Source organism: Malaya genurostris, chromosome 2 (assembly GCF_030247185.1).
Source record: "Malaya genurostris strain Urasoe2022 chromosome 2, Malgen_1.1, whole genome shotgun sequence".
Lineage (NCBI taxonomy): Eukaryota > Metazoa > Arthropoda > Insecta > Diptera > Culicidae > Malaya > Malaya genurostris.
In genome coordinates, this window is record NC_080571.1 from 191,428,376 (window position 1) to 191,665,846 (window position 237,471).

The 237,471-nt window shown below is 37.9% G+C and overlaps 6 protein-coding genes and 1 long non-coding RNA gene across 10 annotated transcripts in view; 3 read left to right on the forward strand and 4 right to left on the reverse strand.

The window, feature by feature from the left end:
* The window catches only part of LOC131432894 (small subunit processome component 20 homolog), an 87,940-nt gene extending 16,400 nt beyond the window's left edge, over positions 1-71,540 (reverse strand). Inside the window, exons 1-6 of one of the 2 annotated variants that reach the window (XM_058599469.1) lie at positions 71,411-71,540; positions 71,076-71,359; positions 69,918-71,023; positions 68,520-69,856; positions 25,728-26,862; positions 24,716-25,661 (exon numbers count right to left, since the gene is read on the reverse strand). In XM_058599469.1, the coding sequence (XP_058455452.1) occupies positions 24,716-25,661; positions 25,728-26,862; positions 68,520-69,856; positions 69,918-71,023; positions 71,076-71,359; positions 71,411-71,455 (4,853 nt within the window). In that variant the 5' untranslated portion in view covers positions 71,456-71,540. Of the gene's footprint in view, positions 1-24,715; positions 25,662-25,727; positions 26,863-68,519; positions 69,857-69,917; positions 71,024-71,075; positions 71,360-71,410 lie in introns of those variants that run through there. The other variant, XM_058599470.1, reaches the window with a different exon arrangement.
* A 15,863-nt stretch (positions 71,541-87,403) lies between these two features.
* LOC131429072 (uncharacterized) lies at positions 87,404-88,366 on the reverse strand. Its single transcript, XM_058593123.1, has one exon. The coding sequence runs from the start codon at positions 88,364-88,366 to the stop codon at positions 87,404-87,406; it is 963 nt and encodes a 320-aa protein (XP_058449106.1).
* Positions 88,367-103,507: 15,141 nt separating this feature from the next.
* On the forward strand, positions 103,508-143,302 carry LOC131432899 (ubiquitin carboxyl-terminal hydrolase 38). 3 transcript variants are annotated; one of them, XM_058599475.1, is made up of 9 exons: positions 103,508-103,768; positions 103,838-103,946; positions 121,189-121,318; positions 130,720-131,055; positions 131,109-131,314; positions 131,374-131,529; positions 131,588-131,734; positions 131,795-131,976; positions 141,878-143,302. In XM_058599475.1, the coding sequence occupies exons 1-9, from the start codon at positions 103,647-103,649 to the stop codon at positions 143,184-143,186; spliced, it is 2,697 nt and encodes an 898-aa protein (XP_058455458.1). In that variant the 5' UTR covers positions 103,508-103,646; the 3' UTR covers positions 143,187-143,302. The 3 variants fall into 3 exon arrangements, with proteins under 3 accessions (XP_058455458.1, XP_058455459.1, XP_058455460.1); XM_058599477.1 differs by lacking the exons at positions 103,508-103,768; positions 103,838-103,946 and adding exons at positions 107,726-108,020; positions 108,161-108,453; XM_058599476.1 differs by lacking the exon at positions 103,838-103,946 and having other exon boundaries at positions 103,517-103,768.
* A 14,694-nt stretch (positions 143,303-157,996) lies between these two features.
* LOC131429073 (uncharacterized protein K02A2.6-like) lies at positions 157,997-160,733 on the forward strand. Its single transcript, XM_058593124.1, has 2 exons — positions 157,997-159,815; positions 160,417-160,733. The coding sequence occupies exons 1-2, from the start codon at positions 157,997-157,999 to the stop codon at positions 160,731-160,733; spliced, it is 2,136 nt and encodes a 711-aa protein (XP_058449107.1).
* A 96-nt stretch (positions 160,734-160,829) lies between these two features.
* LOC131429074 (uncharacterized) lies at positions 160,830-161,885 on the forward strand. The gene has a single exon (XM_058593125.1). The coding sequence runs from the start codon at positions 160,830-160,832 to the stop codon at positions 161,883-161,885; it is 1,056 nt and encodes a 351-aa protein (XP_058449108.1).
* Positions 161,886-164,322: 2,437 nt separating this feature from the next.
* On the reverse strand, positions 164,323-165,604 carry LOC131430845 (uncharacterized). The gene is made up of 3 exons (XR_009229572.1): positions 165,281-165,604; positions 164,818-165,220; positions 164,323-164,750 (listed from the first exon to the last, which is right to left on the reverse strand). It is a non-coding gene; the product is annotated as an uncharacterized LOC131430845 (long non-coding RNA).
* Positions 165,605-171,736: 6,132 nt separating this feature from the next.
* On the reverse strand, positions 171,737-215,839 carry LOC131432906 (probable cytochrome P450 303a1). Its single transcript, XM_058599484.1, has 4 exons — positions 215,611-215,839; positions 188,409-189,496; positions 182,526-182,643; positions 171,737-172,083 (listed from the first exon to the last, which is right to left on the reverse strand). The coding sequence occupies exons 2-4, from the start codon at positions 189,470-189,472 to the stop codon at positions 171,772-171,774; spliced, it is 1,494 nt and encodes a 497-aa protein (XP_058455467.1). The 5' UTR covers positions 189,473-189,496; positions 215,611-215,839; the 3' UTR covers positions 171,737-171,771.
* Positions 215,840-237,471: the final 21,632 nt, after the last annotated feature.

Genomic DNA, 237,471 nt, shown 5'->3' on the forward strand with positions numbered 1-237,471 from the left:
GAGTGGAGGGACATCAATAACTGTTCGAAGCATTTCTGCATATGTGCGCTTAGGCCGTGTTTTCAAAAAAAGCATAATTTTGTCTTCACGGAACTTAAATTTAGCGCTTGCTAAGAGATCATGAGGGTTCTCCCCACAATAAACACATTTTTCAATATCTTCATCGCCCTTGACATTTGATTTTTTCAATATCTATGAGGCCCTTGACATTTCATACATTTAGACTTTTTCCTACAATAAGTTGCTGTATGGCCGAATTTTCTACAGTTTGTGCAATTCATAACAAGCGGTACGAAAAACTAAAACAAGAAGACGAATTTTATCTATATAAACATGGCTAAGCAACGCAGATCCGGCAAATGTTACTCGAAACGAATCTGAGAGACGATAAGACTTATTTCCATCAACAATAGATGCTGAGTACAACTGCTTGCACTCGAGTTTCTTAACTCCCTCAAGCATGGATTTTTTGAAACGACCAACTCCATTTTTAAGTAAATCATCGGCTGTCAGACTTGCTTCAGGGACAACACCGTCAATTTTCACATCCTTCGATGGAATGTAAACTCGATATTCAATAACGAATAATTCACAGGCTACTATTTCGTTTGCCTGTTTCAAATCGTTAACAACTCGAATTTTATCGCTATTAACTTTAGAGATTTCTACAACTTCAGAGGAATGTGATGTGATGTATTTAAGCTCTTACTAGTATCCGGAATCGGATTCGGATGATCCTCCATGAGATCATATTTTACATTAACTGGTTTTTTCGTAGATTAATAATATCAAAATGAAATGTATAGTAAAATTTCAGTTATAAGAGAAATAAAAACCTCTTTTAATCCACATAGTGGTGTAATGATGCCCTTCTCATTTTCATTTTCTCCTGTATACTACAGCAGAAATTCCCCCAAATACTACAATTTCAAAAGTTCAGAAAATAGTTTTGAAGATTTCTGTTTCATAATAGTACTAAATTGATACACTACATTTTAATTTAAGTTAGTGAAAATCTATTCAATCATATGTGAGAAAGTGAAGTGAGCTCCATTTTATCATATGTAACAGAATAAAACACGAGTCTATTTTTCTAAATACTTTTATTAGAGCGTAAACTTTTCTCGTCTGCACGCGTTGCGGGTTAACAATACAATGCCGGTCTGGCTTCTTAGTTATTTTCCCCTATCATGCTACACTTGTTTTCAAGCTCTCACACACACTCTCACACTATCTCGACCGGAACTAGAATCTCAGAATGTAATGGCGTTACATTGGTAGATTCAGTGCGACCAAATTTATCTGTTTTGCTTTGTTATTTAAAGTTCAATAAAAAGACTACTACACATATTTGATTATTATTGCCGGTACTTCCGAAACCAAAAGCAGGATATCGGAATAGTGACATTCGGTTCATTCAACCATACACTAACATGAACTACAAATTTATTTACGGTTCTCTATGACGATTTGATTGTGGGAAAAAATGCACCGGTAGTCGGACTTGGATAATATTTAGCAAATCATTTATGGGACTATCAATGGTTTGTTTGGTTATAGATTCTCATGGTCTGATAACTAGAGAAAATCACTAGCCAATATAAAAAGGTAGCTTATGAACAAAGTATTCCTAAAATTGACGTTTTCATCTGAGCATCCTATCTCCGAAACCAGGGATTTGATCCGAATGAAAATTGGGATATTCTTATGACATCTTAAGTACTTTCATCTCTGAGAAAAGTGAGGGACATTATTTTCACATTTTTTGTGCATTATGTTCACATTTTTATGCATATCACCCTGTAATTCCGGAACCGGAAGTTGGATCCATATGAAATTCCGGAACTTTGTATGAGACCATAAGATCTTATATATGAAAAGTTTGCGAAAATCGGTGCACATTTTTAATGCACTATTTCCATATTTTTGGTGCATGTCAGCCTATCAAGTTGGATACATATGAAATTCCCGAACTTTGTTGGGAACCATGAAACCTTTAATTTGAATCTAATTTTGTGAAACTCGGTTCTACCATCTTCGAGGAAATTAAATGATATTAATTTCACATTTTTGGTGCATATCATCCTGTAATTCCGGAAGCGGAAGTCGGATATAAATGATATTCAGGAACTTTGTATGGGACTATGACTCCTTTCATTTGAATATAAGTTTGCGAAAATCGGTTTAGCCATCTTCGAGAAAAGTGAGTGACATTATTTACACAGTTTTGGTGCATATCACCCTGTAATTCTGGAACCGGAAGTCGGATCCAAATAAAATTCAGGAACTTTGTATAGGACTGTGAGACCTACCAGTTGAATCTAAGTTTGTGAAAATCGGTTTAGCTATCTCTGAGAAAAGTGAGTGATATTATTTCACATTTATAATGCATTTTTTTTCATTTTTGGTGCATATCACCCTGTAATTCCGGAAGCGGAAGTCGGATATAAATGATATTCAGGAACTTTGTATGGGACTATGACACCTTTCATTTGAATCCAAGTTCGAGAAAAGTGAGTGACATTATTTACACAGTTTTGGTGCATATCATTCTGTAATTCTGGAACCGGAAGTCGGATCCAAATAAAATTCAGGAACTTTGTATGGGACTGTGAGACCTATCAGTTGAATCTAAGTTTGTGAAAATCGGTTCAGCCATCTTCGAGAAAAGTGAGTGACATTATTTTCACAGTTTTGGTGCATATCAACCTGTAATTCCGGAACCGGAAGTCGGCTTCAAATGAAATTCAGGAACTTTGTATGTAACTACAAGACCTTTCAGTTGAATCTAAGTTTGTGAAAATCGGTTTAGCCATATCTGAGAAAAGTAAGTGACTTTATTTTCACATTTTTAATGCATTATTTTCACAATTTTGGTGCATATCACCCTGTAATTCCGGAAGCAGAAGTCGGATCTAAATGATATTCAGGAACTTTGTATGGGACTATGATGAGACCTTTCACTTGAATCTAAGTTTGTAAAAATCGGTTCAGCCATCTTCGAGAAAAGTTAGTGACATTATTTTCACATTTTTGGTGCATATCACCCTGTAATTCCGGAATCGGAAGTCGGATCAAAATGAAATTCAGGAGCTTTGTATGGAAGAGTGAGACCTTTCATTTGAATCTAAGTTTGTGAAAATCGGTTCAGCCATCACCGAGAAAAGTTACACACACACACAGACATTTGCTTATCTCGTCGAGCTGATTCGAATGGTATTTGACATTCGGCCCTTCGGGTCTCGGTTCGCAGTAATTGTATAGTCTTTCTATATGAGAAAGGCAAAAATTAAATTAAATCCTTCTTGTTGACACACACATTTGCTCAGCTCGTCGAGCTGATTCGAATTCGGGCCTCGGTTCAAAAGTCGGTTTTTGCAGTGATTGTATAGCCAAAAATTTAAGTTAAATTAAATCTACCTTGTTGCCTGTGTCTCTGTTCCTCTGTCGTAAAGAACGACGTGAAGCTCATCCGATATGTCCGTCGAACTTGTGAAATCAAAATTTATTTATTAATTTATTCGTCAAACAAATGTAGACTACAGACAAAAAAAGTTACAATGGTTTCTTATATGGCATACATTATTTCTACTATTTGGTTTCAAGTTCTATTTTGTTGCCTGCATCAATCCATTTTTTGGTGGTTTTAGTTATAAAAGCGCATAATTTGATTAACAGGATTATTTTTGGCACAATTTGTTTTATTTTTTTCGATAATATTTGACGACTTCTGACATGGTAGATTTTAGTTGTGAAAGGAATGATTCAGATTGTACTCGTTGAGAAATAATTACGTTGATAAAATAAATCATTGTAGCTTTGCGGCGTTCTTCGAGTGTTTGTAAGTTTATCAGCATACAACGCGCCTTATATGATGGAAGAGGAAATGTAGTCCAGTTTAGTCTACGAAGCGCATACAGTAGAAATTGTTTTGGGACAGATTCGATGCGTTCTTCGTGTACGGAGGTACATAGGTTCAATACTATGTTATGGCCTGACATAAGTTGTATATAATAATTTTATAGTGTTAGGTTGCGTTGAGGTTTTCAAGTACAGTGAATATTTCCTGTTTTGATAATTGATTGACACTGATGTCATTAGAAAGCTCCGGTATGAAGGAAATGTTGTCACGTTCACGGTATGTCTCAGTATATGATGTATATATTTCTTGGAAAAAGTTTGCAAATAAATTGCAAATTTCAGTGCTTTTACTTCCAGTGGTTCCGTCTAGGTTCATTTGGGAAGAAAGGTTGTTATTCTTCTCTTTTTTTTTATGTGGAACACATCTTTGTTTTTTATAGAGGGGTGAAAATTAGAAATTCAAGAGTAAATACAAGTAGAAATGTGGTCAGCTTTTGAACACTTACAGCTCAGTTAGTTTAGTTTTAATCAGTAAAATTATTTCACCAATTGATGGCAAATATTTCTACGTATTGATTTGAATGTTTATAGCCATGTATTTTAAATTATATATAATTTAAATGTTGATTAATAGCAAGCAGTGTCCTATTTTGCCAGCTAAAAATCTCCAGCTTACCGGATTTCCCTAACCGGCGGTTTGGTAACAGGGATATAGATGCAGTGAATAAAGAGTTCAAAGATCAATTTGAAAGTGGTATAGTTATGACCGAATGCAAAAGAGATGAGGTGTGTGAAACCTGCCTCGAAAGAAAATTGGCGCGTAAGCCATTACCATGTGTAGTGGACAGAAAGACGACAAATATTTTGGATCTCATTCAATCCGATTTGTGTGGTCCTGTTAACACTATAACGCCAAGTGGTAATCGGTATTTCTTAAGTTTGATCGACAATTATAGCAAATTTTGTCGTCATCTATTTGCTAAAGGAGAAATCAGAAACTAAGGATAAAGTTAAAGTTTTTGTACGTTTCTGCCAAAATTACTTTGGACGAAAACCAAAGGACATTAGAGCTGACAGTGACGATGAGTCCATAAATAAAACCTTAAATGATTTCTATGTCAGGGAGGGTATTGTGGCTCAATATACCACAGCGTATTCATCGGAATCCAACGGAGTAAAAGAACGCAAAACCGCTCTCTCCAAATGATGGCTGCATGCATGCTACTAAACGCATGCATGGAGAAAAAGTAACCGAGAGAAACTGTTCGAATGGCAGCATTTTTACAAAACAGATTGCCTACTAGTGTTATTGACTGCACACCGTATGAAAGGTGGTACGGGACAAAACCGGCATTGGAACAACTACGTGTGTTCGGTAGCGATGCGTTCGTTAACCCTTATGCACTCGAATGGGTACCCGGGTACCTTTTCGAATTTCAAAATAAGAAATTTCTGAGTTAGGTTTAAACTAAGATTCTGCAATTCGGTCAATTCCAAGAACTAGTTGGACCATAACTTCTCATGCTTTGACTTTTCATTTTACAGTAAGGGGGGTCGAATGGGGGGGCTCAAATTTTTTTTATTACGTAAACACCCGAATGGGTACCCGGGTACCCACAAATAAAAATGCTTGTAACTAAGGCAAATTCCATCCGATTTGAATTTTTTCAGTACGGGTAAATTCAGAAATTTATCCACTTTTCGATGGCCGTGTATATTGCTGTAGTAGGTTCTTCTGGTTCCCGTTAATCCGGATTTCCGTAGAATGTTCCGACACTTGTGTTTTCCACCATAAATGTCATTTACTAATTTGAAACTTTTCCAAACCAGCTATTTGAGAAAGGCCGTACCAAAATGAACCTTTTGTAGAAAAATGACGTCATCTAAAGGGTAGTTGGCCTATTCTGGACTTACTCTCATAGAACGAAAAAAAGGAAATATAAATGAGAACGAAACTGTTTGGGAAGTAACTTCGTGATGTTTCGAAATGTTTGTTGCCAGAATTAAAAATTGTATTGCGTGCTCCTCGCAATAGGCCTGAAGTACATAATAATTTTCAAACTGAAGATAAGAAAGTGAAGTATATAAGGGAACATACATAAAGTACGTCACGCGTTTAGGGGGGAGAGGTTTCAAAAATACGTGACAATACATGGTGAAAAGATTGAGAAATGCTCGACAAAGGGGGAAAGGAGTGGTAGAAAAATTCAAAATTTTATGTTACGTACATAACGGATGCCCCCTGAAATATATAAACATAACAACTCAGCATAGCACTTGATTTCATATAGCAATTCTTAGATAAGATTACAAAAATACGTGAAATCCGTGTATAAATGCCTCGATGTCGGAACTCATTTAGGATATCCGGGTTCCTGGGAACCAGGAGCACCATGTCCATCTTTATGGGTACCAATCCCAAAGAGCTTAAGTTCCTGAATCCAACAGTGCTAAAATTACTTCAATCGGTTGAAAAATGCTCAACTTACAGCGATTTAAAAAAATGGGTACCCGGGTACCCATTCGGGTGGTTAAAGGTGTTTTTTTTTTCGAGTGCACAACGGTTAACATACCACCAGTGAAGCGAAGTAAGCTGGATTTCAAGTTAAAGAAATTAACTTTTGTTGGCTAAGTTCTCAATCGTGATACGGATACGATTACTGTTAGCAGAGATGCAACTTTCATCGAGTGAGTAACAGATCGTCTCAGATAGAAATTTCCTACCTACAGTAAAGCAAGGATTCAAACCAAAGCATGATAAATAATTACCTAAACAGGACATTGTTTCGGAGGATGATTATTCTGATGCTAATGCTGAAGACGATATCAATAGGGTCGAAGATGCAACAGTTCAGGGGTAGCAAAGCGGTGAAAATTTTAAGAAACTGTTACCATATCGACAAACGAGGGATATGAAACCTGCTAGACTGGTAGATTATGTTTTGGGCGTTGTTATGAGCTCTGTGGTAGAGTCTGCTACGTATGAAGAAGTCATAAAATCGCCAGAAAAACAATTTTGGACTCATGCCATGCAATGTTATGTTAAAAATCAAACGAGAGATCTTGTCAATGTCGAAATAACAAAACGTCAAATAAAACGAAAGGTTTTCAAATGATAAAATCTGATGAAAAAATATGTTTTTGACAATTTCGCTGTTGGAACGAGAAACTTTCGGAGGTTTTAATGAAGCTAGGATTTCAGCTGAGCTCCAATGCCTTTTCTTTAGGACGATATCGAATGGTCGAAAAGTCTACATTCTTATCTATGTATATGACATGTTAATGGCAGCATCAACTCAATCAATGATCTATGAAACGTACCGCGCATTGCAGCAGTTTTTTGAAATCTCGGATCTAGGAAAGGCTTGATACTTCCTAGGTATAGATATTAACGAAGAGCTTGAAATCTACTCCATTAGTTTACGTAGCAGTTGAAGCGAAACTTTGCCACACGCCAATGGATAATAGTTATCCCCAAAACTAAAAAAAAAAATCCAATGTCGAATAGAGAGACGTATCGAAGCTTTGTAAGTACACTCCAGTACATGAATCATAGCTACTGGTAATAAAGAATGATGTGGAAGCTCTATCTACAGCACCGTGATACCTTCTAAATTTAGTTTTTTTTGGGATTTCATACTTACCTTACCTAACAGCTATAGGCCTGGGGTGTCCTTTGCTGTATCAAGCATACGTCTCCACATAACTCGGTCCACGGCTGCTCGTCGCCAGCCACTCAAGGCACGGATGCTTCTGAGATCACCCTCCACTTGATCGATCCACCTTGCTCGCTGCGCTCCTCTTCTTCTTGTACCAGTCGGATTAGATTCAAGAACCATTTTCACTGAGCTGTCGTCCGACATCCTTATGACATGCCCAGCCCACCGTAGACGTCCGATTTTAGCTGTCCGTACGATGGGTGGTTCTCCTAGCAGCTGTTGCAATTCGTGATTCATACGCCGTCTCCACGTTCCGTCTTCCATCTGCACTCCGCCATAGATGGTCCTCAGTACCTTTCTTTCGAAAACACTGAGGGCGCGTTGGTCATCTGCCAACATAGTCCAGGTCTCGTGGCCATAGAGAACAACCGGTCTAATTAGCGTTTTGTAGATGGTCAATTTCGTGCGGTGGCGTACTTTTCTCGATCGGAGGGTTTTTCTGAGTCCAAAGTACGCACGATTCCCTGCCAAAATACGTATATGAATTTCTCTGCTGGTGTCATTATCGGCGGTCACCAGTGACCCCAAATACACGAACTCGTCAACCACCTCGATATCGCCACCATCTATCAATATTCGTGGTGGGAGGCGTAGTGTTTCTTGTCTAGAGCCTCTTCTTCTCATGTATTTTGTTTTCGACGCATTTATGGCCAGTCCGATACGCCTAGCTTCAGCTTTCAGTCCGATGTAGGTTTCCGTTATCTTCTCAAGGTTACGTGTCACAATATCAATATCGTCAGCGAAGCAAAAAGTTGTACGGACTTTCGGAAGATCGTGCCACTCGTGTCGATCCTCGCTCTTCGAATCACACCTTCCAGGGCAATATTGAACAAGATACAAGAAAATCCATCACCTTGCGTAGCCCTCTCCGAGATTCGAAGAAACTCGAGAGCGTCCCAGATACTCGGACGTAGCACATCACTCTATCCATCGTTGCTTTCACCAATCGCGTCAGTTTATCCGGGAAACCGTATTCGTGCATTATATGCCATAGCTGTTCTCGATCGATTGTGTCGTATGCCGCTTTGAAGTCAATGAATAGGTGATGCGTGGGTACGTTTTATTCACGACACTTCTGGAGTACTTGTCTTATCGCGAATATGTGATCCGTAGTGGCACGGGCTCCAGTAAATCCCGCTTGGTACGGCCCTACGAATTCCGTAGTTATTGGTGATAGACGACGGCAAAGGATTTGGGAGAGTACCTTGTAGGCGGCGTTCAGCAATGTGATTGCGCGGTAATTGCAACAATCTAGCTTATCGCCCTTTTTGTAGATGGGACATACCACTCCATCCATCCATTCCTGCGGTACAATCTCCTCCTCCCAAATCCTAGAAATCATCCAGTGCAGCGCTCTAGCCAGTGCCTCTCCTCCATGTTTGAGCAGCTCGCCTGGCAACTGGTCATTGCCCGCGGCTTTGTTGTTTCTCAGCTTGCCGATCTCCACAATTATCTCCGACAGATCAGGGGCTGGGAATCTGTCGTCGGCTGAGCGTGCACCCAGATTGATTCATGTACCGTTCTCTGTATCTTGTGCTTCGCCATTCAGATGCTCGTCATAGTACTGCTTCCATCTGTCGATCACCTCACGTTCGTTCGTGAGAAGGTTACCACTGGTATCTACGCACATTTCGGTCTGTGGCGTGTAGCCTTTACGTGAGCGGTTCACCTTTTCATAGAACTTCCGTGTGTCATTCGCGCGGTACAGCTGTTCCATCGCTTCGCGATCTTGGTCTTCCTGGTGGCTCTTTTTTCTCCGGAAAACAGTGTTCTGTCTGTTCCGTGCCTGTCTGTATCGTTCCTCGTTCGCCCTCGTGCGGTGTTGCAGCATCCTCGCCCTTGCTGCATTCTTCTCTTCGACCAACTGCTGACATTCGCCGTCAAACCAGTCATTTCCTCGATTCGATAACCTCGTACCTAGAACGGTTGTAGCAGTGCTACTCACGGCGGACCTTATGTTCCTCCAGCCGTCTTCAAGAATCGCCGCGCCAAGCTGCTCTTCCGTTGGTAGCACTAACTCCAGTTGTTGCGCGTATTCCTCTGCAGTACGAATGCTACGTAGCTGCTTGAGATTGAGTTCCGGCGTTCCTGTGCGACGAGTATTGTGCACCGTCGATAGTTTTGAGCGCATACAAACCGCGACAAGGTAGTGGTCAGAATCAATGTTGGCACTGCGGTAAGTGCGGACATTGATGACGTCGGAGAAGAATCGCCCGTCGATGAGAACGTGGTCGATTTGATTTTCCGTATGTTGATCAGGTGATCTCCAGGTGGCTTTGTGGATATCTTTGCGGGGGGAGAAGGTGCTTCGAACTACCATTCCTCGGGAGGCTGCAAAGTTTACGCATCGTTGACCGTTGTCGTTTGTTACCGCGTGCAGGCTCTCCAGCCCGAACACGGGTCTGTACATTGCTTCCCGGCCTACCTGAGCATTCATGTCGCCGATGACGAGTTTTACATCCCGCCGTGGACAGCTGTCGTAGGTTCGTTCCAGCTGCGCGTAGAATGCTTCCTTCTCGTCATCGGGTCACGTCTCATGTGGACAGTGCACGTTGATGATGCTGTAATTGAAGAAACGGCCCTTGATCTTCAATACGCACATTCTATCACTGATTGGCTGCCACCCAATCACGCGCTGGCGCATCTTGCCCAACACTACGAATCCCGTTCCTAGAACGTTGGTTGTGCCACAGTCTGGTAGAAGGTAGCCGCTCGATGCCCACTTTTCCACACCTTCTGTCCCGTCCAGCAAAGTTCCTGCAGTGCTACGACATCGAAGCCGCGGATTTGAAGCTCATCATGCAGCATTCCGTCGTATCGTGGGAAGCCAAGCGATTTGCAGTTCCATGTGCCAAGCTTCCAATCGAAGTCCTTTGTTCGTTGCGTAGGTCTTTGCCGATTATTCCGAGTCGTATTTCCTTCTTGATCGTTCGTAACATATGTTTTCCGGGCGGCTTGTTAGGCCTGCACCAACCTCCTGTCTCGCCGGAGGGCCATCGTGTCAGCACTGTTTAGAGTCCCACACTGACACAAGGACGGTAATCAGCCGCTCCTAACATGGAGAACAGACGCTGTTTCGAGCCACACCAACATGGGGAACAGATGCTCGGGTAGGCTCGCTCTCTGTGAAGAGAGGGTGGAGGCGTGCTGATTGCAGTATCGAACAAATTAAACAGTTCAATTGACCAGACAATCATCTCTAAAGCACTTGAACAACTGTGGGTTTTAATCGAACTTCCACGAAATACGTTAAGTATCGGAGTAATTTACCTGCCTCCCGACCGTAGAACCGACCCGGTGAGTATCAATGATCACATAGAGTCGTTGAGCTCGATATCCTCCCGATTGAACCCTCACACTCCCGCCCTACTGTTCGGTGACTATAATCAGTCTGGTTTGCGTTGGCGCTTTCCTGAAGGAGGAATACCTATTGTCGAATCATTACTTTCACAAATTCCAACTGCTTGCTGCACTCTACTCGATGGGTTCAACCTGAATGGATTCACTCAAATCAACACATTTTTGAATCGAAACGAACGTTTGTTAGATTTGATTCTCGCGAATGAAATCGCTTTACCGGTCACTACCGTATTCTCGCCAGCTGAGCCACTCATTGACCTTGATGCTGACCACCCTGCACTTGCTGTTGAGTTCAGGATATCTACACCAATTGAGTTTGACGAGCCATCTCAATCGCACTCTCTTGACTTCCGCCGAGCTAATTACGTTGAGATGAACGATCTGCTTTCGAATCTTGATTGGCATTTTATTGAAACGACTACTAATATCAATGACGCAGTTGATTATTTTTGCGAGGCTGTAGGAAACGTTGTTTCCCATGTTGTTCCTGCTAGCCGCCCTCCTCAGAAACCGCCATGGTCTAACCCACATTTGCGCGCACTCAAGCGTGTACGATCTTCAACTCTCCGGAAGTACTGCAGTTCTCGATCTCAGTATTTCAAGCATCAATTAGGCATAGCTACTAGTCGATATCGCCGTTACAATATGTTTTTATATCGTCGTCACATAAGACGAATTGGAATGAACCTTCGCCGAAACCCAAAACTTTTTTGGTCATTTGTTAATTCTAAGAGGAAAGAAACTGGTCTTCCGCACACTATGTATCTGGCCAATGAAACAACCCGCCTCGAAAAGGAGAAATGTGATTTGTTCGCACACCACTTTGAGCGTGCATTTCACGACGCTTCTGCTACATCGAACCAAATAGAAGAAGCCACAGTTTGTGTACCGCATAACATGTTTAGCTTCAACTTTCCTCTCATAACAGAGGAGATGGTAGTTACAGCCATGCACAAACTAAAGCTGTCATTCGCTGCTGGCCCCGACGGTATTCCATCATCTGTGCTGAAGCGTTGTGCGAATTCTCTGAGTTATCCGTTAGCTAGGCTTTTTAACATTTCTACTCTGCGAAGTGAGTTTCCTTTACGATGAAGGTTTTCATATTTATTCCCAGTTTACAAAAAAGGCGATAAATGCAACATTTCTAATTACCGTGGAATTACGTCTTTGTGTGCTTGCTCTAAGCTATTTGAAATAATCGTGAATGATCTACTATTTGCTAGCTGTAAAAGCTATATAGATTACGAGCAGCATGGTTTTTACCCAAAACGCTCGGTATCATCGAACCTTATGTTATTCACCTCAAAGTGTGTTCAGAACATGGACTCTGGATTGCAAATCGATGCAGCGTATATGGATCTTAAGGCTGCATTCGATCGAGTGGATCACGGAATACTTCTGTCTAAACTAGAACGACTGGGCGTCTCACAGACGAGCGTAGACTGGTGGATCTTCAACTTCAGATATATTCTCAAATCAGTCTGGAGTTCCGCAAGGAAGCAATCTTGGTCCATTACTGTTTTTGATCTTCATAAACGACGTTTCCTTTCTGTTACCACCGGAATGCAGATTGTTTTATGCAGATGATGCAAAAATTCTGAAAGTCATCAAGAATCTCGAGAACTGTTTTGAACTACAACAAATGATACAAAAATTCGCTGATTGGTGCTCACAAAATTTCTTATGCTTGAGTATCGAGAAATGCTGTGTCATATCATTTCATCGGAAATCGGATCCTATTCTGTACGATTACGGAATTTCGGGAAGGTCACTGACGCGAGTAGAAAGCATCAAGGACCTTGGCGTCACATTGGATCGTGAAATTACCTTCAGACTCCACTATGACAATATTTTAGCAAAGGCTAACCGTCAACTTGGTTTTATCATTAAGGTTGCTAAAGAGTTTCGGGACCCGTTATGTCTAAGATCATTATATTGTTCACTTGTACGTTCAATATTATAGTCAAACGCTGTAGTATGGAGCCCCTACCATGCTCACTGGATCGCCAGGATTGAGGCTGTTCAAAGAAGATTTGTTCGGTATGCTTTGCGTTTGCTACCGTGGCGAGACCCTGTAAATTTACCGCCATACGAAGATCGGTGCCGCCTTTTGAATATCGAGCCATTGGAGTTACGACGTATAGCCGCTCAAGCAACTTTCGCTGCTAAACTACTGTTGGGGGACATTGATAGCCCCACTTTACTTATGCAACTCAATATCTACGCACCTGAAAGAACACTTCGCCAGCGGAGCATTCTGCTCCTAGATCCGAGGAACAGAGTGTATGGACAGCACGAACCTTTTCGAATAGTCTGCATGCGGTTCAACGAATTTTTTCATCTTTTTGATTTTAATGTGTCACCTGTTCTGTTTCGTCAACGATTGCTTAACCAATTCCACATTGTGAATAATAATTAGCTTTAAGTTTTTAGTCATTATTTTTATTTCTCTTTCATTAAGACAAAATATGTCATATGGTACTATTTATACAAATAAACAAAATAAACAAAAAACGGTATCAGTCTGTTGGTATGAGTGCTGTAGCTGAGTGTGTAGTGTTGTGAGATATATAGTGAATGTGGAAAGTGACGAGATATATGGGAGATTGGGGCTGGTGGGCTGAGTGACTTTTCTGAAAAGACTATTATGCACAGTGGCGACATGTACAGTGATTATAGCGGAGTATTAGGTTACTCATGTGCCGATGCAATTACAGGTGTTTTTGGTTTGTCGTTTCTACAGGAGCACGTTCATTCTTTTTTCGGTGCTGGAGCGTAATTTTCAATTTTTGTAAAGAAATATGTGTAAGGCAGGGCCGCTTTTACATAGGGTGGGGGCATGTGCTCCGGGCCCATGGTCTTAGGGGGCCCCGGACAGGACCAACCGAGCAAAAAAAGACATTCAGTTAACTAGGGGCACACACCAAAATCTTGCCCCCGGCGTACGTAAAAGCGGCGCTGGCGTAAGGCGAATAAATGTACGACCGAATTCCAAAAACGTAGTACCGCTAAAAATAATATTCAAAACTCTACAAAATAGTAGAAGAAGGTGTTCGGTTGCCGGCACCCCACTGTAACTTTTGACAGAAAGCAGATAGCGTCATTCCGACAAATGTCATGTGTGTGTAATAGCAGCACGTTCTTTTTGTGCCGAATACTAAAGCGAATAGACGCTTGTACTTTTTGCAGCGATCAAAACAAATTTTAATTGTGCGAAAATTAACAAAAAAATTTTTTTTTTACTTTTTTGATAATATCGTAAATTGAAAAGCATCAATTGAAAAGGTGAATGGATTGAATATTTATGAGGTGAAATCGATCTATTTCGTGATTTAATAACGGATGCTTTCAAAATTTTCGCAATCGAAGTATTTTTTTGTCATTTTCAAAATGTCAACCGATTTCGGCACCCCAAGGTCGTAACCGAACGACACCCCATTTTTTTCGACAAATCGTGAAAAATTGTCAGTAACATGCAGAGATGCCAAATCTGCAATTTTTTTTTTTCAGATCGTTTTTTTTTATATGGCACATAGCTTTAGCTCAGAGGTGCCAAAGTCTGTATTGTATTTTTTCATAGAATATAATTACAATTATTATTTAACATATATACATACACATACAAGGTTGGTGGGAGAGTTAAAGAGTGGGGAATACAATTATGTTGAAACTATAGAAAATTTAAGGTTAATGTGAAAAAAGGAAGCCGAGTTACTGGGGGTTACTCCAGGTTAGTATGAAAAAAAATAAATAGTTACATACACATTCAGACAATATACAATAACACAAAACAGATAATAATAATGTAATAACTTCAAAGTCTTCGTGTAATCTTCATTTCATTTTGGCTCAAAATTTCCGATGTGTGGTTACCATAAACCAATCAGTACAACATGGCATTTTGGGGAAAGGTGAACTGTTAAGGATGTAAATAAAGAGGAGCAGTTACTAGATTGATAAACCAATAGTTTTCAGAAAGATGTAAATCGAGTACATATAAGTGTAATCGAGACTTGCTAGTACATCTCGCAACAGCACATTGGGTGGCCTACCTCAGGCCCAAAGGAAGTCTCTTAAATGTAATCTTGCGTAACGATTCAGGGCACATGACCACACAACATGCTCGATGTCGTGGTAACCATTGCCACAAGCGCAGATACCATTCTCAGCGAGGCCAATTCGCCAAAGATGCGTACCCATCTCGGAGTGATTAGACATAAGTCGGGACATCACACGAATGAAATCGCGATCCACTTGCATCCCCTCAAACCAAGGCTTCGTCGATACCTTTGGTATAATAAAGTATAGCCAACGTCCTAGGTCCACACTGCTCCATGAAGCTTGCTAACTTTCGAGTGTCTTCTAACGAGAAATGCTGAAAAATTCATTGAAGCAGATTGGTCTTTCGTGAATATCACCTTCTAATGCGCTCACCTTAGCCAATGAGTCTGCTTTTTCATTGCCCGGAATAGAGTAATGCGAAGTATCCAAGAAATGAGCTCGGTTGGGAATATATGAAGAAGGATTGATATTTTGAAATCAAAATACAAGGACATAAAACGGGTCTGAGAATTGAGCTCGACAAGCCTTTATAAGTTTTCAATCACCATCGGATTCAAGATATCGCATCGGATTAGCAATCGATATGAGAGATCCCAGAATCGATTTTTCAACGGCTAGACGCCCGCAAGCACTTCGAGAATCAATCATCGAGAATCACCTGAAGCAATACGCAAACAACGATACTGGATTCTTTGCAGCGGATCAGAAGCAGAAGCATCCATATTTCATTATAGACAGTATCGTTTTCAGGTGCCCTTGAAGTCGAACCAGACCCCGAGATAATTAAATCTGAAGACCTGAGCTATGGTTTCACCCCTTAGTTGAAGCTGTAATTGTGCTGGTTCTCGCTTCCTTGAAAATACAACCAGCTCAGTTTTCTCCGTAGAGAACTCGATACCCATTTGAAGAGCCCATGATGACAAGTTGTAGAAAGTATCTTGTAATGGTCCTTGGAGATCGGCAGCTTTGGGTCCTACAATAGACACAACGCTGTCGTCGGCAAGTTGTCTTAGCGTTCAAGATGTGTTGATACAGTCATCAATGTTGTTTACGTAAAAATTATTTAAAGAGGATTTAATCATGAGCCATGTAACTGAATCGTTTTGTCGACAAATCACCATACGTCAGTATTACCTTTTCATATCACATATTTATTGTAGATATTATAATGAATTTTTAATTTTGATTTTTTTTGATAAGATGAATTTTGGTTTTACTTAGAATTTGAAAAGGCCTTCAATTTCATTTTCCACAATTTAAAACATAATCGCAATTTTAATTTTAATTCACGGTGTTCGATTTTTTGATTCATAATCGGAAATCTTGATTCACATTTTCATGCGCAAAATGGGCTTATTTGTACCTCTGCTTAAATATACGATGGAGATATACCTTTTAAGTACATATGTGATTTTTTTCATTCCTAAATAAAAATCAGGGAAATAGTTATTAATGCTTAAAACAGTTATTTATGTCCCTCCACTCGAAATAGAAAACGGTTTTTCAAATCTAGAGTCAGAGGAATCTGATTCTGATGAAAATAGTGAAGGCACATCGCTTGTCACTCCTCAAGGTTCTGTTAAGAGGAAGAAGTCCTCCCCCAAATTACCAAACGAAGAACCTAAAATTACACCTCCAAAAAAAGATCACCGTGTTAAATCTAAGAAGAAAAATTAAAAACCAAAAACTGTGCCCCCTGATTTATCAAATTCTCAAACCAACCCAAGAATTAGCACAAAAGAAAAATCCAGTGGGCTCCGTTTCACAATCACCAACAGGATTACTGAAGTTTTCAGATATTGCAGAATGAATTTTCGCAGCATTCAATATTTTTGAACCCTTGAAGACCCTCATAACGGCATTCCTTCCAATAGCTAGAACTTTTTTGAAGCAGTTATCAACTCAATCTTGCAGTGAAATTGTCGAAGCATCAAGCCAAAACTTGATTCATTTAAAGTTTTATTGCATAATCAAAAATGTGATGTATTTGCTTTGTGCGAAACATGGCTTACATTAAACATAGCTTTAAGTTTTAATTACTTTAACATTATATATCTCGACAGAGACTCTCCGCATGATGAAGTACTTTTAGGAAGTAAGAAATGCTATTCCATTCATAGATCAAGATCTTTAAGTTCTAGTATAGAAGTTGTTGTTTGTCAAATAAACATTAAAGGAAAAGTTAGTTTTAAAAATGGGCAGCATGACACGGATCCCATGATCTCCTGAACGTCCAAATAGATTTATCTCTTTGCTCGACTTCAATTTGACTAGATTGCACCTGGAAATTTTTTGCTGATTTACACGGTAGCGATCATTTATCGTTCATCATCTCAATTAGCAATAGCAACTGCATTGCAAATTTAGTTGATATACCATATGATTTGACAAAAAATATTGATTATATTAAATACAGAAGTAATGTCTCAAGTGGCTTAAGTTTAATGAAATTGGTTCGATTTTTGAGGCCACATAACAAGCCCAAACCAAACGATTTCCTGGTCCAACGACTAACAGAAGGCCTCCCAACCCTTGGTGGGACAAAGTGCTCCGATGCAGAACATGCGAAACAAAATGCTTGGAAGACGTTTCTAAAACGGGGAAAACGAACTCCTCAGAATTTTGAAAATCTTGACATTAGATACCAAATACAGGAGCATACTCCGGACCAAGAAATGTAGCTATTGGAGCCATTTTGTCGACGGTTCGTCAAGAGAAACCTCTATGAACACTCTAACACTGAAATAAGCAATCGCAATGAGAAAAACGAATTAGGAATACTCGAACCGATGGATATTTGACTTCCGACGTTTCGACACTTGGGTCGAGACGAACGGCTTGTTGTCAGATACCCAGTTTAGCATCTATAGAAATAAAGAGACGTTTGAATGCCTTGTATTCCTTTCGTCTGACATCCAAATTGCTTTCTGTTGGGGCAAATGGAATAATCCTCTGGCAACACGGTCGTACTCAACGAATGGCAACACTGGGCTCGTCACTGACATTTCACGCGATGATAGTAACTGATGCCACTTGCGTTTCCGGCGTTATACCGACTGGACAGTCAGTCTTTTTATCCCTGTTATTATGCGTCTAATATAGTATAGTTTTATTCGTTTACGGCGTGTTTAACTAATGACCGCATGGTCACGGCTACTCCCGAAAAACCGTCGTAACAGTGGCGACGAGATTCGTGAGCGTGAGTTATTTTTTTTCTCGTCCAAGTTAGCGGTAAAATCTGCCCGGAAAAAAATCGCGTCATCCACGTGTAATTGGAAAAGTTTTGTGATGTCAATGCCGAACCAAGCTCCAGTGAATATGTCCGGCGTGGATTCTGATCATCCACAGCCTTTACCAACAGACATGATCATCGTTCAGATTCTTCAATAGCTTCAGCACTGGTCGCTCGTGACTAATCAGCTCCTGCAAAACCAGCAGCAAACCCACGAACAGCAACGTGTGTTCCTCCAGCAGCAGGATAATATACTACGTAACATACAGGTGAATATACCCGTGAACCCTGAAGCAGTCCTCGACTCGCTAGTAGGAAATATAAAAGAGTTCCGATATGACGTCGAAAACAACATAACCTTCAAAGCATGGTTTTCACGTTATAAAGATTTATTCTCGAAAGACGCAGAGAGGTTAGATTAACCTGCAAGAGTGAGGTTATTAATGCGAAAGCTTGGAATTTCGGAACATGAGCGCTATCACAACTTTATTTGACCGAAAACTGCTAGTGATTTTACTTTCGATGAAACAATCAGCAAGCTCGGAAATTTATTTGGTACAACGGAATGTACCGTCAGTAAGCGCTGTCGTTGTCTACAGCTTTACGTATCGTATGGTTGCCGAATCAATAAAAGCTGCGTAGAATTCGAGTTGAGCAAAATGACGGAAGAGCAGTTGAAATGTTTAGTCTTTGTTTGCGGTTTGAAAGACGAGGCCGACAGCGAAATCCGTACAAGGTTGCTCACTCGAATCGAAGAAAGGACCGACGTCACGCTAGAACAGTTATCAGCTGAATGTCAACGACTTCTAACTCTTCGGCATGATACTGCCATGATCGAAAATGCCGGAAGCTCGATCATTGCAATACGGAAGAAGCAGCGGTTTCAGCAACAATCTCAGGAAATTCCACGGAAAAATCAGGAACAATTATTTCGTGGTTCTCAACAGCGATTTCCGAAGCACCGCGATGAAAAGCGAGCATCATTCTACGCAGGTAGCAAAGTACCACCAATCCCTTGTTGGAAGTGCGGTGCTATACATTATACTCGTTATTGTCAATACCAAACTCATCAATGTTCGGAATGCAATCGCTACGGGCATAAAGAAGGCTATTGTCGCACAGCGAAGCCGTCTTCGAAGAAAGAAAGGAGTAAAACAAACAGTGTGAAAGTGGAGACCAAAATAGTAAAAGTGAACTCAATAAACGAACGCAGAAAATTTGTGACAGTTGAACTTAAGGTAGCGCTTCGCCGTGGTCACGGGAGTTCGCTGCCTATCCCGGGGTTTCACGCACTTCACCCAAAATTGTGAGAAAACGGTAAAGAAAACGGAAATTCCAAGAACATACGATTCTAGATAATTAATTTTTCTATCGATTCGTATATAAACTGTGCCTGATAAACGTTTTTATCGAAAGATTTCGTGCGAGTTTTAAAAATAAATGAGTTTTTCCTTATTCTTTCGCACGCACACAATGTCAACGCATGCATTGGGGTGTGAAAAATGCCACATGCGGTAGACGCTAACAACATTTCTTTTGTTTTCGTTGTCCGTTCTCTCTGTGTAAACGTTGAATATAGATGAGTAGAAAATGTAAGTAAGTGTTACTACTTTGTAAAATAATTTCTATTCATGTTTCAGTAGAACCAGAAATCAGTAATGATTTTCATCGCTACTAGCTTTGAAGCTTTGTTGAAAACGTAGCACATCCCTACATATGCGAGTTGTTTATAGCGAGAAATGGAAAAAAGAAAACAAAAGGTTTAACAAAACTCGCACGAAATCTCGCGAAAGAAAAGCTTTCTAACTAATATTTTTCGCCAAATGCATAGTAAAATCATTTACCTACAATCGTATGTTTTTGATTTTTCGTGAATCGGGTTAGTATTGGAGAAATTTGCAATTTAGAGTGAAATTTCGGCGACAAAGCAAGAGGAAGCAGTGAGTTGTCTCGCTTCGACTTGACCACGGCGAAGCGCTACCTTAATGGTGTATCAGTGAAATTACAGTTCGACACCGCATCAGACATTAGTGTTGTTTCACTTCAGACCTGGAACAGACTCGGAAAACCATTAACAAGACTCCAAACGGTGTGTGCTAAAGCAGCATCAGGTGATCCTCTCAAACTACTGTCAGAGTTTGATTGCATGATCACAGTGAACGGTTTGACTAAAAAGAGTTTTATTTGTTGTGAATGAAAACCTACGTATTCTGGGACTAGACCTGATCGAATTGTTCCAGTTTGACACGGTCCCGATGAATACGTTTTGCCGTCAGATTAGTGAAAAATCAACATTCTCAATTGTTAATCGTCTCAAGGCAAAATATCCTTCCGTGTTCAGCTCAACACTTGGTCGCTGCCTTAAGACCAAGGTGAAACTAGATCTCAAACCGAACCAGATACCAGTGTTTCGTCCAAAGCGACCAGTTGCATATTCAATGTACCGCTCTGTCGACGAAGAGGTAGACCGTCTGGAAAGATTAAATATCATCTCACCTATCGACTACTCAGAGTGGGATGCTCCAATCGTGGCAAATGGTGCAATTAGGATTTGTGAGGACTACTCGACCGGATTGAACAAAGCTTTGCAACCACATCAGTTCCCCCTTTCCGCTTCCGCAAGATATATTCGTGAAACTTGCTAATTGTAAATTCTTCAGCATAATAATTCAGCATAAGCATAAGTAGACGAGGCGTTGAGTTCACTTTTATCGATCAATACTCATCGAGGCGTTTATAAAGTGAATCGTCTAGCACCCGGAGTGAAAACAGCACCTGGAGCATTCCAGCAACTAGTGGATACACCCAAACCTCCATTTACGAACCTTATATATGTATGTATGTATGTATGCTTACACACTCACTGGTTTGCGTATATGTGTATATATTTATACATATAAATGATCGCTTTTACTCCTCCAATATTTATATGTATTAAGAAATTCAAATATTTGCACACATACGTACGTATATTAATACATATATACATATATAAGTTACGTAAATGGAGGTTTGGGTGTACTATGTTGGCTGATCTCAAGCAAACTTGCGGTTACATTGATGATGTCGTAGTTGGCGGAACTACTCAGGAAGAGCATTGGAACAACCTCAACGCACTTTTTCAACGATTACAAGAATTTGGATTCACAGTGCGATTAGAAAAATGCTCGTTTGGCTGTAAACAAATTAAATACTTGGGGCACTTACTGGATCAACATGGAATACGTCCCGATCCTGCTAAAATCGAAGCGATTAAGAAGATGCCAGCTCCTACTGATGTGTCCGGAGTACGTTCGTTTCTCGGAGCTATAAACTATTATGGAAAATTTGTTTCGAATATGCGTTCTCTTCGTTACCCCCTCGACGAACTTCTGAAGACATCTACCTGCTTCAAATGGACATCCGAATGCGATCGTGCGTTTAATACATTCAAGCAAATTCTTTCGTCTGACCTGCTTTTAACACATTACAACCCTTCTCTGGAGATTATAGTCTCTGCGGATGCGTTATCGATTGGCCTTGGAGCGACCATCAGTCATCGTTTTCCGGATGGTTCGGTCAAGGTTGTTCAGCCTGCTTCTAGAGCGCTAGCACCCGCCGAGCGCAACTACAGCCAGATCGATCGAGAAGGACTTGCCATCTTATTTGCGATTACAAAATTTTATCGCATGCTGTTTGGTCGCAAATTTCGGTTGCAAACAGATCACGCATCGTTCCTACGCATCTTTGGCTCTTCCAAGAGTATTCTAGTATACACTGCAAGCCATCTACAGCGCTGGGCCCTCACACTACTTATGTACAAGTTTGAAATAGAGTATGTGACTACAGACAAGTACGGGCATGCTGATATACTATCAAGGCTAATCAACCGCCATGTAAAACCCGATGAAGATTATGTCATAGCAGCAATGACACTTAAAAAAAGACGTCAGGTCAGTAGTTTCCAAATCCTTCGACGTTTTACCTCTCAGTTTCAGAACAGTACGAGACAGAACTCACAGAGATCCGGTCCTCAGCAAGGTTTACCGATTCATTCAGGAGGGCTGGCCGAAAGCACTACCAGCCAACGTAGATCGCGAGCTACAACGTTATTTCAATCAACGAGATTCTCTTACAACAGTGCAAGGGTGTATTCTATACAACGATCGTCTGGTAATACCTTCGCTGCTTCGCAAGCGATGTCTCAACCAAATTCATCTAGGCCATCCAGGAATCGGACAGATGAAAGCAGTGGCCCGAAGCTACGTGTTCGAACGTGTGTGCATTGCGCTGCAGCCGCCAAATCACCAGCGTATATTCCACCAGTACCCTGGCCAAAATCATCGTCTCCCTGCCATCGATGGTGAATATTTTCTCCTAGTCGTCGATTCCTACTCCAAGTGGCCTGAAATTGTACAGACACGGCGAATCACAAGTACAGCAACGATCAATATTCTTCGTGGCCTGTTTGCACGCCTGGAAATGCCAGAAAAGCTAATATCCGACAACGGTACCCAGTTCACCAGTATTGAGTTCCAGCAGTTTTGTACTGAAAACGGTATCGATCATGTCACTACCTCACCGTTTCACCGTCAATCAAAAGGTCAGGTTGAACGGTTCGTCGATACTTTCAAGCGTGCAATTAATAAAATTCAAGAAGGGAGAGGATCAGGATCAATGAACGCTGCATTGTATACATTTCTGCTGACATATCGAAGTACAACAAATCAATCAGCACCGAATGGTTTGTCACCATCGGAAGTGATGTTCGGTCGACGCCTTAGAACGTGTTTGGAACTTCTACGTCCTCCACCGAACTGTGCACAAGAATCGCCTGGGAATTACCAACAACAACAACGAGTACCCCTCGATCTGAAATAACACCAAAAGCAGCTTTAACCAGTGACACTGCCAGAACCCCGTCATTGTTACCGTCGTTCCCTGAGACTTCAGACAGTCAACAGCAATTACCAGATATGTCGTCAACCGCTACAACCACATCTACTTCTGAGACTGTTACGGCAGTTACACCAAGTGTACATTAACCCTGGGGCTCTTCGCGAGTCCGAAGACGACCTAAACGGTTTACCTCGTATCAACGCTACTAGGAGGGAGATGTTGGGGAAAATGGAATAATTCTCTGGCAACACGGTCGTACTCAACGAATGGCAACACTGAGCTCGTCACTGACATTTCACGCGATGATAGTAACTGATGCCACTTGCGTTTCCGGCGTTATACCGACTGGACAGTCAGTCTTTTTATCTCTGTTATTATGCGTCTAATATAGTATAGTTTTATTCGTTTACGGCGTGTTTAACTAATGACCGCATCTGATGTTCTTTCAGCCAAGCTGCTCCAACATGAACTTCCAGTGGTTATAAATAATTATTTGCACATCTTTTTGTCAGAGAAGCACATGGACTTTTCACATGGCAACACTCAAAATTAGCTACATTGGTATGCCACTAGGCTCATGCCTCAGTTCGCTCCTCTATAATTTTTAAATAAACGACATTGACAGCTCTAGTAACTCCATGCACATTAAGAAAATTCGCAGATGATGGTGTGGTTTCAGATACTGGACCCAAAGCTTTTAATCTGCAAAAACCATTGCAAAATAACTTAGATAACATGTCCGTTTGGACTGTTCATATGCGTAGAAAACAGAGCTGGTTCTCTGCGTAGAAAACAGAGCTGGCAGTGTTTTCAAGGAAGCATGATTCCGCTCAGTTTCAGCTCCATATGATAGAAATAATGATCGCCCAAATGTCAACTTTCAACCTCGGGGTGTGGTTTGATTCCATATTAGTCGGGTCGATAATATTAGTCGAGTCGATAATTTAGCCAAATGTGATGTTCTTGAGGGTGAAATTTATGAGCGGCCGATTGCCTTCAACGAGCACTACAGTGCATCCCGCCAAAGGACACTTGCTAGCTGGCAAGCTACTTGGGGTAAGGATAATCTGGGTCGATGGATTTACTCATATATTTCTAAAATATCGTCAAAGGCACGGTTCAAGGGGCTGGTTTATAGTGATATCGTGATATTGATCATGGTGTTTATCGTGATTCTCGTGATATTGATCATGGTGTTTGGATATACGTGGAGTATCGTGATGTCAGGTTTCAACTAATAAATTCATTGCGTACCCAAGGTAGACTATTCAGACTATTGTACATGAAACTTCTTTATCATTTCATTGAAACCAATGGAGCTTCAATTTAATTTAATTTTATGTTAGCCTCCTTCTTCTTCGAAGAGTTTAACCAATAGCCAGCTATCTCACTTTTAATACAAGTGATGTATTTATACAAACGAACCAGCAATAGTTATAAGATCATGTACAGTATATACAAAAATGAATGGTTTTCTTCATTATTGTAATTTATAAATACTAACCGTTGTGACGGTATTCGAAATATAATATAATAGCGTAAAACTAATGTATATTGTCTTATGAAATAAACGCATTTATGAAAAAAAGTATAGAGAATTTACCTTATTCCTTCTGTTGTTTGATTGGTACAATTCAATTCAACATTGTTCTGTAAACAATTTGTATCCGCATTGGACAAATCAAAGTGAAAATTGTCAAGTAGAGACACAACTATTTTTATCAATTGCTTCTGATACTCGATATTGTTTTTCATTTTGTTCAAGTACTGCTTTAATAATGCTCTGTAACTAGGCCATGGCAGCAATCTTCCTATTATAGATATGCATTTTCCAGCGGCTTCAGTAAGTTTAGATTTTTTCCGATATTTCTCTGAGCAGATATACATTGACATAATCGGTAACACAAAATCGACCATCGTTCGATTCGACGGAAGTTTCTCCAAGTTTCTAATCACTTTACAAAATCGCATCATTGCGCGACGGTGACGGTGGACCTGTAGGTGAACCATATTATCAAAAAAGTCTACTTCACGATCTGCACTATTAGTAAACGAATGCAAGTCACTAAATACAGGGTGATATTCAGCACATTCGCGACTCAAGTCACCAAGTAGTTGAACACTTTCGTTTCTTGTAGTTTCATTACTATCCTTTACGCCATTCATCAGGCCCACTAAAACTACTCGTTGAACTAAATACTGAACGTCGGCTTGTTGTTGAATTTTATGCATTTTTATAGTTTTAATAATTATTTTCCGCAAATAATGATTCGCATTTCCACGCATCGCAAGATCTTGGTCCGCTTTCAAATGGTGGAAGCATTGATGCACAAATAAAATAACAAGATTCATATCTATAGTATCCTGATATTCAGTTAGATGATCCACACTACGAAATGCGCCTAATCGACGCTTATAATCTGGTTGTTCAAGCCAACGCTTGTCCATAGCATTCATGTCTTCAATTATGCAGGCACATCGTATGAGATCTGTTTTCTCCGATTTTGATGCCACCAGCTGAATCATCTCACATATACTTTTTCGACTGACTAAAATGTATGCAATAGAATAAGTTAAGTTGTTTTCTTTGTCTCGGTCATATCAATTCAACTTACCATGATCCTTAGCACGCTCTAAAAGCAATCCAATTGATCTGATATGTTGTTCAGGCTTCGAAACTAATCCTAGCAATGAGATTAGTGCTGCATGAATATTACGCATCGATTCCGTATCAATATTTGGTAGAGTTAACTTTCTAATTGCCAGTGGGAACAACATGTCTGCCAGAGTATTACAAAGCTCTTCCTCCTTGATGAACTCTGTTACTCGAGATAATATAAGCAGATGATCCTTATTAATCGTTCGTTTGCGCTTCATACTCTTTTGGATGTGTCCCAGAATATCTTTATAATATGGTAGAAGCATACGACTTCCTAAATTTAGATTGAAGTTTGACGCCTCGAGCTCATCGCTCGGATGGGTGCTTGAAATTTTCTGCAAACTACTATCGCTTTCCGTTGATTCAAGTGTAATCATATTTGTAATCATTTTCGAAATCTGCTGGCATATATTATCACTAGCCTTTTCACTTTTCAGTAAATCTATGATTTTAACTAAAGGAGTAGAAGTAGCAATCACTGTTGAGCTTGGATTTATCTTGGACAAAAGAAGATAATATCGAGGATTTCTGCTCCAAGCCATAAACAATTTCAGAAGTGGGGTAGGAGAATGAATACAATCTAGAGGCAGTTTGTCCAGTGAGGGCCACACATAAATGTGAAACAAAGTTTCGATTTCTTCATCTGACCACTCGTATACATCAAATTGCTCGAAAAAATTCACCATATTCAAAGTAGTTTCAGATTTTAACTGCTTCACCCTCGTATGCTCAATTTTCAAAATAATAGAATCTATACATAATTTAATGTGTAGTAGATGGCGATTGAATTCCTTGTTCTTTACTCCCGCGAACTCTTCGCGGATACTGTCCATAAATCTAATAAGAGTTTGCAGCCGGTGTATAGGTAGGTCTTCTTCAAAATCATATTCACTAGCCTTTATATTCTCATATGTTGCAAGAGGATTGGATTTCAGAAGTTTTTCAAAATAGTCGAATGACATGTTTAAGAAAAGATTGATTTCCTCTTCACGAAAATTACCGACGAATCTTAGCAATAAATTCTTCATTTCTATTGAGTTGTTTTTCTGCACCATTTTTGTGTGCACAATTTTTATAACCAGTGGTATGACCTGAAATATAGGTACGCTGTATTAGTATTATTTATTTCATATAATGCTCAATGTTATCTAGGATTGGTTTTGGAATCCCCATAGAGTATTTTGGATGTCACATAAGTAACAATAACAGAAACAGATTCATATCTATTTTTCCGTGGTCAACTGTGGGTGGCATTAACCACTCGAAAATTGCAAAGGTGGGTAAATACCCAACTGAAATTTCGAGCGGAAAACAATGACCCCTATTCTGTATTTCGATCGAATCGGATTCGAATGTAAAAATTTGCATTCTGTAATTCGATCGGGTGATGCTTTCGTATGGAAAACTCGAACTCGATCGAGCTACAGAATGCAAAATTTCGTATTCGATCGAAGCAATCCGATTCGAACGAAATACAGAATCGGTGTGAATGGTTACATTAATAATATTAATCATTATAAGAATAAATTTTTGTAACTCGGAATAATAATCATCCAGAGGTTTGGTTCCAATGAACTGGTCTGTACTAAGCGCATATGACTGTTTTTTATGTTATGTCTTTAACTCATCAGTATATAGCAGCTCATGTTATATCTGGTCAGCTTACTGCCCGCTGATAATTGGGTGATTTAAGCGCTATTTACACTAAGCCGTGACGTACCCGGAACGGGACCGGACCGAATCCCGTCAGGGTTACGTTTCAAATTTGTTTAATGCAGCTCAATGTGAATATTCTCACTAGACCGTGTCGTACCCGTGTATGTATCGACACACGTCCGAAGCACGGTCAAAGCATGCGATGACTCAAAGACATTATTGGCAGGTACTTGAATTGTTACATGCTTTTCATCCAAGGTTCCAAGACACAGAGGGAAATTCCACAAAAATCGTTAGCAATATTCTTCCACATATCTTCTGTTGGTTTCGACATTGCATCGTCGATTAATTTTTCGGTAATTACACGACATATCTTGTGAACAATCTGGTAGACAGCCCAAAGTCTGTAACTAAACGCTATGGTTTTTTGCGTGCCTCCTGTAGCTAAATATCTGAAATCATGAGACGAATACAAACTATAAGCCATCTCAATGATCGTTATACAATTGCAATTACGGCCAATTTTTTGTTGGAAAAATATGTTATTTTCGTGAGGAACAGAAAAACATCAAATGCAACGATTGCGTATGTTACTAATAGCACCGGCAGCGATACGGAAAGTGCACGGTATGATGAGAATATTTTACAAATACATCCCGACACGTTGCGATCCCGATCCGGATACGTCACGGCCTAGTGTGAATAGCGCTTTATGCACCATTCTCTGTTAAAGAGACCACCCACCAATTATTGTTTGCCCAGCTAAAGCTCTTGAAGGGGAAGGTTCATTTTATCGCTAAACAGGGAAGGGAAGCGAGCTAGCTGACTCAAAACGGCTCTTGAAATAGATCTGGAAAGGATCTAACCGCAACCTGAGATATCCTGCGCGCTTAACACAATTGTATATGCCGGGAAATCATCATACGTATAACTCGGAAAACCTCAATCTAGGTCAGGGGTTCCCAAATTATTTTGGGTCATGGACCCCTTTACTAAAATTAGCTTGGGCCTCAGACCCCCCAATCATAAATTCCTTTGAAAATTCAATTTCTTGCTTTTTTAATATAGATGTAAAATACTTACCAATTTCTGCGGATGGTCAAATAAGCACAACTTTTAAGCATGAATATTTCAAATAACAACTTATATCACGCAATAGGGGGTCGATTTCTAGACCTCGTCGACCCCCATACTAAGTTTTCGTTTACGTCGACCCCCGCAAAAAGGATATCGACCCCAAGGGGTCTATATCGACCACTTTGGGAATCCCTGATCTAGGCGGAAGAGCAGAAAATTTCAGGCTTCATCCGGATCGATTTCGGAGTCGACCTCTCCAGTAAACTAATCAGAAAAAATACAATCAAAAGATCTATCTACATTGCATACTAGAAACTTAAGCTTTATATTATCACATTATCGTGCAAGCTGTAAGGCTTTTGGGTTTGTCTTACAGTTACATTTTATTCGTGTCTACGCTTTCCATGGATTTTCATTCATGTCTAGGCCTATTCTTAGTCCCTACCCGGGCAAAGTCGAACATCAAAACGAGAGCAAATCAAATTCTAATTATGATAGCAACATCACATAGAAATCTTAATTTGATTTCAGATCATCAATTTTTCAATTGATATCACATTATGTTATCCTTTTGCTGTTAATTTTGGAAAAAAAAACTAGCGAGGCAAAAATTTTGTGAAACTCCAAAAGTGATTATTCAAAAGCATCAACTTAACCAATGCATCAAAATAGGACTAATTTCATTAGGCGATACAAATATGCAAAAGTAAATTTTAGTAGAACAATTATTCCTTCCATCCTATGTTGCGTTTTACAAAAATGCTTCGACATTCTGTGGCAGTTGTCCGGAACCATAACCGTGATCAATGAAAAGGTTTTTGTCAACGCTTCTGCAGCTTTTACACCAAAAATCTTCTTTATTTTTGCTTGCGAGATTATTGTTGTATAACCACACATCTGGAGAACATTGGATAGGTTGGCGATCATTGACGTTTATCTGAAGCTAGTTCATCTCCTTTAGCGAACTCCTTGCATACTGAGCCTTCACCAGATCCGGCCAAAAGGCCTAATTCTCTTTCGAGGACGAATAGCGGCTTGGGTATTCTCATCTTGCTGATCGTCAGCCACAGAAAAACCATCTTCAGGAACTTGATATGAAAAATACATTTGACGTCAAAGACTTCCTTCTGGTGGGATACGTTAAGTATCAGATTCTCTAACAGTTTTCGCGTTTAGTTAAAAAAAAATAAATGTTTCGACTATTATTTTCGGTTGTTATTTTGACCGTTATTGTCTGTGGTTTAGAAATCGACGATTGGTACGACCAAAGTGATTGTTTTTTCGTGCATCAACTAACAAGTCCTTTAAAATAGTTCAATTTACTTTCAAATAATACGCTCTATTTTATCTCAAAAATCTTTCAATATATAAATCATACCAGAGGCAACGGAAACCCTATTGGGAGTGTACTGAATTCCACACCTAGAAAATGTCTGGGTGTGGAATTTTACACCTAGAAACACGGTTTTTTTATTCACTTCCAAGGGTAGGGCCTTAATGATGAAAAAAAAACATCATTTTTGCGGTTTTTTTTAGAACTATCGTTCAAAAAAATAATTTCAAATATTTTGTTTCCTTATAGTTTCCTTATATTACATTTTGGTGGGGAAAGGGTTCCAATCAGCTTTTTACAGCCCTGTCCAAAATGTATTGCCCTCCCCGTTAATTTGTATCAGGCCGAATTAGCGCATGCGCGCCATATAAACGCCTCTTTCAATATGAGGAAATTATATTATTACCCACCAGTTTCTATTATTTATTCATGTTGGTTTTCTTACCTTTGGTCATAGTTAATATTCTGTATTACCTTAATTCCAGTGTTCTATTCAATTGTGTTTCGTAAATGTCTTTTGTTGTCCTTCTATTTTATTTCCATTCCGTACTTTTGCTGATGTTATTTTATTCCCTGAAATGTAAAAGTTAGTTGTATGCAATGGTCTTTTTAGTCTTATCGATGTTCCATTTTGTATCTAAGATTTCCCTTTTCTTCCATCATCATACATATTACCAAAAGTTAGGTTATAACATAGGGCATTTATCCTGCAACGCTATCCTTGGACATTCTATGGTTCCTCACACCTTCTTGGCCTTGAATCTTCGATGACAATCCTTTACTTGAATAGTCTCATTTAATTTAGTTTTTTTTATCATGAAAATAAAATAAAATAAGATCAGATGTGAGTGATTTCGTTAAATTATATAACGTAAGGGTGCGCATTTAACACTAGAATGCCCAAGAAAGTAACAATATGTAAACAATGGAAGGATTGCTTAGAATTCTGTGATCTTTATTTAACTCTTAATTTAATGTTATAAGCACTAAGGCACTCTGCACTAGCTTTTAGTTAGTCTGTCAGTGACTTTCTTTCTTTCAATCATTTCGAGTGCTTTTGATCAATTCAGGTCTATACTAAGTTTTGGGCCTTCTAGTGTTGAGCACGCATCCAGGAAACAAAAACTACTACATGTATTTCGTGAAGAAATACTAGGTGTGACTGTATGAAATGGTCCACGTGAACCGTTCTCTTCCAGAAACACACATCTCACACTCTTAGTTAGAAGGTGACATCTGTGTCCAAGTTGGAGAAATCTAAGTACATTCAAACCTTTCCCGATTTGAGAGTGTATTCACACCTGATTAATCAGTTTCGCCGTCATTGCCATTTGTAAACATTACCGATGCCGAACCGGATCGGAAAGGTTTGAAAGTTCCTAAACGATTCATAAGATATCAATTTACTCCTATTCCTGATAACACTAGTCCTCCTTCTTGAATTAAATTAACCAAGTTCAGGACGAATATGATATATTAACATTGATTCCAACTGGATCCAGATAATTCAAATTGGTGACCAATTCCAGGCATAAGAATGCTCGAAACCACCCAATGACCTATTGTCAATTTCAAGCACTATTAGTCCTGTCCACTCCGTGATCGATCCATACAACATAATAATTTTCATCTTTCACATTTATAAGCGAACGATCGATCTCGGTATGGTCCGACTTTGTCAATACGCGAAGTGTAAATTGACTCCCACCCCCATCCGCCAAGCGGGGGTACGCACCCTGTAGCTCATCATCCAAAGACCAGGGAAAAATAAATTCAAATATTTTGTTTAATAAAAAGCATCATTCCAACAACATTTTGTAATTTTTTCGTGGAAAAATATTGAGGAATAAGTAGGTGAAGAGACATTTTTGAAGACGCTTCCTTAAAATCATGATTTGCGGTGTCCACTGTATCTCAGCGCAGACCAATCAGAAGTGAACAAATCAAAGCTGCATAGTTAGAGCACAAGTTTCTCTAAACCCCAACGTTTCTGTTTGTTTTTGTTTTTATTTTATTTTTATTTTGGATGGTTGTTTAAATTCAAAAGTACGATTTTTCACGAAAAATTGTCCATTTTGTAGCTGTAAAACATCCCTATAGTAACAAACAACAAAAAGAAAACCACTGGGGTCTGGTTTTTTATATGTAGAAAGTGTGCAAAATTTGAAAAAAAGGTGCAGTAGTTTTTGAATGATGATGGACACGGACTTTCAAAACTTGCCTTCGAGAAAAACGCGTTTAAAGTTTATTGTCTATAGAATCGAAGGAAACATTACTCAAGGGAGCACGTACACTCTAACATTCTCAAAAAGCCATATTTTTTCTTTTGTATTTTGTTATAATGAAACATTTCGAGAATGTTTTGTCATGTTTTTAAGTCAATCGAAGCAGAAATCTTGGGCCTGTGTGCGCAGCTCTTATTTCTTCTTAGTATGAGATCGGCAAAGATGCTTCAAAATTTCACAGAATATTCTTGAAATGTTTTACTAGCAGAAAATAGAAAGAAAATAATAAATAATTTTTCGAAAGTGTTAGACCCTACCCGCCCCTTAACCGATTTTATCTGAAGAAAGCACATGATTTGTTTAATATTCGTTCTGAAATTAATCTTCATCGAATGATCCCGAATTTTTAGTCTACACAAGAACTTAAAACTTGCTAAATCATTGTGATGCTGTCTGCGGACAGAAGAGAGATACTCGTTCATTGTCCCAATTAGTCGAAATAAGTCAGATATTTTTTTTTGGAATCGAAATAACATATGATGATCTGGGATTGCTTATTGCCAGTTTCCCAATTCACATCCCCAGCCTTTGTTGTAAAGACTTCACTCTAAAGCGCACGGTCTTCTGAGCCTTGAAATTCGTATTTCAAAGTGATTACAAAATCGAGTAAAGTGAGATCAAATAAATAACTCAATTCGATGTTATGATGTTCACATGCTACAGCTTCTGGATTCGAGAAAGACAAAAAGCACATATACATATTTATAAAATAGCCGCACTGCTATTCACAATGGTTGCGGTACGGATGCGACGAATCGAGTGTACATCGACTAAAACTACCAGCATACAGCTTTGTGAATCAACACTGCTTATCATATGATCGAAAATTCTCCATCTACTTACAGCATAACGTCACAGTCCATAGCATTCGCAAAGAGTTCGGAATCCAAATCACCTAGGTTCGAAACCCAGTCTCTTGACCAGTGCTGGAAACTGCTGACATTTTTTTTGAATGTCGTGTGCTGGAAACTTTCATGTTGCCTACTATTCGGGCTGTCGCACATGAATGTCGCACGAACCATACAGATGAAAGTCGCATGTGACAGTCATGAGCGAGCGCTTCATGAATGTAGTGGCGGCAGTCTTACTCGTGTTGGACGATGAATGTAACGAAAGAATGATAGTCCTCAATAGAATCGGCTGCATTTTGTCTTCGGTGCGAATTTCATTTCTGGCAATAAACATTCATGAAGAAATTCAGAACGGCTTCATTAGTGACGGGTTTCATATCCATACCGTTCCATGAAATGGTTGAATTTCAAATTGCTGCTGTGGAGGAGATCAAATACCGTAGCTTTTAACTTTGTCAAGGTGCGTAGGGTTGTCAACGAATGCAAAAAGGGAATTTTTGAAAAAAAAAATCAAACAATAATTGAATAATAAAATGAAAAGTTTTGATGAGTGGATGTCAGCAAACAATGTTTGAAGCCGTTTCTAAATACAAGATGGCGGCTTCCGGCGTATTGATATTCGTTACAAACCATCACAATATGAATATTTTTCGAACGGATTCGATGAATGGATGTTAGAAAACGACGTTAGAAGCCGTTTCTAAATACAAGATGGCGACTTCCGGCATATCAATATTCGTTAGAAACCATCACAATATGGGTATTTTTCGAATGGATTTGATGAATGGATGTTAGAAAACGACGTTAGAAGCCGTTTCAAAATCCAAGATGGCGGCTTCCGGCATATCGATGTTCGTTACAAACCATCACAATATGAATATTTTTCAAACGGATTCGATGAATGTATGTTAGAAAACGACGTTAGAAGCCGTTTCTAAATACAAGATGGCGACTTCCGGCATATCGATATTCGTTAGAAACCATCACAATATGGGAATTTTTCCAATGGATTTGATGAATGGATGTTAGAAAACGACGTTAGAAGCCGTTTCAAAATCCAAGATGGCGGCTTCCGGCATATAGATGTTCGTTACAAACCATCACAATATGAATATTTTTCGAACGGATTCGATGAATGGATGTTAGAAAACGACGTTAGAAGCCGTTTCTAAATACAAGATGGCGACTTCCGGCATATCGATATTCGTTAGAAACCATCACAATATGGGTATTTTTCCAATGGATTTGATGAATGGATGTTAGAAAACGACGTTAGAAGCCGTTTCTAAATACAAGATGGCGGCTTCCGGCATATCGATGCTCATTACAAACCATCACAATATGAATATTTTTCGAACGGATTCGAAACGACGTTAGAAGCCGTTTCTAAATACAAGATGGCGACTTCCGGCATATCGATATTCGTTAGAAACCATAACAATATGGGTATTTTTCGAATGGATGTTAGAAAACGACGTTAGAAGCCGTTTCAAAATCCAAGATGGCGGCTTCCGGCATATCGATGTTCGTTACAAACGATCACAATATGAGTATTTTTCGAATGGATTTGATAAATGGATGTTAGAAAACGACATTAGTAGCCGTTTCTAAATACAAGATGGCGGCTTCCGGCATTCCGATGTTCGTTACAATTGATCACAATATGGGTATTTTTCGAATGGATTTGATGAATGGATGTTAGAAAACGACGTTAGAAGCCGTTTCAAAATCCAAGATGGCGGCTTCCGTCATATCGATGTTCGTTACAAATCATCACAATATTAGTAGCCGTTTCTAAATACAATATGGCGACTTCCGGCATATCGATATTCGTTAGAAACCATTCCAATATGAGTATTTTTCTAGCGGATTCGATAAGTAGAGCTTGAAAAAGATGCTTACAGTAATTCCAACATCCTAAATGGTTATTTGAAGCGAATTTAGTTTTTGGTTATAAACTGTCATAAAGAAATTCATAAATTGTTTTCATCTCGATATTCTTCCAAATCTTATATTGCTATTATGAAGGCGATCGAAAATCGTAGTTTTGTACTTTTTCGAAAGCAAACAATTTTTGAAGAAATAACATTGTAATAATATTTGAACTACAACGGAATTAAGGGATCGAAAATCATTAGATTTTGCTCATACCAACGAATATTCACAACCTTCCAAAAAAAATTTAAACATGAATTGAATGGAAAAGAACGCCAATATTGATCTATGACTACGATATGGCCAGTTTGCATTTCTGTTGGCTGCCAGTATTTTGGCACAAGCACACCAGCATAATTTAAACGCTTGCCAACTCGATTTGTTTACTTATGTGAGATTCGCCCTTCTTTGAAAAACAGCTGACATATCATGTCAAGTGTATGTCATACATTCGTATGTTAGGTAGAACTCACAGCGCAACCCAAGCAAGGAGAGCTGCTTCGTACGTTCATTAGTTCCTGAACATGTCTGCCAGCTGATGAGTATGCTTCATGAGGTTAGCCTTTGATGAATGGTTCGCATATTGAAGATGCCTATGAGAAAACTAGATTGATAACTTTTAGTTCCAATGAATATTAATTGAAAAAACATTGCTTCTTGTGTTTGTAGGATATATACACAGTATAATCTTCCAAGAAAAAATTGGATCGTTTGAAAACGGACTCAAATGCAAAATTTATGCTATAAAATGTCTGAAATATTTTTGAAATGTGATCAAATTTGGTCTTGGAGTACAAACGTTATGTTCAAAAATGATTTCTGCAAACCTACACTAAAAACGACACCGTAAATATTGCCTGTATGACCTTGCTTCGCATCTCGTAGCACGCCGTGAAGCAAAATTCTTCATTCTCGTACAGTACTAACGAGAGCGAAGCCTTCATTTCATTGCATTGCCATGGATTGCTTAGTTCATGTGTTAATTGAGACTGAGAGCACAGGCAATTTACCAAACAAGGGAACTGGTCTGCTCAGTAGCATATACTCTCACGCATACAGTTTCTCTCTAATATAGGACTCTCATTCAGTTATGTCAAGCGAAGTATTCTCAGCGGGTGTTTTTTTGTTGCTTCGTTTGTTTGAGGATTCACAATACAAGCCCTGTATGCAGTGCTGTTATTTTCTCGCGCGAATTTTACATTTTCTCATCTACTTGTATGTACGAGTTACGATGCGGACACGACTGGCAGCACCATGCTATCAAAAAAGTATGTCGCTAATGATTTGTTCGGAAAATATGAGAGCTGAATATCTTGATTATATGATGTCTTCTATTGCTGTTATAAAACACGTACACGCTAATCGGAAAGTAAATCGATTTCAATTAATAATATTAAGAATACATCGCAACGCTCCAGGTAATGTTGCACGATACGATTGAATTTATTTTTGATTTGATTTGTAGTAGAAAAACATCATACTTTTTCAAATGGACTTTTTATTGCTATAATCTAATTTCGATTTAAGAGCGAAATAAGAAAATTGTCGCATGTTTTTAAAAGTCTAATAAGAAGACACTTGTCAACAGTCATACCAATAAAAAAATTTCTTTTTTTCGGGTTTTTAAATGTATACTCTTCTATCTGTCCCAGCAAACTTCAACTTTGCTTAAAATTTATCTTTGGATTTCAAAAACAGAGTCGTTGCACGCAATAACATATCATTCCAAACTTATTACTTCTTAAAAATATTTTTGAATCAGCATTTGTCATAATACAAACCATAAGAAATCCTACTTGAATCGTTCTAAACAGGATGTGCATTTGTTGTGAAATTTATTGTTGTATTAATATATACTAATATTGCTGTATAATACTACTATATTTTATATTGTCTCCATTTATCGGAACAAATCATGAATTCCGTTAAAAAGTGCAAGATTTTCATTCTGTCGATATCTTGAATTTCTTCACCAGCATCAATCGCTAGCATTTAATTCAGAACGATCGAAAATTTTGATACTAGTGACAACCAGCAGTAGGCAAGCGATTACATCATGCTGGTGTGCTTGTGCCAAAAAACATCTTTTTGAAAAACCACAAAACTGCGGTTTTTGATCCCCTCCACAGCAAGAATATAAGATTTATAAGAGTATCGAAATGAAAACAATCACGAATACGTCGTTATTAATTTCTTTATGACAGTTTATAACGAAAATGAAATTTGCACCAAAAAGATAATGCAACTTATTCTTATTCCCGCTATCTTGGATGTTGAAACGACTGTAAGTACCGTTTTCAACTTCTACTCATCGAATCCTTTCGAATAATACTCATATTATGATGGTTTGTAACGAATATCAATATGCCGGAAATCGCCATCTTGGATTTAGAAACGGCTTCTAACGTCGTTTTCTAACATCCATTCATCAAATCCATTCGAAAAATACTCATATTGTGATGGTTTGTAACGAACATCGATATACCGGAAACCGCCATCTTGAATTTTGAAACGGCTTCTAACGTCATTTTCTAACATCCACTCATTAAATACGTTCGAAAAATACTCATATTGTGATGGTTTGTAACGAACATCGATATGCCGGAAGCCGCCATCTTGTATTTAAAAACGGCTTCTAACGTCGTTTTCTAACATCCATTTATCAAATCCATTCGAAAAATACTCATATTGTGATCGTTTGTAACGAACATCGGTATGCCGGAAGCCGCCATCTTGAATTTTGAAACGGCTTCTAACGTCATTTTCTAACATCCACTCATTAAATCCGTTCGAAAAATATTCATATTGTGATGGTTTGTAACGAATATCAATACGCCGGAAGTTGCCATCTTGTATTTAGAAACGGTTTCTAACGTCGTTTTCTAACATCCATTCATCAAATCCATTCAAAAAATACTGATATTGTGATGGTTTCCAACGAATATCGATATGCCAGAAGTCGCCATCTTGTATTTAGAAACGGCTTTTAAAGTCGTTTTCTAACATCCATTCATCGAATCTGTTCGAAAAATATTCATTATGTGATAGTTTGTAACGAACATCGATATGCCGGAAGCCGCCATCTTGGATTTTGAAACGGCTTCTAACGTCGTTTTCTAACATCCATTCATCAAATCCATTCGAAAAATACTCATATTGTGATCGTTTGTAACGAACATCGGTATGCCGGAAGTCGCCATCTTGGATTTTGAAACGGCTTCTAACGTCGTTTTCTAACATCCATTCATCAAATCCGTTCGAAAAATATTCATATTGTGATGGTTTGTAACGAATATCAATACGCCGGAAGTTGCCATCTTGGATTTAGAAACGGCTTCTAACGTCGTTTTCTAACATCCATTCATCAAATCCATTCGAAAAATACCCATATTGGGATGGTTTGTAACGAACATTGATATGCCGGAAGCCGCCATCTTGTATTTTGAAACGGCTTCTAACGTCGTTTTCTAACATCCATTCATCAAATCCGTTCGAAAAATATTCATATTGTGATGGTTTGTAACAAATATCAATACGTTGGAAGCCGCCATCTTGTATTTAGAAACGGCTTCTAACGTCGTTTTCTAACATCCATTCATCAAATCCATTCGAAAAATACTCATATTGTGATCGTTTACAACGAACATCGGTATGCCAGAAGTCGCCATCTTGTATTTTGAAACGGCTTCTAACGTCGTTTTCTAACATCCATTCATCAAATCCGTTCGAAAAATATTCATATTGTGATGGTTTGTAACGAATATCAATACGTTGGAAGCCGCCATCTTGTATTTAGAAACGGCTTCTAACGTCGTTTTCTAACATCCATTCATCAAATCCATTCGAAAAATACTCATATTGTGATCGTTTGTAACGAACATCGGTATGCCAGAAGTCGCCATCTTGTATTTTGAAACGGCTTCTAACGTCGTTTTCTAACATCCATTCATCAAATCCGTTCGAAAAATATTCATATTGTGATGGTTTGTAACGAATATCAATACGTTGGAAGCCGCCATCTTGTATTTAGAAACGGCTTCTAACGTCGTTTTCTAACATCCATTCATCAAATCCATTCGAAAAATACTCATATTGTGATCGTTTGTAACGAACATCGGTATGCCAGAAGTCGCCATCTTGTATTTAGAAACGGCTTTTAACGTCGTTTTCTAACATCCATTCATCAAATCCGTTCGAATAATACTCATGTTGTGATGGTTTATAACGAACATCGGTATGCCGGAAGCCGCCATCTTGGATTTTGAAACGGCTTCTAACGTCGTTTTCTTACATCCACTTATCAAATCCTTTCGAAAAATACTCATATTGCTATGGTTTGTTACAAATGTCGATATGAATATCCATTATATTATGTCGAATAATGTACATAAGATAAAAATTATGTGGAAAATCTGAAATATCAACATATTCTACGTAATGAATTTTAATTTACATAAACTTTTTTTGTTTCTTGATTTTGTTGACATCCTCGATTATTACGAAAGTAATTTGAATTTTTTCTTGGTAAATTTCTTCAACTATTAACTTTACTTTTTATTGAAATAAAACTAGAAACTGTTCAAAAGTAGTAAATTTTTGCTGGTTGACAACTCTATGCCCTTTTAAAGTACATGAATATAGTAAATTTTGTACTCTAAAGACTTACTTCTTATTTATTGCTATTTTACATTTTTTTTTTCAAAAATTGAAAATTGGCGCTAGTTGACAACCCTATGCATCTAGTAAATGTTTAAATGTTGTGATTTTCGATTAATATTCACTTCTTTTTCTATTTAATTCATGTTTTTTTTTAAATTGAGAATTTTCGTTGATTGACAACCCTAACCCGCGCTTTTTCATTGACATTGACGTTCTCCTTTTGCAATAATGGTATGAAATTTGACCATTTCATGGAACAGTATCGAGATGAAAACTCTCACTAATGACGGCGTTTTGGATTTCTTCATGAAAGTTTATTGCCAGAAATGAAATTCGCACCGAAGACAAAATGCAGCCGATTCTATTGAGGACTATCATTCTTTCGTTACATTCATCGTCCAACACGAGTAAGACTGCCGCCACTACATTCATGAAGCGCTCGCTCATGACTGTCACATGCGACTTTCATCTGTATGGTTCGTGCGACATTCATGTGCGACAGCCCGAATAGTAGGCAACATGAAAGTTTCCAGCACACGACATTCAAAGTAAACATCTACAGTTTTAGGTACCAACATAGGAATTTCACTTAAAACTGTCACGTGAAGGGACCGTTTCCAGCACTGCTCTTGACGCTTTTTTTATTGTTGCATGTAATATCGCCTAAAGGTATAATATTCCGGGTCTTTTGCCCAATCTATTTTTAGCTTATGCTCGCGATTTGTTTGTTATCAGTAATGTCTTTTTAAAGCAAATCAATAACTGACTATGCATTCCAATTTTGTTTTCGTCAGATTGTATCACTCACGATCTAGGTTTTACGTGGTTCTGCGGATGGCGGTAACGACTGATGACAATAGTTCCCCTTCTGCTGCTGCTGTGTGCGACCGCCTTAGATCGCACCGAACCGGCGCCAAGGTCGTTACCGCAGATTCGCACAACGTGGTATATACGCAGCAAATTCCGGTCGTAATCGAAATGAAACCTTCCGACGAAGTTGCTGCCTATTGTTGCGTGATGGCTGGTTTACCCTTCTAAGGGAGCGATGATGACGTCAGCGATACTCTTCCGCCTAGCGAGATTGTATTATGTGCTGGGCGTAGGGCTGTAATATCTATATATAAGCACCTTCCACATAGCACATTACACACATTACAGCACGAGGCGTACCTTTTTGACTTACGTTTCAAACACGACACTGCTTACGCTAACTATCACTGTACCAACAATATGAGCTATCTGTTTGGGGAAAGGAAAACTTAACTTTAGCTAACTGCGTAAAGTATTTTCATGTTACTAATAACCTGATCAAACACACCACGGAAAACTGCTGCCTCTTCCACTAGTCAGACCAAAGTGAGAAATTGGAGCATTGAAATCCTTGGGCTACTTGGGCATCTTCGTTACCGGAGCTAGCAAAGCACGTACATATCACAAATTAACATACATATGACAAACAACATCAAAACAAAAAATCGTAAAAAGTACAACAGATCTTTTAATTTTCCTAACAAAGCTACTAAATGATTCTTCAAACTCGAAATAATTTTCCACAGAAGTAAACGTTCGAATACATGCAGCTATCGGCTCATTGTATCCAAACAGAGTTGCTGTGAAAACTGTTCTGAAGCAGGGTTGAATCCGCGTTCTGTTCGGAATCCGAAAATTGACTTTGGAACGTAGCTCAGAAGCATCAATCTCTCCGTTTATCAATTTTGCAATGATCAATGCCTGTTGAATTTTTCGTCGACGTAGCAACGTATCAATTCCTAAAAGTTGACATCACTCCGTATATGGGGGTAGATTTGCAGGGTCTCGCCATGGTAAGTGCCGTCTTTCTAAGATTCTACACTAGTCCTCAGAAACCAGTTTCAGATCTCAAAGAAGGAAATCAAACACTCCCTACAAACGGTGGATGAGATTAAAGTAGACAACTTTTCGAATTTTGTGAGTCCTATTGAAATTTCACACAAATATGAGCATAACACAAGTACTACCTTGTACTAGATCAAAAAGTTCCCGGATTCACCACCGTGTGGCGCTCTCAGTCACCCGATTAGATTTTTTTAGGTTGCCACATCTGTCATTGATATTCTATCAAATTTTCAGCTTGATACTTGGTCATTGGTAAAAGTTACGCTGTATTGAGTACATCTGCGATTGTGCGATTCCTCGATTTTGTACTATTTTTAAAATGGAATTTAATTTGCAACAACGAGTTTGCATCAAATTTTGCGTTAAAAACGGTTTCAAGGGTGCGAAGACACTGCAAATATTAGAAGAGTGTTTCGGCAACGATACTCAGAAGAAAACAGTCATTTATCAATGGCACAAACGTTTCAGAAGTGGCCGTGATTCGGTGAATGAAACAGAAGGTAATGTTCACAGTTTTCATTGATTACAAGTATTGTATTATGATATCCTTCCACAAGGTCAGATCGTCACACAATGCTATCGTTATCCTTGAACATTTGGCTAAAAAAGGAACGACTACCATTCAGCAACCACCGAATTCACCTGATTTGGCTCCCTGCGACTTTTTCCTATTCGGTCGACTCAAGAAACCACTCCGTGGAACGCGTTTCAGCACTCGAGATGAGATGATGGAAAAATCGAAGATGGCTCTGATGGCCATACCGAAAACTGACATTAAAAATGTTTCGAGAATTGGATCATGAACTGAATTATTTTTTTATGAATAATCTTGTATTTTTACTATCTGAATAAATTCTGGGAACTTTTTTATCAAGGTAGTATTGTCTCAAGATGATCATCATCAACAAATTTAAAATCTGTTTTAATCCACCTGGTGGTGTAATTATGCCTTTTCATATTACTCATAACATCATAAATATTACTGGGGAAGTCGCAAAAACAACTGTTCATTGAATAGAAATAGGAAAGTTTGTTCGGTCTCAATCTAACGAAATCAACAAATCCTGTTTACCCTGTAATTCCGGAACCGGAAGTTGTATCCACAACAAATTTAGGAATTCCGTTTAAAACTGTAAGACTTCTCCTTTGAACCTATGAGTTTGTGAAAATCGATTTGGCCAGTGAGTTTTTGATAACTATTTTTAATTCTTCCGAAACCGGATTCAGATGACCGGAATAGCAAAAGTTGGTTCATTTGCCAGCAACAAATATGATTTACAAAATTGGAACAATTTTGAATATAGTTAAACCTAGACTTACTATCTTATGCTCTATTTCGATTCAGCCAATTAAAGGAAATATAACAAACGAATCGAACGAACCTGCGTTTCTGTTACTTTTGTTTATGTAAGTAAAGCTAAACAGCATGAATCAGCAGCATAGAACATGTAGGATTATAATTTTGGTAGCTGATTTCTGAACTCCATTCGAGATTCAATTTATGTAAATTATCTGCCAATCTATTCGGAATGGTTTTGTTTTAATTTGGATATCAACAGAGTTTATGTTTTCCAATATCAGTTTGAGTTTATCAGGAAATTACAGAAATCTTAAAACAACAAATAATTTTTTATTAGATATGATAGGGGAAAGGCTATTGCTCTCTTCCGGTGGCAGATGCTTCTATCTTTAACGGTTTGAATGTGCTTTGTTGAGATTTTGCATTTAATTTTATTTTGTTTGTATATCTAGCTTCTATTCTGTTCCCGATCACTATTTATTAGCGGTTGCTAGCTAAGTTATTTAATATCTTCTACGAAATACCGATTGCAAACTGTTGTCATTAACTTCCCTAACAATGATTTCTCTAGCTACTTCGATTTAGTTTGGTGAAATAAACATTTTCCTCTGATTATTATAGCTTTTGGTTGCTGTGAAATAAAAGTCAAGTGGATAGTGGGTTGTTACGAAAAATTTCGAAATCAAAACAAAAACAAGTTTACAAGAAGTTGTATACTAAAATGCGCGATATTCGAGGGGAGCGTTTACACCATAAAAATTATACAGTTGTTAATTTCCGCATAACGTGAAAATCCACTTGAATTTAATCTAGAACTCTGCATGTTTTTTTTAAAAGAGTTGACCAGATTTCAGCGAGGACATCTTTTTCTTGTTTCAAGATCTTCTTGCTCGGCAAAGAAGAATTTTAAGGTAGACCACATCACGATGATCTGATTTAATCTTTATAATTTTAGTTTCAATTATTTATCACCTAGTATTTAGTTTTTTTTTTCTGAGACAGCACCTTTTCTTGTTGTCGGATTTTACTCTGAATGTCTTTCTTTTCCTCTTCATTTTTAATTTTTCTATTTGGAGCAGGAAAAAGCCCACTGGAGTTAGTTTCTGTCAAACTTGCTCTCTAGTAGGCATAAAACCTCTTCATCTTTTGCATCAACAGATTACAATTATACAAAATATACATTTCCTTAAATCTAGTGCTGTGAATAATGAGACAATAACATGTGGAACGATTTCTTGATAACATTACGTGATAAATGAAAGCCGAAAGAATTCAAACATTTGTAAAATATGCGGCACATGCTAGTAATGAACTCATTATATCCATAATTAGTTCATAGGGAATCCGAAGAAAAAATAGGATCGAAGATTACGACGTCAAATGTCTAACTGTAACAATTGCAATAGCTCGGAGCAATCGATATGCGACTGAAGTAGGTCTGCCAAAAAACTAGCCTTACAAACACCGCGACGGACAGATAATAAATCGAGATCAATCAGCGGTCATGGTAACTCGGTAAGTTTAAAGGATATCTCTATGGGGGACGTCGGAGAGCCAATCGGACAATTTTGCGTTGAATCGCTTCAAAGCGTTGGATATCGTTTTGGTAATAAGGTGGCCAGATGACAGCAGCATATTGGAGAGTTAAGCTAACTAAAGGGCAATATAGAGCCTTCAAGCAATGTACATCAAAGAATTCTTCAGTAACGCGGAAAAAAATCCTAATAGCTTCGAGGCCTCGGAGATAGTAGCTTCTATGTGCTCCTTAAAATTTAACTTGGAATCCAGAAGAACACCCAGATCCTTAACAGAGAATGCGCATTTGAGAGCAGTTTGTGAAATAATATAGTCGAACTTGAATACAGTCTTTATCCGTCTAAAAGAGATAACGGAGAATTTAGTGGCATTCAAAACCATATTGTAGATGTTACACCAATTAGTTAAATTATCCAACTATTCTTATAGGAACTCTGAGTCACTAGAACACTTGACAGAAAAATTTGGATCGTTGAGATACAATAAAAATATAAACGGTCCAAGGTGACTTCCTCGAAGAACTTCAGAGCTAACAGCAAATGGTGAGGTTGTACAGTCTCCTATTTTCAGTATCATTTCACGACCAGTTAGATATGATCGAAACCAATTAAAAAATTATCCGTTAAATCCCAGTCTACTTAACTTGAAGATCGTTTTGGGCTGATTGATTTTGTCGAACGTAACAGTAAAATCGGTGTACACTGAGGTGTTTTTTACGCGGTTTTTTATCGGGTTTTATACGCAGCTTTTTTACGCAGATTTTCTAAGTAACGCGGTTTTCTTGTTTTGTCTTAGAAATGCATGAACAGGGTGGCAAGTGAATTGCCGATTTCAATTTCCCGGTTTTCCCGGTTTTTTGAGACAAAAATTCCCGGTTTTTGGAATAGGCTCAAATCACTCCTGTTTGATTTTTTTCAAATATTTTTTAATTAAAACTTTAAGCAGATATCCCACATCCAAAAAAAATCATTGTAATAGGCCCGCTAATTGAGGTTTCTCATACTTTCCAGGCATTTCGATGTATAAATAGAAAATATTCATTATAACATGTGCATATAAGTATAAAGTATAAAGCCTTTTTCAAGTCATTCAGGGGTTTTGGTTACACGTAACCGATTTCTTCCGAGTGCACATGACTGTTTTTATAATTTTTTTGGTATACATATGATTGAAAATAAATCAATAAGGAACAACAATCACAAAAACGGACGCTTGCCACTCAGAAAAAACAACAACAATCTTTGCTTGCAGCTTCAAATCATTTTGTACATTTTTTTTCGCTCCTTCCGGAAGTGAAAGTGGAAGTCCCAGTTCTGCGGGAAAATTATAAACGGCATGATGGCCGAGGATGGCTTTTATCGTATCAAAGAACGCTCGCTAGCAACTATTCACACGATTCAATCAGTGCCATCAAAGAGAGACGGATATCATCTCAGCAACAAAACACCGTCATGGTTCATATAACATAGAACGGACACCAGTGAGAAAGCAAATTTCTCTCGATGACCTGTCTGAGAATCAAAGGTTAGCTCGCTGCTGTGGGGATTCTCTCTGAAGCAGCAAAAGGTTGCTTATTCTCGTTTTGCGATCCGATTCTATACGGGCAGTGGATAATTGCGATAGAATCATTTTACTATTGCCGCTTATTCTAACTATGTGAATATAACCTTTGTAAAAGTTGTATCTATGAAAATAGCTGTGAATGCTCCAGACCAGGGTTTTGAAATATTGTATATTGTGATCTAGTATGAGAATCAAGTCGAATTATCTGCGATAATTATCAACTTGCGATTCTTTCTTGGCAAATTCCTCACCGCGCCGATCATTGCCGGACTGTATATGTTTTGTTAAGGGCTATGAAATACTCAGAGTATGAAGTGGAGTGAATTCTCTCACGGTTCATGCATTGAGAGACATCGAGTTCTTGTAGTATCTTCTACCAGATTGAAAATGTTGTATACAATGTAGAGAAATATCGAGCCACTTTCTGCCAAATTATCGGCAATAACAAACACTGATGATGGCACAGCGAATCAAACATAATATCGTCATTGCCAGGGCTTCGGCCATGGTACAATAAATTGTTATATGGACATATATTGTTTAAAGTATGTCGCTTGCAAGCAATGAACGATACCATCAGATGAATTATCATGCTGTGATTGTAATGAAAACCATAAAACCAATTATTAACTAAGTCCTGTCAGACCAGAAATTTTGAATTTTCATGTAATAGAATTGAGTTTAAAACCATTAGATGTATTAGATGTGTGTATTAGAAGATTTCGCAAAACCGTTCGGCTGCCACGACTTGCTCTTTTAAAACACCAATTTTTCTAATGTATCTGTTAGTCAATAAAGAATGTTTACGATTTCAATGCGTTGATGGGCAAATAAATCAAATGATAGCAGTTAAAATGCACAATATATCGATCTGTTTTTTCCTAATAGGATTCTAAATGCTCGTAGAGTAATCAGAAAGTACGAGTTCTTCATGATAAACTCTCCGCTGGTTTTAAACCAGTTTTATTTCCAATAGCTCAACTAATTTATCTATATGAGAAATTTTTCTACAATTGACCTGATTCTAGCAGATCAATCAATAACAATCAGGGTTTCAAATTGTTTTGGGAAAAATAGATATGGCCGCATATATTTTTAATCATTACCTTATTGAAGTTCTAAAAGCTCAAATTAAATTCAATTCACTTTTATCTACATCAATATCAACGTTCTTGTGATCCTACTATGGAATAGTTGAGAACCTTTAAAAGAAAATTAAACATAGATTCACTGAACAAATCAATCCATTTTCTAAATTTTTCTAAGATTGTATACTAGTCCTCAGAAACCAGTTTGAACTCTCAAAAAGGAACTCAAATACTTCCTGTAAACGGCGAATAAGATCAAAGTGAACAACTCTTCCAATCTTGCGATTATAAGCATAACACAAGTATTGCCTAAAGATGACATCACTGGGACAAGTTATGATGAAACTTGAAAATATGAAGGCTACTAAAAATGTTCAATAATTTTATTAAAAATTTTTCCTATTTTACCTTGAGATTTTGCCATAAATTTTGCAAGTGTGTTGAATACTTATTCAAAAATTTGATAAAAATCCAACAGAAGCATACAAATTATCCTTATTGTTCAAAATGAGCTAAAACTGCCTGCAAGCCTTTAAAAATCGTTGGACGAGACGTGGGGTGTAGGCCCAATTTCCAATGGACAATAAGTTATTTCAACACTTGTACTGAACATTTCGCTCAAACGCAAACTTGGGTATTGTCTCCTACTTTTCAATTGTTGAAAAAAATCATTATGCTAACAACTGTTACTCATAGGTGAGGTAGTAATTTTTTTCCCGGTTTTTCACTAAAATTCCCGACTTTTTCCCGGTTTTTCCCGGTGAAATCAAATTCCCGACTTTTTCCCGGTTTTCCCGATTTTCCCGGTCACTTGCCACCCTGCATGAAACATCGAGATCTGGTGTTATCTCGATTTTTTTAGGTCAACTCTCTGACACTTAGAAAATTTTCGACGTAAAAAAAATTTCAGATTACACCAGATCTCGACTTTTTATGCATTTCTAAGACAATTGGCTTACAAAAAATGTTCGATTTCGGAAATCTCAATTTTTTCAAAGTTCCTTAACCGGTTTTTACAAAAAAAAAATTTTTGAGGTTACAACAGATCTGGATGTTTCATGCATTTCTAATACATTTGGCATCGAAAAAAATTCTTCCATTCGGATCAAACAAAAAATTCTTCATTCTGATTCCCCCGCGTAAAAAAAGACCTAAGTATTTATAGAATCTACTAGTAGCCGTGCTTGTAAAGAAAGTATGATGAAGGAAGTGAAGGTTAATAAATTTGTGGAAGTTGAATGCTTTGGCATGATGTAGATATGTAGTCAGAGCAACTAAGTGTTATAAAATCCAGAACTATAATTCCCAACAACTTCGATACAGCGCACAAAGCAGCACGGTAGTTGGATACTTTTGTAAGCTGGGAACACATAGGATTTCTTCCATATTTCACGAAAAATTTCAGAACGCAAAGAGCAATTGAAAATGTTAAATAGTGGAACTATCAAACTATTAGAACAATGTATCACCACAGATGGAATCCTGTCGGGTCCAGCATTAGATAAACGATTTAACCATTTCTTCTTCGTTTCTTTTCTTGCCCAACTCGAGATCGGAGAGTATAAAAATGAAGTTTTGTCTACTGAAGGAACTATTTACCTCCTCGTATATTTCATCAAGGTTTTCACGGCCAACTCTACCCATTGCTGAAACGTTCGCCCACCTTTAGTTTTTTGGGGTTTCATAAAACTGCACTTTTTTTAACAAATGATTCACTAATGTGAAACAATGTTTCTTGATATTCGCACGAAATCCGCGCCATCGTATCAAAATCTGAGCAGAAACCGCGCGAAATCCGCAGAATCCGCCCGACCGTAACAACCCTGCAATTGGCGGACGGGTGATGTCAGGAACATAACCGGAATGACGTGAATATGAAAAACATTAGCTAGCTGAAACTAAAACTGTGCCCTTATAGAACACGATTTCAAGTTTCAACTCTTCCTCCTAATAATAATAATACTCATAATAAGACTAACGTCACAAATCGAAATATTAAAAATTGTTATTTATAATAACGCATGCGAAATCCAAAATAATAACCATTTTAACAAGAGTTGTTTCACAAACCAGTGGATATATTATTCCTTGTATTATGAACCTTGAATCGTGCTATCTACCATTTATATGATATTTTTAATATTTGAATTACTGCATTTTTAATCTCATCGCAATCGGTCGTGTTTTGTACACAACCTTTTAAATGAAACCTCTTAAATGATAAACAAAATGAGCAGCATTAATCGAATTAAGTCTTAATTCCTTGATCGTAGTAAAGATATTCTCATCGATAATCTGTGAGAAAAAGGTACTGAATGAATATTCAGTTAGTAATGACAATTTTTTTGATAGAATAAATGTTTTAATAACCATTCTTTTCATTTTATTCTATCACAAATATTCTACTAAACACTCAGACCCTGTTAATTAGTGACATTTTTTTTGTTAGCCATTCTTCTTAATTGCTTTGATTTTTGCAGAAGGATACTTGTAATAGTTACATGGTTTCTCAGCAGAGGGCTGGTTCAAATGCTGCGCGAAACCCTGCACTCCTGTTACTTCTGCAATTCAAATTCATGCTCAATAGAGTTTAATCGGGTTTAATCTAATTAGATCATGAGAGTAAATCAGCCCTGGAACTATTCACTCTCCATAATCAATATTCAGAATTCAGGAATTCGAAGAAATTCGAGTTAAAAAGTTGAAGAGAGACAATTTTCGCAAAAAAGGTGTCAAGGTTGCATTAGGGTCGTCAAGTAGTGAGATAACTAGTCCTCACATTTCCTATCTCATTCCTCCCCGTGTTTCTATGATGACATTTGGTCAATAGAACGGCGTCGACTGGCGTTAGTAGCAGACACACAGCGACATTAACTGTTATATATTGTAGCATAGCATATTATTTCATATATTATCGTCTTATATTATATTATTTTATATTATACGCACACTTCGTAGCGAAATAACATTAGATTAAATGTAAATAAATCAGAACTAATTTTAATGATTTTTAATAATTATTGAAAAAAGACGGTGGTTCCCAACCTTTGTTCTTTAATTTTCGACAAAAAATATATGAAACCGATGGTGACGTATCAATGGGTATCATTGGAATGCGCGGAATAAAAAATTTTAACCTTCAAATTTGAGAGTCAAAAATGTTAACTCAATAACATTTACTATAAACCTTTTAACTTTAAACTTTTTTCCTGCATTTACTTTCAATTTTTGTACTAATTGCTGTACTTTTTGCACCTGTTCCTGCAGTTTCTGAACTTTTTCCTGTACTTTCTGCTCTTACTTCCCTCTTTTGTACCTGAAGGAAGCGGTGTCCTGGTGCTGCTCTCAAAAAAGTATAATTTTAATGTGTTGTTAAATATATATAGTATGTATAGTTAAAAATTTGGTTGAAATTGTTATTTTGAGCGATAGTGCAGGTGTGGCAAGTGTGTGTTTAGTAGTGAGAGTGCTATTTACTAAATAATGTTGATTCGCAAAACCTGAAAATGCTCAAACGACGGATACTGTGAATTTGCCTCAAAGACATCCTTAGAAGTTTTCAAGCCATCATTCACACTGAAGATTAATGAATTTATTATTAATGTATTTGCCTGAAAGTAGCAATATTTGAAAGAAATTTCGCTTACTCTAAACAGCGATTATAATATTATGTAGGTTTATTAAACAAATAGTCATCTTATTAGTAGAGTTGCCATGTTATTTTGCCGAATACTCGACATTCATTGAATCAACGAATTGTGATAAATCGGATACAATATCGTTACTCCGACTCTACGAAGCAATACCACAGACAGAAATAATTCGAAAATTGTTCAATACTATTGTACTACGAAACGAATGCACCTGTTTCCATCTTACTCTGAAAATCAATCTACCGAACAGAGACAACAAATCTCACCCTGACCATTAGTTTTCGTATATGAGATTTTTGTAACACAATTGTGTTTGGGCGATTCTCCTCCGACGTCATCAATGTCCGTACTTACCGCAGTGCCAACATTGATTCTGACCACTACCTTGCCGCGGTTTGTAGGCGCTCAAAACTATCGACGGTGCACAACACTCGTCGCACAGGAACGCCGGGACTCAATTTCGAGCAGCTACGTAGCGTTCGTACTGCAGAGCAATACGCGCAACAACTGAAGCTAGTATTACCAACGGAAGAGCAGCTTGGCGCGGCGACTCTTGAAGCCGTGAGTAGCACTCCTGCAACCGTACTAGGTACGAGGTTATCGAATCGAGAAAATGACTGGTTTGACGGCGTATGTCAACAGTTGGTCGAAGAGAAGAATGCAACAAGGGCGAGAATGCTGCAACACCGCAAGAGAGCGAACAACAAACAAAGCCGCGGGTAATGACCAGTTACCAGGTGAGTTACTCAAACATGGAGGAGAGGCACTGGTTATAGCGCTACACTGGATGGTTTCCAAGATTTGGGAGGAGGAGATTCTACCGCAGAAATGAATGGATGGAGTGGTATGCCCCGTATACAAAAAGGGCGATAAGCTAGATTGTTGCAATTACCACGCAATCACATTGCTGAACGCCGCCTACAAGGTACTCTCCCAAATCCTTTACCGTCATCTATCACCGATAGCTAAGAAACCGTACCAAGCGGAATTTATTGAAACCCGCGCCACTACGGATCACATATTCGTGACAAAACAAGTACTCCAGAAGTGTCGTGAATACAATGTACCCACGCATCACCTATTCATTAACTTCAAAGCGGCATACGACACAATCGATCGGAAACAGCTATGGCAGATAATACACGAATACGGTTTCCCGGATTAACTGACGCGAATGGTCAAAGCAACGATGGATAGAGTGATGTGCTACGTCCGAGTATCTGGGACGCTCTCGAGTTTCTTCGAATCTCGGAGAGGGCTACGGCAAGTTGATAGACTCTCTTGTATCTTGTTCAATATTGCCTTGGAAGGTGCAATTCGAGGATCAACACGAGTGGCACGATCTTCCGAAAGTCCGTACAACTTTTTGGCTTCGCTGACGATATTGATATTGTGACACGTAACCTTGAGAAGATGACGGAAACCTACATCGGACTGAAAGCTGAAGCTAGGCGTATCGGACTGGCCATAAATGCGTCGAAAACAAAATACATGAGAGGAAGAGGCTCTAAAGAAGAAACACTACGCCTCCCACCACGAATATTGATAGACGCTGACGATATCGAGGTGGTTGACGAGTTCATGTATTTGGGCTCACTGGTGACCGCCGATAATGACACCAGCAGAGAAATTCAAAAGCGTATTTTGGCATGGAATCGTGGGTACTTTGGGCTCAGAAAAACCCTTCGATCGAGAAAAGTACGCCACCGCACGAAATTGACCATCTACAAAACGCTCATTAGACCGGTTGTTCTCTATGGCCACAAGACCTGAACTATGTTGGCAGAGGACCAACGCGCCCTCAGTGTTTTCGAAAGAAAGGTACTGAGGACCATCTATGGCGGAGTGCAGATGGAAGACGGAACGTGGAGACGGCGTATGAATCACGAATTGCAACAGCTGCTAGGAGAACCACCTATCGTACGGACAGCTAAAATCGGACGTCTACGATGGGCTGGGCATGTCATAAGGATGTCGGACGACAGCCCAGTGAAAATGGTTCTTGAATCTAATCCGACTGGTACAAGAAGAAGAGGAGCGCATCGAGCAAGGTGGATCGATCAAGTGGAGGGTGATCTCAGAAGCATCTGTGCCTTGAGTGGCTGGTGACGAGCAACCATGGACCGAGTAATGTGGGATGTATGCTTGATACAGCAAAGGACACCGCAGGACTATAGCTGTTAGGTAAGGTAAGTGTGTTTGGATTAATCTAATGAAATTCAAGAAGCATGACTACAAATGACCACAATTGATGAAGTAAAATTTGCATTTCGGGTATTGGCAATGCTTATGTTAAATTTGGGGAAAAAAAACATCCTTCGAATTCAAATGGAATTGCTTCATTTTAAACATCAATCCTGTTATATCTGAATAAAAGTTTAGCGTATTGTCACAGCAATAGTTACACCCATAGTGAACATATTCACATTTCTAGAATTTAAAGAAAACAGCGAATCATAAAATAACGTGCCTCGTCAACCACTTTCTTTTCTTATAGTTGTTATTTAATTTCAATTGACGGCATTGAACACAATTTATATACCGAAAATGGAAAACTGTATGCTGTTTATTTGGAGCCCATACTTAATTGATAAAAATGGTTAATTGATGGTTCGATATAAAGAAACGCGTGAATTAATTTGGATCAGTAAAATTTTGTCACAAATCATCTCGTTTGACACCAAACGATTTCATTAATAATCTAGTATTCATATTTTTTCATTCATTTTGTTCTTACGAAAAAATTAAGGATGCACCGATCGCCATCTTATCGTTTGAGTCAGTGCATTGAGTAGAGATTGTAGATCTCTTTCAAACTAATGGTTTCAACATATGGGATGAAGGATGGAGCAGAGATGACCAAGATGAATGCTTTAAATTGATTCCGCAAATTTATGAAAGCTGCCCTCGCCACTTGTTGTTTGTCATTGTACGAGGTTGAACTTGAGCATAATAAAAAAAAGATGAAGTTTAAGTTATTCCTTTACGAATTTTCGAAGTTTTGTTTGATCGCTCTTCATCAAGTTCCGGACAATGTTGCATCGCATTTTTTGGACGCTTGAGTCCAAAATTTTTTGAACTCCTGCATGTTCCCAGCTGCCTTACCAGTCTTCTTGAAGACCCTCTTCACGATTACCCAGTAACTTTCGATGGGTCGAAGCTGAGGCAATTTGGTGGATTGATATTTTTCTCAACGAAATTTATACCCTTTTCCGTAATCCAATTAGTGTAAAAAATAGTTGATTTCAAACCACAGGAACATATTGCTTGCCATACCAGTACCTTTCGACCGAACTTCTACACTAGAATCGACCTGTCCGCATCGCTCACATCCTCTCCAACGACGTAAAGTATTGTGGACCTGGAAGAATTTTGAGTCCTTCTTTACATAAGTCTCATCGTCCATCAAAACGCATGCTTCCGGACACTGCGAATACAATTTCCGGGGTCTTGCTTCTTCTGTTCTACACTTTGTTTCGAGATTTTCTGCTTCTTCAGGTGATTTCACCTCTTGATACGCTGGATTCACTTTCCGGTCCAGTTTCGGTTTGAAAGAACCGGGTTTTCTGCCTTTTCCTGGTAGCTCATCCAAAGACTAGTGTTCCCCAATAATATTATTGATGGTTTTGACACTTGTATGATGAATTCTAAACCGCTTCGCCAATTTTCACATAGTAATACCCTTCTCACTTAGCCATGTGTCCAGAACCTTAATTTTCACGCCCTTTTCAATACGCGACATTTTGAAACCGCAGAATTTCAACCGCACAACCAAGTAAACGAAACAAACGAAAGCTGACAGCCAAACGCACAGCATGATCTGAGCATAAAAAACCATCAAAAATACATGCGTACAACACAAAAGTATGTGGATAGCTTATATTCGATACACTCCTGAGGAGAACAGCCATTTTTGCAAAACGCAAAAAGCAGTTTTCTTCGCTGTCGTTGAGCGGAAATTCAAAAGTGAAATATCAGTTAAGGTCTGAGGACAGAGGGCCACGTGTTGAGTTTTAAAACGACCACGTGGCTCGCTCAATTCCCTTTGCGCATCGTATTTCTCTTGTACTCTCTCGTATATGAGCAAACTGTACCGGGTTGCCATCATACATTTTATTATTTTGATGAGAAGTTTTATCACATTAATCTATCGTATGGGTTGGACATTACATGGATTCCAATGAACAATGAAAAAATATTCAACTTTCACAAAGATTGAATGTCTGTGTGTTTGGCAGCCTTGTCGAGCCAATTTTATTTCTCTCTCCTTTTTCAGAATGCTATCAGGAAACCAAAGCGAAAAAAAATGGTGGATGCATTGAAACTGACTTTGTTGCACAGAAAAATATTTATTTTTATGGCGATAACATATACGTTTTTATGTACTAATCGCATCTAAACTAAATTATCTAGACTTTGTCACGGTAGATTTATGATACAAGCCTTCAAAGCCGAGATATTCGATGAACAAGTACAGGTATGCATTTCCGAGCGTTCCAATTTTCAGCAGTTCTTCGGTCAGAAAAAATACAACACGACCGCTAAACTCAATGAATAATTCTCAAAATTTCACAGAATATTCTCAACTAAATTTCGAAGACATTATCAGGTGGGTTTTTCTATATTCTGCACCGTTTCCAAGAAAATTTAATGGGAAATGGGAAAATTGCAAAAAACCTACCACTTTACGGTAATGTCCTCAGCTCTTAATTTTGTACATAAACTGATATTTTTCTCTCGATGATTCATCTAGCAGTAGCGAAGAAAACTGCTTTTGCATTTACCAACAATGGCTGTTTTCCTAAGATAGTAAGTAGAACCTTGATGCATTGTAGATTGTTCACTTATTTTTTTTGTCGTGAATACGACTTACTTTACTATGGGGCGCCTTTTCAAAATTTACCCTCTGAGAGAGTGATAAGTTTTTGATCGTGAATATCTCCTGTTATATCTAACGAATCAACATAATTCTTGATACATGCCATCGGAAATATGATCACAATTTTATGATAAATCTTTCAGTTGTGTGACATATTCTTAAATAGTTCACAATTAAACTTTTCTGAAATGTTTGGTATAAACGAGTATCAAAGAGGATAATTCATATGGCGCGTTTGCCTTTCTCGTATTTTGAAAGCTCATAGCTCAGTGATCTGTAGAAGGATTTATATAATCTAACTACCAATAGAATCGAAAATCTTCAACTTGAACGTGTATTACAACAATATTGAAGTTTTTCAATAGTACACTATTGAAAAACCTGTTTGATTTAACCCATGACAGCACCAGCCAATCAGAACGCGAGATGTCTGTATCTATACAAGAGAATCCATATAAAAGTTGAATGGTTCACTTTTCCTATCATTTGCTAAACAACTCTTCCCGAAACAAGACACACGACAGCAACATTGAGGACCTGTCGTCTCATTGTTTCCCGATATGAATGCACGAGACACCGTCAGCACAATGCAACCGGAAAAGGCAGCCAAAAAATCCAGCAAGGCCCATTGCCGAAACAAGACACACACGAGAACCATCTCAGATCGCAATATTTCCTACCAAATGATTCATCAAGATGGGAGTTAAAATAATTTGCACCGTCACTAACACATTCAATTACGAACGGCAATGCGAAAGCGAAAGTGATGATTTTGAACACATCTTTATACTAGTTTACAAATATGCCGTGCGAAACAGAGTTGCCACAGATCAATATGTATTTTTGTCGCGAGTACTTTAGTATGCGGCCGAAAACAAAAATTGTTAGAACAAATGTTTCCACTTGATTTGCGCATTCTACTTTCCAGGCGTATCAGAACTGGCTAAACTTAAAGCAATTCTAAATATTTCTTTATCACAGTGATGTGGTCATCCTGAAAAGGACGGGGTTTTCAACGGCTGGCCAGCTGCAGATGGCGAGGGATGATTTTCGTTTTCGTTGTCATGGGCAGCGTTACCGGTCAACTCCAACACTTCGGCAACCAAGTACTCCATCACTGCCGCCAGGTAGACCGATGCACCAGCACTGACACGCTCGGCGTAGTTCCCCTTCCGCGGCAAACGATGGATTCTGCCGCCAACTGGGCACTTCAGACCAGCACGGTTTGAGCGGGACTTTGCCTTGCCCTTAATTGTTCCTCCACAATATGCTGTTAACAGCTCGACCTCGACGACCCATTCAGTATTACTGGCTGCCGCTCTGCTAACTCTCTCTTTTATATCGTTTCACTGTTTCCCGTTCTGCGTATAAGAAAGGAATTCTAACAAAGGGGACGTCCTACCGTGCTACCACTAGCACGTATAAAAGGAAATGTGATGTGAGAAATAGCGTCATTTAAGTTAAAGCAGCTACTCTGAACGTACGAGACACCGTCAGAACGATGGCTCTGAAAACAGGTAGAAAAGCAGATTTGTACCGTCACTAACACATTCAATTACGAACGGCAATGCGAAAGCGAAAGTGATGATGTTGAACACATCTTTATACTAGTATGGGGTCGTGTGAAAATATGCCATGCGAAACAGGGTTGCCATATATACAGGTTAATCTGTATTATTATTATTACTATCATTATTATTATTAGAATCACTCTTGCATACCGAAGATCGTAGATACATTTCAGATCAGGCCATTGCAATTGTCTCGTACTGAAATTTCGAGAAGAATCAGATATCTTCGAACTTCATAGCTTCAATAAAAATAAACTACAAATTTGTCGTACCTAGCTTCCTATATTAGCAAATTAAAAAGGAATTGTTTCAAGTTTGGAATATATAGTTGTAGAATAGTAGCTGTTTAATGTAACTAATCTGTACTTTAATGTAGGTGTATCGCTTCAAATTCTATTAGTGAGAAAGAGGAAAGCTTGCACAATTCATACAATCAATCAACTAACTGATATTCGGAAGAGTGATGGGAGCGTGTCAGTTTTTTCGTATTCACGACATCCAGTTATGTCTCTGACATTACTCACCCGCCTTTTTTAATTTAATGGCAAATGCTTGGGATTATCGGAAGGAATAAAATGGTTTTGAGCGATTTTCCATAAACTGCTTCACCACTAGTTTGGTGATATTACTTAGTCGTGTTTGATGAATGTTCGTAGCATGGCAATCACAGGATCAATTTTCGATTAACAATTTAACAATAAAATGAGACATTCTTCTTGAATATTCGCAAGTTCAAATTGCCGTTTTATTAAATATTGTGCCGCCATAACTAAGTTCAGTTCACTTTTAGAGGAACACTGAACTCGTTTAATAATTGTATCAATAGACGTCTCATTAGTCGAACTACCACATCATTTTGCTTAGTATTCGGTCTACAATTAATAAATGGCGTTAATGTCCAGCCAGCGACTGGCACCAAGGTGACAAGCGATTATTGATACACTCTTTTACTCAATGCTTGATCGGAGAAATAGGTATAAAGCGAGAAGACTAGTGTTTGATGGACAGAGAAGATGTTTGGATATAAGGTATCGGTCGGGTGACGGCCAGGATGTAGACCATGTTCGATGTACGCGCTATTGTGTCTGGCGTTTTAGAGTGACTAAAACAAGATTCAGAGTGGCGAAATGGTAGTGCGTATGCACGGAATGCATAAGAACGCAGGTTCGAGTCCTGTCTCTGAGCGTATCTTTTTCCAAAAATTCATCTTCTCTGTTAGCTTTTCATTCATTTGGTTTCTCCAATATATGTTTCCGCTCAGTTTTTGATGCTTTTATTATTTCTCCACAAATCATATCAAATCTAATAATCACACTCAGAAAAAAAGAACATTCGGCTGAAGAATTAACATTTTCTCCGTACCGGAAACTGCTTGATCAAGCACATACATTAAAAGATATACAAAACATTAACAAAAAAACTCGTCGTAATCCTAAAGCTAAGAAAAACAGCAATCAAGTATATTGTTTGCCATACTTGTGGTTCACAATTCACATTTTTATTGAATGGATCGGAATGGAAGAAATGCATTTATTGCTTGGAATGGTTATATGTTGAGTGTCAAGATGAAAAAGTAGACTTAGTGAAATGTATTCTATGTGGATCGGCCTAATAAATTCGTTACTTGCTTTATGATAAATTAAATCCTAATAAAATGAAAACTTGAAAAGAAAATAATTTCGTTATGGTCTGAAGTTCAATGCGATGTTTTGTTCGTAAGTTTGAATGAAATTAATACCAAATTTTAATTAGTTAAATTTAATTTTAATGCGTAAATTCTATCCGAAAATCAGGAAAGTGTGAATTGGGTTGTGACCTGTATATATGGAAGGATCACAGGCATTCTTAATAAGTTCTGAAAAGGAATTGTTAATCGTGAAAAAAATATTGTTCTTAGCGCTTAGAATCTGTCAGCAATAAACCAATATATAGAGCTATTGTACCAATAGTCATCTCATTAGTAGAGTGGCCATGTTATTCTACTGATTACTCGACTCTGCTGCGGCTCTAAGAAGCAATGCCGTCGAAAAAATAGTTCGAAAATGGTTCAATACTGCTACCATAGAGACATGAAAACTCGAAGCGTACGCTCCTAATTTCATCTTACTCTTGAAGTTAATCTATCGAACAAAGACAGCAGATCTCACTCTAACTAATTGTTTTCGACTTTTCGTATACGAGATGACTACTGAGATGAATTGACGTACCGTTACCACAAATACTCTCATTTTGTAGTGTTACGCAACGATAGCTGGTTAGAACTGATATTTTTATTGTTGCAAAGCTGATAACCATCCATGTTTGACTGAAAGAATCCAAGAATTCTGCATATATTCCACATTGACATTTTATGCGGTTTTAATGGGACATTTTGTATAATTGTTGTGGGGCATAGTTCCTGTTTGTTGTGGGGCATAATGTCTGTTTGTTGTAGGGCTTTCTATACAGTTGCTGGGGCATTTTGACGACGGTGCATGAAAAATTTCCGAAAATGATGCTTCTAAAAATGTATTTTCAAGGTCTTGTCTTCATTGTATCTACAAATGACATAAAGCCACAGGATTATTTACAATAGTATGACAAATTATCATATTTTTTACAGAAAATAGATCGAGAAGAATAGAGATTTACGTATTTTTGCTTACGGGTTTTTTACTTTTTATAACATTTTCCCCTACATCAGAGTCCTCACAAGCGTGCACAATTCAGAGAAAATATCTTCATCCACCCTAGAGAGCTCTAGCAACGTTGTGTGATCCAGTGGTAGAGTTGAAAGAGAATAAACACTCGATCTCATGATTCGTGCACACTATAGATAACGGTGGTGTATATGTGTGAAAGAGAAGAGCTCTCGTTGATGTTGTCAGTGCGAGGGGAAAAAATATACTTGCTTTTCGTCACACAGAGGAGATGGACGTCTCTGGTTGAAACAGAAGCTAGGCTTACCGAACTGGCTATAAATGCGTCGAAAACAAAATACATTAGGGGAAGAGGCTCTAAAAAAAGCAATACGACGCCTTCCACCACAAAAATTAATAGACAGTGACGATAGCCAGATGGTTTACTTATTTATTTAAGGCTCATCAGAATTGTTGTGCTCTATGGTCACGAGACCATTACTGTATTTGGCAGAGAATCAACGCGCCCGTAGTGTTTTGGAAAGAAAGGTACTGCGGACCATCAATGATGAAGTACAGATGGAAGAACGTGAACGTGAAGACGGCATAAGAACCTCGAGTTGCAAAAGCTGCTTGGAGAACCACCTATCGTACGGTCAGCTAAAATCGGACGTCTACGATGGGCTGGGCATGTCATTAGGATGCCGGACGGCAAACGGTAAATTCGAACGAATAGAATTATAAATGGAGTAAAGTATTAAAAATGAAAACTAAAGGAGGAAACAATTAATTTATATGTATTCTGTGATTGATATTTCAGCTTTCTGGTTTGTCTTTCATCTATTATCTTGAACCAATTCGAATGTTTACATGAACCTCATTTGAAGGCCGCTCTCACACTATTGAAAATATATTTTGTCATTTTAAGAGATCAACTGACGGTGGTTAAACTGAGCCTCAATTGAAGAGAAACGAGTGATGAATTGAATGCTGCCCGTTCGGGCCGTCAGCAAACATTGTGTGTGTCAGAGAGTGAAGTTTACTGCCATAGAGAGATCGTCAATGTGTTCCACATTCAGTTTCAATTGAATTGAATGAAATTTTACAGCACTGGTTACGACCAACGGTGAGCCCCTGGATGATGTTCTCACCTTCACATAAAATACATTCATATTTTTCTTTTCTGTTATTGCCAACACTGTTATTAGAATTACACGCAGAGATATTGAGCTTGTTTAAAATAACAAAACAGTCAGTAGATTTTAAGATATGATTTCTGTTGATTTCAAGCTAGAACAGATTGTTTTGAACCAATTTCTCCCTTCTATATTAACAATTATATCTATTTGATTTGAAGACAAATTCTCATCCTGGCTATCGAAAATCTGTTTTGTTTCGACAGATTTTACCATTCAAATAAATCAGCCATTTATTACATGTCAACAAAAGTTGAGTTGAAGTTATTGGCAACGAATTTGTTGATTCAATCGAGTTTTACATTTATATAAAAAAATGGTTCATTTTATCTATGATCTTATTTGTGTAATGGCAACTAAGTTTATTGTTAGAATTAACCGTATCAGTTTTGTTTCTTATAAGTCAGACAATTTTGCTCCCGTGGATGATCAAAAAAGTTTGCATGTTTTTTAGAAGGAAAAAATTTAAGTGTTTGTTTCGTTTCCTTGAGGTCTTTTAACAGTTGAAGTGTATGTATGGATAATTCAAAATATTACTAAACTTGCATTACATTACATAACACGTTTTTTTTTTTACAGAATATGATGATGCAGGAATTCCATCTTGACCAGATTAATGGAGCATCGAATCATTGATTGTTACTTGTGAAAAATTTGATCGTCCCGCGACAAAAGGGCCCAACAGCTATTGAGAGCAATTAACAATTTGAAAATTGATAAAAATCGAAATAAAAATAGTTTAAAAACTTACCTTGAAAATCAGTTTGAAAGAAATCTCTATTTACGAATAATGACAAACAAAAATGTATGATTTTAACAAACAAAAGCGTTTGTTGAAATACTAATTGTTTTAGGTTTGTGTCTTATCGTTCATTTCAACTGCCAAGTTTATAAATTCAAAGAACTATTAATATTATCTTTATCTAAAGCTAGTTCATTTTAAACTTATTTTGATAGTTAAATTTACCATGAAATTGTTTGTCAAGAAATTGACATAAATGCGCAAGTAAAATATTTGTTATTTTTAACAAAATATTTCTAGAAATGAACTAATGCATTGAGCAAAATAAAATATTTTATTTTGTAGCTTCAAACAACATTTTTTGCAATTTTAAACCAGATTTTCTTTTGTCACTATTTCAACAAAATAAATCGTTGTGTGAAACCAAAATTTAGTTATTTTTACAATATTTTTCTCTGCGTGTAGAAATAAATAAGCAACGTGCGAGAAAGGACGTAATTTCTTTACAAAGCGATTTTTCTTTTAGCCTCTTTCGCGCGTATCCGAACATTTTGGTCCTAAATTCGAACCGGATTTCGCGAAAGGACAGGTCCCGTGACAAAGTGGACATTCCGAGGAAACCACTTTCATCCGCGTGAGAAAGATTGTTCGTGTTCGCGCATCGCGAGTGATTCGCATCCGGACGCTGACATAACCACAATCCGTATCCTCTTGGATGGAGTACGGAAAAACAGTTTGAGCGTCGACTTTGCGGAAGCCGACCTTGCAGTAGAGATATCAAAAAGCGTCTGCTTTCGAGAAAGCCGATCAGACAGTGTCACAAACTTCTATGAACGATATTGTAAAACAAATGAAATGCTGGTAGTGAACGTTTTGTGAATATAAAAACAGCTACAGCATTGATGAGCAATGTTCAAGGTTTAGAAGGAAACGTGGAGCATTCGCCGGTTTCCGCGCAGAAAAAGAAAAAGGAAAATCGGAAACAGCAGCAAATATGTGACCAGAAGCTGAATGCGTTTGAGTTCCGGAGACAAGCCGTGGTGTCAAAGCTACAGCGAATGAGAAATATGATGGAAACAGCAGAAAACATCACCGTTCATCATTTGAAAACGTACCTGCGACGTGTTGATTCTTGCTATGACGAGTACAACTCGATTCAGAACGAGATTTATGCGGAGTTTCCGGATCAACGAGCAGAGCAAGAGAGTGCGTTCATAGAATTCGAGTTACTTTACGAGGAGTTTCGAGTAACGATTTGTGCCTCGATGGATGCGTTACGAATGAAACAAATTCAAGTTGTCCCAAACGCTGCCATTGCGGAGGGAGGCGAAAATCAGCAAACGATCGTTAATCAGTCGCTTGGATTACCGCACGTTCCACTCCCTACATTTGATGGAACGTATGAAAAGTGGTTCCGGTACAAGCAGTTGTTCCAAGATCTGATGCGAAAATATCCCCATCTATCCGATGCAATTAAATTGCACTACTTGACGCAAACGAAGGAAGGATTCTTAGTGTCAGTAGGATCCATAGTACTAGCCATGCAATGATTCTGTACATTAAGAATCGGCTGCGAAGTCTGTTGAAACAGAAAGGCCAAATCCCACAAAAGGAATGTAATGCCAAGACTTTGACTTTGACGCAAACGTTAAAAGGGAAAGCGGAAAATGTTCTGAGCGAGCAAATACTGAACGAGAACAATTTTCAACCAGCGTGGAACATCTTGGAAGAACGGTTCGAAAACAAAAGAACCATTATCGACATTCACGTTGGTGGCCTACTGAATCTAAGGAGAATGAACAAAGAAAGCTCATCGGAACTGAGACAGCTAGTTGAAGAATTCAGTCGACATGTAGAATCATTGGAGTTCCACGACCAGCTGATGCAGGGGATGTCGGAACAGTTAGTGATTTCACTTCTTACTTCTAAACTTGACAAAGCTGCACTTAGCTTATGGGAAGGCAATGTTCAACCAAAGCAACTGCCGAACTATAAAGACACAGTACAGTTTCTGCAGAATCGTTGTTTCGTTCTCGAACGGTGCGAAACCAATGCTTCTCACAAACCCAGCGAGGTAGCGAAGCAAAAGCAGCTGGTTCCAGTCGCGAAGGCTACTGTCAAAGTTCATGCAGCATTACAAACGAAAGAGAATGTGTGTGTATTTTGTGACGAGTCTTACAACGTCAACAAATGCAACACTCTGAAACAAATGACAGTGCCAGAGAGGATTGTCGCAGTTAAAGAAAAGCAGCGCTGTTTGGACTGCCTGAAACGTGGTCATAGAGTCGGCCAGTGCAAATCAAGGATGTGTACTGTTTCCGGTTGCGGGCGTAAACACCATACACAACTTCATAGTGAAATCACTACAGAGAAAGCTGTAGCAGACGGAAACGCAGCAGAATCGACGAAGGATGAACCAGTCGAAACTGGTCAATCAACGAGTGTCACTTGTACTAGTGCCGTGGTGAAATCGCAAGCAATCTACAAAAACGAGGTGATTTTATCTACCGCTATAGTGCAAGTAAAAGATTCCCGAGGAGAATTCCGTCCTGTTCGTGTGCTGTTGGATTCAGGCTCCCAATCCAACTTCTTATCTGAGTATGTTGTGAATCTGCTTCGCTTGAAATGTGAAAACATCAGAGTGGGCGTCGTTGGAATCAACGGTGAAAAGCTAACAGTTACACAACAAAATATTGTCAGAGTAAAATCATCGTATGGAGATGCGTCATGGGTCCTCGAGATTTTGGTAGTGCCGCAAGTTACTGGCATCCTTCCGTTGCAGAAAATTGATATACGACAATGGGAGTTTCCTCCTAATATGAAATTAGCTGACCCTAGATTTAATATTCCTGCAAAGGTTGACATGCTCATCGGAGCTGAACTATTTTTTGACCTTCTAATTACCGATCGTATGAAGCTGGACAATGGCCAGCCCATGCTGTGGCGATCAGAGCTTGGTTGGATTGTGCGCGTTTCCCGAACGAGTATCAAAAGGCCTTCATTGGTGGCTGTCGCGCACTATATCTCTTCGGAAGCGAGTTTGGAGAATGCTGTGCAGCGATTCTGGAAGCAGGAAGTGGAAAAACTTACGTCTGAGTTTGAACAGTGTATCGATCATTTCGAAAGGACCCATCGGCGAGAGAATGGGCGTTTCGTAGTTCGGCTTCCATTTTGAGATACAATTAAGTTACTTGGCAATTCAAGATCTCTTGCGGAAAGGCAATTCCTGCAACTGGATCGAAAATTTGTACATCAACCGGAACTGAAAAAGCAATACGTTACGTTTATCAATGAGTACGTGTCTCTCGGGAAATGCCGTAAATTGGAGAACGACGATGATGCAGTTCGTGGTTACTATTTACCACACCACGCAATTTTAAAACCCTCGAGCTCGACCACTAAGCTTCGTGTCGTGTTCGATGCGTCGGCACGAACGGATACAAATCTTTCTCTGAACGACGTGCTGATCACTGGACCGATAGTGCAAGACAGCTTGATGGCGATTGTTCTAAGGTTCAGGAAATACAAGTATGTTTTCACAGCCGACATTCTTAAAATGTACAGGCAGATTCAAGTGGATGATCGTGATGTACCGTACCAGAAGATACTTTGGAGAGATGATGCCCGAAAACCACTCGATACATACGAATTAACTACAGTAACTTACGGAACTTCTTGTGCTCCATTCTGTGCTACGGTATGTCTCAAACAGTTAGCGGATGAGGAACAATCAGAATTCCCGATAGCTTCAAAAGTGATTAAAAAGGACTTTTACATGAACGACAAGCAGCTTCTGATCCGAACCCCGGAAGACGAACGTGAATTACAGGCGAAAATTAGTGATCACGGTTCTAACGAAGTAATCAAAACACATGGGTTGCTTTGGAATCCGACGGATGATATGTTCCTGTTCAACATGCAGCCAATATTTGAAGTACGAGATTACAACACTAAACGTACAGTGCTTTCGGATACAGCAAGAATCTTCGTCACTCTCGGCCTTTTGGAACCAGTGACCGTTGTGGCCAAACTATTCGTCCAAGAGCTTTGGGCCTACGGTGTAAATTGGGACGAGCGCCTGATGGTGGAACAGGAAAGTTAATGGAGAAAATTTCAAGAGTCTTTGCAGGAGATTAACGAATTGGAGATACCACGAAGGGCTATCGCAGACGGCGCCCTAGTGTACGAAATTGATGGTTTTTCGGATGCTAGCAAGAAAGCATATTGTTCATGCGTGTATCTTCGGAGCATCATGCCCGATGGCAAGGCTGAAATGTATCTTCTGAGCAGTAAAACTCGTGTGGCGCCGTTACCGAAGTTGTCTGGGAAACGCAATACTAAACCTTTCACTATTCCGAGAGCAGAATTGTGCGGTGCTCATTTGCTTTCTAAATTGGTCACAACTCTAATTGATGCAATAGATCTGAAACTCAACGGCGTCTTTCTTTGGTGTGACTCTCAAATCGTGCTTTGTTGGCTACAAAAATCTCCAGTTAATCTGGAAGTATTTGTCGGAAATAGAGTGCGTGAGATTCAACAGCTGACACAACATTATGAATGGCGATACGTTAACACAAGAGACAACCCCGCAGATATCGCATCCCGTGGAGTCACACCATTAGAGCTGAAACAGTCAATTGTTTGGTGGCGCGGACCAGCAATGCTGCAGAATGTTAACTACGAGTATCATCAGTTCGAGCAAAACAATTTTAACGAGCAGGAATTAGAATTGGTTGACTTAACATGTGCATACGTTGCCGCGCACACAGAAGTAAACGAGTTGTTGACGAGATACAGTGACTTTAGGAAACTACAACAGATGGCAGCATACATCTATCGTTTCGTGAACAACTGCCGAACGAAGGAAAGAAGTAAGCGAGTCACAGGATATCTGACAGTCGCAGAGTTACGAAATGCAACATACAAAATCATTGCGCAGGTTCAGCGCGTGGGTTTTGCAGCAGAGTTAGAAATGTTTAGAAGAGGACAAATACAGAAAAGCAAATTGCTGAATTTGGCTCCATTCATCGACCACGATGGGATGCTGAGAGTTGACGGGTGTCTGAAACATGCCAAACTTCCGTATGAAAAAAAAGCATCAATTGTTATTACCACATAACCATCACGTGACTAAAATACTAATTTCAATTTGTTGGCAATAATTCGTCAACGTTATTGGCCAGTTCGTGCAAAGTGCGTTATTCGTCAAGTTGTAAGGCAGTGGTTCGATGTTTTCGAATACGCCCTCCTGAAACCGAGCAGTATATGGGTGAGCTGCCTGATTACCGAGTAAACCCTTCGTTTCCATTCTCCAGAACAGGCATAGATTATGCGGGACCTTTCTTCATTCGTCAAGGAGTTCCCCGTACATTGAAGGTGAAGGCTTATGTAGCGCTATTCATATGTATGAGTACCAAAGCCATACAACTCGAATTAGTCTCCGGATTAACATCGGAAGCATTCTTAGCTACTTTGCAAAGGTTCATCGGACGACGCGGCTATCCAGAAAGGTTGGTGTCGGACAACGCAACTAATTTAAAGGGCGCACAATCAGCGTTGCGTGAATTTCACGAGATGTTTCAGTCGCAGCAAACAGAAAATGTTATCAACAAGTTTTGCTCAATTAGGGGGATCCAATGGTCGTTCATTCCTCCTCGGAGGCCAAACTTTGGCGGCATATGGGAAGCTGGAATTAAAGCAGCCAAAACCCATCTTAAGATAGTGCTGTGTGAAGCATCTCTTAACTTTGAAGAAATGAGTACAGTGTTGACTCAAATTGAGGCATTGGCTGCTCGGGCGCATAACGGAGATATTCCCTGGAGCGGAGAATTTGGTTCGCGTAGTTAAGGTTAAAACAGCAAACGGAGAAGTACATCGCTCGGTAAACAAAATTTCGATTCTGCCTGTCGAGGATAACAATATAACGGAAGATTGATTTGACAACGTGTCAACGGGGGGAGAATGTTACGACCAACGGTGAACCCCTGCATGATGTTCTCACCTTCACATAAAATACATTCAAATTTTTCTTTTCTGTTGTTGCCAACACTGTTATTAGGATTAGAAATAAATAAGCAACGTGCGAGAAAGGACGTAATGTCTTTACAAAGCGATTTTTCTTTTAGCCTCTTTCGCGCGTATCCGAACAAAGTGTAAGGGGATTTACGAAGTATCCGGATACGTTTGCTATATACAGCAACGAACACCACAGGACTAGGATGATAATATACAAATATGTCTAAAAAAATTTTGAACTATTGAACATTGTCGTTCTCCCCAACCACAATATTCGACGGATAGAATTTTCAACAACTGTCAACATAGACGAAATCTGTGTTAAGGCCAACAATGCCTTTAAACGGTAGGACCATCTACATATTACGTACAATGTATCACTCAAGTGTGAAAAAACCGTATGCGCTGCGTGCAAAGTATATACATCCGATTTTTGTTTTTTACCTAAAGATAGACAAATGGTGTTGTTTTTTTTTTTTTAACAATTATTACCACGAAATTCGTGAAATTATTGGATTTCTCTCGCATTCACAAAATCACAAGTGATTCGAAGCAAACACGAGTGGTGTATAATATTCGCAAAGAAGTATGTGCAATGTCGTTTTTCATTGAAAGCACTCGTGGAGTGTTTTGCTTGATTCGTGTACTTTTCATGTAGTCGAGCAATCAAAACCGGTGCACTGTGTCTCATTAATTTGCACCGTACAAAAAATGCATTTCGGGGCATTATTTTGCACCCGTTTTCGTTTCCGAGCGGCAAGCATGCAAACCAAACTTTACAAAACCGTTTCATTGATTGACTTTCAGGGCAAACACTGGCACCGAGCGAGTGGAATCAATGAAAAACGACATAAGTATGTGTATTCTAAGAGGTAAATATCTTGGCAATATTTTTTTTTTCGATTAATGAACTTACCTCAAATCTGTCTTCTTCCAACACGACGCATCGCATAGTATTTTCAGCATCAATAGATTCCGTGAAAAAATTCGCAATTTCCTGTTTAACTGTCTTATCGTTATTCAAGCGATATAAATTATCCTTGTATGGTGTTAATGAAGCATTGTCGTATGTGAATATACAGTCTAGGGCTAGCTTTTGCACATCGTGGCTACGATGAGTAAGAAACTCTAGAAAAAGCTCATACAACTGTTGCGCTTTAAATATCGTTTTTGGGGATTTCATGCTTGCGAAAATGTTGAGGTAAGCAATCAAAATTTTTTGAGTTGCTTTCGGAGTCTCGTCATTCACCGATTTTTCAGCTTGTTTGATTCGATATTCTGTTTCGATAAAGTGTATGAATGATTCCACAATTTCACGATTCATTGCCTCGAAAATCCGACTGAATTTCGATAGCATGACTAAAAGCTGAACTCGAACATTTACGAAGTCAATTTTCTTATGTTGGAATAAAAAGACGTCTTCTATATCTGCCATGGTGTCCTTTTCAATAAATTCCGACTTTTTTTCAACGGATTTCACGCATACAGCTGTTAACAGAAAATCTAACTGACGTTTGTAAACAGTCCAAAAATCCGAAATAGAAAAATTATCAGCATAGGATTGAAGAACCTCCTCGGCGTATTCCCATAGCAATTTAAAATTGATTGAAAACATCGATAAGACAAATCTCATTATGTCCAAACGGAACGTATTCTCTCGAATGGCCTGAAAAAATTTTGCATCAAACTCCAGCTTTTTTAGGAGCACTACCTGTTCACGATAGGTGTGGATGTCCGTTTCTATATTCTCGATATTGAAAAGTAAGTCAAATACAGTTTTATTTTCGTCCTTTATCTTCAGTTTTTTAAGATGACCGAACAAAGCGAAACTATGTGCTACCAATAACCGGGTTTGATGATGAACAGACGCCAAAAAGTCACAAAGATTGCTATGGACTATTTCAAAAAGAGCTTCATCAAGAAACTGTAAATTTTCCTGGCTTATTTGAACCAAACATATGTTCACGATGCCGATGAATGACTCATTTTTACTCATGGAAATAATCGGCAACAGTCGCTTGATCGTGTTGAGAAAAATGCATACTTCTGAACTTTTCAAGTGAACTAGTGTTTCTACAAGCAGATTCAAAGCAAATAGTTGATAATTTTCAAAGTTGTCTTCTATATCATCTAACACGACTTTAACTTCTGTCTCCACTGCCTGTATCAGTCGTTCATCAATTGGAAAATCTTTTAAATGGGGTAATAGAATAAGATACATGAAAAATTCAGGTCGATCTTCTGGTTGGTAACCTAGAAACACAATGTGAGAAGTACTTATATTAGACATATAATTTATATAAACAAACATTACCTTTAAGTAATTGCCATATCCGTTCCGTAACTTTGTTACTCTTTAACAAAACCGGGAATTGTTTCCAATCAGTCAAATTGATTCCATGCCAGCTCATAGGCGATTTATTCATAACTATTTTAACTAGTATTTGTAGGGTATCGAGATCAAAGTTTTTTTGTGCATGTTTTTGAAAATCAGGAAAAACCAGATTTTCAAATATTGAGCATTCGATAACACTCAGTACAAATATCCTTAAAATTTTCGGCGAGCGAGAGCCAATAGTCATAATATTTTTTGTTAACCGACTGGCTTGCAGTTGGGTGATGTTTAAATACTTTGAATTGAGCATGATTGTTGCGATCTTAGTTACACTTAACAGAATTTGCTCTGAGTCTGTGGCCCCGATAGTTTTTACTAATTTTCCTATCATGGCGGAAATGTCATCCAAGAATTTTCCATGTTGGTATTCTAAAGCAAGACCTGCCAGCTGCAAAACATAATGGAAGCCTTCTTCATTGCTCATTTGATTCTCAATAAGGTGTTTGTCCATAGCTTGATATGTAATAATCCAAAATTGCTTCATACTAGTAGGCTCGATACATTGAAGCATGTCAGTCACAGTTTGAATCAAAATGCCGAACAAAATTCTGGGATCGTAACCATTTTCCGTTGACGCATTTTCGCTTATCATTTCCAGAAGTAGATTCCAGTATTGCTCTGCGCAACTATGAAATTTTTGATTTGTTCCACGCATGATTTCCAGTAGGAGTCTTCCGCAACCCGTAGATAAGGAAGGGTTTCTGCCAACCGCAGCTGTTATCATATAAATGAGCTCACGTTTGTTTTTAGTGTCACGCGCAACAAAACTAAAACACTCCGCACTAAAATTAGTTAAATGGACTGGCTTAGAATCATCGAGTAATATAACCATTCGCTCAAAAATCATATTTAAACATTTTCGCAGGAATCCTCGAAGTATTTTAAACAGAAACGCCAAACAATGTAGTGTCCATTCAAGTTGCTCAGCATCGTTTGTATCAAGTAGTAGGATTAGTTTATCAAATATATCAAAGAAAAATGGACAAAACTCATCTCTTAAATCTTTTGCCAGAACGACTAGAATCCTTGAAAAAAAAGTGATGAATTTTTTTATTAGTGATTGAAAATAATAATTACTCTAAAAGCGCTTGTAAAGAAAGGCAGCTTGCTTTTTCAAGACATTTGATCCAGTGTTGAAACACAAACTCTTTCCTGTGCAATAACTGCGGCAATGTCACAATCCCACGAACAGGTTCATGAAAACGTATAAATTCTTCCGATAAATTAAGAGCACTCCATTTTTGAACAGCCTGATGGAAATACGAACGGTTGTTTTCCAACTGTTCATTCTCGTGTTCGACATAATATAAGGCAGATCGGCGAATATCTACTTCGTTTATACGCTCGCTGAATGTTTTGAACTACGAACAAAAAAACTGTAAATGTCCTTATTATAAATACGTTATGCATACCTGGAATATGTTTTTTGTTTTATGTTTCAATGGACGATTTTTCATGTTTTCAATCGGTACAAATTAGAACTTAATACGAAAGAAAGCTTTTGTTTATTAAACGAGCACGTGCAACTTTGACAGATAATTATAAACACGATTATAAAAGTTATCAGGACTTTGAGTTATTCAATTTTTTTTGTTTGTGTTGTCTTTTCGACAGGCTAAGACCATAGTTGATCCATCTCGCCGGTGGTTTGTGTTCAATGATACCCACATACGCATGGCTGCCATATGGCTGACTAAACTCTGCCAGCGGGAAAAATATGGCTGGTAGACATTCTGGTGACCGACTGCCTCATCGCTGCCAGATATACTACTCAAACGATACAACCGTATCTACCAGGATTTTTCCACATTGAAATCTTTGACATTTTCAGCGAAGGTGAGAAGATGAAAACGCTCGGCTAACTTAGATACAGGCGACTTTGTTTTGTCAAATTGGATTTGACAACCGACACTGAATCAATTTTGGTAGCCGTCTGGTGGCCATGGCTGCCCAGGTAGCCAAAACGCTATAGCGGACCTTACACGATCATTAAAAGTGTCATTACTAAGTAATGACACTTCTGCTCAAACGCTCGTCATTACTGCATTACTGTACATCATTACTTTTTAGCCTTACACGTTCATTATTAATGATGAGTATTTGTAACTATTCCAGCACGGGGCTTGTAACCAGAATAACTTTCCCTCAGCAATTAAAGAATATTAGCAATATTCTTTATCTTCGTTTAGCTGAAAATAAATTTTATTTGCAATTGAAACGTTAAGGTTGGTCATTTCCAGATTTTTTTTCACGTGCAGTTCTGAAGAGCAGGGATGCCAGGTCATTTTTACAAAAATCTTTGATCAAGCCAAAAACATGTCTGCGAAAATTCTTTTACGATATCAACTCAAGCCGAAAATCGAAAAATAGTCAATTGTTGCAATTGTTAGCATTTCTGAAAGCGCGTCAAAAATGAATTGCTTCATTTGTAAAGACACGATATGTTCGTTACCAATATTAATGCATCATTTAACTGTATTCCATGGAACTCCAATTAATTTAAAATACGAATGTACTAACTGCGTCCCGAAAATGGCTTTCCAAGACAAGCATCGTTTCAAACGTCACGTTGTGAATGCCCATTCAATTCTTTTGTCGTGAATACGACTTACTTTACTATGGGGCGCCTTTTCAAAATTTACCCTCTGAGAGAGTGATAAGTTTTTGATCGTGAATATCTCCTGTTATATCTAACGAATCAACATAATTCTTGCTACATGCCATCGGAAATATGATCACAATTTTATGATAAAACTTTCAGTTGTGTGACATATTCTTAAATAGTTCACAATTAAACTTTTCTGAAATGTTTGGTATAAACGAGTATCAAAGAAGATAATTCATAAGGCGCGTTTGCCTTTCTCGTATTTTGAAAGCTCATAGCTCAGTGATCTGTAGAAGGATTTATATAATCTAACTACCAATAGAATCGAAAATCTTCAACTTGAACGTGTATTACAACAATATTGAAGTTTTTCAATAGTACACTATTGAAAAACCTGTTTGATTTAACCCATGACAGCACCAGCCAATCAGAACGCGAGATGTCTGTATCTATACAAGAGCACCCATATAAAAGTTGAATGGTTCATTTTTCCTACCATTTGCTGAGCAACTCTTCCCGAAACAAGACACACGACAGCAACATCGAGGACCTGTCGTCTCATTGTTTCCCGATATGAATGCACGAGACACCGTCAGCACAATGACACCGAAAAAGGCAGCCAAAAAGTCCAGCAAGGCCCATTGCCGAAACAAGACACACACGAGAACCATCTCAGATCTCAATATTTCCTACCAAAAGATTCATCAAGATGGGAGTTAAAATAATTTGCACCGTCACTAACACATTCAATTACGAACGGCAATGCGAAAGCGAAAGTGATGATTTTGAACACATCTTTATACTAGTATACAAATATGCCGTGCGAAACAGAGTTGCCACAGATCAATATGTATTTTTGTCGCGATTACTTTAGTATGCGGCCGAAAACAAAAATTGTTAGAACAAATGTTTCCACTTGATTTGCGCATTCTACTTTCCAGGCGTATCAGAACTGGCTAAACTTAAAGCAATTCTAAATATTTCTTTATCACAGTGATGTGGTCATCCTGAAAAGGACGGGGTTTTCAACGGATGGCCAGCTGCAGATGGCGAGGGATGATTTTCGTTTTCGTTGTCATGGGCAGCGTTACCGGCCAATTCCAACACTTCGGCAACCAAGTACTCCATCACTGCCGCCAGATAGACCGATGCACCAGCACTGACACGCTCGGCGTAGTTCCCCTTCCGAGGCAAACGATGGATTCTGCCGCCAACTGGGCACTTCAGACCAGCACGGTTTAAGCGGGACTTTGCCTTGCCTTAACTGTTCCTCCTGTGTGCGTGTTTCTGCGTAAAAATTCCACAGTACGCAGTTAACAGCTCGACGACCAATTCAGTATTGGCTGCCGCTCTGCTAACTCTCTCTTTTATATCGTTTCACTGTTTCCCGTTCTGCGTATAGGAAAGGAATTCCAACAAAGGGGAAGTCCTACCGTGCTACCACCAGCACGTATAAAAGGAAATGTGATGTGAGAAATAGCGTCATTTAAGTTAAAGCAGCTACTCTGTACGTACGAGACACCGTCAGAACGATGGCTCCGAAAACAGGTAGAAAAGCAGATTTGTACCATTACTAACACATTCAATTACGAACGGCAATGCGAAAGCGAATGTTGAACACATCTTTATACTAGTATGGGGTCGTGTGAAAATATGCCTTGCGAAACAGGGTTGCCATATATGCAGATTAATCTGTATCATCATTGTTATTATCATTATTATTATTATTATTAGAATCACTCTTGCATACCGAAGATCGTAGATACATTTCAGACCAGGCCATTGCAATTGTCTCGTACTGGAATTTCGAGAAGAATCAGATATCTTCGAACTTCATAGCTTCAATAAAAATAAACTACAAATTTGTTGTACCTAGCTTCCTATATTAGCAAATTAAAAAGGATCTGTTTCAAGTTTGGAATATATAGTTGTAGAATAGTAGCTGTTTAATGTAACTAATCTGTACTTTAATGTAGGTGTATCGCTTCAAATTCTATTAGTGAAAAAGAGGAAAGCTTGCACAATTCATACAATCAATCAACTAACTGATATTCGGAAAAGTGATGGGAGCGTGTCAGTTTTTTCGTATTCACGACATCCAGTTATGTCTCTGACATTACTCACCCGCCTTTTTGAACCACAAATATTGAAAGAAAAATCTATTGAAGACAGTGCCAGTTATATTCATTTAAACAATATACTCGCAGCACCAGATAATTACCAATGCAAAGAACCTCGTAAGTCCGTAGATAACATCACTGACTCGGAAAATGATAATAGTTTGGTTGAAAGTGATATAATCGATATAATAAATAAACTCAGAGAAAGCTTTTTAAATTTTACTCTAACACTTTATAGTAAAAAAAACTTTGCCAGAAAAGACGTAGTTGAACTTCAAAAAAATATATCAGCACAGATTGTTAGACCCATTTGCGACGCGCTTACAAAAGTGAGTTACATTCCGAAAGAAAACATTTATGAAGAACTATTACAGGAAATTTATATCTCTTTTCAATTCGTGGCAACAGAACATAAATTTAATAATGAACTTAAAAATCTTAATCTGATTGAAAATCCGCAGACAATAGAATTTAAGGATAAAAATGAAAATGTAATTTCTAGAGGCTATCTTATGCCTATAAAATATCAAATTCGAAAGTTTTTCGAAAACGGTAACGTCTTTCATGAATCGATTCATAACATGCAGTTACTAGAACACGATAATAATATCAAAAATTTTGTGAACGGAAGTCTGTGGTGCGATATCAAACAAGAATTCAAAGATAAGATTGTTGTTCCATACTTTTTATTCTCAGACGAAGCAGAATTGAATGATGCAATCGGCGCCCACTCGGGAACTCATAAAGTGTGTGGATTATACTATACGTTTCCAATCATTCCTGCTCATTTTTTTAGCAAAATTTTGTAATATTTTTGTGGCTGGATTCATTAAAGCTAAAGACATCAACGAATTTGGTCCATCTTGCGCATTCAAGTAACTGATCGATGTTTTGGTTGATCTTACACTTGAACACCAATTCTGTATAAAATGTTCATTACGACCTAAGTAACAAAAGTAAACAAACCGATATTTTTATTGCATTTTGTTAGGAATGTCCTAATACACGCACTACCCGAACACCGTTTCTCGATTCACTATAGATTCACTAAAAAATCTGTCAACACATTTGACGTATGTCGAAATCAATAAAAAATAATCATTAATGCTACATTCGTCAATTGGCAATGTTTTGACCAATCTACCGAAGCATCAACAAAAGTGTATGCGCGGACTTACGACAAAATAGTTTTTCACGAAAAAGCAGATCTAGTGTGATATTATGAAAGTGAGACTTGCTGTAGAGTTGGAGATATTTATTGGGATCGTGTTGCTATTAAGCTTGTTGAAAAATACGCTGATTAATTTGGAAAGAAACTGTTTTGTTTCCAATCGTAGAAACCGTTATGAATCCTTCTTCAAACAAAAGTGAAAATTATCAAAACACACTAAAAACGAGTCGACTGTCATTTTTTTCCACTTGATATGCAAAACTAGCTCTTGTTTTCGAGCAAAACTGGCTTTCACACAAGTGCGAGTAACAAAACGACGAATGAACACTATGACTTTCACAAAACGACGTAACTAACAGAAGCAAAACGACTTATGTGTCAAGTCAACAAGGATAAAACGACCTATCATACTGTCCAATGTACATGATCAAATTACAAAACGACGTAAGTGTCGTTTTTGCCTAAAAGTTATCTTTGTAGTTGAAAATTGTGAATTAGTCACTATGATACGTTGCACGCATACAAATTTGACGATTTAGTGAAGAGATGAAGTTGTTTCAATTACTCATTTTTAAATAGGATTTAAAATTGTGCGATTATTTTTCAACATCGCTTTTCTCGGTTCAGCTGAAATGTCACATACGTCGTTTTGAACATTTTATGCAGAATTGTAAACATTTCACCATCACTGAACGCTGTTGCAGATTTGTTTTACTGGTATCGGACCATTTGACCCATTGATGCATTTGGGCGTTGATATACACAATCAATTCGTTTGTAATATATTAACATTATAATTAAATTTTAAAGTTACAATCTGTGATACATTATTAATGTACTGTTTTAATAATATGTATCAATTTAATCAAATTAATAAATATATCATGAACTAAACATAGGCATAAAAATTATAACAGTTTGTGACAGTAGAATGTCGAATTCTACGGACTATGCAGCATCCCAAGTAACAATTCGAATGCCTTATGGTTTTGATTATAATTTATAGGAGTTTTATAATTGATTGTTTAATCACTACTTGTTTTATAACAACTATAATAAGTGTCGCTTTTGACAAGTAATATCATAGTTTTTAAAGCTTCTATAAAACCTTTTACCTAGACCAACAACTGGACTAAAAATAAATCAATTTGTACTAGAATAAAACCATGCAAACGCTCTTAATATTGCTTTAAAAATTTTTCTTTAAAACATTATTGTCAGTAAAATTCTATCATAAATCTAGATTTGTGTGTGTGCGTGTTAATTGAATGACAGTTTCACTCAGAGCAAATTTGAGGGTTCTAAAGTACATTTATGACACTCCTGTTGTGGGCTATTTGATTTATTGCTTCTTAGATTAAGTGTAATTTGCATTAAAGAAAATTTCATGGCCGCCATTATGATGTTCTTTGCCGTAGCCTTTATTGACATCGAATAAACTTCGAAATGCAAAAACGAGGAAGTATGATGGACTTTTATGATTCATTTTCAAAACGTGTGCACAAATTTTATCGCCACGAAATAGTTTTATACAAAGATAAAGATAAATCACAGAAAATAATTTTCATAAATCATGGAGACTTTCGCAAAAACCATATTTATTTCAAGGCGATTAGTTATAATTCTTATTTTTATCCATACATTCACGATAAAAATAAAAGCGCATGAAGTTTTTACGTTCGGTAAAAGCCTTAAACTTGTAAATAATATCCAATAAACTTCGTACTGATTGCATTCAAAGCAGATGACACACATATAATCAAGAAAAGTATTACCAAAACGACAGTTTATTCATAGTGGAATTTATTCCATCCAAATAAATTTAATGTTGATCGTAAATCTGGTTTCAAAATTTTCTTGAATTTGAAGTTTTAACGCAGCTTTATGATGATTCTTCACTTTGCTTTATAAACCTTATGAAGAATGGTCCACTTGGCAGGAACATGCTCTTATAGAGGTTTTCAGTAGGCTTTCGTGGAGTTTAAAGTTTTAATGCAAGATTTATTATGTAGCATTGAAGATAGCTACAAGTATTTATTAATATTAAAAATGTTACTTGGGATACCGCGAAAAAACTGTATTATAATTTTTCGAATAAATATTGCAATTGACTAAATACATGCCATAGCGTTTTACTACACATAGTGCTTTCAACCATGATGTATTACCATATACAGTAAATTTTATTTGGATGAATAATTATTTGCAGTAAAAATAACTATATCTATTTTAACTTCGATATGGTATATGTTACTATTATCACCGATAATATTACTAGAACAGTAAAATGGTTAAACATACTATTGAAATTTATTGTTAAAAATACTAGATGTACCTTCAAATAAGCATAGTATATCGTACTATATAAACAGATATTCTACTTGAATATACCAGAACATAGAAATGGTAAAATATACGATAAATTGATTTCAAATTAATCAAAATGCATGTTCAGCAAGATTTATATGGTGCATTGTTTTTAATTTCACCCTCAAAATGGTACATTCTACTATTATCTTTCTTTCAGTGTAGTTATTTTTGCTTCATTTATAAAATTGGTTATTTGTTTTAAACTTTCCTCGCATTTGACTTGAAGTATGTGTTGTAATGGCTTAATGTTTTCCAGAACGTCATATTTGCTTCTAATAGTATTGTAATTCGGACAGTAGTAGAGTAAGTGTTTTATATCTTCTACCTCTCCGCATACGGTACATAATTCGTTAGTTTCAATTCCCTATTGTGCTTTTCTCTCTTTTGTAAAGCAGTGGCCGCTTCTTATCCGACTTAACAGTTTAACTTGCATGGGATTTAGTAACAAACCTTTAGACCACAAGGATTTTCCAGGTGCCATTTATCTCTTTCTTTAGATTCCGTTCTGTATTTCCAATCCCATTCGTTCCAAATTTCGTTTCGACTTACCAGTATTGCATCATTCATCGCAATGCCATTGAAAAAGGGCTCAGCCGCTGCGCTATCTGCAATTTCATTCCCTGCAATTCTCTGGTGACTTGGAATCCATTGGATTTTGAAACACGATCTATGCAAATCCTGAAGCATTTTGAAGATTTCCCAAACTATATAATTATCACGTAAGGCTTCTTCTTTGCTCAAAGTTTCGCACGCACTTTTTGAATAGGTAAAAATGACAGTTTTCCGGTATCCTTTCCGCTTTCCCATTTCTATCGCATGCTGTACTGCCAGTAGTTCTGCATATGTTATAGTAAAGTTTCCATTTATTTTTTCTGTCAGTATTTCTTCGTCCGTTGAATCGTAAACAGCGAAAGCTGCCCCTGAGGGATTCTTGGTAGCGTCTGTAAATATTTTGTTGTATCCTTTGTAATCTGTATCCATCTTTTCCTGGAACAGTTTGTTCCACATTGCGCTGCATACATTATCTTTTTTGTGTTTAGTTTCTCCCAGTTCAGCATTTACCATTGTTCTGACATCGATCATTCTAAAATATTGCCTTCTTCTTTGCCAATGTATATTCCTATCCGAGGGGTGAACTTGATACAACAGATCCGCATGTTTTTCGGCAATCTCTGTGAAATACGATCCGTTAGGAATCTCTCTCGAGAGTGTTGTGCATATGAATTTCTGGTTCGGGTTCTTAAAGTATAAACTCCTGATGACTTTCTTTTTGGTGATTTCTTCGATCCTCTGATTCATCGGAAGCTGACCGGTTTCAGCTAACAAAACATTCACTCGACGACACGACCTGCCACTCGTCTATTAAAACTGTATCGCAAATCTGACTACCCCTCAGTAACTCGAAATGTCAGAACGAAATCACTTGAAAATTTGTTAAAACTGGCAACTCGATTTGATAAATTATTGATTTCGAATAACAGATACCTTGGATACTGTTATTCAAAAACATGTTTATGTAGATAAACAAAACTAACTCCGAATCGATATATACCAGTCGCGCATTTTACTACTGTGCCTAAAAACAAGAATCGGCCCTTAAAGTTAAGTGAAGCGCTTTGTTTTTGCGATACGGATATGTTATATTATTTTATTTGCACCACTAGTAATTGTATGCACCGGAAATTTGATACCAAAACAGTTACCAATCAATTACATCAGCATCTCATACCATTAGAAAAATTCAAAAATGAATTGACACCATTGCATAGTTTTCATAAAATCTTCAAATTATGCGACTAAGAATTTCTTCTAAGGCTGTGAACCATTTCGCGGTTAATTTTAACTTTTGGTTAAAATCTGACACTCGAGTGGTTAATTTGATGTTGTCAAAAATAACCCTACTCGAGAGCATGGTTATTTTTGACAGATCGATAGTTATTTTCCAACACTGGAAAAAAATCTCGCAATGAAAATTCTAATACTAATTCTTTAGTTGAAATTATTTCCAGTGGAAAATAAACCCAAATAACTTTCCGTCCGTCAAATTTTGAAATGGGCCACAGTTTTAGTCAAATTTAACTACTCGACACCAAATAACCACTCAAGTGTCAGATTTTAACCAAAAGTTAAAATTAACCGTGAAATGGTTCACAGCCTAAGATCGTATCATTAGCATTACTATTTTTTCGCGCCATTGAGACAAACTTTTGTTTTATGACTTTTGCTAACCCTAGAATAGTTTTAGTATGACATCTGGATAATTCTTGGAAAATTCTCTTGAGAAGACTTGAAACGCATCTCCAATAAAGATCTTCATGGAAAACAATCAATCTTTTTAGCATGATTTAGCAGATAAATGACATAGATAAATGCATTTTATTGTTACTGACTCAATGTATAAAGGATCTTTGAAAATAGCTTAAATTTAACACTGGTGTTTCAAATCGACATCACAGAACGCAGCAATTTCATTATCGTTCTTTTCCCATTGATTTAAACTTCTGTAAGGGTTCTTCTAGTGTTACGAAATAATGGTTTTGGTCTCAATTGAATGCATAATAAACAAAATAAACATCCTGCTCCGCGTTTTTTTTTAAACAGTAATTTTACTTGATTATTAGCAAATACACATTATAATTAATTCAGTTTCGTCTTGTGTCCATTTTATTGCAACAGATTTGGAAATATGCGGCCGCACACAAGAGAATAGATCGCTTTATTCCGAAATTAATCCTTTTTTCGTGGCAATGGAACGGGACAGTTTTCCAGTTTGTTTGTTTATTTCTATAATTAAATTAAATCTTTTTTCGTGGCAATGGAACGGGATAGTTTTCCAGTTTGTTTGTTTATTTCTATAATTGCGGTTCCTTGACAAATAACGCATAGCAACCAGAACAGTGTTGCCTAAAAAGAATAATTTTATCATTATCAAGGGGCCAATATATTTGTGGTAACTGACGGAAATCACTCACAGACACTTTTTATTTCGATTTTTCTTCGGAGTGCCTGGTCGTGTCGTCGATTCACCGGTGTGCTACGCAAAAATCCCACCGCAAATCTTAGGTATGCGTTCTGCAATACTTGTATTTTTTTAAGATTCGATGGTGCTGTATTTCCAAAAATCGAAGCACCATACTCCATTCTGCTTCTGACTAACGCATTCCCCACTTTGATTAATGTTTCGGGGTTTGCTTTACCCGTTTTCCGTCCTAAGAGCTTGAGTAGGGCTAGTTTCTTCCCGGCAGACTCACAGATGGACTCGATGTGCTTGCGATGTCTGAGACTTCTATCCAAAATAAAGCCTAAATATCGATGTCTGTTTACTGTTTCCAGATTTTGCCCTTTCACACGCACACGGATGTGGTCGATACATTTGTTTGTGAATGGAATGACTGCTGACTTTGTTGCGTTTATTTTTAGGTTTAGACTATCCAAACGTCGCGATAGTTTTTCCAAAAAGGCGTTTAAGTTGGCTGATGCTTCTTCTATCGTTTTACCTTTCGCGATAACCGCGAAGTCGTCCGCAAATTGTACTAAATCACAATTTCCATCTGAAAGCTCATGTAGGCTGCTGTGTACAAATTAAATAGTACTGGAGATAAGGGGCACCCCTGTGGTAGGCCCTCGTTTACCTCCTGCTGTACGGTTCCTTCTTTCGTGGTTAGGACCATAAGTCGACTTTTCAAGTACTCGTAGAGCCAAGATGTAATTTTTTGTGGGATCCATTTTTTCGCGAGAATTTCCAATAGCGTGTTCGTGTCCACCGAGCCGTACGCCATTTACAGATCTAAAAAGTCAACCGCACATTCCATTCCGTTCTCCTTCTCTTCTTGGACTGTGTTCACTAAATAATTGATACAAGTTGTCGCAGACATATTTTTCCTAAAACCGAAGGACAGTTTGGGAATTAGATTTTTCATTTCGGCTATTTCAGTGATCCTATTTTTAATAGCGGCATTTATAAGTTTAAGTTCCACATTTATCAAGGCAATTGGTCTTCGGGAATTGGGTTGATCTAGACTTACATTTTTCTTTGGGATTGGTTTGACTTCTGTAACGCGCCATCTATCCGGGATTTTTTCGGTAACAAATACTCGACTGAGCATTTCACAGATCTTTTCTTGCATGTCCGGTGCCAGCTGCTTCAACATACTATAGGAAATTTTGCTTTCTCTTGGAACAGAGCTGTTTTTTCTGGTTTTGAGAACTTTTAGCAGCTCCTCATCCGTTAAGGCCATTTCGTATCCTTCCAATTCTTGTTCCGTGGAACCGTATGGCCTACGCGTTTTTTTTAGCTTGTCCTTGAAATAATACATCATGAACTGAGATCCTTCTTCCAGAGAGAGATCGGTTTTTCTTAGGCCATCTTCAGCCAGTGAAGTGTCAATCCCCTTGACTATATTCCACAGATGCCTAGTCGGTGTTGCCTCATCTATTTTCTCCGATAAATCTAGTACATATTTTCTTTTCGCCTTCCGAACATCTTTTTTGAACTCTGCCCTAGCTTTTTGGAGGTTTATGTAGTTCGTCAGGGTCTTACAGATGTTGTACGTCCGTACTATGCTCGTTTTTTGTTGTACAATTTTCCGTTTTTTTCAGACCACCATATCTTCAGGAAGTTCGCTTTTTTGTTCTTAACTACAAACGATGATTCCTTAACAACTTCATCAAAAATCTGCACCATTTCTTCTGGTGAATAGATATACTGTGGTCTCATCTCGTTTAATTTTGCTACTATCTTGTCTTTGTTTACTCTCGTGTAGTCTTTTTGGACCGTCGGTATAGCTGTAGCAATTTCAATCCAAATGCACAGATGTGCACCGCCAAAATCTTCTTCTCGTACCTTCCATATCGCACTACAGGCTAGGCCTGATTCGTTAGTCTGTGGCATTCCAATCATTGTTTTCGATCCATCATTCAGTAGCATAAGGTTTGAGTTCTCTATAAGTCCGTTTAATATTTTGCCCCTTGCGCATTCTGGAAAAGTTGGGCTTCATGACCGCTGGTGGGCATTCAAGTCACCTCCGATAATTGTTTCGCCAATTAGACTGTCTAAGTACCTGTATAGGTCCTGCAGTGATTTCCTAGTTACCGTTACATTTATTGCCGGTGGTAGGTAAACTGAAAGAAAATTTATTGCGTTGAACTGCAATCCAGTACAATCGTTGATTTGTATTCCCACTGCCTCCAGGGGACCCAAATCTGGTAAAATTAGTTCTTTATACGATATCTCCGTTTTTATAAGTATTCCGACGCCGCCGTACCCTTCATCTCTTCTCTTACTTATGAGTTTGTAGTTCTTCAGTACGAATGTTTAATTTTTTCTCAACCAGATTTCCTGGAGTAGCGCTACAGTGAAGTCGTTTTTCATTAAATTGGTGAAAAGCTCTTCCCGTTTCTCGGTAGGTCGCAGGCTTTGGATATTGTTTTGTAATATACGAAAAGTGTTTTTATCCATTTTTGTTTGAGCTCTCTATTCTATTGTCGTTGAGTTGTTCTTGTTCAGTGTTTATGATCCTGTTAAGCTCAGAGAGTGTGTCAATCAATATAATATCCAAGTCTGCTTCTGATATCGGTGTTTGAATTTTTGCTTGAAGTTTATCACGGAGCTCTATAACTGGTAGTATCCAGGGTTGTGCTCCGAAATAGTTTAGAACTTCTTTTCTTAGATGTTCGAGTAAGTGCTCTAAGTCTGTTGCCCTTTGCGAGTTTTGCGGGAATTGTCGGTTTCTCTCTTTCGTTTTATCATCTGGTTTATTCCCTCCGGTTTGCTCTAGCTCCCTAGAGTTTCCGGTTTTGTCGGCTTTTTTACAGTGTCGATTTCCGGTGTTTATCACGGGTCGAGGGCTTTTTGGAATGGCTCCTTTCGAGAGATCGGGATATTCCTCTTCTTCTGTCAACGATTCGAAACGGTTTTGAGTTTCAATTAAGTTCCTTTCTGCTTCCACGTATGTAATTCTATCTGTTGCCATCAATTTTAGTATCTTGCTTCTTTTTTCCCTATGTGGACACGTTCTACTTGCCGCTTCGTGCTGATTACCACAGTTTGCACATCGGGTTGCTTTTTCGCATCTCTCTCCACCATGTTCCATGTGCATGCATTGCACTGTTCAACCGGGAAAATATAAAGCTGTGGCCTGAAAGCGCATCCAAAAATTTTTATTACTCTTGGTACTTCGTTTCCCTGACCGTTACTTTTAAATTGTTTGTTTTCATGAGGTTTTCCTGTCCGCCCTTTTTCATTATTCGCTCAACTTTGGTCACCAGTACCTCTGCAACCGTGTTTTTCTGTAACTCTTCGTCGTCAAAATACAACGGTACATTTGGAACGAAACAAACGGTTTCTTTGTGGGAAGATGGCAAAAACACTTTTAAGTTTTCCGGCTTCAGATCTGTTTTCTGTAAAATTTCGAAATCGTTCCCATTTTCTAGGTCCACCTTGAAACGGAATTTTCCGACTTTGGTGATCTCTTTATATTTTTTAAAGCCCAACGTGTACAGTAGTTTTCCTAGTTCTAGCGAATGTTTTGGTGATTCTCGCTCATAATCCAAGGGCTCGATGTATGCTACGTCTGATATAATTTTTTTGTCTTTTATTGATGTGTTTCCTTCCTTTTGATTTGATTTCGTCTGGCTAGTGAATCTTGGAATTTGGGACCGCGTGATTCGCGGTACTTTGTATTTTTCCACTTTTTTCATTTCCGTTTTGTTTGAATTTCTCTATCTGAATTTATTACCTTTTCGTAAATATCTTGCTAAGCTAGCCGCTTAGCAAGATGGCTGCTGAGATTTTTTTCCGCTTTCTGTTTTTGCGTCCGCTTTGTAGATGCATCGATTATTTTCCAATTTATTATTTCACGCTATTTATCACTTTCAAATTTCTCTCTCTTTTAAAGGTACTCGATCTATCGTTTTTCCAATATATCAATTTTTTCAAATTTATTTTATGCGTTGTGTGTACGTTTCGTTGACAACTTTTTTGCAGTCCCAGGCAAACTGGCTTTGTGCATTTGCATTTCAGTCGAGCAAAAAATGTTATTCAATTTTGAATGATACAAGAAAGAGTCAAAAATTGAGTAGTTATTATCAGAGTTGCCATGATATTTTTTTTTAATCGGAAACTGGTGCGAAAATGTATCTTTACACTCATAAAACTTTGCACAATCGATTAGCGACCCTTAAACGAGCCATTAAAAATGTCATTAATAAAAAATAATATCATTTTAATGAACGTGTATGCACCGACGAGTTTTCTATGCAAATTTGAAATACATCATCACTTAGTCATCATTGAAAATGACAAAAATAATTCTCGTGTAAGGGCCGCTATTCATATGTAAATCTTCAACTAAACATGCTTTTTCATTTCAATACATAACCAAAGCGAATTGTTTTGAGATTTCATGTGTAAATTCACTAAGACGCACAAAGCAAAAAAAAACGAATTGTAACAATCTCAATTAAGCAATTTAACTTTTCTGTTCCACACACATACACTGAAAATAATTTGCACGCTAGCATCATGTGCAAAGCATTTGAACTATCACTACTTGTAGAACTCATGAAATTCATGTAACCATACACTTATCTCGTAAGATAAGTGTAAAACCTGTTGATATTTGGTGGAAATCATGCTACATTTATATGAAATGCACATCAAAACGATAATATTTATCGTTACCTCTAGATTCTATATGAATTTCATGTGAATGTTACATTGTTTTCGATTCAATTAAAACACAGTTGACCGAATCAAGTATTTTGCACATACATTTGTGCTGTACGCATTCCCACTAGAAAATGAAGTGTTTAACACATGCACTCAAATAAAAATTCACGTTCGATTCACTTGAAAAATCACGTAGAATGGTTTCAAATGTCAAATTGAATATTTTACGTGACGAAAATGAATGTTATGCGAACATCCTTTAAAATGAATATAGTTATCACATAAGCTTTACGTGAATTGACCAAACGTCAAACAATCTACGTGAATTTCCAGTGTGAAAAACTCGATTTTGAAAATGGCGAGCAGTAGCCCTCGAAGTGTAAGTAGGGTAAATATTTGCGAGAAAAGTTATTTAATTACAATTTTTTACTCCATCGACCGGACCATTCCAGTATGAAAGTTTCCATGTGTTCAACTGGACCGAGTGCCTGCGTAAGTCCGGAAGTTTACTCGCTCCTGCCGAATGCTTCAAACAGGCCGTCGGTATGAAGCTAGAGACACTGGAACCATGTAATGCGACTTCAACCTGCATCGGTAATGTTGTGGGAGTTCTTGGATTTCGACTTCGGCTTCGGTTGGATGACAGTGACAACATAAACGATTTTTGGAGGTTTGTCGATTTGAGATACCACGACGTTATTAGTAGCTTTTTAAGCCATTGGAATTATATGACAATTTTCTGAAATAAATGTTTTATATTTCATGGCATTTTTCATTCATATTTCAAAATCTGGAATCTCCCTGTCGACTTCAACCAATATATAAAATAGTAATTTTCTGGTATCTAAATTTGATATGAACAGTACATTACATTTTACCTATGAAACACGTAACTTTTACTGGATTATGCATTAAACAGCTTTCAAATGCCAGTCCATTGAAACCTACGTGAAAAGTAGGGTGGAAAATATTCACATAACTTTTCACGTAACTATAATATGATTATTATTTTGAGTGTGTAGTTCGATTCAATAGCAAAGCACATCCCCGCTTGTGAGGAATTCTGGCAACCGTCAGAAGGCTGGCTGCATTCTGGCTGCTGTCAAAATTGTCCAGGCGAAATTGCGTCATTATCTCGCCGTACATGTCTTGTTTATTTCCCTCCTCGTTCTTTTTTCAATTTTTTTTATTCGACTTCATTTGATATTCGTCAATCCCGCATGTACGTACAAAATGTTGGCCAAAGTGGACAGATGCGCGAGTGAATCCACGTCGGTTAAGAGGAATAGAACTGGAACGGAGACGAACAAGCTCACTCGAAAAGAAACACGCGTTTGCAGAAACAACTTGTTTATTCTTGTTACTATTAGCTCTCAGAAAAACGGAAGTATACTATTTTTATGCTATACAGTGTTGCTGGTTTTACTACCTAAAACATATTGACGAGGGGTATACCGCTGCAATTCTCCATCACTCCTCCTCAGCGGTTTCACCTCGACTGCTTTGAAGACCGATTAAAGTTGTAAAGTTCTGATGTTTCACACATCCTAAAGGTTTAGTGAAAATATCTGCACGCATCATCTCGCTCGGACAATACTCCAGTTTAATAACTTCACGCTCGCAAAGATCACGAATAAAGCACTTCTTCGTATCGATATGTTTCGATCTTCTGCTAGTTTTTTCAAGTTGCACAAAAGTTAGACATCCTTGGTTATCTTCATGTATTATAGTAGCTTTCTTCTGCTTTTCACCCAAATCCTCCAACAGATGTCTCAGCCATATCACTTCTTGACATGTTTCTCCCAAAGCCACGTATTCTGCCTCCATAGAAGAGAGGCTAACGCAGCTTTGACGTCTGCTTGCCCATGAAACAGCTCCTCCTGCGAAAAATACTACAAATCCAGTAGTTGACTTTCGAGTTGTTGGATCTCCCGCCCAGTCGGAATCAGAAAATGCTTCAAGATCGCCTTTATTCAATCCACCTAGTCTCAACTTCCAATCAGCTGTACCCTTTAAATGTCGGAGAACTCGTTTCGCTGCTATCCAGTCTTTGACACACGGGGTACTGAACTCACGCCCTAAAATCGCAACACTGACGGCAATGTCAGGTCTAGCGCAGACCGCGATGTACATTAAAGCACCAACTAGACTACGGTACATGGTAATGTCTTTCATTGCTTCACTTTTACTTTCGTTTTTCATGTAGCCTCGATCCATTGGAGTTCGCGTTACTTTGGCATCCTTCATGCCAAATGTCTCAATGACTCTTTTAATATGTGAATGTAAACTCAAGCTGTATATTCCTTCTGGATCCTTTGTAATCTCCAAACCCAAAAATTGTCTAGCTTCACCAAGACAGTTGATATCAAAGTGCTTCTTAAGCTGTTTATATACTCGCATTATCTCTTCCTCGTTAACGCAACCAACCAACATATCATCAACATAGACGATTAGATAAACGACACACTTTTTTCTTGTAGCTATATACAGGCAAGGATCAGCAGAACTTGCTTCGAATCCTATTCCCTTTAAAACAACGGATAATTTCTGATTCCAGCATCGTGCTGATTGGTGGAGACCGTAAATACTTCGGCGACACACTTTCTCCTCTTGTCCGCGCACCACCTAACCAGGGGGTTGGCGCATATACGTCTCCTCAGTAATATCACCATACAAATATGCTGTACGAACGTCCAAATGTCTGAGAATCAACGTATCTCTGTCAGCTAGCGCGAGTAAAATTCTCAGTGTAGCATGCCTCGTCACAGGAGCAAAAACTTCATGGAAATCCACTCCAAAACGCTGTGTATATCCCTGTGCCACGATTCTTGCTTTAAAGCGCACTACTTGTCCCAACTCATTCACCTTCGCTTTACAGACCCAACGACTTCCTATTATTTTCTTCCCGGGTGGTAACTTTACCAACTCCCAAGTACCATTTTTCTTATGCGACATCATTTCGTCATCCACGGCTTCTATCCACGAATTATGCTCGGGACACTTCATTGCTTCTTCATAATTTCAAGAGGGTCATCCAAAGATGGTATAGAACTCAAATCAAAAAATTGTTCACATTCACTTTGATCCCCGTCATCAGGATCCAAGCGATCATCAAGAGTTTCATCAACGGTCTCTGTATCTCTATCGTACAGCTCATCCGTTGGTCTGTCAACCAACAGTTGATCCTGTTCACCATTCCGTACGGTAAACCATTCAATTTCGTCACTCATAGTATCATTTTTCTTCTCGTCGTGATTCAAACTATCGAACTCCAAGAACTTGGCGTCACGACTAATAGTGACTTTTTCGGTTGCCAAGTCAACAAAACGATACCCTTTATGATGCTCTGAGTAACCTACATATGTTAATTTACGCGCTTTACTGTCAAATTTGTTACGCTTCACATCTGGAATGTGAACCCATGCTTGCGATCCGTAAACTCTCAAATGTTTAACGTTAGGTTTCCGTCCGTACCATTTCTCAAATGGTGTTATGTCCACTGAGCGTGAAGGTAACCTATTCTGCACGTAAGTAGCAGTAATTACCGCTTCACCCCAGTATTTTTTATCAAGTTTCGCACCGAGTAGCATTGTGGTGGCCATTTCTTGTAAATATCTGTTACGTCTCTCGGCTACACCATTTTGTTGGGGTGTATAAGGTGTGATAAATTGAACTTTAATTCCCTCCTCCGCGAAGAATGATCGAAGCTTGTTATTATCACATTCACCCCCACCATCAGAGCGAATGACTCGTGGCTTTCTGCCGAACAAATTTTGTACGTACCTGGTATATTCAATAATTTTGTCAGCAGCATCTGACTTCTTAGCAAGAAGGTAAACGACTGCATACCTGCTATAGTCATCAATGACTGTCATAAGAAAACGATTGCCGCTTGGTATTGTAGTCTTCATCGACCCACACAAATCAGTGTGTACCAAATCTAAAACTCCGGTTGACAACTTTTCCGTTGATTTTGGGATCGGTGTTCGCAACAGTTTCCCTTCCAAACACGTCTCGCAGGTTAATCTGATACCGCAATCTTTCAGCATCATTCCAGTTACTAAATTATCTCTATTCATTCTATCTACACTGGATGGATCTCGATGACCGAATCGACGATGCCACTGGTGCTGACATAATTCATTGTGCTGCTTGGATTCACTTTTCATCACTGTTTCGACCGTTTTCAAATGATACAGACTACCTGACCTGGTGCCTTTCACTTCAACTTTTCCTGACTGATCACAAATGTCACAATCATCTTTATCGAAAATTACCCGAAAACCCTTTGCAACCAATTTTGCCACGGAGAGCAAATTACTATTCAACGACGGAACAAATAACACTTCCTCGAGGGTGATTTTTACTGAACTTTCGCAGCCATTTACACCAGTCAAGACACAAGAACCGCATCCAACCGATTGAACTACAGTTCCACCCGCAAGAATAATCTCCGGAGCACTCTCTCCATTGAGCAAGGTGAAAACACTTTTATCGTTACACATATGACTGCTAGCACCACTATCCACAATCCAGTTACTCTGTTTCTTCTCTCCGGCCATAAACAACATTTCACCAGAAACTTTTTCGGAGACTTGCTTGGCCTTAGGGCGATCAGTTTTCTGATCTTTGACACTTTTGTTCTTTAAAGCCTGATAACGCAAACAGTCACGCTTTATATGACCCAATTTCTTGCAAAAGAAACACACAATCTCGGATTTTTCTTTCACTGCATTGTCCGATTTAACACCACTTTTCAATGCCTTTGCTTCGCCGGATGATCTATACCCAGATCGTTCCTTCCGACGCTCATACTCATCTAAGAGTTTTGATCGCACTAGCTCAACTGTTAAATCTTCGTCTGGTCTGCTTTCAAGTGCTGTCACAAACCCACTGTAGGAATCTGGCAAACTTCTCAATATCATAGCAATTTTGAGCTGATTTTCCAAATCCTGTCTGGCATTCTCAAGACTGTCAAAAAGGTCGTTCAAATCGAAAAGGTGAGCTTCTAAATCACCTCCTTCTCGCAAATTCAAATTGCATTATTTTTTAAAAAGAGACACTCTAGAAGTAACAGTGACCTTTTCGTGGTATTTTTGCAAATTATCCCAAAATTCACGCGACGATTGAGCTGTCTTAATGAGGCTGTACTGATTATCCTCAATACATAATCCCATAGTAGCTCGGGCCTTTTTATCATCCTTGGACCATTGAGCCGTAACGGGCTCCGGTTTGATACCATCGATCACTTAAAATAGCTCCTCTCTCGTTAGAACCATCTCCATCCTGAATTTCCAAGACTGCACGCAAGAGACAACTTTCTCGTTCCAAAAATTAAACTTTTAACGAAATTTCCTCACAACATTTACTGGGCCCATAACCTGTTGGCCAAAGTGGACAGATGCGCGAGTGAATCCACGTCGGTTAAGAGGAATAGAACTGAAACGGAGACGAACAAGCTCACTCGAAAAGAAACACGCGTTTGCAGAACGTAGTTGTTTAATCTTGTTACTATTAGCTCTCAGAAAAACGGAAGTATACTATTTTTATGCTATACAGTGTTGCTGATTTTACTACCTAAAACATATTGACGAGGGGTATACCGCTGCAATTCTCCATCACAAAAAACGAATCTTGAGACGAGGTAAATGAGATTGAAATACGGGTATGTTTGGTAGTGAGAAAGTAATGTTATTGGCAATAACATTTTCCATGATTAGTATATACGAAGGGGAATAACTTATTACCTTTCATATGAATCTTTTATTGAAAAAATAAAAGGCGGGTGGGTAATGTCAGAGACATAACTGGATGTCGTGAATACGAAAACAACTGACATGTTCCTTAACACTTCCGAATATCAATTGTATGAATTATGTACGCATTCCCTTTTTTCACATTTTTCGCAAAAACAAAGAACGCTTCACTTGATCTCGATTACTGTGAATTTCACACAGCGAAAAGTGCACAAGTCTAAGCAAACTGTTCTTGATTTGCAGTAAACTGAGGATATTTCCCTACGATTTTCGAACAACAAATCTTAATAGTTCTTTAGAAAACTTTTAGAGCCATTAGAACGGCTGATATTGTGCAATGCTCTCCACCGTTGTTTTTTTCCCAATGCTAATGACTGGCAGCTGTGACGTAATCGATCTTGTCGAAAGCGTGCAGACGACACAAAACACATCTGCTCGCAGAGGCGATTGAATCCAAACTGATTGAATTTTTGTTAAGAGATTTCCTTTTATGTGATTTCGTTTGTAGCTTTTTCACTAATGGGCGGTCCTAACGGCTATAAAAATAGCCGCATACAGAATTTTATTGTCGATTATTTCATTCGGATTTGCATAATTTATTGAAAGAAACTATCAATATGCTGTCGGGATTCGTTTCTAGCATTCACAAGGACTAAATTGAGGAACTCACTGCGATATTCACCACTTTTCGGAACATTTTTCCCGGACGATTTGTTGTACAGCAGCAGATATTTTGTTCTCTTCCTTAGAACGCGTTCTGATTGGCTGGTGTTGACATGGAGCAAATGAGACAGGTTTTTCAATAGTGTACTATTGAAATACTTCAATGCTTTTGCTATACACGTTTAAATTGAAAAATTTCTATTCTATTGGTAGTTAGATTATATAAATCCTTTCACAGATCACTGAGCTATGAGCTTTAAAAATACGAGAAAGGCAAACGCGCCTTATGAATTATCCTCTTTGATACTCGTTTATACCAAACATTTCAGAAAAGTTTAATTTTGAATTATTTGAGACTATGTCACAAAACTGAAAATTTTATCATAAAATTATGATCATATTTCCATGTCGGCATGTCGCAAGTATTATGTTGATTCATTAGATACAACAATAGATATTCACGATCAGAAACTTATCACTCTCTCAGAGGGTAAATTTTGAAAAGGCACCCCATAGTAAAGTAAGTCGTATTCACGACAAAAATGGGTTGTGTAGAGGTACAGTAAAGTAAATTCCGCATAATTCTTTAGGAGTATTATTATGGTTTTAAGAAGAACCGAATAGAAGTCTGGAATAGAGAACTGGATTCTGAGTTCAAGACCTAAATTTAGATCCAATAACAGACTCAGAATCCAGTTTCAGTCGCTGCTGGTTCTCGCCTTGATGGCCAGCAAGCGAATGAGAGATGCGACCTGAGCGTTTGAGGTTTTTAACCACGCAGAAGGTGCATTCTCCGTCGCTGCTGGTTAACTCCCGCTGCTGCTGCTGGTTAAGGTCCTCTCGCCTCGATGGCCAGCAAGCGAATGAGAGATGCGACCTGCGACCACGCAGAAGGTGCATTCTCCGTCGCTGCTGGTTGATGATTCCACTCCCACGACGTCTGCTTCCATCGAACGCACGAAAAGAAATGATCGATTTTCGCATTTTTTTTTTTTGCATAAATATCTGTTTATTAATCTTATTTTTGTGTATTACATCAACATTTTACAGTACAAGTGTTTTGACCCTTTGGCCTTTCATCTTTGTTGTTCATACGATTCGTTATTAATATTAGGTGTTTTAGTTACTCTTGTTTTACATACTAATGTTTAACCATAATATTTATTTTAATTATTTATAAAATGTCTACCTACTTATAACTATCCCTAACCTAATACGTACAAATTTTGAATTATTTGTATTTCAGAGATTGAGCACCTCTCTTCAAATTTCGTGCAGTATTGTTCGAATTTTTGTTCTAGTATATCCAGGGAGGCCATCTCATGTACTTCACTAGTCCTTATCCAAGGGGGTAGATTTAGAATCATCTTTAAGATCTTACTTTGAATGCGCTGAAGCCTAAGTTTGTGTGTTCGTGCACAGCCCCGCCAAACAGGGACTGCGTATTCAATTGCGGGGTAGATGATTTGTTTATAGACAGCCATCTGATTCTTCAGGCATAGTTTAGATGTTCTACAAATCAGCGGATACAGAGACCTAATGAGTATGCTGCATTTTTGAACGATTTTGTCAACATGTGACCTGAATATCAGATATCTGTCAAAGGTGAGTCCTAGATAGATAACTTCATCGGACCATTGAATGACCTCATCACCGAATCGTATTCTGCATTCGTCTGATGGAACAAGTTTTGGAGATCTTGAATGTGGAAACAAGATGACCTGAGTTTTTGCTGCATTGATCACAATTCTCCAGCTTGTAAAATATTCCGTTAAAGCGTCCAGACCTGTCTGTAGTTTATTCTTCAGAGCATTAATGACACGACCTTTGTAAAGAATGGCAGTATCATCAGCAAATTGTGACAGAACACCACCACCTGGAAGAGGTGGGATGTCTGATGTGAAAATGTTGTATAGAATGGGACCTAGGATACTTCCCTGGGGTACACCAGCAGGAATAGTAAATCTTTCTGAAAGTGCATTATTCAGAGAAACCTGGAATGCTCTATCTGCAAGATAATTTTTGATAATTTTAATAAGATACATGGGAAAATTATACCGATGCAGTTTAAATACCAGGCCATCGTGCCACACATTATCGAATGCCTTTTCAATATCCAATATTGCCATGGCAGTCGTTTTGGACACTGATTTGTTTTGCTGGATGACGTTGTTAACCCTTGTGAGTTGGTGGATGGTGGATCTTCCTTTCCGGAACCCAAACTGTTCTTCCAGAAATATATCCTGTTCATCTGCGAAAGCAAGAATTCGCCTTTGTATTGACTTTTCAAACAGCTTGGATAGGGCAGAGAGTAGGCTGATGGGCCGATAGCTCTTGGAAAAGGAAGGATCTTTCCCCGGTTTCAAAACTGGGATAACTTTAGCTAACTTCCACATTGAAGGGAAGTAACCAAGCTCCCAGCACCTGTTAAAAATTTTAGCTAAGAAGACAAATGAGCGAATACTCAAATGTTTCAGCTCAATGTTGAATGTGTTGTCGAAACCGGGGGCCTTCATATTTTTGGATTTTTTCACAAAAGCCATCAGCTCATTCGCAGTGACTCTACTTTCCTCAGGAACCAAGCTGTCTGATTGGTCAACCTCAGCTACGCTATCAGTAACGGCTCTTTCATATGGACTAACAATGTTAAGTCCTAAATTGTGAGAACACACAAACTGCTGGCCTAGCGCATTTGCCTTCTCTACTGGTGTGATTGAAGGTATTCCTTCAGCTGCGTCCTGGGGTGACATCAGAGGAGGAATAGGCTTCGGTTTTTTCTTAAGCACCTTCGTTAAGGACCAGAAGGGCTTTGAATGTGGGAGAATTTCTCGAAGCTTTTGCTGGAAGTTCCTGTTGCGAAGCTCAGATATCCTTTCCTGGATTATCCTAGTTAAGTTGTGATCGATTTTCGACCACGGTTCCCCTTTTATACGCATTCAGTTGAAGATATGTGCCTGACTACCTCAAAATCGTCGTCCTTGCGCGAAAAACCCAAGCGAAAGTAAAGAGTTTTCCGCGTTGTTTCCAAATTTTAAGAAAACTTAATTTTTGAGTTGTTTGTGGTTATCGCACACTGTTCAAAATATTATCCTGAATTCCTGATCATATTTTTGATGAAATGGTGAAAGAATTATGTTGCTACCATTAATACAAGTCGAGATATTCACGATTAAGTTCTGCCCATTCTTCCATATGGTTAATTTTGAAAAGGCGCCCCATAGTAAAGTAAGTCGTATTCACGACAAAACCAAGACGCTTAAAATGTAGAACCGATTCAAAACGGTTCTGCCAATCTTGTATGGCAACAATCCGACGGAAAAGAACCGTTAATAACCGCTAGGCGAAATTCTCTGCCGGAAACGGTTGTTGCATTGTTGTCAGACTTTAGCCGGAATTCTAGCAGAATTCCGGCAAAAATGGCTGGTAGACATAGCCAGCCGTCTGAGGGTAAATCTGTCCGCCGCGTACAAGTGGGAATGTTACCAGAGAAGCCACCCACATTATCAGATCCGAATGGATTCCGAATCAATTCCGAATCGGCGAGAAATTTTCATTCGGAATTTCATGTGGAAATCATAATGAATTCCGAATCAATTCCAACTCCAGTGCAACAACCGATTCCGAATGAATTTCGCCTACAACCTACAACTACAACGGTTGATTCGGAAATCAGTCGGAATTGAGTGAGAAGATGCGGACTGAATTGTCAATTTGTCTTCTTCTTCTTCTTTCGCGATTTTGCACGTTTTCGTGCTGACTTTCAGTTTATTTTTAAATGAAACATTACATAACTGATTATACACATTGAAATCTTCATGTTTTTCGGATATACAGAACTAGTAAATAACCAGTTCTTCTTAGAATTCCAACATAAACTGTTGAAATTCGCTGGAAATTAACAAAACGGCCTACCTTAGTCAGCATCATCCATTCCTCTAGCTGGAGTGTAATGAAATGGCTTAAGGTAGCGCTTCGCCGTGGTCACGGGAGTTCGCTGCCTATCCCGGGGTTTCACGCACTTTACCCAAAATTGTGAGAAAACGGAAAAGAAAACGGAAATTCCAAGAACATACGATTCTAAATAATTAATTTTTCTATCGATTCGTATATAAATGGTGCCTGATAAACGTTTTTATCGAAAGATTTCGTGCGAGTTATAAAAATAAATGAATTTTTCCTTATTCTTTCGCACGCACACAATGTCAACGCATGCATTGGGGTGTGCAAAATGCTACATGCGGTAGACGCTAACAACATTTCTTTTGTTTTCGTTGTCCGTTCTCTCTGCGTAAACGTTGAATATAGATGAGTAGAAAATGTAAGTAAGTGTTACTACTTTGTAAAATAATTACTATTCATGTTTCAATAGAACGAGAAATCAGTAATGATTTTCATCGTTACTAGCTTTGACGCTTTGTTGAAAACGTAGCACATCCCTACATATGCGAGTTGTTTATAGCGAGAAAAGGAAAAAATAAAACAAAATGTTTAACAAAACTCGCACGAAATCTCGCGAAAGAAAAGCTTTCTAACTGATATTTTTCGCCAAATGCATAGTAAAATCATTTACCTACAATTGTATGTTTTTGATTTTTCGTGAATCGGGTTAGTATTGGAGAAATTTGCAATTTAGGGTGAAATTTCGGCGACAAAGCAAGAGGAAGCAGTGAGTTGTCTCGCTTCGACCTGACCACGGCGAAGCGCTACCTTAAGTCGCCTAAATTTTACACTAACACATTCATAAAATGAGCGAATATTCAATGACATTTATAATGTCACTGTCAATCAGGTTGATCGAGCAGCCAACTCAGGCGAAAATTCTAGCACTGAACCGATCGAGCACTGAAAAATCATGCAGTCGAGTAAGAATTCATTACGCATTCCGTCATTTCGATAATGTGGGCAGATCTGCAGATTTCGACGTGAACATTTTAAAAGGGCCTTAAAACAATTGACAGATGCTCTTTGTTTACTTTCTCTTCCAATTATATCTGCGTTATTACGCAATTGTTCGTTACATGTATGACACTACACTCAAAATAATAATCATATTATAGTTACGTGAAAAGTTATGTGAATATTTTCCACCCTACTTTTCACGTAGGATTTAATGGACTGGAATTTAAAAACTGTTTAATGCATAATCCAGTAAAAGTTACGTGTTTCATAGGTAAAATGTAATGTACTGTTCATATCACATTTATCTATCAGTTCATATCCAATTTAGATACCAGAAAATTGTTATTTTATATATTGGTTGAAGTGAAAAGGGAGATTTCAGATTTTTATATAAATTTATGAAATGAAAAATGCCATGAAATATAAAACATTTATTTCAGAAAATTGTCATATAATTCCAATGGCTTGAAAAGCAGCTAATAACGTTGTGGTATCTCAAATCGACAAGCCTTCAGAAATCGTTTATGTTGTCACTGCCATCCAACCGAAGCCGAAGTCGAGATCCAAGAACTCCCACAACACTACCGATGCAGGTTGAAGTCGCATTACATGGTTCCAGTGTCTCTAGCTTCATACCGACGGCCTGTTTGAAGCATTCGGCAGGAGCGAGTAAACTTCCGGACTCACGCAGGCACTCGGTCCAGTTGAACACATGGAAACTTTCATACTGGAATGGTCCGTCGATGGAGTAAAAAATTGTAATTAAATAACTTTTCTCGCAAATATTTACACTACTTACACTTCGAGGACCATTGCTCGCCATTTTCAAAATCGAGTTTTTCACACTGGAAATTCACGTAGATTGTTTGACGTTTGGTCAATTCACGTAAACCTTATGTGATGACTCTATTCATTTTAGGGGATGTTCGTATAACATTCATTTTCGTCACGTAAAATATTCAATTTGACATTTGAAACCATTCTACGTGATTTTTCAAGTGAATCGAACGTGAATTTTTATTTGAGTGTATTACAAAGCTGATGATATTTTCTTTCATTCTATTGAACAATCCAATCAGCGTGGTCACCACGAGATAGCGTTATGGTGATTGTTTTGACATATCTCATGTATTTAGAAAATTTTTTGACGATTTTTTCAATTTACTTGAGTTTGAAAGAATGCAGATGGCAAAACCTTACAAATATGGGTAAGAAAAACGATTAGTCACGTCTTGTCATCAAACATATGATTTCAAATTGTCCTATACTCTTGACAATCTAGGATGAAATTTGAAATTTTCAGTTCACATACAGATTTGATTTAGATGATAAAACAAGAGTAAATAGACTAGCCATATAGCTTTTGATCATAGTTTATTAATTAATCCCAAAATCCAACCCAAAAAACAAAGAATATCCCAGATATGAAAACAGTACCCAACCTCACTTCTTCGAATTTAGTATTTCATGTTACGATTTCTCCATAAATATTAATCAAACATACCACGGAAAGTTACTGAATCATTATTGATCGATTTTTTACCAAATTTTCACACGTTTTTGTATGTTAGTATTCGATTCATAAGAAAAAATAATAAAAACCCTGCATTTTGTTCGAATCTTCAAGCAAAATCTGAAAATTATCACCATCGCTTAGTTCAAAGCTCGCCACTCGGGCATCGCTGCGATCGCAGAAGAATTGTTTGGATTCTTCAATAAACAAATTTGGTAAGTGAACGTCGAAATTTAGGTGTTATTAACAGAAGAGAAAGTAAACAAAGAGAATCTCTCAATGGTTTATGTGCCCTTATGAAATGTTCACGTCGATTTGTCTGTAAAATTGCAGATGTCGTACATAGTGCTGCAAAAATTTTTTATTGTGCAGACTTTGAAAATAAAAACCTTTTTTTTGCTCGCCAAATCAGTTTAGCGTATCATACTTTATAGAGAAATAGCTGCTAGCAAGACATACAGCTAGTGAGCTGCGGTTCTTTTAAAAAGAGCTCTCTGGTCACTTTTATGATTCCATGCATTGGAGCAGCTCAGGAACGAACTGCCCATCTCTATTTCTTTCTCTCCAATGCAAACGACCAGAACTCTTATTTGAAGTGAAACTCACACTGCGAATATCCAATAGCAGATATGCTCACCGAAGAACTAGTTGTTGTTTTTCCTGCGTTTAGGCTTGTGGTACGGAACCTCATATTCGCCATTGACTGAAGCACCAGTTAAAAAATGCCGGGTGTAGTTCCATTGTCCTGACGTAGATGACGACCTCAAAGTGTCTCCTTTCATGAATTATCATGAACTGTAGCTAGCGAACGTGCAACAGGGTCTAATCATAGATTCGGTTGAATGTTACGTGTTCCGACTTATTTTTTCACTATTTAAGCAATGTTTTCGTAATAAACGTGTCATTTATAACAATCTTCCATATATTTCCATTCGTTTCGTGGAAGAATTAGACAAAATAATCAATCAATGCCCAAGTAACAATTTTAATATTGTTAAATACTTGTAGCTATCTTCAATGCTACATAATAAATCTTGCAATAAAACTTTAAACTCCACGAAAGCCTACTGAAAACTTCTATAAGAGCATGTTCCTGCAAAGTGGACCATTCTTCATCAGGTTTATAAATCAAAATGAAGAATCAGCATAAACCTGCTTTAAAACTCCAAATTCAAGAAAATTTTGAAACCAGCTTTACGATCAACATTAAATTTCTTGGGATGGAATGAATTCCGCTATGAATAAACTGTCGTTTTGATGATATTTTTCTTGACTATGTGTGTCATGTTCACTTTGAATGCAATCAGTAAGAATATATTATATTTTAATTACGAGTTTGAGACCTTTTCCGAACGTAAAAACTTCATGCGCTTTTATTTTTATCGTGAATGTAAGGATACAAATAAGAATTATAACTAATCGCTTTGAAATAAATGCGGTTTTTGCGAAAGTCTCCATGATTTATGAAAATTATTTTTTGTGATTCATCATCATTTTTGTATGAAACTATTCTGTGGCGATAAAACTTGTGCATACGATCTGAAAATGAATCATGAAAGTCCAACATATTTCCTCGTTTTTGCATTTCGAAGTTTATTTGATGTCAATAAATGCTACGGTATAGAACATCATAATGGCGGCCATGAAATTTCTTTTAATGCAAATTACACTTAACCTAAGAAGCAATAAATCAAATAGCCTACAACTAATTTGTCATAAATGTACTTTAGAACCCTCAAATTTACTCTGAGTGAAATTGTCATAGAATGAACACGCACACACACACACAAAACTAGATTTATGAAAGAATTTAACACGTTGACTGCCACGACTATTCTCATACGACCAGAATATACGAGTTATCTCGTAGGTTGGCAGTCAACGTGTTAACTGACAATAATGTTTTAAAGAAAATGTTTGAAAGCAATATTAAGAGTGTTTGCATGGTTTTATTCTAGTGCAAATTGCATTATTTTTATTTTATTTTTAGTGTAGGTGAAGGGTTTTATAGAAGCTTTGAAAACTATGATATTACTGGTTAAAAGAGACACTTATTATAGTTGTCATAAAACAGGTAGTGATTGAAAAATCAATTACAAAACTCCTATAAATTATAATCAAAACCATAAGGCATTCGAATTGTTACTTGGGTGGTGTAATTTATTTACACTTTCGTGTCGTGAAATTAAAAAAAAAATGCATCCGTCAAAAGTGTCGATTTTTAGCAGTGTAGTTTTTCTTTGACCCGCTTGTGAGGAATTCTTGCATCTGGCTGAAGCCTGGCTGCTCAGGCGAAATTGCAAAAATAAACTCCTCAGGCGAAATGCGTCATTATCTCGCCTTCGTGTCTTTCCGCAACTCTGGCAGAATGTCAACAAAAATGACTGGTGGTTATGCCCCGTTTACACTCCTGCTGGCTGCCAGCATGCTGGTGTCAGTGTATTGCCCTCTTAGGAAAAAACGTTCAACTGTGGTCCAATGATCCAAAGTATTACCAACGAAGGACCACCGTTGAACGTTTTTTTCTTAAAAGGGCAGTACACTGACACCAGCATGCTGGCAGCCAGCAGAAGTGTAAACGGGGCATTATAGATCCCGCATACGCATGGCTGCCTGATGGCTGACTAAACGCTGCCAGCTGGAAAAATATGGCTGGCAGACATTCTGGTGACCGACTGCCTCATCGCTGCCAGATATACAACTCAAACGATACAACCGTATCCACCAGGATTTTTCCACATTGAAATCTTTGACATTTTCAGCGAAGGTGTGAAGATGAAAACGCTCGGCTAACTTAGATACAGGTGACTTTGTTTTGTCAAATTGGATTCGACAACCGTCACTGAATCAATTTTGGTAGCCGTCTGGTGGCCATGGCTGCCCAGGTAGCCAAAACGCTATGCGGGATGCCGTCTGCTGGAAAATCTACCCAGTGAAATCTGTCGACCCACATCGGTCCGATTATCGGACCGATTCAGCACGATATGGACCCGATCGTAGCGCTTCGATCGGGTCGTCATCGGACGATTTTGCACCATTTGCATCAACCGCGTCAACATTCGAACAAGCGAAACGCATCGATATATCAGACCGACATCGGCCCGATATCGCACTATAGAACATCGTGCGATCGTCGGGCTTTCTTATTTTGTATTTTCTTCTTATTTTTACTTAGGATTTCTTGGATTTAATCGAAAGAAAAATAGTCGTTAACCTTGATGTTTTAATTTATAACTAATAAATCTATATTATGTTGAATATAATGCATCGAAATAACAAATCGTAGTTCAGTTATCCACAATACCTATTTATCCAATCCATTCAAGTGTGAGGGTCGTTTGTCGGATAAAAAATCTCATTATTCCGCTTCAGTTGCAGCCGTATACCGCTGTGCGAATATTAATTGAAATTATTTGTCTATTTCCAGTTGTTATTGCGTCGGATGAGATGTGGTTGTTTGGAGCACCTATTGCAGATTCCGGCGGGATTTTCATGTCGTCATGATCGGCTCTGCAATAAAAGGAATGATATAGAATGTAAATAATCCAACGTTGAGGAAACGTTCTCAAACGATCAGATTGAATCAATTGCAAGCGAAGAAAACAGTTACGTAACGAGAAAAAATTTTATCTTCTGTTGAATGTCGCACTCTTATTTCTGCTCTCGTATAGCGGACTATAACTTGATTTACGGTGATAAATTAATCTACGAAGTATTATCTCGATTATTAAGAAAAAAAAACTAATTCTGCTAGGAAATATTATGTCATTTCAATCGTATTACAAATTCTCTTCTAACATTTTTGACATAACTAATGAGCGAGATAAAAGATTTCGGACTGAGAAACATAAAAATAAATCTTTCTTCTCTTTTGTTCTAATGATACACAATGCAAACGTCAAACTTTTCAAACGCAAATGCAACTCGCCCGCCCGATTCGCACGACGGGCGAATTCACTGGGTACCAGCAAGTGGCCCAGTGAAATTCGTCGACCGCATAAGTCCGATCATCGGTCCGATTATCGGACCGATTGAGCACGATATGGGGCCGATCGTAGCGCTTCGATCGGCCCGCCATCGGACAATTCTGCACCATTTGCATCAACCGCGACGACCTAAAAAAGTTGTATGTTTATATTATGTATCGCTAAAGAAACAGAGCGAAGGAACATCAAACAAGGCATTTTCGAGTCGACGTCTCCCGGATAGGGTGTGAAATACATTTTTTTGTTTCGATCATAGAGGCTTGAACCTTAAGGTCATTCGCCTCTTGGGGCCAGAAAAACATAGGGTTAGATGTTCGGAGTTGGAAATCCAACCCCGATATATCCCATCCCCTGAGAATCAGGACATTCGCTCTCTGCTTTGGTATTTCTTAACTCTTTTATTCTACCGATACACTATGTTAGCTCAAAACGCAATCAAAAGCTTTCTTGCACGATGCGTCCGATGTTCGGATTTACTGGGGGGAGGCATTTATTCAGAGATGCCATTTATACAGATTTATCTCATAATACATATTTTCACATACGCATTATATTATGAGCGCGGCAATGAACTATGAAGATATGAATAGATAATGTTCGTTGAATCTACCATCTTATTGCCATAATCTGTTGGAATATCATCTATTAACATATATTGTAGATATTTGATTTAATTAGTGATAAGTACAAATTTGTTATACAGAACTATACCGTTTTTCAATGAAAATATCTGGCATCTCTGAATGTATTAGTGATTTCGACGAAAACGTTCTAAACGGTGAAATTTGACAACAGTTATCTTTTTTACGAACAATGCGAAAAAATGTTTCTCCGTGATTGCGAATTATTCAATTTCATTTAATCTATAATTCGTGCCAAAACCATGTTGTAAAAGTATGCTTCAATCCATTGTAGAACTGATTAATATTGACGTAACAAAGGAGTTCGCAGAAATCAAGCAAAACAATAGTGACTCCTCGTCAAGGCTAAATAGGAAACATATACTGATTGGTTTCAGGTGGGTAGCTGGATTTGAAGTAAGCTTTCATTTTTATTGTTTTGTATACTTTGAAAATAAAATCGGTAGATTGATTTTGTGCTCCGGAACGGGGGATAACCAAATTGAACAAACTTCAACGGATGCAGATGCCTGTAATATTGGATGGGAGTTCCTCAAACAGGTCGAGCCTCATACGGTAATTCAACACGATATAACAAACAAATTATTGGTTGAGTCTAAGCAGAACAAAATATTCTGTCCAATACATGCAAATTCTAATATTTGCTATGATTGATTTACGAATTTGTTCAAATTCAATTTGGTATGCACTTAACCAAATAAATATGTAATGAAAGTAGCTAGACAGAGCAAGCATTTACGAATTTGTGTGGAGCTACGACATTAGAAGCTGTGAAAAAATAAAGAAAACATCAATTCCCAGGGTACAACAAAGCATTTAATACATGGAAATGATTCGTCATGACTCAGACTAGTGGCGATGTTATCAAAGGTCGATGCGACAATCAGTGCTAATAACATCAAGATAAAAAAAATCGTCAAATCAAGATCGCTTGTGATCATTCCCAATAAAGATTATTATTGATCTGATCTTTTTAAGATCAGTGATCTTTAAATTACATCGATAAAAATTGGTACTGATCATCCGTCTCACAAAATCGGTAGTGATCTTAAGTATGGTTCTTGATTCATGTAAGATCAATCATTGGATGATTCGGTCAGTTTTGATCTTGGTGGAGGAAAATCACATATGATCAAGATCAGACATGAGTGCCGATTTATATACGTCTGACACCGTTGATCCCCCGCTGAGGGGTGGGAAAATTAGTGACAGTAATCGTACAAGAATTTATAACTAAGGATAACGCGTGCCAATGAGACTTCCAAAATCATGGAAAATTGTCAATTTTGTATCTTTGGGTAATGCTCCTCTAAAACTCTTTATCACCAGAGTTGGAAAAAATTCCGGTTTCGTTACTGCACGGTATACGTACTTTCAACATTTCGACTTCAAGAAAAAAGTTTGACAGCAGTTAGGGTGGAAACTGGGTTAGGTTTGGCATCAAGCGAAAACGACATAAGGGAAATAAATGCTAGATTAAGGGTACATGAAAATAATAAGATTGGATCGTAATCACATTGATATTGTTAATTTGGAAGCATTCACTACACAATACGCAATGCAAAACAGTAAAAAAAATTCACACCACATTAGAGCGACAAAAGACTTTGTGTTATTTCCAGCTGGTTGATGCTCATGCATTATTTTGATTAACACAATAAAACGCTCCTGTTACTTTTGTGTACAATATTTAAGCTGAATAGGATAAAATTAATCAGCTGCATGACATGCTTTGTGATTGATTATGTTTTTCTTATCATTATAATTATTATTATTCACAGCATATATGTTAATGTTATTTGGTAGTTTTCTTGATATTACTCCGCCAACACGGTATTGCTGAATAAATTTCAAATACATCAATAAGCATGAAATTCCGATGCTACTTATGAGTTTGCTTGGTACTCATTTGAACTTTTTCCATTCTTTCATACTTATAGTAAAGTGGCTATGATTTTTCTCGATCGCTGTATCAAGTGCAATCAAAACCAAACACTGATAACAGACTTTCGTAGTTTTCCGGTATCGGTTATCGTTTTCATTATCGCGTGTACGAAATCGCGGTGTTGTGCTTTTTTAATCCTTACCAACACATGTACGTACCGGTGTGGCCACCCTGCTTACCACCTATTATTAGATTCCCGAAAGTTCATTCATAATGCCCAGTTATTGGTGCACCCAAACTCATATCAATTAACTAAAATTGTCTGTGCATAACTTAAGTTCAACCGTTTGAAAGTATCATCTTTCAATACTCATATTAGGGATTTCGCTTCTCGCCTTTCCGTGCACTTTTGCTGACCAGATCAGAAACATATTCCTATCCGTGACAGCATCTTAAATGTCCCGGACTCAATTTTATTTCCACTTTTATTTTGCGTGGAAACCTGGATCACCTACGCTCGACGGAATATTTTTCAAGTTAGTTCAGGCATATTGAACTTGAGAAAATGTTTTACACCGACGGTTCATGAATTGAAAAAGCCACTGGGTTTGGTATGTTTAACATTTACTATTCAAGAACATTTCAACAAGTGAAAAGTAGGAGACAATACCCAATTTTGTGTATGAGCGAAATGTTTCAGTAGATGTGTTGAACAAATTATTTTCCCACACAGGTTCTATGTCGAACATTCCATTAGAAATTGTACCAACAATTCATATCTATTCCAACGATTGTTAAGGGTTTAACAGCAGTTTTAAATCAAGCAGAAAGCATATGAGCTTTCTTAGTTGTTACCGTAGCACAATTTATTTTTATTTTTAAATAAGGATAATTTGGATGCTTCTGTTGGATTTTTATTGAGTTTTTGATTAAGTGTTCAACACACTTGCAAAATCGATGGCAAAGTCTCAAGATAACATCGAGAAAATCGGGAACAAACGTGATTGCAAGTGAGTCATTAAAATTTAAACAGCGTATGTTCATATGACAATTTATTGTACCATGGCCAAAGTCCTGACAATGAGGATATTATGTTAGGTTCGCTGTGCCATTATGCCGTTTAAAATTTTCGCTCTAAACTGAGATTTCCACTTTCTCTTATGGAAGAAATGGAGAGAGCTCTGTACAGAATGTTTTCAAATTGCAGACATAGATTGTTCTTGGTTTTCCAGAGTGGCAAGCGTCCATTTTTGGGTGCGTTGTTCTTTATGGATTTATTTTCCTTGTTGGTTTATCATATTTAGTTATCATATGTATAACATTGTTGTATTTGATTCACATTGGTGTATACTGATCACTGCAAATCTGGAGAATCCAGTCACCAGTTGGTGGTCGACTTTGGCTGGTGGGTCCGCGGGAAACACTCCCAGGTTACGACGGGTGGCCCGCATGTTGGTCATCGACTGGAGCAGCCTTCCGTGGGCGATGAATGTTGCGGAAGATAATGAAAGAAACATTAAGAAGTAAATGTTGTGGAAAACGGAGTTGAAATGACTAAGAACGACAAATATCTAATTAGTTGTCATCGAGATGGTGCAAAGACGGGGGAAGGGGAAGCGAAAACTTTAGTGAATACAAAAAGATAATTTTTTTTATTATCTTAAAATTATATTATCTATCTAATATAGTGTGAATTGCGTAAGTAGTTACCTAAATAAAATGTGAATTATATTATTATTCATAAGAATTTAAACAGCACCTCACAAGTGCTCTTACAGTACTGAATTATCCATCTAAGCCTAACCTAAAAACTACTACACTAACGGTAAGCAGCTAAAACTACAGATTTCTTCTAAATAACATTATCTACAGAATTCTTAGAAATTTAAGCTGAATCAACGAAATCTAGCAACAAGCTTCTTTGTATTTGCTTTTATTGTTCATTCAAATGTTCAGGTGGAATGACTAAACGTAAGTGATATTATTCTATTACACTTTCATGCCCACATACATCATCATACCGCTAATTATACTCTTATTATCAACACGGATGTTAGTGTCGAATCTGTAGGTGAAGATTATTCTTAGCCACAGTTGAAACATCGTCGAGGAATAGGATCTTTCTGAGCAAGATTTCACTTGTTGATTGATGTGTTTAAGGTACTGCTATATGACAATCATATATAAACTATTACGACTTTACCAGCCACACATTCAGAATCTGAACCTCAGGTGGTCTACCCTGAGTCCTGAGAGATTACAATAACTCCGACCTGGCGTCGCTATATTCTACGCACGACCACACGACATGCTCGATGTCCTGATAACTGTTGCCACAGCTGCATCGATAACTCTCCGCGAGCCCGGTACACCTGAGAGGAGCTTTAAAAGTGTAAAAGTGGCTTCATCGCCTGCAGAGCCTCTTTTGAACTTAGACTGTCCGTGACAATGAAAAAATGGTTTTTGGGCAAGTTTTAAATTATCTCAATGGTATACTGAATAACAGCTAATTCTGCGACGTAAACTGAAGCCGGATCATTTAGTTTGTACGAAAGGAAATGAGCACGGTCGGAAACGAACGAAGAAGTGAATATTCTGAGCCATGTAATCATAATACAAGGACATGAAATGGGTCTGAGAATTGAGCTCGATAAGCTTTTCGAAGTTTTCAATCACCACCGAATTCAAAATATCGCATCGGATTAGCAAACGATATGAGAGATACCAGAATGGAAATTTCAAAGGTAGGACACTCGCAAGCACTTCAAGATTCATCGTATGAGTTGATTGCATGCAACATAAGGCAATACGTAAACAACGACACTGTATTCTTTCTAGCTTAATTGTACGAATAGTTAATTCTCTGTTGGTATTTTTGTTTCAGATACCTAATGAGTCATCCCTACGTGCCAGTGAAGTCGAACCAGATCCCGAAATATTCGAATGTGAATACCGGAGCCTTGGTTTCACCACTTAGTTGAAGTTGTAATTGTGCTGGTTCTCCTTTCCTTGAAAATACAACCAGCTCAGTTTTCTCCGTAGAGAACTCAGTACCCATTTGAAGAGTCCACGTGGACAAGTTGTTGAGGCTATCTTGTAATGGTTGTTGTAGATCGACACCTTTGGGTCCTATAATAGACACAACGCTGTCATCGGCAAGTTGGCTTAGCGTGAAAGGTGTGTTGATACATTTATCGATATCGTTTACGTAAAAATGGAATATCAGAGGGCGTAAACATGAGTCCTTAGGAAGACTCATGTAGCTCAATCGTATTGTCGACAAATTTACATGCGCGAAATACATGTGTTTCCAGACAATAGATTATGTAGATAAGATATTTATAGAAACTGATTCAAAAGCTACCCTGATGTCTGCGAAAACTGATACCATTTGTTCTTTACCAGCAAATACCAATTGAGTTTCTGTTGTGAGCATTAAATTCAACAAGCGACTTTTGGAAGAGTCAGGTCGAAATTAATTCTGTCTAACACTGAGGCTTTATTGTTACACAGCAAAAGCGCAAAATTTTGGGTACGGATACAAGGTATCAAAAGGCAATTAAATATTGATTCCTAAAAGTATCAATTGATACTTTTATTTTATTTATTTTTCATTTTATTTTATTTGGGTGCAGGGAAAAGCCCGGTGGAGATGAAATTTGGCAATCTCTCTCTCTAGCAGGCATAAAACTTCCTCATGATTTGTATCAACAGATTACAATGATCCAACAGATACTAGATCTAATTAGTGATAAAAATGGATGGTGAAAGACAGAAAAAAGAGAAAAGGACGACCGTGTTAATTTAGGCGAGCGAATCTAGTTAGTGTCAAATGAAGATGTTGCAGAGACGGAATGGGGGTTGAACGAAAATAAAATATTAACGGTTACAGACAAATCCTAATCTGACAGCTGACTATGAAACACTCGTTTAATCATGTTTCGAGATAAATGAAAGTCGGAGACATTGGAACAGTTGTTGAATGTTCGGCACATACTGGAAAACGGCTCACTATAACCATAATTTGTTCTTGCAATAGGTAATCTCAAAAAGAGATGGGAACGTAGATTACGTCGATGAATGTCGAGATTAATCAACTGCAGGAGTTCGGGAAAATCGATACGTGGTTGAAGCAAATCAGCAACGAAAGTTGCCTTGGAGACATTCCGACGAACGAAGAACCGATCAAGGTCAATAAGCTTACAGCGATCTATGTAACTAGGAAGATTAGTAGGATCTCTCCATGGTAGGTTACGCAGGGCAAATCTAACAAATTTATGTTGAATAGCTTCGCTCCGATCTATGTCGGTTTGATAATGGGGTTACCAGACAACAGCTGAATATTCAATCGTCAAGCGGACTAGAGCACAATACAATACTTTAAGACAATGTACATTGACAAAGCTCTTAGTAATGCGAAAGACGAAACCTAAAAGCTTGGAGGCCTTAGAGATCACGTAATCGATATGACTTTTAAAATTCAACTTGGTATCAAGAACGATACCTAAATCTTTAACGGTAGACTCTCGTTTCAGTACATTCTGCGAAATGTTATAGTCGTAGCTAAATAGGGAGTGTTTGTGAGTAAACGACGTAACGGACCATTGTCGTTACACCACTTCACGAATAATTCAAGCTGTGACTGTAAAAATATAGTGACGTCGGGAGATCTTACTAGATGATATAGCTTAAAATTATCTGCGAAAGATAGTTTGTGGCATTTCAATAGAAAGTTGAGATCATTGAGGTAGAGCAAGAATAAAAATGGTCCCAAGTGACTGCCTTGAGGAACCAGAACCTACTGCAAACGGTGTTGTAGTGCATTCACCGATTTTCACTAACATTTTCCGACCAATAAGATATGATTGAAGCCATTTGAGTAAAAATCCACTGAATCCAAGTTTTTCGAATTTAGCAACTGCAATTTGGTGGTTTATCTTGGCGAAGACTGCGGAGAAATCCGTATAGATAGCGTCAACCTGAAAGCGCGGTTGTAGGGATCGAATTATAAAGGATGTATATGACAATAAGTTCGTTGTTGTTGATCGTTTCGGCATAAAACCGTGTTGTGTTTCCGAGAATTAGTTATTGCAGTTATGCTTGATGAAGTCCAGAACTATATTTTTAAGTAACTTAGGCACAGCGCATAGTGCGGCTATTCCACGATTTATTTGCCTTCTTGAAAACAGGAAAAATATATGATGTTTTCCAAATATCCGGAAAAGTTCCTGAGTTGAGTGAGATATTAAACAGACCATTCGATAAGGTTTCGTCAGAGAATACTTTGCTGAAATGCGATTTAAATAGGTTACAAATTTCAGGCAAAACGGATGGTTCCACGTCACCAAGAATCATCTTATTGGGTAGTTCTGATTCCTTCCTCTGTTCGTTCACGTAGTTCCAGAAGCTTTCAGGGATTCTAAAATTAACGATTTTTAAAGATTTAACAGCAGTTTTAAATCAATCAGGAAGCTTCAGAGACTTCTAGGTTGTTATCAATAACAGCACAATGAAAGCTCATTTTTGAAAAAAAACCTGTTTTAATCCACCTAGTGGTGTAATAATGCTTTTCTCATATTACTTATAACATCATAAATATTACTGTGGAATTCGCAAAACCAACTGTACATTGAATAGAAATAGGAAAGTTTTTTCGTTCTTAATCTAACAAACTCTACAAATCCTGTTTACCCTGTAGTTCCGGAGCGAAGTAGTATCCACAACAAATTAAGGAATTCCGTATGAAACTGTAAGCCTTTCCCTTTGAACCTATAAGTTTGTGAAAGTCGATTTGGCAATCTTAAAGGAAAGTGAGTGAGACCCTTTTGCAGTTTTTAATCATCATTTCCAGTTCTTTCGAACCCGGATTCAGATGACCGGAACAGCCGAAGTTGGTTTGTTTGCCAGCAACAAATATGACCTAAAAATTGGAACAGTCTTGAACCTAGTTAAACCTAGACTTACTATTGCACGCTCTATTTAGATTAAATCAATTGAACGAAATCTAACAAACGAAGCAAACCTGTACATCTGTAACTTCTGCATATGTAAGTCAAGCTAAACAGCATGAATCAGCAGCATAAAACATGTAGTAGTATTATTATTTTTATTATTATTATTACCATTATTATTATTATTGACATCACTACCCCACCGGCACGGTATTACTGTAATACCGGATGTGAAAATTTCATATTTTTTCAAATAAATTTCAATTCATTGATATTCGTTTATTCTTTTGGCCGTACTGATCATAAAATAGCTATAATATTTATCAACAGCAGCTCCGTCTTTTACCAATAATACAACTAACTAGTAGCAGACATCCGTAACCGTTTCGATTTCTTCATAGCGTGTACGAAAAATAACAAAGCACGCAGCGTTTGTTTTGTGTTTTCTTCTTCTTTCGGTGTGGTTCATATTATCATTCTATATGGCGATTTAAAAACTTTGACACTCATCGCCCTGTAACTGCGGAACCGGAAGTCGGATACGGATGAAATTTCACAGTAGCTTTAAAGGTTATATGAGCTTTAATTCAAATCAAGATTTGTGAAAATCGGTTCAAGCATCGCAAAGAAATCGAAGTGAGTTGTATTTTTTAAGTTTTCTGCACCACTTCCGGAAAAGAAAAAGGGAGGACCAGTAGGGCTGAATTAAGCTTTTATGTCCATAAACTAACAAGCTCTGCAAACTAGAAGAATTTTTCAGGCAGTTTAATGGGATTTGTACCTGTTTTTGAACATCGTTTGTGAAAAAATACTAATGAAATTGGTAATTTTCCACTTATCACGCTTTAGTTTCGGAACTGGAAGTCGGATCTGGATGCTCGGTTGAGCGGTTTCAGAGAAAATTGAATGCACACTTTTTCTCGAATTTTCACATATTACCATGTAACTACTGAACCGGAAATCAGATGAAATTCAATAGCAGACTATGGGACTATAAGACCTTTTATTTGAATTTGAGTGCATATTTTTTTTCGTTTTTTATGCATTTTTATGCTATATCTCCGGAACCGGAAGTCGGATCGGAATGAAAATCAATAGCAGGCTATGGGATCATGAGACCTTTCATTTGAATCTTAGTTTGTGAAAATCGGTTCGGCCATCTCCGAGAAAAGTGAGTGCATATTTTTGTTACATACATACACACACGGACACATACACACACACGCACGCATTTGCTTCAGGCTCGGCCAGACATTTGCTTCAGGTTCGGCCTCGGTTAAAAAATCGATTTTCACAGTGATTACATAGCCTTTCTATATGAGAAAGGATGCTTCTGTTGGACTTTTATTATGTTTTAGATTAAGTGTTCAACACACTTGCAAAATTGATGGCTAAGTCCCTTATTTCATCATAATTTGTCTCAGTAATGTCATCTTGAGACAATACTTGTGTTATACAATGTTCACATTAGCGCTTATATCACTCGATATACCGAGATTTTTTTTTTTTCAAATAAAATTTTTATTAGGCTCATTTGCTTTAGCTTAACGTGGCCGATTGTCTTGTTGTTAGGGGGAGAGAAAGGGATGCCGTATTACGGGGCGGCATACTCCCCAGTTAGTAAGGGGACATAGGGAGGGTGGGACCTACACAGTATTGAATTGAAATTTGAATACATCATTGGTTTGTGGCATACATCTTTTAGACACATTTTGCGTTCGATGAATCTTCATGTTTTTCAGCTTGTAGCAATGAAGAGATTATTCTGGATTGGGATGCTTCGTTGGTGTGTTCTGACGTTGATGTGTCGTTTTTGGGTAGCTTCTAGCAACTCAGTCAGTTCAAGGCAGGTGCATGCTCCGAAGCATCGTTTACACAGGCCATACTTCCAGCAACGTAAAGAAGAGTGCGGTAGAGCTGTAGACGAGAAAGAGATAGGGAGAGCACTAAATTTGAGCATTGGTAGTTTTCAAGAAGTTATAGATGAGAGTCATATAAGGAAGATTTCGAGTTGCCAAGACGTCGCGGACTGGTACGAAGGGTGGTATACCTCGGGCCCGAAGGGAACCTATGAGTTGGGACCTGGCATCACAATACTCGACACATGTCCAAACAACATGTTCGATGTCATGATAACCCTCACCGCAAACGCAGACACCACTCTCAGCGAGCCCCACACGACGGAGATGCGCGCTGAACATATAATGATTAGACATGAGCCTTGACATTACACGAATAAAGTCTCGGCACACGTCTAACCCCCGGAACCAAGCTTTCGTCGATACCTGTGGGACTATTGAGTGTAACCATCGTCCCAGAGTTCCACTATTCCATGTATTCTGCCAGCTGGCTAGAGTTTTCTGACGACAGCAACTGAAAAATTCATTGAAGCAGATTGGTCTTTCATAGATATCACCTTCTAGTGCGCCCACCTTGGCTAACGAGTCCGCCCTCTCATTGCCCCGTATGGAACAATGTGAGGGGACCCAAACCAAGGTAATCTGGTATGATTTTGCAGATAAAGCACTCAATTGTTCCCGTATTTTCCCCAGGAAATACGGTGAGTGCTTTCCAGGCTTCACTGAACAGAGAGCCTCAATGGAACTGAGACTGTCCGATACAATGAAGTAGTGATCTGTGGGCAGAGTGTCAATGATCTCAAGGGTATACTGAATTGCAGCTAGTTCTGCGACGTAAACTGAAGCTGGATCACTGAGTTTATAGGAAGCGGTGAAATTTACATTGAATATACCGAAGCCAGTGGACCCGTCTAGATATGATCCGTCAGTGTAAAACATTTTATTACAGTCGACTTCTTTAAATTTATTATTAAAAATTTTTGGGATCTCTTGAGGGCGTACAGGATCCGGGATTCCACGAATTTCCTCTTTCATGGATGTGTCGAAAAACACAGTAGAATTAGAAGTATCCACAAAATGAACACGATTGGGAACAAACGAAGAAGGATTTATATTCTGAGCCATGTAGTCAAAATACAAGGACATAAAACGGGTTTGTGAATTAAGCTCGACGAGCTTTTCAAAGTTTTCTATCACCATCGGATTCAAAATGTCGCATCGGATTAGCAGTCGATATGAGAGATCCCAGAACCTGTTTTTCAACGGTAAGACGCCCGCCAGCACTTCAAGACTCATCGTATGGGTTGATTGCATGCAACCCAAGGCAATACGTAAACAACGATACTGAATTCTTTCCAGTTTAATGAAATGAATATTCGTAGCGGAGCGGAAACAGAAACATCCATATTCCATTACTGACAATATCGTTGTTTTGTACAACCTGATCAGGTCTCCTGGGTGAGAGCCCCACCAAGTTCCGGTTATTGTACGAAGGAAATTGATTCTCTGTAGGCATTTTCGTTTCAAATACCTAATGTGACATCCCCAGGTACCTTTGGAATCGAACCAGACCCCGAGATATTTAAATGTGAAAACCTGAGCTATGGTTTCACTCCCTAGTTGAAGCTGTAATTGCGCAGGTTCTCGCTTCCTTGAAAATACAACCAGCTCAGTTTTCTCCGTAGAGAACTCGATACCCATTTGAAAAGCCCATGTCGACAAGTTGTCGAGGGTATCTTGCAATGGTCCTTGGAGATCGGCAGCTTTGGGTCCTATAATAGACACAACACTGTCGTCGGCAAGTTGTCTTAGCGTGCAAGATGTGTTGATACATTCATCAATGTTATTTACGTAAAAGTTGTATAAAAGGGGGCTTAAGCATGAGCCCTGAGGAAGACCCATGTAACTGAATCGCTTTGTCGTCAAATCACCATGCTCAAAATGCATGTGTTTCTCGGACAATAGATTATATAAAAAGTTGTTCAAAACTGGTGAAAGACCATGCTGATGCAACTTCTCAGATAGAACGTTAATGGAAACTGAATCGAATGCCCCCTTGATGTCGAGGAAAACTGATGCCATTTGTTCTTTACGAGCAAATGCCATTTGAATTTCTGTTGAGAGCAACGCTAGACAATCGTTCGTTCCTTTGCCCCTGCGGAACCCAAATTGTGTACCTGAAAGCAATCCATTTGTTTCGACCCAATTGTCTAGACGGAAGAGAATCATTTTCTCCAACAATTTCCGGATACAGGAAAGCATAGCAATCGGCCGATACGAATTGTGATCGGAGGCTGGTTTTCCAGGTTTTTGAATAGTAATAACTCTCACTTCTCTCCATTCGTGTGGGACAATATTACCCTCGAGGAACTTGTTGAATAAATTCAACAAGCGCCTTTTGGCAGAGTCGGGCAGATTTTTCAACAAGTTGAATTTAATTCTGTATAACCCCGGGGCTCTATTGTTACACGACAAGAGCGCAAGCGAGAACTCTACCATCGAAAACGGTGTTTCGTTTGTATTCAATGTCGCGACGCGGGATATCTTCTGTTCCGGAACAGAATCAGGACATACTTTCTTAGCGAAATCAAATATCCAGCGGTTAGAATATTCCTCGCTTTCGTTCGCGTGATTTCGATTGCGCATGCGACGGGCCGTATTCCAAACAGTGCTCATTGCTGTTTCTCTCGTTAATCCGTCAACAAACCTTCGCCAGTAACCGCGTTTCTTAGCTTTAATAAGACTTTTCATTTGAAATTCTAACGCCGCGTATTTCCGATAATTATCTGGAGTTCCGTTCTTTCTAAACGAGATGAAGGCTGAAGCTTTTTTCGTTTTCAGCTCTGAGCACTCTTTGTCCCACCATGGGTTGGGAGAACGCATACTAGTTTGCGCGCTAGGTACTCGTTTCGTCTGAGCTTGAATTGCGGTGTCAAGAATCAAGCCAGCCAAAAATGTATACTCTTCCTCCGGAGGAAGCTCCTGTGATGTTTCTAGTTTCTCAGATATCGAGCTCGCGTAACGTTTCCAATCAATGTTTCGTGTGAAATCGTACGAAACATTGATTGTTTCCGATGGTCTTCCACGGTTGGTGATAGAAACTATGATCGGCAAGTGATCGCTACCGTGAGGATCACAGATTACCTTCCACTTGCAATCTAACTGTAGCGAAGTCGAGCAAAGGGATAAATCCAGCGCACTTGGTTGTGCTGGCGGTCTAGGGTTCCGTGTCATTTCTCCCGTGTTTAGAATTGTCAAATTGAAGTTGTCACACAGATCTTGGATTAACGAAGAACGATTATCATCATATAAGCAGCCCCATCCTGTACCATGCGAGTTAAAGTCCCCTAAAACCAGCCGCGGTGAAGGAAGAAGTTCTATGATGTCTGCAAGCCGACGATGCCCTATCGAGACTCTGGGAGGAATGTAGATAGAAGCTATACATAGATCTTTGCCTTTAATATTAATTTGGCAAGCAACAACTTCAATTCCCGGTGTCGAGGGGAGGTTAAAACGATAAAATGAATAGCACTTTTTAATCCCTAAAAGTACCCCTCCATAAGAGTCTTCTCGGTCCAGGCGGATTATGTTAAAATTATGGAAGTCGAGGTTGATGTTAGAAGTAAGCCAAGTTTCACTCAAGGAGAATACATCGCAATTATGAGTATGTATTAAGTGTTTGAAAGAATCAAGTTTTGGGATGATACTTCTGCAATTCCACTGAAGCACAATGATCATATCTTCGATTCTCAGTGGTAAATTATCCATCAAAAGATACGATCGCTGCAAGGAGGGGCCATTGTTCAGTCAACTGTTTTAAAAATGTCCTTACTGTTGGCAGTAGAGCAGTTAGGAAGCTTTTCAGAGGATCAGTAATATTGAAGGCTGTTAATATCCAGTCCACGATATCAGAAAATTTCAATAATCCAGCGTTTGTTGGATTTTCTGGTTGTGCTTTGGGGTCATTCGGGTTTTTTGATGCCCCAGGAAGTGCTGGGTACTCCTTATCATCCCTAAGTTTTTTGAACCCAGGAGGTGTTTGCTTCGGTTTTGAGTCAGCACTTTTTGTTTCCGTTTGGTTCTTTTGTGACGAAGAGGACAGTCTGAGGCCTTTACGAGGAAGCTTGGGAGAAGCCAGATTTTGTCTTTTCCTGCTTCCTTCAATCTGTGTGTAGGAAGGTCCTTCGCCTGGGTCGTCAGAGGTATCCTCTTCAACTGGCAAGATTGCAAACGGGTTCTCAGGGGTCGATGGAGTGGTTCTTTTTAAGATTTCCGCATAAGAACGTTTGGAACGTTCTTTCACGGATCGCTTCAATTTCTCCGCACGCTGTATGTACGTAGGGCACACCGAAAGATCATGAGGATTCTCCCCGCAGTAGCAACACTTTTCCACTGCTCTTCTGCAGAGATCGTCCTCATGGGCCTCTCCGCATTTGCCGCATCGCAGTTTGTTGCAACAATAGGTTGCCGTATGACCTAACTGTTTGCAGCTTGTACAATGCATTACCCGCGGTACATACAGCCGAACAGGTAGACGAACTCCACTCACTACCAAATAATTTGGAAGTGCAGATCCGGCAAAAGTCACGCGAAATGAGTCCGATTGGTAAAATTTACCATCTATCGATTTGGAGTGCAATTGCTTGCACTCCAAAATTTTCACTGGATGAAGGTCGGGGTTTTTGAAACGGCCTACCCCGTCCTTCATCAGATCTTCGATTGTCAGACTTTCGTCACGGACCACACCGTCGATCTCCACCACATGAGACGGGACGTACACGCGGTACTCCTTCGTGAACAACTCGCTGGTAGCAATCGCGTTTGCTTGCTTCAGGTCGGACACAACAACGCGTAACTTGTTTGGCGAAACCTTATCTATTGTTTTTATTGCAGAGTAATGTTTTTCCAGGTCCCGAGCAATATTTAAAACTCTGAGAGACTTTAATTTGGGCCGGAAGTATACCACCCACGGACCCCCCGAGCCATCGTCTTGGTAAACTTTTTGGCGGGCAGGCAATATCTTAGAGGGAGATGGAGGCATCGGAGAGGGAGATGGCATCGGAGAGGGAGATGGTATCGGAGGGGGAGATGGTATAGGAGGGGTAGATGGCATCTCGGAAGCAAACTCAGCCTCTAAATGTTCTTCGTTCATTCGTTCAGCTTCGCCCTCCTCCGAGACACCCCCACTGTCATCAATATTCATATTTAAAGTGCGGGAGTAAAGAAGTCTCCCGCACTTGAAATGAGAAAGAAAGAAATAAAATGAAAAGAAAATATATGAATAGTAAAAGTTGATAGAAAAAGTTTGAGAAAATACTTAACAGTATGTCACGGTAAGCTGTTAGGTGAGTTGCTCCTTCACTCCTTCGTTGTGCTTCAGCGTGACCTTGACTCAGGATTTGGCTGCTGCGATGCGGGTAGCAAACAATAGAAATAACTGCTGCCCGAGGATAGCACAATAGCGTCTACTGTTGATACCGATACAAAACCGGTGCACAGACAGAACTCACTTGCGGGGATGCTACTTTTTATCACTTTTATTTAATGCCTATACTACAGCCTCTGCTGTGATAGGCACCTTCGTCTTACCGATGTCGATTGTTAAAAAAAAACGCGTGTGCTCACTTCGAACATTCGGTTACGAATGAGATATACCGAGATGATATGCATATCACGTGGGAGTGTTCACATATGATCGAAATAATATCGTTTGACAATCAAATTGTCATATTGAATGTTCGTATTAGGAGTAAGATCAATAATATTGCTTTTCTCTCCTACAATTCAATCATTAATTGAAGTCTTGCAATAAATGGTCTCCGAACGCCAGTATTCGTTGAAAAATTTGAAATTTTAATGATTGTTTATTGTCACTCTCAAAGTGACGTTCATAAATTAGTGCGTTCAATGCCATTATCCGTGTTGCTAGTTGCGATTTTTTACAACTCGACATGATATCGTACATGATATCCCGGATATCATGCCAAAATGGTGATACGCGTTGACATCAAATTGTATGAGATATCAAATGATATCGCACATGATTTCATCGGATATCAAGTATATCCGTATATTACTTGATATCAGCGCTAATGTGAACATACTATTATGCTCATATTTCTACGAGATGACAATAGGACTCACAAAAATGGAAAAGATATCGACTTTGATTTTATCCACCGTTTGCAAGGAATTTTTGAGTTCCTTCTTGAGAGCTGAAACTGGTTTATGAGGACCAGTATAGAATCTTAGAAAGATTTAGAATCAGGATTGATTTGTTCAGTGAATCTATATATAATTTTCTTTTAAAGGTCCTCAACTATTCCATAGTAGGATCACAAGAACGTTGATTAGTTTAGCTAGGCGTTGATTAAAGTAGCTAGGCTATTGGAAATTAAACTGACTAAAACCAGCGGAGCATCATGAAGAACCCGTACTTTCTTATTATTTTTCTGATAACTCCACAAGAGATGTCTAGCATATAGAATCCTATCAGAGAAAAAAATTGATCGATATCTTGGTATCATTTGATTTATTTGGTCATCAATGCATTGAAATCGTAAAGGGGCTGCATTTCTAAAATGGGTTGACATGACGGATGTACCTATTGTTTATTGACTAACAGATACATTAGAAAAAAATTGTTTTTTAGAAGAGTATGTCATGGCAGCCGAGCGGTTTTGTTAAGTTTCAGTTATATGTTCATCAAATGATTTTAAATTGAATTTTATTACAGGAGAATTTAATTTTTTTTGTTCGATTGGGCTTAATAATTGCTTTTATGGTTTCCATCACAATCAGAGCATGACAATTCATCTGAAGGTTCATTGAACAGATGTGCTTGCAAACGAATTACTAAAATTCAAACAGCGTATGTTCATATGACAGTTTGTTGTACCATGGCCGAAGCCCTGACAATCACGATATTGTGTTAGGTTCACTGTGCCATTATGCCGTTTATAATTTTCGCACCAAACTGAGATTTTCAGTTTCACTTATTGAAGAAACGAAGGAAACTCTGTACATAATACTTTGAAATTGCAGGCAAGATTGTTGTTGGTTTTCCAGAGTAGCAAGCGTCTATTTTAGGGATTGTCCTATACAATGCTCTTTTTTGGATATTGGATATCTGTTTAAAACTTGAATTAAAGAAATATTTAGAAAAAAATCTAAACGGAGGCGATTCGATTTTATTTAATAAAAGCATTTCAATATTGATTTTGTACACAAAAGCAGGTTAACCATAAGACCTTTCATTTGAATCTAAGTTTGTGAAAATCGGTTCAGCCATCTCCGAGTGCATATTTTTGTTACATACGTACACACACACAGACATTTGCTAAGTTCGTCGAGCTGAATCGAATTATATATGACATTCGGCCTTTCGGGCTTCGGTTGATAAGTCGGTTTTCATAGTGATTAAAAATAAATTATTTGGGAAATTGTAATGGTGTTCATTGCAGGTTAATATGAATTTGAAGAGTATAGTTATAATTTGTTTGACTTTTGTTCGCACATGTTCAAAAGTGAAAAGTTATGAAATTTGTGATTTGACACTCCTAACTCGCTCTGCGATGGCAAAACCGTACTTTAGTATTTGTTTATTTGTTTGTTTGCTTGTTCTATCTGACAATAAAAGTTTTAATAAATATAAGGTAAAGTTATAAAATCGAGGATAACGACACTTTCTGAACAAACTTATGTGATGATTCACCAAAATCGAATAAATTTTCAACTATTGAGAAAGTTCGAACACACGCTGCAATAGGTTTGTTGGCTCCAAACGATGTGCGATGGAATCTTCGTTGAAGCAAGCCTATTGATCGTAGAGTTCGTTGTGAAACCCGGAAGTCGATGAGAGACAGGATCTTTGGAGAGTCGATTTCGCCGTTGATAATCTTCGCCACAAACGCTGCTTGTTGAATCTTCCTTCGTCATTCCAGGGTGTCAAGACATAACAGGCGACATTGATCAGGGTACGGTTGTATGATTTTTAAATGTTTGGTATCCAAAATCAAACCGCTCTATAGATAACTCTTTAATAGCGTAATTTTTTATGACATTTCATTTCATAATTGTGTACTTTTTGTGTTTTTCCCCAGATCAAAGAACATATAGACGTAAAATTATTGGAAGAACTTCTTAAAGGTTCTAACTGTCACTTGATAGAAAACAATAAAGAAGAAGTCCAAAAACTAGTGTGCTGGATTCTGGAGAAAGGTCAATCTGAAGGTAAGTTTATTGAAAAAAGATCGAATGTATTCTCATTTTTTATATGAATTCATTCCGCTTGATTCGGATAGATAACAAAAGTATGCTTCATCGCTTACGTCACATATTCGGCAACATTCTACAAACAAAATGTATGGAAAGTAATACATTTGAATAATCATTGGTTAAAACTGATAAAATTTTACAAACAGAAAATTATTCTATTTGTCGGTTGCGCCACTTATACGATTATATCTACAGAACCGGAAGCGTTGGTCTTATGATCATCGAACTGCAAAGCTTTAAAATGAACCTAAGCTTGTTGAAATCGGTTTTTTGAGAAAGTGAGCGTATCGAAAAAAAGTATGTAAACACTCAGACATTTTCCAATCTCGTCCAGCTGAGTCGAAAGGCTGTTCTAATTATTGACTGATTTTGTTTTTGATCGGTTGTGTAAAAAACGTGAAAATTTATGATTCAACTCAACGAACTGAGAAAATGGTAGTGTGAGTTTGTGCATGTGTGTACGTATGAAACAAATTATACACTCACATCTCTTAGATGTCTGGATCGATTTTCTCAAACTTAGATTCAAATAAAAGGCGTTATAGTCCCATAATCTCCTATTGAGTTTCATCCCAATCCGACTTTCGGTTTCGGAATTACAGGGTGATATGCACAAAGAAGGGAAAATGTGTACTCACTTTTCTCATTGATTTTACAGCCTTAAATTCAAATGAAAGGTCTTATAGTCCCATAGCCTGGTAAGAAAATGATTTAACTAATTCTCATCATCTATTTCGCAATTTGATCCAGATCCGACTTCCGGTTCCGGAATGATAGCGCGACAAGTTAAAATTTTTCAATTTCATGAGTACTTGTTCACGAGTAATGGTGGACAGAGGTGGAAATTCCATAGAACTGATAAATTCTTCTAGTTTGCAGATGTTGTTTTGCTACTCCTACAAAAATATTACTCTGTTTAACATGAGTTTCATATATCAGAATAACAGGAACGTAGGATTTTACTTGATTCAATTGGTTGAATCGAAATAATACATGCGAGGTAAACCAACCAGCTAGAATTAAAACAAAGTCTTCGCCTCTATAATCATTGGGATATTATTTGCAATGAATTTCATATATGCAAGTGTTGAAAATGGAACAAACTCCTTAAAACTATTCTTCTAGCTTGCATGTCTTATTAACTTATAGCCAAACAAACTCACCTTGGCTGAACCGATCGAGCTTCGACATCCAGTTCCGAAATTAGACTAGAAGAAATGAATTTTCATCTCTCATCTTTTGTAAATCTTTTGTAAAACAAGAGAAGGGCAAGAATTTCAAGGTCATGTTAGATAGTATTGCTATTGTTAATTTGAATCAGACCCTGTCAGCTTAGAGCGAAATCAATCTTCAGTTCAGCAACGCCATCGCACGGTGTCACATTGAACATATCATGTCAATTGTATGGGTGCGCAGTGCTGCTATTTTGGCGCGCATGAATTTGACATTTCTCTTCCCTACTTCTGTGTACGAGATTCGATGCGAACTCGCCTGAGGGCGCCATGCTCGCAAAAAATGTTGTTGCCAATGATTTGTTCGGGAAATGTGAGAGCCGGATATTTTGTTAATATGATGTCTTTGTTTGAATGAAACGCAAATTTTTTAAAATGATTTCAAAGGATCTGATTCCATTTTGCTGGAAAATTCAAAGACCCAAAGAAAAATTAAGCTTTATCTGTCTATGCACACGAGTGTATGTAAGTCAGCATAACGATCCAACTACTAAACGAGATACTTTTTGACGAGCACATATACTATCAATATGCGTTTTTATGCAAATTGAGAAGCCTGTCGATCCAATGGAAATAAATTTAAAACATTTGTATCAAATAATATAATCATTATCAAATGAAAAATCTTAAGCGATTACGTGAAAATAGCGATGTCGTAAAAATAAACTAGGAGGGAGTAGCAACTGTTTATAACCACGGGGGCTTGAGGTATTATTGATCGGATGTGACAAGGAATATTAATTTAAGGACGTTACAAGCACATATACTTTTTTGGATCTCAGGTTACTAAAAAGGTATTTATAGAGAGAAAGGTGTTTTGAATTTTTCTAACAAAAGGGATCAAACATAAAACTGATTCGATTGGACGAGTAAACCGTGAAAATTATGATCTGATGATGATTATGAGATCTGAGATAGGATGCTGGCCGTACGCAATCTGAGCATGTACGGAGTTTTGTTGCCGTTTAAGTTGTGTTTCACTACAATCAAATCAATGGGCTCGATAATTTCTAGAATCTTTTGGCGGCCTTGCCAGCACAACATATTTCCTTACAAGGCCGGGTAATTAGGCTAGTATACATATAATTGCTTTTTGTCTTATAAATGCTGACACAAATAAGTACGATCTAAAATTTATTGAGATTTTACTTGTTACTTGAATTTGTAGAACCTTGTAGAAGTTGAAGGCCGCAAAATATTACTACGAGTATGACGGCCATTATTACCGGAATCAGTTAAAAACTGAAATATGAATCGATTTCACATGAAATGTCTGCCGACTTAAAGTATGTTATAAAGTATGAGACACAAAATTGAGTTAGCGAGCAAAAACAGAAGGCCGATTTTAAGTATGTATGTATGTATGGCAGTACCAGTGGATGCAAGCTTAGCTTTTATACTACTGCTGTTGAGAAGGCCAGAATGGGATATAAGGACCCGAAGCCTTCCAGCAAAAACATCCTGCCATATAATGAAGAATTTCGCTGTACCAGCTTAAATCAGCCTGATGGTTTGTTTGTTTGAAGGGTGCGTCTTGCTTATATAATATAATATAATATAATATAATATAATATAATATAATATAATATAATATAATATAATATAATATAATATAATATAATATAATATAATATAATATAATATAATATAATATAATATAATATAATATAATATAATATAATATAATATAATATAATATTATATAACATAATATAACACCGGGTGGCAAGTGACCGAGAAAATCGGAAAAAACCGGGAAAAAGTTGGGAATTTTAGTGAAAAGGAGACAAAACCCAATTTTGCGTTTGATCGAGATGTTCAGTAAAAGCTGAAACAACATTTTGTCCCATACATGTTCTATGTTGAACATTGCATTGGAAATTGGGCCAACACGCCATGTCTCGTCCAACGATTTTTAAGGACTTGCAGGCAGTTTCAAATCAATCAAGAAGCATCAGAGTTTTTTTAGTTGTTATCAATAACAACACAACGAAAGCACATTTTGAAAAATAAGGATAATTTGGATGCTTTTGTTGGATTTTTATTAGGTTTTAGAATAAATATTCAACAAACTAGCAAAATTGTTGGCTAAGTATCAAGGTAACATAGGGAAAATGTTTACTGAAAATATTGAACTTTCTTAGGAGTCTTCATGTTTTGCCTTTCTCATATAGAATGTTTATGTGTCAAATAATCTCACTAGGTTTTCTCGGAGATGGCTGGCCCGATTTTGACAAACATAGATTCAAATAAAAGGTCTCATGGTCCTATACGGAATTCCTGAATTTCATCCGGATTCGACTTCCGGTTCCGGAGTTATAGGGTAAAGTGTGTTTAATATTGTATACCGTCATTTGAACCGGCGAAACAAAAATCGTATAAAATTTTCTAAACTGATCTCAAAACTACTCAAATCGATAGCCATTATCAGTAAGCAACTAAACAAACCGATTTCGGCTATCCTGGCTCCCGGTCTCCGGTTCCGGTAGCACCGGAAATAGTGGTCATATATTCCATAATGGATCTCACTCACTTTTCTCAGCGATGGTTTGACCGATTTCCACAAACTTAGATTCAAATGAAAGGTCTCACGGTCCCATACAGAATTCTTTAATTTCATCTGGATCCACTTCCGGTTCAGAAGTTATAGGGTAAAGTAATTTAGAGTACGATGACAAAATCGTATAAAATCTTCAAAATTTGAATAAAAACTAGTAGAGTTTGTACGTTATGTTTGTTGGTGGCCATACGAACCGACTTCGATTATACCGGTTCTCGGGTTCCGGTGATGGAAGTACATATAATAGTGAATCCACTACGTTTTCTTAAGGATGACCTACGCGAGCAAAGCATTGTTTCGTTCTGTAGGTTATACTAGTTAATGCACAAACAATCCCTTGGTTTCATTCAAAATTCGAAGAGAAACATTTTGAATAGAATACCACAGTATTATATATGAGAAAGGCATCATTACACTACTAGGTGGATTAAAACAGGTTTCTAAGTATGCTATTGATTGCCCTTCTTTCAACATAATTTGTTTCAGTAATGTCATCTTGAAACAATACTTATATATGCTAATATTTCTGTGAGATGACAATAGGACTCACAAAATTGGAAAAGATATCGACTTTGATTTTATCTACCGTTTGCAAGGAATTTTTGAGTTCCCTCTTGAGAGCTGAAACTGGTTTATGAGGCCCAGTATACAATATTAGAAAGGTTTAGAATCAGGATTGATTTGTTCAGTGAATCTATATTTGATTTTCTTTTAAAGGTCTTTAACTATTCCATATTTGAATCACAAGAACGTTGATATTGATGTAGATGAAGGAGAATTGAATTTAGTTTGAGCTTTTAGAACTTCAATAATGTAATGATTTAAATTATGTATGGTTGTATCGATATTGCCCAAAACCATTTCAGGGTTTACATTGCTTTCGATATGAGATCTATATCCTAGCCGATTAGTTCAAAGGTGGTAGGATATATAACTAATTGAACCTATCATTGCTTAACTTGAGACCCTGAACGTTAGTAGATGATCTGAATCTAAGTCAGATCACTACAAATATTACATTGATCTGCAAGAATCAGATCAATTGTAGAACGATTTCTCATAGACGATAAATTAGTTGAGCTATCGGAAATAAAACTGGCTAAAAACCAGCGGAGAATTCACCATGAAAAACTCGTAGTTTCTGATTATTATTCTGATTACTATACGAGCATTTAGAATCCTGTTAGGAAAAAATAGATCGATATCTTGTGCGTTTTTACAGTTATCATTCGATTTATTTGCCCATCAAAGCAATGAAATCGTAAACATGCTGCATTTCAAAAATGGGATGATATGACTGATGTACCAATTGTTTATTGACTAACAGATACATTAGAAAAACGTGCTTAATCCACCTAGCAGTGAGATGATACCTTTTTTTATCGATCCACATGTGTTTTTTGCATGAATATTCTTCGGTGTTTCAGTTTTCATGACATTATTTTAATGACCTTCGTTTTAAGCGGCAATTTGAGATTTTAATCACTCATTACTCTGAAATGTCGAAACTGCAAATCGGATCGAATTTGAATCTAAAAGTGTGATAATCGATTAAACATTTCATGATATGTCGAAGCAATTTCCACTTTAGGGTTTAGGGTAATTCAAGGTACTTCCAGAGCCGACTCGTATGGCCATATGACGAATAAATTGCAATATTTTTGAGACCAACTCTAAAGCTTTCCGGGGTTGTCATCTTCTATATCGCTTTGCATTTTAAATATTCATCATCCTACAATTTCAGAATCGGTAGTCAGAATTGGATTTATTTTAATTTAAACTTTTGTTTGTGAAATTCGATTTGGCTTTTTTTGAGAAAACGATTGAGCTTTGAGAAACGATTCGATACTGGAACCGGAATTCGAAATTCGGTGTAGTTGAGATCAGACAAATTCACCTGAGTAGCTGTATAGTTTACATTTGTTTCAAAATGTTTGAAAATTTATGTAGACATCTTTGAGGAAACGTAGTGCGAATTAAATTTTTGGGTGCCTTCCGAAACGAAAACTGAATACAACCAAAATTTAAACAAGTTTATTTGGTTATCGACTATCCAAATCTGCTAACCCGATAAACCTGATTGATTTATGTGAAAAAGACATTAGTATAATCACCCTGTATCTCCGAAACCGGAAGTTGGATCTCACTGAAAAACAAGATGTTTTATAGAATCTTAAAACTTTACATTTGAATCTTAAATGATGCTTAGAATTAATTTGAATCTTAGATCGGCTCAGATATCTACGAGAAAAATGAGTCACACTGAAAAAAAATAGAGTTACACTTTTTTAATTTCGTTTCACATATCATCTTGTAGTTCCGGAACCAGAGGTCGGAACCAAACATAATTTAGGAACCTTGTTTGGGAGTATACGACTTTTCATATGAATCTGAGTTTGTAGAAAACGGTTGAGTCATCTCCGAAAAAATTGAGTGAAATTATTTGTAACACACGCATTTGCTGATCTCGACGAACTGATTCGAATGGTATATGGATGTTTTGTTCTTCCAGCATTTATTGCTATAAGTAGTTTAAATCAATATAATTATGGAATTACTTTCAACTTGAAAATGCTGCCATCATCTAGTTTGCATGTCAAACTCGAACGATTATGTTGCCAAAAACGAACCGTGCTAAAATCGGTCCGAGGCAAAATGCCATGAGAACAGATGTTTTACACAGTTATTTTGGTACTTAGAAACAATTGTATGTAACAGTAAAAAAATCATGTGTTATTTGGCTCCGAAACAGCGCATTATCATCAAATGAGTAAAACTCCTGCTACTGGAATAAGGCGAAAAGTCGCTTACACAAAAATATCTTTAACAATCTATGGCTTGTTGGATTGCTATTACCATGCAGAATCTAAGTCTAAAAACATATTTTGTTTTCAAGGTCAGTTGTGACATATATGGTCAAAAAACTGGAAACTTTAACATAACACTTTGTATAACTCAAAATTAAACCTCCGATCTCAAAACCATTCAATAGCGTTCAGGGTGACGGGAAGACCTTTCATTTGCGACTAGTTTGATCAAAATCGGTCCAGCTATCTCTGACCTCTTTGTTGACAACAAACATACAGACCCACCACGAGCTTAGAGCAAAGTGTACTTGGATATTAACGGGTGGCAACTAAAATTTTTGAATTTCTTTCTCAAGCTGTCAGAAAAAGATTAATATATTTAAAGAAGATCTGATTTATTGAAATTAAAGATAGATTTTCCATTGTTGAAATAAAATTAGTGAACATTTCAAAACGGTCCGTAATCGGATGTTCGGCGAAGCTTTCGCTTGATGTCGGAACAGGAGCATTGTACGGCATTCATGTCAACTTTCCGAATGCATCTCTTGATTCTGCCAATCAACTGTTTGCAATTCCTGCCTCTCCAGTTATTTTTGTACACCAAGGAGCTCAAAACCCCGAAGAAATCTTCGATTGAGCGACACTGAGGCAGATTTGTCGTGTTGTGGTTTTTTGGGACAAATGGGATCGAATGGGTATTCAGGAACGATTGTGTTTTTTTGGAGTAATGCGAAAATTAGAAATACCTTTCTCGGAAATGGCAATATACAGCATCACCTTCTATTCAAACTTCTGTTTAAACTTATATTTTAAGTTCGTAGGTGCAATAAAACTATCTATTGAATAGTATCGATCGTTTCCGGGAATCTACGTCTACGAAAGAGGGAAATAACTTTCGTCGCCCAAAACAAAACTTTTTCCGGAATAATTTTTGATCAACAAGCGACATTGGGACTTCAGCGTTGAAATCTGTGCGTCAGTATATTCCGGGGCTCGTGTCTTTTTTCGGCATTTTATTCTGACTCTTTTCAATGTTTTGCAGATGTGAGAACTTTCTTGAGGCATCCCGTTGCCTCAGTGAATCCTTGTTGTTGAAAGCACGAGAAAGAGAACGAAGTCCTTTTGCGTTCATAATTTTGGCTGGTCTTCCACTAACTTTCTTGCGAGCAGTTATTGGGGATCTTAGGATATGGTAAAGAGTCGAAGCCGCAACATTTTCGCTTTTAAAATGTTGTACCGTATACTTTTTGCCGAGATTTCTGTGCAGTTTGTAGAACTGTACAACGCGCTAGCGAAATACTTCTTATTTCGACGGCATGTTGAGCAAAACTGAGCAAGCATAAACAAAACTGAAAATACTAGCAGGAAAAGGAGAGAGAGAGAGAGAGCTAACACATACACACTCTTCTTTCACTCTGAGCTCGTTTGTTGTTAAGCATACAGGCCTCGAAAAAAATCCAAAATTTTAGTTGCCACCCGTTCGTCAAATGTTACCCTTTTTTGGACGGAATTTGATATAATTTGAATGATTATATTGATGATTATAAGGAAAAATATACATGAGAAATAAGTAATGTAAATAAATTAAAATTATTGACAAATAGAAATAAGAGATTAGAATCATTAAAAGTTGGAAATTGTCGATAGAAAAGATGATTCCAATAATTAATGAATCAAATGTCACCAAAACTAGTAGCATTTAGAGTTCTTGACAGAATTTGTCGCAGATTGACCGAACTTCGAACAAAACTCGGTCATCAGTATAGAATTTGCTGCAGATGTAAGCCATCCTGAAAATGTCAGACTTTCCCCAAGACGAGTATGCAAACTGATTCGGATAACCGCCAAGGTCGTAAATCGTGAATATATTAAAAATTAAAAAACACCAAGCAGCATTGAATGAGTATAAAAATGAAACCAGGCGTAAGCGCGAACGCTGGTGGAAGAATATGCAGCACTGAAGATGAAAAAGCTAACTAATGCTACCGAAACTAAGTCCAAAATACCCCGGCTCTAGGGTTGGTTGGTCGATTTTTTTCTTCGCATTTGATTGCTATTAACTATTTTCCTGGCTTTTATTCAGGAATGAAAAAAATTACACATGTGCTGGAAAGGTGTATCTTCATTACAGATCAAAACGTTTATCAAAAAGTCTAAACACAAAAGGTACAGATACCGAAAGCTAAACTCGGTCAAAAATGCCTTTTGCATGTGAAAATTTCCTGCATACAAGAGATTGCGTTTGCTGGACTGCTCACAGTGCCTCTATAGCTACTTGGTGATCACTTTCCCAAAAAACTGTAAAATTTCTTACATACATTGAAATCTCTACATAGATGTCTGCTCTCTGTGCTAATATGTCGCTTACTTCCATTTTTATATCGTTTATTTATACCCGTCTTTAACCTAGTTGCGACCGTTCGCCGGGTTCAGTTCCTTATTAATATCGTTTTTTATACGAATAGTTCATCTTTGACAGCGGAGTAAGAAACTGATTAAATTTTGAATAACCTGTAATAGAGTGAACCAATGTATAATGGATTCATTTGAATCGATACGTAGAAATATTTCCAACTAATAACGTAGCCATCATAACACTATCCGAAGCAACAGTTTTTAACATAAAATTCGTACCATATTCAAGTTTATGATTTACGATGACTATCTAGGTAGAGATTAAAATAAAAAAACTATACATATGAATTAGAAAATGCATTATTTATAGCTAAAAATCAATCGATTTCTATTTTTTGTTAGAATTCACAATGGCGGTCAAACAACATGTTACTGAATTAGCCCACAACAAATCGGTATATGATATCAATAAAATACTTGAAATCATTGATATCCTACTTGCAAACCCGAACTCAATTCCAACAAATGCTACAAGTCTGAATCAGTTTTGCGAAAAGATTGTCGAGCACCTTATCCATACGTCAGTTGAACGCGAAACAGCAGGTATCAAGAGGATGAAAACCGAAATAGAGAAAGTTTCTCTATTTTTCCGTGGATTAGTTAACCACGTGCCTTCTAATCAGTATGCTGAGGTACTTAATGCTTGCCTGGAAATGCTCTATAAACAAATAAAGTCATGTAAGTTCTCTAACATTATCAAAAATACAACATAATTTAAAAATTTGTTTCAGGTGAAGAAACGTCGAACTACGCGTCTGCCGTTTTAGTTTTGGTAGATAAATCAATGATAAAAAACGGAGTTCAATGGATTCTTCAGCAAACAGAGAATAAAAACGAGATAAAAAGAATTTTTAAAACCTTATCGCATTGGTTAGAAACATGGGATTTCGCGCCCGATTTGAACATATGGATTGAAGAAATTCTAATAGGACTACGGGTAAAATTTACCGATTGATTGAAATTTAGTTTAACATACGACGCTGTTGTATATTTCAGGATCAACAAAAACTCGAACTCGTTTTGGATTTATCGTTGAGTATCATCGTTTCATATTTCTCAAAACTAGTGATTCCGCTTATTCGACCGAAACTAAGTCCTATTGTACTTTGTATTCTTCAGTTAAACCAACATACTTCATCAATATTTCGGGCCGTACGTCTACTTGGGAACAATTTATATGAAATCATAAAAATGCATATATTTTTTTCAGATAACACCGAATGTACCAATAATACTAACACAACTCCAAAAAGAGCAGAATGAAGATAACGATAGATGTCTTTTCCAGAAGCTGGTAGATATTCTCTCCGCTTTGATGGTGAAGTATCCATGTTACGAGCAACCCTACAACGAATTGGTACATTGGATTAATTTGCATCTATAGTAGAATGTTCGATGTAATTAGGTTTTCTTGCAGAAGAAGTGTTTGCAAAAATATCCACTATCGGAAAACTTTCAGCAAATACTGGACGTTACTACATGGCGAGAGTCTTTGCGAAATGTCATGCCTGTATCAACGAACGCAAGGGTTGGACTGGTTAATTTGGGAAACACATGTTATATGAATAGTGTCCTACAAGCGCTGGTTATGACAAAGCAGTGAGTATATATTTTATTTTTTTTTACCTGAAGAAAAATTGCATTTGCCGGCAGTATCATGCAAACCCAACTTAAGCAACTCTAATAATAGTTGTTCATTCAATGTTTGTGTTGATGGCGCTTGATAACTTGTTTGCCATTAGCGCTAAATCTAATTCTAATTTTAATACTCCTCTAGAAGAGTAAAAGAGTTTCGGGAGGGTGGGACCTACACTATGTTGACTTTGAATAAAACTTGTTATTACATATCATTCATATTTATAGCACAGCTGGCTTTTGCGTTTTCCGGGTAGAGTTTTTCATGTTGTGGTTCAATGGCAATTGACCTGGACTGCACAGTGGAACTACTCCATACAAATACTGGCCAAACGAAAAAAGATTTTCTAAAATAACTAAGATACAAGAGCCTAAAGTAATTTTGGGATGCGGAGTCGAAATCTGCTGTTGTGTTTTTATTATTTTTTTTAATATATGCGAATTTATTTCAGCTTTCAGAGTACTTATAGATTTTGTTATACACGCAAAGCTCAACTGAATATTCTGTAGTTCAGCGCCGTTAAGATCGACCACTGCATTCATCAAATGATTTTTCAGATTTTATGTACCGTTAAGATGTTTCAGATTGTGGTAATGCATATTCTTCTCACAAATCCGAATGTTTTTTCTCGAGTTGGTCACGTTTTCGTTAAGATTGTTTGAATTTTCTATATTTCTATTTTCTTGTATTCGAAGGAAACCAAATTCCTCCTGCTGAGATTTTTGATATTTAATCGTTCTGTTTTGTCTTATTTTTATACCTTGAAGCAAAATTCGGACAACAGTGTTATAACAAAATCAATTAAAACTGTTTCATTTTAGACTTCAATACAACAGAAAACACAAAGAAATTCATGACTGTTATACATACTAACACTTTTAGCAGTGATTATTCAATATCAATCACAACTATTTTGTATTCCTGATATCAACTTACTTATTCCCCACTGCTTATTCAGAGTTATTTCAGATTTCAGATGTATACTTTCGAAGATAACTTATATCAATAAATATAATCCATTCGGAACGTATTGCTCGCTGCGCTCCTCTTTTTCTTGTACCAGTCGGATTAGATTCAAGAACGATCCGAGCGAATCGTAGACGTCCAATTTTAGCTGTCCTTACGATGGGTGGTTCTCCTAGCAGCTGTTGCAATTCGTGATTCATACGCCGTCTCCGCGTTCCGTCTTTCATCTGCACTCCGCCGTAGATGGTCTGCAGCACCTTTCTTTCGAAAACACTTGGTCCTCAGCCAACATAGTCCAGGTCTCGTGGCCGTAGAGAACACGCATTGACGCATTAATGGCCAGTCCGATACGCCTAGTTCGGCTTTTAGATGTTTCCATCATTTTCTCAGGGTTACGTGACACTCAACATCGTCAGCAAAGCCAAAAAGCTGTACGGACTTTCGGAAGATCGTATCACTCGTGTCGATTTTTGCTCTACGAATCACACCTTCCAAAGTTGTATTGAACAAGAGAGTCCATCACCTTGTCGTAGCTCTCTCCGAGATTCGAAGGGACTTGAAAACGTCTCAGATACTCGGATGTGACCCAGATTTGACCAATCGCGTCAGTTTATCCGGAAAACCGTATTAGTTCATAATCTGCCATAGGGTCACAAGCTCCAGTAAATTAGGGAATTCGGAAGGAACAGTGGTAGTCGATGAAACGAGCGACAGCAATGCGCTCGTCGAATCAGTGGACCAACCAAAGACTCTGGAGTCGGGGCCTGGTGAAGCTCTATCGAGTATGACGGCGGTCGTAGAGCAGCTTGATGCGATCATCGCTTTCACTAGCGAGAAATGCAACATCAGCAAGGACCTCAAGCTAAACTTGCTGAAGCTGAGGAAAGCCGTAAATGTGGCCAAGAGGGACCAGGAGGCTCTAATAGCCCGAACGGAGGGAGACGAAAGGACGGATAAGTGCTCCCAAACGGAGTACTAAAGCTGGCGAGATGCAGCTAGTGCTAAAAAAATAGTGCACAAGCGATCGGAGCAGAACTCGGGTCATCCCCGCCGATAATGGGAACTGGGTTGCGGACAGATCCGGGTCAGCGGCCATCTGGACCACGGGTCATTGTCCAATTCAGGAAGTGGTGACAACGCAAGCCGAGGGAGTAGCCATTGCGAAGATAAATGGCGTATACTATTGCAGCTGCTACGCCCCACCGCGGTGGCCATTAGACCAGTTCACCCAACTGGTCGACAGGCTGACCGTAGACCTGGTGGGTAAAAAAACCTGTCGTGATAGCAGGAGATTTCAACGAATGGGCAACGGCGTGGGGTAGCCGCTACACTAACTAGAGAGGGCAGATACTGCTAGAGGCCCTCGCCAAACTAGATGTGGTACTGGGGAACAACAGTGCCAAAAGTACCTTCCGGAGGAACGGAGTCGAGTCGTTTATCGACGTGACTTTCTGCAGTCCCGGTCTGGCCAGAGACTTAAACTGGAGAGTGGAAGATGGCTATACACAAATCGAGCGTGAAAGAATGCCGACTTCGACCGTGAAACGTTTAGTTCAGCCCTCGCACTGGAGAACCACACAGCGAACTTAGATGGGGAAGAGTTGGTAGCCGTCCTGATATGGGCGTGCGACGCAACAATGTCGAGGAAAGCACGAACGTGGAACAACAGACGACCTATTGGTGGAACGAGCAAATTGCAAACCTTCGAGCGATTGTTAACGATTAACTTTTGTGATTTTACAGCGTTTATTTTCGATTTGAATCATTTCACAAAGTTTGGAAGTATTTTTGAGAAAATACGCACGAATCGTTTCCAAGAAACACTTCGAAGGTATCAAGCCATTATTGATGCTGAATGTGGATGAATTTGCTATTGATGCATTTGGCTGAATAATCGATTCAATATTTGAAAGAAGTTTCGTTTTCTTGCAACAGCGTCAGTGATATTATGTACCAGATTGTATTAACATTTAACTCAGATTTTATTTTACACGTGAATGAAGTAAGCTCAATAAAATTTTCACACAAAACAGCTCGTTGCATGCCAAACTATTTTATCAGTAATCTATTATAAAATAATAATAATAATAAGATATTCATATTTTGCTTTCCAACATTTCACAACTCACGCACCAATCATCGAAGATCTAGCATGCATTTCACAAAAAGCAAAGTCTTGGCATTACATTCCTTTTGTGGCACTTGGCCTTTCTGTTTCAACAGACGGCATTTCTGTTTCAACAGAACCGCCAACCCGGGTTATAATGCATGCATTTCACACTTTATCTAAATTTAGTTCCCCGATATCATCTGCTTCAATAGTTTGGACAAACCGAAGAACGCTTAAAAATGATGGTGCACGAGGGCGTGGTTTAGTGGCCCGGCGACGACAGCGCACGAGGCGGCGAGTGGAAAAAATAATGCTACCATAGCAAAACTTGTAAACTGAGTTTGAAAATACTTTCTAGCGTATTTTCTCTGTGGATTTTATTCCGAACCCTATGGAACTATTCGCGTGTGGTAAAAACGATTGTTCAACATCGACTGACTATTAAATTTTGAATCGAATTATTCATTCTGTATCTAAATACGGCCACGTCATTTTCTGTCATTGCAGTTGGATTTGTGTATAATATTTGTCACATTCATTCAAACTCAAACGATATTCTCAGCACATTGAATAATTTTTTAATCGACTTGACCGGAAACACTGAAAAATATCTTGCTAAAACATTCTAATTTCAGACCTTTAGTAAAAATTGCTTGTGTGTTATTTCTTCTTATTCTTTCACTCTAAGAAAATACCTCAATAAAAAGTTTAAATATTTTTTAAATGAAGTAAGTTTATCTCGAAATTATTCTTACTTTCGCTGAATTGCAATTATTACACCATTTGCTATTACCTTATTTTCAGAGTAAAATAGACCCAAATAACTTTCCATCCGTCAAACTTTGAAATGGGCCACAGTTTTAGATAAATTTAACTACTCGATAAAAAATAACTGCCCGACTGTCAAATTTTAACTAAAAGTTCAAATAATTCGCAGGATGATCCACACTCTTAGAATGGAGAAAGAAAATAAATTGTAATCGTAAAAATGCTCACCTGTAACCAGTTTGACTCACGTGTAGCCAGTTTAATGTCACGAGTAGCCAGTTTGATGTATATTGAAAATACGAGTCACGAAGCTAACAACAAATAATCATTTTATTGAACACTGAACTGTTTTGCCTTTCTCATATAGAAAGGTTATACAATCACTTGAAAATCGACTAGCAAAAATTGGCCAAGTGTTATATGCCATTTCACTCAGTTCGTCGAGCTGAGCAATTTATCTGTGTGTGTGTGTGTTTCTCGGAAATGACTTAATCGATGATGACCAACTTAGATTCAAATGAAAGGTCTCATGGTTCTACACGGAATTCCTGAATTTCATCCGGATCCGACTTTCGGTTCCGGAATGATAGGGCAAAGTGTGTTAAAAATTGTGTACCGTCACTTAAAGAGTCGAAACGAAAAAAGTAAAAAGTTTTCTAAATTGGTCTCGAAAGTATTCCCGGTTTTCGAATAACGACGGCAGATAATAGGCATACACTCAAAAAAGGATCTCACTTACTTTTACACTTAGTCCGGTATTCCTGATCTTAGGTTCAAATGAATGATCTTATGCTCCAACCGAAAATTAAGCATATTTTTCGGTTGCAATTAAAATCATGTTAGTTGATGGCCGTACGAACCAACTTCGATTATACGTTCTCGGGTTCTAGTGCCCGCAATACCTCAAATAGTGGAACTCACATCGTTTTCTCATCGATGTCAGAGAACAGTTTCATTCTGTAGGTTATACTAGTTAATGCACAAACAATCTCTTTGGTTTATTTCAAGAATCGAAGAGACATGTTTCATATATAAGAATATGATTGATGTGAGAAAAGGATCATTACACCACTATGTTGTATTAAAACAGGTTTTTGACTATTTTATTCAGCGTGAACATATGGTAACAGTGTAAAGCTATGGTAGAGTTTTTTCGCCTATTCGTCACTAATGGCGCTACTTGTTATCGTGCACAGTCCCTATAGAGCGAATTCAGTATTGTTGTCTGAGAATTGCCTACATGCATCCGACACATACAATGAGTCTTGAGGAGTTCTTCCATTGAAAGATCGTTTTTGGGAACTTTCATCGCGACTGCTAATAAGATGTGAGGTACTGAATCCCCTGGTTATACATAACTTCGAAAGGCTAGTTGAGCTTCAATCTAAAACAAGATTCATGACAGTATGATCAAAAAAGAACCGGAATTTTCATTTTAAAATTCCCGCTTCATCCATTATAAAAATCGCCACACGAAAATTTTTCAACTTCTTTGTATAGACGCCAAACAAAAACTAATCGTACTATATGCGTCAAAATTTGACAGAATGTGTATAAAAGTATTGCCAACGTTTAGAGAATAAAAGTTTACCGATTGGACAAGCGCGGGAATTTTAAAATGAAAATTCCGGTTCTTTTTTGATCATAAGGTATTATAACCATATGTCACAGGAAATCAACCCTTTAAGATATATTCCTATCCGTGTCAGCCTCTCAAATGTCCCTGACTGAACGTTATTTTCCAACACATCCATGCAACGCGAAGTGTGTGGAATCCCGGATCACTCACGCTCGATGGAAATTCCAAAAATATTCTCAAGTAAGTTCAGGCATATAGACTCTGAGAAAATGTTTTACACGGACGGATCACGAATTGAAGTGGCGACTGGGTTTGGTATATTCCACAATAATGTTTCGGTCACATTTAGGCTTCAATAATCTGCATCTGTTTATATAGCAGAGTTAGCAGCAGTTCATTATAGTTTGAGTGTAATCGTCACATTATCTCCAAACCATTATTTTCTTTTTACAGATAGTCTGAGCGCAATTGAAGCTATTCGTTCAAACATGACTGGCAAGAATGAACCGTTTTTCTTGGGCGAGATAAAACAGATTATCGGGATATTGATCATGTCGTTTGGACATGCGTATAGTATCGTGATGTATCGTGATGTATAGGACCTTTAATTTAAATCAAAGTTTGTCAAAATCGATTCTGTCATCTTCGAAAAAGGTAGTGCAAAAAACGTTACATAAACACGCACGCACATTTCACGTACTCGACGAACTGAGTCGAATGGTGAAGTAGGTTTTCACACCGATTGCCTAACCTTTCTATGTGAGAAACGCATATATATTTTGAGATTTTCCGGATTAAAAAAATTATTTTGTCCTACTCATTTTTATATGTGAAGCATTGTGAGAAAGATGACCAATCTTTCTAGCCACAATTTTCGGCAGATAAACGACTTTGTTTTGAAAAACATGTGCTTTATTTTTTATTTTTGTCTTCGATTAGAGTAAAAACTATAGCACAGACTTATTATTATCTATCTAGTCTAAAACCATTAACTTAACAATATTTTCGATTTAAATGTGTCTTTGTTCATAGTAAAATCAAACAGATCATAAACTCTATTGAATTGATTACAGCAAACATCCATTGGATTATTTTGTCCATACTGTGTGCGATGAGCTGATCGTCGTATTCGATCGTATTCCATTCTTCGCAAAGATCTTCCCGGAACATTGATGTGAATCCTTGCCAGAAGTGTGGGGTAGTTGATGTTATTATTAAGCAAATCAAAAACGAAAAGTCGTTGATGAAATATCCGCTGGTTTTGCAGCGTGGGTAAGTTGATGAGAACACAGCGATATTCGTAACGTGGTAGCTGAAGCCGATTAAGCCAAGGAAGTCTTCGAAGCGCGAATCGGACAAAACATTTCTGCACTCGTTCGATCCGGTCGATGTGAACGTTGTGGTATGGAGCCCAGATTACAACTCCGTATTCTAGAATACTGCGCACTAGAGCAATGTAAACAGCCTTGAGACAATAAACGTCGTTAAAGTCTTTAGTGTTGCGTTTGATAAGTCCTAGGACGGCAAAAGCTTTAGCAATAACCATCGAAAGCTGTTCGGTGAAGCGTAACTTACGGTCGAGAATTACGCCTAAATCTTTTACAGAAGAAACTCTTTTGACTGGATTCGCCATTATTGAGTATTCAAATAAAATTGGAGACTGAACTCGTGAAAATGTTATGGTATTACATTTATTAACATCAACACTCATGCCGTTTCTATCACACCAATCTATGACACATTCGATGTCCATTTGCAGCTCACAACAATCTACAAGGCTTGCGATGATTCGGTAAATTTTTAAATCGTCGGCATACATTACTTTAAACGACGACAGTTCATTGCAAAGACCATTCACAAATAGCACAAACAGAAGTGGTCCGAGATGACTCCCTTGTGGAACACCTGATGTAATATCAAAAGGATCAGAATGTACAGTTCCGACTCGAACTGAAGCACTACGATCTGTAAGATACGAAAGAATCCAGTTTGTTATCCAGTCAGGAAATCCATTTCGTCTCAATTTTTCAACAGCGAGTACATGAGGAACACAATCAAAAGCTTTAGAAAAATCAAAATACACCGCATCAACTTGTTGTCGTTTTTCAAGCTTGTCAATCAGAGTAGAAACGTAGCTCATTAGATTCGTAGTAGTTGATCGTTTTTTGACAAAGCCGTGCTGATGGGTTGTGAGGATGTGCTTTACTGACGGGTAAAAAATATCCAACAGCATACGCTGGGAGGCAGCTAAGGATAGAAATGCCTCTGTAGTTCGTGACGTCATGTACGTTTCCGGATTTGTGAACTGGTACTATTACAGCTTCTTTCCATTTCGCAGGAAAATAGCCTTCAGCGAGAGAACGATTAAAAATAAGAGATGCCGGCAAAGCCAAAGCAGATGAGCATTGCTTTACAAAAGATGGTGGAAGGCCGTCCGAGCCCGGTCCCTTTGATCCATCAACTAATCGTAGATTATTATGCACCTCGTCTTGGGTGAAAACAGCAGCGGGTAGATTCACATTATACAACGGTAGACTATTCAAGTACGATTCTGACAAAGGTGGTGAGTTATTACTTAACACACTTTGAAAGAAAGAAGAGAATAGTTTGGCTGAGTCAACAGATGTTGTTGAAGATTGGTTTCAATAGTAGATGCTTTCAGGAAATCCTCGGGAAGACTTTCTACTTTGCAGATAAGATCAGAACTGTTTCGGGTCCTCCCTAAAACTGTTCTCCAGTCGAGAAACGTGGAGTCGAAAACACGATACGTTCAATGATTTAAACTGATGCTCTAATTCACGCACCAACAGTTTATTCCTTCACCTTTTGTCCGAAAAAATCTTCTACGAGCCTTTCTTAACCGATTCCGAAGGTTGCTCAGCTCATCATTCCACCAAGGCCGCTTGTTGTTCGATTTGCACGCGTCTCCTACGCGGCACGAGATGTCGAAAAATCGAATCTAATTCACGATAAAATAAGTCTACCATCCTCTGAGTCTGAGTATATCCATCCAATTTACACGAGAGATTTCCGCATTCAGTAGTTGATAATCGCACTGATTGAAGTCATAATAAAAGTCTGCATTGTCATTCGTCAATAAGGTGTGTGAAGCTTGAATTGTGAGAACAAAAGGGTAATGGTGCTGATCCAGTTTCATCAAAGGTAAGGGCGGTTCGAAAATTTCACAGTCAGTGGAGCAACTAACAAATGCCAAATCTAAAAGTTTTCCGTTTAAATTCGTCAAATTGTTAGTTTGTTGCAACCCAGTAGCGATCATGGATTCAACTAATAACAATTCTTGTTCTGAAGATGCGTTATTAGGAAGAAAACATCTAACTTCCTCGTCAAAGCTCCAACGCAACATTGGTAAATTGTAATCACCTACTACTACAATTCTATCACGATTAGTTAGTTTATTAGAGAGCTCATTCACACAGGCTGCATGTTGCTCATATAAACAGGGTTCGGAGGGTTCCTTGGACAGTCATGATACTGCTCTGATTGCCTTTTTTAATTGCAATCAGAACACCGCCACCTCGAAGATACCGGCTTGTAAGATTGTTGCGATCACATCGGTAAATGATATACTGGTCAGTGAGTTCTGCATCAAGTATATTATCGTTTAGTCAGGTTTCTGTTAGAACAATGAAATCGCAGTCGGAGGCAGAAATGAAATGGATCGATAAAATAAAGTATCTCACTGCCAGATGGATGAGACACGTTTTCGTGTTTTACGTGTACTTATTTGTATCTATGTGAAATACGCTTAATTTTAATAATTTCTTTGAAATTTTGAAAGCCTTGAAAAGGTGATGATCATCTCATCCAGCACTCGATGATGATCCAGCATTATCCGCGAATGCGAATATTCTGCAGAATTTCAATGAAAATGTGTTTGGTGTATACTGAAATCTTTTCCACGCCAGTAACAAACCACACTGAGTGTAAATTGGTTCAATACTAATTCTGGTTGTGCAATGGACTTTCTTAGGTATGGACAGATACATTGAAAAATAAAGATTGCGTTACACTTAATAATATAAAACAAACTCGGCTCAACCATCTGAGAAAATTGAACGGTAAAAAATAACGCGATTCGTTGGTTTCGTCACTTGTACCATTATATCTCCTGAACCAGAAGTGACAGCCATTTGATTTCCGAACTTGATCAATGCTGCAATAGTAGCTTTTTAAACGAGCCTTAGCTTGTTGAAATCGGTACAGTTATATCTGAAAGAATTGAGATGTAGAAAAACTTTTGAAAAGTGCACAAACATACAGACACACATGCACACACAGACATTTTCTGATCTCGTCGAGCTGAGTCGAATGGTTTATAACACTATGGTTCTCACCTTTTTCGGTGGAACTGCTCATATGTAAACATTTAGAAGAGTACATTATATACATTGCTAAATATATGTTTTATGTTCGATTTCAGATTCAGTCGTGAGATTCTCTTGTCCAAAATCGAGGCACCATTGTTTTCACAAATACAAAGGCTTCTGGCTTTCTTGTTACATTCAGCTCGACCAGAACTGACGCCTAGAGCATTGCTTGCAGCTGCCCGACCACCCGATTTTGTACCTGGACTCCAGCAGGACTCGTCCGAATTTTTAGGTTATCTTCTGGAGAAACTTCATGAACAAGAAAGAGCATTGATTAAAAATCAATATTTGGAGCAAAATGAAAAAAGCAAAAGATGTTTTCCATCACATGATGAAACGAATTCTCAGGTAGAAATATCGTCCTCTAAAAATGGAGGTCAATATAGGACGGATGAAGCACATCACAATGAACCTTTACTCCCACCTACCCTTATTCAAAAGACGTTTGATGGAAAATTGTTTGTGACATACGAATGTAAAGAATGTGGTTCACAAAGTACCAATTCAGATGCTTTTAGATCTTTTGAACTATCGTTCCCCGATCCAAATGATATAGAGACGAATTATTCCGTTCAAAAGCTACTTGATTTTTATTGTTCCTCAGAAAAACTGATAGGCGATAACCAATATTACTGTGATAAATGCAAAAGATTGTGCGACGGAGAACGTTCCATCCGTATTCTAAAATCACCGAGAAATTTAATTCTTACTTTGAAACATTTTAGATACGATCAGCAAAGACATACAAGGGCAAAATTGATGAATAAAGTATTGCACGATGAAGCAATATCCTTAAGAATCGTGTCAGAAATGAGTCCTCCATATGTTGTTCACTACTCGTTGTATGCAGCCGTTATACATGCTGGTACGAGCATGGACTCTGGTCACTACTATACTTATGCGCAAGATGAATCAGATTCTTGGTACAAATTCAATGATAACTATGTAACAAAGTGCTCCGCAGATGAACTTCATTCGTTGTCAAGCCCAAATACACCTTACATATTATTCTATCAAATGTTGATACCATCAACTACGCATAGTTTGGACATGGATGAGGATATGGATGATTCAGCAGTGCTCGTCAAAACAGCATCTAATACTACTATTATTTCAAGCTCTGTAACAGACTGTCAGCTTCCTGAATTCGAAGAACTCCCGCCGCGTTTGCGAGATAGTATACTCGGTGATAATGAATCTTACAATGAGGAAATCCAAAATGAAGACCGAAAAATGACACAGCGTCGTGTTGGCACCAACAAATTTGTGGTACCAAGAAACCATGACTCAGACAACGATGATCCTCCTCCTAATTCGTGTGGAAGTCAAACATTCGACTATAGTGATCGTTTTATCTGCTAGCAAATTGTTCTAGTCTTGTGAAACATTCAAAAAGTCATCTGTATAAAAAGCATAGTTTAAAAAGCAGTCTGGTTTGATGTATAAACAAAATAAAAAGCTGTCATATGCAAATGAAATCATGAATTTTTAGTAAATTTTTGAGTAAATTGCGTTTGTGTTATCTTTTTCTCTGGTATAGTAGCTTTGACGGTATTGCAAACATCAAGATACAGTAAATCAGTTTAATAATTTAGAATTATGTATTTTTACTCCGGTGGGAACTAACTGGGAGCATTTTTAAAAAGACTTCATGCACAAAAATATTTTCCTTAATAAAGAACAAAATCGGTAACCGAAACGTCGGGTAGTGGAACAGTCGTTCTTGTTTAAGAGTTCACTTTACTTGAATACACTACGACGTTGCATTCACGGATTTTTTTTATTATATTAAAAAAACCAAGCGATATTTCCCTGGACGTTGGCACAACCTTGAGACAAATTGAATGATGCTGTCAAGGTCCCAGGGCTTGACTGTATCTGTATCACTTTGATCTAAGGGAGAGAAGCGATCTACTAATCAAATTTGATCTCTTTTGCAGTATGCAGTTGGTTATATGATGACCGAATCATGTACTTATTGTTACATTTTGGAACCACAAATGGCGTGGATAACTGCCTCTGAAACTTCCACACATAGTTGTTAGTTGCATATTGAAAGTATCCCTCTCTTATACCACTGACAGACATGTGATTTCCGTACAATGATTTCTGTACAACGTTGTACGCGTACAACGATGAGGTGACAGACATGTTTTGCGCACAGAAAGAAAATACAGTGAAACAGAACAACTCAAAACTTTGCTTAATTTCCCAGCTCCGATTATCGATAATATAGAAACCGCAATATTTTTTGCGGTTTGAAGTGTATTCCTAGTAACAGATTTATGACAGATATAATTAATGCCTCTCTGAATTAAAACTAATTTTGTGTGTGAGCATTCTTCGGATGACAATATCACTCATATAAAATTTTACGGTTTTAAAGTACATTTTTGACACGTTTGTTCTGGGATACAGGGGATACATGATTTTTACTTTCACTACTTAAATGTAATTAACATTAGAAAAAAATTTGATGTCCACAATTTTGATGTTCTACCGTAAAACCAAATAAAAATATAAAACGGAGGAAGTATGAAAGGCTTTCAGAACTAATTTTCGGAACACTAGCACTTTTTTATGCAACGAAGATGATTTCTACCGAAAAGGTGATTAACACTCCAAATACCAAGCCTCAAAAAAAGTTGGAACGGTAACTTTGAGCTGTCATAGCTCAGCTGTTTTTCAACGAATCTGAATAAATTTTTCACCCTCGAATTTTGTGAAGTTCGTAGATTGATTCCAAAACTTTGTAGCAGACGATTGACAAAGGAAAACCAATGAAAATTTAATTTTTCCCGTTCCAAGTTTTTTTCACGCGCCCAATATGCCCTATCTGCTTCCCAATTTTCGTTCCTTTGGCTTAAACGTCGCATAGAAAACATTGAATACTTCAACTTTACCGAGTCATAACTTTGTTGTTAGTCAACCGATCTTCAAAATTTGTTCACCATTGGAAAGGTACTACTTCCACAAACAAAACGCACAAAAAAACTAAAAATAGTGTTGTCTACCCAAAGTTATAATGAAAACTGTAGATAGATGACCTAAGAAAAGATGAGACTTTTTACAATGATCGTAAATATCTCGAAATTCAAAGCGATGACCTATATATTTTTATACATCATTCGATTGCTAGTGATACCAGCTACAATTTTCGCACAATTACCATTCTTACACAATCAAAAGAAAACATTGAGAAATCGATGAATTTATAAATATATATATGAATTTTTAATTTTTTTCACATGTTTGTATATAACTCAAAAATTAAAGCGATGACATGTACATTTTTTGATTCAGAGTATTGGAATCATTACCAGAAACAATGTATTGATGATCAAAATTATATATCCGTTCAAAGAATCTCAAGAAATTTGGTACAAATACAGAGAATTTCTACAGAGAAAAAAAACAAATCGAAACTTTGAAATTTTATGACATATATTTTTTTATTATTTTAGTTGGAAATTTATTATGAACAAAATTTACAAAAAAAACTGAAACTTGGATTTCACTGAAAATCTTAAAAATGTTGGTAAATATACCTAAACTCAAAAAATAATAATGTTTTTGTATTGGACAAAAGATCTAAACAATTTTTATGCACAACCCAAACGGAATTGTTAACTACTAAAATTAGGTTTTTTTTGTTTTATGTTTTCCGTAAAATCTCAAAAAATCGGTAGAAGATCGGAAATTTCAAAATTTCTGATATATATTGCGCTCCAACGTTTCTGCAAATCAAAGGGAAAATATTGGAATCCGTTTTGATTTCATCTGTTTCAAAGAGACGTAGAATTTGTTTCTAATAATAAAATAAATTTTGTGACAACACGAAAATTTTAAATTATTTCAATATCTTTGTACAAAAAGAAATAGAACGTAAATTTATATGAATTCTATATACTAACCCATGGCCAAAGAAACCAACTACAATTAAAAAAAAAATTATTGCTTGATTTTTGTTTTACAAGCAATTAAGAACAAAAAAATATATCTTAAATTTTCCGCTATCCTAAACGATATCAATTATAATCGATAGAATATTAGAATTTAAATATCACAAACTTAGAATTATTTCGGAATGTATAGAATTCGAAAATTATTTGAATTTTCTATTAGTAAACAATTTAGAAAAAGTAGAATTCTGAATTTAGCACAAAAAATCATTCGAAATTAAGTAAAACTTGTTTTTATCCACCTAGTTGTGTAATGATGCCTTTCTCATATCTCATATAAAAATGTATTCTTCAAACAGTTTTGTTTGATTTTTGAAAAACATGAAAGCTAGTGCATGAACTAGTGTAACCTACAAAATGAAACAATTTTCAAATCGGTTAGGCCATCTTTCTCAGTGAAGTGAGTTCCACTATTTCAGGCACTTATGAAACTGGAATCGCCCCGAATATTGGCTTTGCAGCAGCCTTTGCGATTTGCACCAACCAACCAATCTATTTGCAGCTTACAGTTGACTTCGTCTTGAAAAACAACCTCTTCGTTTGAATGCTTTTTACTGAATGAAACCCTGCACCTATGTTATCAGAACTAATTGGCTGAAGTGGCATGTTCCCCTAGTTATTTGGAGATTCGTGCCTTGCGTAGCTTTTCATCAACTTCTTGATGGGAAGGGAAGGATAAAAGGAACATGGAAGGGAATTGAGAATTGGGTGAGTTGTGAAAACAGCACAAAATATAAAGAAATAAGTCGTCCTGCATCCCCGAAAGGATGCTGAACGATCTGAAGGTGCCAAAATGCACGGTTGATAAAACCTCCAACCACCGAGAGGCGTTAGAGATTTTACAAAAACGACACCATTCTGCATTCCCCGAAGAATGCAGAATGATTTCTTCCCGAATATGCACTTGAATTAATTTGACACTTTAGAAGACAAAAATACCTTATATAGCTAATAAATGACTGATACGAATATATTTCAATGAAAAAACCCAATGTATGAACATAACTTAAAAAAATTTAAAAAAATATCTCCTCCGCCTCCTGTTTAATGCTCGAAAATATTTTTTGTCAAATACAAGAAACGGATTTTTTTCGTTTTCCTCAATGTTAGATATAGCAGTTTGAAAATAACCTGTTTTTGAACTAGTTTTGCTCATAACTTCGGTTCAGAAAACGCTACCTGAACACGCCAGTCATTAAAAAATTGGTTTTAACAAACTCTAAAATATGTTCAAAGATACCTATACGAAAAGAGAAAAATATAAATGCTAGAGCAAAAAATCTGATTTTTTTAGGAACACCCTTAGTTGCTCTTTAAAAATAGCCAAAACCGTTTCAGATACTACTATGATGTCCTCAGCAAAGCTGCTCGATATAAGTTTATCTACAATTTTGTCGAAAAATGCAGTCCTTTATCTCAATAAATCCGGAAAATAAGTTTTGGATCACCTTAATAATAAGAGCCACCCTAATACTATGTACATCGACATATGGCTTATCTTCACTGATCATTTGTTTTGAAGACATCATAGCTCTAAAGTATAAGGTTAAGCCACAAATGTTTTTGTCCACTGTGCAATGCAATTTAACTCGGAAATTTTAATTTTTTTTTTATTTCATGTTGTTTGGCAAAATTTTTCCAATAACACAAATTCTCTGTATTTGTACCAAATTTCTTGAGATTCTTTGAACGGATATATAATTTTGATCATCAATACATTGTTTCTGCACTCAGAAAAATATTATGGTAACAGTTACTATATAGAGGGCCAACCTGACCATGCGAGTATAGTGGTTTTCAGCCGACTATTAAATCAGATGATTTCAACAATAGTCAAGTTCATGTTTACTATAAATGGTATCGGCTCTAGAATAGTAATATTGAACAGTATACTGTATGAATAACTAATACGATTGAGATGGTTAGGCTAACCATGACCGAATCTTTATTTACATTGTAGTTTTCGCTATAACCAGAGCCATGGTATTTTTAACATTTCACTTCTAGTTATTTCGAAACTAAAGGCAGTGGTTGATTCAACAATGCTGAAGATCAGCAGAACATGAGCTAATGTTAAAAAGTTTTATGAATTTGAATTCTAGAACAAGAACAACAAAATAGTTTCATGGAATTTTATTTTATTTTCACATCATATTAAATGATGACATGCCTAGTGAAATGTTGAATAGCAACGTGGACACTGAGGATGTTATTTCTACAGCGACCGATAATGAATAATAAATCGTATACGAGACGTTGATTTCACTGGAAAACGTAGCCGTTGTCGGGAAAATGGTTGAAAAATTGAATTTCAATGACGGAAACTATTAAGGCTACAAACTTTACTCACCTGCAAGACCTACCAAATTACACAAAGTCATAATATAAAATATTTTTTTTATATCAATCACTGTTGTGTTAGCCACGTACGAAATTTTCTGTTATATTGTAACTTTATGTGACAATAACATAGAACATTCGTTTATTGACAATTTGTATAGTCAGCACAAATGAAATACATAGTCGGTTAAAAAACAAAAAATACACGATAATGTGATTACTACATAAATTCTGTTGATATGGACTACATGAATAGTGTTTTCAAACTTCATAATCGTCTATCAAACCATGTATCTATTTATGGTAACATTATTATACTGTGAACATATTCACATGGTAGCAATAACTATTTCGCTTTTCATATATCAAGGCTCAAGAGCAATTTCACCTTACTAGAAATTGTGAGTTTAACTATTTGTTCTTATATTTGAGATGACTACCATTGTCAGTATGACCATGCCAGAAAAGTCATAAATACAAATAGTTTAGTCAAGTCGTAGTCTTTGTTGTCTAGTAATTTATACAATACAGATGGCGAATAGTCATATATCATGGTCTTTGCTACTATTTTAGCGTATAGTAGAAATGACAATGAAAAACAGTTTGCGGTTACTATGGTTTTTTTCTCAGTGTGGTAATGATTTCAATATTTTGAATCAAAAAATGTACATGTCATCGCTTTAATTTTTGAGTTATATACAAACATGTGAAAAAAATTAAAATTCATATATATATTTATAAATTCATCGATTTCTCAATGTTTTCCTCTGATTGTGTAAGAATGGTAATTGTGCGAAAATTGTATATAATCTCATAATGGTTTTATTAGCATTTTGAGGAGTTTAAAGTTGTGACTACACAATTGATTTATTGATGTATTGGCTATTTATCGTTTATTATTACCATATGTGCATTCAACATATGAATCATTATGTGTTCTAAATCCATTTCAACAACAAATTTACTTGTTATTGAATAGAAAACAATTACTCAATAGTGCTGATTTTATGTACAAATATGAATATATTGTTTTCCTTATTTGTATTTAAAAACTTCACAACATTTATGAACATTTCTTGGTTTGACTGCTTTTTGTAAATAAGCTACAACGTTGATAAAAAGTATAAGTTTTATGCTACTGCTACTGCATTTTACAGATTTTTTTTTCAAAATAAAACAAAGGTTGTTTATTATTTGATACTCTGAAGAAGGAAATATTGTTTCGTGAGTTCCCCATCGCTCGTCAATGGCACTGGTAGCAGTAAACAGTGATGTGATTTTGCACAGTACAATGATAAATGACCGTAGTACGGAAATCACCGTTGTATCATGATGCTCGCGTGATACCACCGTGATTTAGGGTGACAGACATGTGATTTTACGGTGTACAGTGATTCCAATATCACATATCTGTCATAAGCATTAGATTACATTGTAGTATGCTACGTGCTTTATCAGACATTCGTTACTTTTACTTAGATACTAATGCTCCACTCACTCATCATACATAACTCATATTCTACTATGCAAATGCATAACATACATTCTATTTAATACCTTCTTTAAATATTTCAGGAACGAAATTGCACATGGTGAAAGGATCAATGCACAATTCCTGGCCAACGCCAGTGTTCAGTTGGTCAACATAGACTTGTTCGTCTAATGAGGAGTTGAAATTGTACATCCTGGATCCATAAATGGGCCCGGTTTAGAACCCAAAAAACAAAATTAAATATCCAAGCGATATTTATGCACTAAACGATGTATTCAGTTGAATAATCTCTACGTTGTAACTTTCAGCGAACAGGCAAATTCGGCGAAATGATCTGCTCCCTACTGAATAACTGTGAAAACCGACGTATCATGTGAGACTGGAATCGGAGGGCCAAGTTTCATATATAATTCTTTTTACGTGTGTATTTGCGCTCGTTTATGTATATACGTATGCATGTGCGTGCGGGTGATAAAAATGTACCCTTTATTTCATCCGTCATGGTTGGACCGATTCCCCAAAAAAATTGATTCAAAGTTCGTCAGCAAAGTTTGTTGGTCGGAGCGATTGATGACAGACCAAAGAGCTAATTATCACATTAATTTCAAATACTCGGTTTCGGAAGTTCGGATCCGAGTAGGAGCATAATTTCTCGGAAAGGGTAGAAGCAATTCCAACAATCTATAAGGAACTATATGGAGTGTTATACATTTTTAAGTAATCATGAATCCACATATGTCAAAGGCTCAGTGGTGAACCGCTAACATAAAAATCAATAGCGATGAAACTGTTTGCACAGCACAGCAGCATTCACATCGCGTCACTATTTGGGTGCTACATTCCCTTAATCATAAATTTTTGTTCTGCTGTTCCGATCGAATCCTCGTGTGATTCATATGACAAGAAAATAAAGTTGTCTTTTACACTTAGAGAAATCGTGAGAGAAATTTTTAAATTGTTGCAGTTGGAAGAAGGATTATTTTGTTATTCTTCGAGAACGTAGTGAATCGCTTTGAAAGATCGCAACGAATAGTCGAACAGATGGCAGTAGTTGTTTGTTGATTTTTTTCGGTGAGAATTGAAACACTGTTCTTAACGTTTTTTGTTCAGCATAACGTTTCGGCTTACTACTCTTCAGCCATCGTCGGACGCCTACAACATATATTTTTCGTCATTAAGTACATACATTTTACAATTCAAATACAAATTTACATCAAATAACAGTCACAAGAAAAGCAAACAATCGACTTACATTCAACAAAACTTTTACAATATTCAATCACTCCATTCTATCATTCGTTCACTCACTGCCGACAGACTTATTAATATGACATTAATTTCAATGACTTACTTGTCAAATCCGTGTCGAAAAACTTGGAGTAGGTAATGAGATGTAGCCGCGAGATTGACGTAGGACTGTGTAGCATTACTGTATATTTTGATTAGGATGCGACCCCTCGTACTGAAAGCCAACTCTCAGTATAGCATAAATTCTTAAGAATTTTTCCCGAAAAGAGCGAGAGAGGTTTATTCGAGTACCAATGAATTTATAGTACGCACACTCTCGCCGGATCTGGTTCACTGGTTGGAACTAAGTTACTTTCGACGGATGGTCGCGACGTGGGCATCGCCCCCTCATTTGAACTATTACCATTTAAAGACTTTACATTGAGAATACGAGATAGTGGGAAATCTTTCTTTCTCTGGGGTTTGAAAGAGACCGATCGGCTTGATCCAAACTTCTTTAATAAGAGTTCCATGCTCTGGCCATGTTCGGGGAAGATTGAAATCGTATGTCGCAGGGTTTCGGAAATCTTCGTAAGTTATTACGTAGTTCCGGAAGGGAATATCTTACTCATGCTATATCTGAGGATTAGGATTAAATCGTTCACTTTGTTCTAGATCGTGGAAGAGGCAGGAGTGGTTTAGTTTGTTGTGCCGTGCCCGGGTGTAAATTTTTAGGTATTCTAAAATATCGTAAGCTTTTCTTTAGTCGTTGGCCATAACATAGTTTTCCCTTCTCAGTGCTAAGTCAAAGGTAAATTAGGCTATTGGAGCACAGTGATTGTCGGTATAATCGATCAAATGTAAGGTGCAAATTGTGGGCAATGCAGTGCTATTTTTAAAACCAACATGTCGTTGGATGCGTGTCTTTGTGCAGTTTCCTCGTGCTGCGAAATTCCCGTCACATCGACCAACTAATTTAGTGACCACTTTTGACCCCATCATCGAAGTGAACCGACCGGAAGAGCACCGATCATCAAAAATTAACCACGCGCTAGGCAGGGAGCAGTATTCGTCGACGCTACCTTTTGCGGAAACGAACTATCGACGTGGAACGTGGTGGAAACCAGAAGCAGAATTCCGGATCTTCAACAGATCCGAATCTGCCACCAAACGACAGGGAAATCGTTTCTGGCACCCGCTAAGTCGTCAGCGTTTACCAACTAACAGCATCGACCAGTAACTCACGTAAAACCATGGTAGTGTGAGTATAAACCTTTTTTCTTTGACATGCGCATAATCAAATATATGAAGAACCTCGTTTCAAATTAGAAATCATGTTTTTTTACGTAGGACTACGTTTTTCGTAGTTGTACATTGTTTAAATAGTGAAAAAATGGTCCAAACACGAAACATTAAAATTAACCGAGTCTATAAATAGACCATGATGCACGTTTGCTAGCTACAGTCTATGATAATTCATTAACGGAGACACATCTACGCCAAGACAGTGGAACTACAGCCGGCATTATTCAACTGGTGCTTCAGTCATTGGTGACAATAAGGTTCCGTTCCTCGAGCCTAAACGCAGAAAATCAACTAGTTGTTGGACATTCGCAGTGTGAGTTTCACTTGAAACAACAGTCATTGCATCATCTTGCTATTGATCGTTTGTATTGCAGTAAAAGAAAACGAAAAGTGGACAACAATGGGTAACATTATACAAAATCAGCCGTTCTAATGGCTCTAAATGTTATCTAAAGATCTATTAAGATTGATTCTTTGCAAATCAAATGTAAAGATCATCAGATTAGTGCAAATCTTGAATAATTTGATTTGCTTTATGATCTTTTCGCTTTGCGAAAGTTGCGCTAAACGAACGTGAACTATCATTTTGCTGCATCGCTTTCGAGAAAAATATTCCGAATAGTGTTTAATATCGTAGAGAATTCTACAATTTGGTCCTTCTGAATACCAGAAATGAATCCCGTACAGCATTTTGATTTTTAAATATTGAAATATATGAGCGATTGCGTCAGTATCCAGCTGCTGGTCGTTCAGTTATTTTGAAGATATAAAAGAAATGTAGAAAATCGTTTAGTTTTATCTTTGTAAAAGATTGGTGAAAGCTTGAACATGTGTCAATACATGCAAGCAAAATACGAGGCGGCAAAGGCCAAGAGGAAGCGCGATAACGAATGTTCGCATAATTCATGGAGGCCCGCCATGTCAATTGCGGAGTGTGTTAAGTGTCACAGAGAGAATTAAATACAAACGCAATCTTTTAAAACCGAATGGTCCTTTTTAATACTACAAATCTCAAACGGTAGGATAATACAGAAGTATTTTTTCCAAAGCATATCGTTAATCGATAAACTCGAGCATCAGAATTTGATGATTAGTTGAAGTCTTTTGAAAATGTCTTGCCATCAGCATATCAAATCCATTTTGTTATATCTTCGAAGTGTGGAATATTCAAAAACATGACTGCAAAAATAGTGCTAAGGATAGGGACCCTTTAAGATTTGACGAACACGTGAATATGGAGTAGAACGCTAACTTAGAAAAGTATGTATGAATACCTCTAAAACTTTTTTTTATATAAAATGTTTTATTCAGGCCAATTTGCGTACAAGCTTTACGTGGCCGAATGAGCCATGTTTTTATTAGATAAAATAATTTGTTTACCGTTGGATCTCGTTGTCACCCTTTTTCTAGGGGGAGAGGAGCTTCCATTTTTATCTTGCGATGAGTGAGGGACACTTTGTTCGTGGCTCGTCTCGTCCTCCATTGCCGCATCGGTGGTATCGTTGTTGGTTTCCGTTTTTTCTTCGTTTTCCTTGTAATTCGCATTCTTGGGTTGGTTGTTAGTTGCTGTAGACGCGCCTTATTGTGCATTAATTGCAGTTTCTGGTGGGTTTGATGGTACAACAGGACTACTGCGCTCACTAGTTTCCGTTGTTGGGCTGTTGTCCTTATTTTTGTTTGAAGATGTCCTTTTTGCAGTTTCAGTGCAAGGTTTTCCGTAGTGTTCAGGTTGTTCACAAAACTGACATGTAACCAGTTGATTTTCATACGTAATCAGCGTTTTACACGGATGTATCCCGTCTTGATCACAAATGATGTAAGATGGAATTGCTTTACGTAGTTGCATACGTACTACTCGCACGCCATTCCGGATACCCGGAAAAAAATTCCGCCATACTTCCCTTCCGATGGAAAGAACTTCACTGTACTGCGACATACTTTCCCGAACGAACTCATCCCTGGTCTGCGGGGGAACGTCATGCATGCGTACTTCTATGGCATTGTCCATCATGTACACAGGGATTTTATATTTAACATTATCATGATCAACACTGTGCACACCGTTATTAACCGAAGCAAATGCAATTGCATCTTTTCCACGTTTGAAAATAATGTACACACAGTTAGACGCCTTGTTGAATTGAATCTCACTTACATCAGTAACGTTTAGATGCATTCGTTCCTTAAGCAAGATTTCAATTTCGGTTGCTGCTGGTCTAACTTTGCAGCGCTTGAAATCAATACAAACTGAATTTGGCCTTGTAGGCCAAGTTTCAGGCTTTGTTAAATCGTATTTGCCCATTTCGTACAATCTATTATTCACTACACTGTATTGTCTTTGTTTCTATCGTCTCGACCGTAAGCAATTGTCGACTGTGTCTGATGACATGCAAGCAATATATCAATTTTGTGCTCAGTAGTGACGAGTTTCAATTTATAATTACTGCATAAAGTTGGTGTGATGTAGTTGGTGTAAGGCGTTCTCTAGATGATGGTGGTATGACAGATATATCTGCCCCAGTGTCGATGAGGCATCGATTTGACGTCTTCAGGTCGTGTATTTTCATTACATCTTGATATCACTGAATGCACGAATTTCGCGCGGGAACCAAGGGCGACTATTACAGCGTCAAACTTGAATTTATCATTTTTGATCCCATTAACGCTAAATGCTGCTTCCAGACATATGAACCATGTCTCAATGTCGTCGGGATCGAAGTCCGGGAAATTAATTTTAGCAATGATTGCAGGTTCTTTAGCGTCATCCTCAGATTTGATGATGGCGGAATCGCCATCGTTATTTGGCATTGTGGTTCGCGTCGGATTTTCTACACGCGGTTCACGTCGGATTTTCTACGTTCGATGTAGATAAACTACGGAGTTTTCGCGTATGCGGCTCGAAATATAGAATAAAAAACTTGCGAAACGAATAATTTCCGTAACGATCACGTCGGGGTCACCAGTGTGGCTGTTCCGATGTGGAATACAGACGGACTAGTTTCGGACGATAGTGAACTATCAGGCTTGATTGTCTAATCATAACTAAAATATATTTACAGTAGGTAGAAGGATATCGAGTGTAGTGTAATACTGATTTGTATACGCGTGCGTGTATGTGTTGGCATATTGGGATGATCAAATTAATGTCGATTACGCCACAAATTATTCACACTTCACAATCATGCCCTGGTATCTTTATTAGTATCCAAGGATTTGGTGCTTCATCCGTCCGCTCAAGATCTCTGCTTCAAATGTTTTTTGTAAAAATAATGTGTTATGTAAAGTTATACAATTTTCAACAATATTATTAATTCTCAATACATACGTTTGAAATGTTGAAACCCCTTTACGAAATAGAAAAATCAGATAAAATTTTACTCTTAAGACATGCACAAACTTTTTCCGTGGGAGAGAAAAATGCTCTGTTTTATTCGTACGGGGAAAAATGCTCCGGTGTATGAGAAATAAAACTAATACGATTCATTTAAGCAGTAAATTTAGTTGTATCATTACCCGTATAAGGTCCTAGATAAATTGAACCATATAGCAGCATTAAATCAACATAGACATTGCCGATAACATCAACTCATTTTTAGTTGACATATAATAAAGAGTTAGTTTATTTCCCCAATATAGTCAACCGGAACAAATATTTTTTTCATTTGACTTGACCATAATTTGTATTCAAATCAAACAGAGAACATTATTGATATTGTAGAGAGAAAATAGTTCAAAGCAATCATAGTCTAGCTAGAAATTATCATAAATCGAATTTGAACATTTTAACGTTTTAACAATGTTGCGCATATTCTTCGTGTAACTAATTCATTCATCCATCTTCAGTGCATATATTTTTTTATTAGTCACACCCATCTCGAATAACATTGAACTATTCACCACCCAAAAAAGAAAAATATATCAATTACTTTGCTCCTCGAATTGGTTCGAATAGCGTCATTTCGATGATCGTTGGAATCCATTCTTCGCGAAGCATTCTTCATCTAATAAATTCATCATATCTCGTGAAGTAGCAGCAATGAGGGAATTTCAAAGACAGCACGAACGATGATCGCTGCATAAATATTCGTTCCATATTCGCTTTAAGTCATTCGGGGGTTTGTTAAATGCGAATATCAATTGTGTGGAAAAGGCCTTCATGCACTCAGAAAAATCCGCACTTCAATGCTACGTGAAAATGTATGTGACTTTTATCCATATAACTTTTTTTGTAATACTTATATGAAGTATAGGTGGCACAGAATGAACTCATGAACTCTTAGTCTACATTGGTATCACGTAATCCCTACGTGATTTTTTTTGTAGATTCTATAGAATAATTTCGTGACATTTTCACGAAGTTTATTTAAATTGTGCTGTAAAATTACTTTCATTTGATCTTACTTTTTACCAAATTTTACGTAATAGTCACATTATTTTCATGTAACTGTTACTAAGTTCTATACTAATAATTACTAATAAATACTAATAAATTACACATAAATTGATGCACAGAATTCGCGTAATACCGAATGGTCGTGCAAATCGTTTGTTGAGGGTTGGTTTTGGATTTGGCCTATGTAGTTTGTTCTAGGTTTTTCAACAGACGCCGTATTGCGTTTGCATCTGAGCATAAAATGAACATATGGTTTATATAATGAATTGAAGTAGGTACGTGACACATAAAAAATATGTGACAACATCAATAATTCTGACATACACATTCCATTTCATATTCAATCATGATACGATGGTTGTTAAGAACATCGCGTAAACTACGTTGATATAGCCGTTTTTGGAATCTACGTGATTTTTTACATAAGATTAACGTGTGAATTTTTTTTAGTGTGCCAGCAGCGATGCTGCATCGGCTTCGTTCGCTCCCGAATATACGAACAAGTCCGAATACAAGAGCGATTAACGAACAAAGGCGAAGGAAAGCGAACAACGATCATTGACGTTCGTTGCATTTTCGAGCAATATTGTTTTTTAATGATATTGAACGAATAGTTAATTTCATCCAAGTTACTCTCGTAGATATATATTACCGCTTGACCAACTTATTTGTGTAACTCCAGCACGTAGGCTTACGAAAAGTAATACCTACAGTGCGTATCACAAAAATCGGACGCACTAAGATGGATTACTATACTGTTTTGTTGTTTAATCTGAATAGTATGATAAAAAAATAAAACGTAGCGCATTTCTTTCTGAAATAATCACATATCATGGCCATTCAGATAATAGAAATCAATTCGTTGCATAAACTATTTTCTATTCAACACACTGTTACCATTAATGTCATATTGGAAAATATTTCTAGATTTGAAATGCTCATTAGAATATCATTTCGATCAATATAAAATGAAAATTTTCAAGATTGTTAGGCTCAGTGATTCCGGTTGGAGGATGGCTTTCGGTTCACTGGTGCTTCAACGATCCATACGGGCTACGTCGTAATCTACTCGACTAATCCTCGACGAAGGATTTAGACTACACCGACGGAGAGTTCTCCGAGGACGGAAAAATTCCCGAACCGACGCTTATTCTGCGCTCCAATTCCGCTTCAAGATGCCCGCGATCTGGGACGTCGCGGAGGACACTGTGACGTAGATAACCATCACCTTGATACTCATACATTTACATACTGTAATAAACCACATCTGAAGAGACATAATAAAGACAACGCTACATGGTGTCAGAAGTGTGTCTTTTTAATTAACGAGAAAAATCGGAAAATTTATAAAGTATAGATTCCGGAAAGTACAAAAAAATATCGCAAAACCCAAAAACTGGTATCGGATCGCGGAATCATTTATTATCAGTAGTATCGAGTCAATCCGCAGAAAATGACTAGTACACGACAGGCAGTCGTACCTAACCTAGCACCAGTGCAAAATTTTTTTGCTCACCCACCGGAACATATTCACATGCAAAACAATTCCGACAAAGCCCGAATCTGGAAGGATTGGATTCAACAGTATACATGTTTCGAACAAGCATCCGGAATTAAGGACCTACCAGCAGCACGCCAAGTGGGAATTCTAATGAATAGACTTGGTCCAGATGTCATCGGAATATTCAAAGGCTTGCAGCTAACGGAAGAGGAAAAGAACGACCCGGAGGCTATCAAAAAAGCTTTTAATGATGCATATTGTCCAACAGCGAACCCGACATATAGTACGTACATTTTCCTGAAAACGGATCAACAGCCGGGTGAAAGTTTTGATGATTTTCTAATCAAACTGCGAGCGGCAATCCGTGATTGTGATTTCGGTACAGTACATGAGGGCATGGATATCAACGATCGATTGCTGAAAGACAAAATCGTCCTCGGAATTTCCAGCCAAAAGGTACGCGAAAAATTGTTGAGTGACTCAAAACTAACATTAGAAAAAGCAATCCAGATCTGCAAAGCAAGTGAGAAGACGACTGAAACTTTGAAGGAAATGGATGCCGAAAATCGGGTCTGCAACACTGTTAGATCGGACGACGATGATAAATTATTCCTCTGTAAACGCTGTGGCTCGAAACACACTAAAAAAAGTTGTCCAGCCTACAAAAAACAGTGTTCGAAGTGTGAAGGATTTGGTCATTTTGCGAAGTGTTGCTTTAAAATAAGGAAGAAGGAACTAGACAAGAAAAATCCCAAGGAAAAAACAGCTGCCACAATACAGAAAAATTATGAAGAAGACTCTTCCGAGGCAGAGATCGATCTGTACCTGCACGCAGTCGATACAGATGATGATGATGGCGATTGGTTCGAAGATATAATAATTGATAACATGAAGGTGAAATGCAAGCTAGATTGCGGAGCACAGTGCAACGTAATACCATTAAATGTTGCAAAGAAAATTAGTAAACAGTTCAAGAATTCGAAAACAAAGTACATCGTTTCGTACAACGGAGATAAAACTAAAGTGAAAGGCGAACTAACGGTGACAGGGTTCGTGAATAAACGCAAAGTCGATATTACTTTCAAGGTAGTTGATTTGAAAGTCGTCCCGATTCTGGGCAAAAAATCCTGCGTAGAAATGGAATTGATAAAGCGCATTAATTCCATCAACAGCCAAGATGATATTTTCCATGGACTGGGTTGTTTCAAGAATTTCGAGTACAAGTTAGACTTTAAACCGGAGGCAACATTCGAGATCCGTCCAACACGAGCAATTCCGCACAAGATACGCGATGAAGTGAAGGCAGAGTTAGATAGAATGGTCGAAATGGGTGTGATAATCAAGCAAGATGAACCTACACCCGTCGTTAGTAACATGATCGTCGTACGCAAAAACAACAAAATCCGTTTGTGCATCGATCCGACCGACGTAAATAGAAATATTCTTCGTCGGCACTACCCATTACGCACCGTCGAGGAAATTGCACCCAGAATTAGAAAAGCTAAGTGGTTTACTATCCTCGATTGCAAAAAAGGCTTCTGGCAAGTTAAAGTAGCACCGGAATCCCAGAAGTATCTGACATTCGGCATCCCGTGGGGTCGTTACTCATGTTTGCGTCTGCCGTTTGGTCTAGCATCAGCACCCGAAGTCTTCCAAAACCTAATTGCAACATTATTAGACGGAATTAATGGAACTGACGTGTCGATGGATGATATCCTGATCTATGCCGAAACACAGGACCAGCTGAACGAGATCACCGAGAAGGTGCTCGGCAAGTTAAGAAACGCTGGTTTGAAACTGAATTCCGACAAATGTCAATTTGCCAAAAAATCAGTACGCTACCTGGGACATATCGTATCAGCGGAAGGTCTCCAATCTGATGATGAAAAAATTGATGCGATTCGAAGATTGAGAGTACCTAAAAATAAGAAAGAATTACAACGCCTCCTGGGAATGGTAACATATCTGTCAAAGTTTATCATTAATCTCTCCCAAATTACAGCACCTCTAAGGCAGCTCTTGCAGAAGGACGTTACCTGGCAATAGGCACAGGAACAACAAGCAGCGTTCAATAAAATAATGCATCGTTTGACTTCATTACCAGTCCTGAAATTCTATGATGTCACCAAGCAAGACATACTCTCGGTCGATTGCAGCTCTCATGCTATGGGACCTCATCCCAACGAAATTACCCACAAATTGAGAAGGAGGCATTTGCTTCGGTTGCCAAAAATTTCACGCTTATATTTTTGGAAAACCAGTGACGGTACACACCGACCATAAACCATTAGAGTCGATATTCAAAAAACCTCTCGACAAAGCTCCTCCAAGACTTAAGCGGATTATTCTTGACGTACAACCCTATGCTCCAGAAATAATATATGTTCGAGGAAACAACGTGCCTATTGCTGATACCTTAAGTCGAGACGTGGACAATCCAATACCGGAAAACGAAGATCAACTAGAAGTGCACGTCTGTCTCAACGTGTCCAAAGCTTGGATGAAGGATATCGTGGAGAAAACTAGTGAAGATGCCACTCTTCGGAAACTCATTGAAACCATTAATGCCGGCTGGCCAAAACTTCCTGAAACGATCGACCCAACGCTCAGACAATATTGGAATTATCGCGACGAGCTTTCTACGTACGAGGGTATAATTTTCAAAGGAGACCGTTTGTTGATTCCATAGAAGCTACGCAGAAAGGCGTTAGACATAGTACATGCTGGTCATTTCGGTATACAATCCAACATCAAGCGGGAAAAACAATTAGTATTCTGGCCATCCATGGGTTGCGATATTGAACGGTTCGTGGAACAGTGTGGAGTTTGCAATAGGCATAGCCACAGCAACGTGAAAGAGCCAATGATAATCAAGGAAGTTCCAGAATACCCGTTCCAAATTGTGGGCTCAGACATATTCCATTTCAATGGCGCAAATTACATAGTTATCATTGATAGCTATTCTGGATGGATCGACTTCAAAAAACTAAGATCGTTGGAATCTTCGGAAGTGATCGAACATCTGCAATCATGGTTCGCTGTTTGGGGGACGCCTGAAGAATTTAACAGCGATAACGCCAAACAATACACCTCGCAGCTATTCAAGAACTTTTCGGCAAAGTGGAAGTTTAAACACATAACTTCTAGTCCTTACCACCCTCAAAGCAATGGGTTAAGTGAGCGTGCTGTACAGATAGCGAAAAATATTCTGAAAAAGTGTCATGAAGACAACAGCTCAGTGCAGTTAGCGTTTCTTAACTATCGCAATATTCCACGAAACTTGAAACTCCAATCTCCAAATCTACGACTGATGAGCCGAATCACCAACTCACCTCTACCGGTTGCTAGTCACAAACTCAAACCAAGGGTGATAGAAGACGTCAAACAGAGTTTGGAAGCGGAACGATGTAAACAGAAGGCCTATTACGATCGTTCAGCTCACGTTCGTCAACCCCTCGAAATAAATGATCGCGTGCAGTTGCAGAATCTTCTCACGAACACCTGTGAATCTGGACGAGTAATCGCAAGGTCAGATACGCCGAGGTCGGTCCTCGTCGAAAATGATCAAGGAGACATTTACCGCAGAAACACAAAGCACGTGAAAAAATCAAGTACACTTATCAACGCTCAGCCCGATGTCAGTTGTGACGTTCCTGTTACCCCAGAGGCAAGACAGGTTGAAATTGGTCTAGGAGAGCAACGACAGCAGTATCAGTTCGGCGAGAAAACTCAACTAGCGGAGATGGAAGCAGCCAGAGGTCAGAACAACACAGATCACTTGCCGCAAACCATAACAAGATCTGGCAGATTGGTGAAACCGATTGAACGACTAAACTTATAAGTAAATTCATGTTCATTTTTTTTTCGAAGGGGAGATGTGACGTAGATAACCATCACCTTGATACTCATACATTTACATACTGTAATAAACCACATCTGAAGAGACATAATAAAGACAACGCTACAGACACTGTGTTCCAGTTCTTTCCACTGTGGCACATCCTCTGAACTAAGTTCTCTGATGTCGCAAAGCGGGGGCAAGCAAACCGAACGTATTCTGCCATCTCTAGCTCATTTGGACAGCCATGGCAAGCAGGAGATGCTGCATGGCCGAACCTTTGAAGGTACCACCTGAAACAACCGTGGCCCATGAGGAACTGCGTCAGGCCGAAGTTCACTTCGCCGTGGAGTCTATCGATCTATCCGCAGACTCGTGGAATGAGCCGGTGAGTCCACTTGCCCGTGGTTGAGTTATCCCAATTGACAGTCCTACAGGCGTTTCTGTCTCTCCGCATGTCAAAGAACTCCGCGTCCTTCTTGATGAGTAGTCCAATAGGCATCATACTCACAATCACACAGGCTGCATCTCCAGATACCGTACAATATGCACTGATCACGCGGAGACACACTAGCTTTTGCATTTGTACTTTGCGTTTCACATTTCACATGAAGTGCTGACGTCCATACCGGGCTGCCGTACTTGAGGATTGAAACTGTCACTCCTGTCAGTAAACTTGGCCATCATTCGCGAGAGCGCCACAATCGACATTGAATCACGCTTGCCGGCATATTCAACGTGCTTGATGAAACTGAGCTTGTCGTCAAGCATCACACGCAATTGCTTCAGTGATCTTTTGAAGGGGATCGTTTTTGACGTTTCAGTGATCGTTTTTGACGCCAAGCGTTACTATTACACAGTAGCGAATTTCACGCCGCTTGGGTTGAATAGTGTTACGTTATGTACTAACCCCTCGTTTGTCATTCCGATTGACACACGATTGAAAAAAGAGAAAGACACAGTATTTAAGCGGGAAGCAGTTTAAAACGCCAGATGAATTCGCTCTGTAATTCAGTTGAAATAAATCGATGTGAACTATTATAAACCGTGTTTATATTAAATACAACATGGTGTCAGAAGTCGGCGCGAGTTGTGTATAGTTTTGTTCCGGCGTCATTATCACCTATATCGCGGAAAAAACAGTGTTACAAACTCGCATCAGTATTAGTATTGATCGTTAAAGAGACAAACCACAGTGATTGGGTCAGCAATCTGGTCCTGGTTAAGCGACCTACCGGTATACGAATTTGTCTGGATCCAGTATCACTAAATAAAGCACTACTCAGACCGAATTTACAATTCGCTACATTGGACGAAATCCTTCCAGAACTCGGCAAGGCTCGTGTATTTTCCACGATGGATTTTGGCACGTAGTTCTAGACATGGAAAGTAGCAAACTGACAACGTTCTGGACACCGTTCGGCAGATATCGGTGGACTCGCTTACCTTTCGGAATCGCATCGGCTCCAGAAATATTCCAAGTAAAACTACAGGAGGTGATCCAAGATCTAAAAGGCGTTGAGTGCATTGCGGACGATTTACTTATTTTCGGAATAGGCGATACGCTCGAAGAAGCCTTAAAAAATCACAATCAATGTTTTCAGTTTCTTCTTCTCCGGCTTAAAGAAAACAATGTTAAACTTAATCGCTCGAAATTGAATCTTTGTCAGACGTCTGTTAGATTCTATGGCCATATTCTAACAACCCAAGGACTACGACCAGATGAAACAAAATTGGCGGCCATAAAAAACTATCCGACCCCTACCAACAAAAAAGAAGTTCATAGGTTTGTGGGCATGGTTAACTATCTGAGCAGATACATTCGTGATCTGAGCGTTAATCTCACGTGCCTCCGCAAACTTATCGTCGAAACTACACCTTGGCACCCACCGAGCAGAAAGAATTCGAGTTGATAAAGAACGTAGTATCTAATATAGACACGCTACAGTATTATGACGTAACGAAGCCGTTGACCATCGAATGCGACGCAAGCTGCTTCGGTTTAGGAGCTGCTGTATTTCAAGGTGACGGGGTTATAGGTTACGCCTCACGAACTTTGACCCCAACAGAAAGAAATTACGCTCAAATAGAGAAGGAACTGTTAGCAATAGTTTTTGCTTGTACCAGATTTGATCAAATAATTGTCGGAAATCCAAAAACAATTATTAAATCGGACCATAAGCCATTGATAAACTTGTTCAGCAAACCACTTCTTTCAACCCCGAAGCGTCTCCAGCACATGCTGTTGAAATTACAACGATATAACTTAACAATTGAATTCGTTGCCGGGAAGAACAATGTGGTAGCAGACGCCCTTTCTCGCGCTCCAGTTAATTACCAGGAAAGTTCGGATACGTATGAGAAATTTAATGTGTACAGTGTACTAGATGAAGTAGCTCAAATGAAACTCAAAACATTTCTTAGCATCTCAGATGCGAGGCTTACTGAAATTTCGGAACATACGGAACAAGATCCAACAATGCAGATTATCATACAGTTTACACAACAAGGCTGGCCTAAATCAATCGATCAGGTGCCTGACAGTGCAAAAATCTTTTTTAACTATCGACACGAATTATCAACGCAAGACGGTTTAGTGTTTCGCAATGACCGTATAGTGATTCCACACGTCTTAAGAAGAAAGCTTATAGATAGTTGCCACGCAAGCCATAACGGAATAGAAGCCACTTTGAAATTAGCACGCGCCAATCTGTTCTGGCCCGGGATGAGTTCCCAAGAGAAAGATGTCGTGAACCAGTGTGCAGTATGCGCTAAATTTGCAGCATCGCAATCAAATCCACCAATGTTGACCCATCAAATTCCTGTATATCCATTCCAGATGGTATCGTTGGACGTATTTCTCGCAGACTACAAAGGAATGAAACAAAAATTTTTGGTAACAGTGGATCACTATTCCGATTATTTTGAGGTAAACCTTTTAAAAGACCTAACTCCTGAGTCCGTCATCACTGCCTGTAAAGAAAATTTCGCACGACACGGCATTCCTCAGCTTGTGCTGTCTGACAACGGGACAAATTTCATTAATCGCAAGATGATTCAATTTGCCTCCGAATGGTGCTTAAAACAGGTAACGTCTTTGCCGCATCATCAGCAAGCAAACGGAAAATCGGAGGCCGCTGTAAAAATTGCAAAACGGCTTATGAAGAAGGCTGAGGAAAGTGGGTCCGAATTCTGGTATGCGTTACTACACTGGCGTAACATCCCGAACAAAATTGGTTCGAGTCCGGTGGCACGCCTTTTCTCACGGTCGACCAGGTGTGGAGTACCAACTAGCGCCGAACGTCTACTTCCAAGGGTAGTCGAAGATGTCCCATATTCTATAGAAAAACAACGTAAACGAAATAAGAACCACTACGATAGAAAAGTTCGCTACTTACCAGACCTTCAAGTTGGTTCACCAGTTTATGTGCAACTAGATCCTGCAACATCCAAAATATGGACTCCAGGTGTTATCGCTACCCGCTTCAATGAACGCTCATACTTGGTAGACGTTGAAGGAAGTAAATATCGTCGAAGTCTTGTACATGTGAAACAGCGCAACGCTTTATCACCGCAACCGCAAAATCTCTCAACATGTGAATCCAAAGGAAACGAATCTTATGTGGAATCAAATCAAAACAAAAATGATGACAAAGCAGATCCATCAGTTAGTTGTCAAAAGACTTCAACGGAATCGCCGATTACTAGGATGGATTCGGAAAACTGGTCGAATGGTCATTCTCCACCGGATTCGAAATTGAACGAACGCCCAAAAAGAGAAATACGGTTACCAGCACGATTTTCCGAATATCAGCTTTAATTTTGTTTTATTGTGGGGAAGATGTTACGTTATGTACTAACCCCTCGTTTGTCATTCCGATTGACACACGATTGAAAAAAGAGAAAGACACAGTATTTAAGCGGGAAGCAGTTTAAAACGCCAGATGAATTCGCTCTGTATTTCAGTTGAAATAAATCGATGTGAACTATTATAAACCGTGTTTATATTAAATACAACAAATAGCGGCCTCCGCGATAGCTACCACCGATTTTATGGCATCCGCCGAAGACCTGCTTTTGCGGAACCCGTATTGTTCGTTGGACAGACCACTCGCCTTCTTTATCAATGGGGCTAGCCTAGTCAAGATGATTCTCTCCAGCGTACCTGTGGCGACGGTTATCATTACATCGAGTATATCATGCGGTCGTGCGTCGGAATAACGCAGAGTAGGAGCTAAAGGAAATTTTACATATATGCTTCTCATATACCAATACCTTAAATACATGTATATACAAATGCAACCTGTTGTATCTTGTTTAAAAAGTTGCACTTATCCATCGACAATGTTTCAGCTGAAACTAAGAATAATCTTCACCTTTATATTCGACACTAACTTTCGCCCGATCCTTTCCATGCTCTGTCTGTTTTTTTGTTATGATTCATCTGTCATAGTTTGTCTTAATAAATAAAAATTATTGAACTAAAATAATTAACACGATTCACAATATTAAAAAGGTCAAGGTTGATGAAACATACGGGACGACATATTAAAATCGAAATACTGGAAAAACTCGTGCGTGCTGTCCATAAATCGTATTCCTTGATTCCAGGAGCAGAAAGTTGCGTTGACGAAGTGATTTTTCCGGTGCGTAGAGACTTAACCGTATTAGCAAAGATGGGCTGTCAATGTCCCCCAAAATCTAGCCCCAAAAGCAGTTTAGTAGCAAATGTATCTTGAGCAATGATTCGTTGTGTTTCCAATGGCTCGAGATTGAATAGATGACATCGATCGGAATATGGTGGTAAACTTATGGGGTCACCACACGGTAGCAGGCGCAGAGCGTATCGCAGAGCGTATCGCACAAATTTGCGTTGAACATCTTCAATCCTTGTATTCCAGAGAGCATACTTAAACACAAATAGATTTTTGTGTCATTGGCATAGGAGAATCTGCATTCCGGATAGAACCCATGCTGCTGGTAATCTATGTACTTCCATCGAGAAGGAAACTCACATTGTAGAGTTGAAGAATATGATCACTGAAATTGAAGCAAGATCGAATTTGCAATAGACTTTTTTATCATAAAAATAGTGAAATAGTTTCATGGGACATACTCGAAGCGATTCTGAGTGAGAGCACATTTTGAGAACAGCAAAATAAAAAAAAATATACTATTCCGGTTTTTCTGTTTATGAAACACCAAATAAATCCGCTTCCATACATCGCTTAAATTTTCCATGGCAGAAATTTTGGAAATCGAAGATTTTGGGTTTTCTTCTGTCACTTATCTGTTATCGACTCAAAAACTCACCCCACATTGACCTTTCCCTCTTAGAAAAAAACGTTCAACGGTGGTCCTTCATTGGTCCAATACGTTGGATCATTGGTCCAATGAAAGTCCAATCAATCGTTCAACGGGAGGCCAACACGGGGCCTTCATTTGCCGATTTTGAAACAGACCGTTGTACCGAATGCCATTTTTTTCGTTCAACAAACCCGGCAGACAGAGGTCCATTGTTGATCCATTTTTAATATGAGGAGTTGGAGCCCCGTTGAACTAGTTTTACTGCAGAATTTCTGAAGTTTTTTCCACTTATTTTTTCAAACTAACACTACATACCTGCACAATACTTCTATATATATTTCTGATATTACATCTTTTAAGATTTTATCTGATCAACAATTCTTCTCCATGTAACTCGATCCATGGCTGCTTGCCTCCAACCACGTCGGCGCCCGATACTATCCAGGTTTCGCTCCACTTGGTCCAGCCACCGTGAACGCTGCGCTCCTCTTTGTCTTGTACCTGCCGGATTAGAGGTGAACACCAACTTGGTGGGGCTGTTGTCCGGCATTCTCACGACATGCCCCGCCCACCGTACCCTTCCAGCCTGGGCTACTTTCCGGATACTTGGCTCACCGTAGAGTTGCGCTAGTTCGTGGTTCATTCTTCTCCTCCACACTCCATTCTCCTGCACACCACCGAAGATCGTTCTCAGCACCCTCCTTTCGAAGACTTCGAGTGCTTGCAGGTCCTCCTCGAGCATTGTCCACGTTTCGTGCCCTTAGAGAACCACCGGTCTTATCAGTGATTTGTACATGGTGCACTTCGTGCGGGGGTGAAGTTTCCTGGATCTCAATGTTTTGTGGAGTCCATAGTAGGCACGACTTCCGGATATAATGCGCCTCCTGATCTCCCGGCTGGTGTCGTTGTCCGCAGTCACCATTGAGCCAAGATAGATGAACTCGTCAACCACCTCGAACTCGTCGCCGTCGATCGTAATACTGCTGCCCAGACGTTGCCTATCGCGTTCAGTTCCGCCAGCCAGCATGTACTTTGTCTTAGACACATTTATCCTCAGTCCTACTCGTGCCGCTTCGCGCTTTAGTCGGGTATACAGATCTGCTACCGTCTCCTTGTTTCTACCGATTATATCCACGTCATCAGCGAAGCACACGAATTGTCCGGACCTCGTGAAAATCGTGCCCCGCATGTTGAACCGCGCTCTTCGCATAACTCCTTCAAGTGCGATGTTGAACAGCAGGCAGGACAACCCATCACCTTGTCTTAATCCCCTACGTGATTCGAACGGTTCAGAGAAACCGCCCGCAATCTTGACACAACACTGTACACCATCCATCGTAGCCTTAATCAGTCTTGTCAGCTTCCCAGGGAAGCCGTTCTCGTCCATAATTTTCCATAGCTCTACACGGTCAACCGTGTCGTATGCGGCTTTGAAGTCGATGAACAGATGATGCGTCGGGACCCGGTATTCACGGCATTTTTGGAGGATTTGCCGTATAGTGAAGATTTGGTCGTTTGTTGATCTGCCGTTGATGAACCCGGCCTGATAACTCCCGACAAATCCATTTACCAGTGGTGATAGGCGCCGGAACAGGATCTGGGATAGCACTTTGTAGGCGGCATTTGACACTGTGATTGCCCTGTAGTTTGCACAGTCCAATTTGTCACCTTTCTTGTATATCGGGGTGATGACCCCTTCCTTCCACTCCTCCGGTAGCTGTTCTCTGTCCCAGATCTCTTCGATTATTCGGTGCATGCATTCCGTCAGTTTCTCCGGTCCCCTTTTGAAGAGTTCTGCTCCTAGACCATCCTTACCAGCTGCTTTGTTGTTCTTGAGCTGTTGGATAGCCTCCTTGACCTCGTTCATAGTGGGCACTGGTACATCTCCTTCGGCTGCAACACTGACATAATCTTCCTCCTCCAACGCCTGGTTGTCCGCCTGTGCACTATTCAGATGTTCATCGTAGTGCTGCCTCCACCTTTCGATCACCTCACGTTCGTCCGTCAGGATGCCACCTTCCTTGTCTCTACACATTTCGGCTCGCGGCATGAAGCCGTTGCGAGAGTCATTCAGCTTCCTGTAGAACGCCCGTGTATCCTGAGAACGATACAGCATCTCCATCTCCTCTCTCTCCGACTCTTCCAGGCGGCGCTTTTTGTCCCGGAAAAGGCGAGTTTGCTGCTTTCGTCTCTGTCGATACGATTCCACGTTCTGACGGGTGGCTTGACGCAACATCGCTGCGCGTGCTGCATTCTTCTCGTCCAATATCTCCTGGCATTCGCCGTCGAACCATTCGTTCCGTCGACTCCTTGGCACGTATCCCAGGACGCTCTCCGCAGCATTGCTGATGGCTGCTTTAGTTCTGGTCCAGCAGTCCTCCAGGGGAGCATCATTGAACTCCTCCTCCGCTAGCAACGCTGCTTCGAGATGCCGCGCGTAGGCAGTCGCGACCTCGGTGTCCCTCAGTCGGTCCAGATTATACCGCGGCGAGCGCCGGTACCGTACGTTATTCACAACGGACAGTTTTGGACGCAGCTTAACCATCACAAGGTAGTGGTCCGAGTCGATGTTAGCGCCCCGATAGGTTCGTACGTCGATAATGTCCGAGAAATGCCGTCCATCAATCAGGACGTGATCGATTTGTGTCTCCGTTTGCATGGGTGATCTCCAGGTGTATCGGTGCAGGAGGCGGTGCTGGAAAAAGGTGCTTTTTATGGCCATGTTCTTGGAGGTGGCAAAGTCGATGAGTCTTAGGCCGTTCTCGTTCGTTTGCTGGTGGGCGCTGAACCTTCCAACCACCGGTCTGAACTCCACCTCCTGGCCAACCTGAGCATTGAAATCGCCGATGACGATCTTGATGTCATGTCTTGGGCAGCGATCGTATTCACGTTCCAGCTGCGCGTAGAATTCGTCTTTGTCGTCATCGCTACTTCCGAGGTGGGGACTATGCACGTTAATTATGCTGATATTGAAGAACCGGCCCTTGATCCTCAACCTGCACATTCTGTCGCTGACCGGCCACCATCCGATCACACGCTTTTGCATCTCCCCCACAACCATAAAAGCTGTTCCCAGCTCGTGTGTGTTGCCGCAGCTCTGGTATATGGTGTGGTTCCCACGAAAGACCCGCACCGTAGACCCCTTCCAACACACCTCCTGCAGCGCTACGATGTCGAACTTGCGGTCTTTCACTATATCGGATAGTATACGCGTGCTTCCGATGAAGTTGAGAGACTTACAGTTCCACGTACCGAGTTTCCAATCTCTTGTCCGTTTTCGTCGCAAAGGTCTGAGCCGATTAGATCCATCCGAATTTTCTTGTTGAACTTCCTGAGCAAGTCCTTTTTATGGGCGGCTAGCTAGGCCTGCGCCAACCTTGCAGTAACGCTGAAGGACCGCGAGAAGAGAGAGATTTGGGCCAGGTGCATATTGAAAGGCGGCGCCAACTCGCCTTGTCAGGACCAACTGCTTTAGGTCTTGTGGTTTTTAGGCCTAGAACGTGTAGGGCCCACTACCTCGTCCTACCCACACCTGCAGTCAGCCCCCGCTACATGGTTCGGGTCGCGAGTCACAACGAGTTGCTATCGCGACTAAGCATTATCCACCACCTATGACCCGCCCGGTTGCTTGCAGCTCAGCTTCCCTCATAGTGCTCCTCCTCCACCACAGGGCCCGAGCACACAATACTTCTACTTCACGTAGAATAACAACAAATTTTCTTTCTATGTAAAGGTAACACTTAATTTTCACACTATTTTTGCAAGAGAAAAAAAACAACAAACCGTTCCAGCAAACTGAACGAATATTTCGTGCAATATGTCGTTCAACAAGCGCTCAAAGACCAACAAAATTGAACGGTCTGCTGAGAGGATTGTCACTGAGATTCGACTGCAAAAATTAAGTTTTGCACGATGACACCACGAACGAACTCGCGATAAATAACTGTCATGTTCGACAGGTAATAGATATGTAAACGAACCACTGATTGCTGTCTAAAGATGAACTTGATTCGGCAGTTCATTCGTGTCGTCATCGTGCAAAACCTAATTAGGTTTTGCACGATGACCACTCGAATGAACTACCAATGAACTGACGATGAATCAAGTTCACCTTTTGATAGCTATCAGGGGTTTGTTTACATATCTATTAACACGTATTCAAATTAGAATGAATGCAATAAACACATAAACAAACCACTGATAGCTGTCATGTCATGTTCATGTTATGTCATGTTCGTGCAAAACCTAATACGATAAGAGTTTATCGAAGTTCATCTATGTGACTTTTTCCACTTCATTCGACTGTCAGAATAGGAGATTCGACTTATCTCACGTCACACGACTGGTAGATTAAGGCCCAATATAGGTGCACCATATATCGGCGTCATCGCACGAGAGGTGACGCCAACCAGAAGAAGAAGATGAATTCTTCACGTGGAAGATATTATTTGTATGTAGTAGAGAGTTTGAATTTTACTTATTTTATAACGAAGTTGTGATATAAAAATAGTGGAATCGAATACAAGATGAATGATGTGTTACTTGATTTTATTGATATCTTCATTATAATGTAGTAGAAACATTATCTGGGTACAACCAATGCTGTGTATTGTCGCACACTAGGTGTAGCTCCATCGATAGGGTTATCTGATGGCACTGGTCCACCATCTGGAATCAAGAAATTGAACGATTGGAATAATGTGGTTACAAACAGGAAAAGGTTAGCTCTGCCCATCATCTCGCCCATACAGCGATGTCGGCCAACGCCAAAGGGATGAAAATGAGGAGGTATTATTATTTTTCCATCTTTTAGAAACCGTTCTGGCATAAATGAATGAGGAAACTCCCATTCATTTAACATCATTCCCCTGAACATTCCGACCAGCATAGTATCCTGCGAAAAGATAAAAGTTAATAATATTTGTTCCGACAATGTTTAGATATCTATTGATGTAAATATTAGAAATCTCTAGCAATCGGGCACCAATTAGAGGGTTGTATTAGGTTTTTTACCGTCACTGCCAACCTCAATCAAATGAACACATTTTGACAGTTCAGCAGTACTGTTTGTAAACAGAAATTTTTTTTGATTGTCTGTTGACAAATTGGATGAGACCATTTACGGTCCATAACGCCTAAACAGAGTTTTAAAACATTTGTTCACGATTGGGTACGGTTTGTTTTTGAGATTTATTAAATGAAAGTCACTAGTTGCAAATTGTAAAGATGATTGTTTTAGATGTGTTCTTCGATTTTTGTTTAAGCTTGTTTGTAAACAGTACCGCTGAACTGTCAAGGATGAATGCTTGTTCATTTGTGACGTCACGATAAAAAAAAATCTAATTAAATAGTAGGACAAGGAAATACAGTTTGATAGTTTTTGAGTCATTTAATGTTTAGATATCTATTGATGTAAATATTAGAATTCTCTAGCAATCGGCAACCAATTAAGGTGACCGTGGACAGAAGCCAAGGAAAATAAATGTAAAAGTATTGGTGAAACAATACTTTTTCATATAGTAATAGTATTTGTGAGTAGAGAGGAATGAAATAATAATATTTGTGTGCTGAAAGGAATACAGTTGCAAGAACAAAATGTAAACATTGAAACTATTCAAATCACCTAGCAGAACAGAGTGGACTTATCTCATCTTCATGTTCATTCTGAAGCTAACAAATTGCAATCTTGAGAATATAATGATTGTGCCAAAGAAGATAGTTTACTATTTGCCTTCGTTTGGTTCTTGGCATTTTTCTTACATTACAAAGTAAAAAGGAAGCTGTTACATTGATGGATTAAGTATAGTAACACCACACGAAATCAGAACAAACTCTGTTGTAATGGCTTTTTGTATTAATTTTTAGTTTTGAATATAAAGCTCACATATTCAAAAAAACACAAACCAACAAATTCTACATTTTCCATTTAGTCGACAACATCATCGTTTTCAGATAGGGAAGCAACCTCACCCAGAGAACAGTCAAGTGCCACTTGACGAGAGGACTTGATGATAAATCGGCTATTTTCTCTGAAAAGATTTGTCATGCACATTTGAAGATATAATTTCATATATTGACGAAAATATTTTAGATCTTTACCTATTGATACCAAATTATTGGATCAAGTACAGTTTCTAAAATCTGTGGTATTGTTTTGAACCGGCACTTCTGGCAGTTCTTCCACTGTTTGAACTGATGAGTCCCGCACATACTCGCTACCCAAAACACACTATATCAACGTATTCCATCTATTTTTCTATTGATTTTCGCGAATGAGCGCTGCTTTCTTCTTCTTACATGGACGAGGCATTTCGAAAAGATTGCAATACTTGAACTGTTTGTTTATTTTTTGCATTCCATTGCGACGGTAACTAAGACAACAGGGTTGCGGATAATTTGGAAGGGAAACAATGTTTGCAATGGAAATAAGGGAAATGTTATCGTTATTTAAAAAAATATTGAAGTTTTAGATGGTGATGTACGAAAGTAGTTTTTATCAGTAATTTTAACTATATCAATGTGCGACAAATTGAAACTAAAACCATTTTTAGTGCATTGCAAAGTTTTTTTTCTAATTATGTATGGCATCACTGCGAATATAAAAGTGTGGTATTACCAATACTAAAGCAGGCCGGCAAACTTTTTATCGTGGATTTTAGGAAAATTTTCAAAACCAGAACTGTGAGTTATTCTTAGGTTTTACAATAAAATGTTTAGATCTGAGGATAAGTTTACCGGCGAAGAACAACTCAAAAGTGTTTCATAAAGCTTACTTGTACCACAGAGCTATAAACAGCAGTTGAAATCTTGAGGTGAGTGAAAAATAATAACATTCTAAGAAGAAACCATCCAATGAAGTTCCGAAAAAGTTTTGCACAAATCATTCGTCAGAGTTGATAGTTTATCGTAAATATATATCAATACGACGAGTGATTATGTCACTAAATTGCAGTAGCAATTCTACGCAACATATTTATCCCTACGCGTAGAAAAAATGTGTTTCATGGTTTGTTTACATCAATAGCAGGGCAAAATAGCGGAAGGTGGAGTGGGAGGGTAGGTGGTTTTTTGGTTGCCATTTGTGGCTCGCTTCCATAGTCACCTTAAAGGGTTGTATTAAGTAGTAGGACAAGGAGATACAGTTTGATAGTTTTTGTGTCATTTAAGTCTACAAAATGAAACGCTTATAATTAGGTTTTGCACGAACATGACATAACCTCACAAAAATGAACAAAATGAATTAATTTTGACAGCTATCAGTGGTTTGTTTACAGTGGATAAGTTCATCGGAAGTTCATCGTTTGATTTCGAATTTTGCACGCTGCCTTACATGAAATGAAGGATCATCAAATTTAGCGATATGGATGCAGTTAAAAGCAAGCAAAATCACAAACTATCCGCATACGCACACGGATAGTCCCCCGCTGACAGAGCGAACGGAAACCTACACTCAGTCTGAGGGCTTCAAGGCTTCAATCCACTTCTCTCTCCTTTTTTCATTTAACCTATTCATAAAGAAATTTCTGCTTGGAAACGCAAACAGAGCATTTTTTTTAGTCCCTTTTACCGAGGAACACGATTTCAACAAACACTTTTTGGTCATTTCAGAACTTTGAATCTTCATCTGAAAATCAAAACTAACCACTCATAGCTGTCAAAAGGTGAACTTGATTCATCGGCAGTTCATTGGTAGTTCATTCGAGTGGTCATCGTGCAAAACCTAATTGTGATCCCATTCAGAGATGAGCGAGCACATACCCAATTGTGATGACAATGGGCACATTCATTCACACATTCGTAAATATTGTGTTATAGCAACGTGAAAAAATATTTAGTGGGCAATCAGAGCGCTCAGAGTATGGTAAACAAACATTCGAACAATTCAAATCGAGTAAAATCTTAATTTCCTTATCGTAGTGATGATATTCTGATCTATATTTTGCGGGTGGGTGCGGTTAAGTGTACTGAATATACAAGTAGTTTATAATATCCAATTATTTGTTAGCCATTCTTCTTCTTGGTTTTGGTTTTTGCTGAATGATGCTGGCCACAGTTTCATGACGTCATAGCAGGAGGCTGTTTCAAATATGTTTAAACAGGGTTGCAAAAGTCTGTAAATCCTCAAATAATCTGCTGTATGTCTTCTTACTGGCAGTAATTTCTCTATAAAGTATGATACGCAAAACGCAAAACTGACTTTGTGAGCAAAAAAAATCGCGGCAATTTTCAAACTCTGAAAATTTTGACGAAAGTCTGCGAAAAACACTCGATTTTCAAAAGTAAAAATCTGCACAACAAAAAATGTCTGCAGCACTATATACGAAATCTGTAAATTTACAAACAAATCTGCAGATCATGGTATCTCTGGTCACAAAGCAAGTTGACACAGTTTTTTTAAAGTTTGTACTACCTTGGAAATCTGTATTCTGTATTAGATCTGTATAAGCATGTTAAAATCTATATACAGATAAGTCTGTATAAATAGCATCTCTGTATTGAACTAGCACTATTGGTCCCTTCACGTGACAGTTTTAAATGAAATTCCTAAGTTGGTACCTAAAACTTTAGATGTTTGATGCTTTGAATGTCGTGTGCTGTAAACATTCATGTTGCCTTCTATCCGGGCAGTCACTCATGAATGGCGCACGAACCATACAGCTGAAAGTGGCATGTGAGAGTCATGAGCGAGCGCTACATGATTGTAGTGGCGACAGTTTTACTCGCATTGGGCGATGAATGTAACGAAAAAATGAGAGTCATCAATAGAATCGGCTGCATTTTGTTTTCGGAGCGAATTTCATTTCTTGCAATAAACTTTAATGAAGAAATTCAAAGCGGCGTCATCAGTGATAGTTTCCATCTCGATACTGTGCCATGAAATGGTCAAATTTCATACCATTGTTGCAAAAAGAGAACGTCAATGTAAATAAAAAAGCGCGGGTTAGGGTTGTCAATCAACGAAAATCCACATCTTTTTAAAAAATTTCAAACATGAACTGAATGGAAAAAGAAGTAAATATTGATCACAAATCACAACACTTCACTGAAATGAAAATCTTATTTATATTCATTAGATTTGTCATATGAATCATATGCCGAATATAATTCATAGAAATTATATAGAAACTTATAATTTTTATTTAATGTGTACGTCAAATCTAAATGGACGTTATCATAATGAAAGTTATAAAAATATCCCATATAATTTATATGGAAATCCGATGAAAGTCGTGAATCGTACTGCTTGAAGCTGAAGGAATAGTTGTGTCCTCGATATTCGTCAACTTCTCCAGACCATTTTTTTTCAGGAAGTTCCGCATCTCAATGTAATTTTAAATCGCTGAAAAAACAGCTCATCCAACTTCATTCAAGGATATGCGTTAACGGACCATGAAATATATATCCGGTACGTTTCATTACTCTATCTGTCTAGTAAGATTCATTTTTTTTATTTTCAGTCTCGGGATCTCACTTCTCTTTCGCAAATATCATGAGGTGCTCCCTTACCGAACGGAATACTAGTATAGCTTGAATCCTCAAAGAAAAGTAGTAGTTTGCAATTATCTACTATTCGTATGACCTCCATTGAAAGTTATATATATATATATATATATATATATATATATATATATATATATATATATATATATATATATATATATATATATATATATATGTATATATACATATATATATATATATATATATATATATATATATATATATATATATATATATATATATATATATATATATATATATATATATATAATACTTGACTAGTCATATGGTATATATGAACCTATCTAAATAAATTTGAAGTGAATATAATATGCGCTTCATAAATTGTTCCAATGTATGTTGTGCAGATATCTAGTAATGGTTATAAGACGCGCCAATAAATTTGACTCAGACTTGAAATTTCATTCGTTATATGGAAATCCTGTAAAAATAATTTTAAGAAGAGTTTTATGTTTCATAAGATTATCTCATAAATTTGACATGATGTTGAACACATCTTGTAACTATTATTGGAAATGCTAATAGTGCAAAATCATTAGAATATCATATAATGTGAAAAAGAAAATTTAGCTCAGTGTTGAACATTTACTAGACGTATAGGGTTGTTCACCAGCGCAAATTTTCAATTTTTGAAAAAAAATTAAAACAGTAATTGATTGAAAAAGTAAGTCTTTAAAGTACAAAATTTACTATATTCATGTACTTTTAAAGTGCATAGAATTGTTAACCAGTGAAAACTTCATTCTTTTGAAAAGTTTCTAGTCTTATTAAAAAAAAAAATAAAGTCAATAGGTAAAGAAATTCACTAAAACACATAATTCCAAGATTAATGGGAAGTCAACCAAAGAAAATGAATGTTGTTGAAAATAAATTAAAGCATTAATTGAATGAAAAGACGAGTCAATAGAGTTATGAAATAATTAGCGGACCTTACACTATCATTAAAAGTGTCATTACTAAAAAATAATGTCATTTTTATGAACGTGTAATGGTGCAGTAATGACGAGATTTCTATCAAATTTGAAATACATCATTACTTAGACATCATTAAAAATGACAATAATAATGCTCGTGTAAGGGCCGCTATTAGATTCATGCCCTTTCAAAATGCATAGGGTTTTCAAACAGCGTAAATTAACTATATCTGAAAAAATGAAATATTGCACCCAAACCTCAATTCACGTAATAATCGAGGATTCGTCATCCGAATCATGAAGTAAAAAAAGTATTTTTCGGACGGGGACGATGAGAAGATGTCAGAAAACGATGTTTGAAGTCGCTTCAATATCCAAAGTGGTAACTTCCTGTTCATCGATATTCGTTACAAACTATCACAGTTTGGGTATTCTCCGAACGTGTTTCATGAATGGATGTAAGAAAACGATGTTTGAAGTCGCTGCAATATCCAAGATGGCGACTTCCAGCGCGCATAACACAGATGAATGTCGCTTGTGATAGTCATGAGCGAGCGCCGCATGAATGTAGCAGCGACAGTCTTATTCGTATTGGGCGATGAATGTAAAGAAATTATGATCGTCATCCACACGATTCCTAAAAATTAAAATAATTAATCTACATGATGAGCTGCATTTTCGTTTTGGAGGGAATTTTGTAGTAACATTTCACGAATACATTCATAACGGCGTCATTAGTGACTGTTCTCATCTTTCATGTGTGGCTGCCCGGAACGTGTTGAATTTTTTATCGTGACGTCACGAATGAACAAAAATTCATCCTTGACAGTTCAGCGGTAATAGTCGAAAACATGTTTTCCGTCGGCACGCCAGAAAAGACATTGCACTCCGTTGCAAAACAAAAAAGTGTTCTGTGAATAGCAAAAACTTTACGTCTGCTTAGCGGTTCAAATTGAACTGCCGAGTTGGCTAACCCCTAAATGAGCTAATAACGCCTTCTATTTCTGAGCAAATATGTGGTGTTTTCGGGTATGTCGCTTAATTTCTCCAAGTGAACAAGTTTTGTCTTGGTAAATATGAAATAGAACTTTGTTCTCGGTTATAGCAACTTTACGTGATTCGATGGATGATCCTGAAACGCTTGAAGGTTACACTTATTCCCCATATCTTGTTTTTCCAGAACAATGGACAACTGCACTCAGACATGGAAAAATTTAATCCCCTGTCCATTAACCATTATGATGCAAGTCATAAGATGAAAAAGTAAATAATAAAACTCGGGTGGGTAACATGAGAGACATAACTAGATGTCGCGTATACTAATAAAATGGGCACGCTTCTTTCACACCTCCGAATATCAATTAGTTGATCGATCGTGTGAATTGTGCAAGTAGTTCTTTTCGTCACCAGGGCTGGCAATAATCAACTCCGTACTTCATCATCACCGAGTTCAGCTCACCTGCAAATCAGTTTCAGAAGCATCACTGAGGGAGTTGAGTAACTGAGTAACCATTTGTGTAGAGAAAACATCGTCTCAACATCGTAGTGTCAAGTAATCAGCAGATGAGCGCTGACTGCACATCAAATATTAGAACCCACTGAGAGACGATTTGTGAGTTGTGATTTGATGTCAGCGGTTCTCTGTATAGGTGAGAGTGTTTGTTTAGATCAGTGATGAGTTTCATCTTTACCATCATTTTACGGATTGCATCGTAAATCATGAAAAGAGCTTATGAGCGAGTTTTTGTCACCCTTGTTCTTCACTACTAGAATTTGAAATTACATTAAACATTCTGACACAGAGTTAAACATTACGAAGTGTTTTTTATAGTTTTTATAATAAAATAATGGAAAATCTGAAAAGATCCTTTTATGAAGGCGTTCGTGTTGAAGAGTGACGAGTTGAATTCGAATTCCGATTGATGCCGCTGACTTCCGTCATCTATTTCCAAGCTGACATGTTGTCCGCTATAATCTTCCAATGAAGTTGCCCTGTTATAATCATTCAATGAAGAAAACATTAATTCACTGGGTTGATCAATCATGCAATAGGCCTATGATTTGAAAACTATTCAATATATTTACGGCTTTCTATATTGATGTTCCTAGCAAATACGAAATCAATACATGTGCATCCATGTGTAGTAACTTGTGAAGGAGCAGATTTCATATCTAACTTCATATACTTGCTCATGAAATCAATGAATTTAACGTTATCTTGTTTTAAAGCATCTATATTGAAATCCCCTACAACTATCGTCGGTGTATTTTTTCGAGAATATAAAAATTGAGCGTACTTGATTTCTAAATCCACATAGAAACATGAAATTTATTTAGAAAAATACTTTTTATCCCGAAACGGATACTTGTAACAAATTGATACAAATCTTAACTTCAAAATAAAATTTGAAAAATAAACGATCATATGATCCAACAAAACTCCGGATCAATCGGACCGATTTCAACCAAACTAGATACAGATACTTATTGCACTTGAAAAGTAGTCATAAGTAGTTCTTGTTTCTCAGAAGTGGTTGTTATGTTTTAGATAGAATATGAAGTTTGTTTCTGTAATGACCAATTTGTAGCTCCTTTGAGTACATTACACATACGAAAATGTGTTCTTGATACTGACAAAATCTGTTACTATATCAAAAAAAAAATGTCGAGATTTTGAACGTGCGAGTGTACTATAGGTATTTTTCCAAAGGAAATCTGTGGCCAGTTACTATATTTAAAGATATGTTACACGTTTCTGTATTCAATGCATTTGGAAAATTCACTGCCCTCAGTCTATAATAGAAGCAAATAGAATTTATCCAACAGTTTCTAATTCTACATATGTAGAAAAGAAAAACCAAATATTGTAACAGTTTGACACAATGTTAGCCTGCTGTTTTTGGTGTGAATTCAGTACGTTTCGATGACATGTATCAAATTGTGTTACAATTTTTGAGGGGTGAATGCGGGTTAAACAAATGTGGATTTTTAGTGGTGTCAAGGAATCCTTTCCTTTCGCAAAATTTAAACCTGTATTTTTCAGACACCCATAATAGCATAAAGATACTCTTAGTCTTAGTCTCTTATATGAAATTTCCGGAATCGAATTTTTTTTAATGTCAAAAGTCTTAGAATTGCATGAAAGGTCGAGATTTAGTGTCATCTTGAGAAAAAAAATCGAATTTCTGGGACTTCTCAAAATTTTTTTTTGTCCCGGAAAGTCGATTTTTTCAAACAAGTTTTTTTAGATGACACTAAATCTCGACGTTTCATACAATTCTAAGACGTTTGACATCAAAAAAATTTCAATTTCGGAAATCTCCCTCTATGGTAATTTTTCTAGATCGAAAATTTTTAAACCTTAACCGCCGGGAAGCACCCCTTACCTAATTCCGATTTAGATCAAATTTTTCATGGGGACTTTTTTCGAGGTGTTTAAACTTTTGAACAATAGCGCTTTAAGAAATGAGGTAATCCCAAAATATTGGCACCCTTATATACATTAGAGCGATAAAAACTAATAGTAGCTTTCAAACGAGCTAAAGCTTGTTAAAATCGGTTTAGCCATCTCTGAGAAAATTGCGCGGTAAAAAACAACGCTTTTGTCGGTTACGTCATTTATACCAACATATTTCCGAAACCAAAAGTCACAGCCATTTGATCTTTGAACTTGATCAATGGCCTAATGGTAGCTTTCAAACGAGCCAAAGCTTGTTAAATCGGTTTAGCCATCTTTGAGAAAATTTGGGCGGTAAAAATATCTTCAAAAAGTGCACACACATACACACGTACACGCTCAGACATTTTCTGATCTCGTCGAACTGAGTCGAATGGTATATAACACTATGGGTCTCCGAGGCTCTTTTCAAAAGTCGGCTTTTCCAGCAATTCTAATACCTTTCTATAGAGAAAGGTGAAAATGGAACCTGCTGCTACAATCGGTTATTATAACTTTTAGACTGATCTTGCGAATAGTAACAAAAAAATGAGCTCTTGCGTTAAACTCATATTTGGAGTAAGAATTACTAATTATCATTGATGGTAACTACTCAATTTTTAACGTTTCCATGTATCATTTGAAAATGAGTAACTAGTAGTCAAACTCTGCTTATCTTTTTCTAAGCGTGTGCTTTGAATTGTCATTGAAGTGTTGCTCAGGAAATGATAGAAAAAGGTGAAATATTCTACTTTTATATCGATGCAGCTGTATAGTAGCGGATATTTTGTTCTCGTACTCAAAACGCGTTCTGATTGGCTGATGCTGACATGGGTCAAATCAGACAGCTTTTTCAATAGTGTACTATCTAAACACTTCAATGTTGTTGCAATACACGTTCAAATTAAAAAAATTCAAATCTATTGGCAGCTAGATTATATAAATCCTTCTACAGACCACTGAGATATGAACTTTCAAAATATGAGAATGCCAAACACGCGTCATGAGTTTTCTTTTGTGATGCTCGTTGATACCAAACATTTCAGAAAAGTTTAATTTTGAATTATTTGAGATCATGTCATACAACTTAAAAAATTTCATCATAAAATTATGATCATAATTTCGATGACATTTAGCAAAAATTATGTTGATACGTTAGATACAACAAGAGATGTTCATAATCAAAAACTTATAACTCCCTCAGGGAGTAAATTTTGAAAAGGCACCCCATAGTGAAGTAAGTCGTATTCACGACAAAATATATGCGCACGCGGTTTTGTGGCACGATACCCAAAAAGCATCCTTACACTCGGGTGGATGAAATGTCAATGATTGATTGATTTAAGTGTGCCATGTGTGGCACAAATATAACAAAGGTATAAAATATATTAAATAAATATAACAAACAATACAGTTAATCATAAATGTGTGTTTTAGATCCATTTAATTATGAGAAATAATTACTTTTGGAATGTCGTATCCGCATAATTTCGTATCTTGTAGCGCTCGATGTGGAATACCGAATGTATTAGACATGAACATGCGCAAAGCTTCATACACGACTGCTTCACAGTACGGCATACTGAAAAGAAAAGAATAACCATATGTATTAGTTTATTTTTCTGTACAATTATGATAATTTTCTTTACTCATATTTAATATGTATGGTATTGCTTGCGGTGTCTAAATCAAAACAGCTATATTCATGCATGTGCAAAATAAAAATAAATGATTTTTATGTTGTCCTTTTACATTACTATCACTTAGCACTTATTTTCTAAGCAACTTTACTTTTACAACCGCACTTTTCATACACACTTAGTAGTTAAGTTTTTTACATAAACTGATAATATTCACAAAAACATCATCTGCTTCCGCAGTTCAATGATTCTTATTATAGGTAAAAAATCTTTTCTTAATAATTGGAGCAAGTTATATAGAGTGCTAACGAGAAAGAAAGAAAGGCGGGTTAAAATCCATTTAATAATTTTTACGAGTTTTGAACAGCTGAACTTCCCCATTCTCATTTTACTGATATATCAGAACAAATAAACATTTGTTGATAGCAGTACCTTGAGGTGATGAAACGTTAAATGACAAATGAAAATGACAAATAATTTAAAATTAAAGGTTTCTAAAATGTTCATGACGCGTGTTTGCCTTTCTCGTACCTGAGCCGACGTTTTTGATGTAGTAAGCAACATTTCATTTCTGCGTTACTTATTGGGTAGGTATAAAAGATTAACACTTGATGTTATTAGTTTATTCTAGTCTGCGTAGTTGACTGAGTGAAAAGTAAAGCAAGTGCATCTTTCCAGTTCGTAGTCGCATCTCATGCGACACAGTCGAAATTGCTTACAGGTGAGAAGACAGAAACAAAGACAATTCTTGGTTAATTTTTCAAAAGGGCGTATAAGCAAGTGACAGTCTCTCTTTAATCACTCTCTCTTTCGATTATTTTGATGTGATTAATAAGATTTTTTCGATATCACTATTCTGTTTGAAAGTCAAAAGTTTCGGGTATCATTTCATGCAAAGAGTTGAGTGATAAACGTGGAAACCGCTTGGTAATTATTAGAAGAGAGAGTAAACAAAGAGAAACTGTCACTTGCTTATACGCCTTTTTGAAAAATTAACCGAGAATTGTGCACTATCAATAGAGTGTACAAAATGAGCAAATGCGATTTACAAAAGCTTGAAACTTGGTCTACAACTAAAGACATCATATTAACAAGATATCCAGCTCTCACTTTTCCCGAACAAATTATTGGTAACATCCTTTTTTCGAGCATGGCGACCTCAGGCGAGTCCGCATCGAATCTTGTACATAGAAGCAGAGGGAAGAAATGTCAAATTCGTGTGCGCCAAAATAGCAGCACTGTGCATCCATACAATTGACATGATATGTTGAATGTGATGCCGAGCGATGGCGTTGCTGAACTGAAGATTGATTTCCCTTAAAGCTGACGGGGTCTGCTACAACACCTGAATCACTAACAGTCTTTTTAAAGACTAACAATTAGTCAGTCTTTCTCAAATCTATACAAAGAGTGATATTCTAATATAATCTTTTTCAAGACTAAGAAATTAATCAGCTATTTTTAAGGTTAGCTATTCAAAGAACTATTCTTCGAACTAATCAGTCTTTATCAAGACTTTTCCAAACTAGGAGTTTAATCGAAGACTAATTTAGCCTAGTTAATTTAATTTCAAATTTCATTCATTTCAAAAATGACTGCGTCCAACAGGAAAGCAAAAAGCCTAAGGCTAAAAATAATTCAATACGGAATAAATCACAATCCGTTAACATTCATCTAACAATATTTACGAGATTCTTCCTGAATTTGATTGTATGGACAAAATGGACGCTTGTCGTTCTGGGAAGAAACAACAATCTATGCCTCCTGTGACGGTGATGATTTCCGACTTCAAAGCATTCCGTTCTGAGATTTCTACTTTCTTCCCGAAAGTGAAAGTCTCATTTCAAATCGGACGAAGAGGAGAATGTCGAGTCTTGGTTGATGGATTGGAAGATTACGAACGTCTTATCCGATATTTGTCCGAGAAACTTCATAAATTTTATTCATATGATATAAAATCAGACAGACCCTTCAAGGCTGTCTTGAAAGGCTTATCAAATGATCAAGATACTGAAGAAATTAAAAATGAACTAAAAGAATTGCTTGGTTTCGCCCCTTCCCAAGTAATACTTATGAAAAAAGAGCGAATGGTACTTCTAAACCACGCTCTGGAATTTCCCATGAACTTTACCTAATACACTTCAATCGAAGTGATGTAAACAATTTAAAAACTTTAGAAAAAGTACATTTCATTTCCCACATTAAAATTCATTGGGAACATTATAAACGGCATAATCGTATTGCAAACTTAACACAATATCGTCGTTGCCAAGGCTTCGGCCATGGAACCAAAAATTGTCATACGTTCACAAAATTGTCGACGAACTGATCCGAATGGTATATGACTTATGAACATTGTGATTTCATACATATAAAATAAATTTGTATCTCACAGATGACCAAATCCCTGATACGATGTAATTCATAAAAACCAAATTTGTCAAATGACCTCAAATTTAATTTGTAATGACTTAACGTTGGATGAGACTGAATGTGTGTGATTCTATGGCTCAGTCGATTGACGGACGTACTTTGTGATCCTATGATTCTCAGTTTACGTCGCGGCGGTCGTTATTAGTTTTGACGTGGCACTACGTCTTTCTTTACTATGCTCATCTGGGTGCATTTTCAAAATTGCACAACACGAAAGTGTAACGAAATTAATCCAGATTTGATTTCCTAATAACTTTTTCCCTGTTTGAATATTTTCTCTAATTCTTTCACGAAACGAATGGAAAAATGTGTAAGATTGTTATTAATACCACGTTTATTGCGAAAACATTGTTTAAATAGTGAAACAATAGGTCCAAACACGGAACATCAAAATCAACCGAATCTTTAAATACACTCTGTTGTACGTTTACTAGCCATCTAGTGCCATCTACGCCATCTACGTTAAGAAAGTGGAACTACACCCGGTATTATTCAACTGGTGCTTCAGTCAATGGCGAATGTGAGGTTTCGTTCCTCAAGCCTAAACGAAGAAAAACAACAACATCCAGTTATACCAGCTTTTGGTCGTTTGCATTGGAGAAAAAGAATATGAAAAGTGGATAACGATGGGGGACATTACACAAAATCAGCCGTTCTAATGGCTCTAAATGTTACCTAAAGAACTATTAAGATTGCTTCTTTGAAAATCGATGGTAAAAATCATCAGTTTTGTGGAAATCTAGAATAATTGCACTTTTCAGTGTGCGAAATTCGCACCAAACGAACGTTAGTTAGCATAGCATTCGAGAAAAATGTTCCGAACGGTGTTCGATATTGTAGAGAATTCCACAATTTTACCAATTTTAAATCCCAGAAATTAATCCCGTACAGCATTTTGATAGTTTTTTTCACTCAAATATTAAGATGTATGAAATATTGATACATATGAACGATTCTACGACTTGCGGTACGATCATCTAGACTCAAACTTGCAAATCATTTGGAATGGCGCCCTACTTCCTGGAATACAAACCAAATCATCCGCAACCAAAAAGTCTTTTACAGGACTCCAAAGCCACTAACGGTCCTTTTCAGGAAAAACGCAAAGAAATTATTTAGAAAACTCTCTTAAATCGCCGACCTACTTCTTAAAATACACTCGCTATGTTTAGAAATTGACCTTTGCTGAACAACAAAATCTTAAACGTACAAACGGTATCAAATCAATTTATATCCATACACAACCTTAAAACATCCCTTCGTCAATCTCGCGGTTATGTCACTTGTAGCATGATAATATTGATCCGACTAACCCAAACGAAACACTTTCCAGCATTCACACGATCTCTAACCAATCCTTCTCTGATCACAGATCATAAACTAAAACCGAACATGCACTAAAATCCCAAACACCAATCCTTACATCCTTTATCCTTCAAGTACCATGCACCCAAATTAGTAACAGATCGTAAAAACACTTGACGATCGTTACATTTCCCAAGAGCCAACCATATGGTTCACACTAAGTTCCCATGCTAGCCGGCCGTGTTGCAACATATGCTGCACACAGCAAGCTAAGCAAGCTTCTCACACTATCCGCCTATGCGACATTTCTTTCCCTTGCGTAATGCGCTATAGGTTCAATCGCCTTCTTTTGCATTGATGCGCTAACAATTTATTTAACGAAAGAATTGTAACTGGCTCCTACCATCTTTATGTATATCGTAGAACAGGCAGTAGGTTAGATTAAGTTTAGTTTAGTTTTTTCGAAGATCGCTCGGTAATACATATGTTTCCATTTATGGATCTAGAAACAATAATAACAATCAGCCGAAAAGTGCCGGCAATGATACCAGAAACAGTAGTTCCAGCAGTGCAAACAGTGGTTCCGTTCAAAGTACCAGCAGTAGCCAAAATGGAATGTTTTGTTTGTTCATATTATAGAGGTTCCTTGGTAACCTGTACATAAAACCCAGAACAGAGTTACTCGAAAAAAGTATTTTTATCAAGTGCGATGCATCTTTCGATATTTGTGCCTGGTCGTGTCATCGAAGAAAAATACAGCGTAATCTAAATACGTGGCAATCTTGTTTCGAGTGGAATCAATATCGCCGTTAGTGGAAGCAGCAACATTAGCCTGAGTAATTTCAACGTTAGTAGTCAACTAAACCGGCATCACAAGTGAATTTCATCTCCATCAGGTAAATAGGTAATAAGATCGAGGAGGCCCCTAGAGATAATTAGCTTGTAAAAGAAATCAATGAAGCAATTTTCGAATAACAACTAATCAAAAGTTCCTAGAATTTTTAGACGATATAAAAAAGGGGAAGGGAACCGGAGCTTTTGCCCCCCTTCGTGCCCTAAGTGGAACGATCTAATTAAAAGAATAAAAGATCTACCAGGAGACGGTCCGCTAACCTGGGTAAATTATGTAGAAGAAGAAATAGAAAAATCAGAAGTCAATGAGAAGAAGTAATAAATAGTAAAAGTTTTTTTTACTCTCTTCCCTCATTACAAATGGAAGACCCCTTCTGGGACAATATCGAGTTGTGGGAATTGATTGACGATTTCCTGCAAGAAGTCCTTAACATTACCATTACACATTAGGCATTACCTACTCCTAGTTTTTTTTGTAATACATTTCGTGTCATGAAATTTTCAAATCACACAATATTATATGTTCTTGCATGTAAATTTGTGTGAACTGCGACGCACCATATATGTGCATCTAATAAGATGTAAAATCACAGAATATTTTCGAAATGTTTAGCCTTTCTATATGAGAATTTGGAAAGATTATAATTAATCATACGATTTTATCATTAGCTATACGTTTCGTCTTAGACGTAACAGTTTTTGTTTAACGTATAAGCCGAAGCGTAAAACTAACTAAATTGGTTAGGCACAAACATAGGTTATCCCATAAATGACCATAAGATTTCATGTTTAGAAGCATTGATAATTATATCACAGAGAACAGACATCAAGCACTCAAAAGCTTCTTCAAAAAACCTGTGTAGAGCGTACAATTTTTTGTTAAAAATCACCGCTCGATTCGAGTTTGCATGCATGAATTATCACTTTATGCAAACTCGAATGCAATGCACGTAAGCGATCGCTGAACTACGCAGACCGCCTCTTTAGACGAATTGTTATTTGGTGATCATTTTGGTGATAGATAAATGTCTTATACACATTGGGATATCTTCTTGGATGGCTGTTCCCTGTTATTATATTACGATTTAAATGAAATGCAAGTAATGTTTTTCCTTACTTTGCTCTGTCCTCCAGTGTAGGAATACGATCTCGACCAATCACTTCATCTATCTCTCTTTGTACTTTTTTCTGGGTTTCCGGTTGCCTGATTAGATATAAAAAAGCAAATCCGAGTGTTTTGGTTGTTGTTTCCGAGCCAGCAATAAACATATCGAGACAAACGGCTAAGAGCTGCTCTTGCGAAAAGCTTTCCGAGTTAATTTCGTTTGATTGCAAAATTTTTAGATACACTTCCATTAAATCACGTGGTTCATCATTGACATTAAATGTCTTTTTATGGTTTTCAACTTCGTCGCCAATGAATTTATGCATTTTATTGTGAATTTCGACAAACTGATTATATCCGGAGAACCTTGGAGCGAAAAATCGCATAAACGGAAAGTGACTAAATAGAGCTCCCATCATATCAATATTTTCGAATAACTCGTGTAGTAATTTCTGTAGGTATTTTAAATCTTTATTGTCTTTGGTGTATCTAATTCCGGCCATCATTAACCATAACGTGTTTAGAATGTATACAGAGAACACACTCTGCATCTGTACCAGAGCACTACCATTACCAGATGCAATCAAACTGTAGAATTCTTGTTTAATATTCGCAGTCTCATTATGAATGATCTCGGCCATTCCTCTTCTAGCGAAACCGAATTCTTTCAAATGTCGTACAATGAATCGTCGCTGTTCTTGCCAGAACTCTTCATCTGTTAGTAAAATGCCTCTTCGCATGCCCCACGTTCTTGTCTCGTAAAAAATACCAGTAGGTCTGCCGTCTAGATCTTCGTTATTCATCATTTCGCGCAATGATTCGCCAGAAACGGCCATAACAATTTTATCTTTACCAACTTTGAAGCCGATAGCTCCATTATGTTTATATCTTGATGCTATCAAATCGATGGCTTTACATAACATGCCGGTTTTATGTCGACCGCTCATTATTTCTAGTGCACTGCCAATAATCGGGTACCATGTTGGTCCAGGTGGGAAGTTTCCCGGTTTGCAACAATCGAGATAAAGAAGTATTAAAAACAATATAGTGAAACAGACGAGGTAGTACCAAAACATTGATTTAATGAAACGAATGAGAATCTGAAAAAAAAGAAAAAAAGTACATTAAAACTATGTTCATTTTAATAATTATTGGTTTGATAATCATGAATATTCTAGTGCATATTTTCATATGGAGCAGGTTTAAATTAGAAATTCTGTATATTGGTTCAAATTAGGAATTCAGGAAGTATATATAAAAGTATTATTTTAACTCCGCTTTTGTGTCGACTAGTAATTTTCGCATGGCGTTTTGGCTCCCTAGGCAGCCTTGGGCTCCAGACGGCTGCCAGGACTAATTCAGTGTCGGCTGTTAAAACCAAAAGAACATCATACATTCGTCCGTCGTTTAGTAACTCGCGCATTAGGGTAACAGAGGTATTTTGGCCCACTTTAGGATTGATTTTATTTTGGCCCACTTTATAAAAATATCCACCAAATATTGTAATATCTTTAAAAACCCCTTCCGCAATAGGTAATTTAATGTGATTAGCTTCAAATTGATGCAAAACGAGTTACTTAACATAGATAAAATCGGATGAAATCTATAAAGTTTGTTAGGTGGGTCAAAATATATGGAGTGGCCAAAATACCTCTGTTACCCTATCACTTCAATTTTTTTTTACTCCACGCATATTAGTGAGAGTAGCGCATCGTATGAGTTGTAGGATACATGTGAGTTTGATTTAAATATAAAGGCGGGTGTGTAATGACACATACATAACTGGAGGTCGTGAATACGAATAAAGCTGACATGCTTCTTTCACACTTCCGGATAACCGTTCGTATTAGATGATTTTGCAAATTTTGGAACTTTTGCTTTGCTTTCAGAATTGTTACGATGCATGTATACTAGAGTACGACTTATTGACGACAAACATATCCTCCCATACTTTTAAATGTCGCGGAACAAATGAGAGTAACAAAATAAAACCTGTTTTAATCCACCTAGTGGTGTAATGATGCCTTTCTCATGTACATATAATATTGTGGTATTCAATTCAAAAATTTTCTCTTAGATTTTTGAAAGAAACCAAGTTATTGTTTATGCATAACATACAGAATAAAACAGTGCTTTGATTGCGTAAGCCATCCTTAAGAAAACGAAATGGGTTCACTATTATATGTACTTCCGGCACCGGAACCCGAGAACCGGTATAATCGAAGTCGGTTCGTACGGCCACCAACTAACATGACACACAAACTCTTCTAGTATGCACCCTATAACTCCGGATTCGGAAGTCGGATCCGGACGAAATTCAGGAAATTCGTATAGGATCGGAAGACCTTTCATTTGAATCTAAGTTTGTTAAAATCGGTCAAACCATCGCTGAGAAAAGTGAGTGAGATCCATTTTGATATATATGACCACTATTTCCGGTACTTCCGGAACCGGATACCGGGAACCAGGATAGCCGGAATCGGTTTGTTTAGTTGCCTATTGATAATGACTATCGATTTGTGTAGTTTTGAGACCAGTTTAGGAAATTTTTTACGTTTTTTGTTTCGCCGATTTAAGTGACGGTGTTATTGAACACACTTTACCCTATAATTCCGGAACCGGAAGTCGTATCCGGATGAAATTCAGAAATTCCGTATGGGACCGAAAGACCTTTCATTTGAATCCAAGTTTGTGAAAATCGGTCAAACCATCGCTGAGAAAAGTGAGTGAGATCCATTTTGGTATATATGACCACTATTTCCGGTACTTCCGGAACCGGATACCGGAAATCAGGATAGCCGGAATCGGTTTGTTTAGTTGCCTACTGATAATGACTATCGATTTGTGTAGTTTTGAGACCAGTTTAGGAATTTTTTTACGTTTTTTGTTTCGCCGGTTTAAGTGACGGTGTACAATATTGAACACACTTTATCCTATAACTCCGGAACCAGAAGTCGTATCCGGATGAAATTCAGGAATTCCGTATGGGACCGAAAGACCTTTCATTTGAATCTAAGTTTGTGAAAATCGGTCAAACCATCGCTGAGAAAAGAGAGTGAGATCCATTTTTGTATATATGACCACTATTTCCGGTACTTCCGGAACCGGATACCGAGAACCAGGATAGCCGGAATCGGTTTGTTTAGTTGCCTACTGATAATAACTATCGATTTGTGTAGTTTTGAGACCAGTTTAGAAATTTTTTTACGTGTTTTGTTTCGCCGGTTTAAGTGACGGTGTACAATATTGAACACACTTTACCCTATAATTCCGGAACCGGAAGTCGTATCCGGATGAAATTCAGCAATTCCGCATGGGACCGGAAGACCTTTCATTTGAATCCAAGTTTGTGAAAATCGGTCAAACCATCGCTGAGAAAAGTGAGTGAGATCGATTTTGGTATATATGACCACTATTTCCGGTACTTCCGGAACCGGATACCGGAAACCAGGATAGCCGGAATCGGTTTGTTTAGTTACCTACTGATAATGACTGTCGATTTGTGTAGTTTTGGGACCAGTTCAGGAAATTTTTTACGTTTTTTGTTTCGCCGGTTTAAGTGACGGTGTACAATATTGAACACACTTTACCTCATAATTCCGGAACCGGAAGTCAGATCCAGATGAAATTCAGGAATTTCGTATGAGACCACGATACCTTTCATTTGAATTCTAGTTTGTCAAAATCAGTTCAGCCATCTCCGAGGAAACCTAGTGAAATTATTTGACATATACACACACAGACACACACAGACATTGCTCAGCTCGGTGAACTGAGTCGAATGACACTTGACACTTGGCCCAATTTTCACTGGTCGGTTTTTCAAGTGATTGCATAACCTTTCTATATGAGAAAGGCAAAACACACTATGTTGTAGTAGTTTTGCCTTTTTATATAAAAAAGTAATAGAATTGCTGGAAAAACGATTTTTGAAAGGAGTTTCGAAGATCCATAGTGTTGTATACTATTCGATTCAGCTCAACGAGATCGATAATTTCGCAGCCCACCTGGGTTCGATTTCCAACCCCGCACATAGGATCAGAAAGGCTGGGTTATGGATCGATTTCGAAGATAATATGGTCAGGGTCATTTCGCCGAAAGGGTCATTTCGGCAAATCCTTCAATTGTCTTAATTTGTTTTTGTTCATTAAAACAATTTTTCAAACGCACACTGCTTAAGCTCTAAGATGTCAAGGGAATTTTCTAATTTTAATTAACGACTAACTTAAAACTAGTATAGTATCATTAGGTAATATCGTATTCCGGTCGCAATGGTCGATTCTGTCAGATTCAGTCTGCAGTTGTCGATCGGCAGTGGCCGATGGATTGAATATAACACGAGATTCCTCCAGGCAACGTTGACATTTTTTTTGGAGGCATGATACAGCTGACCACAAAGCACTTTTTTGGTGTAAAATGGTCAGTAAAATCGATTCCATGTATTTAGAAGGGTCGCACGAAACGCTATCATGCTCATTTTACCCCAAGTTCCCTTTTGATACTGCATTGTATTCAAGCTTAACTATATAACAAGAAACCGAAAAACTTGCAGAAGAGCGAATAGAGTGTTTCCGATGTAAAAAAGTCTAACAAATCGATTGCATATAGTTTTATTGACAGCAGAAAACTGCACCGTTTTACCCCATTTCTTTTCTAGCTATAATATTCAGTTGATATATGATCTACAATCCAAAAGCAGATTCAATACGATCTATCAATATTGATTAATAACACGTGCAAAACATCTGTGATCCAATTAAACACAATGGGAATGACAGTACTAGCCTGTTTAACCCGTTTTACCCCAATTTAATTCATAAGTCGTATTTCTGGTTAAACTTTCTTTCGCATACCGAAAGCATGACTTATGAAATAAATTGGGGTGAAACGGTACAGCAAGATTCGTGCGGTCATTGAATTCATTTGTAATCCTATTTTCAGGTCTTTTTTCATAATATCAATTGATTTTCATCAACCGTAATCAGCCTGCCTTCGATATGCGAAAGAAAGTTTAACCAGAAATACGACTTATGAATTAAATTGGGGTAAAACGGGTTAAACAGGCTAGTACTATCATTCCCATTGTGCTTAATTGGATCACAGATGTTTTGCACGTAATATGAACCAATATTGGTAGGTCATATTGGATCTGCTTCGGGATTTTAAATCTGAATTCAACATAAAATTATATTAGTGGGAAAATTGGTGTAGCACGAAGCATGCAATCATGAACATTATCTCTAAATTATTATTTGAGGTTATATGCGAAACATAGAACTGTCTTGTTTAACTGTTTGTCTTAGCAAAACGGGCATGATAGTGAATTTTGCGGATCGTCTTACTATCATGAATCGATTCTACAGAAAAATTTGCATAAGTAATACTAATTTTGAAAATATTTGCTTTTTTTTAAATAAAATTATTGAGCAAAGTCGCGTTTTTGATCGTTTTTTCCCCACTGTGCAATGGTCTGACGAAGTTATCTATCTAGGACTCACTATTGACAGACATCTAATATTCAGGTCATGTTGACAGGTTCATGTTGACAAATTCGTTCAAAACTGCAGTATACTCATCAGGTCTCTGTATCCGCTGATCTGTAGAACACCTAAACTGTGTCTGAAGAATCAGATGGCTGTCTATAAACAAATCATCTACCCCGCGATTGAATACGCAGTCCCTGTTTGGCATGGCTGTGCACGAACTCACAAACTTAGGCTTCAGCGCATTCAAAACCAGATCTTAACTAAATCTATCCCCTTGGGCAAGGATAGTGAAGTACATGAGATGGCCTCCCTGGATATACTAGAACAAAAATTCGAACAATACTGCACGAAATTTGAAGAGAGGTGTTCAATCTCTGTAATACAAATAATTCAAAATTTGTACGTATTAGGTTAGGGATAGTTATAAGAAGGTAGATATTTTATTAATAATTAAAATAAATATTATGATTAAACATAAGTATGTAAAACAAGAGTAACTAAAACACCTATAATTAATAACGAATCGTATGAACAACAAAGATGAAAGGCCAAAGGGTCAAACACTTGTACTGTAAAACGTTGATGTAATACAAAAAAATAATATTAATAAACAGATATTTATGCATGCTATATTAACTTGACATAACTGTTCATAAATTGATAAGGTGATGGTAATTTATACCAAAGGAAGTTTTTGATTTTATTAAAGTTTGATAAAAAAAATCTTGACAGAATCTTCTAGTGATGTTTTTGAAAATATAAGTAAAATGAGAACTACTAGGTGGAATAAAAAAAAGTTTTTTGATTAGCATCACTCTTCTCATACAAAAAGGCAACGCAAATGTCTAGCGCTTGGTTTGCCAAATATGTGACATAAACGCTGATGTATGCTTTTGTGAACTACATGAATCAATCTGGATACATTGGTGACAGAAATGAGTCTAAATTATTGTCAGAAGTTATCTTAATGAAAAAGCAAAAAAAAATAATCAGACTGTTTCGATGAAAGAGAAAGGCATTATCACACCACTAGGTGGATTAAAAATAGATTTTTTATTATGGTGGAAATAAGTGGAATTTATTCTCTTTTAGGCGATTAAGTCAATTCCACTATACGCTCAGAAAAGCATTTTTCAAAGATAAACCGTTTAATGAAAGCTAGCCAATTGAATGGCGATTATCATGTTCAAACCTTATTCCGCACACGACAGTTATCAAGAAAATAAGCAACAAAAATAATACCATGAGAGAAATCTTAATCTGCGAAAATCGTTGAGTAAGCATAACCTTAATTCCTCCTCCACAGTAACCTGTTCCATGTCAGTTCACTGTTGTGCAAGTTTCATTATGGGATAGCTTGAGGCACATAACTATCCAGAAACAAGTTTTACCTCGCAAGTTAAAAACTAGCTTTAGTTGAACACTATGCACGTTATGAATAGTATGTGGTACATACAGAAAAAAAGGATTGTAACTCTTCCCTGTAGATTTGAAGGTTATAATAATGCATGTTGGAATGAGATGCTTTCACTATATTTGATCCACCTTGAAAAATTCAATTCGCTAGTGAAAATCAATTTTCGGCTCTTCTCAAAAAAATATTTTTTGATTAATTATATACTTAGCTAATTTTCAACACTTCTTCAAGAAAAGATATAGAACAAAAGAAAACCGATTTTTGATTGGACCTCTGGAGACCCCTAGTGTTGTGTACCATTCTCCATAACGAGATCGGAAAATAGCATATGTGCATGTATTTATGTACGTATGCATGTATGTATGTAAGTATGCATATATGTATGTGTGCATTTTTCTACGCTAGAAATCTACTCAATTTTCTCAGAACCGAAATCAACAAGCTACTGTTGTGTCATTGATTAAATTCGAATAGCAAATGGCATATATGGTTCCATCGATATAATCGTAAAGGGGAAGTAACCGACAAGTCGCTCTTTGTTGACGTGAATATAGTATTGACGTAAGTATCTAATTGTAGATGCATGATGGTATGAAATTACTCGTATTCTCAAATAAAACTTTATGGTGTTCTTCAAATCGGAATTTGCTTATTATGTGGCATTACATCTTATGGTTTTATATTTGTGAGTTAACCAGTGGGGACGCTACAAAATGATTTTATGAATTTTATTCTGAATCCTTTTCTTCTCAGTGGAACAACCAAATTACTGCATAAAGCATGGCTGGTCTGAAACTTTTTTTACTCATTGAATTGGATGCGTTATATGCGATACATAAAATCCTTAACAGTTTTTTGTCATACCATCTCAATTCCAAACCATTTCATTTCATAACTTGATTATTGTTTGGGTCAAGAAAATCAGCTCTTATGAGAAAAGCTCATAATTTGTGTTTTTGCTGCATTTGGTGCAATTTTTTATTTTGTCAGGTAAGAGAAAGTATAATAAAGCGACCCTGCTAGCCAAAACGCCCCATTTCTTTTTCAAGCATTCAAGACTTTTCTAAAAAAAAAGTTTTATTACTAACACTATCTTTCCGTCTGATCTTTGTGCTATGCATGTTTGGAAGTTGGCGTTTGCTGGAAACTGAAAATATCGTTAGGCAGCTTTTCGATGTCATATCTAATGGTCGGTTAGCTTATGGTTATGTCTCTATTTAAGGCATAAATATGCAGAGACACAAAGCCATTTCTTTGATATACTAATTTTCTCATAACAGTCACTCTACGGACATTATGCCCCACCCTCGATTCAGCAGTATGCTTTGATTTAAAATATTGTTTTAAAGATTTAAAAAGAAATGTAGCATTGCAATTAGTTAATTACGCCCAAAAATTTCTGATGCAAATAATATTTCTTTTTCGGCTTTTTTTTTATTTTGATAATTCAAGGGGCATAATAAAGGACTATCCTAGAATACCCTCAATTATTCTAGGACAGTGGGGGCTATACGTGAAACACTTCCATTGTGGACAGATTGCGTGAAACACTTCCATTGCTTAAACAAATATTCATTCTAATTTAAATACACTGAGGTCTCTTTTCACGCGAGGTATACGTATCGCGTAAAAAAACGCGCAAAAAAACGCCTAATTTCGGTAATCTGCGTAAGTTTAGAAATTCGTGTAAAAAACGTAAAGTCAAAGAATTTTTTTTTGATTCCAAATATCCCAGACATACAAGAAACGTCCAGATATGATAAAATCTAAAAAAAAAATTGGGGTGATGCAAATTTTTTTAGAAATGCTTGGAACGTTGAAATATGGTGTAATATCACAAAAAATAATATTTTGGAAGAAAACGACTTTGAGACCGAGTAACTTCGGGAATCAGCGCAGAAAAACCCGCAAAATTGAAAAAAAAATTATGCTAAATGTCTTAAAAATGCATAAAACGTCCGAATCTGGTGTAATCTTAAATAAATTTGTTTTAAAGGGTAAGTTGTTAACTGCAGCTGGTGCACTTTGTTCTATAGGAGATGATGATGGATTCGTTGAAGGGGATGCTTCATTGTTGTTGGTGGCTGTCACAGGTGTACTGGGGTTGCTTGGGGTTGGTGTGAAGGAAGCACCGTTGTCCTTTGGTGTAGTTGTCTCCTTGTCCAGTTTATCACATGGCTTACCGTAGTGAACAGCTTTTTGGCAATATTGACATGTGGCCATCTGATTGTCATAGGTAACAAGTGATATGCACAGAATTCTTGCATCTTGGCCGAAAATCACATAAGAAGGTATAGCCTTCTTCAAGTGTATGCGTAATAAACGTCTGCCATTTAGAATACCGAGGAAAAAATTCTTTCACTTTTCTTTTTCGATAGAGAGAATCTCTCCGTATTGGGACATAGTTTTGCGAATATATGAATCGGTGACTCTTGAGGGAAGATCATGCACACGCACTTCTATAGCACTATCTTCCATATATACTGGAATATTGTACTTAATATTCTCGTGCTCCACATAGTGCACATTGTTATTGTCTTTTGCGAATTGAATTGCATCCAACTTTTAAAAAAACTGGATGTAAACAACATTATTCGTCTTATTGCATTGAAGTAAATGCACATGTTTAATGTCAAGATGCATTTGCTCCTTACGCAAAGCTTTAAGTTCTCGTATCGAAGGTCGAATTTTGCACTGCCTGAAGTCAACAACAATCGTATTCTTTCGTGTCGGCGGTAGCTTTTGTTCGTTTGGTTTACTCATTTCGAGGTCGTTCTATTGTTCACTACACAATACTGTACTTGGTCTCTTCTGTCCTGAACGTAAGCGGTTTTGTTTTATCGACTGACTTGGATGAGATGTGAAAGCGAACTGACTATCTGACACTTGTTTTAGGTCACTCTCTGCCACAAATTTTTGATTATTTTCACAATTTTTTCAGATTACACCAGATCTCGACGTTTCGTGAATTTCTAAGACAATTGGTAAAAAAAATCCCAGTCGATATTTTGAAAAAAAATGTGGTTACATCAGATCTGGTCGTTATATGCATTTCTAAGACAAAAAACTGACTGGAAATTTTTACTTTGCAATAAGGACTGTAATTCTGCTGTCACAATTTGGTCTGAGATCGTCTCTTACGCAATAAATAAGTTCATTCCCAAGAAGGCATGTCGTGCATCAACGAATCCACCCTGGTGAAACTCTACATTAAAATACTACAAGTCAACCAAAAGGTTGACCAAGCATTCAGGAAATTCTCAAAACACCCTTCCGTCCAACTTAGGAACTATTATCTGTACTACAACACTCGGTATAAATGTTTGAACAAAGCGCTATACCATGCACATCTACGCCGAACTCAAAATAATCTAAAAATTAAACCGAAAAACTTTTGGAACCATGTCAATACTCAACGGAAAGAAACTGGATTGCCAAACCAGATGTCATTTGATGGAATAGAAGCTACCACTACTTTTGGCATTTGTGAACTATTTCGCAAACACTTCAGCAGTGTCTTTTCTGCAGAAATTTTGAGTAGCCATCAGGTTCTTGAAGCAGCAAGCAACGTACCTATACGTCCTTCTATTGGTTCACATCCTATTATAACTACCACAATCATAAAATCCGCATGTGCTAAATTAAAATCATCATATAGTGCCGGACCTGATGGTATAGCTTCCCTAGTGCTAAAAAAATGCTCCGAGAGCCTTCTCGTACCATTATCAATAATGTTCAATACTTCTCTACGTACCGGAGTATTCCCCGATCCGTGGAAAAAATCATTTATCTTTCCTGTGTTCAAAAAAGGCGACAAGCGACATATATCCAACTACAGAGGAATAGCTGCGCTGTGTGCAGTTTCTAAGTTATTCGAAATAATCGTTCTCGACTTCATCACTTATAACTGCTCTAACTACATTTCTTCAACTCAGCACGGTTTTATGCCTAAACGATCTACATCTTCAAATCTTGTGTCTTACACATCATTTATCATCCAGTCATTACAAGCGCGACTGCAAGTCGACGCTATATACACGGATTTCTCAGCTGCTTTTGACAAAATAAATCATTAAATAGCCGTTGCTAAATTAGCAAGGCTTGGATTCAATGACGCACTTTTGGCCTGGTTTCAGTCTTATCTAACAAATCGTGTACCTCAAGGCAGTAATCTCGGACCCTTCATATTTCTACTTTATTTGAACGATCTAAACTTATCGCTGAAGTGCCTAAAACTATCATTCGCCGACGATTTTAAACTGTTTCAGCTCATCAGAGATTCTGAAGACACTGTATTCTTGCAGAAAGAGTTGGATAATTTTACTATGTGGTGTGACGTGAATAGGATGGTATTGAACGCAACCAAATGCGTCGTTATCTCATTCTCTCGTAAACGCTCAACAATTATATCCAACTATACTATCGCTCAAACAGTTATTAAGCGGGAATCCGTAGTCAAAGACCTAGGCGTTCTCTTGGATTGTAAACTAAGTTTAAAGGAACACATGGAATACATTATCTCAAAAGCTTCTAAAATGCTTGGATTCGTATTCCGCGTAACTAAGCACTTCACTGATATATACTGTTTAAAAGCGCTGTATTGCACTTTGGTCCGATCTACTCTCGAGTACGCTGCCGTTGTTTGGGCACCGTACTATCAAAACGGCATCCAGCGTATTGAATCTATCCAACGCAACTTCGTTCGCTTTGCACTTCGTCGTCTTCCTTGGAACGACCCTCATAACCTTCCCAGCTACCAGGACCGTTGTAAGCTAATTTATCTTGACCTGCTATCCGTTCGCCGTGATGTGCAGTGAAAGCAGTCTTTGTTTCTGATTTAATATTATCACGAATTGATTGTCCAGATCTGTTACAAAAATTGAATTTCGACATCCATCAACGCAGTCTTCGATACCAGCCATTTCTGAGGTTACCTCGTGCTAGAACAAATTATGCATATAACGAACCTTTCCTCAGCATGTGTCGCTGTTCTGATGTTTTCGATTTCCACTTGTCGCGTACTACTGCAAAAAAACGTTTCCGGAATACTCTCTCTAGTTAGCTTTAATTCTATCTACGATCTCAGAGACAGGACCAGTTAGAGTTTTCATGTTACTTTATTTATTTATTTATTTTTTTTTTAATTTGTTATGTTGAGATAAAGATTAGCGATAGTTGTATTTTTAAGCCAAAAAATGTATCTGTTGGATATTTGTAATCAGTAGATGCAAAAGACGAGAAGGTTTTATGCCTGTTGGAGAAAGAGGTTTAAAGAACCTCAGCTCCAGCGGGCTTTTCCCGGCTCCAAACAAATAAACAAATAAACGAAACAAGAACACCGTATAACTTCGGAAATCCGCGTAAAAAACGCGTAGCTTCGGAAATTAACGTTAAAAACCGTATAAAAAGCCGCGTAAAAAAGACCTCAGTGTGTAGCGAACACTAAACATTAGGTCTCAGGCACGGATGACGGTTTGCTTTCTTTCTCTTTCAGTTGTTGCGGCATTTTTCTCTTAAAAGTAACATGTAGTGTAAATTTAAAGTTGATAGTTTTTAGTGTTAAAGGAAAGGGATGATGGAAGCTTGGTAGTTGGAAAGGACAGGGAGAGGTTGTCGTTTGCATTTAGGGGATTTATGATTGTTCGTTTTTATTTGAGGTAAGAAACCAAAACATTTTACAGGGCTTTTATCATTGAATTTTCGTGTGGCTGTGTTCTACCGAAAAATAGTGTATGGTACGGGATTCTGTTTACGATTTGTGAATGGAGGTAGTTAGTTGAAACGGTGTGTTCCTTGTATCACTATTTATGTGTAGGTTTTCTGAAATGCAAATAAATAAATGTATATATGCACCATATATACATTGCAGGAAGCGATCGAGGGGATTGTATTATCTGCAGTGGTGTGAACAGATAAGATGTGTTAAGAGAGCAAGCAGGTCCGATCGACCAATTACTGCTTTTTATAGAACTCTAATGGAACTATTCATGTCGATTATATACGAAGGAGAATTTATAGCTTTTAGGTTTGGTTTGTAATAAATTTTCATGACATCCGACTGCGTTTCTCTGAACTATAATAACGTTTTTAACTGGTGATGGTGGTGGGCTCACCTTGTCCGGTGATGGTGAATTCACTTCGTCCGCATCCCACTCGAAAATAGAAATTACTTTATCGTTTTTCCATCTCTTAAGGTGAAATGTAGTCTGAAAAAAGGCTCGCAAAATTTTAACCTTTTGAGTTGACCGAATCGTCGCACAAAGCATAACAAGTAAAACCGACACATAGGAACCAGCAATACTTTCAGTGATTGAGCGCAGTAGGCTTACCACTCGTTTTGTTGGCTTATAAAAAAGACTCATTGATTCGTAATGGACTTTTGAATCCTTCAGCTTTAAAAATATCCTAATTCAATCGTTATTATTAGTGATTACTATTACACTAGACCTATGAATCATGAGTAATTATGATTGACTAACATGGGGTTATGCATTGACTAACTTGCTTACCATGTATATACCTGAGTTTAGTAGCAAGCATGGGTTCTCCTTCAAAAGAACAATTGAAGACAAGAAAATATTCAAGTATTTTCGGTATCTTTGACAGTAGTTCACCAGACCCTTTACGCCGATAAGATGAAATTTATGTAAAAGTATTCACTAGACAAGCATGATAAAGCGCGGTCGAATTTCCTTATCGAATAAAACACTGTTAAAATAAATTACTGGACTGGAATTACTGCCAATATATTCCATTCAAATAGGCTTTCATTGTCATCTTCGAATAAGTCGAATAAGTGGTTATATTATTATTTTTCTTCGTATCGTAGCAAAGTCCTGGAATAACATTCCTTTTGTGGAATTTGGCCATTCTGTTTCAACAGACTTCGCCGCCGATTCTTAGTGTACAGAATCATTGCATGGCTAGTACTATGGATCCTACTGACACTAAGAAACCTTCCAGGTCGAGGCACGAACATACGACAACTGGCTTGTAAGACCAGCGCCCTATGCATTGAACCACCAACCCGGGCCGTATCGTAATTGTAATAATTTTTGCTCACGATAAAATGCCACCGTGCCCATCGTGCATTTCTCACACCATCTCAATACGAAACAGCAGCGCGCAAGCAATAAAAAAAATGCGGAAAAGTTTATGTAAACTTCTTCAAATTTCGGTTGTTTTGGCTTAAGTTTTATAATTTTAAGTTGCATTTTCAGATTCTTTGTGAAATTCTGCTACAAACATTACTTTTCAGTTCTAAAATCATCCCTGTGGAACGGAATAGTAACCGTTTATACATTTCAAAGGCCAACTACGGCTCAGCAAAGCCAAATTTCTAAATTCTAAGAATATTTAGTTGTGATAAATTTAATTGCGAACACTTAAGTGTTTTTAGTTTTTCGAAAATCGGTCTAGTTTTTGAATAATTGATCAACAACGCGACGAGCGCATTCCACTACATTTCATCTTAAGGAGGTAAGCTAATGAAAATCACTTTTTGAAAATTTTAACCAAGAGCCTCAAGATAACACCAGGAAGATTTTTAATAAGAATATTAAATATTCCATCATCATCAGGAGCCTTCATTTTTTAAATTTTCCTCATGAATGACCTAATTTCATAAAAATCCAGTAATGTCATCTTGAGTTGAAATAGGATCATATTTCAGTGAGACATCGGTTTCAATAAGACTCACAACGTTCAAATTAAAATTGTGAACACTTTCGAACTGAAGAGCAAGTTTTTTAGCTTTTTCGCCGTTTGTATGGAATATTTGATTTCCTTCTTTGAGAGGAAGAAATCTCTGTGGTTTCTTATGGACATATCTGTGGTTTCTTAAGAACCTTAGAATGTTCCTAGTAAGGTTTAGAATATTGTTCAATTTTCAATTCGCAATGATTCACATTATTTTCAATGTGTTATCTGTATTCGAACCAATTAGCTCTATGATAGTTGGATATACAGGGTGGCAAGTGACCGGTAAAATCAGGAAAATTTCGGGAATTTAGAACCGGGCAAAATATTATTAGCCCAAATATGAGTAACAATGTTGTAATAATGATTTTGTCTATTCAACAATTGAAAAGTTGGAGGTAATATTCAATTTTGCGTTTGAGCGAGATGTTCAGAAAATATGTGTTGAAACAGCTTGTTGTCCATTGGAAATTGGGTCAACACCACATGTCTCGTCCAAAGACTTTTAAGGGTTTTAAATCAATCAGAAATTTCAGACCCTCTTAGAAGCATTTTAATTGCTTTCATGCCAACAGTAAAAACATATTTGAAGCAGTTGACTGCAAATTGGCCCCTTCTCTCAGCGATTGTATCCTTCGATGGCTAAATCATCCACCGAGGTCACGGATCTAATCACTGTTTTACAGTGGAATTGCAGAAGTATCATCTCAAAAATAGATTCTTTTAAATTTCTAGTAAATAATCTGAAATGTGACGCATTTGCATTGTGCGAAACTTGGCTAACTTCTGAAATATCCTTAAACTTCCACGATTTTAACATTATTCGCCTGGATCGAGATGATCCCTATGGAGGAGTACTTTTAGGGATCAAAAAGTGCTATTCTTTTTATCGAATTAACCTCCCCTTGATACCAGGTATTGAAGTTGTCGCATGTCATGTTACAATCAAAGGTAAGGACCTTTGTATTGCTTCCATCTACATTCCCCCTAGAGCCTTGGTTGGGCATCGGCGGCTCAGTAATATCATAGAGCTCCTTCCCGCACCGACGTTGGTTTTAGGAGACTTTAACTCACACGGTACGGGATGGGGCTGTCTTCACGACGATAACAGATCAGCTATGATCCATGATATTTGCGACAACTTCAATATGACAATCTTGAATACGGGAGAAATGACACGGACTCCTGCACCACCAGCAAGACCAAGTGCGCTGGATTTATCCCTTTGCTCGACATCGCTACGGTTGGATTGCACGTGGGAGGTAATTCCTGATCCCCACGGTAGTGATCATCTACCGATCGTAATATCAATCACCAGCGGCTTAAAACCATCGAAGACAATCAATGTTTCGTATGACCTCACACGAAATATTGATTGGAATAGCTATGCGACCTCGATATCTGAGAAACTTGAAAGAACTCAACAACTTCCTCCGGAGGAAGAGTACACGTTTTTGGCTGGCTTGATTCTCGATACTGCGATTCAAGCTCAGACGAAACGTGTACCCGGCGCGAAAACTAACATCCGTCCTCCCAACCCGTGGTGGGACAAAGAGTGCACAAATTTAAACGCGGAGAGAGCCTCCGCGTATAAAAAATTCAGAAAAAATGGAACACCTGATAATTACCGGAATTACGCGGCGTTAGACGTTAAAACTAAGAACTTGATTAGAGCCAAGAAACGCGGTTACTGGCGTCGGTTTATAGACGGCTTAACGAAAGAAACATCTATGAGCACTCTTTGGAACACAGCCCGACGAATGCGCAAACATAACACCACGAATGAAAGCGAGGAATACTCCAACCGCTGGATATTCGATTTCGCTAAAAAAGTATGCCCAGACTCTGTTCCGGAACAGAAGATCACCCGCGCCGCGACAGCAAATACAAACGAATCACCGTTTTCGATGGTAGAGCTCTCACTTGCACTTTTGTCATGTAACAATAAAGCCCCGGGATTAGACAGAATAAAATTCAACTTGTTGAAAAATCTGCCTGACCCCGCCAAAAGGCGCTTGCTGAATTTATTCAACAAGTTCCTCACGGGTAATATTGTCCCACACGACTGGAGACAAGTCAGAGTTATCGCCATTCAAAAACCAGGGAAACCAGCCTCCGATCACAATTCGTATCGGCCGATTGCTATGCTTTCCTGTATCCGGAAATTGTTCGAAAAAATGATTCTGTTTCGTCTAGACAATTGGGTCGAAACTAATGGTTTACTTTCAGATACACAATTTGGTTTCCGCAGGGGCAAAGGAACGAACGATTGTCTTGCGTTGCTCTCAACAGAAATTCAAATGGCATTTGCTCGTAAAGAACAAATGGCGTCAGTTTTCCTAGACATTAAGGGGGCTTTTGACTCAGTTTCTATAAATATCCTATCTGAGAAGTTGCATCAGCATGGTCTTTCGCCAGTTTTGAACAACTTTTTACATAATCTATTGTCTGAGAAACACATGTACTTTGCGCATGGTGATTTGTCGACAATACGATTCAGCTACATGGGTCTTCCTCAGGGCTCATGCTTAAGCCCCCTTTTATACAATTTTTACGTAAGTAATATCGATGAATGTATCAACACATCTTGCACGCTAAGACAACTTGCCGACGACAGCGTTGTGTCTATTATAGGACCCAAAGCTGCCGATCTCCAAGGACCATTACAAGATACTCTCGACAACTTATCATCATGGGCTCTTCAAATGGGTATCGAGTTCTCTACGGAGAAAACTGAGCTGGTTGTATTTTCGAGGAAGCGAGAACCAGCACAATTACAGCGTCAACTAGGGGGTGAAACCATAGCTCAGGCCTTCACATTTAAATATCTAGGGGTCTGGTTCGACTCCAAAGGCACCTGGGGATGTCACATTAGGTATCTGAAACAAAAATGCCAGCAGAGAATCAACTTTCTCAAGCTGGAAAGAATTCAGTATCGTTGTTTGCGTATTGCCTTGGGTTGCATGCAATCGACTCATACGATGAGCCTCGAAGTGCTGGCGGGCGTTCTTCCACTGAAAAACCGGTTCTGGGATCTCTCATATCGTTTGCTCATTCGATGCGACATTTTGAATCCTCTGGTGATTGAAAACTTCGGAAGGTTAGTTGAGCTTAACTCTCAAACCCGTTTTATGTCCTTGTATTTTGATTACATGGCTCAGAATATTAATCCTTCTTCGTTTGTTTCCAACCGTGCTCATTTCTTGGATACTTCCGATTCTACTGTGTTTTTTGACACATCCATGAGAGAAGAAATTCGTGGAATTCCGGATCACGTGCGCCCTCAAGTGGCCCCAAATATTTTTTATAATAAATTTAGAACAGTCAACTGTGAAAAGGTGTTTTACACTGACGGATCAAACATCAACGAGTCCACAGGCTTCGGCATCTTCAATCAAAACATCACCGCTTCTTACAAACTCAGTGATCCGGCTTCAGTTTACGTTGCAGAATTAGCTGCTATTCAGTACACCCTCGAGATCATTGAAACCATGCCCAAAGACAATTACTTCATTGTCACGGACAGTCTAAGTTCAATAGAAGCTCTCCGGGCAATGAAGCCAGGAAAGTATCCCCCATATTTCCTGGGGAAAATACGGGAACATTTGAGAACTTTATCTGAACGGTCTTATTTAATATCGTTAGTCTGGGTCCCTTCGCATTGTTCCATTCCGGGCAATGAAAAGGCAGACTTATTGGCTAAAGTGGGCGCATTGGAAGGTGATATTTATGAAAGACCAATCTGCTTCAATGAATTTTTCAGTATTTCTCGTCAGAAAACTCTCGAAAGTTGGCAAACTTCATGGACGAATGACGAACTGGGACGATGGCTACACTCCATTATCCCTAAGGTATCGACGAAACCTTGGTTCAAGGGGATGAACGTGAGTCGTGATTTCATTCGCGTTATGTCACGGCTCATGTCAAATCACTATACATTCAACGCACATCTCCGGCGTATCGGGATCGTGGAGAACGGGCTCTGCACCTGTGGCGACGGTTATCAGGACATCGAGCATGTCGTGTGGTCGTGCGTAGAGTATCGTGACGCCAGGTCGAAGCTACTGGAATCCCTCAGGGCCCGAGGTAGACCGACTGAGGTTCCGGTTCGGGATGTGTTGGCGAGTCGGGATAGTTCATATATGCTTCTCATATACCAGTACCTTAAACACATTGATATACAAGTGTAATGTGTTATTCCTCGCTCAGAAAATATAATCTCCACCTACAGGTTCGACACTAACATCCGCCCGATTCTCTCGATCCCCGTCCCTGTCCACCATCTTCATTGGAATTAACAAGATCTTTTTTTTTGTCACTAACTTTTTCGTTCCCCTCTCCCTGTTTTTTCACCATCTCGATGGCAACTAATTAGATCTCTGTCGTTTTCAAACATTTTGTTCCCACACCCCTTTTTTACCCCGTTTCCCACAATATTTACTTCTTTTTTTTCATTCTCTTCCGTAACATCACCATCACCGGAAGACCGCTCCAGTCAATGACCAGCATGCGGGCCACCCGCCGGGCCTTCGTAGCCTGGGGGTGTTTCCCGCGGACCCTCACGGACCGAAGAATGCGGCCAACATAGAAAATTACCATCGCCATCTGGAATCATCTCATCCTAAATTCAATTCACCGGCCACTACCTATCGCCAGATACTATATTACATATTGATACTACTCTAGTTTTAAGTTAGACGATAATTAAGATTAGTAAATACCCTTGGCATCTTAGAGCTTAAGCAGTGTGCCTTAATATTATATTATATTATTGAATAAAAAAAAAAATCAATCAGAAAGTATCAGAGCTTTCTTAGTTGTTATAAACAACAACACAATTAAAGCTCATAATGAAAATTAAGAATAATTCTGCTTGATTTTTATTGAGTATGAGAATAAGCGAAACACTTGCAAAATTGTTGGCAGTCTTAACGAAAAAAAATTTAATAAAATTATTTAGAATTCTTGGGAGCCTTTATGTTTTTAAGTTTGCTAATGATTCCCATTATGTCATCATAATTTGTCTCAGCAATGGCAATTGTCTTAACAATTCTTGTGTATGCCCATTGCTCATATTTGTGGGAGATTTCAATCGAACTTACAAAATTGAAAACATTATCGACTGAGATCTTATCCACTGTTTGCAGGAAGTGTTCGATTTCCTTCTTTGAGAGCTGAAACTGGTTTCTGAGAACTAGTATAGAACATTAGAAAGGTTCAGAATATGGTTTAATTTGTTCAGTGAATTTCAGAAACTTAGATTCAAATGAAAGGTCTTATGGTCCCATAGACTGCTACAGTATTTTAACAAAATATTTCACAAGCCAAATTTGTTTCTAGTTTAGATATTTTGTGTTGGTATTAAAAAAAAACAATTTTGAATCTTCGAATTTCCGAGGCCCCTAAATTTTTTTGGCTCCGGGGGGATTCCTTCCTTTCCCCCTCCACTCTCGGCAGCCCAGTTCATGGTACCCATAACTTGCTATTGAATTGCATCTTTATCCGATTTCCGGTTCCGAAATTACAAAGTAATATGTGCAAATCTATGAAGAACTAAGTTTTCAAAAACTAAGATGCAAAGAAAATGTTTCAATTTTTTTAAAAAGTCCCCAAAAATTAAATCAAGATCCGACTTTTGGTTTCGATATTACAGTGCGATAAGTGGAAAATTTTAATTTCATGAGTATTTTGCCTTTCTCATATAGAAAGCTTATGCAATCACTGTGAAAACCTACTCTTTAATCACACCCGGAGGGCCGAATGTCGTATACCATTCGACTCAGCTCGACGAACTGATCAAATGTCTGTGTGTGTCTGTAAGTGTGTGTATGTGTGTATGTAACAAAATTGTGCACTCGATTTCCTGGGAGATGGCTGGACCGATTTTCACAAACTTAGATTCAAATTAAAGGTATCTTCGTCCCATATTGAATTTTACCCGGATCGGAGTAGAGGGGTAAAATGTGCAAAAAAATGAATACAATGTGTACTCGTTTTTCTCAGCTTAGGTTCAATTGAAAGGTCTTACAACTCCATAAAATCCTACAAATTCTCTTTCGGATACGGTTCCGGAATTATAGGCTGGTAGGTTTAAAAAAATTAATTTCCAAGGATGTGTTTTGCTTTTTTCATATAGAAAGGTTATGCAATTACTTGGAAAATCGACTAGCAAAAATTGTGTCATATACCATTCGACTCAGTTCATCGAGCTGAGCAATGTCTGTGTGTGTTTATGTGCGTGTGTGTATGTGTCAAATAATCTCACTAGGTTTTCTCGGATATGGCTGATCTGATTTTGACAAACTAGGATTCAAACGAAAGGTCTCGTGATTCCATACGAAAATTCTGATTTCCATCTGGATCCGACTTCCGGTGTGTGAGTGAACCAACTTCGTTTTCTTAAGGATGACCTAAGCGAGCAAAGCACTGTTTCCTCCTGTATACTAGTTAATGCACGTACAATCCCTTGGCTTCTTTCAAAAATCGAAGAGACACATTTTGAATAGAATGTATATATATATATATATATATATATATATATATATATATATATATATATATATATATATATATATATATATATATATATATATATATATATATATATATATATATATATATATATATATATATATGAATATATTTAAAGCTACTATTAGATAAATGATCGAGTTCAAAGATTAATTGGAGGACACTTTCGGAAAAATTATTCCTATCGATTAATTTGTGGAGATGGACCAAAGAATATATCCAAACTTAGACTTATTCGAAAGCTACTTAGAAGTCATTTATAAAGTTTATAAGGATACGGCGAACTTTCCGGTTTGGAAGATGTAATCTTATAGGTGACAAATCGCGTTATTTTTCAATTCACCAAAATGCCAAATTCTATGCGGATTAAGCTATCAAACACGCCCCATTTTTATATTCTCGTAATAATACGCCGATGATAGTTGTGAGGGATTTCAATATAGATGCCTAAAAACAAGATAATATTGAATTCATTGATTTCATGAGCAAGTATATGACGTTGGATATGAAATCTGCTCCTTCACAAGCTACTACGCCAACCATATCGGTATCTCATCCACTGACAACAGGTCAGTTTGGAAATAGATGACGGAGATCAGCGGCATCAATCGGAATTCGAATTCAACTTGTCACTCTCCAACACAAACGCCATAGTTCTTTTCCGAACCACCATTATTTTATTATATAGAACTTTAAAAATTAATATTTAATTGTGTGTCAGAATATTTGATGTAACTTATCCGTACTTTAGTGTGGGTGCATAGTTTCAAATTCTAGTAGTGAAGAAGGGGAATGTTTGAATAATTCACACCAGTGCAGCAAAACTTCATTCAAATCAATTGAAACTGAAAGTGGAACACATTGACGATCTCTCCACTGAAGTAAACTTCACTCTCTGACACACACAATGTTTGCTGACAGCCCGAACGAGCAGCATTCAGTTCATCACTCGTTTTTCTTCAATCGAGGCTCAGTTTAACCACCGCCAATTCATCTCTCGAAGTAACAAAATATCTCCTTTAATAGTGTGAGAGCGGCCTTCAAATGAGGTTCATGTAAACATTCGAATTGGTTCAAGATAATAGATGAAAGACTAACCAGATAGCTGAAATATCAATCACAGAATACTCATAAATTAATTGTTTCCTCCTTCAGTTTTCATTTTTAATACTTTACTCCATTTATAATTCTATTCGTTCGAATCTGCTTACTACCAAGAGCGAAGACAATGAAGCAGCTATACTACTTGGCACTTGAAACTGAGCAAGCAAAACTTCAAATGACTAGGTACGATTATTCAACTGACGATGAATCCTGGGAGCTTCACTTGAAATGGCAGCAAAAGTCAAATGAATTAGTAGAGATACGCTGACGGTCAGCGGATAATAAACTTCATTTTCATCTTATATTATTCGATTGAAAATGAAATTTTACCGCACTGATTCACACAATCGATCCATTAACTGATATTTGAAAGTGTGTAGGAGGCGTGCCGGTTTTATTCATATTCACGACATCCAGTTATGTCTCTAACATTACCCACCCGATTTTTACCGTTTCATATCTCAAAACCCTTCCAGCTGAATTTTAGATAACCAGACGTTGAGAGAAATTGTACACCGTCACTTAAACCGGCGAACCAAAATACGTAAAAAAATTTCTAAACTGATCTCAAAACTACACAACTCGATAGTCATTATCAGTAGGCAACTAAACAAACCGATTTCGGCTATTCTGGTTCCCGGTATCCGGTTCCGGAAGTACCGGAAATAGTGGTCATATATACCGAAATAGATCTCACTCACTTTTCTCAGCGATGGTTCGACCGATTTCCACAAACTTTGATTCAAATGAAAAGTCTTCCGGTCCAATACGGAATTCCTGAATTTATTCCGGATCCGACTTCCGGTTCCGGAGTTATAGGGTTAAGTGTGTTCAATATTGTACACCGTCACTTAAACCGGCGAAACAAAAAACGTAAAAAAATTTCTAAACTGATCTTAAAACTACACAAATCAATAGTTATTATCAGTAGGCAACTAAACAAACCGATTCCGGCTATTCTGGTTCCCGGTATCCGGTTCCGGAAGTACTGGAAATAGTGGTCATATATATCAAAATGGATCTCACTCACTTTTCTCAGCGATGGTTTGACCGATTTCCACAAACTTTGATTCAAATGAAAAGTCTTCCGGTCCAATACGGAATTCCTGAATTTATTCCGGATCCGACTTCCGGTTCCGGAGTTATAGGGTTAAGTGTGTTCAATATTGTACACCGTCACTTAAACCGGCGAAACAAAAAACGTAAAAAAATTTCTAAACTGATCTTAAAACTACACAAATCAATAGTTATTATCAGTAGGCAACTAAACAAACCGATTCCGGCTATCCTGGTTCCCGGTATCCGGTTCCGGAAGTACCGGAAATAGTGGTCATATATATCAAAATGGATCTCAATCACTTTTCTCAGCGATGGTTTGACCGATTTCCACAAACTTTGATTCAAATGAAAAGTCTTCCAGTCTCATACGGAATTCCTGAATTTCATCCGAATCCGACTTCCGGTTCCGGAGTTATAGGGTAAAGTGTGTTCAATATTGTACACCGTCACTTAAAATATTTTCGGATGCAACAAACATGTTATGCATAAACAATCTCTTGGTTTCTTTCAAAAATCGAAGAGACAAATTTTGAATAGAATACCACATATTATATGTACCTGAGAAAGGCATCATTACACCACTAGGTGGATTAAAACAGCTTTTTATTTACTTTTCAATTAGCTGATTTTTAAGCTCTCATATTAGTTTCATCAAGATGGCACCGTGAAAGAGGGCCGACCTTGATCTTTTAAAACGTTCCGCTTCGTTCTGGAACGATAACAATGTTATCTTGCAAATCACAAAAATTTTCGTTACCAAGTTAAAGTTTGATGTTCTGGAAAACGTTCAAAACAAAGAAATCATCGAAATCTGCAAAGATGTTCGCATTCTAGCAGGCGGTTTATATGGAATAAGCGCTCTTTTCATCATTTTCGGAACAATCATCGGTGAGATTTACAAGAAAGAGTGCCTTAAAAAGCGTCTCTTGCCATTTACAAGAAAGAACTAAGGATCAACTCTGTTTCGGACTGATCTATTATCTAGCCACTACGCCGTAACTTTGACTAATGAAAAATTCTGGGCATTCAAGAAATCAGAACTTTGCAAACATCCTAAAGTTTTTGAAAAAGAGCCGAAGTTGAAGTAAATTTGGGCAATACAAAAAAAACTAGGAAAATCAGTTGCATAGAATTTGACAGATGTATTTTCGGGGTGTGAAACGAGAGAGATATATATATATATATATATATATATATATATATATATATATATATATATATATATATATATATATATATATATATATATATATATATATATATATATATATATATATATATATATATATATATATATATATATATATATATATATATATATATATATATATATATATTCAAAAATATCACTAGAAGATGCTTTCAAAAAAATTTGTTTTTCTAACTTGAATAAAATTATAAACTTTCTTTGGAGGGGACGGGTATAGCGTGATAGTCGATGCCTATCACGCAGCCCGCCTGGGTTCAATTCCCAACCCCGCACATAGGGCCAGAAAGATTTTCTGGTCCGAAGAGGCGAATGACCTTAAGATGTTAAAACCTCTATAATTGAAACAAAAAAAAACTTTCTTTGGGTATAAACTAACATAACCCAAGGGGAGGACGCTTAGAACAATGTGCCAATCACACATTAACACAATGCGTTGGTGCATTTATCAATATTGGCACTTTTGTTTTCAAACAGTTGGGCAGTTGCGCACACAATGGGCTCAGTTTTGACAAGTAGCTGTTTCATGGGGCACAGAGTGGTACACTTAGACTCACAGTATATCACTTGTTTTTTCAGAGGCACAATATAGTTTGTATTAAGCGACTCTCCCTTTGACATAACCTTTCCAATTTGTAAACAGTGATGTCAAGTTAATAAAAATTATTCTTTCTTTTGCATCATTTTAAACACACTTTAACCTATAGTTCCGGAATCGGAAATCTCTAAAATTTCTTCTGATAAGATGGAAAGATAGTAAGAAGAAATTATTGTACATTGCAATACGCTACCAGTAAATAAAAAGTAGCTGTCATTTTCAGATTCGATTTAATAACTTTCGTTTTCTAAATTGATATTTCTTTCATGCGTAGTAGCTTGTGAAGGAGCAGATTTCATATCCAACCTCATATACTTGCTCATGAAATCAATGAATTCAATATTATCTTGTTTTAGGCATCTATATTGAAATCCCTCACAACTATCATCGGCGTATTATTACGAGAATATAAAAATGGGGCGTGTTTGATAGCTTAATCCGATAGAAACTTAGAATATATTTAGAAAAACACTCTTTAAACAAAGATGGATTTTTAGCAGTGTTAAAAAAATTTTCGCTTTCAGAACATTTGAATCTGTATTTATCAGGAGAAGTAAAATACGAACCCTCCGGAGACTGCAAGGCTGACGACAAGCAGCAGAGGCCCGAGGGAAGTGTATACCGCTTCTACTTACGGTAAGAGACAACCCGGTGCCAGGCTGACCGGTACGGAACGTAGTATCTACGTACGGCTTGATCCTGGATGGAATTTACTCGGAACAGGAAAACTGCCGGAACAGGAAAACTACTTCTGAGATTTTTTTTATCTCATTTCGGAGTTCCGGCTAATAACCTGATTTTTTTAAAGTAGCGCATTCAAAATCGTACTGAAAGCTCTGCTTCATTGGTAGGCACCCTGTCGTGTGATAATCTCTTTCTCTTGCAATTTGAACAGTCCATCAAAACATTTATACAATTATATCTTCGGAACAGAAAGTGTCCGCCATGAGCATTGTGCTAAATCAATAACATGATAGTAACTTTCAAACGTGTTTAAGAAATCGATTCTCCGTAAAATTTTGGCAAATTGAAAAACAATGCGATTTGTCACCTATAAGATTACATCTTCCAAACCGGAAAGTTCGCCGTATCCTTATAAACTTTATAAATGACTTCTAAGTAGCTTTCGAATAAGTCTAAGTTTGGATATATTCTTTGGTCCATCTCCAAGACAAATTAATCGATAGGAATCATTTCTCCGAAAATGTCCTCCAATTAATCTTTGAACTCGATCATTTATCTAATAGTAGCTTTCAAAAGAGTATCAGCTTATTGAAACCGGTTCAGTAATCTTCCAGAAAATTGAGCGGAGAGAAACTTTTTGAAGAAGTGGTACGGTGTTTTCCAAAAAGTAATTTGAAATTTTTATGAAAACCTGATTAATTTCCAATTATATTGATTTCGTTTGTATCAGTTTGTTCTTAGCAGAGATGGGCAATTCGTTTGTGCGCATTTAAAAAGAACTAGTTCTTCCGAAAGGATTTTTTCAGAGATTGGCAATTTTCTATTCATTCTCTTCGTTATTTATTATTAAATAACGCATAGATTTACATTTGTAAATTGTACCTTATCGCTATAATAATCGTGTAGAAAAATTGATTGAAAATAATATTCATTCTCTTAAGATTTGTTACAAGTGTAACTGTTGAGCTCTGAATAGATCTTTGAACCGAGCTATTGTGCAAGTGGAATTACCATGCGCATTGCAAAGTTTGTTGAAAAAATGAATATACACGCAAGTATAAAATGATTTTGCAAGTGTAAAACGGACCATTTATGATATCTGAAGTACACATGAAAAGCAACCACTTATGACATAACTCTATAAAGTAATGAGAACGACTATTACACACTTTACAGCACTTTTTCAATATACGCAATATTCATTTTTCAACATTCCATGAAAATGCCACTCTATTTTGTACAATTTATTTCAAAGGTTCCCAAAGTTCTATCTAAACACACTCATCAATTTATAAAACTTCACCTGTAGCAATCAAACATATATCGACAGTAAAATTGCTTTTATGTAACCAAGTTATGGTGGTTTCACATAGGGAGTTGCAAGCAGAAAATAAGCATTTGCATGCCGGTTTAGAATGATAAAAACACACCAAATCAAACTCCTGCTAGCAGCTTGTTTGTAATCCCGTGCTTGCCAATTCGTTTATTGTAGTGGATGTAGGTCTGCAATTATTGAAACACCGCCAGAAGCTTTTACTTGTTCAATCAGCATACTTTTTTCTTCACTTAACTTGCGTAATTCACTTTCCGCGCGCGTACTATTCGACAGTGTTTTCCACTCGCATCAGCAATTTTCTAATAATGACTAAACCAAACAAATAGCCAGTTTCTTTTAATATAAGGTTTACCCCACTTTTACTTTCTTAGATGAGTGTTAGCACTTGCACGGACAAGTTCTTATTGCCAATCGCTTGATTAGTACGCCAGATTTGCGGTCAATATAAAGTTGTTGGGGGTAGCATCAGTCTATGAAAAACGCGATATACGGACTTCGATTGTGCTTTGACGTTGAAATATATTACTTAGATACTTTCTTGAGAAAATATATACCGTAAACAGTAAGTTTATTCTAATATTCCATTATATTTGAATTTGGATCGTTGTTCACCGAAATACCGAATGATATACGTACATGACACTTGGTGTTAATTTTGATACAACCCTATTTTTTCCTAATAAATGGCGAAGATTTCTGAAATAACATTTTTATTTAACCTTGATATTTGGAACATCAACTGAATAAATAATGTTGTATACTATCATCTACTTATAAAAATCGCTTATTCCACTAAAATGTATAATCGAACTGATTAGTGAATTAATAGCAGATTAAGTTCAATTATTTTAGACATTCATAGCGATAGCAGGAAGATCAGTTTTAAAAATAGTGATTTTTCAATAATTGAGTAATTCCATCAATGTAAAGCTTAAAAGATGGAGCAATCATAAATGATTTGCTCCGTTTTGGATAGAACTTTGCACGCGTCTTGACTTTCAAAACTAGAGATCGACGAAACAGCTTATTTCAAAGAACCGTTCACGATAAATTAGTTTTGTAATGTTAAGCGAACAAAAAAAAATGTCGCACGAATTTGAACTGAGGTTTCGTTATGAAGCTTTCTTATTAGAAAACTACCATTTCTCCCATAAATACGTTTATTTCATAAACCAATATAGATTAGTTTTTCTTCGCCGTAGCATCCACCATATATAGTACTTGGAACATAAAATATTTCGAGTACAGTCACAATGGATAGTATTTAATAAAACATATTACTACTAGTTCGCTTGAACATCGTATTAGTGGCCCTTATTACCGGTGTCACTACACGGTGAAAATCAAGTGAAGTGACTGTGACCCTTATTATGGGTATCACTTCACGGTGGAAATCAAGTGAAATGAATGTAGATCCTTTTTACTGAAGTCGCTTCTGAGACAAAAGTAATTACTTGAATGAACTTGATGTCATTATGAACATCACGCCACCAACATTTTGTTGAAAAAATTAGTTTTTTCCACCACAGTGATCACTTCACTATGCGTGATACCGGTAATAGGTAAAATCAAGTGAAGTGACATGTAAGTGAAGTGAATGTGAAAGTGGAGTGAGAACGGTAATAAGGGCCAGTATTTCGGTATTTATTAGGTATCTGTTATAAATAAAATTAAAATATATAGCCTTTTTCGTATTCACAGTACATGATCTCATAACTATTTCAGGATTGTTTATATCAGTACATCGCTTTTATTCAAAGTAAAATAGCTGGCTATTGGTTGAACTCATGGGGGTGGAAGTAGGCTAACATAAAATTATTATTAATATAAACTCTAATGGTCTTGATAAAATGATAAAGTAGTTTCAAGTATAGAAGGTTACGACAAGTAATAATGTCGCCAACTGGGACATTGGATAGTTTATCTTGGGTACGCAGAGAATTTATTTGTTGAGACCTGACATCACGATACACCACGCATGTCCAAACGACATGATCAATATCCCCATAACCGTCGCCCTGATTAGTGATTAGCCTCGGAGAGTCCAATTCGAAGAAGATGTGCATCTAACGTGTAATTAGTGGACATGAGTCTGGGCATCGCAAGAATGAAGTCCCTACTCACATACAGCCCCTTGAACCATGCCTTTGTCGATATTTTAGGAATAATTGAGTGCATCCATCGACCCAGATCATATTCATCAAAAACACTTGCCAGCTGCAAGCGTTCTTTAACAAGACGCGCTATACAATTTGTTGAAAGCAATCGGTCGCTCATAAATTTCCCCCGCAATATCATCATATTTGGCTAAAATGGCGTTCATTGCCTGGAATGGAGCGATGAGCTGGGAATCAGACTATAGTAATTTGATAATTATTATTCAATATGTCATCATGATACTGTTTTATTTTACCCACGAAAAACGGTTCATTCTTGCAGGTTCTTGAAACCTAAATGAGGCCGAAACATTTTTATTAAACATACCAAATCCAGTAGCATTTTCAATTCGTGACCGGTCGGTGTAAAACATTTTCTCAGAACCAATATGCCTGAACTTACTCGAAAAAGTTGAGTCAGGGTCATTTAGGAGGCTGACAATGAAACCTGCGTGATAATTTTTTCCATCATATGAAGCTGAAGTTGTGCGGGGTCATGCTTTCTCGAAAAGACGACCTGTTCTTTTTTCTCCGCTGAGAATTCGATACCCAGATGAACAGCCCAAACGGACAAGTTATCTAAGGTATATGAGGCAATGGACCAGCAACTGAACCATGTAGCTGACACTTCTAACCAGACGGAGTTGGTTCACAATTGTATGGATTAGTGAATCAAAGCTCTTCTGTACTTGGAAGGTAAGCGTATAGAAGGTGTTGCTCATACTCTTTTACATTAGTGGGCGAAGCAACGACGGAATATTGTTCGTTCTTCATCGTCGGCTGAATCCCTTCATGTGATTACTAGTTTAACGAGTGAGCAGTGGAATCGTTAAGCATCGTTGAAGTTTTCTTCTTCTTCATCTTCTTCACTCTGTTTGGCCATTGTTTACAGCTAAGACCTGGGGATGGATGACATGAGTGTATGCATTATCGCCAGCGATGGTTGAAGCTTTTACACCGATATTGTATTGTGACAGTATTTATGCTCCCGGTATATACGTATTTTTTCTAGTCTACCAGCATAATATTATTCGTTCCTATCAGCGGCCCTACAGTGCACATCGTTTGAACGATGTGCTACTAGCTGCATCAGTTAGCATTTTTATTTGTACTATGTTGGAGCTTTGTCCCGGGTTGGCGGTTCAATGCATAGGACGCTGGTCTTACAAAGCCAGATGTAGTATGTTCGAGCCCCGACATGGAAGGATTCTTAGTGTCAGTAGGATCCATGTACTAGCCATGCAATGATTCTGCACACTAAGAATCGGCTGCGAAGTCTGTTGAAACAGAAAGGCCAAATTCCACAAAAGGAATGTAATGCCAAGACTTTGCTAGAGCTTTGAAACGTACGCCACCGAGGTTACCTTGTCCTCGTAATGAAATTGAAGTTTTGATTGAATCAACTAAGGCATACCAACTAATTTTGAGGGCAGTAGACAAACGGGTGGATTACAGGTTTGCTTGTGAGAGGTCGTCGCTTCTACTTCCTCCGCTGAAATATCTTAGCTTCGACTACGTCACATTGATAGAGATGCGATAAAACTTGCGAAAAAACTTTGCTTCTGTGACTATTTGTGACAAAGGGGGGATGGGGAGTCAAAAATCGTAAAAAAAACCGTAATGTCTTTTATGGACAGCCCCTTATCGTCTTTTTGCAAGGTCGGGCAGATTCTTCACCAAGTTGAATTTTATTTTGTCCAGCCCAGGAGCGTCATTGTTAAAAGACAAGAGTCCTATAGGAAATTCCATCATTGAAAAGGAGCTATCAATGAAACCATTATATAGAGGAGACTCCCGATTAATGCGATTCCTCATTCGTCTGGCCGTGTTCCAAAAAGGGCTCATTGAGGTTTCTATTAACAAACCTTCTACAAAATGTCTACACTAACTACATTTACTGGCTCAAAGTATGCTCTTGTACTTGGTTTCTAATGTCAAGAATTTTTCAAAATTCTGAGGAGTTCCTTTCCTCTGTTTAAGGTGAAATGTAGTCCCAAAAAATACAAGCAAAATTTCAACCGCTGGAATTGAACGAATTGTCACACAGAACATAACAAGCAAAACCGACACAAAGAAACCAGGAATATTTTCAGTGTTAAAGTGTTAAACCAGGAATATTTTCAGTGTTAAAGGTACAAACATTGTCCTGTGCTGTAAAATAATTAAGTTTTACTTATAATCTCTCTAAGTCTCTTAAGCCTATTCTTGAAAACAACACTAGATACAGAAAAGTCAAAAAGGTCGTACACACTATTGAAAACATTACACAATAGTCCTACACGGTTCGTTCTGATCATACTCCGTTCTTCGTAAGTCGAGTCGCAAGAAATTCCGCGCTCGTAGCGTTCTTGGTGGGACATTTATAAATATTTGCGAGAGAATCTCATGAGTCCATTCAGCAATTTCGCTATAAACACAGCTCTGAGTACATATATTCCGTCGTTTGTCTAGTGTGTCCATGTCGAGCAAACGACAGCGCTCAATGTATGGTGGAAGTTCTGACGGATTACGCCAGTGCAGAGATCTAAGAGCAAATCGTAGGAATCGTGATTGTATTGCTTCAATTCTATTGATCCAAAAACTGGCGTAAGGAAACCAAATATGCACCGAGGCTGCAACGGTAGACCGTACTAACACGTAATATAACGCTCGCAAGCAGTATGGATCAGTAAACTCTTTGGCGAACCTAGGTTTCTATTTGCTTGATCAATTATATGCGAATAGTGATGTCTGAAGAAGAGCTGAGAATCAAGAAGCACATCCAGATCTTTGAAAACAGTTACTCTTTCAAGTGTTTCCCCAGAAATAGTGAGGTTTCTGACTATCGGGCTTTTTTATATGTGAAAGAAATTACAGAGCATTTGGACACACTTATAGTCACAAAAATTGTTTAGGTGCTGCTTAAGTTCGAGGCAATCAGCTGTCGATTGCACAGCAAGAAACAGTTTCAAATCGTCCGCATACATAAGTTTGCATCCTGGTGGAATTACAAAAGAAATGTCATTAAAAAATAATGAAAACAGCAATGGTCCTTAAGGAACATCTTATTCGTTAATGAAGTTGTGTGACTCGACATTTCCTAGCTTCACTGATAAAACTCGGCCTACGAGATATGATTTAAGCCACTGAGAGAAACTAGATAATGCACCAGGACGCTCCAGTTTCGCAAGCAAGAGCGTATGATCTACACGGTCGAACGCAGCTTTCAGGTCCGTATATAATGTATATATTTGTGATCCAGTTTCAATGTTCTTAATACAAAGGTAACAAAATTGTGTCAAGTTAGTGATTGTAGATCTGCCTGGATAAAAACCATGCTGATCATTAGAGATATATGTCCGTGATATATATGAAACCGTGACTGCGATAATGATTGGTTGACAATTAAAACTGGCTGAGAGCGCGAACGAGACCGACAATGCTGAAAAGTTTATGTAAACTTCTTCAAATTTTGGATTCTTCGTGAAATTTTGCAACCAACACTATTTTTTAGTTCTAAAACCATCCCCGTGGAACGGAACAGTAGCTGTTTATATATTTCAAAAACCAAGTACGGTTCGGGTAAGCAAAATTTCAAAATCGAAGAATACTTAGCTGTGATAAATTTAATTGCGAACATATTTTTTGGCTTTTCGAAAATCGGTCTAGTTTTTGATTAATTGACCAGAAACGCGATGCGCGCATTCCGATACATTTCACCTTAAAAAACGTCTTGCAAGTTTTTTTTTGCATGTAATGGCACAGTGATGCGAATGTGGCAAGAATTAAACAAATATATTTTTAATTCATATACATCATTAATGTTATTAAATTCCTCAGTAAATCTAGAGTGGTAACTGATAATTCAAAATTTGAAAATTTTTGAATGACAATTAAACTCTCAAAAATTATTTAAATTTAGGGTGCTTAGAGATATATTTTTTCCTTCCCACAGAAAATGTACGGCACAAACACGATGTTTTGTGTCTAGGCTCAACTAGGTTGTAACTGTTCGCTAGTATTTCATTTTAGCACATTTTTCCTGTACTTTTCAAAAATCTTAGTGCCATCCTGCAGATTTCTGTACCAAGAAAGTTATATTCAATTTTTTGCGAGCTCGTATACTACAATCTGGATGTGCGCTAAACTTAAACGTGTTGATAATGTTGAGTGTTTTCATGAAATTTATAATTATAATTCAAATGTAAATGTTTTTAGGAATTTGAACAATTTAATTATTTTGAGCAAGTTCATGCTTAAGTTATGTATTTTATATGTACTTTTTCACAGCAAAAATGTTCCCTCGTATGCTAACGCTAATTATGAACTTTTTGATCTCTCGAGCAAGTTTAGGCCTTTTATCTGTTTTCTTGTCTCTCGATTTATTGAATAACTATGCTTCAAATATACCAAAAACACTGCGAGTCCGTTTTTAATCACTTTTGTATATTGATGTAATATTTATTAATCTGAAATCTATCTTTCGGTAAATGTTTGGAGAGCAATTAGTTAATCTCATTGATATAAATAATAGAGATTTCCTCATATAGAAAGGCTATGCAATTATAATGGGAAACATTTTTTGAATTGAAAACCAGAGATCCGTGTGTTATATACCATTCGACTCATTTCGTTGAGATCAGTAAATGCATGTGTGTGGTATGTGTGTATGTGACAAAAATGCGTACTTGATTTTCTCGGAGATTGCTTGACCAATTTTTAAACTTTAAATGAAAGGTCGGCCGATTTTTACTAACTTAGATTTAAACTCAAATCCCATAGATTGCTGTCGAATTTTATCCAGATCCCACTTCCAGTTTTTGAATTACAGGGTAACGTGAGTTTATAATTTTAAATTGTCATTAAAACACGAGGCAAAACACGATATATAAAACCTTCTACAGATCACTGAACAATGAGCTTTCAAAAAACATTCACAATCAAAAACTTATCACTCTCTCAGATGTTAAAATTTGAAAAGGCGCCTTATAGTAAAATAAGTCGTATGCGTGACAAAATACCGTAGTTTTTAATGTATTTGGGTGATATAAAAATTTCATTTTTCAGTGGTTGTAGTTGAAGATAGTTACAATCGATTTAGCTATAAAATTCAGTGGCGTCTCGTGACGAAATTTACGGGTTGTGCAACGGCTTATGTGATATGAAATCAGATGTAACAGTTCGTTGGATATGAAAACTATTCGCTTGGGTTTGGCAATACAATGAAATAATGATATAACCCATGGATCAATAAGTCCCGAGACTAAAGCAGAGATGGCGCTCGTAGTAAACCAGTAACCCCATCTTTCTAGAGTACTAACCTTTGCTTGAAACGGGTCAAAATTTTAAGTCGATCCGACCAGTAACAGCTGAGTTATCGAGGTTGGAGTAAAGTCGTTTTGTAGTTTGTTTAGAAAATGGAAAAAAACCCGAGTTTCGTGTTTTGATAGAACATTGTTTTTCAATGGGTAAAAACACCGTGCAAGCGAAACAATGGATTGAAAAATGTTATCCGGACTCTTGGCCATCAAAAGCAACGTTTTGTTGGTGGTTCGCCGAGTTTAAACGTGGTCGTACCGACACAAATGACGCGGAACGCTTGGGTAGACCTGTGGAAGCCGTTACACCGGAAAATGTGAGTGAAGTGACAAAAATTATAATGAAAGATCGTAAAGTGAAGCTCCGTGAGATTGCTGAGATGACACAGATATCATATGGCAGTGTATTTACTATCCTTCATGAACAATTGAGAATGAAAAAGGTTTTTTTCCAAGTGGGTGCCGCGATTGCTTTCGATGGAACAAAAACAGCAACGAGTCACACTGCCACAATTCGATGGAAACAATGGCGAAATTGAACGAATTGAGCTTTGATCTGCTTCCCCACCCCATACTCACCAGATTTAGCCCCCAGTGACTACTGGCTCTTTGGTGATCTTAAAAAAATGCTCCAGGGAAAAAGATTTGGCTCGAATGAGGAGGTCATCGCTGAAACTGAAGCTTATTTTGGAGCGAAAGATAATTTTTTTTATAAACATGGTATTGAAAAATTGGAAAACGTTGGAACCATTGTATCACCTAAAAGGTGATTATGTTGATGAATAAAAAAAAATTTTGCTAAAAAAATGTTGTTTCCATTGTTTGTCTCGGGACTTATTGATCCATGTGTTACTTTTGGAAGGGAATTTTATATCGAACGTATTGCATATCATCGATACAATAGAAGAGTTCGGTGCTGTGCACGGCGAGCAAATCAATAACTTCATCAATAAAAACGTTTCGAACTTGCAACTATGACAGCAATTTGTTTTCTACTGCCATAAGCATAAGCCACTGAATCCTCTCCTGAAGGTGTGCATACAAGTTCTCACGGAGCCGAGCGACAGAGAGAAAAATTAATCTCAGAGCTAAGCTGAGTAATTCCTTCTCTTTTTGAATCTATGTAGTAACTCATGTGCACGAAAAAGTCACTAACAAGCGCAATCAGCTTAGGGTGAACTTGTATTGTGCTGTGGACAAAATGGCGCACTCATTGCCGTTTCAACCTTCCGAGCGAACGGACGTGATTTGGATTTACTGCGAAAGCATTGAAAACCAGTTGTGTGTGTGATAAAGTGGTCGGACGATCGAAACGATATTGTGTGATAGACAATAGTGCTTTTTCCTCTGAGAGGTTTTTTTTTCGCATTATATAATAGAACAGTGCCTTATTGTGAGCGGTGGATCGAAACGGTACCGTTAGCCGGTTATTGTTTCGCCGATCAAGGCCAAGTGTGCGGATTATAAACAAGCGGCCATTGAGTGAGGATTATAAATAAGTGTGCTTTTTCCTCTCGGAGGTTTTTTGCACATCATCAAAGCGGCGATACGCCGACCGACGAAGACCAGCTTGGTGTCCCCCGTTGGATCTTAAGTTAAGTACCGTTACTTCGATTATTCGTTTTTGACCATTATATTTCCCCCCGAATTACTTGTTTCTGCGCGGAAGTAGTTCCGCGACATGTCTAATTTAAGTCCTGGCCCCCCCGCTCCCGATGTTCAAATGGAGACTTCCCTTGTCTGTAAAATGTCCCGCATAAAGAGCTATCCTGATGGGCTCGCACTACCGGCCGGGCCTTACGCGGTCTATTTCCGGACCAAATCAAGAGAAAAAAATTTAAATCTTTTAAAAATATCGCAAGACCTGTTTTCGCGATATAATACTATAAAAAGTATTGATAGAATACGGCCAGACAAACTCAGGGTCCTGTTTACCAGCTCTAAACAGGCTAATGAGCTTGTTCAAAAGGATCCCTTTACGCAGGAGTACCGCGTCTACGTGCCCGCTCGCGAAGTAGAAATCGACGGTGTGGTCACCGATTCGAGTTTGACTTGCGAGGATATTCTTAAGTACGGGGCGGGTTGTTTTAAAGACCCCTCACTTAAGAATGTCAAGATACTGGATTGCAAGCGATTGCATTCAGTATCGATCGCCGGGGATGGAACAAAGTCTTATCCCCAATCAGACTCTTATCGTGTGACCTTCGCCGGCACTGCTTTGCCCAACTACATCCTCTTGGACCGGGTTCGTTTGCCTGTTCGTTTATTTGTACCCCGGATAATGAATTGTACCAATTGCAAACAACTGGGGCATACAGCTACCCATTGCAGCAATAAGCCACGTTGTGCTAACTGTGGGGAAGCTCATGCGGACGGCTCTTGCGGTAAGGATGCTGAAAAGTGTCTCTACTGTAAGGAGGGTCCACATGACCTCTCTGATTGTCCCGCTTACAAACTGCGAGGTGATCGAATGAAGCGTTCCCTAAAGGAGCACTCCAAGCGTTCCTTCGCAGAGATGCTTAAAAGTGCCACCCCTCCTAAACAGACAACGAATCCATATGCCTGCTTGTCGACTGACGAGAGCGATTCTGACGACCCTTTGGAAGGTCCATCTTCAGCGGTCCCTCATAGCTGTAGGAAAAGAATGAATAAATCTTCTCATAAGCTACCTAGTAAGGGTTCGAAGGTGTCTTCCGAAGGGCTTCGAAAAGTAACAGCTAACGGGAATCGGGAAAAATCACCGAAGCAAAAAGCTCCTGGTCTCGGAAAACTCAATTCCGAGATGGAATTCCCACCACTTCCAGGGACTACAAAATCCCCAAGCGTCCCTAAAAATCCACCAGAGAACCAACTAGGTGCTGGACTTATCAAGTTTTCTGATGTTGTGGACTGGATTTTTACAACTTTCAATATTTCAGACCCTCTTAGAAGCATTTTAATTGCTTTCATGCCTACAGTAAAAACATATTTGAAGCAGTTGACTGCAAATTGGCCCCTTCTTTCAGCGATTGTATCTTTCGATGGCTAAATCATCCACCGAGGTCACGGATCTAATCACTGTTTTACAGTGGAATTGTAGAAGTATTATCCCAAAAATAGATTCATTTAAATTTCTAGTAAATAATCTGAAATGTGACGCATTTGCATTGTGCGAAACTTGGTTAACTTCTGAAATACCCTTAAACTCCCACGATTTTAACATTATTCGCCTGGATCGAGATGATCCCTACGGAGGAGTACTTTTAGGGATCAAAAAGTGCTATTCTTTTTATCGAATTAACCTCCCCTCGATACCAGGTATTGAAGTTGTCGCATGTCATGTTACAATCAAAGGTAAGGACCTTTGTATTGCTTCCATCTACATTCCCCCAAGAGCCTCGGTTGGGCATCGGCGACTCAGTGATATCATTGAGCTCCTTCCCGCACCGACGTTGGTTTTGGGAGACCTTAACTCACACGGTACGGGATGGGGCTGTCTTCACGATGATAACAGATCAGCTATGATCCATGACATCTGCGATAACTTCAATATGACAATATTGAATACGGGAGAAATGACACGGATTCCTGCACCACCAGCAAGACCAAGTGCGCTGGATTTATCCCTTTGCTCGACATCGCTACGGTTGGATTGCACGTGGGAGGTAATTCCTGATCCCCACGGTAGCGATCACCTACCGATCGTAATATCAATCACCAGCGGCTCAAAACCATCGAAGACAATCAATGTTTCGTACGACCTCACACGAAATATTGATTGGAATAGCTATGCGACCTCGATATCTGAGAAACTTGAAAGAACTCAACAACTTCCTCCGGAGGAAGAGTACACGTTTTTGGCTGGCTTGATTCTCGACACCGCGACTCAAGCTCAGACGAAACGTGTACCCGGCGCGAAAACTAACATCCGTCCTCCCAACCCGTGGTGGGACAAAGAGTGCACAAATTTAAACGCGGAGAGAGCCTCCGCGTATAAAATATTCAGAAAAAATGGAACACCTGATAATTACCGGAATAACGCGGCGTTAGACGTTAAAACTAAGAACTTGATTAGAGCCAAGAAACGCGGTTACTGGCGTCGGTTTATAGACGGCTTAACGAAAGAAACATCTATGAGCACTCTTTGGAACACAGCCCGACGAATGCGCAATCATAACACCACGAATGAAAGCGAGGAATATTCCAACCGCTGGATATTCGATTTCGCTAAAAAAGTATGCCCAGACTCTGTACCGGAACAGAAGATCACCCGCGCCGCGACACCAAACACAAACGAAACACCGTTTTCGATGGTAGAACTCTCACTTGCACTCTTGTCATGTAACAATAAAGCCCCGGGATTAGACAGAATAAAATTCAACTTGTTGAAAAATCTGCCTGACCCCGCCAAAAGGCGCTTGTTGAGTTTATTCAATAAGTTCCTTGAGGGCAACATTGTTCCACATGACTGGAGACAAGTGAAAGTGATCGCCATTCAAAAACCAGGAAAATCAGCCACCGATCACAATTCGTATCGGCCGATTGCAATGCTTTCCTGTATCCGGAAATTGTTCGAAAAAATGATTCTCTTCCATCTAGACAATTGGGTCGAAACTAATGGCTTACTTTCAGATACACAATTTGGTTTCCGCAGAGGCAAAGGAACGAACGATTGTTTGGCGTTGCTCTCAACCGAAATTCAAATGGCATTTGCTCGTAAGGAACAAATGGCGTCAGTTTTCCTAGACATCAAGGGGGCTTTTGACTCAGTTTCCATAAACATCCTATCTGAGAAGCTGCATCAGCATGGTCTTTCGCCAGTTTTGAACAACTTTTTACATAATCTATTGTCTGAGAAACACATGTACTTCGCGCATGGTGATTTGTCGACAATACGATTCAGTTACATGGGTCTTCCTCAGGGCTCATGCTTAAGCCCCCTTTTATACAATTTTTACGTAAACGACATCGATAAATGTATCAACACATCTTGCACGCTAAGACAACTTGCCGATGACAGCGTTGTGTCTATTATAGGACCCAAAGCTGGCGATCTGCAAGGGCCGTTACAAGATACTCTTGCCAACTTATCCACATGGGCTCTTCAAATGGGTATCGAGTTCTCTACGGAGAAAACTGAGCTGGTTGTATTTTCAAGGAAGCGAGAACCAGCACAACTACAGCTTCAACTAGGGGGTGAAAACATAGCTCAGGTCTTCACATTTAAATATCTCGGGGTCTGGTTCGACTCCAAAGGCACATGGGGATGTCACATTAGGTATATGAAACGAAAATGCCAACAAAGAATCAACTTTCTTCGTACAATAACCGGATCGTGGTGGGGTGCCCATCCAGGAGACCTGATCAGGCTGTACCAAACAACGATATTGTCCGTGATGGAATACGGATGCTTTTGCTTCCGATCCGCGGCGAACACTCATTTCATCAAGCTGGAAAGAATTCAGTATCGTTGTTTGCGTATTGCCTTGGGTTGCATGCAATCGACTCATACGATGAGCCTCGAAGTGCTGGCGGGCGTTCTCCCATTGAAAAACCGGTTATGGGATCTCTCATATCGTTTACTCATTCGATGCGACATTTTGAATCCTCTGGTGATTGAAAATTTCGAAAGGTTAGTTGAGCTCAATTCTCAAACCCGTTTTATGTCCTTGTATTTTGATTACATGGCTCAGAATATTAATCCTTCTTCGTTTGTTTCCAACCGTGCTCATTTCTTGGATACTTCTGATTCTACTGTGTTTTTCGATACTTCCATGAGAGAAGAGATTCGTGGAATTCCGGATCACGTGCGCCCTCAAGTGGCCCCAAATATTTTTTATAATAAATTTAGAACAGTCAACTGTGAAAAGGTGTTTTACACTGACGGATCAAACATCAACGAGTCCACAGGCTTCGGTATCTTCAATCAAAACATCACCGCTTCGTACAAACTCAGTGATCCAGCTTCAGTTTACGTCGCAGAATTAGCTGCTATTCAGTACACCCTCGAGATCATTGAAACCTCGCCCAAAGACCATTACTTCATTGTCACGGACAGTCTAAGCTCAATAGAAGCTCTCCGGGCAATGAAGCCAGGAAAGTACCCCCCTTATTTTCTGGGGAAAATACGAAAACACTTGAGAGCTTTATCTGAACGGTCTTATTCAATATCGTTAGTCTGGGTCCCTTCGCATTGTTCCATTCCGGGAAATGAAAAGGCAGACTCATTGGCTAAGGTGGGCGCATTAGAAGGTGATATTTATGAAAGACCAATCTGCTTCAATGAATTTTTCAGTATTTCTCGTCAGAAAACTCTCGAAAGTTGGCAAACTTCATGGACGAATGACGAACTGGGACGATGGCTACACTCCATTGTTCCTAAGGTATCAACGAAACCGTGGTTCAAGGGGATGAACGTGAGTCGTGATTTCATTCGCGTTATGTCACGGCTCATGTCAAATCACTATACATTCAACGCACATCTCCGGCGTATCGGGATCGTGGAGAACGGGCTCTGCACCTGTGGCGACGGTTATCAGGACATCGAGCATGTCGTGTGGTCGTGCGTAGAGTATCGCGACGCCAGGTCGAAGCTACTGGAATCCCTCAGGGCCCGAGGTAGACCGCCTGAAGTTCCGGTTCGGGATGTGTTGGCGAGTCGGGATAGCTCATATATGCTTCTGATATACGAGTTTCTCAAACACATTAATATACAAGTGTAATCTGTTACATCTGGCTTAGAAAGTTCCTCCTATTTATCGACGTTGTTTCAACTGTGGCTAAGAATAATCTTCACCTGCAGGTTCGACACTAACTTCCGCCGATTATCCCGATTCCTCATCTGTCCACCATCTTCATCGGAACTAACAAGATCTTTGTGCTGTCACTAACCTTTTCGCTTCCCCCCTCCCCGTCTCTTCACCATCTCGATGTCAACTAATTAGATCTCTGTCGTTTTAGTCATTTCATTCCCATATCCCCTTTTCTACTCCGTTTTCCGCAATATTTACTTCGCTATTTTTTTTTTCATTTTCTTCTGTAACAACACCATCATCGCCCACGGAAACTTATCAACAGCATGCGGGCCACCCGCCGGGTATTCGTAACCTGGGGGTGTTTCCCGCGGACCCACACGGACCGAAGAATGCGGCCAACATGAACATTCACCAATGCCATATGGAAGACTCTCATGAAATATTCAATTCACCGGCCACTGCCGATCACCAGCTGAAGGCTGGATCTGCCAAAGTCAACCATTGCGACCCAAATATGACATTACTCAATGATACAACCCTAGTTTTAAGTTAGTCGTAAATTAAAATTAGTAAAATCCCTTGGCATCTTAGAGCTTAATCAGTGTGCCTTAAACATTATATTCTTGAATAAAAAAAAAAAAAAAAAAATGGCGCACTATCTTATATTCGGTACCATCCGACCTGCTTTCATCGAATAAAAAGAGAATCTAAAAATAATTGAATGCGAAAGGGGATGCAACTGTTGACCTAACTACCTGACTAAAGCAAAGAGCCCTAGCTTTAAGTGGACCGGACAAACGAGGCGGTTATAGGTTTGTATGCAAGAGGCCGCCGCATCCGACGGCGGGTCGGCGGCCAACTAAGCCGGCGTCGCCTTGGCGGCTATGCCGCCGAGCCATCTTGGCTTCGATTATGTGGCTGCGTCACATCAGTTATACAGGAGGCATAATAACACAAAAAAAATATAAAATTAATTTTAATAAGTGGACAGTTTTACAACCGGTAAAACACATCGAATGCTCTCGTTTGTGTGCAACTTTACTGTGTTTTTTTAAAAACTCTACCCCAAAAATAATTACTTTGGAACACTTCGGAATAGTGCATTGGTTGAATTCGCGCTACCATTCCCAAGCCAACCCCGTAGAGCGTACCAATAAAACAGTAAATGCTGCTATAAGAACCTATATAAAAGGGGATCAACGTCTGTGGACACCAAGCTATCGGAGGTAGAGTATATTCTTAACACCGGCGTTCACAGCTCTCCCCCCCTTTTTACGTAACCCACGGTCATGAAATGTTTCTCCAGGGCTCCGATCATAAGCGATCTGAGCGTTACTTTTTTGTCAGAAGGTCAGGTCTTGATGATAGATAAACTCTCCTGAAATCGGTTTTTACAGTTAGCCGAAGAAGGTATGTAGCATGATAATATTGATCCGACTAACCCAAACGAAATACTTTCCCACATTCCAACATTCACACGATCGTTAACCAATCCTTCTCTGATCACAGATCATAAACTAAAACCGAACATGCACCAAAATCCCAAACAATCGTTATATTTCCCAAGAGCCGATTGCAAAACGGTATAAGTTCCCATGCTAGCCAGCCGTGTTGCATCTTATGCTGCACACAGCAAGTTAAGCAAGCTTCCCACACTATCTGCCTAGGCGACATTTCTATCCCTTGCGTAATGCGCTATAGGTTCAATCGCCTTCTTTGCATTGATGCACCAATCGATACTCTCTCTCTTTCTCCTCTCTCCCGCTAACAATTTATTTAACGAAAGAATAGTAACTGGCTCCTCCTACCTTTATGTATATCATAGAACAGACAGTCGGTTAGCTTAAGTTTGAGAACGTTTGAATAAATCAATTTTAGATGAACAACCAAACATAGAGGTTGTGGTCCTTCTATTATTTTAATAGTGAGTAAAAGAAAATCACAGGTATTTGCTGTCTCTATTCAAAAACCAAGCTCCCGTCATGGTAGTTGTTACACCAGAAATTTAAATCATCATCGTATCCTCCGGAAGCGGAGATCGATCATACGCTACTTACTTTCGGGTAGTAAAACCTTTGCGCACTAGTTATAAGGATAGATAAGAAACTGCAAATTTGTATGAGAATGTGTGAGATATGAATGCAAAAAGAGTGAAAGCGATTTGAATATTGAGGCCGCAAACTGGTACGTACGAGATAGAATGAATGAGTGTATGATTGTCGGATTAGTATAGGAACAGAGTAGTATAAGAAAAGATAGATGAGACATAAGTTATTTACCTTAGAAAATAGTGTATGGATTTTTCTCTTTTGGCATCTATGTATATAAAAAAAATTATACGCTCTCAAACAAAATATCGAGCGTGGATTCCCATTTCAAACAGTGGAACAGAAATCTACGCCGCTGCAATCCTGAGATCTCGACACAGTTCTCTTACTAGAGTCCATGAAATCGGTGTTAATCCGTTTTGCGGCACATCGGGGTGCAGTCCATGAATGCGATGTTCGGATGACCTTCTATCCGAGGAATCAGGCATTTTACTACAAAAATAATACGGCTGCATTTTTTTCTCACCCACCCAGGGAGTATTGTAATCCGCGTGTTACAATGGTTCATTAAAGACTTAAAAGTTTTAACAACAACTATTAATCAATGTTATTTTTGTATCAAAATATTGTTTTCACCATTTTTAATTTGCTATAAAAGGAGGTAAACGATTATCTAACTACCGGGCAGAACTGATCATATCGCTTGATCAGGCGCATTTCCAATGTAATTAAAATATATCAATATCGTAGATGATCGATTAAAGCCCTGAGAGCGATTATTAGCACAGAAGAAATCGTACTAAACAAATTTTCACGGGGCAATTCTTTGAACCAATTTTGTCGATGTAGGTGATGCATGCGACCAATTAATTAATATGTTATAACATCTACGATCAACAACGGCAATTAAACATATTCATACTAACATATGTTAGTACATGGATTCTTAAACATATGTACATATGTTAGTACATGGATCTTAAACATATGTACATATGTTAGTACATGGATTCTTAAATCATAACCAAAATGTTTACTTTCCGTTCGGCGCCTAGATAGGAGGTTACCATCGCTCTCAGCCATTTGGTTATTTCTTTAGCTAGGTTAAAATAGTATGACACTTATTGATTGAACTCGTCGTCGTCGTTATGATCGATTTACACTAATATCACCGTTGCGTTCGGATGATAACGAATTCAGATGTCCGTTTCCGGAAGATCAGGCGAGCGAAAGAGAGAGGATTTAGCGAGAGCGAGAGGTATAAAAGGAACTCCGGCACATGGATAGGGTCTATTTTGTTAGATACTCTACTATAGAGTCGACACTAGTAATCGGAATCGCGGATACTCGGACAAGGTCATCACGAAAGGGATTGATAAACGTTACATCGGGCAAAAAAGTGAAGTGTATCACGAATTAACTGTTTGTGCGCGAACGCGTGTGACAGACTTGAGGGAAGGATCGCGGAGTGATGTCCTCCGGGACCGAAAAACGTACCATAGTGACCCGGAAATGATAATTGGAACTCGTTAGAGGGTCCTATCGGTAGCGTATGCCCGATATAGTTAAGTGCGTCTTTCCCTCAAATAAAAAAAATCCACTCAATACTGTAGTGCACTATGATACCCCCCGTGTCCGTCCGAGTCCGTCGCGACAGCCGAAGGTACGTGAATCCGTTTTACTCTCGCTCCCGAAATCCTCGTGCACTATATCGTCAGTCCACATGGGACCATCGAAGGCACCCAATCCGGCCGCAGCATGCTAGCCTATTGTTTTGTATAAATATAATTAATATCTACAAAATAAATATACATTTAATTCCGTAGTTTCTAATTAAGGTTCTTCTTCCGTTTAAATTTGAATAAATTATGATTAGGTCATTGAAATCGCTATTGTGTACTTTTAAAAAAGAAATCTTAGTGAATCGGTAGTCTCAAATGAACGGTTAAGTGTTAATCTATCGTCATTCACTTCTGAATTGCCGTGAGTACTTGTGATCAGTGTCCTCTGGTCAGCAGATAAAGTAGTTTTTCACTACTTTCCACAAAAGAAATATATAGAAATTGTTAGAAAACTAACAAACTGTTTTTAGTTATGCTGGACCCAACCTGGGAAAAACTTGACATAGCTTCCATTGTTTTCAAACGTTACAAAAATTTTGGTTCTCTTGTTCTGTCAAAACAAAACATTTCAAAAGGGAGTTTTTATGATTAGAATAAAAATATGTTTTAAGAACATTAATTAATTTCGGAACAAAATTAGATTCGTGAGTTTCTTTCGCATTGATTGCTTCGCACAGTTCAAATTTCTTGCGAGTTGTTTCATGCGGAGTTTTGAAAAATATTCAACACATAGTTTTAATAAAATATTACGATGATTGTTCACTGTATTTTGGTCCAATATGGATTCGGATATACCATCAAACACATCAGGGACGTCGTTCAACACTCTCCACTCAGCATACAACGATACAACGTACGAGGTCTGTTCAAAAAGTACCCGGAATTCTCATTTTTCTAAAAAAATATTATTTATTCGTCTACATCTATATGGTCCCCTTCAAAGTAATCCCCCCTAGATATAATACACTTATGCCAACGTTTTTTCAGTCTTCGAAACACCCCTGATAGTCACTTTTTGTAATGCTCTGTAGCACTCTCAGCGATTCTGCCTTTATCTCTCCAATCGATGAAAAACGCTGTTCTTTCATGGGTCTCTTCAACTTTGGGAACAGGAAAAAATCACACGGAGCGATATCTGATGAATAAGGAGGTTTTTAATAAGGATAATATTTTGAACAGTGTGAGATAACCACAAACAACTAAAAAATTAAGTTTTCTAAAATTTTGAAAACAACGCGGAAAACTCTTTACTTTTGCTGGGCTTTTTCGCGCAAGGACGACGATTTTGGGGTAGTCAGGCACATATCTTCATCTGAATGCGTATAAAAGGGGAACCGTGGTCGAAAATCGATCATTTCTGCTTGTGTGTCGGATGGAAGCAGACGTCGTGAGAATGATTTATAATTTGCTTTCCGGTCGTCGAGGGAGCGATATCAACCAACAGTGACGGAGAATCCATATTTTGAAGCATAAGGTATTAGGGTGGTTCTAATTATTAGGATGATCCAAAAATTATTTTCCGAATGTGTTGAGATAGAGGACTGCATCCTTCGGCAAAATTGTAGGAAAACTTATATTAAGCAACTTTACCGAAAACACTATTGTAGTATCTCTAACGGTTTTAGTGTTACAGCTATTTTAATAGAGCAACTTAGGGTGTTCCTAAAAAAATCAGATTTTTTGCTCTAGCTTTCTTAATTTTCACTTCTCGATTTTGGTGTCTTTGAATATCTTTTAGAGTTTGTTGAAACCAGTTTTTTCATGACTAGCGCATTCAGGTAGCGTTTTCTGAACCGAAGTTATGAGCAAAACTAGTTCAAAAACAGATCATTTTTAAACTGCTATATCTAACATTGGAGCAAACGAAAAAAAATCGGTTTCTTTCATTTGATAGAAAATACTTTCGAGCATGTTTATAGAAAAAATGGCGGAGGAGATATTTTTTAAATTTTTTAAATTGTGTTCAAACATTGGGTTTTTTCATTGAAAAATGCTCTTTCATGTAAGACATTTATTAGCTATACATATTAAAATTAGGTATTGCTGTCTTCTAGCGTGTTAAAATTAAAAATGTTATTTCAGCTGCATAATCGGGAAGATGGAGTACACTCACGTTGGTTGTTCCTCTATTCGATAATGCTATTACAGGATGGCTTATCTTTCACTGATCATTTGTTCCGAAGACATCATAGCTCTAAAGTATAAGGCTAAGCCACAAATGTTTTTGTCCCCCTAAATTGTGGATCCGGACCACTGTGCATTGGTGATTTTTCAAGATCTATGAAAATCCACTAAGTGGACTACGAAGGGTTTTGTCTTTCTCTATAGAAATGTATTAGATTTGCTGGAAAAATCGACTTTCGAACGGAGCCTCGGAGACCCATAGTGTTATATACCATTCAACTCAGTTTTTTAGATTAGCATCACCCTTCTCATACAAATAAGCAATGCAAATGTCGAGCGCTTAGTTGGAAAAATTATGCTTACTATGTGATATAAATACTAAAGAATGCTTTTGTGAACGACTCGATTCAATCTTAATCAATTGGTGTCAAAAATGAGCCAAAATTAGTGTCACAAACTATTTAATAAAAAATATTTTTAGGAGTCTGTTTTGAAGAAAGAGAAAGGCATTACCACACCACTACACGGAAAGACCGAAATCAGCATTTTGGCGAAAAAATTAGTTGATTTTCTGATTTTAGCTAGTTGTTTTTTGAGATTTTAGATTTTTTAATTCTAATTCCCTTAATAATAATAAAATATTTGTTGAAATGGCTATTTTTTTAGTTGAATTCACCAATTAAGCGTGCTGTCATTTCTTAGCTAAGGCACACTTCATTTCCATTCAACTAATTTTTAGTTGAATTAGAGAAATAAAACGTTGATTTCAACCAACATAAATAGTTGAATTGGTTTCTGCAATTTGCAGCTATATGGCGCTCTGTCACCGAAAAACCGTTAACACCGTAATGACTAGAGATGGTCGGGTATCGGGTATTTTACCCGAAACCCGACCCGTACCCGTACCCGACGGGTTTTTGGTCGGGTACGGGTAAAAATTTTTATTTTCAATCGGGTACGGGTCGGGTACGGGTAAAAAATTTTACTGCTCGCTCGGGTACGGGTCGGGTACGGGTAAAAAAATTTACTGCTCACACGGGTACGGGTCGGGTACGGGTAATTTTTTTTTTCTGATCGATTACCCGACCATTTGTACTTCACATAAATATATTTACACGTTGACGAGAATTTTTTATTGCAAAACAGTTCTTCCGAAAAATAAACAATTTGATTCAAGGGGTTTTGACATTTCCAGAAGAAAAAAAACATTTCTTTTCTCCATTAAAAAAGCGATCAATCATATGTCGTTTTCGTTTTTAAATTGCACTACACTGGTGTAGCGAAAGCTGCACTGAAACCGTTCGTTTTTACCAATTGCACTACACCAGTGCTACACTTTTTCTGCACCGATACCACTGGTGTAGCACTCATCAAAAGTTTGGTGTAGCTCTGTGCAATGGAATCGTGTATTGTAGTCAATGGTTACTGTTTATGTTTTCGTCATTTTTGTTCGTTTATTCATGCCTCAGTGTAGCACTGCACCGGTGTAGTGCAAATTAAAAACGAAAACGCCAATAGTTACGTGAAAAGTTATGTGAATATTTCCCGCCCTACTTTGTTTATAACATATTTAATAAGACACACTGCCTTAGCTCTAAGATGTTGCGGTCGGAATCTACTTTTCACGTAGGTTTTAATGGACTGCCATTTTAAAGCTGTTTAATGCACAATCCAGTAAAAATTATTTGATTCATATATAAAATGTAGTGTAGTACTTATATCACATTCAGATACCAGAAAACTTTTATATTGAATATTGGATGGAGATTTTCGAAATTTTCATATAATTCATTAAGATTCTTACCATAAAACATTTATTTCAGAAAATCTACATAGAAGTTCTTCCTATTCTTCATTTCTGGGTGGTGTCACCTCACTTGAAATGACACTGATTGATGGCACAGCAAGTTGGGCTATACTGCCAGTTAATTTTCGTTTCTTTTCACTGGACTACAAGTGGAAATCTCGATGCGT

Bases quoted from the DNA above. Each gene is read 5' to 3' on its own strand.
- LOC131429074 (XM_058593125.1), top strand. From the start codon at position 160,830: ATGGGTTGCGATATTGAACGGTTCGTGGAACAGTGTGGAGTTTGCAAT.
- LOC131429072 (XM_058593123.1), bottom strand. From the start codon at position 88,366: ATGTTGGTTGGTTGCGTTAACGAGGAAGAGATAATGCGAGTATATAAA.
- LOC131432899 (XM_058599475.1), top strand. From the start codon at position 103,647: ATGCTTCAATCCATTGTAGAACTGATTAATATTGACGTAACAAAGGAG. The intron at 131,056-131,108 runs GTAAGTTCTCTA...AATTTGTTTCAG, and splicing joins CTATAAACAAATAAAGTCAT to GTGAAGAAACGTCGAACTAC. The intron at 131,735-131,794 runs GTACATTGGATT...GTTTTCTTGCAG, and splicing joins AGCAACCCTACAACGAATTG to AAGAAGTGTTTGCAAAAATA.
- LOC131429073 (XM_058593124.1), top strand. From the start codon at position 157,997: ATGACTAGTACACGACAGGCAGTCGTACCTAACCTAGCACCAGTGCAA. The intron at 159,816-160,416 runs GCAAGTTAAGAA...CCTATGCTCCAG, and splicing joins GATCACCGAGAAGGTGCTCG to AAATAATATATGTTCGAGGA.
- LOC131432906 (XM_058599484.1), bottom strand. From the start codon at position 189,472: ATGTTTTGGTACTACCTCGTCTGTTTCACTATATTGTTTTTAATACTT. The intron at 182,644-188,408 runs GTAAGGAAAAAC...TTTTCTTTTCAG, and splicing joins ACACTGGAGGACAGAGCAAA to TATGCCGTACTGTGAAGCAG. The intron at 172,084-182,525 runs GTAATTATTTCT...ATCTTTTCGCAG, and splicing joins GCGGATACGACATTCCAAAA to GATACTATGCTGGTCGGAAT.